At 40.5% G+C, this 288,358-nt stretch overlaps 3 protein-coding genes and 1 long non-coding RNA gene across 15 annotated transcripts in view; 1 reads left to right on the top strand and 3 right to left on the bottom strand.

Moving 5' to 3' along the window:
- The window catches only part of CHD7 (chromodomain helicase DNA binding protein 7), a 188,033-nt gene extending 112,926 nt beyond the window's left edge, over positions 1 to 75,107 (bottom strand). For 4 of the 6 annotated variants that reach the window (XM_054499521.2, XM_054499523.2, XM_054499522.2 and 1 more), the window contains exons 1-2: positions 74,774 to 75,107; positions 10,705 to 12,543 (exon numbers count right to left, since the gene is read on the bottom strand). In XM_054499521.2, the coding sequence (XP_054355496.1) occupies positions 10,705 to 12,369 (1,665 nt within the window). In that variant the 5' untranslated portion in view covers positions 12,370 to 12,543; positions 74,774 to 75,107. Of the gene's footprint in view, positions 1 to 10,704; positions 12,544 to 73,621; positions 73,821 to 74,068; positions 74,219 to 74,773 lie in introns of those variants that run through there. The other 2 variants (XM_063668802.1, XM_063668801.1) reach the window with 2 other exon arrangements.
- Positions 75,108 to 131,789: 56,682 nt separating this feature from the next.
- On the bottom strand, positions 131,790 to 234,593 carry RAB2A (RAB2A, member RAS oncogene family). The gene is made up of 8 exons (XM_054499519.2): positions 234,236 to 234,593; positions 195,098 to 195,169; positions 181,982 to 182,049; positions 169,785 to 169,867; positions 169,260 to 169,352; positions 162,096 to 162,207; positions 135,157 to 135,225; positions 131,790 to 133,117 (listed from the first exon to the last, which is right to left on the bottom strand). The coding sequence occupies exons 1-8, from the start codon at positions 234,279 to 234,281 to the stop codon at positions 133,022 to 133,024; spliced, it is 639 nt and encodes a 212-aa protein (XP_054355494.1). The 5' UTR covers positions 234,282 to 234,593; the 3' UTR covers positions 131,790 to 133,021.
- Positions 234,594 to 234,617: 24 nt separating this feature from the next.
- On the top strand, positions 234,618 to 280,053 carry LOC129011224 (uncharacterized). 7 transcript variants are annotated; one of them, XR_010127211.1, is made up of 9 exons: positions 234,618 to 234,873; positions 237,685 to 237,802; positions 242,746 to 242,869; positions 265,279 to 265,424; positions 266,200 to 266,321; positions 266,423 to 266,490; positions 269,432 to 269,482; positions 275,788 to 275,841; positions 276,421 to 276,569. It is a non-coding gene; the product is annotated as an uncharacterized LOC129011224 (long non-coding RNA). The 7 variants fall into 7 exon arrangements; XR_008493277.2 differs by adding an exon at positions 265,835 to 265,905 and having other exon boundaries at positions 266,200 to 266,490; XR_010127209.1 differs by lacking the exon at positions 276,421 to 276,569 and adding an exon at positions 279,345 to 280,053 and having other exon boundaries at positions 266,200 to 266,490.
- Positions 250,970 to 258,682, bottom strand: LOC129043030 (uncharacterized). The gene is made up of 2 exons (XM_054499518.2): positions 257,345 to 258,682; positions 250,970 to 252,306 (listed from the first exon to the last, which is right to left on the bottom strand). The coding sequence occupies exons 1-2, from the start codon at positions 257,399 to 257,401 to the stop codon at positions 251,755 to 251,757; spliced, it is 609 nt and encodes a 202-aa protein (XP_054355493.1). The 5' UTR covers positions 257,402 to 258,682; the 3' UTR covers positions 250,970 to 251,754.
- Positions 280,054 to 288,358: the final 8,305 nt, after the last annotated feature.

Raw genomic sequence — 288,358 nt, 5'->3', positions numbered from 1 at the left:
ATCACCTGAGGAAAGGAGTTCGAGACCAGCCTGGCCAATATGGTGAAACCCCGTTTCTACTAAAAATACAAAAATCAGCCAGGTGCGGCGGTGAGCACCTGTAGTGCCAGGTACTCTGGAGGATGAGGTGGGAGGATCACTTGAGCCCAGGAGATGGAGTCAGCAGTGAGCCAAGGTCGCACCACTGCAGACTCCATCTCCTAGGCGACAGAGCAAGACTCCATCTCAAAAGAAAACAAAACAAAAGAAAACAAAACAAAAAACTGATCTTATTATTGGGCTCATTTTTATTCTATGAATGGCTAGTCTCTTACTATTGTTTGTTTTCTTCATCAATGATATCCAAGCTTAGAGACCTCATTTATGTGTGAATATTGGTTTTGAACTTTCTTGCAAAAAGTAAAACTGCAAGCCTTAAGCTCACATCTAAGGAAAGATGTTTCCCAAAATTAGACTGAATTATTTCCTTCTTTGATCTAAGTCTTCTACCATGGTTTTCAAGTAAGAAAGACACGTTGTTGCATCAGAGGTCATGTGAGCACAGGGGTTCCCACAGCACCTTATTCCAGTATGAAGATGACTACTCCCTTGACATGTCCCACGGTCTGGATAAACATATTTAAAGTGAACAGAAAAAACATTCAGAGAAATCAATGACAAAAATGAAATACTACTTAGCATCTTACTTAAATAAAACACTTTCCCTAAAAAACTCTGACTTATCTCCTTTAATCCAAGGTATGTCTTCATGCATTTCAATAGCTCTCATTCATGGAAATGTCTCTGACATATTTGAGCAGCCAAAAATGGAGTTAGCTTAGTAATGGGCCAATTTAAAGCAAAGTCAGCATATTCTACTTATTTATTGCCCCAGTTCCATTTCTCCCTGTGGTTACTTAGATATTATCTACAGATTTACAGCTGTAACTCCAGAGAATGGAGAGTAACATTAAGATGTCAAGATCAAGGTAAATTCTCCAAGTTAGTTCCCCATAGTTTATTTCTAGCACGCTCCAAAGTGGTTAAACTTGGTATCTCTTCATGCTAGACTTGTTTTTAAAAATAACAGTGAAAACAAACACATCACAACTTGCAAAAATACCACAATTTTCTATTATTGTTTTTTAATGGAAGAAAATGTTTAAGTTACAAGAGTCCATCAAGAAACATGATCTAAAAATTAAACTTTAATTTCAAGTATTTCTATATTCAGTAAGAATTTTAAGTCTATACCCTCTCCTTTCATTAAAGAGCACATTTAGATACATACCTTCAAAAAACAAAAAGGTTTCAGAAAAAGAATGATCTAAAGTTCTTTGCCTGTTCACAAGAAAGGATATGCACCCTGCAACCTCCCAACCCCCTAAACTGAGCAGCCGCTGGCAAGAGGCCAGAACACTTCATAGCCCACCAAATGGGTGAGAGTGGAATTCCTATGCTAATATTGCAAACTTGTTTCAGCCAGTCTATGAATAGATTAGACAGGAAAGGCATAAGTTAAGCTAGAACACTTGCCATTCGAAAAACCCTCTACACAGTCTCTCAGCACCACTGCTTGCACCTCCTCGATATTCTCCAATGCTTTATACCCATGGCCAAAACAAACAAAAAGACTCTTAAGATTAATAACACTTGCTTACGCCCTAAAACAATTGTTTTTTTGCTTTCACACAGCGAGCCAAGTTACAAAGTTAACATAGTTAAGGTTAACGTCTAGGACTCCTGAAACCTATGGTACAGAATGATTTAGAACTAAACACAGAAAGCAGTAGAGGAAAACAGGACAGATACACTTTAAAGAATATCAGAAATATTATAGTCTTCATTAATATTAAAGAGCATCAAAAAGGCATGTTTTTGATCCAATCTTTAAAATAAGAGGTAAGGAAATGCCTTGCAGCCTTCCCTGACCATCACTCCCATCGTCCTGGAAATTGTCCAGGATAAAAAACAAGCAAGATGATGTGGGTAGTCCTGTATCATCTACGTTGACTTTTTAAAATGCAACGCTGTCAATTTCTTGGCATTTTGCCAACTTCAAGTTCTCCATCAGTACCACTTCTGCTGTCATGTCCTAGCCCTCGAAGGTTCTCCTCCATTTTTTACACTAAGTGAAGGAAAAACAAAATAAAACCTCACTCCTGGTGACACACCATAAACTACTAAAGTTTTACAAGGCAAAAAGACAAGTACAAGTTTGCTACTGACTTTCTTCACTGATACAAGAGCTGCATTCAGCAACAAAGGAAATACCAGGGCCATCTCTGCATGGCTACTTAAGGATTATCTATAGATTTACAGCTGTAACTACAGAGAATGGAAAATAACATTAAGATGTCAAGGCTAGGGTAAATTCTCCAGATTAGTTCTCACAATGCTGTTCCCTTAATTGTCCCCCTAACCCACTTCCCAATTCTTCTTCCTCAGCCAACTATTGCTCTGCTGTACCAGAGACTGCCTTTCTGAAAGATTATTATAACAGGGAAGAAAAAAGCAGCACAGAAGAAAAAAAGTGAAAGAAATGGGGAGGGGGGATCATGCTTATTAATAAAAATGAAGGCTTTTCCCCTTATCCTGGAGAGTCAATTTCATGAAGAAACAAGCTCTGTCTCTATTAGAGACAGAGAGGCAAAAAGCTAGGGGATAGAGGTGAGGAATTAACTATCAAAAGTATCCAAATACCACTCAAAACTAAAATCTTGAAAATGTCTGTAATCCACTTTTCAGAGAAACATGCTATTTTTTCCCACAGGACAAACACCATTTTTATGTAGCCTTCTCTGAAACTCAAACAAATGAAATCAAACTTCAATAATGTATCTTGTCAAGAACTGATATTAATATCCCTAACACAGGCACACCCCCCAGTACTGCATTTATTCATGATACCTAAAAGCACCACTACTACTTCCTTAACCTTACAGCAAAGGTGGGTAACACCTGTCTTGGAGGATGATCGTCATAATTAGACTAACAATTTTACATGTATTTACATGTGAATAAAATTATTTACACTCTGACTTGTTTTTAAAAAGAATTTGCAGCAACTGATAGGGAAAGAGTCTAGCCTGTGCTGTTTAATATGCAGCCACCAGCCATGTGTGGTCACTGAGCAACTGAGATGCAGCTCACGCAATCTGTGTAAAATACATATCAGGTTTTAAATTCTTGCGTAAAATATCTCACAAGCAATTTTTTATACTGATTACATGTTGAAATGTCTTGGATATGTTGGTTTAATTAAATGTATTACTAAAGTTAGTTTTACCAGTTTCTTTAATGGTAAAATGTGGTTACCAGAAAATCTGTATCAACATAAATGCGTTGTATTTGTAGCTCCCATCATATAACCGGACAGTTCTGGTCTAGAACATAGTAAGTACACAAAGATAGGACAGCCAGAATGTTATACTTAAATAACAAAATTCCCTTTCCACCTTGGTGGAGGCTGCTGTCTCCTCCCTGCCTTCCACCATACCAGCAATCTCTCCTTAACACGGTCCTTGGCACATAACAGGCACTAAATAAATATTTATTTCATGTGGTACTGCCTTTCATGAAGGTACCTAAGATACCAAGAAGAAAATGCAGCACCAAAAGTGGCTACTTTTAAGAATATTAATTGGGACACCTAGCAGAGGCCTAATATCCAGGCTTCAAAGGTAAACTAACAAACTAAAATCTTATCACCTACAAAATTTTTGATGTCACATAAAACTATACTCTTTTACAAAATAAAAGCCATCTAAGGGGCGAGGCTATCAGCCATTCATGCTTTCAGACTATGGGGTGAAAGGACAGATGGAGTAGATTTTTCCCTGTGCTTTAACTTGACATTTGGTATAATTCTGACCTCTGGGATAAACCAGCTTGTTGGATGTTGAGGAAAAACGCAGACAGGTTACTCAATAAGCCGTAGTATATACAAATTGAAGTAGTCAAAAGAAATACTTTAAGAGTCTTCGTGAGAAACAACAGGCTGTTGAGAGCAACCTATGGCCCAAGAAAGAGAGACCAGTAAAGGCTGGATGGTTTGCTTTAACTAAAGATGTCATGAAGAACTAGCAGTGGGCCACAGCAAGTGAGAAAGCAGTGATTTCTTTTGCCTTCCCTCTGTGAGCACCAGAGGGGGGCAACCTGCTCCAATGAGGTCCAGCCTGGGTGCCTGTTTTCTGAAGGTGCACACACTTGCAAAAGCCCCTGAATACCACTTAGGTAAAAGCTGATTTTTTTTTAAGAGACATTTTGTTTTCCCATCTTTCCCAGACATCTTTAGAAGTGAGAAAGGTAGTATTGACAAGATACATCTGCTCTCCATTAAAAAGGTATTTTTGTCTATTTCTGATTACAACCTGCATACGTAATCCTTAAGAAACATAGCCACCTTCTTCCATAAATTTACTTAGTTGCCAATTACTCTGCCCATGTCTGTAATTCCTTTTTTTTTTTTGAGACAGAGTCTTGCTCTGTTGCCCAGGCTGGAGTGCAGTGGCGTGATCTTGGCTCACCACAACCTCCGCCTCACGGGTTCAAGCGATTCTCCTGCCTCAGCCTCCCAAGTAGCTGGGATTTCAGGCATGCGCCACCACGCCTGGCTAATTTCTGTATCTTTAGTAGGGACGGGGTTTCACTATGTTGGCCAGACTAGTCTCGAACTCCTGACCTTGTGATCCGCCCACCTCGACCTCCCAAAGTGCTGGGATTACAGGCATGAGCCACCATGCCCGGCCTTGTAATTCTTTATTTACTGGGTAAACTTAAAGAATCTCAGTATAAGATTGATGCTACTTGAGATTTACCAATAAAAGGTTGTCCCTAAAAGGCTATTATTTTTTTTGAAAACAAAACAAAACAAAAAAAAAACTGTACCACTGATTCTTCCAGGTTTTTTTTTATCTCAAGGGAAAATGAGGAGATGGCAAATTATTACCTACCACCTCAATCTTAGTAGCCTTTAAATTTTTTTTCTACTTCTGTTTCATGATGACTATATTTCAGGACCAAATTAATGGAAAAGGTACAAATGTATCCAAAATAAACTTATTTTAAGGACACCTTGTTGCAGATCCTAAAAATTCAACTAGAACTTCCCATTTAAGAGAATAATCCATGATCTGGGACACGTCTACCGACTGTGCAGTGTAAATTCTATCCAGAAACGCAGGGACTTGCCTGTAACCTTAAGGACAATCCACTTAATCAGTCTTTCTTTAGATAAGCTCTTCAAATGAACAAAATGTTGCTCTTGCCTTCCTTTTAGATTGTTCTCATCCATGTTCACAGTGTACTGATAAACCTTTCATTTTTGGTTCCACCCCCTCTCCACCCTCTTCATACTCCTGGGTGCTGCAAAGAGCCCCATGGTGCTGTGCCCATGCTGAAAACACCTCCTAGTGCCCTCCAGTGCCATGGGCCCGGGACCATGCAGCTTTCTGTCCACTAAGCCCCAGACCTACATTCCAGCTATACTAGGGACACTCAAGGCCCAAAGGGCTTTCTGATCTTTGCACTCATTGTTTCCTAAATCTTAAACTCTTTTCCCTCCTTTATCCATCCTTCTCTCAACTTAGACTGATCCTTCACATCTCAGCGAAGACATCACTGCCCCCAGAAAGCCCTCCCAGACCCCCACCTCGCCCACTTTAAGAATGATTTTAAAGATCAGTGCTGATCTCTACAGTGTGCTTTTCATGGCATATTCTTGCCTGCATCTTCCTGCTCACACAACAAGATTGTTCTCCCTCCCTCAAAGAAAAGCACATAGGAAGCCTCAATATTTGATAAGTGTTCGCTAAAACCAAGGATGTAAAGTCAAACAACTATGAAAATGTTTGACATTGAAATATGTAAGATTCTTCTTAAAGCTTTGCAACAGGCAATTCTGAACACTTGCTGGATGTATCGTTTTTGAGTCCCCACTGTTAAGCACTTAAAAGACATTACTACTAATCTCACTGAGCCTCTAACCAGGAAGGCATGATCCCTCACTTCAGAGATAATGAAATGAGGTCCTGACACCCTTACTAACGTCAGGTGGTGACGTTAAGCGGTGGTACTTCTATTCAAAAACTCAGACTCCAAAGCCTGTACTCTTTCCTTCATACCAGTGGTTCTAAAATTGTGGACCAGGGTTTCTGTAGGGTCTGTGAGACCAGAACTATTTCTACATGATCCTGAGATGTTATTTGCTTTTTCATCCTCATTTTCTCCAAATGAGCAGTAAACTTTTCCAGGGGCTTATGACTAGCACACAGACTACATTCAGAAGCAGATGTGAGAATCAGTATTTGATAAATATAAAACAATGCCACTAATTTTTAGTCTTGCAAAAAGTTATCTTTCATTTTTTAAAAAGTTATCTTTCATTTAAAAAGTATTATGTATGTTAACACATAATGGTTTATTATTTTTAAATAATTAACAAATCAATATTTTTAACTTTCATCAATATTTTAGCTGGGCAGGGTGGCTCATGCCTGTAATCCCAGCACTTTGGGAGGCCATGGCGGGTGGATCATCTGAGGTCAGGAGTTCGAGACCAGCCTGGCCAACATGGTGAAACCCCATCTCTACTAAAAATACAAAAAAAATAGCTGGGCGTGATGGCGGGTGCCTGTAATCCCAACTACTAGGGAGGCTAAGCAGGAGAACTGCTTGAACCTGGGAGGAGGGGGTTGCAGTGAGCCAAGAAGGCGCCACTGCCCTCTAGCCTGGGCAAAAGCATAAGACTCCATCTCAAAAATAAAGAAAGACATAAACACATAAGTAAATAATAAAAAACTTAAAACTTTCGGAGACAGTAAATATCAATACATATAACTCACATAGCTAACACACACTCTTTGGAGTCCCCAATAATTTTTAAGAATGTGTAGAGGTCTGAGATGAAAAGGTTTGAGAAAAACTCTTCTAATTAGCTATTGAAAAAGAAATATAAGCTAGGGTTTTTCCCTTCCCTGTAAATCTTATCAAATAATCGAAAGCCTAGTACTTCCATTAAAGAAATGTCCATGTACCAAAATGTGTAATTTTTCACATTTTGATCTGATGAACTGTGGCCTTTTTGTTCTAATATTTTTCTTTGTTGACTTTTCAATATAAAGTTAAACTTATCTTTAAAGATACTTAAATATGTTCCATAATTTAGAAAATATCCACTCAGAAGCCAAGAAACACATAAAGAACATAATTTCTATTTTTAAAAAGCGAAAAACTCAGGAAGAGTTAAGTCTACCTGAATGTGATAATTTCATTATCAAGTTAAATGGACATTTCAACCTAATCTGGTATCTTCCCTGATACCTGGTATAGTATTGAGCCACTACTCCATCATATATAAAATGCAAAATAATTTTAGTAGCTCTAAAGCAAAACATAATTAAATAAAAATATTTCCTAGGATAGAATGTCAATCATTCAGAGAGAGAGATTTTAAAGGTATAGGATAGTATTTTGAATTACCCATATCATTATCCTCCTCACATGTGGCAACACAGTCTAAAAGGGGGATAATATTTGCACAAATCAAATTTAGTTATTTCATAACTAAGGCTGTATTACATAACATTTAACCTATCCTTAAAAATAAAGTTAATTTTGGTGAAACCCCGTTTCCACTAAAAATACAAAAATTAGCCAGGCACGGTGGTGCGCACCTGTAGTCCCAGCTACTCAGGAGGCTGAGGCAGGAGAATCGCTTGAACCTGGGAGGCAGAGGTTGCAGTGAACCAAGATTGCGCCACTGACTCCAGCCTGGCAACAGAGTAAGACTTCATCTCAAAAAATAATAAATAAATAAAGTTAATTTTACATTGTATCTACATGGGAAATGACATAATTATGTAGCAAGGTTTGCACTTCAGGAGATCAGAAGCTAAAATTAGAGGAGAATTAACATATATACCATGGAGTGGACATTATACTAGGCACTCGGTATATGTTAAGCCCACTTAATCTAACACCCTTTGTGCTGGGTGCTATTTTTCCTGCTTAACTAATGAAAAATCTCAGGTAAAGAGAAGTTAAATCCTTTGCCTAAGATCACCAGGTTAATAAGCGATAGAGCTGGGGTCCACATACCTTTGTAACTTTAAAGTCTATGTTCTGTGCCTGAGACTTCACACCTCCCTAGCCTTATGTTCAAAACTCAGTGTTTCAAAATCTGAAGAGGATGCAAAGTTAAGCAGAAATAAGAAAGCAAATGAGCAAAATGGAAAACATAATTGTACTTAGAATGAAAATACCTCAAATGTCCTAGTTTACATCCCTGTAAAGGTCCTGAGTTTGCCTATAATGACACATTCAAAGAAGGAGGGAACCCATGTGGGCTCTCCTGAAGTCTAGCACAGGACACAGCATGCGTGAAGCCTCCACTGGTCAAGGACTCAAACACCACAGACTCACACATGTCCTCTGAAATGCCCACTGAGGCATCTGTACTCTTAAAACCCAGGAAAGCTGGAGGAGAGCAACAATTCTCATCCAGGGATCAGATTATAATTACAGGGGGTCTCCAAACTGTGCTCACCCTCCGGTGAAGACAGAGGATGCCAGAATGAGAAAGTCTGAGAAACCACTGCTCTAAAATATCCCTTGGTTAGTAAGAAACTTTCCAGGGAATAAGAAAATAATAATTCCTAAAAACTAAGTCACATTCATTTCTGTCCTAAAAGCCACCCAGGTCTGCTGGCCTCAGGGACAGTACTTTTGGTCCGCTTTGAGGAGAGGCGTTTTGCCCTGAGGTTATGTAAGAATCACCAAGGGTGGTTATATGAGGATCACCAAGGTCTTCAGGGAAGCTGCCCTGCCCACCGGCTGAGGGCAGCTTCCCTGAAGCCACTACTTGTCCTGTGGTCCCAGGAGTCTTCCTGACCTCCACTCCCCCAGTCCAGCTTAGGACGAAGCTTCAGAGCCTCTGTATTAAATGCCTGCGTGAATCTTAAAAAAAATAATAATAATATATATTTTTTTTTAGATGGAGTCTTGCTCTGTTGCCCAGGCTGGAGTGCAGTGGCACAATCTCAGCTCACTGCAACATGCACCTCCCAGGTTCAAGCCACTCTCCTGCCTCAGCCTCCCAAGCAGCTGGGACTATAGGCATGCACCACCATGCCCAGCTAATTTTTTGTATTTTTTAATAGAGACGGAGTTTCACCATGTTGGCTAGTTTGGCATTGAACTCCTGACCTCAGATGATCTGCCTGCCTTGGCCTCCCACAGTGCTGGGATTGCAGGCATACCATGCCTGGCCTAAAATACTTTTTTTTTCTTTTTTATAATGAACTGACAAAAAGCATAGAAGACAATTATCACCACTAACAAAAAAAAAAAAAGATGCTGCTCTGAGATGCCCTGAGTGGCTTTGTTAACTGACCAAACCCTTTCACTTTCAACACTGCTTCAATCTCTTCTGGTCCAAACTGTCCTCAAAGGCCTAGAAAACAGGTTCACACTTCATCTTCTGCTTCTCCATCTGTCCTGTGGACTGTCTAATCAATATCACTGGCTCCCTCCCCATTTAAGTCCAAATTCCTTAAAAAGGAATCCAAGATCACAACAATCTGTCCCTGACTGATACTTTCCAACCTATTCCCTGCAGCAAGCTTGACTTCCTGTGCCCTTGTTTAGCAAACCATACCCCAGTCTGAACTGCTGACCTGACCTGGGTTCACCTCCCCTGGGTAAGGCCTAGCCAAATTCCAAGCACCCTCGACTACAGGTTATTTCCTCTCTCTGGACATTTGTCACATAATCATGCCTGGTCTCTCACTCCTCTGTATTTTCACATGCAGGTCTTATTTCCCCAAAATTGACAATAAGTCCATCAAAACAAGCACTATGCTTTATAGCTCTAAAATCAGCTACTGTGCACTCCAAAAACAGAGCTGCAATTCTGGTAGATAATCAGTATATATTTTTGAATAGCACTAAGAATAATCTGTATACACAGGCATTAATTTATCTTTCACAGACCTAGGGCATAAACAACAAAATTTATAATGGAAAGATATCTTTGTGAATATGATAATGTAAAACTTAAATCTGTTCTTTTATAAATTCTGAACGATAACAAAAACGTCAGCTTACAAAATAGGAAGATTCCCTACTTCAGTGCTGGGTATCCACAACTTTTAGAGACCAAACATCTTCTGTGAATTATCATTTACTGTGATTTTCTACAGTTTGCAATTAAAACTCATACACACAAATTCAACAGTTAGTAAAATAAGTATCACAGAAGCATACGTTTTGCAGCTTCCCAAGAAAAATATCACAATATAAAAGGAGAGATGGAGGAGACTACCACACACGCATAAATCTTTGCTAGAAACCAAGTGTCAGTGTATTTTTAAAACACACACACACACAAAGAAAGAGAAAGAATAAAGAATTCAGAGAAGGAAGCAAAAGCGTTTGTCTCGTGAGCATTCTGAGTCCTCTGTCCATCTCCCTGCTAGCGGTGACCCAGCTCCTTGTCAGCAGGGACCCAGTCTTAGTTATCTACATATCCTTAACATCTAGCACAATCCCTGGGACAGGGAGATTCATGCCTGAATAAAATAAATGCGTAAGTCAATAACAAGTAAAAATTAAGGCACTCATAATGAAAAAGTTTTAATAGAGTTTAAAGAAAAATTCGATCAGACAAGTTAGCCACGTTGAATTTCACATTGCAATGCAGAGGCAGGCTCTGTGTCCCCTTACCTGATGCACAGGCACTTTCTGCGGGGTGTTCTGGGGTGATGGGTGGAGCTGTGCCCAAGGCTGGTGATGAGGGTGTGGAGGTGAAGACTGGTGGTGCAAGCCCGGGTGGGGCTGCAACGGAGGACAGGTTGGCAACTGCTGAAAAGATGGCTGTTGACCAGGATGTTGTTGGCCAGGTATCAGTCGTTCCTGGATTGCTTGTGGGTCTCCAAGGCCAACACCAGGACAACCATTTGGCCTCATGTGCCCAGTCAACTCCCTTGGTGCCGAGGACATGCCTATAAATGGACGAGACTGCTGCATGTTTCTGGGGCCCATATTCCTCTGTCCAATTCCCATGGCACCAGGGGGCTGGTGAGATGGCTGAGGATGGGGCATATTTGGATAACTGCCAACTTCCATTGGTATCCCAGCACTTCCCGGCCTGACTTGTGGAGGAGGAGTGCCTGCTGGATTACTCATTGCTTTCATGGGTGACATGGGAGGTGGAGAGGCATAAGTTCCCTGAGGCTGTGAAGGATGCATAGTTTGTGTGTTCATTTGGTTAAGTGAGCCACTGGGGTGGATGGGCTGCTGGTGCATTAGTCCTTGACCACTGTTTGATGGGAATCCTACAGCATTGGGGTATCTTGGTACGGACTGATTCATTGGAGTATTATTTGTAAGGCCTAAATTTTGATTCATCCCTGTATTGTTAACTAATCCCTGATTTAGGTTACTGTAAGGATATCGAGAATACTGCCCTGAGTTGTTTATAGTAGGAGAGGGGACTGTCTGGCTCCGAGAACTAAAGTTAAGGGTTTGTGGCCTAACAGCCCCTTGTTGGGGAGGATTCGGGGAGAATCTGGGACTGTGGGCAACGGATTCTCCATGGAGAGCAGTAGAGGGGTGGTGATGGAACTGCTGCACCGAGTGACGCAAGGAAGGTGCCATGCTGGGACTCTGCTGCGGCACGTGGGACAAGTGGCCAGGTCCTGAGGTGGCAATAAAAGGATTTCCCTGATTGAGGCCCTCTTGGCCTTGGGAAAACTGGCTCATCCTCTGCTGTGGCTGACCATGCTGCTGCATGGAAAAATCCCCACGTGCCATATAGCTGCCCATCTGCTGCATGTGCTGAGGGTGGCCCTGTGCAGGGGGCCCTGACGGTGCCGGCTGCGGTGGCTGCGGCTGTGGCTGCTGCTGCTGGTAGGGAGCTCGTATCTGGTCTGGTACCTGAACAGCCCTGGGGCCCCACATGGAGCTGCTGTCCACAAAGGATTGCCCATGCCTCTCATTCTGCATGCCAGGGTAGACACCCATCTGACCGCCACCACTGCCACCATGGGGCACCTGAGGAACGGGAGGGGTGTGATACTGCGAGTGCGGAGACGCGAGTCCGTTCCCAGGGGTGTTGCTCATCATTCTGTTCGGCTGATCCATCAGATGCATCTTTTGTTGTTCATACTGATTATAGTGATCAAAATGTGTCAGCTTTGTTTGATTTTGATTAGTTGAAGGATGATGAAGGGATGGCTGTAAAGAGGCAAAGCCTTGGTCTATTGGCATTTGCTGACCCATAGGATTTACTGGATTTTCCGGGTAACCACATTCTCCGAGGCCTTCAAGACCTTCACTGAAAATATTCCCATCCTCGCCAAAAAGACTCATCATTCCTGGATCTGCCATCTTCTTCCAACACACGGCTCCTCCAAACCACAGCTCAGGAGCTTGCCTGTGCTTCACTTCACTGAGGTGTTTGCCCTCAAAGCCTATAATCCTTAACTAATCTTCTTCATGTCATTCCATATTTCTTTAATTCTCTTGGACCCTGCAGTGTCAGGCAAAGTCTGGATATAGGTCCTGGAAGGGAGTTGGGGGGTGGGGGGAGAAGAAGGAAGAAAACAAAGAATTAGGATCCGATGATAAAAACTGCCAGTATTTTGTACATCTGAATTTGGGCCCCATCAACAATACTAATCTAGCTCCTCGCTGAGCTGTATTTTATAAATTTAGTTCACTTTAAGAGAAACTCATTAGCTTCTACCAGAAGCATCATTATGATCGGTTACTTAGAAAGCAAGTAAAACACTAACCTTAACCTTAAATTAATCCATTCACTACACTTCCTAGCATTCCATTCTTGGATGAAACAGAACAAAAGAACACAACATGAAGCAGCAGCAGCTGCCACAGCAGGCAAGCAGATGTATGAATATAGCCAAGCAGCTCATCTGCTGAACTAAAGCCCTGGAAATGCTCTGGTTACCAACAGCCCGCCCTTAACCTTATTCCCCTGAGCGCTGTAATCAGATGAGCAACAGCAGCACCAAGGGCTGTGAAAAGCTCAACTTAGTTAAATTGACTAGAGGATTATACAAATACCAAAATCGGTCATTTCATACAAATTAGATATTTACAGCCCACATACAACTATGTAACTGCAACAGAGGCATCTAACAAGAAAGTGTTCATAATGATGTTGAAAAGCAACCTTGAGAACAGTACAATAAATTCATAATTTCATTATGTTTAATGGCAGAAATATACAAGATTCAGAAAGGGACTAAAAGAAAAGCTTTCATTGTCCAAGAGGACCAATTTCACTCATGGCTCTGAGCCTACCATGGTCCCAGTCTGCACTGACACAGAGCAGCCCAATCACCAGGCTCATTATTCACCCGCAGGCACGCTGGGCTCTGGTGGACCAGAATCCCACGTGACCACTCAGAGAAAACTAGTTGAGTGAATACTTTGTAGACACTAACTATTCTCATAACTAGAAACACAACTTTCTCCAAAACTGAAAATTATTTTAACAGAATAAAGTTCAAAATATGCTCTCTTCACCACCGCTTTAAGTCCTTTTGGGACAAGGCAGGACCTAAGCAGGTAGGGAGACAAGTTGGCAGGCACTTGTGTTCGCACCCTACGTGCTTCCAGCACACTGTGTACACTATGTAACATGCTGCATTTTATTCAAACTCTTCCTAACTGATCATGTGTCAGATTAAAATAACTAATTTAAAGAATGCTTTGACAATCTAAACAGGAAAGTGTTTTTGTTGAGCACTAATTAAATCAACAGTCTAATAAAGACCTAATTCATATAGAGAAAATGACTGAAATCTTAAACATCTTTGGAATTTAACTCAATTTTTTTCTCTTTTATAAGCATATTAAGCATTGTGTGATAGTAGCCCACTTGAAAAAACAATATCTTGTTGAAGAATTTCCAAAGTGATGATATAAACAGGCTCAGTCATAAATTCTACTGACACACTTCCATTAGAGCATGGGAATGAACAATGGGCTAACCAACACTCCTGAGAACTTACCAGTAAGACACATAAAAATTCTGTTTCTGCCTGCCATATTCTAACACATTCCTAACAAGGGGAGAATTTTGCTTACAGAAAATGTAAACAACATTCCTGTTCACTGTCAGAACTACAGACATAACACCTGAGAGGGTCTCCAGGTCTGTAGTTTTCAGGTGACAGCTGTCAACTAAAGTCAAAGGTCTCTTCACTCTGCCGCTAACTGCCATGAATTTTCTGATCTACTTTCTCCAAATACAGAGGTCAGATGGGTGAAAATAAGGTGAGCATGAAAGCTATTTTACTGAAAACACGCTGCTTTACCATGCAACTATTTTAAAATCCAAAATAAAGAGAAGTAGACATCTCCAGTGCCAGCTGCAACAAATATTCTTAAATTAAATACACTCCTAAGAAGGCTAAGCAGTCAGTCATCATTTATTCAAGGCTCATTCTAACTTTCAAAGAAATAAATACTGGAATGGACTTGATAATAGCTTAAACCAGCCATGCAGACCAACCACTTACCAACATAACCTTTCAAATTAGCTTAAGGAAAGTAACGTCTACACATGTGTCCTGGGGAGCAGCTTCATCCTCCAGGGTCCGCCAACTGTTATGGGAAGAAATGCTACTGACTGGATGGGGCTCCAGGCCAGCTCCAGGTAAAAGTGAGCCCAGAGGGAGTGGATGGCTTAGCCCACTGGTGACCTTCTCTTGCAAGCCCACTGAGCCCAGAGGCAGAGGCAGAGGCAGAGCCAGATCAAGCTTAGAGAAGTGGCGATGAAGTTGGTGCTTACTTTTTATCAGCTTAAGATTCAGAAGAGGGACAAGTTGCCTATGAGCATGAGTAGAGAAAAAACAGCCCTGCCTGAGAGTAACCATACTGACCCTTGGCTGTGCTCCTCTTCCTGTTCCCTACACCCTTCTACTAAGTGTCCATCTCCCAGACGCATGAAAAACGCCAGCATTATATGGTATCAACTAAGCATGTCGCTCACCACAACTACAACCATGCTCAGGTAAGGTCCAGGCAGAGAAGTTCAAAAACTGGCTTTGTAGTCTGCCATTAGTGACCGCTCACTGGGACAGCCACCAACGCCTTCCTGCCCCTTTTCTGACCTCAAGACCCAGCTGGCAACTATGCCAGGAATCCATCTGGTAGCTGCATTTCATATTTCTGATTTGAGCTAATCTAATTAATTTGTTTTGGTCCTTTTTTTAAATTTGATCAAGACCATCTGAATGCCCACTTTCCCAAGTCGCAGCTGCAATGTATAATTTTGTGTTTCTATAAAAGATATTCATTCAAAGCCCTATTTTGAAAGCTTCTCCCTTGTCTACACTCAATATCTAGATTTTCTGTGTCTAGATGAACACTGTTCAATGGGCCACAAATGCGAGCCATTACACGTAATTTTTAGTTTTCTAGTAGCTACATTTTAATAGTAGACCAAAAGAGTGAAATCCATTTTATCAATTTCTATTTAACCCAATAAATGCATAATACTGTCATTTCAACAGGTAATCAATATAAAAAAAAAATAAGCTAGTTTACGTATTTTGGCATTGAGTCTTTGAAACCCAGTATGTAATTTACACTTACAGAAAATCTCAATTCCTATTAGCTACATTTCAAGTGAAAAAATGGGACATATGGGGCTTTGGCTTCCATACTGGACAGCATAAAGTATTTAAAAAGAAGAAACAGAAATAACAAATTAGCAATGAAATTTTTTAAAGTCTCATAATTATCACTTGGGTAATAAACATTCAAGTTGCATTTATGTTTTATTTGGCTTTACATAAAAATTAACTCTCAAATCACAATTATTTATTCAAAATGTATTTACTGAGCACCTACTATGATCCAGGCACTAGTCTAAGAGCTGGAGAGAGATCAGTGAGTAAAATAAAATTCCCTCTTGTCCTCACGGAGCTTATATATCTGTAAATGATGCATCTCTTAAATAAGAACTAAGATTCAGGGCTTATGTTATTAAAAATATAGGTTACCATTTTACAAAATACTCCACAGTAACTTCTGATGAGGAATACTCTAACCAAATGTGAGAATATGTAGCAAACGGTACCTATGCATATAATGGAGACATAGTAATTCAAGTTTCTACTCAGTGCCCTATTGGCCAGCATTTTCTGAGATGTGAACTAAAGGACAGTTCAGAAGATGCATATGTTTGGGGATGTGGAGGGGTCACAACGAGACCACTCAACTAACACAATCATCAACATTAGAGTTACACTGTGAAACCAATTACAAACATTTCAGAGTTAGGAAGCACTCTGAAGACCTTCTAATCCAAACCCCTCCTCATTTAACAGATGAAAAAAATCCTTTTATAGACTGAGAGGAGTAAACTTCTTCTACAAAACATTTTAGTGACAGTTCCCAAAGATGAAAAAAAGTGAATGAATGAAACAGCAGCTTACTAGTGAGGACAAAATATTAAAGGCCTGCATCAAGTCTGTTTTATTCAGAGAATCACTAAAACAACTGCTGCCATCACCAAATAGAAGTGAATTTCCTTTCCAAAAACGTTTTTAAATCATACTATATATAACTTTTAGGAAACAAGCATATATCAACACCAAATTGGAGCTATTGGTAAATTTTATTGGGAAATAGCCAAATGAAAAATGGGCAGATCCAAGCACAGAATCAATGGTAAAAGCAATGGGTGCGCAAGAAACCAAGATGAAAGAAATGTCGCTGAAAATATTAATATTTTGAAAAAATATATGTATATATAAAATTTGTTAATTATACACATTTTAAATTTTTACTTATTAAATTTATTTTATATATAGTGATTTTCTGACCTTCCAAAACAATATAAACAATTATTTACTACACTCTTCTCAAAGTAGAATGGCATTTGTATAGCTGAGTTTTAATTTGGTAGTGACGCAGAATCTTTTAGTGTCACAGGTGTGGACTAGAAACCTAGCAAGGAGATAGGTGAATACATAACACCTTTCGCATGCAAAGTATCTCCTATAGCTCAACCACTATGTGTCCTATTGTGTAAGTAAAATGTCATCCAAGGGAAACTTTTTTGATAAACAGCCAACACGTGGGCAAGAGTGAAATCATAGGACATGTGCCTATTGGATACTAAAGACTATTTTGCTGCTTATGGTTTGATTTTGAGTTGTTCTATTTAAATTTCTCTCTTCCACCTCCAAAGAGCGTGAGGTATAGAATATCACTGTGATAATGATTCTGGGGATGAGGGTGGAGCATGAATCAGAATTTCCAAGGAAGCATCTTGCAGCTGAAAAAACAGCACATCACCACCCTCATCATAACCCATGGAGACACCTCTCAATCAACAAGGCTGCAAAACATATCAAGAGGGGCAAAGAATCCACACACTGGTAGGTGGACAGACCACAGATAAAGGGCTCACACTGCTGAGCTTCCACTCAAAGTGAAAGTCCTTTCAGCTAGATCCTGAATCCAGTTAACAGCAATCTCCTCCCACTGCCCCACCCACAACCCAGCCCCCAACAGCCACTTGGGAACATCTAGCAGGACCAACGCTTGCTGGTGAAGGAGACATCTATCCAACTGACAAGAACCTGGATAAAGAATCAGGAAGTGCCCCCCAAGTCACCAACACCAGCTTATCAGTTCACCACAAAGTATTTTCCGTATTTGCTTCATGGGTCAAATGATGTCCTTCCTGAACCCCCTGGCTTGGCCAAGGGGGCCAAGACCACATTTTCTTCCTGGCCAAGACCACATTTTCTTCCTCATTAGTATGCTAGGGCATTGCCAATACTCTATGACGGTGCTGTGTAATCCAGAAGCCACCAGCCACATGTTGCTATTTAAACTACTTAAACTAAATAAAACTTAAAATTCAGCTCCTTAGTCGCACAAGCCACATTCAAGTGCTCAAAAGCCACATGTGGTTGGTGGCTACCTACTCGACAGTGCCTATAATGAACATTTCCATCACTGCAGAAAATTCTATGGAAAGCACTCCTATGTATTTCTTCTTAGAGGTAACATGTTTAAACAAAGACCATATTAAATAGCAGCAATCCTCTTTCATAAAAAATATTTTCTCCTCTTTCAGAGATTAGTATTCTTTTAAAGGTCCATATCTACCCTTTGGGATGAAATATATGGTATTTTTTCCATATATCGTATTTTATGTTAACTATACTTACAACGTATGTCTCCTTTCTGTATTATCTCCCTACATATATTCCTATTTCTTCATAAATAATTTTCAGTATGTTAGGAATAAGTCTCAACTATACACAATTCAGAAAAAGATTTAGAAAAAAAAATAGTATGTGAAGTCCTTCTAAGGTCTGTTTGTCCCCAAGCATCATATTAAAAATAAAACCATAAATAGTAATAAGGATTGTACTGGTAACCTCCATTCATATTACTAGGTTATCTCCCATTTTGCTGATATTAACAGAAGAGACACATTTTTAATAAGGAAAACCACTGACGTCATATAGGGCAATGCTACGCCTTATGTTAGCATTCCCTATGACAGTAACACCATCTCCATCCACCTCTTCAACCTAGCCAAACAATGGGAAATAAGCCTAGATCCTTCCTGCCATCATTCATTTGAAAAATATTCAAGGTTAACAGACACTGTGTATACAGTGTTGAACGAAACAGATGTGGCCCTGTCCTCGTGCAGCTTGCAGTTTGAATAAACACCCCAGTACATCCCACACATTCAGTGCATTTCCCAACCTGCTAATGCTCTCTCCCAGATATTTATGGGTCTACCTCCTCCTCCCTGTTTACACTAGCTCTGAGGTAATCAGACCTTCATGGTTTAGTGAACCACAAAAAATTAGAAATCTAATCGGTTCTCCTAATTCTGGTCTCAACGCTTTCACACTACTGATTGAATGATCTTATAAAACACAGATTACATCATACCTCTCCCTGATTAAAATCCTTAAAGGACCTCCCATAGCTTTCAGGTTCCAGTCCAAATGCTCTAGCATGCTTGAAAGCACTAATAATCAAATCCTTATTGACCTATCCATTCTCAACTCCCTTAACTCCCTTCCCTCTGTCCCCTGAAGCACTCACAAACACCCCCATTAGGTATATCAAACTACTCAAAGTTTACCAACCATCCATCAGCTATCTCATACCTTCCTCGCCTTCACACCCATGGTCTCTTCTCTGGCCTCCTTATCCCCTCACTGTAGAGCCTGGCCTCTTTTTCGTCTCAGTCCCTTTGTTATCACCCATCTCCGGAAGCTTCCTGACCCTCGACTCTCCCTCTTCAGGCTGATTCCAAAGCCCTCGCTAGCACCACCACCACATCAACATGGGCAGAAGCTACGAAAGTGCCAAGCACACTATTGTTCTTATGTGTTCACCTCCCTCTCTTTCTGGCGACTGGAGCCTTGCCATGTGAAGTGGAGTCCTAAGAGACATGACCCCTGGCACCCCTGGGAGCTGGTAAGAGACGCAGACTCTCAGGCTCACCTCAGACCTCCTGCACCAGAATCTGCCTTTTATTAACAAAGGCCCCCAGTGATTCCTGTGCATGTGAAAGTTTGGGAAGTCCTGCTCTCAGACTCTGAGCTCCTCCTACAGGACAGCACACACTGACCACTCAGTTAATATAATGGATCAACAACAAATGACACATGTTACAAAGAATATTACAAAGCAACACAAAGATATGTCACTTAAAGAAAGTAGTCTTGACATTTGTGTCTGACAAATAAACAATACTGATTTCATTCAAAGAATTACGAACAGCCCTTAGTGACAAATTTAATCTGTAACAGTTTACAAGGAGTGGGTATCTAAAGATGGTTTAATTTTAAAGATATGCCCATCTGTTTGCCAATCATTTGTGCAAGTCAAAAAAATGCAGTTAACATTAATATCTAATGCTATGTTACATAACATACTATTTCACAGGTTTCTTGCAGAAATCTTTCAGTTATTTCTACATAACTTTGAAGAGTCTGGATATTCTGAGTAGCCTTTATGATAAAAAAAAAAGTTGTTCTTTTGTTCCTTCATGCAGTACTGAGGCTAATATGTTTCCTTTCAAGGCAACTAATGAAATAGCACTTGGCTAACAGCTTATACTAAGTGCATACCCACAGCACTAGCTTTTTCCTAAGTGGGCAAAAGGAGTATATTACCCCATACATAAATTATGCCACAAAAGCACAAGGATCATGGAAATTTGTGTTCTTTACACCCTGCAATTCAAAATTCAAATACCTCTCTGAAGCTAACTCCTAAAGGCTAAGCCCACTGAGAAGGTGGCCAGCACCTTGACCCTAACGTGGAGACAGCTGACCTGCTGCCACAGTGCAGACACTAAGAAAATATGTCCAGCAGGGTCTTCATTCCATGTGCACAACATGTCCTAGGAACAGATGGGCACACATTCTAATAGCACCTGAAGTACTCAACATTGTATGGCAAAAGAGAAATGAAGACGAACATATATCTATATATAACATATCTAGGTGTAGATCACATATGTAGCTACATAAAATATATGTATCTATCCTGTATCTTTTTTTTTTTTTTTTTAAGAGACAGGATCTCGCTCTGTCACCCAAGCTGGAGTGCAGTGGCACAATCATAGCTCACTGCAGTCTCCCAACTCCTGGGCTCAAGTAATCCTCCCAATGCAGGCTCCCAAGTAGCTGGGACTATAGTTGTGTACCACCACACTCAGCTAAATTTTTTCTGGGAAACAAAGTCTCACTATGTTGCCCAAACTGGTCTTGAACTCCTAGGCTCAGGCAATCCTCCTGCCTCAGCCTCTTAAAGTGCTGGGGTTACAGGTATGAGCCACTGCACCAGGTCTCATATCTTTTGAATGTTATCCTAATTAATTGTAATATGGTAGAGAAGAAAATCAAATGAAGAGACAGGTCTAGAAATAAGTAAATGAAAAACTTTTAAGTAATTTATTTTGGATAGGAAAAAAATTAAATTTCAGAAATGTATTTCAACCCACCTGGTAAGAATGCTTACAGTGCAGACTTATGGAAGAGTAATGTATATTTTACAAAATTTGCTGATTGCTAGTATGTACCTTGCTTAATATTATAAAATATCCTGGGTTTTGTAAAGCCCAGGGTGGTGTATAAAGGCTAATAACACCATGTTTATTAGCCTGATTTTTAAAAAATCACCATTAGGAAAGATTTTCCCACTTATTCTAGACTTATTTCAAGCTACTGACTTGACACACAGAAGCTCCAGGTGATGTCAAGCCTACAAAAAGTGAGGGTGGAACAGAAAGAAGGGAAGGAAGGAGCTGCCCTGTGGCCATGCTCTGTCTGGGGACCTCCTGGCAATCACTAGCTCCTATAAGGCTGACACTGAACCTCTGGAGGAGGATGCAGAGGTGAGGCAAGGGCAAGCATGCAGAGGAGCTGAGAAAGCAGCAAACAGCCAGCTGCTCTTGTAAGAAGCATGCTCTTCGTGTACTTACTGCAGTTGTCACTGATTAACTAACTGATTTGGCAATTTCCTACATTCTTTTACATTTTAAAAAATTTCTGGAAAGCTGAAAAGGGATCTTTTTTCATATTCCAGGGGAGTTTAAAAGTGTACTCAATCCTGCCTGGTTTGAAAGGCAAGGGATAGAAAGGGTGTAAACAGTCTTTTCTGATATACACCACTGACATTCTTTTCCTTAAAGGGAAAAAAACCACAACAAAACCCTGGGCAACATCACAACTGAAAAGAATTTGTCTATTCTCTTTGCTAGAGCAGTGCACATGTGATAGGAACGGAGTCTTATCCATCATGAATAAACCTGAGCACAGGACAGGCAAAGCATCACAGCATACCAATGGCAGGGGTCACACAGGGAGCTCCAGGGCTTTCGAAGACCCATGCCTGTTAAGGCAATGCAAAAAAGAAATACCCAGGAGTTATAAAAATTCAGATTTCCATCAGGGAAGCAAGCAATACAAACAGGAGTTCAAACTGTAAAGGAACTTTCAATACTCTTTGGAAGAGTATTAGAAAAAGTATTTTGGAAAACTGCACCCAATCTCAAAAAGGTAAACCTACAGGAAGAAAAAAAATGAAGAAAACAAATGTAACTTATTCGGTGACTATGATACTAAATTTTGGTTTCAAATCAAGTTATATTTGACAAAGGAGATGGAATTAAGGCTGAAATACAGAGTTAACAGTTTCACATCCAATATTTCACAATCATTTCAACTTATAACAAATTTGGGAAACATTTTTTCTATGCAGTAGTCCCCCTTCATCCTGGGGATATGTACCAAGACCTCTAGTGGACACTCAAAACCACGCACAGTACCAAACCCCATTGCCGTCAGTTGGAACACATTTCTATCCATGTCTTCCACCCACAAATTTAATGTATTTTCCATCTTAACTAAGCATTTATCAGGCACTGTGACTGTAACTTTTGCAGTTTGAGATACAACAGCAAAATTAGCACAAATTTGTTTTTCCTTCCCCACAATTTAACTGAAAGAGGATTCATTCTTACCATAAATAATACTTATGATTTATTTATAAGATGTATACTCAATACACAAACTTTTTTCTTTCTTTACGAGCTTTCACCTTTTCATTTAAAGGAAGCATTTTCCTGCTTATCTTTGGCATATCCAAATCACCAGCATCACTACTCTTGCACTCTGGGGCCATTCTGAAGTAAAATAAGGGTGACTGGAATACAAGCACGCTGACACTGCCACAGTTGACCTGATAACCATAAGATGGCTACAAAGTGACTGACTGGGCAGGTAGCATCTACAGTGTGGGTATGCTGGACAGAGGAATAATTTATGTCCTGGATGGGACAGTGCAGGTCAGTGCAATACTTCATCACGCTACTCAGAACGGTACACAATTAAAAACTTAGGAGTTGTTTATTTCTGGAATTTTCCATTTAATACATATATATTTTTTTGAGACAGAGTCTCGCTCTGTTGCCCAGGCTGGAGTGCAGTGGTGCGATCTCAGCTAACTGAAAGCTCCACCTCCCGGGTTCACGCCATTCTCCTGCCTCAGCCTCCCGAATAGCTGGGATTACAGGAGCCCGCCATTATGACCAGCTAATTTTTTGTATTTTTAGTAGAGACACGGTTTCACCGTGTTAGCCAGGATGGTCTTGATCTCCTGACCTCGTGATCCACCTGCCTCGGCCTCCCAAAGTACTGAGATTACAGGCGTGAGCCACCACACCCGGCCTCCATTTAATATTTCTATACCAAAGTTGACCGCAGGTAACTGAAACCGCTGAAACTGAAACCATGGAAAGCAAAAACTTGGACTGGGGCGGGGTGGGGGGGTCTACTGTACCTACATTTATCATTAATGCAAGTAGGTTCTACAATGCCACCATAATCAAAACTATAAATATCACACAGCGAAACATGCCATCTTTTAGCCAAATTAAATGTCTTCATTCATATTAGCAAATGATAAAAGACAAAGTTTTATCTACAAACTCTGTATATTTAACTTAACATCTTCCTACATCTTCAACAAACGTTCAACCCCAAACTGGCCTCTCTCCTTATTTCTCAGCAGTCATCTGGGTTTCCTTCCTCCAGAGAGTCATGTACTGGGGGAAAACTAACTTCAAGAAACATCTTTTATAATATTATCAGTAATTAACTTATAAGTTACATTTGCTTTTTTTAAAAACTATAATACAAAGCATTTTGTAACAAATTCTTTTATTACTTTTTTTTTGCACCACCATGCTACTCTACATCATTGAGCACTGACTGTAATGACATGCTTCTGGCTCACATATTTTCCCTAAAAATCATTTGACTAACCAATTCTAATTTTAAGTACTTTATACATATGAGTGTACAAGACTCTTGATATTAGGACAGCAATCTAACTTGTAAGTAAACTTCATATTTCAGTTTGAAAAAAGATAGCACTTAAGTAGTCATAAATTTCTACGTTGTGTCCATTTTGATCACAGATCAATAAGTACATGTCAAGTTAGCAAAGAGACTGTAATATAAGAAAAAGTAAGTGCAGTGAGAAGACAAGCTACTACCAGACACGACATTTGTTTTGCATAATGAGAATGATGAAAATAATTTAAGTCTACCTATGAAGCTTTGAATTTTGTACTTGGTTTAATTAAAGATTACAAACAGAACCAGGCACCTACTCAGTTTCAAAATACAGTGTTTACTAAGGCCTAAGACTGCTGCACCCACCCATCTATATGGTCTTAATCAGTTTAACTACTATAAATCAGCTGATAATAAAATTATGATCCAGATAAGGAAATCTAAATAATTAGGTTTCATCAGGGATAATACTTGCATCATACTATACCTACCCACATTTTCAAGTTTCCTCCCCCATATCTGCTGCATCTCTAAACATACCAAATTCCCTACTTTATGCCAATTACTCAGAAATCATTTGAAAAAATCACTATCCTATTAAACAAACCTAAAGAATATAAATAAAGGTTTGGCAAAAAATGTTCTGACAGACCACATATCTCACTTTTCTACTTCAAAAGCACACTCACAAGCACTCTGTGCTTTGGCTGGGCACCTGTCTGGAGCTCTACACGTTCAAATGCCAAATTTCCTCAGCCCCAAAATCCTGCCATCCTAAGACAGTGAAATAACTTATGGCAAAAGTTCTTAAATACCACTTTGTACTCAAAATTGCTTAGATCATCATATCCAAATAACTTTTATTGGCTACATACAAACTGGTTATTTAGTAGCTTTTAACCTTTCAGAATCATGTATAACACTTGTAGAATAAATCTAATTTTTCTGTTATTGACACTGGGGTCTACTTGAGGGTGGAGGACGGGAGGAGGGAGAGGAACAGAAAAGATAACTATTGGGTACTGGGCTTCATTCCTGGGTGATGAAATAATCTGTACAACAAACCCCTATAACATAAGTTTACCTATGTAACAAACCTTCTTCACATGTACCCCCAAACCTAAAAGTTAAAATAAATAAACTCTGTTATCTTAATTTTGAAAGAATACTTTTTCATTTTTTCGTATTTTTCTTTGAAAAAATGATATCCTGTTTAAAGGTCAACCTGTAAATATAGACTACATTTCAATATTTCTTTCATCATAAACCATTTCAATGTCCCCATTATATCTCTATAAATGTGCACAGTGTCCCCAGCTAGGCGGGCACATCAAGAAAGACCTTGCTCGTTGCACTGAGCCGAGATCGCGCCACTGCTCTCCAGCCTGGGCAACAGAGCGAGACTGTCTCAAAAAAAAGAAAGAAAGACCTTGCCTTTTATGTCTCTCACTTGTACCCCCAATGCCAGACACAGTGCCTTAAAATAGGTGTGGAATTAGCCATTACCTAACATCTCAGTATATCATTAATACTCCTTCCTCCTGCCACAAAAACATGGAAGAGTCAATGATTGTATAGGCCCCTTAAGACTTTATTCACATAAGTGAGGGGTGGGTTTTGGGTTGGAGTGGAGAACTGAAGTATCTTCCATCTCTCCGCTAATACCATACCATTCAAAAGAACTGCACACTGATGACACCTTTTCAGCTTTACAATTCCTTGTTTGTGTAATGATCTGTTCCAGCTTTCAGAGTAGACCCTCCAAGGTAACATGGCCTGGCAAATTTCCCATCAACACGGTCAAAGAATCCACAGTTTTTAAGCTATGCTTTTTAAGACAGTTGTGCATTTTACTAAACTGTGGAGCACAGACTGGAAGAGAAATGTACGAGACTGGAGCCAGGAAGACCAGTTCAAGGGCTTATACAGGAGTTCAGGTAAGAGACAATGGTGCTACAAAAAAGGAGACAGACATACTCAAGAGAGAGACTTGTTTCTGGATGGAGAGTCTGGGATGACAACGAGGCCTGTGGCTTGGGTAACTGAGCAGATGGTAAAAACCACTCACTGAAATGCGGGGAACAGGAGAGAAGCAGGATTTCTTTATTTGGTATGGAAGAGAGGTGTAGAAAAAAATCACACAGAGCTCTCCAGGAAACAGCACAGTATGAAAGTAGAGAGCTCAAGAGAGAATGCTGAGCTGAGATATGGCCGTTTAAGTCACTGACAAACAGAAGGAAGACAAAGTTACAGCAGATGAGGTCAACCCAAAAGCATATTTAGAATTACAAGAGAAAAGAGCAAGGACAGAATCCTGAAGAATATCAACACTGAGAGGGCAGGCAGAGGAGTCAGCCAACAAGGTAGGGGCAAACACCAAGAGAAGAAGGAAGTGACCAACCAACCAGTTCAAATGCTACAGAGAAAGAGGGAAGGTAAGACAAGTGTCCATCAGATTCAACAAGCTGGATATCAACTCTGTTAAGAGTAACTCTGTTATTAACTCTGTTAAGAGTAGTTACTATGGGCCAGGTGCAGTGGCTCATGCCTGTAATCCCAACACTTTGGGAGGCCAAGGTGGGGGGGATCACTTGAGATCAGGAGTTCAAGACCAGCCTGGTCAACATAGGGAAACCCCATCTCTACTAAAAATACAAAAATTAGCCGGACAGGGGTGGCACATGCCTGTAGTCCCAGCTACTGGGGAGGCTGAGGTGGGAGGATCCCTTGAGCCTTGGAGGTCGAGGCTGCAATAAGCCATGATCACGCCACTGCGCTACAGCCTGGGCAACAGAGAAAGACCCTGTCTCAAAATAAATAAATAATAAAATAAAATGGGGATAATAATAGTATTTATTCCAGAGAGCTATTAGGAGCATAAGTACATTAGTATTTGTAAAGCACTTAGAACAATGTCTGCCACTTAGAAAGCACTATGTAAGCATTTGCTACATAAAATATACAATTAAACACTAACAGAAGTAGGCACAGAGGGACAGAGACAAGTAAGAAGGGGTAAAGACACAAAGGGGGAAATTAAAGAAATCTCTCTGGAGAGATGAGACGGGAGGGGCAGAACCCCCTGGGACACACAGGAAGGTGGGTGCAGATGGCTGAAGGAAATCACCAGTGGATGTGCTTCCATTCTGATGGCTACAACCGGCTCAATGAGTTATGCAGGGGGCAGTGGTCATGAGGTGCTTGTGTTAAAAAAAGAATCAACAGAACACTCTGGGCCCACTGAAGGTCTGAGACTGACTCTGAATTATAACTGAACCTGCACTACAAAGAAATTTCTTTTTTCATTTGTAAAATACATATGATACCACCTACCTTTAATTCATCAGGCCAAATTAGACTGTGTGATATAATGCACTTAACACAGTACTTCGTAGATAATTAGCACTCAGTGCAGACGATCACACATTTCCTGTTTTAACCTGTACCCCCAAACCTAAAAGTTAAAATAAGTAAACTTTGTTATCTTAATTTTGAAAGAATTCTTTTTCATTTTTTCATATTTTATGAAAATTTTAAATACACAAAATATTAAACTAGGCTATGTGGCCTTCATCCAGTTACTTAACCTCTCTGATTCTTGGTTTATCTCCAGAATGGGGAAGTGGAAAGGGAGCTGAAGAGAATGGCAAAAGTCCCTTCACTCTAAGATGCTAACTTTACTAGCTTCACAATTGAAAATATGCTAAGTATAGCTGTCCTCTTCTGAAATCCACACTTTTGGTGAAAGAAAAATATTCCAAATTTCAAGAAGCACAGATAATTGATAAAACATAATTATATAAATAAATCGAATACATATATGTTATGTAAATGATTCAGTGAAGTTTCAGTTTTAAATGCAAAATTACATTTTATGGGATATTTACCAGGAAACTATTAGTAATCAGAAAGTAACTGCTCCTCCCTGGTTTTGGTAGTAAACTTGTGTACTTCTGATGCCAACTGTTGTAAACCATCACTTCTCAGAACACATTCGCTTGTTCTCATTGGAGGATATCCCCCTGCTCCCCACCTAGAGGAAGGGAAGTTGGCACTGGGATGCCTGCCAGCACCACCTCCAGGAAAACGGCTCAGGTACCTCCCAGACCCAGTCCCGTAAGCCTGGAGTGTGTTGATCCTAAAGCAAGCGAGTCAGCTGAAGCAAATTTCTCAGAAGAGTGAAATCTCTCACTACCCTTTACTCCTAAACAGGTCTGGCAGCACACAATCTCTCCCTAATCACCAACAATATAAGCTCTCTGCCACACAACTGTAACCCTTCCATCAAAATAACAATTCAAGGGTTCAGAATGTAACTGCAAGGGCATCCTATAATGCAGATGCTTAATATATTCTTTCCATTTCCCAATTATTTGCTGAAAAATCTGAGTGAGAAGTAACCTCCATAATTTCCTTTTCCAATAATAAAATAGCTTAATGTCAACTGTCATTCCCAGGGATGCTGTGAGGATGACTTAACTACTTCAAATCCCTAACAAAAAATATGCTTAGCAATATAAAATACATATAAAAATTCAACTCTCTGCTATCATCTGTCTTGATGGTACACTTTGGGATACTACTCAGAATTCCTAACTATGCAGATAGAAGAGATCTCTCATCAAGAAACCACAAGAAATTTCATCTTCATCCTTGATCTTGACTTCCACAATTTTTAAAACCCTTCAGGAGAGATAACCGAACATTCCTTTAAGACATCTCCATCCCTAACAACCTGCCATCAGTGCATTTCCACACATCTGGAATCCAGAGTTTAGGAACTCAAGCTGCTGGCTGGGAGCCCTGTGGCTCTGAGAGGCCCTGGGCTATGGGTTCCTGCCCCTCTTTATCCCCAGGGCTTATCGCTGTGACTAGGATAAAGCAGGTACATGAATGCACTTGTTGAAGGAGTAAAAGATAACAGTTCTTTTAAACAAATAATCCACCAAAATTTGAATTTCTGTTCTCAATATGGAAAGGCAAATTGTAAACACCTGAATGCCAGATTTACACATTCTGTCCTTGCTTGTTCCAAAGCTTATCTGCCCTCAATTTCATGTATCTAATAGCCCTGGGCCATCTATTTCAACACAGGCCCATGACTTAACATCAGCATTTTCTCTTCTTTAGTTTTTATTGGCCTTTATTAAAAATTAAGTTTATAAATGTTAAAGTTTATAAAATCAGCACTTCTCAAAGATTATTGATGTCCAATTGTGACATCTCTCCAGCACTTTAGAACAGCTTAAAATAGTCATAGAGAAAAATGAAAAATGGAATATAATGGCTGGGAAGGCATGCAGAAAAAAGGAGAAATTTGGGGAAACCACTTGTAAAAAGCCAGCTAGATCTGGCTCAAACACTCTCTTTACATCAGGCAAATTAAAGCAGCTCTCTAAACTTCAGCTTCCTCATCTATGAAAATTTGCATTCCATCACCTCCACCACCTCCCTCACAAGGCTACTTGGAAGCGATTCATTTAACTGTCACAAGTGGCTTTTAACAAAATGCCTTGCATGCGGCAGTCAGCAAATGTCAGTTGTTCTCCCTGCTATCCTGCAGCAACCTTAATCTAGTCACCCAACTTTCCTTGCTCCCAGTTTAACCTCAAACATACAGGGTATCTCTGTAGGAGCTGATAATCTACAATACTCAAATGCTGTTACCCAAGTTCTGAACTCTTGTGCTGTAATAAGAATTAAACACTGCCTTTAAAAAATCATAACCACACAAAGTCTGCTGTCTTCCTAGGCCAGAAACAGGCTGGCCGAAAGGGACAGAAAGGCTGTGGAGCAAACCCCCGATGAACCACCTTCCCAGATAATGAAGGGAATCCTGCTGTCATGCCTCTAGAATCTCTGTATCATTGAACATGAGGGCTAAAAGACTTGAGACCTAAGCCAACTACTTAACCTCACAGAGAAATAGTGAGAAGGCAAATGCTTTGTTCAAGGCCACCCAGCCAGTCAGTGGCAGAGCAGAGGTGAGGACCCAGGTCTGACTCTGAGAATTATGCTTGCTCTGCCTGGTGCTGGGTCCTGTGTGATAAATATCCTAAATTGCTAAAAAATGTGTCCACAATTTCTCCACTATGCAACAGGGTCTTCGCAGACTAGTCAACTATATTTAGATATAATTGGGAAAAACTTAACAAGCATTTGAGGCCTTACAACTTTAAAACAGTACATCCAAACACAATCTATGGAGTAAGCTTAAAGTCATAACTTGAAGCAACTCCAAATAAGGTGGCATTCTAAAAACGTTCTAACCATTCGCGTTATCACTGAATGTGGTGTCCCGTCTCCAAGATCACTATGTTGAAGGAAATAACATTCATTTACATAATTTCTGGCATATTAAGTCAACCATGTTAGGTTTTTCGCGTTTAACCAGCAAGAGTACTTGCTTCCCCCAAATGGCTCTGAGTAGCCCGTCTATACAGAGATGTGTTCACTATGCCATCATTCCTACATTCCTTCTAGATAGTGGTTAAATGTCAGTAACCATTCCATTCGAGGTAGAGGAGAAGTAGATTGTATAACTGAGGTATAACTGAGGGGCAGCCTTTTTTCAAAGACCACCAGTTTTACCCAGGGGAGAAAAAAACAACTGAAAAACTACGGTTATACAGACTTGAGTATTTGGCAAACATTTCAAAAATGAACAAAATAAGCCTGTTACTTCCAAGAAAACAATTGACAGTTTTGTTGCCAATGATAAAATAAAATGAGTATTCGAATAAAATAGGAATTTTGGAAAACCTGTATCTACCACCAAGAACTTGACAGTTTTCTGATACTTAAAGGCTTTCTGATTAGATAGGTGGTAATATTAACAAATACAAATTTTAAAAAAAAAAATATGCCAGCATTTGAACGATTTATGTAACTCATTAAACCAATATTTTCCAAACTACCAATGAACGATGTTATAAAACCATGAATGGTGAAAAGATCCATTCAAAGCGCAAGACAGACCAATAGATTTTAATGAACTCAAGCACAGAAATGTCAATCATACAATTTTAGATTCCACATTGAAACTAACCTTTAAGAAGCTACCCCTTGTAGAGTTTTGATGCAGTATCAAATTATCTGAGAAGGCTATTCAAAAATTCCTCCCTTTTTAATTACATGTCCACATGAAACCAGATTTTCTTCATGTTCTTCAACTGAAATAACATATTGTAACAGACTGAATGTAGAAGCAGCTATGAGAATCTAGCTGTTTTCTCAAACCAGGCATTAAAGAGATTTATAAAAATAGGAAGGAATGTCACTCATTGTCAACAACTTTTGTTTTAAAAAACAAAACTTACGCTATTTATATTAACTTGTACTAGATTTATGTTGATATTAAATAAACTAAATATTTTTATATTTCTTAGATTTAATTTCAAATGTAGTAATTATCCATAGATCTAACCAACATAAACCAAAGCTCTTTGGGGTTCTCATGTGAAAACCATAGCTCTAAATGATTAGCAACCTTATTATTGGTTGATAACATTGTTGAAAATACAATATGCCAGTAATTATATATTTAAAACTTGTACAGCATGAAACACTTTAAGCATGGAAAAAGAAATCCAAAAAAAGACCTTTCAACTACAATACCCTGGATGTGAAAAGCATGACCACAATCGTACCCACGGAGTAGAACTAGAAACTCAGTAATTTCCACTGTCTCAATCACCAAAAAAGCCACAGGCATCCTTGACAAGGCAGGGCCAGAATAAGGAGCCACAGATACTGTAATAAAGGCTTCTTAGCTAAACTGCCTGGCTTTTAAGAGAAGTTGCTGTGGGGATTGCAGAGAAAAGAAGTGGGTAAAGACCAATGTCCAAGCAGCCAGCAAATCAGATGATCAGGCCGTATCTGGTGAAGAAAAGGAAGGAAATACCTTACTGTTGCTTTATAATTTACTATTAGAATACTTCAGCATTTCATTTGTTCTTCTCTTTTTTGCAAAAAGAATGCAACATCCCCGACCCCAACCCAACTACTTTGTATGAAGAGCAGGAGGACCTAAAAAGTTTCATTCATGCATCTGACTTCAATAATCCCAAGAAATAAGCAGAATAAATATTATCACCCTTATACAGATAATGCAACTGAGGCTCTGAGTTTAAACAACTTTCTAGTTGGGCGGGAGAGCCACTATCCCTACCCCAAGTCTCCCAGCACTTGCCTGAAGCCTCTCCGACACACCACCTAAACCAGTGGTTCTCCAAACATGGACCAGCATCGGCAGCATCAGCACTACTGGGGAACTGGTTAGAAATGTGACTTCTCATGTCAATACTAAATCTGACATTCTTGGAGTAAGCCCTGGCAGTCTGCTTTACCAAGCATTTTGACGCACAAACCACTGGCCTAAAAACAATAATGCCTGAGGCAGGCACCCAACCACCAGGACTGTGGTTCTGCAACAATCTCAGTCTGCCAGAGCTCCATAACAAACTCTACAGCCTGGGTGGCTTAAACAGAAACTTATTTTTCACAGTTCTGGAGACTGGAAGTCCAAGACGAAGGTGCTGGCAAGGCAGGATTCATTCTGAGGCCTCTTCTCTTGGTTTATAGGCAGCCACCATCTCACTGTGTGCACACATGGCCTCTTTTTTGTCAACTGGGAGAGCCAGCTCTCTCTTTTCCTCTTCGTATAAGACCACTAGTCCTGTCAGATCAGGATGCTACCCTATGACCACCTTATGACCTCATGTAATCTTAATTACCTCCCTAACGGCCCTATCTCCAAATGCAATTGCCTTGGGGATTAGGGGCTTCAACGTATGAGTTTGGGTGGGAGAGAGTCACACAATTCAATCCATAAGACCAACCAGAAGGAAAATGCCCAGGCTCCATGCCAAAGCTGATGTTGCTGGTCTGGGACCTCACTTCACAGCCCTCGACACGGAATGACAAAGGAAAAAAGGGTCCACTTGGAAAAGCAGCAGCCGCCAACGGAATCCCAGAACTGATGAGGATCCAGGCTGCTGAGCAGGGCTCTAAGGGACTCCCATAGAAAAGGGAGGAGGGAAAGTAATTTCCCACACAGGTGCTACTGCTGATGGTGGCAAGCATTTCCTGGACATTTACTCACATGCCAGGCCCTATGCTAAGGCTTCAGATGCACTCGTTCATTTAATCCTTGTTACCCCCATTAGAGGAATAGAAACTGAAGGCTCAAAGGTTAAGTAGCCTGCCAAGGAGCCACTGCTGGTGAGCGGCAGCAATGGGAATAATCCCTGAGACTGCTTTCAGAGACAGCCGTCTTAGCCTTTACTCTCTCTCTACCAGAACGGAAAAGGGTGCACAGGCTCAAGGAGATGATATTCAGTCACGGAAGGCGATCACAGAAGCTGGAGGCTCAACAGCACAATGGTGCAGAGGACAGGCTTTAAGGAAACGAAGAAGGCCAAAAACACACATGGAATGATACTTGACTTCACTAGTAATAAAAGAAAGGCACCTATCAAATTGGCAAAAGACAATAAGGTCCACAGTTGGTGAGTGCAAAAAAAAAAAAAAAGTAACTCGTACACCACTGAAAGGAATGTGAACTGATACGGCCTTTCTGGGGCCAATCCAGGAACATGTACCATATTTAAAATGAACATAGTCTGTGACCCTGTAATACCCCTGTCTAGAAATTTATCCCAACGTGCAAAGAGAGGTATATAAAAGGCTGATGATCTTTACAGCCGTGCCATTTTCAATAGTGAAACACTGAAATGACCCAACCGGCCATTGAAAGAGGACAGATAAGTGAAGTTATATGGAACAGGACACAGTCATTTGACCTCGCTGAAAAAAATCAGAGCTCTGTGTGTTGGTATTAAAAGATCAGCCACAGTATTTCAGGAAAAAAGGAGTTGCATATCTATAATATGCTCACACTCTGCAACCTTTCTCCCATTAAAAACCTAGATTAATTAACATACCTGAATTTATCAGGGGTGGGGGCTTTCACTTTCTACTTCATCCATGTTTTATGGCTTGAATATTTTGGAATAAGCATACTTACAATCAGCCAGATGTTAGAAAAATAATTTATTATGATTTTTTTGCCTTTGTCAAACAGATCTGGTGTCCATCCAAGTTCTGCTAGCTGATAACCCTCACAAGGCCTCAGTTTCCTTTCAGGTAAGCAGGAAGACCTGTGGGGATGAGAAGTTGGTTGCCTGATTTTCTCATCTCACAATGGACTCTCTGCTCCTTCACAGTGCTCACTGGAGCTGAGCTTCACTGCCCGCCATATGAGGAGGGTCCCCCAGTGCTGGAGCTCCCTGAGGGCAGCTGCAGAATGTGCTTTGTACATCTTTATTACCCCAGGGCTCCCAGAGTGCCCAGTACAAAGGTTTGACCAATTAATAATTCATGGACAAGACAAACTAGCTCCTAACATATTTACTCAATACTAATAATGTAAGAATGTGTCAGTCTGAGACTGATATCCATTTCAAGAAAATTCTGAAAAAAAAGTTTATAAACCTTTGAGCCCCCAAACATGTTTCAAATATTTTAAAGACACAAAATCAATCTATCTATCTAAATCTAACAATTGTGGAACTTCAAAATGAAAAGTGTCCAAATTTTCCATATTCCTGCTCTGGAACTTTACAAAATATTTTCAGCCTACTCATCTGAAATCATAATTTAGACTTACTTGAATCAAAAAAGGAAATCTGCCAATCTCCAAACACCCTGTGGGTGACAAATCCTTTCCCATATCCAAATAGTGTCATGCATCACTCAAGTGTTAGTTTAGAAGGCAAGAGGCTACCTGTAAAGATAGTCATGCGTCACCTAATGATGAGGATACAGTCTGAGAAATGTGTCGCTAAGTGATTTTATCTTTGTGCGAACATCACAGAGTGCACTTACACAAACCTAGATGGTACAGCCTCCTACACACCTAGGCAATATGATACAGCCTATTGCTCCTAGGCTGCAAACCTGTGCAGCATGTTACAGAATACTGTAGGCAACTGCAACACAATGGTATCTAAGCACAGAAAAGGTACAGAAAAATACAATATAAAAGATTAAAAATGATACACTTATATAGAGCACTTACCATGAATGGAGCTTGTAAACTACAAGTTGCTCTGGGTGAGTCAGTGAGTGAGTGAGCGGTGAATGAATATGAAGGCCTAGGATGTTACTGCACACTACTGTAGACTTTATAAACACTGTACACCTAGGCTATAATGAATTCATGAAAATTAATTTTTCTTTCTTCAATAAGTTTATCTATTTACTGTAACTTTTTTATTTTATAGACTTTAACCTTTTGACTCTTTTACAACTTAAAAAACAAACACATTGTACAACCATACAGAAGTATTTTTCTTTATATCTTTATTCCAAAAGCTTTTTCATATTTTTAAATGTTTAATTTAGTTAAGTTTTTTACTTTTCAAACTTTCTTTTTTTTTTTTTTCTTTTGAGATGGAGTTTCACTCTGTCTCCCAGGCTGGAGTGCAATGGCACAATCTCGGCTCACTGCAACCTCCGCCTCCCGGGTTCAAGAGATTCTCCTGCCTCAGCCTCCCAAGTATCTGAGATTAGCGCCTGCCACCACACCCAGCTAATTTTTGTATTTTTTAGTAGAGATGGGGTTTTGCTATGTTGGCCAGGCTGGTCTCCAACTCCTGACCTCAGCTGATCCACCCACCTTGGCCTCCCAAAGTGCTGGGATTACAGGCATGAGCTACCGCGCCCAGCTTCAAACTTTCTTGTTAAAAACTAAGACAGACATACACATTAGCCTAGACCTACACAGGTTGGGATCATCAATATTACTGTCTTCCACCTCCACATTCTGTCCCGCTCTGAAGACTGGAAGGTCTTCGGAGGCCATCACAGGCATGGAACTGTCATCTCCTATGATAACAATGCCTTCTGGAATATCCCCTGAAGGACCTGCCTGAAGATGTTTTACAGTTAAATTGAAAAAAAAAAAAAAAAAAAAAAGGTAGACGGGGTATACTCCAAAATAACAATAAAAAGTATAGTATAGCAAATACAAGAACCAGTAACATAGTTTACTGTCATTATCAAATATTATGTATTGTGTATAATTTTACATGCTGTACTTTTATAAGACCAGCAATACAGTAGGTTTGTTTATACCACCATCACCACAAACCCATGGGTAATGTGTTGCTCTACATTATGATGACTACAATGTCAGTGGACAATGGAATTTTTCAGCTCCATTATAATCTCATGAGACCACTGTTGTATATGTGGCCCATCGCTGAACAAAACATCATTATATGGCACAGGACTGTATAATGAACCTTCAATCAATCAACTTTCAGGAGTAGTTACTTTACACTTTTCAGCTCATGCCACCTGCCCTTCCCCTACACCCATAAGGTTTAACTACATAACCACCTGAGTTGTAGCATGACCAAAAGGAAAGTAACAGTAAAGAAGCTAGGGTCACATACTGTGCCAATGCAAGGCCTGACCTATCTCAAGACCACAGTTACTTTCTCTCTAGATAAACAAAATACATAGTGCTAGAAATACTCTGAAATGGAAAATGTGAAATAACTTTGTGCCCTCAGAAAAGTTGTACACAAAGTTATTGCTAAGTCTAATAACCAAAATGTTTATTCTGTAGCCAATAAGTATAACTAAATGGAAAACACCACAATGATACACGATTTTTCATTTACAAGGAAGCAAATCACTATAATTCCAACTTGACAGTAAACTAATGTTATTCTAATAATTTTCTTTTCAAATGGAATAACTCACCTTTACCAAGTGATCAAAGTACATATCACCAGTAAATGGGACAAACGAACATTACGTACCCAGATGCAATGACCTGAGGGAAGACATACCACCATTCATGCATTACTCCAGGAAAAAAAAAAAAAAAAAAAAAAAGGCTGAAGGTAGATGTAACAAGAGGGGAAAAATGTGTAATTTGCTAATCAGGACTGTCTCAAAGAGAAACACTGTCTTTAATTTCTGAAAGCCACTATAGTATAACAATATTTGCTGTCTTGCTTACAAAGTTTCATTGGGTATACTATGCCAAAAAGTGTGCTACAGAGAACCAAAAGCATTTTTCCCTCTAATGATTAGCTCCCATATAATTTTAAGTGACAAATATGTATTGTGCACCTACCATCTGTCAAACACTGTTCTAGGTACTGGAGATGCATCAGTAAACATTATAGACAGCGATTCCTTCATGCAGCTTAATTAAGCTTTGTTTGTGGAGTCAAACAAAATAAGTAAGTAAATAACTAAAAGGTAAGTAAGAGAGAAAAACCAACAGCAGGGGGACAAGTTGGAGGAAGGGGGTGCAATTTTAAATTGGGTGGTAAGGGATTGCCTCACAGGGAAGATAGTTATGTACGATCGGGAAGGAACTGAGGAGTCGGCCCAGCAGGCCCTACGAGGCTCTGACAGTGTCTGAGGAGGTCAGACCAACTGTGGAGACTGAGAGGGGAACTGGTACCTGAGCATCTAAAGGACAGCAAGGACAAAGTGTGGTGTCCCATGAGATTCTGGATGGGGGAGGCTGGAGCAGAGGGTGCTTCTGTGAGGGCTGAGGTTTTGCCTCAAGAAGGTGAGTCACGGAAGTGCTTTCAGCAGACGAAGGACATGATCCAGCTCTGGCTCTGAGAGATGACTTTGCTAACATTGGAAACAGACTGCAGGCAACACAGGCAGCAGCAGGGAGAGCAGTTGGGGAGCTACTGTAGTAACACTGGCAAGGAAAAAAGGCCGCTTGGACCCGGGTGGTAGAAGTGGAGAGAAAAGGTATCGATTCTGCATATACTTTGAAGGCAGAGCCACAGGCTTTGAGAACAAATTCAATGTAGCTTGTGAAAGAGTCAAGGAGGACTCCAAGGTTTCTAATACCACAATGTGATGAAGGCGCTGAAAACAATAGTCTCGGAAGGTACTTTAACATCTGCTGTCTCATTTTGCACCAAAGTCCTATGAAGTTGGCTGTGAAGGTACAGTGTCACCACCTTTCAGGAAGGAAGACACAGGGCGCGGGCAGTTAACTGTTCTGTCCATATACATAGTGGTATTAGCAACAAAATAGTGGCCTATATTTTCTAGCCCAAGTTTAGGGTTTTTTTCCATTATACCATGTAACTTGACGTTTTGTTTTGTTTTGTTTTTCTAAGGTAGAATATTGCCATATACAGAAGAAACTCTGCTCCAGGGAGTTTAAGATGGCTCCCTTGAACCTGCGGCTAACATGACTCAGACGTGGCCCCAAAGGGAAGCTCCTTTGGCCAAGTGGAAGCCAAAAAGAGGAAGGGGCTGGGCGCGGTGGCTCACGCCTGTAATCCCAGCATTTTAGGAGGCCAAGGCAGGCGGATCCCCTGAGGTCAGGAGTTTGAGACCAGCCTGGCCAACATGGTGAAAATCTGTCTCTACTAAAACACAAAAATTAGCTGAGCGTGGTGGCAGGTGCCTGTAATCCCAGCTACTCGGGAGGCTGATGCAGAATTCCTTGAACCCAGCAGGCGGAGGTTGCAGTGAGGTGAGATCGGCCATTGCACTCCAGCCTGGGCGACAAAGCAAGACTTCCCCAAAAAAAAAAAAAAAAAAAAAGGCAGAGCCCTCTGTGTGCTGGAAAGGCCCCTCCCTCAGTTGGTGTCTGATTCTATGAGGGATGCATACAACTGGAAAGCCAGCGATGGTTCATCTAGCCTTATTAATAAAAATGCACTCCAAAGTTTAGCCCAAAGCTGTTAGCTCTTCACTCTCATCGGTCTCCGGAAGCAAATAGTGTCTACGTGGCTGCTCTTATTTTTTAACATCAGCTATAAAACTCTAATGTCTTTCTCCAATCACATTTCTCACTGATCAAGAAGAGCTACGCATTGAGCAATCCCACCAATACAAAAAAACAAACCATTCGGACAGAGTATTTCTCTTTCCTATTCTTCTGGCTGCCGGCAGAATATTCCCTCCTGCCCCTCCCCACTATGGCGTCTGCGCCCTCATGCTCCACCGCATTCATTCATTCATTCATCCGCTGAGCACCTTTCTGATAGAGCTACGTCAGCAACAGGCATTACCATCCCCTTCTCCCCTGGGCAGACCTGGAACACAGAATTACAAGTGGGCTGTGGGCTACGAAGGCAAAACAGGCTGCTGAGGTCAAGTTACGGGGACCTAGCCGGGGCTCCATCCAGAGAAGGCCTCCCGAGACGACCAGAGTGAGGAAGAGCGGGAGCCATGAGGCAGGGCAGGTGGCAAGAAGGGCTCCTGCTCGCAACAGAGGGCGTGGCCTGTGCAGCACCTGAGGCCAAAAAAGGGCGGAACCAGGCCGCGAAGGTGGGGGCAGTGTGGCCATTTCGAGAAGCTCAGGGGCCAGGAGGGCTGAGGGGTGAGCCAGGTGCCAGCGCTGGAGATGACCCTACAGCGGTGCGCACGGGCGCGAGATGGCCTCGCTGACTCCTGCCCACTTCGCGCCCAGTCTCAGCGTCCGGAGGCCTGGCGGTGTGGGGCCTTCTCCCGGCCGCCATGTTGTCAGGCCAGGTGGGGCTCGGCCTTCCGGTCAGGAAGTGGCCGGAGCTCCGGGCCCCGAGCCACTGAGGCGGGCATGAGGTGAAGCGAGCGCCCCGAGTGGGTGGGAGGCCACGGTGCTGGCAGCGAGGGCCTTGTGAGGGCCTTCCGCGTGCCAGCGATGACCCCGCTCCGCCCTGCCTCTGGCCCAGGGGACGCCCCGCCCCCCGGGGGGCCCGCTCGCTGTCCTCTTGTCCTCGCGCGGGCTCCGGGCGCTGACCCATCCCGGAAGCGCGGCCCAGCCCGGCCCACCCCGCCCGCCGAGGCCTGGCTCTGCCCCAGCGCTCCCCCCAAGCAGCCCTGAGAGTCTGAATCCGGGGTTTTGGAATGAAGGCATGCCTTTTTTTCTTAACTGCCTTTTTATTGAAGATTATTTACGCCTGCTATCTTTCTACAACGAAAGAAAACGGGGATTGGGAGTGGCAGCGGGAGGGGGAAGCAAAATAAGAAAAAGAAGGAAAAAAATCACATCGAAATTCCTGGCTCATATTCAGGCAGGCAATGAGAAGCCGATCTAAGATGTTAAGCTGAGAAGTGACAAGACCTGGTCTTGTGGGAAAGGTCACTTAGATCCCAGTGGGATGCGTTTTCCCTGGCTTCTCCTGGAATCTGTGCTGGTTTACCCCAGGCAGCAACAGCTCTCGAAGAGCTCCTCATCAACGCCCACCACCTCCTCCAAACCTCTGGCCTCCAAACAATCTTCACACTGACACCCTAGAGGGAACGTTGCTTTTGTGAATAAAATAATGTTTTGACCCTGTCATTCTCATTTCAGAATTCTAGGATTGCTGCTGAAATCAAATTAAACCTACTGATCCTAACTGTCCAACAATTGCCTACCACCCTCTATATTCTAGCTAAGAAAGCATGCTTACGAATCCCTTCTCAAATATAGTACTGCCTTTCAATTAAAAAAAAAAAATTTCTGGCCGGGCACAGTGGCTCACGCCTGTAATCCCAGCACTTTGGGAGGCCAAAGCAGGCGGGTCACGAGGTAAGGAGTCGAGAACAGCCTGGCCAATATGGCGAAACCCCGTCTCTACTAAAAATACAAAAATTAGCCGGGCATGGTGGCACACGCCTGTAATCCCAGCTACTAGTGAGGCTGAAGCAAGAGAATTGCTTGAACCCAGGAGGCAGAGGTTGCAGTAAGTGGAGATGGCGCCACTGAGTCCAGCCTGGGCGACAGAGTGAGACTCTGTCTCAACAACAACAAAAAACAAAATGTCCACAAAAATCTCTATAGCAATTTAATCTGGAAAGAATTCTTTTTTTTCTTTTTTTGAGACAGAGTTTCACTCTGTTGCCCAGGCTGGAGTGCAGTGGTGCAATCTCGGCTCACTGTAACTCCCCCTCCCGGGTTCAAGCGATTCTCCTGTCTCAGCCCCCCAGGTAGCTGGGATTACAGCCACACACCACCACACCCAGCTACTTTTTCGTATTTTTAGTGGAGAAGGAGTTTCACCATATTAGCCAGGCTGGTCTCGAACTCCTGACCTCAGGTGATCCTCCCCACTCAGCCTCCCAAAGTGCTGGGATACAGCCGTGAGCCACTGCACCCAGCCATTTTTATATTTTTAGTAGAGATGGGGTTTCACCATGTTGGCCAGGCTGGTCTTGAACTCCTGACCTCAAGTGATCTGCCCGCCTCAGCCTCCCAAAGTGCTGGCATTACAGGTATGAGCCACTGCACCCGGCCAGCTTCCCTTTTAGTGATACTACTTGAAGTATTTTAAAATAAAATACTATGCTACCTGGGATTTGCTGCTAAATAATACAGGACATGGGAAACACCAGTGAGAATGTGAATAAACAAGGCAGGCCTGAGTTAATGGACCTGATGAGGGATGCAGGAGGGCCGATTCTGCTCGTGTCTACTTTTACATGTTAGAATGGTTCTGCTGTTTGGGTATCTGAAGCATCTCAGAGTCCTCAAACATTGTAAAAATTCTTCTTTTTTCCTATTATTTTTCCCTATAAAATATGATGTTGCTTAGAATGATACCAAACACCACCCTCTGTGATTAAGCTGTAGAAGTTCAGTCAACAAACATCTCAAAAAAAAAAAAACACTAATTTTAAAGCAAGTTATGTAATGAAGCATCTGTAATTATTTTTTTAAAACTGTCCTACCTAAACATCTCCCTTCCACCAAAATTATTTTAATGAAACAACTGTAGTTGCCATTTGCAGCTTTAAAAGCTACAGTTAATCTGTGTTAACAGATACCTATGGATTTCCAAATAACCTTCTTAAATCAACTATGTATCTTCTACATCATTTGAACACCCACCTCTGCATATGGAGGATGTTCATCAAATGTGATGCACCAACTTACAGAATCAATGACTTTCAAGGTTGAAAAGGACAGTCAAAGCTCTCTATAATCAACCAGCCATTTGGTGGTTTTGTTTTCAGATTAATGTGCACACGCAATCTATTAAGGTTGAATGGGTAATTTTGTTCTGGATACTATGTATCACATACAGTAGGAAAAATGGGAGACCAACAAAAGCGTCTCAATCTACAATGGTAGGATCGATTGCCTTCCTAATACCTCACTCTAAATAATTATCACTCTAGAAAATAAAATAACGCTAATATGTCTGTGTCATGTTATAACTTCTATGGTAGGCAATTATAGGCTACAAAGAAATTTTGTACTTGACATCTTCCAAATCGCATGCTTTACCACAGTGTTCAGTTGTTGGAGCTGCCCCACAATTAGCCAGAGGAATAACACCATTTCTATTCCTCGCTCAACATTTAAAGTCAAAGTCATCAAATAACGAAAGATTTCATTACCACCCTGTACTGACAGAGACCAATATTAATTACTATTTGAATTAACCTCTGAGCCATGGTTTTCATCAGTACTCAGAAAAGACAGGGACAATTTCTAATTACATGCCACCCTCATTATAAGTCAGTAGGCCGCCAAGCTGTATCTGATGAGGCTGCTACAGTTTGGTTTGAAACTGCTCTGGACTCCATTATAACCTTCTCACCTCCTCCACAAGGCAATGGAATTCTGCAGGCCATAGAGATGCTTTCCCCAGGAGTTATCACTTTTTCCTTTAAAATTGTGATGTGGGACTATAATTAAGCCTACTACTAAAAGTCCTTAAATACAAAGTAAATAGTTATTCAATGTTTACACTTTAAAGCTGGACAGTCACAGCCTTTTAATAACCCTCCTTGTCCACAAGATCTTAGAGGTACTTGTACATGGAGCAGAAATGTAGGGAACACAGGTTATCACAGGCTCACGCTCACCAAATGTCAACTGGTCTATTTTACTTAGTGTAAAAGTAACTTATGATATAAAAAAGGATAAAAACCCAACAGTAAAGAAGACTAGGAATTAAAAAAAATATGTTTTATTACCCTCTTTCATCGCCTAGTGTAACTTTCCAAAGCTAACAAACTCAATAGTTTCCTGTGCATCCCTTCCTGCCTAGGTGAGCTTGTGCAGATGGGTGTCTGCACATAGTATGCATTTTCCAGCTCTTTTTTACGCAGGACACTAGGAGCTGGCCATCACAGCCATGCATCGCCATCGCAGCTGGAGCTGTTCCTAAGTGAAGTCTTGGTGTTGCCCTCTTACAATCACACTGCTCTCTGAGGTACACATTGTATTCTCTTCTTTTAAAATGCACCATTTTTAAATCCAACAGGTTTCAGGCTAAGCATCCATGACAAATATTTGCATTTAAAATACCTCAAGATTAAGGATTTGGGTATGGAAAACAAGGTCAAGGGGCAGTGGAAAGCAGATAAAAATGAATCTGGGTTCTTAACAACAGAAAAGACACTGAGTTTTTGAATCTTGAAATCAACTGCACGTTAGAAAGGCAATTTGCCAACTTTGATACAGATGGTACAGTGAAGAAGGAAAGACGTCCATCTTCCACAGGCAGAGACAGAGCTAAATGGGGTGTCTTGAGTGAATCCACACCACACATAACTGTGCGCACCGCAGGCATGGCACCTGCCCTCTATGGGCTGGCTGGTGCTTCCAGGATGAGTGCCTTCTGTGTTGCCAAACCGAATACAGCTACTTGGACTATCACCATCAGTATGACCAAAAAGAAAAAAAAAAAAGTTTTCAGTTCAAAGTCTGCACAAGAATTATGATCAACTAAGAACATGTATTTTGAAATCTAAAATGTCTTTCTTGAATACCTCTTCCCCACTGCCTCCTCCCACTGTTGTGAACAGAAGAGAACATTTCATCTAAACAAGGTGTAAAAAAAAAAGTGACATTGGGAGAATTCTTTCCCCCAAAATGGAGTGGATTTTTGTATTATAAGCAATACTAAGGGAATAAAAATCTGAAATTTAAAAAAATAATGAAAAGTATTCCCAGCAACCCATATTTATGATCTCCAATCTTAAATACTCCATTACTAACAAATCAGGTATACATAAATTTATACAAATCATTACTATAAGACACATTTTAAACTCTGTAGGAGAATTGCTATCTTTAAATGGCATTTTCTATTACCATTGCTATTGAAGATTAAATTGGGTTTTGAAAATTGTATTTAAAGTACAACATGATGCTTCCATATACTTATAGTGAAATGGCTACTATATAGTCCAGCAAATTAAAATATCAATCATCTCAAATAGTTTCCCTTTTTTGAGATATGAATAAATTATAACTAAAGATTTCTTTTACCGTCAAATACAGTTTAAATTTCTATTTAAAAACTTAAATGTACATAGGATGTGTCAGATTGGACTTGATGCTATAAATTAAAAGTAAACAAGAAATTCTTCATGAACTCAATCTAGTCAGAAAAGCAAAAAAGAAAGCAACAATGACACTCATTCAGCATATTTTAGTTGCAAGTAACTTTTACCTAAGAGTTTTTATTAATTTTCAATTCAACCAAAACCTGTAAACCTACTATTCTAAGCTGTTTGCTGGCTGCTACAGGAATACAAAAATTAAGTGAATAAATGTTGGTGATTTTTACACTATGTTTATCATCTCCACCTTCCTCTAACTTAGCTGAGTTCCAGTCAAGCATGCACAAGATTCCCTTCTTTAAGGGAATCCACCATTTAATCAAGTTATCAAAATATTACAAGCTACACAAATGCACCTGGGTTATTGCTTAGGTAACGTTACAATGAAGCTACCTATTTTAGAAATCAGACCTTAACCCTTTAATAGGAAAATACTAAAATAGCCCTAGGCTGCCTTCAAAGAGCTTATAATGTAAAAGAAGAAAACAGGAACGTAGATAATGAAGTGCAATAAAATCTTAGGAATTCTGCAAAAGGAAAGAGCCTCAGTCAGAGAGAGGAGAAACAGAGCAATGAGTCACCCCAGGAAAGGAAGGGCCAGCAACGTCTCCACAGAGACAGGCAAGCCACTAGGGTGTCGTAAGATGCTGCCTTATTTACCTCTGCACCTCACTTGTGTGTTTACTGGCTGCACAGCCTATGTACATAGGGACATGTGCCCCCATATAACTAGAATGAAAGGACAATATAAGGTAAGGAAGTTGCATTCGGTTGAAGAGTCAGAAATGGCTTTACAGAAGAGGTAGTATCTCAAACAGAACCTGAAAACAAGCAGAATTTCGACAGGCAAAGCTGGGTTTGAGTGGACAAAATGGTACTTGAAATAGGGCGAAGCAAAAGTAAGAGGCATGGAAGAGGGAAATGACTGAGTGTTTAGGGACCACGAATAATCCAGTTAGGCCTGTTGTGGACTATATTTAAAGAAGAGCAGATCCTACAGTTAGAAATGTAGGCAGGCAGTAGGGGAGGCCTGCATCCCAGGTGAAGGCAGGCAATCTGTTTTCAAGGGTTAAATGCAAAGCTGGGTGTCCAGAAGTGTGAGCCGATAAGATGCAGGCACCAGAGAGACTGAGAAGTCTCTGCAGGAGTCCAGAAGAAAAGGCAGTAGACACTGAAATGCAGGCAGGATGTGAGAGGCAATGAGGGGAGATAAAATCTACAGACTTTGCCAACATTCTGGATACGGAGGATTGCAACAGGAGAGAAAGTCAGAGATGAAATGGCGATTGTATTTCCTGGGTGACTTGGAGAATGGTTGGGGAGAAAGACAGGTGTGATTTTGAATACCTCATACTTAAAGCACAGCTCAGCTGTCAACCTTCCCAGTGTAAAAATAATCCCAGATTCATTCAAAAAGCCCTCCTTGGGCATCTTCGTGTCTTCTCTATTTCACCTAGACCAAATTCTTCCTGGTTCCTAAATACAAAACTTGGCTGCTTTACGCACCGCCCTTCGACCTTTATCACCGCTCTCTCTGGTTATAGGAGATTCTTTAAATCCTGCACAAAAGCTAATTCCTCCAGGAACCCTCACCCACACTTTAACTGACTACATACAATAAACACTTGAGGTCTTAATGCTTTGACAGACATACACAGCATTTTATTCAAACCTGCATGTACCTGGCATCCTGCTTTGCCATAAAATTGGGTTTTGAAAATTGTATTTAAGGTACAACGTGATGCTTCCATAGTGAAATGGCTACTATATAGTCCAGCAAATTAAAATCTCAATCATCTCAAATAGTTTCCCTTTTTTTGAGATATGAATAAATTATAACTAAAGATTTCTTTTACCCTCAAATACAGTTTAAATTTCTATTTAAAAACTTAAATGTACATACGATGCATCAGATTGGACTTGATGCTATAAATTAAAAGTAAACAAGTGCTGGTCATCTATTAATAGTTACCCAATTCTGGTCATCAATTCTTCCCAGTTACTATTAAAATCCCTCAAAGTAGATTCTTATACAAGGGTAACTTGTAAACTTTTTTTTATTTATCCAATCCATTAGTAAGTAAATGAGCTATCAGTTACATTAAGACAGACATCTAAGTTGGTTCACAGGGAACACCTGTGTGAACTAGGTCAGACAGTAAATGATGATCTCCAAATCTAGCAGGACCACAGTAGAGCACTCGGAAAGCAAGCAAATTCCTTTACACAGAAGAGCTGCCAGTCAAGGGAGACTGCCGGATGTAGAGGATCACACTACTGTAATTGAAATCACTATCAATAAATCTAGTTTTGTCAATATTTGCATATTTCAGCCTCTGTGGATGCATGAATAAGCAAGTTCCAAGACCATACCAGACAGCATCAAAAGGTGTTTCTTACTAATATTTATCAGATTTTATATCATATTCGGAGCTCCTACACAGAATCCTAATACTGTTATTTTATGTTAACTTAATATGTTATTTTAAAAGATCTTTGTAGATTACTGCATGCTCTCACTCATAGGTGGGAATTGAACAATGAGAACACTTGGACACAGGAAGGGGAGCATCACACACCAGGGCCTGTCATGGGGTGGGGGGGAGGGGGGAGGGATAGCATTAGGAGATATACCTAATGTAAACGACGAGTTAATGGGTGCAGCATACCAACATGGCACATGTATACACATGTAACAAACCTGCATGTTGTGCACATGTACCCTAGAACTTAAAGTATAATAAATATATATATATTTTAAAAAGATCTTTGTAGATTACTAAGCAATGTTAAAATAACTTCCTTTTTTCATATATGAAAACTAACTGCCAGCATGTCAACTTTTTTAAATGGCAAAATATTTCTACTGAGGGGTTTCAAACTTCTTAAATCACCAAATCATAAATTACTATAGTTTTGTCCTTATCATTTGAAGATAAATGTGATACTCTCAAATTTGTCTTTTTATATGCTACAGCTCTAATTCCTACTTCTGAGTATTCAATAATTACAGCAAAATCCTCTATTAAAAAGAAGTTTCATAACATGTAATTATACAAGTAATCTAGTATTACCCCTTGTTCTTTCATCACCTACACTGTTCAGACATTGTTCCGGGATATTGTTTAAATTATTTTTATTAAACTATATGCGAAATTCTAGTCAAGCACAAAAATATTTCATGGTATCATAAAACTCACTATTTTATCAACCGTGTAAAAATACTAAATACTACCAAGATGTGCTATATGAAATTATTCCTAACTACTTCCTGAACATTATCAACTTAAGCAATTCATAATCGTTCAACTACCTAACCCAAATTCAAACTTTAAATAATTTCACACAAAAAACATATGAATCATCAAGCTTGCTACATCACTCAACAGCAATCAGATCCAATGAATGTAATCACCATGGTGTAAAAGGGTCTGTGTGTTTCCATCAGATTCTCCATGTCCTTTGGAACTGCATAGCTCAGGACCATTTAAAAAAAAAAAAATGTATTCTTTTAGGATGCCCAGCGTAAAAGGCTCTTGACTTTCCTTTGAGGTCCTAAGACCTAGAATCAAGGATGACTCATCCATCTACTATATGCATGTGCTTGGGGAAATCCAAAGTTTCTTCTTTAATAAAATGCCACCTTTTCTATACGGATTACTGTGCCAACATGTATTAAAATGCGTGGTGAGCAATAAAACACAGTACAAATGTGACTCATTTTATTATATAATGTTAATCAATTCATAGGAGTTGATATAAAAAGCTATTATTCCAAGTAGTTCACTTTTCTCCCTGTTTCTCTTCTACATGCATCATCATTATCTTTATACTTTATTTTTAAATCTCAAAGTATAGGTGGTGTGCATTTCTCTAAAGCCCAGGCACCAAACTGTTAGCACGAATTCTGCCATTTTTATTCAATAAGATTTATTTATGGATATCTAATCATAAATTAAACTGGTAACATTCAGGAAGTAGTTAGCAATAATTTAATATGGCACCTATTTACAGTGTTTAATATTTTTACAAACTGGGTGAGTCATTTTTTAGATGCAATGTCTTATTTAACCCTAAGTAACAAGTCTGATTTTTCAATGAGTCCAATTTTCAATGAAATCCAACATTAAGTATCAAACTAGTACTGTGAAAGAACAAATAAGCATGTTTATGCATTCATACCTTTTTGTCCTCAGTGAATTTATACTTTGGTTAAAGAAGCAAGACATAAACAAGTAATTTCATTTCCTACTTAGCAGAGAAAATAGGAGCCCCTCTGATAGCTAACTGTGGGAGTTCCTAAAGCCAAATGCGCAGGCTCACTGGTACCCATCCATTCCTCCTACCTCCTTGTTTCCAGGACAGCTATGCTCTTCCAGGCCAAGACCTATTCCCTCACTTTTAGACTCCACACTTACCTACCTTTCAGGACTCTTATACCATCAATTACCCTTTACTCTCTCCTTCCTATATAGTCCTTTATAGCTCACCTCTCAATTGGATCAGATTTTTATCACATTCAGAGCTCCTATGCAGATGAGATTCCTATCCTAACCAGGTGAGAAAGAAAGCTAGAAAGCCTACATGTTGGTGACTGGCCAGGGGCTGCTGGAGTAAGGCATGTGATTGAACAGTCCCTTCACTACACAAGGGACTAGAGGAAGCAAGTGAGTGTAAAATTCCAGCCAGTATTCCACCAGCCAAGCCATGTGCTCAAAAGAAAGGGTACCTCTTGTTAAGTTGCAAAGGCCACCATACGGGTTAGGGGTGGCCCCATGAATATCAGCCATTTAGGCAAAGCAGTAATCCATGTGTCCCCTAGGACACATTCTGCCCCTGTGGTTTCCCACACCCAACTCATCATCAAATCTTTTTTATTTTACCTGCTAAATCTTTCTCAGACCCACCCACTTCTGCTTACAGCTGGACCACACCACACTAGATCAAATCACTACCACCTCTCACCTGGACTATGCAATGGTCTTCCCCTTCCAGGCCTTCCAATCTATGCACATGGTGCAACCACAGTAACTCCTTCCCATTGCTCTTGGGGTACAGACCAAGCTCTCCCAGTGTAGCCGCAGAACCTTTGGGCAAGAAGACCCCAGCCCAAGCTTGCCTTCCTCAGGTGAGTCTTTCTACAGCTTCTGAACTAAGTTAAATGCCTCTGTTACCCACTCCATGACATCACTGCTCCTTTTTTTTCAAGCAATTATTACAGTTGTACTTACACAGGTTTGTGTGGTCATTTGGCCCACTGTCCACCAGCCTTGGGCACATGGTATAACTGTGTTCCCCCCTGCATCCCCAACACTCATCATGGTGCCCAGCCCACAGATATACATGAACACTTTTTTGGATTAATAAACACAAAACAATAAATTCTATAGCCAATACCTTGGGAAGAGTAAGACAAAATATATGACATGAGTACTGAGGAAACTCAGACAAGGAAGAAATTTTTCTATGAGTAGGTTTAACAACAGGAGAGTTTTTTTAAAGGGGCAGGGGGAGCATCAGGGGAAAAAAGCCCTAAGATGGCATAAGTCAGAGAATGGCACAAGTGGAGCTGGGCAACACTGGAGAGGAACAAAAGAACTGGACGAAAGAGGGGGTGCAAGCAGAGGGCCTTGAAAGATTAAGAGAAAGTTTTACATTGTGGATCCAGGAACTGAGGCATAGTTAAATCGAGATTCACTTGGCAGAGCGAAGTTATATCTAACTTCGCTCAGGGAGAGGTAGGAGTTTATGAGCTGTTTCAGAGATGCAGCAGAATAACAGATCAGGCTTGGTAGCTGGCTCGATAGAGGGAAGGTGGGCAGTTTAGTCAATTAAAATCCAAAGCAGCTGCCAAGATGATCCCAGGATGGGAGGGTTGTTTATTGGCGGGACAGTCCTTCCATAAAGGGGTGGGACAAGATCATGGATCAGCTTGTATTCACAGACAGAAATGTAACATTAATTGGCTAAACAAAATGAGAGCGTTTCATGGTTCCAGTTACTGAAGTATCACGAATTTGGTTTTTCAGTTGGGTGGTGGGGGGAGAGTGGAAAATGAAAGCACAAGTAGTCTTCTGTTTTTGTTTTGTTTTCTTCTCTCATTTCCTATCCATAACCCTACCTTGACCAATAAGAGGAAGAGAAAGCAATGAATTTTAACATGTTCTTCCCCGGGCCTTTCATTCTGGTGCTATATGACCAAATCACTGGTCAAAGGCATTTTACAGAAGAATTAAGAGATATGCACATGTGGGGAAGTGAAATGTGTATAAAATTTCAGTTTTACAAGAGTTATGGAGATAGATGCTGGTGATGGATGCGTAACATTATGAATATGCATTTAGTATCACTGAACTGTACACTTAAAAATGGTTAAGATGTGTATTTTACCACAGTAAGAAAAAGGAAGAAGGAGGAGAAAGAGAGAGAGAGACGTACATTCTCTGTAGAAGATGGTCGCAATGGTGGCCAAATATGTTGGGCCTCCCTGGAGTACTCCCTTCTACACCGCCTGGCCGTGGAACTTGCTTTGGCCAGAGAGACAATAGCAGACTTCAGGCAAACAGACATGAAAAGTGCTTGAGCACCAGAGCGGCCTTCTTTTCTGCCACCATGTCAATAAGCCTGGGCCAATCTGCTGGAATATGTGGCGCTCTCTCACTCACTCTCTCTCACATGCAAACATATGGCCCCAGCTAACTATCAGCCACCAGCTGACCAGAGATGCAGGGGTGAGTCCAGCTGAAACCAATCCAAACTACCAACCCACAAAAGTATGTGCTAAATAGATGGCTTCTCTTTTAAGCCACCAAGTTTCACTGTAGTTTGTTACACAGCAAAAGATAACTAATAAGATTCACTATGAGAACGAAGCTATTGGTCCCTAAGAATATATGCAAATTCTTTGTCACTTTTGCATTTTACTCACCAGCAACTGGAAAGCTGTAACAGGGAAAAGACTGGTGTAAGAGATTTCGTTTTTAAGTTTACAACCAAGATCACAGTCTCCACCTTCTCACAAGCTTATTGCTTGATGGTCTTAGCATTAAAAGCTTTATTTACTTTATTTACTGTTGTTCTGTAAAGTCAGAAAGGACAGTCAGAGAAAACCAAAACAAGAGCTATAAGATACAACATGTGATATGAATACAATAACTATATTTACACCAAAGTAAAAAGTAGTGGGGATACCTAGTCTAAAAAGAAAGAATATCTAAAACAAGAATATCCTATATTTTCCAGATTATATACCCACAACATATAGAAAATTAGTATTAAAGCAGAAGAAAAAGTAATTAACATTTAGTAAGTGCTCCCTGTGGAAAGAGCACTGCACTAGGGGCTTTGAATCATACACCCTCTCACCCACCCACATACCACCTGCCCCCATATAATCCTCACAACTATGCCTGAATATTATCTGCCTATATTTTGTAAATGAGGAAACTGAAAGCAATTAAGTGACTCTTCCCAAATCACAAAACTAGTGAGTGGAGGAGCTGGTATTTAATTATAGGTCCCACTACTTTTAAAGTCCATGTTTTTTCTCTATTTTGTTCTGTAATACCTCCAGAAAACACCACTGCAGGGAGGCACAGCCTCCACTCCTCATGACTCTGCAGAGCACAACACCAGAACTTACGGATTGGCACTGGGTGCAGAAAACAACCCCACATCAAGACACATGTGCCCTACAGAAAAATTAAACAAGCCAAAATGATGATGGCTGCCTCTCCCCAAAAAGAGTGCAGGATAAACTTTTCAAGATCTCCAGGAAGGTTAAAAATATTTCATAAGTTCACATGGAACTGTTACTAAACTAGATACCTTTCAAACCAACAGTGTTTTTTCCTTACCCAAACCTACCTGTCCAAATAAAATTCACTCTTTAAAAATTGTAATTGTCTGATAAAAAGGTGTCCAAGAAAAGAATATCAGGAAATATTCCCATTATATAAGGTAGACAGTTACACAAAAGAAAGAACTATGATACAATAAAGTAATCCACACTGTAAAGACTGTGTAAGTGGAGAGGCCACAGTTAATCTTCAGGTAAGGAATGCCCTTTCCATTAAAACTAGCGGATCCCATCTGTCCTAACCAAACACCCAAGTATAACTAGCTAGAAAAACAGAGGCAAAAATAATCCACCTAACCTTAAGGACTTACACTTATTTTGGGAAACAAAAGGGACAGTCCGCAAATAAAGATACTGATTCTAAGACTTTCCACAAATGAATGAATCCATGTGACTGAAAAGACTGGTGATCTGAGCTGGGATCTCTTCTACCATGATGACCATTTACTGCACACTCAGTACTACATAACCTGTGAACATTTTACACACAGCTCTCTCTTGGAAACAATGACTAAACTGTTGCTGCTGCTCACGAAGATGTATCAGTTGTGAATCTTTTTTTAAAAATTGTACCTACAGTCTGCTGAGTTGGTCAGATTGTTGCTACCTATCTGTTACTTTCACATAACAGATTCTGAATTGCATCAAGTATAAGTCAGCATGTATCTTGTGTTCACTTTCCAACTCAAACATAACGTTATCACGACCTCACTCAGCTCAAAACCTGAGACAGAATTCAAATGAGCAGCTGTACTCTGTAAGCAGCGTGCCACTTGTGAGAAGCACCGTGCTCTGAGGCAGTGACAACCTGCCAAAACTGTACCCCTGACGCCTCACTGCCATCATCGTCCTCATTGCACTTACAGTGTGTGTCCGGCACCGGGCCCTCTTCAGAACTTAAGTTGCTTTCCCAAAATACTATGGTACAGTGAGGAGTCTAAATTAGAACCAGGTTCTAACTGCAGGACCCACTCTTAACTGTTAGGTTATACTGCCTCCAATGGCTGCCAACAGCAGACCTGGCATTAGAAAGCTGCATGTTGACAGACCATGTGACTGGCTAAATGGGCACCAGCCGGCACCCAACCAGGCAGGACTTTTAGGTTGCTACCTAAAATGAGCAACGTAATAGTTGCTACCAACTATTCAGTCACCTAACATCATGGCATTGTCTCACTGTGTTAGGCCAAATGCAGTAATCTTCCGTAGTGCTGATGCCTTGGGGCTTAATATTGTCTTTATCTTCTAGTTTGGACTGATATATGAAATCTTAGTTCTTGTGAGGTCAGCACACTCTCAACATAGCATCAACTGGCAAGCTCCACAACCTGTTAAGTAACATACACCTACTCCAGAACAATCATCGGCAGTTATAATTACTCTAAGATGGTAAACTTCTAACATTTTGTGAAGGTGAAAAGCAGCCAATATGGTTAGAAAGAGCCTAAGGCAAGCAATCACCAAGTACTAATTTAGTATTTAGTTTCATTCATAATGATCTTCTAAAATTTGGTTGTTTGGAATTTAAAATATTTCCATAGAATCTCAAGTTGCCAAGCACGGTGGCTCACACCTGTAATCCCAGCACTTTGGGAGGCCGAGGCGGGCAGATCACCTGAGGTCGGGAGTTCTAGAGCAGCCTAGCAGCCAAACCAACATGGAGAAACCCCGTCCCTATTAAAAATACAAAATTAGCCAGACATGGTGGCGCATGCCTGTAATCCCAGCTACTCAGGAAGCTGAGGCAGGAGAATCGCTTGAACCCGGGAGGGTTGTGGTGAGCTGAAATCGTGCCATTGCATTCCAGCCTGGGCAACAAAAGCAAAACTCTATCTCAAAAAAGAAAAAAAAAAATCTCAAGTTATCAAACAATAAACAAGAAAAAACAATGCCATCTAACCTGTTATGCAGGTGAGAGCAGAATGTGACGGATGACACGTGAAGTCTGGGAGCATGGGGTAGAAATGGAGATGGACTAGAAACTCCTTAAGGTCTTGCCCTATTTATTATAATTTTCTACAGCTTCTTCCACCTCATCCAAGAGTACTGAGAGGCTCTAGGGAAGGAAATAGAGGGGCTACAGTATATTCCATAGCAATGGGACAGACAGAGCTGGCTCCAGCACAGGCTACCCCAGGCTTTAAAAAAAAAAAAAAAAAAATTAAGTGAAATGTAATAAAATAAGACCTATCACATTACGCTGGCTCCCTCTAGGTGATTAGAAACAAAACAGTTAAATCATCAATGTTTGAAATCATTTCAGTTCTTCTGGATGATCACATAATTTGTTGGTGACATTAAGATATTGGGTTATATCACCTCAGACAAATAAATCTGTGGAACAAAATAGATATGCCCTTGTCATCTCATACAAAGCACAGCTCCTACACTTCATTATATCTTAAATCCACACTGCCATGTTAAAACCACTACATATTTAACCACATGACACATGGGGAAATGTAGAAAACTCTGACCAAGATACCACCAGCAAAATGTTCTATAGGTAGTTACCACAATCATACTTTCACAATCTTTTATTTAAATATGCTAATACCTAATTGCTCTCAAGTTGCATACTGTTCACTATAACACCAAAAAATGTGTTATGTACCATGTTTATTTGAAAGCTCCAGAGTCGGCCAGGGCAGTGGCCCACACCTGTAGTCCCACCTCTTTGGGAGGATCACCTGAGCCACATGGTGAAACCCCATCTCTCCAAATATACAAACTAGCCAGGCATGGTGGTAGATGCCTGTAGTCCCAGCTACTCTGGAGGCTGAGGTGGGAGGATGACTTGAGCCCAGGAGGCAGAGGTTGCAGTGAGCTGTGACTGTGCCACTGCACTCCAGCCTGGGTGACAGACCAAGACCCTGCCTCAAAAAGAAAGAAAAGAAAAAGAGAAAGAGAAGAAAAGTCAAGTCATACTACTAGACACCAAGGCTCTGCAAATCTTTACACTGCTCATTTCCATGTTCTCTTTACTAAGAAACAAAGCAAGTCTTAACAATATTAACTATAGTTCAATTCAATGAATGTTTGGTATAAAATATGCCAGGCATTGAGGAAGGGACTATCAGCTACCTTATTTATAAGCAAGAAAACAGAACAGGTTATCTGCCCAAGATCCCAAAGGCAGAGAGTACTGCAACTAAGCTTTGAACCCAGGCAGTCTAACTCTAGAGCCCTTGCCTCTAACCTTTATGCCATATTACCTCCTCCAACCTCTAATTATATATTTGAGAAATCTTTAAATTGCTATCATTTTATATGAAATTATTCTTTCCTATGGCTGGTGGAGGAGGAATCTCTGACATCATTATAATTGGTCCACCTACCCTATATTCTTCCTGTATTGGCCTCACCCTAACTGATGCAAAAATCCTCTCAAATTATCCTCCATACAGAAAGGTAAAGGGGGTCCTTTCCTGCTTTGTATTGCTGAGTAATTTGATTTTAAACTTCTGACAAACAGGAACCATTCATTTTCCTACTTTTGTTTATGTACAAGGTAAGCACTGGCCTAGTGAAGCTTAGAATGTATACTCCAATACTTGATAATTGTCAAGTCAGGCTGTAAGTGGTTAGCAGTACATTTCTTGTTTTACTGTGAGTTTTAATAGATTTTTGGCATCACTCCTGTGGAACAGTCTTGGTGACACTGTTTTATGGTACCCAGTGTGTTGACAGCAGTCTGGCAGATTAACACTATAAAAAGTTGACCACTGTTTACATTCGGTCCAGTAGCTGAGCAGGGTCATGTTCAAACACCTAACTCATGAGTGCACCTATGCTGTACTCTACGTGCTGTGCACAACATAAGGAGCAAGATCAGAGGTGGCACCACGTGTGATTAAAGTGACATACATAGCTGGGACATCTTTTTGCTAAAGATTAGAGATTTAAGTTCCAATTTCAGATGCATTCAGGTGAATGTCCTTTTTGTTCCATACACCAAATTGAAAAATACAAGTGACTGCAAACTGAGGTTTTTGTGGGTTTTTTTTAACTATTAGATTTCATCAATTCCATGACTTTTTTTTGGCATTTCGATGTATCAGAAATAGAACACATCTTACAACTGACACCATCTTAAATTTAATGCAATATAGTAATAAAATTAAGCTGCATATATTCTGGATTCTACGGTTTTCAAGTCTTATGTTACCAACAACCCATTTATTATTGTGGGGATAATGTTAACAATTTGTCTCTGTTTTTCCTTTTCTTATCCTCCTCTGTTTGCTATGGAAGATATAATAATGTTTGAGGGTAAATTAAAGGTAACATAATGTCAAGGAGACAAAAACTTTGAAGTTATTTTATTATAAGTGCAAAGCTATTGCCCTCCTGTGAAGAAAATATAGCCTGAAAGCTTTTTCAGGCTGTCTGCAGCTCAAACGTGTTTCTTCTATGAGAAAGATACAATTCCAAGGTGAAAGAGATCCAGATGTTAAAGTCTTCCTACTAACCTACACCAACTAACTCCAAGACAGAATAAGCTGTTTAACTTCAGTTCAAAAGTCTCAAGAGGCTTCTCTTCCACCTCCCAAATATCAAAATCATGCTCACATATTTTAACAATTAGGTGAGATGCACAGAAGCTAGCACTAAATAGGTCTGAAATCTGAGAGCTAAATGTGCAGCTAATATTAATCAAATTCAGATCTCACCTACAGAAAATTTTTAAAAATTATTCTTATGTTCCTTGATTTCAGGAAACTTAAAAAAAAGGTGGGGGAGGTTCCAATTAAACGTAACTTACTGTAAAACAAAATTTCTTTGAGATTAAAAAAAGCCAAAACTGCCAAGCAATCTAGAAAAGAAAAAAAAAAACATGCAAAATTTGAAAGTATTGTTTCAGATACATCGCTGGTTAAAATTATGGAAAATTATGGTACCTAAAAAAAGATTTTCCTGTCTATACCACAAAATTACTGAAAAACTGTCAGAGTCCTTCCTTCCATATTCAATATCAGAGAGTTTCTTGAGTTTTACAATCCTTGCAGTATAAAATTTAGAATATTTAAAAAGTAGAAAGACTGAAGTAAAAAAAAAACTACCTGCAATCCAAATAATTAACATTAGTTGTGTGCTAATGACACAACAAGCACTGTTGGAGCATTTTAGATGCACTGTTGCATTAACCCACATAAGCCTGTGAACTAGTAAGTACTGTTACTGCTCCCATGTCACAGCTGAAGAAACTGAGTCTTAGATCAATTAAGTAATTGGCCTGTGGTCATGGAGCTAGTAAGTCACATAGAACTAATAAGTCACTATCCAAGGTCACACAGTTAGTTAAGCGGTCAGGCAGATTCAAACCACATCTGTTTAACTGTGGAATTGTAGCTTTTAACTAAGTGAAACTGCCAATCCCTGAAACTAATGATTTTTTAAATTGATGTATTTCCCCTAGTCTTTTCTTATGTTTATAATTTAATTTGTATTGTTGTAGACACCTGGTCATAGAAATATTTTAAAAATTAAAAAGTAAAAATTTAATTTGTATAAAACTAATCATGATACAGTTAGTATGTTCTTTTGTACTCTTTCAAGCTTCATATTTTTCAAAAACATGATTTTCAGTGCCTGCATGACATTCTAACATGACTACAGCATAAATTTAACTATTCTCAATTTTTCAATGTCAAAAGGAAATGCTGTGGCTTATAACAGTTGACTGGATTTTAGATTTTTCCTTGGGATAGATGACTGATACAACAGGAATGGCCATTTGTAAAGATATTTATACACACAGTCTCTACTTTCTTCACACAAAAAAAAGAAGTTCATACTCATGAAACTTCAGGCAACAGTGAGTGTGCAGGTCTCACCATATTCTAGCAGCATAAAGAATATTTTTAAGCAGGAATGGCCATTTGTAAAGATATTTATACACACAGTCTCTACTTTCTTCACACAAAAAAAAGAAGTTTATACTCATGAAACTTCAGGCAACAGTGAGTGTGCAGGTCTCACCATATTCTAGCAGCATGAAGAATATTTTTAAGTCTCGGCTAATTTAATAAGGAGAAGTATATCATTTTAATTTAATTTGCATTTTTAAATTATTCCATAATTTGGAAATTTTTGTGTTTACTGACAATTAAGTTTGCTTTCTATACATTACCTACTTAAATCCTTGACTGCTTTTCTTTCAGACTGCAATTGTTTCTCTGTTGTATTCTCTCACAGAATGTGTTGATGTGCCTTTTTAATAGACCCATACACAAGTATTAGAGTTGTTAAAACATGAGACAATGCTTCCCAACGTTACAACACACACATCCAAATGAAAGGTCAAGTATGCTAAAATGATAAACTTCAATTTCTAGTACCTGCATTTCTGTAGCCCTCTTGTGCTATTATCATTGTGCTAGTTTGATTCTGAAAGTATAATACTAATACCAAATTCTGTCCTATTATTCTGACTGTACCCAATGTTATAAGGATATTTATAAAAACAATGTCAAATTATATGTTCCAAAATCATTTTTATAAGAAGTTTATTTTAAAACTTGTTTTCAAATGTTAGATACCTATTTTCTTGACCTGTAAGTTGCAGACCTTTATCAATGGAGTAGCTTTATTTCTAAACCTTTCTAAGGTGATCTTTTTACACATCTCTCCCTGCTCAAATATTTTCTATTCTGGATCAAATCTAAGTTCCAAATGTCAACCTTACTTCTCTTGAAAGGAGGCTTTCTAAGCTATTCTCTGCTCCACACCAGGCCTTGTGGAGCGGCTCCTTGTCCCTGTTTCCCCTACCCTGAATGTCCATGGCTGCATCTTTTCCTCTCTCAGTCCATTTTCCCCGCCTAGCCAAAGCTCCACCACCTTCTGGTTGGGCTATTTCAACAGCCTCTGACTTTTTGCCTCTAGTCTCTCTTCAACTGCAATCCATCACATGCTGCCAAACTAACCTTTCAACTCCATTTCCATCATGTAATATAAGTCAGAATCTCACCCAGTCTAAGCTTCCAATTTCACCACTGCTCAACCTCTCCCTACCTATCCAACCTGCTGCCCCTCTCCCTCAGGGCAGGCTAACTGATCTTCCCTGAGTCCCAGAAGACTGGTCCTTGAATTGAAGGTTGAGGTGGGGAGGGCGACAGGGGGTGGCAGTGGCTGTGTTGCTCTCCCTGGGGGCCATAGCTCCTGCAAAGCTGCCCTCCCGGGAGGACACCAGAGACAAAGGGCTCCTGCCCTGGTCCTTGCAGGATGTTCTGGGCTGGCCACCTGCTCCCTGCCAGGACCCTTGGCTGACAGCCTCTCCGTGATTTTTTTCACATTATCACTCAGTTCCTCTAACTTATCAAAGGAGAGGGCAAGTCACGCTTTCTGATTTCTTTCTCCACTATACAATGACTACAACACATCACACCTTCTTAGCACTTAATTACAGACTGTGCTGTCCTGTTCCACAGGGTCATAAGTGTGTTAACCTGCTCTACCTAACTAGGAGTAACATTTTTAGTATCTCCCACAGAGCTTAGCAAAGCCATAATCTTACATCTGCACACCTTCACAAACATTAAAGTTATACCGACAAGTTAGTAGCAACAGCCTAAAGATCTGCCTGCTCATGGTTCTTATTTATCTTTGAAAAAAGTTAATAACGTTTTTCACCAGGCACATCTACATTTCCAAAAGCCAAAAAGATTTTGTTATAAGCCTCACACCAAAATTGCCATTTGCTCTTTACAGATGTCAATCCGAAAACATTATTGAATTCTTTCCTTGTCTTTAGTGGCCATGCCTTTGCATTCATTAAAGTCCTTCTTAGAATTGCCAGTCATGGTTCTTTATGTAAAAGTTCACGCTTATGAGTATGGATAGGCCCAGCTTTCTGAAACCCACCCGAGGGCCCACTGACAAGGCAGGTGACTGCTCTGATGTTTGTGCCACCAAATGGTTCCATGGTGCTGGCATGACACTCTACAGGACAGTTCCCCACGGGGACTCACAGGAGCAAGCAGCTCCTCCCCAAAAGGCCTTCAGCTGCTAGTTGGATCACTTTCCCTTGGATATAACATTATGCTATTGACATTGTTGTGCTAACCTACAAAAGCACTGGGCTAACCCACGGTGTCCCGCCAGTGCCTAACCATAATAAAGCTACCATGGGAAAATGTGTTCCAATCAGACGTCAGGAATGTGGTAATGGGTTTGAGCAGGCCAGAATAACTCACCTCCTCTTCCCACCCACATTCTAATCCAGCTGGGAGAGGGCTGAGCAGGGGCTAGCACCTCGGTCACTGAGGAGGCCAGGGAAGGACAGGCCACAGGCACAGGGCAAACTTGCCCTGCCCAAGACAGGGAGCCTGGACACTAAACTGTTGGGGCTCAGCAGCAACAGAGGTCTTGCCTGTGGAAGGCATCCCACAAGCCCTGCCAGAGGAGCCGAGCTGCAGGGGGGACCCTCTCTCTGCAGGTGCCCCAAGGAAGGCTGAGCGGCAGGAGCAATGGGGTGGCAAGGTCTGAAGGGCGCAGCAGACAGACAGGGACTTGTTCCACAGGAGAGCAGGAAGGAAGCAAGGAAAGGGTCCCCCTAACATGGGTCTTTGCTGTACTCTCCCCACCCGTGCCAGTTGACAGTGACCATAATGACCTAGCAGGCTTGGGACCGCGTTCTGACCGCCAAGGGGGTGTCGGGGAGGGCACAACATAGTGGAGGGAACAAAGATGCCAACAGGCCAGGACACAGGAAGTGGAGTCTGGAGCAGCCCATCAGCTGGGTCGCCAGGACCTGATATCACCAGTGCAGACTTGCAGTGCAGAGCTTAAGTTCAAGAGAAAGGGCTGGGCTTGAAGTTTCACACTTTTCTTTCGTGCTTTTGCAGGAAGAAGGAGTTGTTATGATGACTTTGGTTTAAACAGATTGGGAACATTAAGGATAGGAGTTTGGGGGAGATAAGAGAAATAAGAATACAGACGTAGGAGGTAGTAGCAAATGAGTTTGCTGTGGGCCTGAACTAGACCCAGAGGATGCCAGGATCAAACCCCTGAGAACAGGCTATATTTAGAGGGTAGGAAGAAAAGGAATAAGGAACTGAGGCAGCATGAAAGGGAAAGCTCAGGACCCTAATGACGCCTTGGGCCAAGGTCCAGGATAACCTGAGGTGTCAGGAAGAGGGGTGGTCAGTATGGCCTCTATCCAAAAGGGAGGGGAATGGGGGAAGGGCCAGGAAAAAAGCTGCCTTATGTGCTTCCTTTATGCCTTTCATATAAGCATCCTGTCTTACACAAAATTATGCTAACAAGTCCTCCAAGAAAGCACTAACCTACTCACTAAATTACCTTTTAAGATGATTCTCATTTTAAATGTATTATATGCATGTGGAAATAACACTGGCTTGAAATGGTTGCCCCAAAATAGTTACTGTAGCTTAATAAACCTATTAGCTTTGCAGACATCTACCATTTAAACCAGAACTATATACAAAACAAGCTTTTAACTACTCAGTGGTAGAAATGAAAATAAAATTTAACAAATAAATACAAAGCAATCTATCTTCTACCCTTTTAGCACCACCTTTAAAGACTATGGTTTCAAACTCTTAATCAGTCATCCATCTTCACCTTTATAGTAATTAGTGTGTCACACAGCAGCCACATTCAGTTACATGTAAGAGAATAACATAACTTGCAATATTCCAAAATATACTGTAAGAATTTTTGCAATTCTTATAATATGAATGATGGACAAGCATATTCCTTGCCATTTTCTAAACTTTTCATATTTCCAAAGTACGTTCATTCCATAACATATTGGTCTAACCACATTGCTTCACAAGTTTCAGAGTACATCAGAAGCACCTTGATAAAAATTCAGATTCTAGATGACCCAGGGAGATTTAATTTAATAAATCTGGTGTGGAGTTGAGGAATCTGCATTTTTAACAAGCACCCTAAGTGACTGTCTAATTCTAACTCCCAATAAATATCTATTTTTTCAGGCATTCTAAACTTACCAGATAAACTTTTTACAAATTCCACAGGGTCTTTAAAATAATCTAAAACAAACCCATTTTACGAGTTTCTTGGAGAAAACAGGTAAGAAAGTTACCTCGGTCCAGCTCACTATTCTAATCTTCCTTAAAGACCAATGGATGCATTATTTCTGCAAAACAACTCTGTACCTTCTTAATCCTGGTGAGGTGGAAGGGAGGAGTGGGTAAGAACATTAGCTGCAGGACTGAGGCAGAAGCCCAGGCTCAGAGACAATCATTCCCTCCTCCCCATGCAACTCAAGTACCGACTACGACTTTACTTTTTCTGCCTGGGGGATAATGGACAAGCACCTTCTAAGCACCTGTCTCAAAACAGTGAGAAAAGGGGGATGGGGGTTCCGTACACGAAGTAGAGTATCAGGAGAGTAAAAGATGCACAAGTAAACTGTATAAATATATGAATTAATGCTTTAATGCCTTGAATAAAAAGACTCGTTTTTCTTACCTCTCGCCTAGTATTAGGTGAAACAAGTCAAATCACTCACTAGATCAACAGCAGGCTGAAGCAGTGTTATAAAGAAGTAAAGAGTCATGTTACAGGTTTGCCAAATAAAGACACTATTATTGTTGATATTATTATGGTAGTGATCCATAAAGAATAATGTCGGCTGGGCACAAACACCTGTAATCCCAGCACTGTGGGAGACCGAGGTGGATCAGCTGAGGTGAGGAGTTCGAGACCAGCCTAGCCAACATGGCGAAACCCTATCTCTACTAAAAATATAAAGATTAGCCAGGAGTGGTGGCACACACCTGTAATCCCAGCTACTCGGGAGGCTGAGGCACAAGAATTGCTTGAACCCAGAAGATGGAGGTGGGCAGTGAGCCGAGATCACGCCACTGCACTCCAGCCTGGGAGACAGAGCAAGACTCCGTCAAAAAGAAAGAAAGAAAACAAAGAAAGATGCCAATGACATGGGCAGCTCCCTGACCTGAAAATACTGAGCTGCAGAAAATGACAGGGAGTCGGCGACTGTCAACCATTCTGCTAGGTATGGCCTGGGTTTTTGTGCCACTCCCATAGCCCAACCATTCACCACACCAAGACAACAGTAAAACAACAACAAAAATGAAAATTGTGGTGCTACGGCAGTGGCACTGCCTGCCAGCCAGCAATTCAGCTATAGCAGTATCACCACCTGTGTGCTCCACAGTGTGGGGAAATTACTTATGTCCTTGAATTGTGTCCTTATTAATGTACTTGACAGCATGTAAGACAGTTTTCCTTATGCTGCTGGCCTTTAGCAGCTAAATGGAAGGCTCTTAGCACCCCAGAGTAGCCACAAAGTTCCCTATAAAACTGGAGGTTTGCTTCATACACCAGCCCAGATGTTTGTTTATTTTTTATTTTTTTTTAATAAGTGGGAACCCTGAAAAGTTAACATACTAAATCTGGTGATAAACACAGCTCTGAAAATTAACACAATTAAGACAAATATTAAAATATTAAGTGCACCAAAAATAGCAAAATTTACATTTTAAGTAGAGGCTTATCATACTCAAGCTAATCAACAGTTTATTCAAAATTGTGAAAAGAAAAAAACTATAAACATGTACAAAATCCAAAAATACACCATCATAGACTATTCGTGTGGGAGAAAGCAGTATTAAGACTTGGGATTTTTTTTTTTTAATCCCCTGGCAAAGGAACATCCACCCACCCTGTAACATATAAGACTACTGATTTATACATTTGAACTCTATATCTATTTGAGAGTATGACTGAGTGTATGACTGTGGAAGACAGTCTGTTGTCCTGTGTGTTCACAGAGGCAGTATGCAAATATTTCACGGAGGCTGCATATTCACACAAGTTAACGCAAATACGAGGAACAAGTACTGTGATCTAGAGCCAAGTGGTATCCTGAGTTTTTTCGAAGACAACTCTAGTCCTGTGCAGCGAGATAAAGATGCTAAGTGAATTACATCTTGGATAAACACTGAGAGAAACTTTGAGGAAGTCAATTCTGTAATAAGCTGAACACTTTGATGTCGGCTACGTCTTGGACTGATAAGTGAAAACAGGGTTGGAGCACTACTAAGTCTTGTAATGAGCATGTGTCTTTCAGGTTGAAAATGTCTCCCATTGATAAGATACAACATCTGAGAAAAGAGGCCTCACTGACTATAATCTGTTAACAGACACCGTTCCGCCTCTCGATTTTTCTCCAGGAGCTGGTGCTAGAAAGTGCAGGTGTGTAAGATCATGATGTTTGTTGTTCCTATCCTTCTAAGACCTAGGTTGTTTTGATGGGACTATCCAAAGCAATTTCTGCAGAGCAGTTAATGCTACAGGCTGTTAAATGAGCCTGTCCTGCTTTGAGTCCCAACACTACTCATTAAAAACTATGATCTTAGACAAATTTATTAAACAACCTCCTCACCTGTAAAATAGCAATTATTGTTCCTACCTCAGCATTTTGACTAATCCTACTTTAGGATTCAGCAAAAATAGTTCATGTAAATAGCTTAGCAAAATGCTAAGTGACACAAACTTTATGCTCCACAAATGTTAGCTACTGACATCAACCCCTTGGAGTCACTGTTCTTTTAAAACTTTTGATATTGATACAGTTGCAAACTTGCAGTAAAGTTAGAATAGTACCAGGATCTCCCATAAATCCACACGTTATCAGTTATTTACTTTTTGACTCATTTATTTTGTTACTCCAAGTCATTTTCAAGTAAAGAAATAGAATAGAATGAAATGAAAATTGTCTATACTCCATCTCTTCCATTTCCCTGCCAATCTGGATAGCAGTGAGATTCTAAGTAGGCTACCCCAGAGCCTTCCCTTTTCTAAGAAACCTTCTTATGTTCTAGTTGCTAATCACAACCCTGACCCCAACCCAAGCCTACTCCCATTTCAGATACCATCTTGTCTCCTCTTTACATGGTAAAGAGAACCTGGGAGGAAGGGACTGAGGAATCAAAGCTTCTGAGATTTGAGAATCTGGAGCTCCTATAGATTTTGAGAACACCCTGTGACCTCTGGTCTAAATCAGAAAACCGTAATATCCCAGAGCTGATCAAACATGCCTACACCACTGATCATCTAGGATAACATCACCCACCATGTTTGGAGAATTGCAGATTTGGGACAAAGAAGAAATGACTGTTTCACTAGAAGGACAGCCATAACTCTGGTAGGAGATGAACATCTTCAGGACAAGAGATTAGCACTCCCTCAAACCTGTCACTTTTAGTACCTGGGATATCTGAATCAACTCTATATAATCAACAAGAGAATTAGGCAAATAACATCTAGTTGCACTGATGGACAAAGGTACATAAAGATGTTATTTTCAAATGTCTTCTCCTGAAGAAAAATGAAAATTGTGTAGCCAGTCACCATTTTAGGCCACTCATTCTTGTCCAGTCATCTGTAGGATTATGGTTTGAGGGACTTTTTAAAACAAAAGTAAAATCAATACATATGATTTGATAAGTTCAATGATTAAACTGAACTAATAAAAATAGTAACTACTCAATGAATATGCCATATGCTATACCAAGTGTGTTAGGTAGAGTATCTCACTTAATCTTCACCATAATCCTGGGCAGTTAGGAGAATTTATTATATCCATTTTTATGATTCACACCCTTATCCATCTGACATCAAAACTCAAATTCTCAGCCGCCTCAGAAGGCAACCTCCACAAGAACAACTCTTCTCCTCATCTCCATGTGAGTAGAAGGGCCTTAAGTGTGAAAGGCAAGGACCTGGTCGTTTTAGGTACAAAGACATCCCATGACATATGGCCCCACAACTACAGCAGGCACCAACAGAGGAAGTACAGAAAAAAATAGCCTGGGCTGGTAAGACACAGCAATAGGTAGCATCACAGCATGGCATGGATATTTTTAACACACCTTTGTCTATTAAGACAGCAACAATGCAAGCTCCAGAGCTGGTCTAGGTGGCAACAGCAGCACGATGCTTATGTACACAGATTGTGGAGTCTAGCTCATCTGGATTCAAATTCCTCCTCCACCACGTGCTAGAAATGTATGGCCCTGGGTAATTTAACTTCTCATCCCTTTTAGTCTCCTCATCTGTAAAACAGGGATAATAATTCTACCTATTACCTAGAGTTGCTTTGATGAGGAAATGAAATGATCCATGACAACACTCAGCTGGGTAACTACCCAACTGGAAATAACAGCCAGTCATTATGGTTATTACTGTTATTTTTAATATTGTTTTATTATTTCTGCACTATTTTACTTGATTGGCCCAACATATACTTAAGGGTGGGGTACACTGTTAATCAAGATTTTGAAATTCTCAAGATGAATATGCATGATTTTTCTTGCAAGATCGGTACACTTGCGATTAATGAAAGCAAAATTTCAAGCACAAACGAGGCCAAGTATACAAGAACATAAAACACTTTAACAAAAACTTTTAAAAAATTATTTAAGGATGTGGGCTTAACAATTTCAATATAGTGCCAGTTCTAACCATAAATAATTGCTAGGCTTATACACTTCAAAATACATCACCAACTGGGGTATTTTTTTAAATCATATTCCTGTGCTCAAACTGATTTTATTATTCACTTAGTATGCTAGCAAGCACTGCCTTGGAAACTAAAGGCATGCTTATAATTCTTCAAGGGACTTCTCACTATTTGACTGCTTAGTATTATGTTAAAGATGTTTAATAGTTTTTAGGTGTGTTGAAATAATATGCACATTTGCTAATTATGTTTTAAATATCAACAGATTTCTAAAATGTTGATGTAACACGGCACAGTGGTGCATGCCAGTAATCCCAGCTACTTGGGAGGCTGAGGCAGGAAAAGCCTTTGAGCTCAGGAATTAGAATCCAGCCTGGACAGTATTGTAAGATCCCATCACGAAAACGAAACAAAACAAAAATGGAAAACAAATAGAATGTTTGTGGTTTCTTTCAAAATGATGAAAAGAGGACACAGTGGCCTCTAAAAAGTTAAAGTAGTTCCCCAAACTTGCTGCAGAACTAGAAAGAAAATTAACTACTAAGGTGCCATGTACCCTTTTTTAGACATACTGCAAATATGGTATAGAAATCTGACTGTTTTACACTGAGGATACTAGGGAAAGGAAGTGATGTGTCCAAACTAACACATGTGTCTAATTCCATGCCCTTCCCTACACAAAGGCTACGTGTGGAAACCCAGGTCGCACATGGTCCCTGCTCAGCAGCAGATGGCTATTTGCCCAACCTCATCCTGATGAAATACATAGTGGAAAACTCAAATCCACCACATGACCTCTGCTGCCTCCTCAGCCACTGCAGATGCCAGGAGAGAAGGCAGGCCCCGAAGAAGCATCCCCTCTATTCTTCCATTAAAGCCACATCCACAGGGGCCTGCATGTGCCTTTCCATTCGATGTCTACACCTCTTAGAAATGATCTCTTACACCCTAAGAATACACTGCTGGATGGACCTAATGACAGAATGTATTTTAAAGGGTTTTTTTTTTTTTTAAGAAAAACTGGCAAGTTGAAGAAATAGTATTAGATATAAATTGCCACAGAGTAGTTGGCACAAGCCCATCTGAAGCTGAAGTTAGTGCACCAAGTTTTCCTGCCATTCCACACGTGGAAACATTACTTCTCCAGAATTTAAGCTTATTCAAATAATCACTCAAAACTACTGCAGGTGAAGGTAAACTTTCACATGAAGCATGTCCCTACAAACAACGCAAGACAGGAAGGAACCCAGAAGACTTGACTGAGTCACAATGGCCACCAGAAAGGCCCATGAGGAACACACAATGACAATAAAAGTATCTTTGAAACAGACCCCTAATTAAAGACACTGAGTCCCAGGAAGGTTATCTTTATGCATACAGGAACAAAATTTGATCTATAACAAAAAGGATAACATTATCACCCATATTACCTGGCAAACACAAAAATACAAATACTTCCCTAAAAAAGCTTCAAAATTACTGTCCCGTATTTTCATAATTTATCTTATATAACATTAACGTCAGCAATTCAGAAGCTTTTCTGGGTGTAACAGCATCGCTCATTTGCCACCAGCAACCATGCTTTACAAACTACTTTTCATAATAACCGAACAAAGTAACTTTGAAGGTAATTTACTTATTAAACTGGTTTATACATACTCCACTAAAAACCAGGTAAGTATTCTGATAAACATTGGTATTCTTCTCCACATTTATTTAAATAATGTATTCACTCCTTCCTTGCTTCTGTATGACTACAACCATCTTCTAAAATACAACTCTCTCCGAGGGAGACTGCAGCCCTGAGAACATGGGGGACCTGCCACCCACGTGCCGGGAACCCAAAGACCTTGCCCTAATATGTGACTAGCAACAGAAAGCAGCCTCCGTAAGGGGAGATACAGAAGAACAAAATGTGCCAAGGTCTGGTTACCACAGGATTCTACGCTCAACCTGGAATGAGCAAACTCCTACAAAGTGCTATGTATCAGGCAAGTAACAAGCAAAGTGCTATGTATTCAGCAAGTAAGGCTTCCCTCCCCTCTTCCATTTCACTGAACCCATTCACATTCCTTGATGGACTCCCCACGTCCAACATCTTTTGGTTAAAGCTAGCAGATTACTTTTTTTAAAGTTCTGGAATGCCGCTAGCAATGCAAACGATAAAACAACGTTATCATGGTCCATTATCAGCTACTTCAATCATATGCTACAAAAACTCATGAGCTTCCTTCTCAAATCTTCGGCAAATCTGATTCTTGCCTCTGTGAATAGGATCAATAGCCAACCAGCCCACCAGGGAACATGCTAGAAACCTATATGCCCTGAGATCTCCCTCTTGAGAGCGCGTGTATCCCCAAGTCCTATTCGTTGAAACTGTTAAATATCTCTCAAATCTGTCCATTTCTCTCCATCCCCATGGCCACCACCAATCTAGTCCAAATCATTGTGATTTCCCCATCCCACAGAACACAACAAAAGCAGGCAGGATATTGTCTGCAACCTACTGTCCTCTCAGCACCCACCAATTCAATCTTCTTCAAAACACAACTCTGCTCGTGTCAAATGCTGCTTAACACTCATCAGTGGTTCCTACTGCTTTTTTCAAAAATCCGAAATTCGATATCCTGGAAGCCCTGACCAAGTTGGATACTGCCTGCCTCGAGTCTCATCTTGCAGTTGAGTGCCTCAAACATACAGCCTCACTGCAGGTGAGGGGCACTGCCTGAAGTGCCCTCACCCCTTCTTCTACCATCATACAGATGGCAATGCTAAAGCCACTTCCTAAGGGGTAATACCCCACCCAACTGACGGAATCCCCAAGTCTTAAGCTCTCACTCCTCCTGGCACCCACTGCATCACACCTATGACCTTACAGTAGCTCTAGTTTTTGTGTGAGTTTACCATGTCTTCTCATGTCATCACTATATTGCCAATTCATAGCATTGCATCTTTCAGGTAGCAGGTACCCAACAAACAGCCGAATCAGTGAGGAAAACCACAGATGAAACAGGAAGACTAATCACAGTCCAGATTCTGTGGCCATGAAAGCCAATCCTGACATGCACAGAGGAAGCAAGGCTCAAAGGGTCACTTTAAAAAGTGCCTTAGATTCCACATTAGCATAAGCAAACAAGCCTGAGAGTGAATCAGCCTGTACTGACAAGTTAAGTTTCTTCATAAATATCTACATTATTTTTTACTTTTAAAAAGACATTTCTAATTTTCAAAGTAAAAGCAGAACAGAAACCCCAAAAAAATCCTCCTCTGAAAAAACAATCATGTTTGCAGTCAGTCACCTAACATTAGTTAAAACGCAACAGGAATCTAGTTATGGTGATCAATACATGCATCTAAAGTGAAAACAGTTGTCGAATCTTGAAATAATTATCTCTGCATTTTTTCTAAATGGATAATCACAATTTAAAAAAAAAACCCTCCAAAAACAGAAGCAAATTATTGTTGGTTTAGGAACACCTTTAAGAGTTATGTTGTCCTATGCTGTAGGATTCTAAAGCCTAAAGGTACTTTTGAGTCAGAACATGAGCAAGAGCTGTACTCTTCCAGAGCCAACAAAGACAAGGCCAGCACCCCTCCTGCACCCGCACGATGCTAGGCACCAGGAAGACAACTGTAACTGAGATAAGCTCTGCAACAGTGGGTGGCCAGTCAGAAGCAGTTCATTAAATTAATCTCTCTGGGCTTTAGTTTCTTCATCTGTAAAATGAGAAAGTTCAACTAGCTCTCTAAGGTCCTCACACTCTAAATATCCAATCATTCTCTAATGAGTATAAAATGAATTTTTATTTGACAATATCATTACAACTTCCTGTTTCTATTTCTTCTTTTTATCATGCAGATGTGATTTCATTTACAATTTTTAATCTATTGACAAAAATAAAATATGGACACCTAGTCATGGCGTTTTAAATTACCTTCCTAGCGCTTAACAACCACCATAATCAGCCAAGGACCTCTGCCATCACTGCAACCTGAGTGATAACCAAATTGATATAAATCATTCCATCTTTGTATTTTTTGTAGAAAAACTAAGCGATTATTGATTCTCAATTTCTTTTATATTTTAACATCAGTCACCTTCGAATGTCAACAATTTTTTTAAAGACTAAATAATAAAGTTTTATAGAGAAAGGGGAAAATAGTATCTCCTGAACTAATGAATCTATAATGGTTTTGGAAACCTGTCTAGAAAAATGCTAAATTCTGAATTTCCAATCGCATGAAAAGAACAAATCTTTTTTAAGATACACAAATATGCCCACATGAGTGAACAAGACAATTGAAAGGGTCCCATAGAGCCAATATATTGCTGACATCATCTTAATATCACCTAAGATGTTCCTTCTCCATCCTTTTTGGTGATTTTAGCTATGTGACTATGTGCTTACTTTTTACATGTAGAAATCATTTGCTGAAAAAGAATCACTGTCTTACAAAGTTGAAGTTTTAAGAGCCATTTGCTCAGACCTGACTAAACATTTTTATTCTTGCAATGCCATATTTATATTAGATGTTTCTAAGATGGCCATGGTGTCTGCTATCAAACCCAAAAGGTTGTATTTAGTTAATGAAAGATGAAAGATAACTATTACTTATAAGTTTATCTTAAAAGTCAAATGTGAATATTTGTTTACCTATAGAACTGCTATTAGACGGTACACTCCCTGAGGGAAAGTACTGCCTTTTATTGTTTTAACCATGGAAGGCTTGCCAAGGTTTGCTGAATCAAAATTAACTAAAGGCATGGTGACTGTGTGGCAAGCAAACTTTTTCAAGCATATGGAATACAATGCTGTAATCTTAGGTTTGAAAGAACTACACTAACTTGGCACTTACATTGCTTTTATGGGTTACACAGCAGGCACACAGAAGCATTTACAGTGTATTCTCTCATAACAAAATATTTCTGTTATTTTGACCTAACTGCTTAAAAACTATAACATGTTATTGACTTCGCATCTGTATGAAGAAACGGTTGTAACATTTCCTTGATGTTACTGTATTTAAAAGGTACTCTTCATGGGTATTCATTTTAACTCAATAAAAGTAAGGCTAACCTAGAAACAAGACTCATTATGAAAAAAGTTTAGGAAATGTTCCTGTAAGTTGAACTGATTAAAAACTAGACCAAATACTGGTGAATCTATGAAAGTACTATTTTCAAACTAAGTTACTGAATACGTTGTTATAAATTTGACTTCTATATTTTCAACTTGGGAAAAAAAGTTATTTCTTTCCTTGAAAGAGGAAAATATTTGGGTTTTTAAACATTACCGATACAACCACTCTATCATTCCTGTATTGTGCCTTCCATGTTAAAACATATAAAAGAAAGTAATTTTTTTAAAAAACTAATTTAAAAATAAGGCCATTGATTAAACGAATATAATAATTTAAAACTCATATACCAGTCTTTTAAAATTATAATTCATTTCTTATCTGAAAACTCATTTGAATCGCGAAAGCATAAACCCAGGATACAATTCAACATGGTTCAATTTGGTCACTCTAACAGGAGAAAAAATTAGAAAATATAAAGAGAATAAAACCCACAGTGCTGGAAAACAATCCCAATTCTTGAGTACCAGGATACGGAAATTCACCTGTTACAAGCCTGACAAAAATCCATTATGTCCTTTTATCAGCAGATTACCAAAAAAGAGAATGCCATATTTCCACTATTGGGCAAAATAAGAAAATTTAGCTTCTAAAATTTGCTGCTCAAGCCTTTACCCATTTCCAAATTATTTTACTTTATAACTTTTTTCTACAAGACAGATTTTTCAGGGAAAATAAACTTTTCCTGAGCAAACTGGAAGACATAAAATGTCTCCTACTTATTACCTAGAAAGGCAAACCAAGTCCTACTCCATGCCCCAAGCATCTAGCTTTCAGCCTCTTTATTATCATTGTCAATGAATGGGCCCCAGTCAAATGAAAGCTGCCATTTTAGGGTAAAGACTGGAGGGCTTCTGTTGTGCAACAGCAAGACAAAAACACTGCGCGACAGATGTACTCTGGGGGCTGGGAGAAGGATTCAACTTCGTAAAATCACTGCTCAAGTTATTTCTGAAATAGGAATTACCTTGTACTTAGACATTACTGCAATCTAAACGTAATTATAACTGGGATAAATCAGGTAACCATGCTGCTAAAGTCACAGTCACTAAGATATTTTTTGTCATCCTTAGACAAGATCAGTGAAGAAATAAAGACACGTATTTTGTTTCCTCTTTGATTACTACGTATACTGAGTACTCCCTCCCTTACCGAGAGAGAACTGGGGTGAAATAACACTCAACCCCTTAGAAAGGTATCGCCCACTGCAAAGACGGCTTAAATTAAAATTTTTAGAAAATAAAAAATCAGGGCCTCACAAAATCCTTTAAAAATAAATTAAGACATGTAAGGTATTCCAGAAATTAAGCCCCCAAAAGAGACACTTTTTAAGATAAGTTATTTAAATCGATTTCTAGATAATATACAATGGGAAACTAAAAAGTATACTTAGCAAGTGGAGCGCTGGATAGTGTATCTAATTCTAGCAATTCAAAAGGAAACTCTCTCCATGTGGGTTGCTACTTTTCTTTTGTCCATTGTCTGTTCAGAAGAGGGGGAAAAAAACTAGTTTAAACCAAGGCGTGAGCAGTCTCTAAAAGTGACCTCCAGGAAAAGAGTCCGACCCATAGCAGGAGCACTCTCCGCGCCGCTCGCTTCACGGGGGCGCTCACAAAGCGGGCGGCCGGCCGGGAGTTTGGGGTGCGCTCCCACGGCTCCGGGCTCCTCGAGGCAGAGCCATCCGGAGAAAGGCGGCTCGGTAATGATGGCTGCTCGGGGCCGGCGGCTCCTTCCCCAGAGCCTCCCGACCAGCGCCCCCACCCCCGCCCGGGATACGCCGTCGCCCCCCTCCAGCGACCTCGCCAGCCCCGCGCCGCCGCGCCCGCCCCGCACCGCAGCCCAGCCGGTGCCTGCGCCCCCGCCCGAGCCCCGCGCCCCCAGCGAGCCCAATCCCCGGTGCGAACCAAACAAACAACGCGTCCCCCACCGCCCTCCTTTCCTCTCCCCGCTGACCGCTTGGCCTCCAGCCACCTCGGCCGTTCACGCTCCAAGCCGCGGCTCTCTGCGAGGGCAGAGCGCACCCGGGTCACCTCGGGGGCCACCTGGTGACCACCCCCCACTAGCGCTGACCCCCGGCGGGTTGGGGGGCGGGGGAGCCGAGTTGCGTTGGAAGGTTAAAGTCGCTATTATGCAGCTGCCGCCGCCGGCGGCCCGGCCAGCCCGACAAGGTGGGGTCCCCTCCTCGCCGCGCCTCCCGGCGCTCGCCCCGGCCCCGCTCCCTTTCTTCTCCTCCTAGCGCACTTGGGAGCCGCCGGGGAGCCCCAGGAGCCCCCAACTCCGGGCTCGCAACTCCGCGCCCGCGACCGGCACTAGCTGAGCACGGGACGCCTCCCGCGCCGCGTGTTCGCGCTGCCCCCGCCCCACGCGGCGCCCCGCGCACTTTCCCCGCCGCCGACCCACCTCGCTCGGTGGCGGTCCCCGCGCGGGCTGGCGCCGCCACGTCGGGAGGGACGCACTTTGTTCGCGCCGGTGCGGCCGCAGCTCCCGGCGAGCGCGGCGTGGTCGGTCCGGAGCGGGGGGCGGGGGCGGGAGGCGGGGGTCGCCGCCGTCCCCGAGCCGCCGCCGCCGCTGCTCAGCCACCCCGCGCCCGCGCGCCCATCGCCCGCTCGCACTTGAGTTGGAGCCCAACTTTTCCTCCTTCCTTTTTCTCTCGAATGGAGCCGGCAACTCGTGCTCGGCGCCGGCGGGAGGAAACGCGCTCGCGCTCCCCCGCGCGCAGACACGCTCCCTCCTGTCCCCCATACCCCCCCCCACGCCGGCAGCACAACAAAAAGCCATTTACATGCGAGGAAGTGACCCTCGGCCGCACCGCGCGCCCCCGCCGCCGCCGGCCCCGCGGACGCAGGCAAAAGTTGGGGCGCCGGGCGGCGCTCGGGGCGCGGGTTCGGGCCCCGCGGGCGGCGACGCCGGCGACACTGCGCGGGCGGCGCTGCGCTCCTGCGCTGGCCCCGGCCCCCTCCCGCCCTCGCCCCTCGCCCCTCGCCCCGCACACGCCCAACTCCTCGCTCCCAACTCCTCGCGCGGCCCCGGCCCCGGCCCGGAGCGATTTCCTGCCGCCGCCACCGCCGCCCCTCCCGGGGGCGCCGGGCGAACTCTCGCGCTCACCGGGTCGGTCGGGCTCCTCCGCTGCCTAGTGCCGAGGGTAAAACAAAACGCAGGGCGGGCTCCGGAGTTGGCTCGGCAGCTGCGGCCAGGGCGCTGAATCCACGGGCACGGAGTTGGCCGGGGGCGAACGGGGCTCTGGTGAGTTTCAGGGTCTCCGGGTCCCCGGGCCGCCTCCTCCGCGGAGCTCCTTTGTGTAATTTCACTCGATTCAAGTTTAATCCGATAGTTCCCGAGCACGAGCGCGTCCGCACCACCACGGCTCAACCCCCGCGCCGCCGCCGCTGCCGCCGCCGCCGCCGCCGCCGCCGCGGCCCCAGCACGCCAGCGCCTGCGCGCGTCCGGCACGCCGCGCGCACCCGAGGCCGCGGGGCCGCGCGCGCCCGCCGCCGGCTCCCTCCGGGCCGCGCCGCGCCCGCGCCCGCGCCCGCGCGCCGCCACCTGACGTCAGGCGCGCCTGGCATAATTTATGCAAGAATTCGGCCGGGGTGGCGGAGGCCGAGGGAGAGGCCGAGAGAAAAGGGGCGGCGCGGAGCTGCAGGGCCGCGGGCCGCAAGGGCGGGCCGGGCGCCACTTCCCGTCCCCTGGCGGGCGCCGGCGCTGCAGGCGGGTCTCCCCGCCGGCCGGTGCGCTGCTGCCGCGCAGCCTTCCTTGCCCGGCTGCTCGGAGCGCTCGGCCGCGCCGCCCGGGCGCGGGCTGAAGGGGCTGCTGCCACGTCTCCCGCGCGGCACCTTCCCGGAGCCGGGTGCGCCGCCCCGGGGCAGGAAGCGGGGCTCCGCGAGGGCTGCGACCCTCCTGGCCGCGGCGAAGGGTTTCCAACGCTGCGCGGCCGGCGGCGGCCGGGGGTGACTGGCCGTCTCTGCAGTAATTATCCTTCAACTTGAAATTATTTTCCCACATGAAATTATTCGGAAGGGACAGTTCTATTCCAGATGGGTTCGTGCCTGCTTCTCCACATCGCTTTTCCCACCTCTTCGTGGATAGGACACCGGATCCACTACTTAATCAAAAAGTTTAACTAGATGGCATTGATTTTGTCGAATTTGTTACCATACCAAAAAAGAGAGAGAAGGCAGAGAGCTCAATGATTATGAAACAAAGAAATAGGATGCATGCCCATTATTAAACGTGTCGGGACTAGAATGTTTTACTCATTCTTTGGCCAAAATGGCACTTGTATCTGATTGCATAGTCTTAAAAATCCGAGCCTCTTATTCCATTTCTCTTCCCAGTACAAAATGAATATTAAACCCGAAGAAAAAAAAACTTTTTTTTACTAATTTTTATTTTAGGAAATAGATCTACAAACATGGATTAAGCCTCTTCTATCTGCAAAATACGGAGCAATTATAATGTGTTTAAACCATCAATTGTAAACTTTAAGATAATTTTATTAGGTTAAAGATTGCACTTATTTTAAAATCAGGAAAGGAACTCATATCAACCAAAGATTGCCCTATGGTAGGTACAGACTGACTGGTTATTACTGGACTCCAAAATAAACTGAGAAAATAGCAAAACTACGTAAAATGTACTAATCTCACTTACTGATGGTTACACTACCTGTAGTGCTAAGCCTGTAATCACAATATTGTTATTTGGACAAAAGATTAATCAAAACTATCTCATTAAGTAACTACTGCAACTATTCAATAAGTTTGATTATCCTAGACTTAATCACTAAGACATTTATTTTCTGATTTTAGTGATAATTTTATAAATATATCACATTATATTGTGGTTTGTTAAATGCACTGCTTTTAGCTTGCTTTCATCATATATTTGAGCTTTGTTCTAAAAGAAATGTTTTAATGTTTAAGGAGCTTACAGATAATCAAAAAGAAGATAGAAGACAGTACAGAAAGAATTCTGACATTTAAAAAGTTGAAAACACTAAAATCGACTTCATCTGTTTTAAACCCGGTATCACAAACCAAGAATCACAATTCTGAGGTTAAGCTACTGTTTCCATTAAGTTTATATTTCCCAGTGAAAGCATATGAAAGGTGCTTTAGGGGTGTGTGGGGCGGGGGGTCAAAAACAGGACACAATGTCTAGAAAAAAAATCGCTAGTACCTGACTGTATTAGAATACATTTTTAAAATAATGTGCCATTAAAAAATTATGTCTTATCTTTTACATTGTGCCACAGCTCGATATCAGATGTGCATCTATTTCAAGGCAATTCACAGGAGAAAAAAACATAACGTCTACATATAGTGAAATTACAATATTACAATTAACTTGTTACCAACAAATAGTGACTATGAGGAGATTCCCTGTGCTCTTGTATGTTTAACTCGAAAGCTAGGAAACTTCCTTTTGATGTATACCAGTGCCCAATGTAAAAACAGTCCTACAGAATATAAGTCCTCTGACTTAGAGTCTCCTTATCCTGATCACTGCCCTGAGCCATCATGAAGAAGTCTCTAAGCTTTTAGATGTTGTGGTGGTGTGGAACGTAAGGGGCCTTAAAAAGTAGAGGCCCTCAGGGGCAAACTCCTAGGCAGATCTGGCCTACCTGAGTCATAGCTCTCACCACACCACCACCATCCCCCCACACTCCCCTTTAGCCTGAAATGTTTTTTCTCCATTTGCTTCACTATTGAAGTTTTCCCAATGAGAGTAATTTGAATTCACAAGCTTTCCCTTTAAGTATGCAAATACCTTAGGGTGAGATAAGGGGCTACTGGTCTTTCACAGATGAGTGTAAATTGGTTCAATGGGTTGCTTTCCTCCCAACAGCTAGCCAGACTAACAAATTTAGAGACTTAGCCATTCATTCAACTTCGAGTGCCTAAGAGGTTCCAGGATTGGTTCTAGGTACTGGAGATATAGTAGTGAACAAATTTAGAGACTTAGCCATTCATTCAACTTCGAGTGCCTAAGAGGTTCCAGGATTGGTTCTAGGTACTGGAGATATAGTAGTGAACAAAACAGAGAAAACGTCCTGCCCGCGTGGAGTTTACAATCTAGTGGATTGGTAGTTTTGATCTGGTGATAAGAGAGAATGGTAATTTCGGAGTCTGAGCCCTGGAGGAATAGGACAGACCTGAGTTCCGTGTAGCCAGAGGACAGTGGAAAGGTACTAAGGACCTGGGAAGGAGGGCATTGAAGAATGGAGCGGGCCAAGCAGAAAGCAATTGAGAAAAACACCAAAGAAAATATGACCCACTACAAAAAGGTTGTCTAGGCCCTAGGACATGGATAGATATAGTCTATTTGAAGAGCTCAGACTTAATGCTGAATTCCACAGACAAATAAATATCTCTGGAAAAATAGCCCAGAATGTATCAACACATAATACCTGTGGTGGGGGAGATAATGTGCACATCTAAAATAACTGAAAAAACACTCTAACTCTCAAACACTTAAAAGTCAAGTCCTATCTATATTAAATGTTTCTAACTTTAAAATATTATGTAAATTACACTAATTCCAGTGTTGAGAGCATCCTTCAATACATTTTTGGAACTCATCTTTTGAAATTGTGTTCAGAACCAATTTGCAAGTACTGGAAAACAACTCTCTTTAGCACCACATATTTTTCCCCCACTAAATACTGTTATTCTTCTTCATTCACCAAATTTACATCCAGATGACTTTGGCTAGCTCCAAACAATATATTTTGCCTCTAAATAATGAGGGTTTACTGCCAATGAAGATACATAAATAATTAAAATATAAATATATAGAGGGGTATAAATGCTGAAGAAAGCAGCAAAAAGAAAAGTCTAAAAAACTTTTTCTGCTTCACTGGGATAATGGCATAATCCTCTTCTGTAATTTTTTCTTTTTTTTTTTTTTTTTTGAGAGGGAGTCTCACTCTGTCACCCAGGCTGGAGGGGGCAGTGGCGCAGTCTTGGCTCACTGCAAGTTCCGCCTCCCTGGTTCATGCCATTCTCCTGTCTCAGCCTCCTGAGTAGCTGGGACCACAGGCACCTGCCACCATGCCCGGCTAATTTTTTTTTTTTTTTTTTTTTTTTTATTTTTAGTAGAGACAGGGTTTCACCGCATTAGCCAGGATGGTCTCGATCTCCTGACCTCGTGATCCGCCCATCTCAGCCTCCCAAAGTGCTGGGATTACAGGCGTGAGCCACTGCGCCTGGCCTGTAATTTTTTCATAAAAGAAACAAGCTGGCCAGGCATGGTGGCTCATGCCTGTAATCTCAGCACTTTGGGAGCTGAACTGGGTGGATCACCTGAGGTCAGGAGTTTGAGACCAGCCTGGCCAACATGGTAAAAACCCATCTCACTAAAAACACAAAGAAATTAGCCAGGTGTGGTGGCAGTTGCCTGTAATCCCAGCTACTCGGGAGGCTGAGGCAGGAGAATCACTTGAACCGGGAGGTGGAGGTTGCAGTGAGCCAAGATCACACCATTGCACTCCAGCCTGGGCAACAAGAGCGAAACTCTGTCTCAAAAAGTAGTAATAATAAATAAAAATAAATAAGAAAGAAACCAGTTGGATATGTAAGTGCTGCTGTATTTGTTAGAAAATTGGTCACTTGCCTTTTCATTAAAAAGTTCTATTATGAGGCCAGACACAGTGGCTCACACCTGTAATCCCAGCACTTTGGGAGGCCAAGGTGGAAGGGTCGCTTGAGCTCAGGAGTTTGAGACCAGCCTGAGCAACATAGTGAGAACTTGCCTCTATAAAAAGTAAAAATAAAAATTAGCCAGGTGTGGTGGCCCATTCCAGGTGTAGTCCCAGCTACCTGGGAGGCTGAGGCAGGAGGATCACTTGAGCCCAGGAGGTTGAGGCTACAGTGAGTCAAGATCACACTACTGTACTCCAGCCTGGGTGACAGATCAAGACCCCATCTTAAAAAAAAAAAAAAAATTATATCATCTCATATAGTCTAAAATTATAGTTGCCTATGTGATGTTACCTTTTTCCTTATTAGTTGTACTGCTTTAAAGTTAACTGTTTATTTCCTCTTATGCTAATTGAAGTGTACCTGGCTTTGGTTCCTCTGCAAAAAAAAATAAATAAATAAATAAATTCTTCGTTAGATTTGTGCTCCCGGGTTTTCAACATAGAGAGTATATGAGTATGAATTGATTCCATTATTTTTCCAAATATTTTCATATACTATACTTGCAGTACCTTCCAGACTATTTCATTTATTGGGTATATATGTTGTAAAACTTTTTTAGTAATCGGCCCATAGTATAGCATCTTTTAATTAAACAGTTAGTATATTGGTTGAAAAACCATTAGCTCCAATTCCCATTTTATCTCTATTAGCCCAGAACACTGCTAGGAGCTTTTGCTGGCAATGGTCAAGGTTGGTAAGGTCAACATATCAGATGAAAAGAAAACCACTATGGGCTAGAATTAGGCCATTGTTGGCTCCTAAAGATAACATGTTCAGCTGAGTTTGAGCCATTCTTTCAGCAAACATTTGTTGAATGCTTACAGTGTGCCAGACTCTAAAATAGCACTGGAGACATGGCAAGGTCCTGTACTCAAGGAGCTCATGCTGTGTGGCAGCATAAAGTAATAAGTGAGGCTGGGCATGGTGGTGGCATGTGCCTGTAGTCCCAGCTACTGGAAGGCTGAGGTGGGAGGACCTGCACTCCTGAGTGCAGGAGTTTGAGGCCACCCTGTGGGTCTCTAAAAAATAATAATAATACTCATTTTTACAAGATTCCAGGTTCATCTCCTGCATCAGAAAAAAAAAAACAAAAAAACAGGGAGTGATTTTTGCTACCTGGGATATCAGGGAAGTCTTCCTAGAAGATGAGAGCCTTGCACTGTGTCTTGAGTAGGCACAATAATTCATCAGAATAGGGAGATTCATCAGAACAAGCAGGGGAAGAGGGATTCCCAAGAAGACAACAGTGGTTTCATAGCCCAGTGAGTCCAGGCCACTGCAAGTGGACTTATTAGGATTGGAACATGGAGGTCGAGCCAGTCTTCCTCCACAGTGTTCTCTGATCCTCCCAGGATGGGTTGGCTGTTCTTCCTTTGTTCTCCCAAGGATGCCTGTCTCCATCAATAAACACTTACGTTGAACTATAATTAATTCTTGTTCTGTCTTATCATTGGTCTGTAAGCTTCTGAGGTGCAATGACTGTGCCTTGTCTTTTAGTACCCCCAGGTCCCATAAAGCCTTCCATGTAGAAAGAACTCAATAAACGCTTACACATTTGTTTAAGTGGTAGGGGTAAGGAGGTAGTAGATTAGACTAGATAAGTAGAAAGGTCCAAGGAGAGCTCTAGACTTCTCCCCAAAGGTTATGGACAGCCATTGGTGAGTCTTCATGTGAGAGAGTAACAAGTCAGATCTGTACTTCGAAATATCTCTTTGGTGGGGTGAAGAATGTGGAAAACTAGACTGGAAGCAGGGAGAAAAGTGAGGAAGACCTCTTAAGACAAGAAAAGGGAAGACATAAAAGCTACCGCCTATTTCTTTGCACTGTCTAGACTCAAGATTGTTACTAAGTGCTTGTCATGTGGGCTGACTTCTGATGGGGGAATAGAAAACAGAAGCGAAGGCCCACTCCGCCCTGTGGTAGAGGACGGCAGTGCTCTGTCTAGAAGGAGCAGTGATAGGGAGCTCTGGGGGCAACAGTTCTAAAGTGGCACTGCCTTCCACCTGGACTGTGCCCCTTTGGCTCTTCTCTCTTCAGTTACCAGCTCCAATATTCCATGACTTGCTGTTACCCACCTTAATCTAAGTAATATTGGGCCACTCATTGTCTCCATTTCTAGTCTAATAAGTGGGCATTTGTAGTGCTAACTTAACTAATTATAAAATAATGTTACAAAGCATTTAAACTGAAAAAGTATAGCGTATGATTCAATAACAATGGTTATTGGCACTTGCTGTGCATTGTACACCGTGCTGGGTGCTGTAAACACAATAATGAAGCAAACCCCACCCTGGAGGGGGCTCTGTGCATCTATTGGGGGGGGGCAGGCATTTAAGCATGTCTTTACAACTAAAATGTGTGCAATTGTGGTGTTATTGGGTACAGTGATAGCGCAGAAGATGGGATGACTAAGTCTGAGCAGGAGAGGCTTCAACAGAGGAGATGACATTTAAACTGAGCCGAGCCTGGCTGGACTCTGCAGATGGCAGAGTGTGGGGAGGCCCACCAGGCAGGAAAGCCGGCAGAGACATGCATGGGACAGATGGGACAGCACCAGGCTAGTGTCAGCACTGCAAGTAATTTGGCTCAGTTAGAGCACAGCACACACAGGGGGAAAAAGTGAGGATGCAAGGGCCAAGTGAGAAAGGGTTTTGTAGCATATGAAGAAATGTTTACCTTATTCTCTAGGTCATGAGGAGGCACAAAAAGATAGTGAGCAGGAAAACGATGGGGACAGAGAACCAAACCGCAGGGTAGGCTGAGGGTGAGTAAACATCAGTGACAGGCCCAGCATGTGATGGGGTCCTGGACCAGGGCAGCATTTGAGGTGGGAGATATCAAGGAACAGATGTGAGAGATGTTTAGGTGACGTGTTTGGTAAGATTTGATGAATGACTGATGTTGGGAAGTGAATGAAAGGGAAGGGTGAAGATTCCCTTTTAGGTTTCCACCTGCCTTGCATCACTAACCAAGATAAGAAATGGAGGCGAGAACAGCTTGTGGAAAAACACAGGGCTTTGGTGTGGGAATTCCTTTAGAGGTGGTTTGTGGATATTCAAATGGGGATGTCCGTTAAGTAAGAAACGGGAACTTAGAAGGTTGATCTGGCCTAGAGATATAGGGGTAAGAATTATGAGGTATGAACAGTACTTAAGTCCACTGAAATGGATGGGATTGCGTGGGAACACATGTGACAGGTGAGGAAATCAGGCTGATGACACGGATCGTTTTTGTTTATCTATTACTGTATATAGAACCACTCCAAAATTTAGCGGCTTAAAACAAATTATGATCCATCTGGTTGGTTACCTAGGGGTTGAACTCAATTGAAAAAGCTGGGGTAGTTGAGCCTCTCTCTCTCTACCTATCTCTATCTCTGCCTCTCTCCACTTGCTTTTTCATCTTGGTCATCCTGATGACATGGCAGTCTCTCTTCCAATAAGGCAAGCCCCAATACACAAGCACTTACCAGTCCTCTGCCTGCTTCGGGTTTGCTGATGTTCTACTGGCCAAAGCAATCCCATGGTCAAGCCCAGAATCAATGTGGAGAGGAATAGGAAACCCCTAGAGGTGAGATTCACTGGGGAACACTGCTTATTCATGTAAAACATATGCTGAGAGACAGGCAGAAAAACCAGTAAAAGAAGACATTAAAAGATAAGCCAATGAAGAAAAATTAACAGAGATCGGTCTGAAAGGAAAAATGAGACCTCGAGGTAAAAATGTTTCTAGAAGGGAAGGAGCAACGGTGTCAAAGGTCACAGAGAGATCAAGTAGGTAACAAATGAAAAGCCTCCATTGGATTTGGTTATTGTTAACCTTTTCAGTTTCAAGTGTTGAGAGTAGAAGGTAGATTGCAAAGGGGTGAGAAGCTAGTGGGAGTTGAGGACATAGAGACAGCTCTTTTATTAGAAGTTTGGTTATAAAATGAAGAGACCTGGGGTAGTATCTAGAAAGAACTTACATTAAAGAGAGGCTAGTAGTTTTTTGTTTTTGTTTTGTTGCTGTTTTAATATCAAAGTGATAAGCATTCTTCTAGACTAAGAGACAGGAGCCGGGGGTAGAGAGGAAACAACTACATAGGAGAGTAAGGTTTTGGGGGCAGGGAGAGGAGATCAAGTTCAGGGTTGATGGGAGCAGTTATACCTGTTTTTCTGAAATCAAAGAAAGATTGGTTAAAATGGCAGTACGTTTATGGGTTAGAGTGCAGAGAGGTGGAAGAATGCTTAGCAAATTCATTTATAATATCTTCTATTTTTCTTACCAATTCAGTGGTTAATCACCTGCTGAGATTGTAATGTTCACAGGTGGTCAAGAGACACTAGGAGAGTGTTCAAGTCTTGCAGTAGCCACTACAGGGAAGAAAGAAGCTATAGGAAGAAAGTAAAAAGACTCTTCTTGAGTCCTGAGCTGAGACTGTAATGGCAACAAGTTGTTATGTAACTTTCTTAGGTGTGGTTCACCCCTTGCGGGGAGGAGTATACACAGTGAATTACCAGATTCACCCAGGGAGTGATTCCCTTCTTCAAAGAGAGACACAGAGGGATGGTTGGCCACATAGCCAATGCCAGGGTAGAGTCTCCGGGGACCAGGCAAGATCAGCTTGAATTGTTACTTGGAGCAATGAAGCTGCCATTATCATGGTCCTTTGTTAAAATATAGAACATGAGTTGTATATGAATATACATAAGATAGATAGGGATTCCTGGTCACCTCAAATCCTTTTTTTTGGAAATAAATGTGTTAGCAACAACAAATAACTAAGCATGTCTCCTCTTTCTTCTATTCCATTAAGTCCCTGGATGGCTGGTGTTAATCGGGCCAACAACTGTTTTTGCTCTGATGGTCTTGATAGTGTCAATATCATATAGTGGGACATTAATATTATCACTGCAAGTTTTTGGATAATTGTAGACCAACCGATGCCACACTTAAAGTTGTACTTTAATACGTAAAGTGAGAATAGGTCATAATTTAAAGTTGCCTAATATCCTGTCTTGTGTGTCAGACCTCAGAATACTCCTCATTTAACTGGTTTAGATATTTTCCAATAACTTTTCCTCGCACATGGTACTCCAGTCCTCTTTCTCTTCTTCCCCCTTGGTCAAAATATGCATGGTAGATAGAATATTGAACTTGGTCTTTGCAGATCATGTACATACAACTGTCATTTTACAGGAGAGGAATGTGAGGCTCAGAGAGGTTGCCCAAGGTCACCCTGCTGTGAAAGACAAGGATGGGATCCAAACCCAGATCTTCTAAACCCTCGATCAATGCTTTTCCCCAAATGGAAATCTAATAACTGCCAGAAGACAGCTTGCCTTTCTGGTGATCCACTTTGAGCTGAGCTCCTTTACCTCCAATTGTTTATATTTCCTCTGTTGTAAAAGGGGAAAAGTCACATGTGATGGGCAAGTCTGCACTGTGATTCCCACAAGATGTTACCATACGGACGTTGCAACTCTAGATAAGACTGACTTGAGAATTATGCAGCCAATTGTGATTAATTCCTTCTCTTGGGTAGAAACACTGACTTTTCTCTGGCTAACTGCTCCACACTGAAATACAGCAGTCCTGGGTACCCACATGCTCAACACATTTCTCAGATTTGTAAGAAGTTAGTTCAGCCAACACCTAGCACAGAGTCTGACACACAGGTGACACTGCACAAATACCAGTAAATGTGGCATGAAGGCCTTGGGATGACTGGTTACAGAAAGGCAAACATCATTTTAAAAAATATTCTGTGTACTTGACTCTGAAAACAGAAACATTCTTAATTTTATCTTAATTTGTATTTTAACATAGTTAACTTCCTCCAAAGTAATTACTTTTTAACATGTTTATAATGTGTTTACATGATTGAGCTGCTATACTGAGGCTTTTCATCTAGTAACCTAGCAAGAATTCTTACTAGGCCATTTTCTGAGCTCCCCTCTGGAGACTCTCCAGGTATGCCATGCATGCTGCTGCCCTCAGTTCATATGCTAGAGCCCCGTGAGGTCAAAAAGACAGAAGCTAACCTGGCTGCAGAACTGCAAACCCTCCACCCTTTTTAGCCCGTTCCTTTTCCCACAGCTGCTGTTGTGGGGCCCTCAAAAGCCATTGCCCTTGGGCCACTTCTAAGTCACCTGGGCCTAAAGTCGATTAAGTACTGCTTCACATGTTTCCCTGACAGCCTATTCGTTTATTATCTTTCTCAGGAAAAGAAAATGTAATATTGTGAGGCCCTACTCACAGAGGGTAAAACAGTGGATTCAGAGATGGCAAAAAATCAAGGCAGTAGAATAAAAATGACTGAATTTTGATAAACAATACCATATTCTAATTGCATGTTTCCTCCCTCATGCCTTTTTTTGTGGTAAAATATACATAACATAAAGTATATTACGTTTCAACCATTTTTAAGTGTGCACGTCAGTGGCGTTAAGTACATTCACATCATTGTGCTACACCATCGCTACCGCCCGTCTCCAGAACCTTTTCATCTTCCCCAACAGACACTGTGTACCCATGAAAAATAACTCAATTTCCCCACTTCCCAGCCATTGGCAGCCACCATTCTACTTGTTGTCTCTATGAATTTGCCCACTTTAGGTACCTCATATCAATGGAATCACACAGTATGTGACCTTTTGTCCTTAGCTTATTCACTTAACATAATGTTTTGAATGTTCATCCATGGTGTGGCATGTGTCAGAATGTCCTTCCTTATTAAGGCTGAGTAATAGTCTGTTGGGCGTATATGGTACATTTTGTTTATCCATTCATATGTCCGCAGACACTGGCCTGCCTCCACCTTTTAGCTATTGTGAGGAATGCTGCTATGAACACAGGTGTAGCTCGTGCCTTTTTAAGACTGGGACCTGTCCAAGCGAGATCCTGCTACTTTGGGTTTTTGTTTGTTTGTTTGTTTGAGATGGGGTTTCGCTCTTGTCGCCCAGGATGGCATGCAATGGCGCCATCTCCAGCTCACTACAACCTCCGCCTCCCAGGTTCAAGCAATTCTCCTGCCTCAGCCTCCCAAGTAGCTGGGATTACAGGCGTGTGCCACCACACCCGTCTAATTTTGTATGTTTAGTAGAGATGGCATTTCTCCACGTCAGGTCTCAAACTCCCAGACTCAGGTGATCTGCCCACCTCGGCCTCCCAAAGTGCTGGGATTACAGGCATAAGCCTCCGCGCCCGGCCAAGATCCTGCTACTTTGTAACTCCTTTCCCCAGACCAGTTCATGCCAGATCCTCTCATCTCTTTGCCCACTCCTTGGTGAAGGTCTTTCCTCTTGGGAGGGGAACTGAGGCTGGCTTTCTAGTACGCTACTGTGCTATGTCCTTGGAGTGGCCCTCTTGGACCTGCAGATTCCCTGCTCTTGTCTTTGGGCATGGGATCTAAGACTGGAGCTACTGCAGTGGCATCAGGTCCCCTCAGCCTAGCCCTTGCTCTTCATGAGCTGAGGTGCTGAAACTTAGTATACCTTAAGGTCAAGCCTTTCCAAACAGTGCTATAGATAATAACAAAGGCCCATAGAAAATATCAATGAAGGACACATGTGGTGATTGAATAATGCTATAAGACTTTCTCAAGTTATTTATTTTTTTGAGACAGAGTCTTGCTCTATCTCCCAGGCTAGAGTACAGTGGCACAATCTTGGCCCACTGCAGCCTTTTCCTCCCAGGCTCAAGCATTCCTCCCACCTCAGCCTCCTGAGTAGCTGGAACTACAGGTGCATGCCACCACGAACAGCTAATTTTTAAAATTTTTTGTAGAGATGGACTCTCACTATGTTGCCCAGGCTGGTCTCAACTTCTGGGCTCCAGCAATCCTCCACCCTTGGCTTTCCAAAATGCTGGGATTACAGGTGTGAGCCACTGCACCCAGCCTCTCAAGTTGTTTCTAAATATTATTATAAAATATAATTACTTGTTACTTGACTATTCATTAATGAAAATTGACAAGTATTTATTTATTGAGTTTTTCCTATGTGGAAGGTACTGTACTGGATTCATGGAGGAATACACGAAACATACACATATTTTCTCCACTGCCCTCAGAAAGAGTACATTGAATCAGAGATACAAACCATGATGACATACCTAATCAAATAAACTATGGTTTATCTTTATGATAGGAACTATGCAGGCATTAGAAAGGATGAGGTAGATATTTATGTGCTGATGTGCTGTAATCTTCAAGCTATGCTATTACACAAAAAACAACAAAAAGTCTAGGCTCGGAAGAGTATACATGGTTTGATCATAACCATGGGGAAAAAAGAAAGGATTTACAAATGTACATACATATACACATATATTTGTACATATATACATATATGTGTATTCATGTGTATATGTTTGCAAATGCATAGGCTATGTCTAAAATTATACACAAAGAACTAGCAATAGCGGTTGCCTCTAGGGTGAAGAATTGTGGATGCAAAAAGACTTTTTTCCTGGGCTCCTCTTTTGTATAGTTTAAATTTTCTGTGTGCACGTATTACTTTCAAATTTAAACAAAGTTTATAAAACTAACGATAAAAGACTGTGTGGTAAGTGGCAAATGAATAGCATAAGACAACATGAGAGGCTCTCAGAGGAAGGAAGGCTTGCTATTGGCTAGGGCAGGCAGGCAGTTCACGGAGGAGGAGGGGGTCTTCAAATGAGCTCTACAGGATGGCTAGAATTTAGGGACAGGGAAGAGTGGTAGGAGAGCAGGGTGGGACACCAGTCCAATTAGAAGACACAAAATATGCAAACTTAGTCTTAGGTGAACAATTGACCTTTGCCTGAGGCAAAGGAAAGTTGGTGGTATTTTATTCATTTAATGTATACACCAGTTCATTCCAAAATACATATTAAGAAGCTTATAAAGTGGCTGGTGAGGTAGCTCATGCCTGTAATCCAAGATCTTTGGGAGACAGATGCGGGAGGATCACTTGAGGCCAGGAATTTGAGACTAGCTGGCTAACATAGTAAGACCTTATCTCTACAAAAAGAATCTTAAAACATTAGCTGTGTGTGGTGATGGGTGCTGTAGTCATAGCTACTTGGGAGGCTGAGGCAGGAGTATCACCTGAGCTCAGGAGTTCAAGGCTACAGTAAGCCATCATCACACCACTGCACTCCAGCCTGGGCAACAGAGTGAGACCCTAAAAATAGAAAAAAAAAAAAAGCTTATAAGATAACTTTTACTATGGACAGAAAGATGGTGTACCAGCTTTTTCGATACTAGTTCTTCCTGTCACCAAATTTTATAAATGTCTCATGGAAATTCACATACAGGACAGTATGTTGTGGCACTAGGTGGGATCAATGTGATCCAGGAGAATGCTCAAGAGTGTCTTGGCTGAAGGCCTTTCGGGATGCAGGTGTCCACTGGTCTACTTTAACAGAGTTCTTGGAAGTGTAGCTGAGAATTCTTTGTGTTGTTGCGTGTTTGTGTGTTGGGTTTGTAATGAGAGACAGAGAGCAGGTGATACGAGGGCAGAGCCTAGGTGGCTGGCATTCTGCATTGCAGGTCCACGGCAAGTCCCATGTTTTAAGAATCAGACAAACAGGTAGAAGTGTACACATCTTATTATGAAAGAATAATAAGAAAAGAAAGCAGCAACCAGCGTTTTGCCAGGGTGACAGACAACTTTCCTTCCCCTGGTGTCTCCTGAGACACATCCAGCATTATCCTCAGAGAGAAGCTTTGCCTTATTCCAGCACTTGTGTCACTGTTGAGTCTCCAGTATTCAACGCTAAAAGAGAATGTCAGATATGATATTGACCTAAGCATATTCAAGTCTGTCGATTTCCACAGCTGTGGAATAAATGTCTAATGTTAAGCAATATGAATTGTGTGGTAGGCTGGAAATGTAGATTAGGATCAGACTATGTTGAACTACTCTCAGTAGTTTACACTTTATTTAACGGGTAATGGGTCACTATTGGAGGTTTGTGAATAAGGAAGCACAGAAAAAGATGCTGCTGATGCGATGGGTGATTTGTCAAGTGGCAGTATATGGGATGGAATTGAGGAAAAAGAGACCAGTGGGAGGTAAATGTAATACTTTTTAATTTAATTTAATTTTGTAGAGACAGGGTCTTGCTTTGTTGCCCACGCTGGTCTTGAACTCCTGAGCTCAAGTGATTCTTCCACCTCAGCCTCCCAAAGTGCTGAGATTACAGGCATAAGCCACAGCCAATTGTAATACTTTTAGAGCCTGTATTAGGGTAGTGGGTGGTAGAATCAAAGGGAGAGGGTTTGAATACTCTAGAAGGACAACTGGTAGGTCTTTATGACTGAATGTGGGAGCTGAGGAAAAGGGCAAGATGACTGAGATCTGGACCCCAAGTGATTTAAAAGAACAATAGAAATGATAGCAGAAACAGAGAAGGTGTCAGGAGGGAAAGCTTGTGTGGAGGGAAGATAAATTTGCTTTTACACATGTTAATTTTGAGAGATGGCAGAATATCCAAGTGAAATGATGTAGCAGTTAGCTGAAGGTAAAAGGATCAACCTGAATACCAACTAAGCAAATGTGATTTCTTATTTTTTTTTGTATAAAGTTATGGGGTACAAGTGCAATTTTGTAACATGCATAGATTCCCTAGTGGTGAAATCAGGGTGTATCCATCACCTGAATAGCATACGTTGTACCTATTGAGTGATTTCTCATCATCCACCCACCTCTCCCTTCCGAGTCTCCAGTGTCTATACTTCCACACTGTATGTCCATGTGTACACATTATTTAGCTCCCACTTACGAGTGAGAACACGCAATATTTATCTTTCTGTGTCTGACTTGGTAAACGGGATTTTTTTTTCTAGACAGAGTCTCGTTCTATCACCCAGGCTGGAGGGCAATGGCATGATCTCGGCTCACTGCAACCTCTGCCTCCCGAGTTCAAGTGATTCTCCTGCCTCAGCCTCCCAAGTAGCTGTGATTACAGGCAAGCGCCACCATGCCCAGCTAATTTTTGTATTTTTGTAGAGATGGGGTTTCACTATGTTGGCCAGGCTGGTCTCAAACTACTGACTTCAGGTGATCCGCCCACCTCGGCCTCCCAAAGTGCTGGGATTACAGGCATGAGCCACCATGCCTGGCCAATTTTTGTATTTTTAATAGACAGGGTTTCACCTTGTTGGCCAGGCTAGTTTTGAACTCCTGACCTCAGGTGATCCACCTGTCTCGGCCTCCCAAAGTGCTGGGATTACAGGCATAAGCCACTGCTCCTGGCTGGTAAACAGGATTTCTAATGGCAGTACCTAGTATTACCTATGAAATCTTGTCAAAAATGAACTTGAATCAGATCAAGCCTCTAAATCTGATTACCAGTTCACTGGAAATTTGGGTGAGACAAACGTGTTAACACAATGGGGATTCAATCAACAAAACCCAGAATGTGGGATATTACACAGGACTACTGATCTGACATTCTCAACAAATAAATCTCAAGAAAAAAGTAAAAAAGAGGGAAAGAGAATCTAAAGATTAAAAGGCACTTAAAGAGCCACATCAACCAAGTGTGACTGATTGGCCTTATTTGAATCCTGATCTAATAAAACAGCTCTTAGAAAAAAAGAAAAGTACTACACAATTGAGGAAATTTCATGTCACTGAATATTTACTGACATTAAGAAATTCTTTTTAATTTTTAGATATATTTTTGTTATTGTGGTTGGGGTTTTTAAATGAGTCCTTATATGTGTAAGATATACACTGAAATCTTTACAGATGAACCGATATGATTTCTGGCATTTGCCTTAAATAATCCAGTGGGATAGGCCAGGCGTGTTTGCTCATGCCTGTAATCCCAGCACTTTAGGAGGCCATGGCAGGTGGATCCCTTGAGCCCAGGAGTTTGAGACCGGTCTGGGCAACATGACAAAACCCTGTCTCTACGAAAAATACAAAAATTAATCAGGTGTGGTGGCATGCAACTGTAGTCCCAGCTACTCGGGAGTCTGAGGTAGGAGAATGACTTGAGCCCCTCAACCTCCAGGTCAGGGCCGCGGTAAGCTGTGATCGCACCACTGCACTCCAGCCTGTGAAACAGAGCAAGACCCTGTCTCAAAAGTAAATAAATAAATAACCCAATGAGGGTGGGAGATGGTGACAGGTGGGGTATAGAGGAAACAAGAGTAGCCAGAAATTGATGATTGTTGTACTTGGGTGATAGTACCTGGGGAGGGGGGTTGTCATTATACAGTTCTTCCTATTTTTGTGTATGTTTAAATTTTTTCCATAGTGACAGGTTTTTAAAGCAAGTAAAGGAGAGAGTTCACCCCACGAAAGTCAACACTTCCCTGTGAAAGTGAATGTCTACAGACAGGTGAGCAGGTATCCCAAACTGAGTCCTGGGAAAGTTTCTTATTTAAAGTGAAATTAGGAAGAGAGGAACTACAGGTTTCCAGAATAGTAACAATGTACTCTGCTGGCAAAAAATCAGTGCTTTGGAATTCAGTAAGCCTGGGTTTGATTCCACCTCTCACTCTTACTAGATCTGTCATCTTACGCACATTACTTAACTTCTTCTGTAAGCCACCAAGTCTCAGTTTTCATATCTGTAAAGCAGGGATAATAATTTCCTCTACCTCATAGAGTTATTTTGAAGGTTAAATGAAACATGTGTATACAGCACCTTATAGTCTGCCTGTCACAAAATAAGTGTTCATTAAATGTTTGCTATATTATTATTTTATTACTGAATACAATTGATCATAAAAGGTAAGGAAAGACCATAATATGTAGTTTGACAGAAAGCAAAATTAAAAAAAAATGTTTTGAGACAGGGTCATGCTCTGTCACCCAGGCTGGAGTGCAGTGGTGCAATCATGGCTCACTGCAGCCTCAACCTCCTGGGTTCAAGCAATCCTCCCACCTCAGCCTCATGAGTAACTGGGACTACAGGCGTGTGCCACCACACCTGGCTAACTGTTGTATTTTTGTAGTGATAGGGTCTCCCCATGTTGCCCAGGCTGGTCTCGAACTCCTAGGCTCAAGTGATCTGCCTGCCTCAGCCTCCCAAAGTGCTGGGATTACAGGCGTGAGCCAGTGGGACAGCCACAAGATAAAATTTTGATGAATGGGCAATGGCAATGGTGCCATGTTACAATCAAGGAGTCTGATGCCTTTATCAGATTAGGTAAAATAGAGAATTAGATAATTCAAAGTTCACCGATGATATGATGGTGTTCATTTCATAGAGATGTGTCGAGCACAACTAGATGACAAAAAATTAAGCTAGGAGTGGTGGGAAGCCATGGGAGCAGAGGGTACTGTGAATTTCCTTATTTGGTGATGAAAGCAGAGAAAGGAACAGAGCAGCAAAGACTCCTTTCAAAGTAAGAGAGCTCTTGCAAGTCAGCAGGAAGAAAGAAAGCAGCTTACAGAGCACAAGAAGATGCTGAGGCAGGAGCGGTGCACCCTCAGCCAAGGAAGAGAGAAGGAGGGTTGGTCCTGTGGTGAGGTTGGAGATTCAGAGAAGTCGGTTTACAACGGAATAGGTTTGGCAAAAAAAACAGCACAAAGCCAAGAGAGGAATCAGCATTTCCAAAGACACCGTGGAAGGAACTGCGAAGAAAGAAAAATAATGGAAACAGAAATGATCGGATGGGGAAGGGAGAAGCGCAGAGATGTCTGGGAATGGGCGAGAAGAGCGTTGAGATTTGGGCTAGCTGCTGAAGGTGGCGAGGGTGGAAGGGCTGGCTCTAAACCAGAGCTGACTCTATGGGGTGCAGGCCTGGCTCCCAAGCAGCGGCAGCCAGCACTCTGTCCTGCCGTGGAGATTGTTTGTGGCCTTTGAAGCCATCTTCTCTTGGGCGATTGGAGAAGGGCGTCAACTGACACCGGGTAATAAATGTGCGTTCACAGTGGCCCGTGGTGGAACAGAGCCCTCCAGCTGCCCGGGGTGGAACTGCAGGTGCCTGGTAGAGAGCAGAGCACACTCCCCAGAAAGTCCAGGGAAAAACACAGTACAAAGCAAATCCAGCCAGTGAGGCTCAGGGGTCATGATCAAAAGTGTCAACATGTAAAATCCTTTATTTGTATATAATTACTGAGCCTTTCACTCTACTTATACCTTTATCTCCACTCCCTTTCAGCTTTCATCTATGCCTCATCCCAAGAAGGTCACAGCGCTAGATTCTTACACTACCTAATAAGAGAAAAACCCCTGGAAATGTAGTGACTTGCTTGGAGTAAGAACTACTGAGTCTAAATGTCAGACTTTCCAACAAAGGAGATTAAGATTGAGTACGAATACCTTTGAAATCTAGATTCATCTGGATTATGATGTCATATTTAGATATCATTTTAAATGTAGATACATATGGCCTAAACCTCTTCTTGTCCTCTAATATTCACTGCTCCTTTTCTCTCACACTAATAGAATTTTTAGCTGGAAACACGGCTTCCCAAAAGAAAGACTGTGTATCTCAGCTTCCCTTGCAGCTAGGTGTGATTTAGTTGACCCGACAGGATATAAACAAAATATTGGTAGTAAGCTCCTGGGGAGCTACCTAGAAAGACAGTCGGTGTGAGCCTTCTACCCTTTTTTTATTCCTTCCTCTACCCTGCTGCCTGGAATTTGAGTCTAGTCCCCATCTTGGACCACAAAGACAGTGGCACAGCCTCAGGATGAGGAAGCAAAGCTGAAAGAGAATTGATCCTTAAGACTTGCGGTAAACACATATCAGACCTGCACTGTCTGCCCTTGAAGTTATACAGGATTAGGATAAAACTTCCATTTTTTTCCTTTTTTATAGAGACAGGGTCTCACTCTGTTGTCAGGCTGGAGTTCAGTGGTATGATGATAGCTCACTGCAGCCTCAAACTCCTGGGCTCAAGCAAGCCTCCTGCTTCAGCCTCCTGATTATCTAGGATTATAGATGCACACTACCACTCCTGCTCATTTTTAAATGTTTATGTAGAGGTAGGGTCTCACTATGTTACCCAAGCTGGTCTGAAACTCCTGCCTCAAGTTATCCTCCCACCTCAGTCTCCCAGAGTACTGGGATTACAGGCATGACCCACTGCACCCAACCTAAAATTTCTATTTTGTTTACGATAATGTTATTTGGCAATTTTCTGTACTTGTAAACCTAATTCTAATTGATATACTAAGTATTAAAATAAACGAGTCAATGGGAAGAAAAAGATAATGCAAAAGGTAATGACTTGATATTTAAGAATATCAATAATTAAGAGAAGCAGTATTCTAGGCAGTGGGATCTGTTGGAGCAGACACTTGGGACAGAGGGAGCACAGCACTTTTGTTCATGCAGAACAAAGCATGACAAAACAGTGCTCTCCTACACAGCATTAGTAGCCAATTAAAGTGTTGTGGAATGAAGCTTAGAGAGTGAAGTTTTTAAGGTTAGAAGAAGTCACCAATGGACTTGTAGAAAAGGACTGATAAACCTTACTTTGGGTTGCAGACAATAAAGCAATAGGCAGGGGTCCCAGTACACATAACTGGGTAACCCCCCAGCAGCATTCAGGAGCTCATGCAGAAGACAGGATAGATGAAGAGGGGAGGAGTACACAGTGAGGCATCAGGATGGGGCAGGTACTTGGGGAGAAGCTGAAAGAATGGGGGCCTCCATGAGGTTCAAGCAGGTGAAATAAAATCAGTCAGACAGGAAGGATGGGAAGCTATGGTTATAGGCAGCACATGGATGTACTTCAGAAATGGAGCAGTTCCAGGTGATGTCCCCAATGAACATGGGAGACTGAGATTTGGAGATGGGATGGCAGCTTGAGGGTGGTGGGAGGAAGCCATAGCAGAGTTTTGCTAGATGAGAGCTAGGGGACTATGGATACTAGACCAGGTCCAGGAGTGTGTATTTGAGGGAGAATGGGGAGCATTGCCTGGAGAGGAGTCCTCCACTTGCCTGGAGAAGAGTACAGAGGGGGTCCTGTCTTTCAGGGAGAGACTGAGGCTGGGTCACAACTCAAACAGCTACACAGAAAAGTCAGGTGCAATGCATTAGGCAAATCACTCAAAACATGTCTTCAGCCAGGGTTCCCACCATGGGCTTCCAGGTTTGTTTGGTTTAATATATCTTTTTACTGTGGTAAAATGTACATAACATTTATCCTTTTAAATTGTATAGTTCAGTGGCATTAATTATATTCCCATTGTTGTGCAACTATCACCACTATCCATTTCCATAACTTATCCATCATTCCAAACTGAAACTTTGTACCCATTACACACTAACTCCCCACTCTTTCCTCTCCCCCACCCCCTGGTAACCTTTTATTTATTTATTTATTTATTTATTTATTCATTTATTTTGAGATGGAGTCTTGCTCTGTCGCCCAGGCTGGAGTGTAGTGGCACAATCTCGGCTCACTGCAAGCTCCGCCTCCCGGGTTCATGCCATTCTCCTACCTCAGCCTCCCGAGTAGCTGGGACTACAGGCACCCGCCACCACGCTCGGCTATTTTTTTGTATTTTTAGTAGAGACAGAGTTTCACTGCGTTAGCCAGGATGGTCTCGATCTCCTGACCTTGTGATCTGCCCACCTCGGCCTCCCAAAGTGCTGGGATTACAGGCGTGAGCCACCGCGCCTGGCACCCCTGGTAACCTTTATTCTACTTTCTGTTTCTATGAATTTTGCCTATTCTGAGTACCTCATATGAGTGAAGTCATACAATATTTGTATGACTTTTGCGTCTGGCTTATTTCACTTAGCATAATATCCTCAAAGTTCATCTATCATGTAGCATGTGTCAGAATTTCCTTCCTTTTAAGGCTGAATAATATTTTACTGTAAGTCTATGCCACATTTTGTTTATTCATTCATCCATCAATGGACATTCAGGTTGTTTCCACATTTTGGGGGCAGCTAGGATTTATTTATTTATTTATTTATTTATTTATTTTTGAGTCTCGCTCTGTCGCCCAGGCTGGAGTGCAGTGTCAGTGGTGCGATCTCTGCTCACTGCAAGCTCTGCCTCCCGGGTTCATGCCGTTCTGCCTCAGCCTCCCGAGTAGTTGGGACTACAGGTGCCCGCCACCACACCCGGCTAAGTTTTTGTATTTTTAGTAGAAATGGGGTTTCACCGTGTTAGCAAGGATGGTCTTGATCTCCTGACCTCGTGATCTGCCCGCCTTGGCCTCCCAAAGTGCTGGGATTACAAGCGTGAGTCACCGCGCCTGGCCTGGGGGCAGCCAGGATTTTGACCACCTGTGGTACAGGCTTAATTGCAGTGAAAGGACTGAGGGGAAAAGGAAATTTCACAGAGAAAGGGAGAAACCCAGAGCAAAAGAGGGAAGTCATCCACCGTCTCTTTGTACAAATGTGGAAATGGAAGTCGGTAAAAGCCTGAATGACTCAAAGTCACAGAGAACTCATCTTCCAACCTTAGGACTGCTTTTCCTTCTAGTTTACCATCAAACTGGTTGGAACTCAGCTGAACTCCATGACAGGCAAGGATTATGGGTAGAGCCAGAGAAGCAGACCCCAGAACCCTAAGAGCAGAGGCTGGAACCCCAGGTCATGATGCCAGAGCAGCTCAGAAACAGAGCTAGAGAGACATTATTCCAAGGCAAAGCCATCAAAGCTTCTTTGAGCTCACTTCACTTGGTCATTGATCCTTTCTGCATCTCTGCCTTTGCCGCTTACTTTCCCTTCTCTAGCAGTTCCATCTTGTTCCTTTTCTTGCTTTTCTTATCTCTGCAGGATAAGAACAATCTCTGCTGAGCAGGTAAAAGATTATCTAGGTATCAAAGTACCATCTATACCCCTCCTAGAGAGATTCATATTTTAAGGGGAAACTTTAGAAAATCAAAAACTTCAGGATCCAAAAGAATCAGCCTATAATGTTAGAATGGCAGAGCATGAGGGTGATGGATTCAGGCCTGAGTCCTCCTCCACTGCTTGTTGGGAGAGCATGTTAGAAGGGTGCAAAGATGAGCAGCTGGGGAAACTACCCACCCAGCTCTCCTTCCCTTGCAAAGAATGGAGGCTTACTCAAAAATGGGCTAGGGCTTGGTTTTGTTTGACTTTTCAGAAGCCAATTTGAGCCCCCTTGAGAAAAAAAAAATGCATCTTATATTTATTTTACCATTCATGCAGTGTGCACTAAAGCACTCTGCACATTGTACGTTATCAGTCAAACCTATTAGGATGACTAACTGCTGGCCAAATATATCAAACTTGGATGAAGATGTCAGGATAATATAGAAGAATTGCTTTCATTGTTACTTGATTCCTCAGATTTATCATGGGTCAATAACAGCACATAAAAATCACCAATGAAGAGTATTTTTCTTCTTTCTCAATCTTTGACAGTATTGAACATGATATCCTTCATTAAATACTTGCCCTATTTTTATCTATTTTTTTTAGTTTCTTCCTTATATACAAATGTCAGCTTGCTTTTATAATACTTAAAGCATAACAAAATCTAGACTGTACCAGATTCCTCTGCAAACTTATTACAATTATTTTTTGTCTCTAATAATCAGCTCTGTTTTGTCTCTAGTAATCATCTATTACCCATGAGCAAATGCAAGTACATATGAATCCCCCTTAGAGAATCAGAGTTGTGAAAAGGTAATTTATTTCCCTTTTAGATTTCTTTATACTTCTTGTATTATATATGAGAGATATATATGGTTATTATGGTGATTTCCATGAAAACCAAATGTCTCCAAGTCCACAGTAGAATGTGTACAACAGTATCCGTAACTACTATTTGACCAGTGTCTTAAGGTTTACGGCATACATTATTCTCATTTGATCCTTGTATCAGTACTGTGAGGTGGTCAACATGGCAAATAGTTGCCCAATTTGTAAATGTAGAAACGAAGTCTCAGACATACTTGCAGAAGGTATAAAGCTCGCTGACTTAGTCCCTCAGTCTTTAGTCCCACATCTCACCCTCTTTCCACTCTCCCTTTCTCTAGTCATCATATCTGCATATCTCTCTACTAGGCTGGCAGTGTCTTTTCAATGCCCAATTAACTGGAAATTTCTGCTAAACCAACAAATGCAGCAAAGGGCAATCTTAGATCTCATTTTAAATATGTTTATTTCAAGTAGTCACCTAATCAGGTTTGGCATGCTTACAAATAAGCCTGAAATGTACTGTATTTCCATTATAGATATACTCTTAAAACTAGCTATTAAAAATGTTTCATTATAAACACTTTAAAAAATCCTTACCATTCCATCAAGTTTGGAAATAAGATTTTTCAACAGGTTTAAAAAGTGAAAAATGCAGTTAGCTAGAATGTAAGTGAAGTGTAATTTTAGAACTTTTACCAAATTAGAGTGTCTAAAATGTTTTCTAAACTCAAAATTATTCAAGCCTACCTCCAAAAGAAAAGCCATTTCTCCAGCATTTATTTTTCTCTTATCATTTGTTTATAATAGTTATTTGACAGGTCCTATAAACAGATAAGATGCATGTTTGAAGAATATTTTTCTGTAGAAACAGTAAATAACTATAATGCCTATTTCTTCTGCTTGAAATATTGTTTCCATTAGATAAACTGAGTGGTATAAGAGCTTATGTTAATTATAGCACAGAGCATAGAAACAAATTTTTCTAACTAAAAGTGCATTATTACTTTACTTCTATATTTCATTTATTTTTTGCTTATTTTATTAAACTCTCCCCACTTATTTTTTATTTTTTATTATTTACTAAGTTCTGCTCCCTTCCACAAAAGTGTAACAAAGTAAACAGCCTAGTAGTACAGTAATGAAAAAACCAACAAGGATCTCCTTCAGAGTTAGGCTGAAGGGAAACAATTTGCAGTAGTTAAGATTTATTCCCCTATCCTCCCCTCTAAATATTACATAGCTCAACAAAGAATTCTTGTTTAACTTTATTGGAAAGTGTGTAGCAGAACCATGTTTAGAAATACTACAGATCCAAAGGCACATATGTTATCATTGCTAGCTAGGAGGGAGCACTGGGAAAATGAGAATTCCAATTTGTTACACTGACGTCTCACATAAACAATAGAAATATTAACAGTACCAGGATTTTTTTTTTTTAAAAAGCCAGTAACAAAGCAATTTCTAAACCTATCGATAATCACTAGCCTACAAATTAATAATAAGCCCAGCTTACTGCTCTTTTCTTCTGGTCCTTCCTTTAATCATTATTGGGGCATGAGTTTCCGCTGTTTTAAAGTTTCAGACTTTGAGCTTAAAGTGAACATTTCTGCCCATGTGCATTGAACATCGAGCCACTGTTCCTGATTTCATTTCACAAACCACACACACTTTCTGCTAAAAGAGATTTGTAATTGTTTGTGGTGTAAAACGTCATTATCAGTTTTAAATTTATATAATTTAAAAAAAATGCTATTCTTATAAAGTGGAAAATTTTAAAACTGAAAAATACAGCAATATAAAATGAATCGATCAGCAAAGATCTCAGGCTACTTGTTTGGTTTTCTGCGCCCATCACTGTATCCTAAAAGGGCTATTGGGCTCTGCCAGTATTGTCAGGACCGTCCTAGGAAACGGGAACAATGCAGCCCATGCTCCAAAGGGCTGGCGTGGGACGCGCCCCAGGTCGGACCGCAGCCCACGGCAGTGCAAGGCTACGGGTACGCGGCAAAGGAAGGGGTTCCACGGGCGCCCTTAACGCTCACGCTGGGGAAGGAGGTGCAGGAAACGAAGGAAGCAGGGAGGAGACGGAAAGTGCTGCAGCAGCTTGAGTAGGCAAGTTGAGAGAAGTGAAAGCAGTCCAGGTTGGGCGGAACGCGAAGAAGGGCTGGAGGAGCGGCCCAAGGTAAAAGATCTAGCCGCAGACGAAAGCGGAAACTGGATTAGGAGGGCCCTATTAAGCGAATTTAAGGAGATAGGACTTTATCCCGAGAGCAACAGAGAGCCCACAGAAGATCGTAAACAGGAGTGACACGAACAGATTTACATTAAAATAAAGCATCTGACTGGCTGTGCTGTCGAGACGGGGGAGGGGCAAGGGCGGAGGCGGAGAGAGCGGTGAGCGGTCGCCGGAGGTCCAGGTGGGAGACGCCGCGCCCCGCACCGAGGCATGAGAGCGGCAGCAGCGACAACCAGGCGGCCTGAAGTGCAGACGCAAAACGGATCCCGGGGCTAGGTGAATTGGGGTAGGGGAATAATGACCAGATTGTAGTGTTTTCTTTGCTGAGACAGGAAACACGCGAGGCTTGTAGGGAAGGTGCCGAGCTCCGCCGAGAACACCTAGATTTTGAGATTTCTATGGCACCCAAGTTAAATATGCCTGGATTTCAGGACACGGGGGTTCCGGAAGCAGGATGACGCGCCGGGAGGGGACGAGACGGTCCAGAGCACGCCCGGGAGAGAGGGCGGCCCAGACGGCGCCGGCCTGCGCTCCAGCCCTCCCTCCCTCACACACGCGGAATCTCAAAACATGCGGTGAGACAGGTGGGGTATTCATTAGTCTAATTTTGCAGGTAGGGAAAATGAGAGCTTGGGGTAGGGGCTTATGCATGACCACCTGGCAGTGAATCTCCCAGCCAATACAAGCCCCACTCTACCCTCCTACAAATTAATTCAATGCATCCGATTGTTGAAACACATTCGTTCTCAAATTTTTAATAGAGTGCATCACAGAAATGGCTTTTGCTTTATACATGCCTTTTGTTCCTCTTTCTCCCAACCCTATGATAAAATATCAAGTGACCAACTTCCAATTTTAATAAATATCACCAGGCATCAGAAACATGTAAGCACTTTTCTCTTAAACCGAACGGAGGAAAATCTTAGAACGTGTGTCCACCAGTCAGTGAATAACTTCTCTAAGTTATCTGTCCTGCATAAATAAACCTTGACAGATCTGCCAGTACGCTTATTAGCTCAGCACATCCATCCCCGCTTTTCCCATCTCCAGGACATGCCAGCCCCTCCCGCCCGCCTCGGGCTGCACCACCTGCTCCCGGCGCCTCCCCGCCCCCGGCCCGCCCGCGCCGGTTCTCACGCGCGGCCAGCGCCCTTCCCCGCCGCTCCCGCCCCTTTCACTTCCGCACAGCTTAGGAGTCGGGGCGAGCGCCTCCGCTCCCACCTTCCCAGCCCCTCTGGCGCTCCCGCTTTTCCACACCCACAGCTAGCCGCCGCGCCCCCGACGAAGTTCTCCCTCGCGTGCCACCCCCTAAGAAGACTTCAGGGGCGGTCCCGGGACGTCTGGCGCTGATTGGCTGATCAGCAGCGCCCCGCCCCCGGGCACGCGCAGGAGGTGGGGCGGTCCTGAGGCGGGCGCGCGCCGCGCGGCCCCGCAGGCTGAGCGTTCGTGACCCGCGTGCTGGCCCCGGTGTCCCGGCCCCGGAGTATGCGACGCGGAGGCGGGTGGCGGCAGATGCCGCGGCCGCCGCAGTGCGACCCTGGGCTTGGGGGGATTTTTTTGGCTTAGAGGTCTCCTCTTCTTCGGCGGCGGTGAGCCGGGCATCCCGCAGGGACTGGGAGCTGCCCGAGGGGCCGCCGCCGTCGCCCGTCCGGTAGCCCGGATGTCGCTGCCCCCTGCGGCGGGGCCGCCAACGCGCTGCTTGGCCCCGGGAGGAGGATCGTCTTAAAGGGACAGCGCCGCGTTCGGGCGGAGGGGGCGGTGCGTCCTGCCCTCCGTTCGCGACCCTGCCCCGGGGGACGCCGCGGCGCCTGCCGCCCAGACCCCTTCCCCGGGCCGGGCGCAGTGGGAGCGCCGCGCGCTCTTGACTGGATTGGCCGCAGATGGCCGACTAGAGCCAGGTTTTCCTCCGGCCGGTACAGTGGCCGGTGGCGCCGCACGGGGCCGGGAGGCGCCGGCCTGTGATTGGCAGAGGCCGCGGTGAATGCAGGACATTGTCTGGTCGCGGCCGTCTCGGTCCCTGCCAGACCGCCCTTTCTGGGATCAAAATGGGTGCGGAGCGAGGGTCCTGGACAGCCCTGCCTGGGGGCCTTTCAGTGGTGGGAACACCGTAGGGGAAAATGTAACTGTTTTGAGATTCTGAGACTGGCATAAAGGTGCTGATTTAAAATACAAGCTCAGCTTTAACAAGGAGATAAAATAGTTGGATTTGACATAAAGGTTTCTTTCCTTTAAGATGAAAAAATTAAGGTAGTTGAAAAGGGTCAAGTGTTATGAAAATGACTTGGCTTTGTCTTCAGGATTCTTTTAGTTAGGACCTGTGATAAGTCATCTGAATGTCCTTTGTAAAATGTTAAGCAAAAGCATAATATATATGCTCTTAGTTCCCATGTGTGTAAAGACGCGAGACTGGTTAGCTTTCCCAGTTTGCTTCCATTGTTAAAATACTGATTCTGACTAGAGTTGAAATCTTGATATGTCCTATGGATTGAATCGTATCTCAAGGCCTTGGAGTAGATGAGACCTTTGAAAGAGCCCTTGAGAAGATGATAGTTCTCCCAAGATTATCTTTGAAAATACGTGGGTGTTATTTAAGTGAGGTTGTAATCTCGTAGAGTGTAATTGTGGAGTAAATGAAAATTAGGCTGGGCGCAATGCTGTAGTCCCAACTACTTGGGAGGTTCACTTGAGCCCTGGAGTTTGAGTCCAGCCTGGGCAACATAGTTAAACCCCTGTCTCTTAAAAAAAAAAAAAAGAAAGAAAGAAAAAGAAAATTAAAACAGTAGAGGAATATGTGAAGACAACCGTGAAATAAGAGATACACTGATAAATGAGGATTTTGAATAAAATAAACTTGGTATTTGCTTTAAAAAAAAAAGGTAGAAAAAATATTGTAAAGTTAAAAGCAGACTTGTAGAGATAGAGATTTTTTAGCATCAGTTTCATATCTTTTCAAAACTAAAAAACCTGATTTTATTTGAGTAATCAACAACAATTAAGGACTTGGAAATGACAAACAAATAAAGGAAAGACTTCAGAAAGAAGATAAATTTAATGACATGATTCATTGCAAGAGACATGACCTCATTTCTTATTAGAATGATTTCCACTAAACCAGATTTGATGTTAATTAAATTTACAGACTTTCCTCAAATTTATACTAATGCAATGTGTCTTTTTTTTTTTGGTATGGAAAAGAGAAGAGATATAAGGAAAATTGTAAAACATTGCAGCTTCCTCATATGACAGTTTTCTAGACGCCTCACCCTCATCCATCATAATACAGGAATAAAAAAAGCAGAAATAACTAGCATGATTTCTGATAGCTGTCCCTAGAAGTGAACCATAAATAGTTGTGTGAGTGAAGCAGATTTAGTTTTATTTAAACTCCTAGCGCTTAAATTCTTAATTTTTATAATTAAACTGGTTTTACTTAAAAGTTATTGAGTGATTAAAATTTAGAGATTAAGCTGAGTGAAATAAAAAGTTGTTTATAATAAACCCAAACATTAAGCAATATGATATAGGCTATAAGGCATAAAATGCCTCAGAAAATAAGTTTGAGACTTCCAGCATGTGTTTTCCTTAGGATTTTTGCTTTGGTATTCAGTATGTAACTTTATATAGAGTGATAATATTTATAGAACACTTGGTATATGCCAAACACCATTCTAAGTATTTTATTTAATGTTCACAAAGATTTTAGGAGGCAGATACAGTTATTATCCCATTTTAAAGATTTAGAAACATGCTCTAGAGGTTAAGTAACTTGCCCAAGGCCTGATGGTCGGTGGGTATAGAACTGGGATTCCAACCTGATTGCTCAAAGCCCTGTGGCTATGTATTTTCAATCATTCAGTAAACAGACTTATAGCTATAGATATGAATATTTATTTTTCAACTTAGAGATTATTAATTCATTTTTATCAGACCTCTTGGACAGTTTACTAATTTAAACATTTTTGCATTAGCCTTTTCATTCATTTATATTTCAGGTGGCTGTGTGAGTATAAGATGGCCATCTGTTAAGTCAAGCACCCGTATAATTTTTAACAGAATTATCCCTTCAAATTTTCTTCTTCTGTCCTCTCTTATTGATTGATGGATTTAGACAGGGTCTTGCTCTGTCATCCCAGGCTAGAGTGCAGTGTCGTGATCACAGCTCACTGCAGCCTGGACCTCCCAGGCTCAGTTGATCCTCCTGCATCAGTCTCCCGAGTAGCTGGGACTACAGGCACACACCACTACACCCAGCTAATTTATTTACTTTTTTTTTTTTTTTTTTGAGACAGAGTCTCACTGGGTCACCCAGGCTGGAGTGCAGTGGCACGATTTTGGCTCACTGCAGCCTCTGCCTCCCTGGGTTCAGCAATTCTCCTGTCTCAGCCTCCCAAGTGGCTGAGATTACAGGCACACATCACCACGCCTGGCTAATTTTTGTATTTTTAGTAGAAACGGGGTTTCACCATATTGGCCAGGTGGGTCTTGAACTCCTGACCTTGTGATCTGACCCCGTTCCCCCCTTGGCCTCCCAAGGTGCTGGGATTACAGGCGTGAGCCACCGCACCCGGCCTAATTTATTTACTTTTTTAAAGATAGGGCCTTGCCATGTTACCCAGGCTTAGTCTGGAACTCCTGGGCTCAAGTGATCCTCACGCCTTGGCCTCCCAACGTGTTGGGATTACAGGCATGAGCCACCACACCCAGCCTTCTGTGCTCTTTTGAACAGACCCTTGGCATGGATAGTGGGTGCATGGGTAAGTCTTTCCACTTCCTGTCTCTCTGTTACCTTTCCCCCTCTTTTTCTTCCTTCAGACCTATTGCTCCATAGAAGTCTATACCTGCTGGCTGTGTTTATGGCATCTAATGTGTCAGTCCCCGAAGTTGTGTTAGCATACTCGGTCACTCAATTGTTGGCTGAATGCCTACAAATCACCCAAACCTTCAGAAGATGGAGAAGGGAGGAGGAACCAAGAGGGCAAGACAGGAATGTTGGAGGTTCATTAGCGTGGCTGAGATGAAGGACTGTGTTTTTAAAATTTTCTTTTGCCTCTCTTCTTCAGTCTATACCTTTGGCTGAGACCTGGCACATCACTGATGGCAATCAAGGCTAATGGGGCGCTACCCCTTACAGTTCCTGTGGTCTCTGTCTTTAGGCACGGGTTCTGCAGTTTGTGGCCATTAGAGTGCTCATCTGTAGCTCTGCCGAAGACAGGAGAAAAATGAGTGTAGTCAGTCTCAGATCAATCCCAGTTGTTGCTCATTTACAGTGCCTATATAAGGAGGGTTAAGAAGTTAGAAATAAAATTATTCCGAAGGGGATTATTTGTGACTTATTAATCCATGTGATTTTCGATGCTCATTATCACTGAAAATTGAGTTGGCTAAGTCTGTTTAACTTTTGTGATTAAGGATCAGTGTGAGGATTTGATGTTTGGGTTGAGAGGCAGAAAAAGATTGTATGCACACATCCTCCCACTTAGCACTTAGCTCTCTTTATCTTTGGCCAACAACTGGTTCTCTAGCTCCTGTACAGTGAAGTGACATCTAGGGAACAGCATGGAGGAAGGGACAGCAGCTGGCAAGTCCGACCTATCGAGTCACTCTGCCATCAGGGGGTAACAGGCATGGCTGTGCCCAGTGTCTTAACACCTGAGGTGCCTGCCCCAGGGGCAGTGGAGACACCTCTTCAGGCCCTACTAAAGAGAACCACCTGGCCTCTTATTAGCTAATAGATGTGTCTTTTTTTTTTTCGGAGTTCCATAATTAAGCTTTTACCATGTGATATTTCTCAAACCCAGATATTAAAACATATTACAAATATTTAAAAATATTTTAAATCTGATAACAAGCACATAGTTTTCTGGATCTTTTTTCTAGTGTTTCTTAGGGCTCAACAGGTGGCCACTCTTCCTTGCCTCTAGTGCATGGCCCGACTCTGGCTGTGCCATCTTCTCCTCTCAGGCTAGGGGAGGGCCTGGCTTCCCACTGCTGCTGGGCCCTGGGAGTCTCACCGTGTTGATTCCCTTAACTCTGCCCACACTTCTTAAAAGTCTTTACAAAACCCCCTAAGGAATATGCCTTTGATGACCTCCTCAGATGGTGCCTGATTCAGACACCCATCATGGTCCAGCCCCTCCTTTACCTACAGTCTACACTGCTGTCTTTGCTTTCTGCATCCTTGCTTCTGACGCCCTAACCCACCCACCACTCTCAACCTTGCATATGCTGTTCTTTCTGCCAAGAATACGAAGACTTCCTAGAGCCCCTTCCACGTGGGCTGCCTCGATTATTGCAATTACCACATTGCATTTTTTAATTATTTTTATGTGTCTTTAATTTTTATTTTTTAAGAGATGGTGTCTTGCTTTGTCACTGACGCAGGAGTGCAGTGGCACAATCATAGCTCACGGCAACCTCAAACTCTTGGGCTCAAGTGATCCTCCCACTTAAGCCTCCTGAGTAGCTGGGACTGCAAATGCCTGGCTACCATATTGAATTTTAACTACTGCCTTGCATTTCCAAAACTGGAAGTTCCTTGGGTCAAAGATGATGTCTTACCCATCTGTACCTTTTTGGTGCTTAGCACAAAGCCTCACTTATGGTAGAACATGGGAAAGTAATAGCTGAATAATAACTGAAAATAAGTTTCTTTCTTCTGTTGATTCTTTTCCTAAATCAGCTTTCTAGGGTTTCAAAATTGAATTTTAAAAAATTTCAATCTTTCAGTATTTATGTAGATAAAATTATGTACTTTAATCAATGTGTACATGATAGCGTGCTTTTGCAGTACTGTTTACAGCAGATGTGCTCCTGAAAGTTCCATAAATGAATATTTGAAATTTAAGTGTTTTTAAATGTAATGGAATTTGATTTCTTGATTAGTGGTGAAGCTTTTTTGTGTATAGTAAAGAATCATTCTCTAAGTTATATGACTTTTTCCTGTATCAGATTTGCCTTAAATAATCCTATGTTGAACTCATTATAAATAGGTTTGACTCAGAAGTATCGTTTTAGTGTTTTTTTGCTTGTGAACAGAAGAATAAGGACCACAATGTAATCGTCGTATTTTTCTTCACTGGAATTCCACCATCTGTGTGTTTTGGGCAGTGGGAGAAGGGGGAGAGCAAACTTCTCGTTCTCTCCCTGTGTTTCTCTAGTTCTAGCAGGGACGTTTCTGTAATTGGTTTTCAACATTTGCTGAGAGTCTGTTTCCTCTTAACATTCAACATGTTTAACAGAAGTCTTGTAATAGTTCCAAAAATAATAAAACCAGTCCTAGGAATAAAAATGATACATTCACAGCATATTGGTGTTTTTTATTTTTTGTCATGGCTTTGGTTTTAAGTTCTTTTTAATAATTCCTAGTGTCAAATCACGTGAAAGAAATAAAAAGGTTTTCTTCACAGTAATAAAGCCCAGTGAAGAAATGCTGTCGATGACTCGTGCAGCGGGAGGAGTTGTCAGCCCACAGGCAGTCACAGGACCATGTTGAAGGCACTCCTGGTACAGCGTGGCCATCTCAATGTCTAGCGCTTCTCTGTAGTGATGTTAAGTGGATGATTATGGTTACATGTAATGCTGTAGCCTAGGACGAATGAAAGCTGATGCTTCTGATGTATCATTAATGCTGCTCTTAATCTGCTGAAATCCATTCCTCACGTTGTCAAATATTAGCATAAAAAAGCAACACCTACTTATATTTCATCCCACCCTACCATCACCCCTAATACAGTGATTAATGTGTCCTAACAGTAAATTTCTCTGCTTTAATAATTAGATGTTTGAGTGAAAATAATTGGACTTCCTTTACAATTATTATTTAATTTAACATTATTATTATTATTAAAGCATCTTTAAGTGTTCAGGGCATCTGGACTTAGGAAGAGCTTTAAAATCCCAGAGAGATAAGAGGCAGCTGCAAGCAGGTAACTGGGGAGCTGATAACAAAATCTCTTTGATTTCATGCAAGGCATTTTTAACTGTTTCTTCATCAGTAACTTGGAGTCCAAAAGACCTAAGACCTTGGCAATAAAAGCAATAATTCTGGTGAAATGTGGTCCTCTGTGTTGCTGTTAGAGCATGTATCCCAGAGCCAGCAGGATTCACACCATGTTTGGGAAACTTTCATCCTTTCCCTAAATCTGTCCCTTGCACTCTTCTAAATGAGCCCAGTTTTCCCCGGACCTGGATGGGTTGTGAACAGAAAGCTTTGTCACAAGTGTGGTTTGAAGGCCAGCAGCATCCTCATGGCTGTACCTGGATCGTCTGACCCAGAGTCTAAAGACATCTTCAGGGGACTCACATGCACCCCACCACAGGAGAAGCTGGGCTGAGAGCACACCCCAAACTGAGACCAACCAGAACCCCCCATAGCTCTCACAGTGGGAACCCCCTTGTGTATTCTGTACACCGTTTTGCAGGTTTCCAGAAAGTGGAAGGATTTGTAGTGGAATGAAAAGGAGTATGCACCTCACAGAGCTCCATCAATACTGCGGTTCTGGCCAGGTGCAGTGGCTCATGCCTGTAATCCCAGCACTTTGAAAGGCTGAGACGGGCAGATGGTTTGAGGCCAGAAGTTCCAGACTAGTCTGAACAACATGGCGAAACTTCATCTCTACTAAAAGTACAAAAAAAAAAAAAAAAAAAAAGGCCGGGTGCCGTGGTTCATGCCTGTAATCCCAGCACTTTGGAAGGCCGAGGCGGGCAGATCACGAGGTCAGGAGATCAAGAACATCCTGGCTAACACGGTGAAACCCCGTCTCTACTAAAAATACAAAAAATTAGCCGGGTGTGGTGGCGGGCACCTGTGGTCCCAGCTACTCAGGAGGCTGAGGCAGGAGAATGGCGTGAACCCAGGAGGCGGAGCTTGCAGTGAGCCGAGATCATGCCACTGCACTCCAGCCTGGGCGACAGAGCGAGACTCCATCTCAAAAAAAAAAAAAAAAAAAAAACCGGGCATGGTGGCACGTGCCTGTGATCACGTGCCTGTAATCTCAGCTACTCGGGAGGCTGAGGCAAGAGAATCACTTGAACTCAGGAGGCGGAGGTTGCTGTTAGCCGAGATCGAGCCACGGCACTCCAGACTGGGTGACAGAGTGAGACTCCATCTCAAAACAACAAAAACAAACAAACCAAAAAAAAAAAACCCAAAAACACCCTGTGGTTCAAATTCATCATCACCAAGGTAAAACCAAAAAAACAAACAGTGGTGGGGTATTGTCATTCAGTGTGTAAGCATTACATTTAAAATGTGTTTGTTTCTTAAGGCTGCTGTGAAAGTACCACGGACTGGGTGGCATGAAGCAACGGAACTGTATTCTCTCACAGTTCTAGACAAGAGTGGGAAATCCAGCTATAGGCAGGGCTATCCTCCTGAGCTGCTGGATAGAAACCTTCCTGGCCCAGCCTAGCTTCCAGGGTTCCTGCAATTGGCATTCTTTGGCTTGCAGCTACAGGGGAAGAGGGCACAGAACAGAGAGGGACACAGCAGCTTGGGAATGTCTCTTGGAGCGACTTTATAACCAGACTTTAGGCGACTCCCTTCAGACTCTGAGTTCTGAAGGCTGTGTTTGTAACAAGCCCCAAGTGACTCTGATGCAGGGAGACAGCCTCACTTGCAACCCACCCCATGGCATCAGGATACTGGTGAGGTCTCCCCAGCGCCCTGCAGCCCACACCCACACCCTGCCCAGAGTGCACCCCAAGTGTGCACGTAGACGAACAATTGGGGTAAGTGTGAGAATAATGGATCCGAGCTGGAGGAGCCCAGTCCCAGGGAAAGCAATTAGGAGTATGCTGTGAGAGTACAGTGACAGGTGACAAAGGCCCTCAACAGGGTCATGAACACTTTTATTGTTGTGAAGTCCATACACTAACCCCAAGTCTTGTGAACTAGAGATGGTTCATTCATTTATCAAATATTTGAGTGCCAAATATATGCAAGGCACTATATTCAGTGCTTTGGGGTTTGAGAATTTGGCATAGTTCTTTTTTAAGCAAATTACATAAATTTAGGAGATTAATATAGAATTGCACATTTAAAATTTTTATTATGCCAATTATGGAGAATTTTTTTAAAGTGCCATCATAAAAGACTGTTTTATTGTTATTTTATTTTTAATTTGTATTATTTTATTTTTAAGTAGGTTAGTATTCAGAAGTCTATTAAACAGGCTGGGTGTGGTGGTGGCTCACGCCTGTTATCACAGTACTTTGGGAGGCCAAGGTGGGTGGATCACTTGACGTTAGGAGTTCAAGACCAGCCTGGCCAACATGGCAAAACCCCGTTTCTACTAAAGACACAAAATTAGCCGGACGTGGTGGCGTGCACCTGTAGTCCCAGCTACTCGGAAGGCTGAGGCAGGAGAATCACTTGAACCCAGGAGATGGAGGTTGCAGTAAGCTGAGATTGAGCCACTGCACTCCAGCCTGGGTGACAGAGTGCAACTCCGCCTTAAAAAAAAAAAGTCTATTAGACAAATTAATAGAGTATTTTTTTATTTTTTTAATTAACAGGCTATGGTTTTTTTTTAGCAGCTTTAGGTTTATAGAAAAGTTTCCATGTACCCCCTTACCCACCTATTATTAATATCTTGTGTTAGTGTAATAATTTGTTATAATTGGTGAATGCCTATGGATACATTATTACTAACTAAAGTTAGAAATTTGCATAAGGTATCATTCTTTGTGTACATTCTATGGGTTTTGATACCTGCAAAATGGCATGTATCGATCACTACAGTTTCATACAGAATAGTTTCACTTCTCTAAGGTACAAAGGATGATGGTGGAAAGTAAATGTCCCTTGCACAGAGGCAACCTCTATTGTTATACTAGGGAAAAAAAAGCCATTTTAATATAAACAACTTGGAAAAACATAATCTTAGAGAAAAAGAGTTTTTTCCACAAAAAGAACAGTTGGGAAAACTATGCTTATATATTTTTCCTCTCTTTATTCATTCACTTATTCATTTACCAATGATTTTTTTATACGCCTGTGAATGAGGTGTGATTTCAGGTGCAGGAAATACACCAGAGAACAAAGCAGTGAAAATCCCATAGCCTGCCTTCTTGGAGTTGACGTTCTTGTGGGAGTTGGATCAGAAACTGAGACACCTCATGGAGGCACATGTGAGCAAATGGGGAACCCCAAAAGAAGCCAAGGAAGAGAACATCTACGTGGGCCAAGAGTGAGCTGGCTTTATTCCAGGCACTTAGATACAAAAATGAGCACACGTTGAGAAATTGACCACCCGTATGGCCGGCACGGTGGCTCACGCCTGTAATCCCAGCACTTTGAGAAGCTGAGGCAGGCGGATCACCTGAGGACAGGTTCGAGACCAGCCTGGCCAACATGGTGAAACCCCGTCTCTACTAAAAATAAAAAAATCAGCCAGGCATGGTGGCGGGCGCCTGTAATCCCAGCTACTGGGGAGGCTGAGGCAGGAGAATTGCTTGAACCCGGGAGGCGGAGGTTGCAGTGAGCCAAGATCGTGCCATTGCACTCCAACCTGGGGGACAAGAGGGAGACTTCGTCTTAAAAAAAAAAAAAAAAAAAAAAAAAAGCCGTGCGCAGCGGCTCATGCCTGTAATCTTAGCACTTTATGAAGCCGAGGTGGGCGGATCAAGAGGTCAGGAGATCCAGACCATCCTGGCTAACACAGTGAAAACCCGTCTCTACTAAAAATACAAAAAATTAGCTGGGCATGGTGGCGGGCGCCTGTGTTCCAGCTACTCGGGAGGCTGAGGCAGGAGAATGGCGTGAACCCGGGAGGTGGAGCTCGCAGTGAGCCGAGATCACGCCACTGCACTCCAGCGTGGGCGACAAGCGAGAATCCATCTCAATTTAAAAAAAAAAAAAGAAAAAGAAATTGATCACCTGCCTTGTCCAAGACTGGTCAGACAGGGCCAGTACGACAACTAGTCAAAGGCCTTCTTGTGTGGGTCTGAACCGGACTCGGGAAACAGAGTCTGACAATAGGGTTTGCTCTTCGCTTGAGTACGAATGCAAGGTGAGGAGGGAATATTAAACCACTGAAAGGACAGTCATTTTTATTTTTTTGATCAGGGGGTTTCTATTTATGCAAAGAAAGCAGCTGAATCCGCCTGCCGTTTGCCTGCTTCTCTGTTCATCTTAGGAGCATCTGGCCTTGCCTCTGATTCGAAGCGGCAATTGAACTGCACCGAGTTACCGCTCTACCCATGGCTCTCCCATCTGGAGATCTGTTTGGTAGGGTGAACCACAAACTTTATGCCTTTAAACAAACGAATAGAGTATTCTTTTGATTATTTTTTGAATGATTACTTTTTTTTCTTTTTTGATTTGGGGTCTTGCTCTGTTGCCCAGGCTGGAGTGCAGTGGCACCATCTCAGTTCACTGCAACCTCCACTTCCTGGGTTCAAGCAACTCTCTTGCCTCAGCCTCCTAAGTAGCTAGGATTACAGACGTGTGCCACCACGGCCAGCTAATTTTTGTATTTTTAGTAGAGATAGGGTTTCACCACGTTGGCTAGGCTGGTTTTGAACTCCTGACCTCAAGTGATCCACCCGCCTTGGCCTCCCAAAGTGTTAGGATTACAGGTGTGAGCCACCGCGCCTGGCCTAGATTACTTTTGTTTTGTTTTATTTTGTTTTGTTTGCAGTTTTAGGTTTATAGGAAAGTTTCCACATACCTCCTCTCCCACCCTCATTTCCCCTATTATTAACATCTTGCATTCATGTGATAATTTGTTATAATTTGTGAATGTGTATTGACACATTATTACTAACTGAAATAAGTAGTTTTAAGCTCACGCCTATACTCCCAGCACTTTGGGAGGCCAAGACAGGCGGATCTCTTGAGCTCAGGAGTTCAAGACCAGCCTGGGCAACATGGCAACACCCAATCTCTACTAAAAATACAAAAATTATCTAGGCATAGTGGTGGGTGCCTGTAGTCCCAGCTACTCAGGAGGCTGAGGCAGGAGAATTGCTTGAACCTGGGAGGCAGAGGTTGCAGTTAGTGGAGATCGCGCCATTGCTCAGGCGATCCACCTGCCTTGGCCTGCAAAAGTGCTGGGATTACAGGCGTGAGCTACCGTGCCATGCCCCTTTATGGGTTTTGATAAATGCAAAACAACATGTATCCATCACTGCAGTATCAAACAGAATAGTTTCACTGCCCTAAAAATCCTCTGTGTTCCACCTATTCATCTCTTCTCATCTCCCCAAAACCCCTAGCAATCATTGCCTTTTTTTACTGTCTTTATAGTTTTGCCTTTTCCAGAATGTCATATAGTTGGAATCATACAGTGGAGAGCCTTTTCAGATTGGCATCTTTCACCTAGCAATATGTGTTAAGATCCCTTTGTTTCATTTTGTGCCCAATAGCTCATTTCTTTTTATTGCTGAGTAACCTTCCATAGTAGGGATGTACCACCGTTTTTTATCCATTTACCTATTGAAGGACATTTTGATTGCTTCCAAGTTTTGGTAATTATGAATAAAGCTCATATAGACATTCATGTGCAGGCTTTTGTGTGAACATAAGTTTTCAACTCATATGGGTAAATACCAAGAAACGTTATTGCAGGATCATTTGATAGGAATATGTTTAACCTTTACGCTTGATTTTTCAAACTAACTCTTCCCTTTTATGTAAAGTATTTAATGCAGAAATGTAGCATAACATTTTATTTTAAAACAATATGTTGCATGCAATTTCTTTTTTGACATGAGTTTGCCAGTTTAGGAATTTGCCACACAAAGCTAAACGCTTAAATGTCCAAAACAGTATTTGGGGCATTTGGTGTTTTAAAAATAGACTTTGTTTTTGAGAGAAATTTTAGTTTCATAGCAAAATTGAGCATAAAGTATAGAGATTGCCCATATGCCTCTAGCACCTTTTTTTTTTTTTTTTTTTGAGACAGAGTGTCACTGTTGTCTAGGCTGGAGTGCAGTGGCATGATCTCGGCTCACTGCAACCTCTGTCTCCTGGGTTCAAGCGATTCTCCTGCCTCAGCCTCCCTACTAGATGGGATTGCAGGTGCATGCCACCACACCCGGCTAGCTTTTGTATGTTTAGTAGAGACGGGGTTTCACCATGTTGGCCAAGCTGGACTTAAACTCCTGACCTCAAGTGATCCATCCACCTCAGCCTCCCAAACTGCTGGGATTACAGGCATAAGCCACAGCGTCTGGCCTAGCACCTACATTTTTACAGTCTATCATTTATGAAAATATAGTTGCATGTGGGTTTGCTCATGAAAATGTTGACTTTAAGAAAAGCAAAACTTCACAACTTTTAAAATTCAAATGCAATAAAAGCACACAGAAACAAATACAAGCAATGCAGACCTGACTAATGTAAACATTATCACTTCTGGCTGGACATGGTGGCTCACGCCTGTAATCCCAGCACTTTGGGAGGCTGAGGCAGGCAGATCACTTGAGGCTAGGAGTTTGAGACCAGCCTGGGCAACGTGGTAAAACCCCATCTCTACAAAAATTACAAAAATTAGCCAGACATGGTGGTGTGCACCTGCAGTCCCATCTACTCAGGAGGCTGAGGTGGGAGAATCGCTTGAGCCCAGGAGGTGGAGGTTGTACTGAGCCGAGACTACTCCACTGCACTCCAGCCCGGGCGACAGAGACTGACTTTGTCTCAAAAACAAACAAACAAAAATATAATTTCTCCTTCTTCCTTACCCCCACCCCTCTTGCCCCGGTCACCACTCAATACAATATGTAAACTTGCAGACATCACTTTTCTGTGCTTCAAAAGCGAAGTTAAGGTTTTTTTTTTTTTTTTTTTCTCAGTTCACCAGTAGTTTCATTTGTGTTATTGTTTTTACAAAAATGGGATTCTACCATAAATATTGTTCTGCAAAATTTTTTTTCTTTAAATACAGTACAGATGCTTTTTAATTTATGATGGAATTGTGTCCTGCTAAACTCATCATAAGCCACCCAATAATTGTTAGGACCTCAAAAAATAAAATAAAGTAAAAAAGTCATTATAAGTTGAAAATATCATAAGTTAAAAATTCATGTAATACACCTAGCCTACCAAGCATCATAGCTTAGCTTACTCTACCTTAAATGTGCTCAGAACACTTACATCAGCCTACAGTTGAGCAAAATTATCAAACACAGCCTGTTTTATAATAAAGTGTTGAATATCTCATGTAATTTACTGAATTCTATATTGAAAATAAAAAACAGAATGATTGCCTGGGTACTTGAAGTATGGTTTCTACTAAATGCATATTGCTTTTGACACCATCATACAGTAAAAATTCATTAGGTCAAACTATTGTAAGTTGGGAACTGTCTGTATGAACTTTCCAGCTGAGTGCATAAAAAATTAAGTCTTTTTAATGATTGCATAATATTCCACAGTCCATTACCCTATGATAGAAATATAAGTAATTTTGTTATTCCAAATCATGCTTAAGTAAGCATTCTATACACACATCTTTATGCATTTGTGCTAAAATTTCTGTAAGATGAGGCAGAAGTATAGAATTGGGATCACTGGCTCATTTCATACACACACACACACATGCACACACATCCTCACAGATTTAAATGGTTCTCTGTAAGTTCCAGCAACATAAGTAAATCTCTGCATGCTGGATGGTATTTTTTGCCACCTTCAAAGGCAAAAATTGGTATCTCATTATTTCAAGTTATATTTTACTGATCTTGAACATCTTTTCATATGCTTGGAAACCATTTGAATTTCTTCTGAAATTTGTTCATGCTCTTCACCTACTTTTCTTTTAAAATAATTTTTATAAATAATATACAATAATTTATATAATACAAGTAATATATTAATGTAATGTCCTTATAAAATTTCAAACAGGGCCAGGTGCAGTGGCTCATGTCTGTGATCCCAGCGCGCTGGGAGGCTAAGGTGGAAGCATCACTTGACATCAGGAGTTGGAGACCAGACTGGGCAACATTGTGAGACTTCATCTGTATAAAAATAAAAAATAAAAAATTAAGTGAGTGTGGTGGTGCACGCCCATAGTCCCAGCTACTCAGGAAGCGAAGGTGCAAGGATTGCCTGAGCCTAGAAGTTGAGGTTACAGTGAGTTATGATCGTGCCACTGCACTTTACCCTGGGTGACAGAGGGAGACAGTGTCTCTTAAAAAATAAGAAATTAAAAAAAAAAGATTTGAACAGCACAGAAGTGTATAGAATTAAAATGTAAAAATTCTGTCTCCAGAAATCAGCTGCTCTAGTCAAAATTTGGGATGTATTCCCCTATAAAGTTTTTTCTGCATATATGATACATACATACATGTATACACACATGTGTATGTGTGTAACTATGATCATAAAAATCTATTATCCTGCATCATGCTTTTTGAACTTAATAGATTTATATATAAATTGTTTTCCTTAACAATATGTCGTATATAGAGAACTCTGATTTATTTTTATTTATTTATTTTTGAGACAGAGTCTAGCTCTGTCACCCAGGCTGGAGTGCAGTGAAGCAATCTCTGCTCACTGCAACCTCCACCTCCTGGGTTCAAGCCTCCTGCCTCAGCCTCCCGAGTAGCTGGGATTACAGTCGCCCACCACCACACCAGCTAATTTTTTTTTTTTTTTTTTTTTTTGTATTTTTACTAAAGATTGGGTTTCACCATGTTGGCCAGGCTGGTCTCAAACTCCTTACCTGAGGTGATCCGCTCACCTCAGCCTCCCAAAGTGCTGGAATTACAGGCATGAGCCACTGCTCCTGACCAAGATTTTTTTTTAATTACTTTATTTTATTTTATTTTATTTGTTTATTTTTTGAGATGGAGTCTTGCTCTGTCGCCCAGGCTCGAGTGCAACGGCGCCATCTCGGCTCACTGCAACCTCCTCCCCCAGGGTTCGAGCAATTCTCTTGCCTCAGCCTCCTGAGTAGCTGAGATTACAGGCACCCACCACCACACCTGGCTAATTTTTTGTTTTTAGTAGAGACAGGGTTTCACCATGTTGGCCAGGGTGGCCTCGAATTCCTGACCTCAGATGATCTGCCCACCTCAGCATCCCAAAGTGCTGGGATTACAGGCGTGAGCCACCGCGCCCGGCTTTGGAGAACACTGATTTTTAAACCATCCTTTAGTATTCCATGTGGCATGGACTGAATGTTTGTGCCCCATCCCCAAATTCATATGTTGAAACCCTACTCCGAAGTGAGATGGTATTAGGAGATGGGGACTTTGAGAAATTAGGTTTGGATGGAGTCATGAGGGTGGAGCTCCCATGATGGGATTAACGTCCTTTTAAGAAAACAAAGAAGCTAGAGCTCGAGTTCTTGGCCATCTGAAGGTACAGTGAAAATGAAGCTGTCTCCAGATGCCAGATATGCCAATAACTTGATTTTGGACTTCTCGGCCTGCATAATTGTGAGAAATAAATGTTTGTTGTTTAAGATGTATTTTTGTTATAATAGCCAGAACTGACCAGAACATCATTAGATTTCTCTCCCTTTTGTTTCCTTTCTTTTTAACCAACACATATATGTTGCTTGGTGGATAAGGCATTCTTGTAGTGCTTTATAAGTATTAGCCCATTTAATCATTATAACCATCCCATAGAACAGGTATTCATTTGATTAAGAAAACTGAGGTATGAAAAGGTTAAGTAACTTGCTCAAAATCACATGCTAGTTAGTTGCAGAATCGATTGAAATTTTACTTTAAAATTCCCTTATTGATAAGTTCACGCTCTTTCTAGTTTCCTGCGGCTTCACATGGTGCTGCAGTGCACATCCCAGGCACCCAGCAAGCAGCCTGGAGAGGAGCAGGGAGTCAGGTCCAGGGGGACTGAGAAGGTCAGAAGCACCAACACAGGTAGAAGAAAGAAGGGCTGAAAGCCTTCCTTCTGAAGTGTGGTATGCAGGTGGCCTACAGAAAGAACACATTCTCACAGCATCCACGAGCAGAAAAAACAGACCACGGAGCCAATCAAGGACAATTTATCTTGAGAACAGAAAAGGTAAGTCAATAAGGGCCAGCTTGCTGGGCAGGGTTTCAGTGTGGAAAAGTTGCTTATTGAGCCACAAGCAATGATCCTAACAGTCATTATTTCTCAATGATTTGGATATGTATGAAAGAATATTATATTACATTATCAAATAGCACATTAATATAATTTGATATATTTACCTGGCAAATTTGCTATAGTTACTTAGCATTTGAGAATTTTCATTTATATTGAATTGATTCTAATGCATATGGAGTGAATATTTGCTGTTTCTTCCTGGATGGCATTATATAGCTAAAAAAAGAGAAAGACTTTTTATTTTTATATATTTTTACTGTTTTTAGAGACAGAGTCTCACTCTGTCACTCAGGCTGGAGTGCAGTGGTGCAATCTTGGCTCACTGCAACCTCCGCCTCCTGGGTTCAGGTGATTCTCCTGCCTCAGCCTCCCAAGTAGCTGGAATTACAGGTGCACATTACCATGCCCAGCTAATTTTTGTTTGTTTGTTTTTTGAGACAGAGACTCACTTTGTTGCCCAGGCTGGAGTGCAGTGGTGCAAACTCGGCTCATTGCAACCTCCACCTGCTGGGTTCAAGCAATTCTCCTGCCTCAGCCTCCTGAGTAGCTGGGACTACAGGCGCCCGCCACCATGCCTGGCTAATTTTTGTATTTTTGGTAGAGATGGGGTTTCACCATGCTGGCCAGGATGATCTCGATCTCTTGACCTTGTGATCCGCCCACCTCGGCCTCCTAAAGTGCTGGGATTACAGGCGTGAGCCACCGTGCCTGGCCAAGAAAGACTATTTTTTAAGATAATAAACTAAGAGATGTATAGAAAGCAAGTAGTTGAAAATAAAATTAGATAAGAACTGGTGAAAACAAGAGTTAGTAGAAATTATGGAACATTTTAGATTTGGTCAAACAAAAAATAAAACAGGCAGGAATTTCCTTCCTAAAATGAACTAAATTTTGAAAATATAGAAGCAAAACAAATTTTAGATTTTGAAAGCAGAGATCCTTAAAACAGGAATGTTTCTGGAATAAACATCATTATCTCTAAATATTTTTAAAAAGTCCTTGTTGCATGGAGGCATATCGTGTTCCTGGATGAGAACACTTGCTATTATAACAATATCAATTTTCCCCAAATTAAACCATACATTTACCTCAATTTTCTAAAATCCCAAGAGAACCATGAGGGTCTCAAGTGGTGGCACTGGCATAGAAATACAGAATCTATGACACAATAAAAACTTGAGAAACAGGTTCAAATATGCATTAAAAAGTTGCCTGAAATTAAAGCATTTAAATGTACTGAGGAAAGGATTAACTGCTTAATAAATGATATTAAGACAAAACGTGAGCTCATCAAGTTGCCAAAAATATATTTTTCAAATAAAAATTTCCACTACTGGTAATAGAGTTCAGGAAACAGAACATTGTCATGGTCTGATTGGAGTATAAATCGGCACATTTCCGGAGGGAAATTATACACATATAAAATCTTCAACAATGTCTATATTTTATGAGCCAGTAATTCCGTTTCTAAGAATGTTTTCTAAAGAAATCTTTGTATTTTATTTTATTTTATTTTTAATTTTTAGAGACGGGGTCTCACTCTGTCACCCGGACTGGAGTACAGTGGCACGATCATAGCTCACTACAGTCTGGAACTCCTGGGCTCAAGTGAAAGAGTTGTTAATGTGTCCAAAGATTTATCTCTGAAGATAATAACTGAGTGTTGATGGTTTTGCCTAAATTATTTATAAATCTAAATAGTCAATAGGAAGGTATGATTAAATAAATTACAGAACACGCTCACCAATGAAATACTGTGCAGCCATCAAAATTATGTGGCATGACAGTGAGCTATCATCTGTCCAGTGCTTAGCATGTGCCAAGCAGATTTCTAAGAACTCGACGTGCAACAACGTGTTTCACCCTCCCCACACATCTGTATGAGGCAGGGCGATGATTACTTTCATGTTATAGCTGAGCAACCCAACAAGGGGGTGCAACTCCTTGCTAGTAAGTGGTAGAGCCCGTATTTGAACATTCCTAATCATTATAACTATGTAACAACGTTGGAAGATTTTATGCAACATAAGTGGGGAAGAAGGCAGTGTCCTCAGTGTGACCCCATTTTGGTAAAAGAAGGCATGTATACATAATCATAGAAGGAAACCAGAAAGAAATCCACAAAGATGCTGAGTATTTTCTGTGGGTGGTGGGATTCTCAGTCTTTTGAGCAGATGCTGTTGGTACCCTGGCCCACCCTCGTGTCACCACCTCGAGTTCCCTTATTATGGGCTAGGAGTTTCCTGGTCTTTCTGCCCAAGGGCATCTCTGGCCAGTGTACAGGGTGGACCAGACTGCTGAGGAGCTGATGTCCCAGGCGTACCCCTCACAGATCACAGAAGGTACCCTTTGCGGCTGTGTCCTTCCCACTGTCTCAGAGGGTCCCCAGGAGAAGGAGCACCAGGGACCCACAGCAGTAACATTTATAGCAGTGGCAACACCTTCGTGAGTTTTTTCTCTTCCTCTCCCATCTCATTTCTGCTTTCTTTTGCCGTGCTTCCTGGGATCACCTCCCAGCAAACGTGTTGGCACCCAAATCGTGTCAGCGTTGGCTTTGCGGAGAATCCAGACTTGGTGAGTAGTTTTTAAATGTTCTCCTTTCTTCAGTTTTTTTTTTTGCAGCAAACATGTTGCATTTTAACAAGTTAAAAGGAAGACGAAGTTATTGTTAAAAAGGAATTTACTGGGTTTCTAGTTAAACAAGGTGGATTGAACCATGCATTTATCTCCTTCACAAGACTGCAAAAAATGCCATCAAGGGAATAAAATGTACAAATACACAGGGCAAAGAGAATAGGAGAAGAGACAGCAGTGTACAAGAAATGCCAACAAATATTTGACTTAGCAGAGCAAAATGTCGGTGAACAGAGTTGCAGTCATGAGGGAAGGTGAGCCAAGGTGTGGGGCTGCCTCTGTGTCTCCTCCAAACACCACACAGCCAGAGATTCAGCCTCCAACCCTCCTCACACGGGAGATGGAGGTTGAGTTCGGGGGCCGTTGGCTTCGGACAAGGGATGCCCAGCGCCAACGAAGGAGTGGGTAAGAAACAGGGCAGAGAGCTCTGGGGAGGGAATTGCGAGGTGGGTACAAAATGAGGGGGGGTTGCTTTCTTATTATAAGCCTTGTAATACTATCTGGCTTCTAAAAAAAACTATGTGCTTGTATAATGTTAATCAATTTTAAAATAAAATACTGAAGGAATGTTTTTATTTCAATTTAGAAAAATCAGACAAGTGCTATCTAATCCTCAGATGGACACACATGCACAATGTCTGTGGCGGCACTGGTCACAACAGCCAAAAGGTGGAAACTGCCCAAATGCCCATTGGTGAAAAAATGCATAAGTAACTTGTAGTATAAAACTCAGTTGTTTTACAACTGAATTATAAAGGAATGAAGCACTCATATAGCTACAATGTGGATGAAGCTTGAAAATATTATGCAAAATGAAAGGAGCCAGGCACAAAATGTCACCTATCATAAGATTTTATATATATGAAATATCCGGAACAGGTAGCTCCATAGAGACAGAACGCAGATGGTGGTTGCCTGGGGCTGGGTGGAGTGGTACTGTGGGGTAACTTCTGGAATGGGATCCCCTTTGGGGTGATGAAAAAATTTTGAAACTAGATAGAGGTGGTGGTTGCACACATTGTACACGTACTAAATGCCACTGAATTGTCCACTTTAAAATGGCTAATTTTACATTGTGTGACTTTCACCTCAGTTTAAAAAGAAAGAAGGAAAAAAAGCATTCAAGACTAATAAAGGACTATGCGCGGTGGCTCATGCCTGTAATCCCGTCACTTTGGAGGCTGAGGCGGGAAGATCACTTGAGCTCAGGGATTGGAGACCAGCCTGGGCAACATGGCGAAACCCCATCGTTACAAAAAAATACAAAAATTAGTGCACGTGATGGGGTGTGCCTGTAGTCCCAGCTACTCAGAAGGCTGAGGCAGGAGGATTGATTGAACCCACGAGGTTGAGGCTGCAGTGAGCTGAGATTGTGCCACTGCACTCCAGCCTGGATGCCAGAGTGAGACCCTGTCAAAAAGAGAAAAGAAAGAAAGAGAAAGAAAGAAAAGAAAAGAAAAGAAAAAAAGAAAAGAAAAGAAAAAGAAAGAAAGAGAAAGAAAGAAAGAAAAGAAAGGAAAGAAAGAGAAAGAAAAGAAAGGAAATAAAGAAAGAAAAGAAAGAAAGAGAAAGAAAGAAGGAAAACGACTAAGTGGGAAGGCAAGAAGAATTAGGAATGCTGGGCACTACAGCACTTGCCATGTTTTCAAGAATGTCACCGTGCAGACCAGTGATTCTGCCTCGCAGGATGACATGTGGCCCTCGGACCAGGCGACACAGTGGAGATGCGCATGCCAGCCTCGTGAAATCATGGAGGTTCAAGGGACAAAGGGCTCACATGCCTAATGAGTGTTGATCAGGTGGTAAGACACCCACAATTAGGAAGGGGATTGATTATTCCACGTGCTGAGCTTTTCTTTAGATTCAGCAGACACAGATGAAAACAAGGAACATAAAGGAAGCATTCTTCAGAATCTCTTTATATCTCGCCTGTTTGTGTCACACATAGTGTTCCCCAAATCCCAGCTTCATCATAAAGACTTCCTGGGCTGAGGAAGGAGCTGAGGGCTTCCCTTTTTAACCTTCTAAAGCTCATAATCTACAATCACATTTTTTTATGAGCGGAATTGTGCTCCAGTCCAATTCATATGTTAAACTTCTAAACCCCAGTACCAGAAAATGTGACAGTATTTGGAGATGAGGTCTCTACAGTGCAGTCAAGTTAAAATTAGGTGACCAGGGCGGGCCCTAGTGCAGTATGACTGGTGTCCTTATAAGAAGGGGATATTTGGACATAGAGACCCACACAAAGGGAAGATGATTTAACAAGACAGAGACAAAATGGCCATCTCCATAAGGAGAGAGGCCTTAGAAGGAACCAATCTCCAACACCTTGATCTTGGATTTGCAGCCTCCAGAACTGTGAGACAATACATTTCTGCTGTTTAACTCCCCCAGTCTGTTGTACTTTGTTATGGCTGCCCTAGCCAAGCAATACCACGCTGTATAATAATCCCTGCTGTTCAACCTTCAAATGCATATAACCTGTACAAATACCTCGCTCATCTTGTATTGGGTGATCTTGTGAAATAAACTCATGATCACTTTAGATAATAAATTTTTATAGGATAGATCCTAGGGATAAATAATTTTTTGGCTACAGCCTCTAACAGAACCATCTATGATTACAGTCGTTAATAAATGCTTTTATACTACTAACTGCAAAGAGGATGTTGAGTATCAATGCTTTAACAGAAATCACCACCTGCTTGAGGAAAAGGCATGACATGAAGCACGGATAACTCACACCTGGGCAGCTCCCAACACAGCACACACACACAGGCAAAGAGGCAGCACGGGGCTGGCTGGTCATTTACCACGTTCCGTAAATGTGAATTCTGTGCGGCAGCAGCATCTCCTGGGGACTGTAATGTGGCCATTTTAATGCAAAATTAATTGTCAAATATAAGACTGCAGCGGCCTTCTCCCGAGTGATTACCTCACCCTCCAGCAAGTCATCTTCACTCTTGTCATCGATGCTCCCTACCTTGTTAGCAATATTCAAATGATCACAAATGACTTCAGGATCTCACACACAAAACGCAACACCTCCTGGTCAGCTCACACCCATTCTAGAATTTGTTCTTACTCACTTATTTCTACAACAGGAAGGGAATCATTTCTGGAATGTGTGTTATTTCTCCATTGTCATTGTCATCATCATAATCATCGTAAGATGACACTTGTGTACATTTGACACCTGCTTCAATTTTAGACTGAATTCTGGGCATAAGTCACATTAAAAAATGTGTCTCTAATATTATAGCAATAAAGTACTATGTGGTACGTATGATTTTTTCTGGAATCTCTTATGTACTGATATTTGATATTCTGAATAGCCTCTTGGTATACAGATTAAATTATTGCAAGGCTGGAAGATGTAAAAATAATACTCCTAGATATTCACTTCGCTTCTGCCAAGTTGAGTTCTACACATGCCAGGCAGTGCAGCAGCTTTACCCTCCCATAGCCCCTGGCTGTGACGTGCCCTTTCACTGCAGGTACACAGACAGCCGAGCAGAACAAATGTCTTTGTTCACAGGGTATAAGGGGTGTATTCGTTTCTATGGCTGCCATAACAAAGAGACTCTTTGGCTTAAACCGACAGAAATTTATTCTTTCACCATTTTGGAGGCCAGAAGTCAAGATATCTGCAGGGCCATGCTCCCTGTGAAACCTGGGGAAATCCTTCCTTGCCTCATTCTAACGTGTGGCTGGCAGCCAGCAATCTTCAGCATTCCTTGGCTTGCAGCTGCATTAACTCCGGTCTCTCTGTTGGCCTCATATGGCGTTCTCCTTGTGTGTTTGTCTTCACAGGGCCATCTTCCCATAAGGACAGTTATGTTGGGTTGGGGGCCCACCCTACTCCAGTAGGACTTCATTTTCATTAATTGCATCTGCCATGTTCCTATTTCCAAATACAGTCAGATTCTGAACTACTAGGTGGTTAGATTTCATTTCATTTCTTTTTTGTTGTTGTTGTCATTTATAGAGACAGGGTCTTGCTATGTTGTTAGGGCTGGTCTCAAACTCCTGGCCTCAAGAGATCCTCCTGCCTCAGCCTTCCAAAGTGCTGGGATTACAGGCATGAGCCAAGTTAGGATTTCAACCTATCTTTTTAGGTAGACATAATGCAACCCATAACAAGGGGCACGCTGCAAACTTCATGCTTTTCAGTTTTGAGGGCAACTTATAAGGCAGCATTTTTGTTTGTTGAATGGACACAAAATCTTATTTATAGGGAAGTGCATAAAACACAGAGGCATAGTTTATAGACATATAAAGCAAATATCCACGTAAGTCTCATTCAGGTCATGAAACAGAACATTGCTAGTCCCAGAGAATCTCCTTGTGCCCCTCCTATCCTGCTAGAGGTAACCAATATCCTGACTTTTGTGATAATAATTTCCTTGCTTAACTTTAGAGTTAATGAAATGATGCTATATGTATTCTTTTCTGTATAATTTTTTTCACCAGCAAAATTCATTCATTTAAGTAAAATAAGGGTTATTAATTTAAAAATATCATCCATGCTGCTAAATGGCTGCACTTCAACTCATTTTCACTGCTGTATGTTATCCCACTATATGAATATACCATGGTTCATCCCTTCTATTGATGCACATCACGGTTGTTCCCAGGGGCTATTACATATGACACTGAATATTCTAGCAGAAGGATCCTGGTGCACACATGGATGAATTTCTCTAGGGCATGTTCTGAGAGAAGGGATTGCAGGCTGTTTTCCAAAGTGGTTGCTCCCATTTGCTCTCCTTCCAGTAGTACGTATGAGCATTCCTTTTGCTTTACAACCTTGCCAACATCCAAACGTTTGATGTCAGACTTTTACATTTTGCCAACCCATGGATTATAACTCTTTCACTGTGAGCTTTAAAAAAATTATATATATTTAAAAAATATACAAACATGTTTTTAAATTATTGAGATGGTGTCTTGTTCCATCACCAAGGCTGGAGTGCAATGCCGTGATCACGGCTCACTGCAGCCTCAACCTCCCAGGCTCAAGCAATCCTCCCACCTCAGCCTCCTGAGTAGCTGGGACCACAAGTGCACACCATCACACAGGCTAATTTTTTGTTTGTAGAGATGGGGTCTCCCTGTGTTGCCCAGGCTGGTCTCAAACTCCTGGGCTCAAGCAACCCTCCCACCTCGGCCTCTCAAAGTGCTGGGATTACATGCATGAGCCACCACACCCAGCTTCACTGTGGGCTTTAAACATGCACTAATGGCTCCCAAAGATGACCATGTCCAGGAAATTGTAAATATGTTACTTGGCAAGGGAGAAATAAAGTTGTAGAAACTCTAGTAAGACTGTTAGCTAAATAAATAAATAAGGTTGTAGAAAGAATTATGCTTGCTCATCAGCCAACATTGAGATGAGATTATCCTAGATTTTCTGGGTGGGGAAGGAGGGAGGGTGAAGAGACTGGTCAGAGTGATGTGATGTGATGTAAAAAGAACTCAAGTGGCCATTCTATGGTTTAAAGATGGAGGAAGAAGCCACAAGCCAGAGAGTGTGGACCACCTTCAAAAGCTGGGAAAGGCAAGAGAATGGATTATACCCTAGAATCTCCAGAAAGTAATACAGCCCTGCCACCACCTTGATTTTAGTGAGACTTCTGACCTCTAGGACTGTAATAGAATAAATTTGTGTTGTTTTAAGTCACACTTATAATTTATAACAGCAGCAATAGAAAATGAATACACTGGATAAAATAAATCTGTAAGATTCTTATTACTAATAGCCAGTTGTTCCTTGGTATGTGCTGGAGGATGGTTACAGGATGCTTGAGGAGACCAAACTCCAGGATGTCAAGTCTCTGATATAAAGTGGTATTTGCATACAACCTACGCACATCCTCCTGTATACTTTAAATCACCTCTAGATTACTTATACCTAACACAATGCACTTGGTATGTACACAGCTGTTATACTGTATTGTTTAGGGAATAGTGACAAGAAAAATATCTTACATGTTCAGTACAGACACAACCATCCAGTTTTTAAGAAATACTTTCAATCTGCACTGTACTCTTAAAATAGGGCATTAATACAATTCCTCAGAGACTTCATATGTCTTATCCATGAAAATAAATGTTGGCTTACAAGGTCAAGGAGGGCAGGTATTTTGGTTCTAGTACTTTTGACAAAGAATTTGAAAATAATATTTGCTTTGAGAGTGTATTCTTTTAGCTAATTATGACGGCAATATTTGGAGACAGGGACAATTGTGAGAGGCAAGAAATCAGCATTAGTAGAAGGAAAAATAAGGCCACTGCAATCTTATTGGGCTACACTGAATTTCGTAGGCCTCATGATTTTTTAACTTATTCTAAATAATCTTAGACCTACAGAAAAGTCGTAAAAGCAGTTTCCATATACTTGTCACCCATCTCCCCCTAATATTAGCTTTTTTTTTTTAGATGGAGTCTCACTCTGTCGCCAGGCTGAAGTGCAGTAGTGGCACGATCTTGGCTTATTGCAACTTCCGCCTCCTGGGTTCAAGCAATTCTCCTGCCTCAGCCTCCCAAATAGCTGGGACTACAGGTGCATGCCACCACACCCAGCTAATTTTTGTATTTTTAGTAGAGACAGGGTTTCAACCATGTTGGCTAGGATGGTCTCAATCTCTTGACCTCGTGATCTGCCAGCTTCGGCCTCCCAAAGTGCTGGGATTACAGGTGTGACCCACTGCACCTGGCCAATATTAGCCTCATACATAACCATAGGAACAATGATCAGAACCAGGAAATTAACACTGATCAAAATGCTGCTAACTAATCGGCAGACCCTACTCCTATTTCACCGGTTTTCCCACTAATGCCCTTTCCTGAGTCCAGCATCCCACACTGCATTTAGTTGCCATGGCTCCCTATCTCCTCTAGTCTCTGACAGTTCCTCATTCTTTCTTTAACTTTCATGATGTCCAGTTGTGAAGAGTGTTGGCTACTTTGTAGAATGTTGCTAAATTTGGGTTAGAGGTTTCCTCCTGACTGGGTTGAGGTGACCCATTTTTCCCAATGCCCATGGAATAGTGTTTTTTTCAGTGCATCCTATTGGGAAGTACGTGGCATCCTCACATCTTCCTGATCACTTGATAAGCCATGGTGTCTGCCAGGTCTCTCCACTGTTGTATTTCTTCTTTTGCAATATCTTGTGAGGAGATACGCAGACTTTACGCATAGCCTTTCTCAGGCTTTTGCCCATGAATTTTAGTATTAATTCCTGCCTTTAACAATGACTGTGTTGTAGACTTTCTGTTTACATCATCCCTTTTATCTTTACTAACTGGTCGCTAATGTAAGGAAGAGCTGCATCTTTCCCATCTACTTAATCATTCATATTAATATAAACTCATGGATATTTATCTCACTCCCCGGTTTACGATCCATTACTAGCGTGTTTGTTAGTGTCCTTTGGCCTGACTCCCCTCTGCCCCATCATTTTACAAACAATTCCTTACTTTCCTCTGGTATCACAGGATATTCTAGGCTCATTTTCTAATTTCCCTGCCCCAACCCAGGAAATCAATCATTTTTCTAATGAACCCTAGTTCCCTTTATTAGAGAATGCTATTTAGAAACCAGTAATGGGCAGTAGGCATGCTCATTGCTACTGGGCCCTCTCAGCAAAGGTGAAAAACATGTTTACTCACAGTGCATCTGTACATACAAAATCCATGAGTTCATAATCTCCTCAATTCCAACCTACCACAAGGTTCACTCTAGCCTTTCTCAACTTATTTGCAATGCATTTTTGATGAGGAACTTTTGCTCTCATTATCCACAATGTATTTACTTATTTGCTCAGTCTTAGTGTATGTGAAAGGTAGCTTTGCATTGCTTAGCTAACCCATCCCCTTTACTAGCTACAGCCTTTGTGATTGTTCATTTTGTCTTCAGTCTTACAGTATACAGTGATACTATTTTCCAAAGTTATATATGTTGGTTTTCTCCCCTGTCCCCTTCAGTGTGGTGTTACTCATTTGTAACAATAAGTTCATTAATAGTTTGTATTTCACTGAGTTCCCACACTTCATGGTTGACTTTAATTATGTTTGGGTTATGTGAAACATAACCATAGTTGAGTCAGAGCTACACAAAAAATGTATACTGAAAGAAGCAACATTCTCCTCTTGTCCCAACTATCCTATTCCCAGTCTTCTTACTTTCCACCCTGTACCCACCCAGTGTTCGTAACTAGTTTCTGGTGTATTCTAGAGATCTTCTTCCTCATCCTTCTTTATAGCTGTGTGGGACTCCACTGTGTGGATGGACATAGTTTAGTGAATCACTATAGTTTACTGAATCACTATAGGTGGAAATGACATATGTCATTTTCAATAATTTCTAATTACAACCAATGCTGCAGAAAGTAGCCTTGTGCATATGGAGCTTTTGCTTTATTGGAGAATTATCATTTGGGCGGATTCCTACAAGTGGGATTTCTGGGCCAACAGCAAGTGTACATGTAATTTTATTAGGTATTGCCAAGTTCCCCTCCAGAAAGGTAGTTCCAGTTTGCACTTCTACCAACAACACACAAAGGTGCCTCACCAATACAATGTGGCGTTGTATTTTACATTTCTTCTAGTCTCATAGGTGAGAAATGGCATCTTAGCTTTAATTTGCATTTGTTTGAATTTTTAAAAATAAATTTTATTGTGTTTAAAAGTATACAACATGTTACGGGATACACATAAATAGAAGGTTGCTAGAGTGAAGCAAATTAATGTATCCATCACTCATATTTGAATTAAAAATGCATTTTAGGGACATTTTATATGTTTTTTTGTAAATTGCTCATTTTCCTCCATTTTTCTATCAGGAGTTTGGTGCCTTGTCCTTCAATGTTTAAGAATTGGCCTCACAATTTTGTAAAACTAATTAATACTAATATATAGACTGGCACTTAGTTTTTGGCCGGGCATGGTGGTTCACGCCTGTAATCCCAGCACTTTGGGAGGCTGAGGCGGGCAGATGACTTAAGGTCAGGAGTCTGAGACCAGCCTGGCCAACATGGCAAAACTCCGTCTCTACTAAAAATACAAAAAGCCGAGCATGGTGGCAGGGGCCTGTAATCCCAGCTACTTGGGAGGCTGGGGCATGAGAATCACTTGAACCTGGGGAGGTGGAGGCCACAGTGAGCTAAGACGGCACCACTGCACTCCAGTCTGGGGGATTAGACTGAGACCCTGTCTCCCAAAATAAAATAAACAAAATAAATAAAATGAAGTTTTCTGTCATGACTTCAACCAAAAAATAGTAATACCTAGTACATCCAAACACAGTATGAGATGATCTACTGTGGTGTTAGGCTTTATTTTAATGTAAACATAAAACACATCTAAACTCTGAGAAACACAGGTAGATATGCTGGTTTACCTATTTGTATAGTCAATTCCTGTTTACTATGAAACAGCTTTATCTCTTTGTGTATCTTTTAGCTCATATAGTCAAACTCCATGCTGCCAACCTCAGGACTAAATAAACTGAGATGGGGCTTTACTACCTATGACAGAATAAATGTTTAAGGTGTTGCAAAGCCAGACATGAATCAGTTTTTCTGAGTGATTGGAAACATTTTGGTACGATTTATATCCCAACTCTTGTTGACCATTAGCAGATAAATAGGGACTATTTTCCTGTTAACAGGCTATTTTAAAGTATCATTAAAAACAAATTGTATGCAGTTGTATATCCTGTCAGTTGTATATCTAATTATATGCCACATTCTTTCAAAAAATTGGTTTTCATTCAGTTGTCTTAAATTTGGAAGACGAATGGTAACAATGTCTTTATGAAGATCACAATTTTGAAATGTTACATGTTGAGTGAGACATTGAAAGCTGTGTTTATTTTTTTCAGTGACTGATTTTCTATGTCCATAGATGCTATAAAAACTGATCAAAGATCAACTAAAAATTCAATTACAATATTACAAATTCAACTGCAGGTACCAATATTACATTATTTGACAGGGATAATAAAATGAGCAAAGACTGGAAATCATAGACAATAACATTGCTTTCTCAATTAACAGAAAGGATTCAAACATATTCCTTAACGGTAGATGCGATTTGTAGAGAATGTGGAAAAGAACTAATGAGAAGTCCACCTGCTGCCCCAGACTGAGGCACATTAGGGTGGTTGTGGGAGGAGTTATATTTGAGGGTTCCATTTTTCCTTAGGGTATTAAAATGCATGTCCTGGTTTGTTGTTTTTTTGCCATTAAGTTCTCTTCTTCAAATAAAAGAATTAGGGGAGAAAGTATGGAAAAGAAACACACTAAACTTCTGGAAAAGTTAACAGAAGCTTAAAAATAACAATTCCCAAAGAATCATTCTCTTCTTGGTATAGAGCAGTACCTGTCCTAGTTGCCTTAACTTTTCCTACTCATTGGTAAAGAGAGTGATTAGTAAGACCAGTGAATTTGATACGGCCACTTGAAAGAAAAAAAGGCTGTACTACAAATACCCATGAAAATAAGATTTTCTCTCACCTTTCCCTCTGCCCTCAAGGAGATAGTTAAAACAAAACTATGATAGCATTTGGTGATTTCCCACAAGAGTACTGTCAAACCTTTGACAGAGTATTGCTGAAACTTCAGGGAAGACCTGTAGAAAGTTGAAGGCCGTGAGCGAAATGAAAGTAGTTAGTTTCAGAGTTAGAACTTTTTTATGCTTTCTTTCAGGCATAAGTGCTTTTGTGCTAGTTCAGGAGAAAACACTTGCTTATACCATCAACAAACATAATTTCAGTATAGTGAGATTTGTGGCATTTTAGCAACATTTTTAAAAAGGGTTGAGTGTTAAACATTCTGACCCTTTTAAAAAACATGCTTAAACACATGTAAAAGCTGTAAGTGGATAAAAATACATTAAAAAAGAGGTGGTCATAATAAAAAAGAACACTTTTATACATAGGATTTTATTTTGCACTGCTATAACAATTTCATTATAGACCAAGGGAGAAAAAGAAAAAAAGGATAAAACCACCACACTGAGTAAATTACTAAAGCTTTTCTACTTTGTAACAGGATTTTCCATCTGATAGATTTATTGTCATATCCCCTTCAAAACAGACAAGATGCTTACCATATTTTAAAGATTATAGAGGTTGCCACTGAAAGAAAAATTTTACACAGTCACTGTACATCAAGGTTGAAAAACTGTCCTGCATGAAAAATATACTTAGAAATCATGTGAATAAAAGAAAAAAGAAAACATTATTGTGTTTAAGGAAAGATTAAAGTCCTCATAATGTGCCATCTAAATGTGGATACTCATTCTTCTTGGAGTCGCTAAGATGTAGGAATTTCTTGCTTCTGCCCTTTTCACTCATTATACTGTGTTTTTTCCCAACAGTATTCATTAAGGCAAACAAATCCTTTTCTGAAGAGGTCTTAAGGAAATTGTGGACAAAGCAAACTTTTGGCATTAAAACAGGTTAACATATACAAAGCCTTTAGTAATATACATTAAGCATATTTTTCTTGGACTAGTGACAAGAAAAGATGAACATGCTTGTTAACAATGTCAAAAAGTTTAAAATTCAGTGTCCAAGCAATTCCTAACAATGCTTCTGTAGCTTTAAGCTCTAAACAGTATAGAATTTATGCAAATGCATTAAAGAATTCAAGCTTGGCAAATTACACCCAAGCAGGTTATTAAACTATATATACAGAAAGTAAATGATAAATACAGAATTAAAAGAGTCCTTCTGTTTCCTTATAGCCTTGAAAATTGACAAAGTTTCTGAGGACAGTTCTATAATATTAAACATTAGGTAACCACAGATGTTGGGAAACCTAACTACACAAACCGATTTAAAATACTCAAGATGACTTTGTAGTGTTTTAATACAATTCAGTTTGTAGTTAAGGGCACAAGACAACATTTAACAAAAATAATCACATCAATTGACCTAGAAATCAAATGCAAATAGATATGAATACAATCTCCAAAATCTGTCTTTTAAGTGAACATTAACCATTTATTCAAAGTTATACAAGAATTTGAAGGATTAAAGTCTTCTGTGACATAAAGCCATTTCAAATAGTTTCATGTCTCAGCTGAGCAGGAGGAGAGGGGGTGAAAGAATAAGTGAGTAGGCCCCGTTGGGCAGCTAGACAGTAAAAACAGACTCAACAGCAGCCACCCCCAGCCTGCTGTCCTCCCTGATTGCCTGCATGTGTTGCATTAGTAGCAGCATGCTGAGGGCCAATTTTAATGCCATTTGCCTAAAATAAAAGAGAACAGAACAATAAATATGACCAGACACAACCAGACAATATAGTTTAACTAGATTCTTAAAAAACTCATTTAATTCTTTATGATACAATTTTATCAAACAACTGAGAAAAACACAGTAAGTAGATTTTAGCAACAATTAAAACAATATCTCTTAAGGGATGTTCCTTCCTTTTAAAAACACTGTGGAAATGTTTCTGAAAATAATTCTTTATCATACCAGGTAAGGGGTAAACAGTTATTGGATAATGCTGCTTTTCAGGACATTCTCATAATGCAGAAATCGTTTAAAATAATTATTGCAAGTAATCTTTAAAGCATAAAAATACCCAAAGCCCATGCTGCTTTAATACAACGTAAAATCTTTTCTCTAGACAGTGTTTCTGTTCCATGTTGAATCAGCTGTACAGGCTAAGGGCATATGAGTGTTCTGTGTCATCAATAATTTCTATGATCCCCAAAGACATGGCAGCTTGCCAAGAACCCACACACAGAGTGGTTCTTTCATTCATCAAACTCACACTTATGTCTTAACCCTCACTCCCTCAAGTGGATTTTACCTAAAAATACAACACTTTGAGAAAAGTAATACAGTAGCTTCAGAAATTAAGCTCTTAAGGAAACTTTACGTCACAGTAAATCTCAGATTTATAGTGCTTGGCAGTTGTTCTGCAACAGTAGTAGCCTTGGGGTTTCTGGCACTAGCTCAGTATTGACAGCAGCTGATGTGGTTTCTTTTCGCTCTTTTGACTCCTCTTTAATAAAAAGCATGCCCTATGGCTCATTGGTTTTGCCCCCTCTGGGCTGGTAGCAACTTCTTGAGGAGTCAAGGAGTCAGACTTGGCATTAGGCCAAATAAATAGCACGGCCTGTTGGCTCCTGACAGCACATTACAATCAAAGCTGCATAAGGCACAGTAAAGCAGTCAGCTACTATATGAAACCAGACAGAAACAATGAATGTGCCCTTTTAGATAGAGGCCCAATTACTGTTCAATTTATATGGCATTAGTCTCTGAATGGTGTCACCTTTAAACTAACTCAAGAAGTACTGTCATATAAGCCTAGAAGATAGGATTTAGAAACTACGTTACTCCAAATTAAACAATGAAAAAATCATGTACTTTTTGGAAACCTTATGCAAACTGCTGTTTGTTTTAGCAGAGACTACTAAAGTAATAGAGAGCCTCATTTATGTATAGGATGAGAGAGACATACATAATGGCTTCCTAACACAATGCTTTTCTAACAGCAACTGGGGAGAAACCAGGGCTTTTCTTTCAGAAGCCAGAAATCTTAATACAGAATGGCAAAAGTATTTATGTAAGAATAAGTATGCTATATCCACATAAACATTTTGAAATAAATACAGATAAATGCAGAGTGGGGATGTGGGTCAAACGATGATCTTTGGTGAACACTCTGAATTAGATGCTTCAAAGCTTTACATTTTATCCTAATCATGTTGACCAAAACAAATCAAAATAACATTACAAAAAACCCTATGCCAAATGCCAATTTTATATATATATATATATATATATATATATATATATATGAATTTAGTCTCCTGAAAACATGCTATGCTATATTAGGAGTAATTTCCAAATTTGGTATTTCCCTCTTTCCTACCAGATAAGAGAGAGTATCTTGCATTAGTACACAGTACATGCATTTATATACCAGGACATTATTCCCAAAGCAGATGACACCATATGGTCATGTGGATAAAAGTGGATTTTCTTTTCTCTTTGGGGGATTTATATTATTTTGCATTGCTTGCAATGAATGGATAGGGCCACTTACTTTAATCCATTTCCATAGACAAAGTGTTGCTCTACTAGAAGATAAATATTTAACTACTATACCACATATACCAATTTTTCAGTTGGATGACTGTAAACTAATGGTGTTAACTGATTATCATGATTGATTTTAGGAATTAAAAAAATTATAAAATAATGAATCCAAATAGTAATTAAAAGTGAATTCTAAATTAATATTGACCAACAATATTTATATGTATATACCTCATTATTAATGTCAAAGACTCCTTCTTGAATTTTTTCATAAATTTCTTTTGCTGTATTAATAAATGCCTGAAATATAGAGAAATTGGTTCATATTATATAAAACCAAAGCAGTAAAATAACATTATATATGCTCTATAGAATATCATTAACATTCAACATATGAAAGTCAATCAATGTAATACATATTAATAAAGAACAAAGATCATATTAATATAACATATTAATAAAGAACAATCGATGTAATACATTATATTAATAAACAAGCCCACATGATCATCAATAGACACAGAAAAAGCATTTGACAAAATCCAACATTTCATGATAAAAACACTCAACTAGAAATAGTAGGGAACTCCTCAACCTGATCTAAAGAATGGCATCTAAGAAAAACTACACCTAACATCATATTCGAAGATGAAGGCTGAAAGCCTTTCCCCTAAGATTAAGAACAAAGGATGTATGCACATGCTAATTAGCATTACAAACAGCATTATTCACAACAGCCAACAAGTGCAAACAACAGAAATGTTCAGTCAATAAAAAACAAAGTTTGAGATATTCAATCAGTAGAATATTATTTGGCCATAAAAAGGAATGAAGCACTGATTCATGCTACAATGTGGATGAACCTTGAAAACACTGTGCTAAATGAAAGAAGGCAGACACAAAAGGCCACGATACTACAACTCCATTTGTATGAAATGTCTAAAATAGGCAAATCCATGGAGACAGAAAGTAGATTACTGCTTGCCAGAAGCTAGATGGAAGGGGAAAAGGGGAGAGAATGCTAATGAGTACGAGGTTTCTTTTTGGGGTAACTAAAATGTTCTGGAATTAGATAGTGGTGATGGTTGCATAACTTTGTGAATAGACTAAAAACCACTGAATTGTTTTATTTATTTATTTATTTATTTATTTATTTTTGAGACAGGGTCTCACCCTGTTGCCTAGGATGGAGTGCAGTGGTGTGATCTCGGCTCACTGCAACCTCTACCTCCCAGTTCAAGTGATCCTCCCACTTCACCCTCCTGAGTAGCTGGGACTACAGGTGTGTGCTGCCACACTCAGCTAATGAATTATATAGTTTAAAAGCATCAATTTTATAGTATGTGAATTATATCTCAAAAGAAAACATCATGACCATGAGAGGAAAAAAGAATATTGGAATATGAGAACAGCACATAGAGAAAAACACATTTCAATTATGTAAACTGCATAATCCTCCATGTAAAAACTAGCTTACTTCTGGAGAATACCGTTCCACTCAGGGCCTTTTTTGCCATGATAATGTATTATTTAGTATATAGTTTAAGAGAGCAAAATCAAAGATGCTTATGATAAAGAGATAAAAGACAGCTCAACTTCTTTGCCATTAAATTGTCAAAATAAAAAACTAGTGTTGGAATACTGTAGACCAAATGAAGCCTGTAAATACCAAAATTTATACACAAGCATTCTCTATGTAAAATATTTAGAAATTCTATATAAATATTACGAATGCTATAGAAGGCATATACAAACTCAGAATAGGTTCTAAACTATCAGATTTGACAGATCACAGATAACAGTACCAATCAATAAAGTCCTCTTCAATTAGCATTCTATAAAAATTCATAAAAGAAAGCTATACTCTATTACCACTGATACAGACCTAATTCAAAGTTTAAAAAGTAAACAGGATTCATGGAGAGGAACAAATCATACCTTTCATCTTTTCTACACTGGAAACATTTGACTGCTGAACTTGCCATCAGAGCTTTTGTTTTCTAATTAACAGGACTGATATGTTTTCACCTTTAAAGGCCTTACAGCTCCCCAGAGTAATCAATCTACTGCAGCTCAATTACTGCACCAAGCACACACCAGTCAGTGAAGGAGATTTGAACGTCTGCGGCAGGAGCACAGAGATATGAATATGCATAAACTCTAAGTGGCTGATCGAATCATCACAGAGGGTCATGAGAATTTGCAGCAAAATAATGAGAAGAATTAATCACTGCAGATTCACAAGGCACTTAGGACGTGAGTGCGCTTTTCATGTATGTGCTGGAGCTAACCTGAAGAGGGAACTGGCTTTCAGCCAAGTATGAATTGATTCACATTCTTCAAAATTGAGGTTATCCGTATAAATAAGGAAAAACTTAACTTTATTTCCAATAACATGTCAATTACTGTGATGGCTTTAGAAATCAAGCTACCTAATATTGAAGTCAACAGATACATAAATTCACAGGGCTGGAAGTGCTTCCAAGAGCATCCACATGTGCACATTTCACTAGAACGTTACATAGAACTACAAGGCCCCATAAGTGAGTTATAACTTCATACAAACAAGCACTTTTATATGACAAAATTTATTATTAAATGTGTCAATTTACATAAAAATTGCCTTTTTGCCCGTCTGGTAATAAATCACTTTAAAAACGGGCTTAAGAAAGTGATGCTATATAAAATTTCGTAAGTCACTACTAATTTCATTACCTAAATAGTACTGAATACTTTATTAAGCACTTTTAAGCATAGTAGTACCAGATGAACTAAGGATGTACATACAGTATTTTTTATCTGAAAGGCATGCAATTAAATCCATTACAACTGAAATATAACAAATAATCTTTGGATAATGCTACATTACTTGGTCGTTCAATTTCTGATTACATATTACAGACAATAAAATCAAATATTTTCTACCCCCTGAGCATATTATACAGGATACTATACAAACGGGTTGTTTTACATACTTCATGACAAACATTAATATTTAATATATATTACTAAGTGATTAATGACTAATTTTAATGAGTCCTTTGTGTTTGAAACCCAGCATGACAAATGTAGACATTAATATACTTGTTTTAAAAGTATGTGGCTATTTGCAATAACACTAGGCTTTGCACACACACACAAACGATAAAATATGTGGCTATGGACTTTGAAATTGCTGAATTCCTAAATATAATGAACATTAACCAAATACTAGTAAGGCTTATGAGAGGTCAAATAAAAGTTCTAAGGTAAGAGCCTTGGGTGTCACAGATAAAATCTCCTCCACTTAAGATGCAAAACATTTCCAAAAAGATGAGAAATATGTATGTATATAACACATTGGCTGGGATTTTTAAAAATTGATCATTTCACACTATTCATTAAATATCAATCCCATATATACACTTTTTAAGGTATAGATGTTTCTAATCCATCTTTAGACCACTGCATTCCATATATATATAATGTACAAAAATACATTTTAAGTATTGCTTGGTAAATATCTCAAGGCAGTACTAATGTTCTTCACAGAATTAGTTTAATTTGAATGGTTAAGCTATTCCCTTAAAAATACCTTATCTATAGATATTAAACATATTGTAGTTTTGAATCTCTAGCACAATACCTAAAACAGCATAGGTACTCAAACCGCCTTTGTTAAACTCAATTACCCTTAGCAAGGAAATACCTACAGGGTAAGGTGGGCTTACATGAAATTGCTGGTTTCTTTTTGCTTATGTACATCTCTTTGGGGGCAAGCTCTTTTAAGACTTCATTAAGGGACAAGCAGTAGCCAAAACTAATAGGTTTTAGAATAGGAAAAAATATTTGTTGACAAATTGATGTCAAATGATTTCATTTGTTTCAATGATTTCATTGTTTGCACCATGAAACATGCAATGTCTAGGCAGATCCACGATTATGAAGTATAAACAGATTTCTCTGCAGCCAACTGAATTTGGTGGTCCTTCTGCTTCCCCATGTGGCCGGTGCTCTGTTGCAGTATCAGAAGCCTGCCTCTCTCATTTTACCACTAGCCCTTCCTTTTCCCCAGACTTTATCTGCCACATTCAGTCCTTTACCTTCCTTAGCCATTCATTCTCTTGCTTTCCACCTCAAACACTAATCTTTTAGTGTTTGGCAGCAGTTAATCTGAATGATACTGATAATACCTAAACTTAAGGCAAAATTTCAGGGACTTCGACTGCACAGTTGAAACAAACGTAACCACAAAAGACTATAAATATGTTGTAATTCAAATAAACATTCAGTAAATACATACGCTAATGTGGATCTTACGTATCACTGACATTTACCCAAGGGCACCTATTAAACTACTGTCACTGGCCAGGCTTGCACCTGTAATCCCAGCACTCTGGAAGGCGTAGGCAGGAAGATTGCTTGAGGTTGGGAGTTTGAGACCAGGCTGGGCAATGTAGTAAGACCCCTGTCTCTATTAAGAAAAAAATTGTTGCCACATATTCAGAACTTCTGTAGGTACCATGGAAGACACAAAGATGAGGAGGACTATTGTTGCTGAACAATGGGAACTATTTAGGTAGGAATAACACCATTTAGTTGGCAGAATCTAAGCCCAATGGCTCAAATCTCCATAAAGATGGAAGAAAAAAACTTTCTGCACTAACTGATAGAAGAATGCAGGGCAGGATTAAGGCAGGTCTCACGGATACTGTGCCAACACGGTCTTTAAAATAGACTGGAGAGAATGGAGGCAAAGGGAAACATGAGATACTATTTTATTTTTATTATGGTTGGGCAGTTTTTAAGGCAGAATATTGAAAATAAATGATCTTCAATAGAATATTCAAATTACTTCCTTACATAACATGCTGCCACCTGGTGGCATGATAAAAATTAGGTAAGACCAGTATTTTGGACAGTTTAAATATCTTGAACAGATGCTACAGAGCAGGGTATCTTGTAAGCAAGTGACTTTTAGTTTTCTCTTAGAACTGAGAAATATAAGGTAGCTAAAATGTGGCTTAATTTTCTTCTCAACTGCTAAAAGTCAATGCTATGAATGAACATTACAGGTATCCATTTGCCTAAGTTAATAATAATCAATATATACTAAGTACTTACTATGGGACAGTCACTTTACTGATTTATAAACGTTTTCACTATTAAAAGAAATTCTAACTATGTAAACAAATAAGAAAATTAATATTAACTTTCTTTTGCTTTCAAGAAAATCTATATTTGTGGGATGAAGTTAGACCTTTAAAATGAGCAGAATTACTGAGGGCTCTAGAACCAGGCTCTCCAGGATCAAACCCCAGTACCACTTCTTACCAGCTGTGTTGCTCTGGAACCAGTGCTTAGCCTCTCTGTAAAATGAGGATGATAATGTGGGAAGTATGTGCTTTTTTTATGTTCAATTATAACTGCAACATACAAAACAAATGAAAATTCCTTTGACTTGTATTAAAGATAAGTGATCCTAATAAAGGAAAGATAAATGTAGCCTACTTCATAGGATTGCTAGGAAGGTTAATGTAAAGCACTGAAAACTGTGCTTGACATGTAGTAAGCACTCAATAGGTGTGTCAGCTGTTGGCATGAACGTTTGGATGCAAAGACACATGGGGAACAACAGGAGAAGGCAGTACTGGTGCTAAATGTGTATCTGCTCTGTAGACACTACAGAGTTAAGGAGAGAAATGGTGATCAATGCTCTATAGTCAATTCAAATATCTTGATTAAATAGAGCTAAACCTTAAAAAAGTGAATTGGCAACATATAATGTGCACAATGAGCCCCCCAAAATAAAATATATTTAATAAGACTTAGATATTGGGCAAAGATAGGAGAGTCCTGTGAAAAGCACAGCAGACTAGAATTTGATATTAGGGAGTTTAAGAAACTTCTTCAAATTCTGTGACTTCTTCAAATTCTGTGATTCTATCTGATTTAGGGTCAGTGAAGAAAAACTCATACATCATCCAATAGTGGCTTTTAAATTGTATTTCAAGGCAATTCTGCAGGGGCCACCTTTTGGAATGAGATGGGAGTAGGGACAGCCCTGTGGAGGGAGAATCTCTGCCTCTTCCCCGCCTCTTTCTATAGCATCACCAGTTCCAAAGTAGAGCTGTTGTGGTGTTATTTCTCTCATACAGTTTCTCTGTGTTTCACTAGAAGGAAAATGGCCATTGCTAAATCTACAATCCATAATTTTCTCATTTTGTAGATATGACTGAGCTGCAAAAGGAGAAACGACTTGCCCAAGACTACGCATAATTATAGCAGAAGCAGGATTAGAATCTAATAGTCTTCTCACTACATATATCTTTCCTTTATTAGGATCAGCTATTTTTAATACAAGTCAAAGGAATTTTCATTTGTTTTATGTTGCAGTTAAAATTGAACACAAAAAGCACATACTTCCTACATCCTTTAAAACCCTTTTAGCTAGAAATTATATTGGATTTCTAGGATTATTTTTGGAAGTGTATAAAATTTGTATTATTTACATCTTTTGTCTCTTTCCTACCCTTTACAAAAATTAATATCACCAGTATCAATGCTAATTAAAGGAAAGTAGGGAGTCTAAACACATCTTAATTTCAGCAGGAAAATAAAGAGGGGAAGAAACTAGAACTATTTGATTAGGAAGGTTTGGGGAATATGGCATTTAAGAATTTCCTGTTCCTAGAAAATCAAACACCGCATGTTCTCACTCATCAGTGGGAGTTGAACAATAAGAACACAGGGACACAGGGAGGGGAACATCACACACTGGGGCCTGTCAGGAGGTTGGGGAAAAGGGGAGGGAGAGCATTAGGACAAATACCTAATGCATGTGGGGCTTAAAACCTAGAAGACGGGTTGATAGGTGCAGCAAACCACCATGGCACATGTATAACTATGTAACAAACCTATATGTTCAGCACATGTATCCCAGAACTTTAAAAAAAAAATAGTTGTTTATTTTAGGGTTTGTTGCTGCAGCATAACATAGCAAAAGCTGTGCAATGCTGATTAATAATTGGTTTTCTATGTAAACTTAATAGTTTTAAAAATCATAAATATTGCAGCATTTTACTCTTCAGTACTGAGTATACTAAATCAATGATTAACATTTGGTAATTCAAGTGGATTTAAACTTAGCTCATAAAGACAAATTTCACTCCAAGTTATTCTTAGAATGCTTATTTATATTCAGAAGTAAATATTAAAATGTTTTCAACTAAAAAAAAACTTCCTGTTCCTACTTTCTGTCAGAGGTAACACAAAAATGTTTAATTCCTTAGTAATTTAGTTCTTCCATTTAATAAGCATTTCCTGAGTGCTTGATTTGTACCAGGCACTGAGGACACTCAGATAAATATGAATACCTTAAATCTCAAGGATGTGGTATATAGGATCGATATGCATCCAATATGGGAATACAGAAGAAAAACCTTCAGTTGCTTAGATGAGTAAGGTGGCATGACCACTTCTGAAACAGAAAAGGCCTGCAAGTGAAGGCCTGAAAGACAGGTAAGCTCCCACTCATGTATTAGGAAAACTGAGGGGAAGAAGGGCATTCTGGACAGAGGAGCAGATTTTAAGTTCAATTCTGTTGGAAACTGGGGACAGCCAGGAACGTGAGATAAAGTTAGAGATGTGGTCCTATAGGCAGAGGAACCCTGAAAAGGTAGGAAGCAGGGGAGGGACAAAATCAGAGGAGAGTTTGGAGAATGAATCACAAGGGGGCGACACTGGCCACAGGGAGACTGAGGAGTCCAGAGCAATAACCCAGGAAAGAAAGGTCTGATGGTGGCAACAAGAATGAATGGCAAAGCTCAAACCTAATATCTGTTGTGAAGAAATTAACAGGACTTTAACTGACAGAGTAAAATGGTGATATGTTTATGGATGACTCCGCTTTTGGTTTAAGTGATGAGATAAAAGGGTATAACATGAATTGAGATAAATTAAAAAGGAAGAAAATCAGTTTTCAAGGAAGGAATGAAAAATTTCTTTTAGACGTGGAATTCTAATACATCGTACACGTGGGAAACTCTTGGTAGATGGTGATCTATTTAATTGTGCACCTACATGGGAATATAAGCTACAGATAAATGTGAGTGTGTAAGTGTATGACATCCATTTATTAGCATAATTTTCTTAGGTAATGTTTAGCCACCCTGGTTTAGAAGTACAGAAAATGGATGCAACTTTCAAAGTCAGAGTTTGGATCATCTATGAAGTTCCGGGGATGATGGCCAAATTAGAGGTGAAGAAGCTGATGCTAGTCAGCCAAGTCTACCAAAATGTGGAGGAGAGTGGTAAATATTTATTAAACTAAGCTATCCTCAAGGGATACTGGAAAACTGCTGAGGAAGGCCAGGTCAGATTTCCAGTGAAGTCCTGTGGTATGCATTCATGGGCTTAACACTCAGAATAGGTTTAAGGGGGAAACAAAGCCTTCAGTTTACAACCTCATTACAGCTATATAAAAATACTCATTCCACCAGTTGCAACAAAGCCCAAGACAAGATGGTCCCTCAATGCGAATGAGGTCTACAGACTTTCAAGTACTGAGACAGAATGCAAGTATTAGCAACGGGCCTTGAAACTGGTAGTCTTCCTAGTTACTAATGTCTTAGTAAGTCATGTGTTCTCTCTGGACATAGAAATTCATCTATCCTGTCAGTTTAGGTGGCTTGGTGGGTTACTGATTTCTGTCTTAGGGTTAGCTGGTTGTATTTTCAGCTATTGTCTTGGTGGTATCTAGTTCTTCAGTAGCATAAATACTTCAGCAGCATAAGCATAAGGCTTCTGGGAAGGGTGGGGGTTTACCTAGCCTGCCATTATGACATGAACATCTCTCCATCTAAAAAGGCCTTTTCAAACCACAAAGATTCCAGGCAGCTACTGAAGGAAGAAGCACCTGATGAGAGGCCAATTTGCTTGTCTGGATTTTTTTTTTTTTTTTTTTTTTTTGAGACACAGGGTCTCCCTTTGTTGCCCCAGCTGGAGTGCAGTGGTATGATCTCAGCTCACTGAAGCCTTGCCCTCCTGGGCTCAAGTGATCCTCCTACCTCATAGCTGGGAGTACAGCAGGTGTGTCCCACCATGCCGGGATAATTTTTTATTTTTTTGTAGAGGTGGGGTTTTGCCATGCGGGCCAGGCTGGTCTCAAACTCCTTGCCTCAAGTGATCTGCCCACCTTGGCCTCCCTAAGTGCTGGGAGTATGGGTGTGAGCTACCATGCCCAGCCTCATCTGGATTTTCTGAAATCTCATGTTTTAAAATGCTTGGGCAAAGATAAGGTTTAGGACAGAATTCTACCTACATGTAACAAGTGGGACCAAAGCATAACCAGAATGAAAGACTGAAAGAAGAAGAACATGGTTGAAGCAAATACCTACTTACTTATCCAAACTTTTGTTATCTACCATGTGGGGGCTGCAGAAATGAAAAGAGTCTGTGTCTCTAAAGAACTCAATCCTTATGGTGGGCTGACATGACAAACAAGTGCAATGATATCATACTAAGGTGAATTCATGCCCAGGATGACACAGGAATAAATAGAAGAAAAAGTCTATCAATTCAGATGTCGTGTGTGGTAGCTGGTGGCAGAAGGAAGACATGCTGGTGGCATGGAACACATTCCAGAGGAGGGATCAGACTTGACCATATCCTTGGAGGATCAAGTCGGAAGGAAGGGCATTTCAAGTGCAGAGAATACTTTTTTGTGGGGAAGGGGAAAGAACACTGGAAAGCTGATCGACTCTTAGTTTACTATGGAGAGCATATGGTGTGAGGGGTTGGCAATCAAAGCGTCCTGTATGCCAAGCTAAGAAGTTTGATGCTGAAACTGTGGGGAACCGCTGCATGGTTAATAAAACTGGAGAGAGACATTCAACCTTCATTTTTAGAAAGATCCCAGAGGTCACAGTGTAAATGACTGAAAAATGAAGACAGGAAGTCCAATTAGGATACAATTATGACAGAAGACAATTTGGAGAGATATTTAATAGGTAGAAACAATAACAGGTGAAAAGTGATACGTATTAACTGAATAAATCAATGTCAAGGGGTAAGAGAAAGAACACTATAGAACATAGAAGATTTGCAGACTAGAATAGAGAAGGGCTATCAGTTCAGTTGGATGTGTTAAATTGGAAGGGTGTGAAGATCACTCAGCACAACTCTCTAGGCAGCAGCTGTCAGGGTGGAGCTGAACATACAGCCTAAAAAGGTACCTGAAGTAACAGACTTAGGTGATATCTCAAAGTGGAAAAAAGAACTGGTAAAAAAAATCTGGGGAAGGCCAGTGAGGTGGGGTGGGGGTAAAGGGAGAAGGAGGAAGGGAGAGAGAGGAGGAGAAGGAGAGAAGGAGAGGAAGAAGGAGAGGGAGAGGGAGCAGGACCGGGGGGGTGGGTGGGGAGACAGAGAGAGAGAGAGATAGAGAGAGAGAAAGAAAGAAAATGGTGTCATGGAGCTAAGAAAGAAGTTTACTGAAGAGTAGTCAAAAGTATCAAATATTCCCAAAGGACTGTTTAAGCTAAGAACAGAAAAGCAGAAAAAAAAAAAGGTATAATTCTTGCTTTTTGAGCGCCTATACAGTCATCACTGCCGTTAACATTTTGATGTATTTTCTTCTAGCCTTTACATATTATGTATGATATGTTTTTATTATTCTTTTACTTCTTCTCTATTTTGCAAGCTTTCTTTCATGCAATTACTTTTTTATAATAAACTTTTTCTAAAAGTAAACAAACAAACAAACAAAAAACCCAGAAAAGTATTTGTTAGTTGTGGCTTTTAGGAAGACCAGGATGACCTTGGCCATGGTGGAAGAAGTCAGACTATGAAGAGAGGTGAGAAAAAGAACAAGGAAATGGAGACAGCTCTTAATAGAAGCCAGAAGGAAAAACATCCAGGAGAAATGGAGTGAAAGGATTTTATAAGATGGTTGAAACTTAATTACATGCTGGGAGCCAAGAATCAATAGAGAAGGAAAGGGTGAATATAATGAGATGGTTTGAAGCAACATCTCTGAGGAAATGGGAGGAGACAGCACTCTGCCTGATTGTCCTGTGACAGAACAGACTGGACTTCTCTACAGCCTCTCTGCCTCCTCAGAGTGTGACCCCTGGATCAGCAGTATCTACACTAGTTTAGGGCTGGTTACAAATGCAAGCTCTCAGGCCATACCACAGATCTACTGAATCAGAATCTGCATTTTAACAGAATTCTTAGGTGTACATTAATATCTGGGAAGCTCTAGTCAAAAAGACAACTGACTTAGGTAGGCTGGGCATGGTGGCTCATGCCATAATAATCCCAGCACTTCGGGAGGTCGAGGTGGGAGAACTGCTTGAGCCGAAGAGTCTGAGACAAGCCTCGGCAACATAGAGAGACAACGTCTCTACAAAAAAAATTTTTTTTTTTAGACGGAGTCTTGCTCTGTCGCCTAGGCTGGAGTGCAGTGGCGCAATCTCGGCTGACGCAAGCTCCGCCTCCTGGGTTCATGCCATTCTCCTGCCTCAGCCTCCTGAGTAATTGGCACTACAGGTGCCCGCTGCCATGCCCGGCTAATTTTTTGTATTTTTAGTAGAGACAGGGTTTCACCATGTTATCCAGGATGGTCTTGATCTCCTGACCTTGTGAGCCACCCGCCTCGGCCTCCCAAAGTGCTGGGATTACAGGTATGAGCCACTGTGCCCGGCCCAAAAAAATCTTAAAAAAAAAAAAAAAGACAACTGACCTGAAAAAAAGAAAAATCTTATGAGGCATTCTTAGTTTAGCTTAAAAAAAAAAAAGTAGTCTCCATGCACCCACAACATATATGTGACCATGAAATAAGAGAGTAAGCAAAATAACACAGACATCAGTCCATGGTATGTTAAGAGATGTTATGCATCCCCCGCCAATTCCAATTTTAGGCATTTCAGAGACTTTACAGGAGCCCAACCCATCACAGGCCTGGAGGCCCTAAGAGGGAAGAATAGTTTTGTAGGTCAGGCCAGGGCCCCACCACCCTGTGTTGCCTCAGGACACTGCTTGAGTACCCCAGCCACTCCAGCTCTAGCTGCAGCTCAAAAGAGCCCAGGTATAGCTTGGGCAACTGTTAGAAAAATTTGCCGACTTTTATTTAATCCAGATTTTCCAAGTATTACTTGTGTATACAATAAATATCTATGTGGTTATATATTAGTGTTATTAATGTAGTATATGATAGTACTCTCTCTCTCTATGATCCTGTCTTGAGAAATTCTTCCCACTAAGTAATACCTAGTTTAGGAAGACTAGGGCATTTTATTTTTATGCTCTTTGGAAATAAACTTCAAAGTGTTGTCTTGGCTGCCATTTTAAATTTAAGATCCTAGTTCAAGATAGGCAGCATAAATTCAGGTAAGAACAAAACAGTTGGAATATCAGAGGTATAGTTAAAGGATCTGGGTACCAATATCATCCGGACAGATACTAAAATATTTAAGAGTATTCACTGTAGGATTCACAGGTCAGAGACAGCTCCAAAAATAAAAACAGTACTTCCTAACAGTACTTCCTAGTCTTTACTCCCTCCTTGCTCAGGGTATCACTGAAATGAAGCATTTTATATACATGTATTAGTCCCTTTCGCCTATGAATCTTTACTCCCTCCCAGCTCAGGGCGTCACTGAAATGAAGCATTTTTGTTTGTTTGTTTTCTAAGATGGAGTCTCACTCTGTTATCCAGGCTGGAGTGCAGTGGTGCAATTTGAGCTCACTGCAACTTCCGCCTCCCTGATTCAAGTAATTCTCCTGTGTCAGCCTCCTGAGTAGCTGGGACTACAGGCGCAAGCCACTATGCCCAGCTAATTTTTGTATTTTTAGTAGAGATGAGCTTTCACCATATTGGTCAAGCTGGTCTCGAACTCCTGACCTCAGGTGATCTGCCCGCCTTGGCCTCCCAAAGTGCCGGGATTATAGGCGTGAGCCACCACCACCAGCTTGAAATGAAGCATTCTATATATATATGTATTAGTCCCTTTTGCCTATGAGCCTGTAAAATAAGCAGTTAGCTACTTTCAAGATACAACGGGGGCACAGGCATTGGGTAAATACTCCCATTCCAAAAACGAAAAATTGGCCAAAAGAAAGGGGCTATAGGTGCCATACAAGTTCAAAACCCAGCAGGGCAGTCATCAAATCTTAAAGCTCCAAAATAATCTTTTGATTCCATGTCCCACGTCCAGGGCACAGTGGTGTGATGGGTGTGCTCCCAAGGCCTTGGGCAGCTCCACCACTGTGGCTTTGCAGGGTTCAGACCCCACCGGTGCTCTCACTGGCTGGCACTGAGTGCCTGTGGCTTTTCCAAGTGATGGGTGCAAACTGTTGGTGTATCTACCATTCTGGGGTCTGGAGGATGTGGTCATCTTCTCACAGCTCCACTAGGTGGTGCCCCAGTGGGGACTCTATGTGGAGCACCAAGCCTACATTTTCCCTCTGCACTGCCCTAGAGGAGGTGCTCTGTGAGGGCTCCATCCCTGTAGTAGGCTTCTGCCTGAACATCCAAAGTTTTCCATACATTCTCTGAGATCTAGGCAGAGGTTTCCAAGCCTCAACTCTTGGATTCTGTGCACCCACAGGCTTACCACCACATGGAAGCTACCAAGGCTTGTGGCTAGCACCCTCTGAAACAGTGGCCCGAGCTCTACCTGGGCCCCTTTGAGCTACAGCTGGAACTGAAGTGGCTGGGATGCAGGCAGTAGTGTCCTGAGGCTGTGCAGGGTGGTGGGGTCCTGACCCTGGCCCTGACCTACAAAACCATTCTTCCTTCCTAGGCCTCTGCGCCTGTGAGGGGGGGGCTCCTGTCAAGTCTCTGAAATGCCTTCCAGGCCTTCTCCCCATTGTCATGGCTATTAGCATTTGGTTCCTTTTTACTTATGCAAATTTCTGCAGCCTCTTTGAATTCCTCCCCTGAAATGGGCTTTTCTTTTCTACCACATGGCCAGGCCACAAATTTATCACCTTTACGCTCTGCTTCCCATTTAAGTCTAAGTTCCAGTTTTAGGTCACTTCTCTGCTCACACATGTGAGATAGGCTATTAGAGGCAGCCAGGCCACATCTTGAATGCTTTGTCGCTTAGAAAATTTTTCTGCCAGATATCTTAAATCATCCCATTCAAGTTCCAAGTTCCACAGGTCCCTAGGGCAGGGGCACAATGCAGCCAGGTTCTTTGCTAAAGCATAACAAAAGTGACCTTTGCTCCAGTCCCCAATAATTTTCTCATCTCCATCTGAAACCTCCTCAGCCTGGATTTCATTGTCCACATCATTATCAGCATTTTGGTCACAGTTCAAGCAGTCTTTAAGAAGTTCCAAATTTTTCCTCATCTTCTGAGCCCTCCACACTCTTCCAACCTCTGTCCATCACCCAGTTCCAAAGTTGTTTCCACATTTTGAGGTATCTTTATAACAAAGCCCCACTCCTCAGTACCAATTTTCTGTATTAGTCCTTTCTCACACTGCTATAAAGAAACACCTGAGACCGGGTAATTTATAAAGAAAAGAGGTTTAATTGTATCATGGTTCTGCAGGCTGTACAGGAAGCATGATACTGGTATCTGCTCAGCTACTGGGGAGGCCTCAGGAAACTTACAATCATGGCATAAGGCAAAGGGGGAGCGAGGCACTTCACATGACCAGAGCAGGAGAAAGAGAAAGAGGTGGGAGGTACTGCATGCTTTTAAACAATCAGATCTCATGAGAACTATCACAAGAACTGCACCAAGCGGTATGGTGTTAAACCATTCATAAGAAACTGCTCCCGTGATCTAATCACCTCTCACAAGGCCCCACCTCCAATAATGGGGATTAGAATTCGATATGAGATTTGGGCAGGGACACAGATCCAAACCCTATCTATCAATCAATCATCTATTTTCTTTCTTCTTTTCTTTTTTTTTGTTTCTTCTCCTCCCTCTCCCTCTCTTTCTGTCTTTTTAAATAGAGACAGGGTCTTGCTATGTTGGCTAGGCTGGTCTTGAACTCCTGGCGTCAAGTAATCTTCCTGCTTCAGCCTCCCAAAATACCAGGATTACAGGCATAAGCCATGACATTTGCACTCATTTTTAATATTAATATCACAGCACCATCCCTCCTATTACTAAGTGAATAAAGGGGATTCATATATTATGCTGAGTGGGTGCTTCATTTCCTCGAGTTGAACTGTGTTTCATTATTCTAATTCAGTGTTTCTCAATCTCAATACTGCTGACATTTTGCACATGATAATTCTGTGTTATGAGGAGCTATCCTTTGCATTCATTTACCACGTTGCCTCTTTTCCCCCTCAACAGATCCTTCTTGGATGAAATCATAAAGCTGATTAATAGGAAATCTATAGATTAATAGTAAACTTATTTCCAGCAACAACACAGCTAGTGCTGGAACAAAGCTGTTGTTATCTTATGCTGTAAATTATCCAATCCCTTACAGGGAACTGTAACAGTTAAACTTCATGGTGTCCACTTGTATTACAGTAACTGGGCCTTGGTTAAAATGTACAAATAGACTACAGCACAACATCAAAAGGAAACAGGTCCAATTCTAAACATCATCAATGTGCCATTTTTATGTAACCTCAACAAATAATAACAGTCTAAAAAATCTTTTAAGAGGGTTCCCTGTGCATTAAAATTTCTCTACACATGGGTGCCAAGGATCAGCTGGGATGTGAGTAATTCTCAACAGATTATAAAAAAGAGGATGATGACCTTCTCTGAAATGTCCTAACACCAACCACCACTGTCACTAGACAAGTGGGATGTGTCATTAGAATACCTGCCTTATTCTTAACCCATCACATGATCAGCTCTCACAGAAGAGAGTCCTCCAGAGAGCAAGCTGAGGATAGATCCTGTCTGAGCCCATGGTCAGTTTCTACCCACTGTGCTAAACCACCTCTCCCATAGAGCTCTGCTTATTCTCCTAAGGAACAAAAGGATGGCACAGTTAGGAAAAGCTGAGCCCTTGAAAAGCAGAAACATAAGGCATAGCACTTAGAACAAACTTCCCCATAATTAATATAATTTCTGTTTTTTTCTAAGTCCAAGGGTCAACCTGATCAAGAATCAATGGGCCATGCATGCCTAACATTTACCTCCTTGGATCTAATTCTGCAGGATAATTCTTTCTTAAATCTCTGAGACAGTATATTGTAATTTGTCAGCAGCATAGTTTGGTCTTGGCTTTCCTGCCATAGGAACTGATGGTGAATGCCTATCAAAAGGCAGATACCAAATAAGTGCTGGTTTAGTTCTCCTCCTTCCTACTTCTCTAAGGAGGAAGAAATCCTTTCGTTAGTCTTCCTTGATCCCAAATGAAGAAACTAAATACTTGTTTTCCAATATTACTTGTTGAATGAAATAAAAGGGATGACATTGAGACTTTATATTAGATATTAAGGAATTACTGTTAAGTTATATATGATAATGGTATTGTGTTATATTTTTAAAAATTACTTATATTGAAATATTTATAGGTAAAAATATTTCTGGCATTTGCTCAACAAATGGGATATAAGACTTAAAATGTCTACATGGTGATAACTTCTAAAACTAGATGATGCCTATAAAGGTTTACTTTTTAAAGTGATAGTACCGATTAAGTTAATTTGAAAGAGCAGCCTGCCCCGGCACAGTGGCTTGAGCCTGCAATCCCAGCACTTTGGGAGGCTAAGGTGGGAGGATATCTTGAACCCAGGAGTCTGAGACCAGCCTGGGCAACATGGCAAGACTTTGCCTCTACAAAAAACAAAAAAATTAGCTGGGCATGGTGGCACACACCTGTCATTCCAGCTACTTGGGAGGCTGAAGCAGGAGGATCACTTGAGCCCAAGAGGTTGAGGCTACAGTTCAAACCACTGTACCCCAGCCTGGGTGACAGAGCGAGACCCCATCTCAAAAAAACAAAATAAAACAAGGCTTAACACCAGCTCTATCAACTTCATTGTGAGCCTACCAAAATGCTTTGATATACATGATGTAGAAAAATAAGCTAATGAATAAAAGTGTATTGTCCAAAAAATGCCTTTTACTTAAAAATCTGTCATACAGACATTGTGAATGAATGCGGTTTATCTTCTAACCAGGACTTTCACATTAGTACAATTTCATCTTTAGCTACTTCTGAGAAATGCAATTAAGAAAGTCTATGCATAATATGCTGGGCATGGCGGCTCATGCCTGTAATCCCAGCACTTTGGGAGGCCACAGCAGGTGGATCATTTGAGCTTAGGAGTTTGAGACTAGCCTGGGCAACACAGTGAAACCTCGTTTCTACTAGAAGTACAAAAAATTAGCCAGGCGTGGTGGCGCATGCCTGTAGTCCCAGCTACTCAGGAGGCTGAGGTGGGAGAAGTACCTGAACCTGGGAGGTGGAGGTTGCAGCAAGTTGAGATCGTGTCAATGATGCACTCCCAACTGGGTGAGAGCGACACTCCATCTCAAGAAAAAAAATAAAATAAAATAAAGTCTATGCATAATAAAAATCTCAACATTAATTATTATTTGCTAGGCAAATGCTAAACATATATGGAGGGAACTATTTGTATAAAAATTTGCTCTGTGCAGAAATGCAACATAAAGAACTCTTGTGAAAAAGTTATGTTAGCAAAAATCTAGTAATTTGAAAAAGAAAATCTGTATTCTTCAAGAACTCATAAAATACCAACAAGCTTCTATAGCCCTATTCCATATTCTAACACTAGCATTTTATTGTGGTTGGGAGGCTTCTTCCTGATGAATTCTCATTTTTAAAATTGTCATCATGGTGTTAAAGGACTCAATCAGTTTAAGTTGGATGTACACAGTTATTTTTTGATTAAACTTTTTAAGGTAATTATATATAGATTCACATGCAGGTGTAAGAAATAATACAGAAGAATCCCGTGTAACATTTATGTAGTTTCCCCCAGTGGTGACTTCATACAAAACTACAGTATTAATACATTGTTACAAAAATTTTTATCATTTCAAGAAAGTTACACAGATGGGATAATACAGGATCAACCTTTTGAGAATGGCTTGATTCACTAAGCATAGTTCTCTCCAGATTTATCCAGATTGCTGTATAGTATCTGTAGTTTCCCCCTTCTTATTGTTGAGTAGTATTCCATGGTATAGATGGACCACATTGTAACCATGCAGCCACTAAAGTGTCCTTCAACTCAATGTCTCTAGTCTGTTTCCAGTTTTTGGCCATTCTGAATAAAACTACTATGAACATTTGTGTATAGGTTTTTGAGTCAACCTAAGTCTTCATTTATCTGGGATAAATGTCCAGGGGTGCAACTGCTAGGATGTATGGTAGCTGCATGTTTAGTGTTTAAAGAAATTGCCATTTTTCCAGAGTGGCTATGTTATTTTACATTCCCACATGCAATGTAAGAGTGATCTGGTTTCTCCACATTCTCTTCAGCATTTGGTGTTCTCAGTATTTTTCATTTTAGCCTTTCTGACATTCTGACAGGTATGTAGTGACAGCTCATTGGGTGTTTTCCTTTCTTTTTTGAGACAGGGTCTGTGTTGCCCAGTCCAGTCTCAAATTCCTGGGCACAAGTGATCCTCCTGCTGCCTCAGCCTCCCCAGTAGCTGGGATTACCGTACGGCTTACACCAACCAGGCCTGGCTTACTGAGGTTTTAATTTCTACTTCCCTAATGGCTAGTGATGTCAAAGATCTTTTCTAGTGCTTATTTGCCATTTGTAGATCCTCTTCAATGAAATATCTGCTCATATCTCTCTTGAGCATTTTGTAATTGCATTGTTTTTTTACTACCGAGTAAAATTACTCAATACTTTTGAGAATTTTTATTTCTAGCCACTAGTCTTGTGTTGGATACCTGGTATGTAAATATTTTCTTCCACTCTGAAGATTTGTCTTTTCATCTACTTAAACAGTCTTTCACAGGGCAAAAGTTTTTGAAGGCTAATTTATCACTTTTTCCTTTTATGAATCATCCTTTTGGTGACACATATGCTAAGGATCAGATACTGAAATTTTTCTTTTTCTTTTTTTTCCCCTAAAAGATAAATACTTTCATATTTTACATTTAACTCCAGGATTTTGTGTTAGTTTTTTTAAGGTGTGAGACTTAGGATGAAGTTCATTTATTTTGCCTATGGATTTCTAACTGCTAGAGTTCCATTTGTTGAAAAGGCTATCTTCTTCCATTTAACTACTTTTGCGACTTTGTTAAAAATTAGTTGTGCATATTTGTGCGCGTGTTTCCAGGTTACTTATTCTGTTCCATTGATCTATGCATCTATCCCTTTACCAGTATCACACAGTCCTGATGACTAGCTATGCAAAACTTGAAATCAGTGGGTGGATTCATCCCATTTTATTCTCCTTTGCTAAGTTGTGTCAGCTACTTTAGTTCTTCTGCCTTTCCATATATATTTTATAATAATATTGTCTATATCTACAAAACATTGTACTGGAAGTTTGATATGAATCGTGTTAAACATTTATATCAATTTGTGAATAAGTGACATTTTACAAGGTTGAATATTCCAAACAGTAGGCATAGTATGCCTCTCCATTTATTTAGATTTTCTTTTACTTCTTTCACCACTGTAAGTAGTTTTGTAGTTTTCAGAATATATGGCCTGCACATGCTGTTTTTAGATTCACACCTAAGTATTTCATTTTATTTTTTGTGTGCTTAAAAATGATATATTTTGAGTTTTGGTGTTCATGTTTTCATTGCTAAAATATAGAAATACGATTGATTTTTATGTCTACCTTGTATCCTGCAACCTCGCTGAACTCACTTTTATTTGTTGTAAATCCCTTGAGATTTCCTACTGAGACAATTACATCATCCACAAATAGAACAGTTTTTATTTCTTCCTTTCTCAGTTGTATGCCTTTTCTTTCTTTTTTTGCTTTACTGCAGTGGCTAGAACTTCCATCAATATGTTGATTAATGGTGAGAATAGACATTCCTGCTTTGTTCCTAATCTAAGGAACAAGGCCTTTGACCTTTTGCCCTTAAGTATAACATTAGTTGTGGGGTTTTTTTTGGTGTGTGTTCACGTGCTCTTTAACAAGTTGAGGAAGTCCTCCTCAATTCTTATTTTTCTGAGAGTTTTTAAATATGTATGGGTGTTGAATTCTGTCAAATGGTTTTTCTGCATCAACTGCTATAATCACATGGTTTCTCTTCTTTACTCTATTAAATGGTGGTTTGTTTTTGAATACAGAGCAAGCCTTGCATCCCTGGAATAAACCCCATTTGGCCATGATGTATATACTTTATACACGTACACACACATAATTTCGTATATTGTTGAAATTCTATTTTCTGGTATTTTGTTGAGGATTTTTGCTTATATATTTATAAAGGCTATTGGTTTGTACTTTTCCTTTTTTTGTATTGTCTTTGGTTTTAGTGTCAGAGTAATATCAGTTTTATAAAATAAATAGGGAAGTGTTACATCTATTTTCTGCAAAAGATGGTCTAGAATTGGTGTTCATTCCTTTTTTAAATGTCTGGTAGAATTCTCCAGTGAAACCATTTGGACCTAGAGATTTCTTTTTTGGGGAGTTTTAAAACTATGAATTCAATTTCCGTTATAGTTCATAGGGCTATTCAATTTTTTTCTTTTTTTGAGACGTAGTTTCACTCTTGTTGCCCAGGCTGGAGTGCAATGGTGCATCTTGGCTCACTGCAACCTCTGCCTCCTGGGTTCAAGCGATTTTCCTGCCTTAGCCTCCCGAGTAGCTGGGATTACAGGCTCCTGCTACCACGCCCAGCTACTTTTTGTATTTTCAGTAGAGACAGGGTTTCACCATGTTGGCCAGGCTCAAATTAACTTTTTCATACTGGCTGGGTGTGGCAATTTGTGTTTTTGGATAAACTGGTCTATTTCATCTAAGTTGTCACATTTATGTGGGTAGAGATATTCACAGCATTCCCTAATTACCTCTTTTATGTCTGGAGAATCTGTAGTGATAGCTTCTGTTTTGTTACTGACATTGGTAACTTGCACCTTTTCTGTCAGTTTTGCTAGAGGTCTGCCAATTTTACTGAAGTTTTTAAAAAATCCAGCTCTTTGTTTCACTGATTTTTGTTTTCAACTTAATTAATCTCTGCTCTTATCTTTAATATTTCCTCCTTTCTATTTATTTTGGGTTTTTCTTTTTTGTGGTTTATTTTGCTTTGGGTTCTTGAAGTAGCAGTTAAAATTATTTTGAGACTTCTTTTGGTTTTTTTAATTATACTTTAAGTTCTGGGATACATGTGCAGATTTGTTACATAGGTATATACGTGCCATGGTGGTTTGCTGCACCCATCAATCTGTCATCCACATTAGGTATTTCTCCTAATGCTATCCCTCCCCTAGGCCCCCACCCCCCAACAGGCCCCAGTGTGTGATGTTACCTGCCCTGTGTCCAAGTGTTCTCATTATTCAACTCCCACTTATGAGTGAGAACATGTGGTGTTTGGTTTTCTATTTCTGTGTTAGTTTGCTGAGAATGATGGTTTCCAGCTTCACCCATGTCCCCTGCAAAGGACATGAACTCATCCCTTTTTGTGGCTACATAGTATTCCATGGTGTATATGTGCCACATTTTCTTTATCCAGTCTATCACTGATGGGCATTTGGGTTGGTTCCAAGTCTTTGCTATTGTGAACAGTGCTGCAATAAACATACCTGTGCATGTATCTTTATAGAATGATTTATAATACTTTTGGTATATATTCAGTAATGGGACTGCAGGGTCAAATGGTATTTCTGGTTCTAGATCCTTGAGGAATTGCCACACTGTCTTCCACAATGGTTGAACTGAATTACCCTCCCGCCAACAATGTAAAAGTGTTCCTATTTCTCTGCATCCTCCCCACCATCTGTTGTTTCCTCACTTTTTATTTATTTTTTTTGAGACAGAGACTTGTGCTGTCACCCAGGCTGGAGTGCAGTGGCGTGATCTCGGCTCACTGCAAGCTCTGCCTCCTGGGTTCATGCCATTCTCCTGCCTCAGCCTCCCGAGTAGCTGGGACTACAGGAGCCCACCACCACGCCTGGCTAATTTTTGGTATTTTTAATACAGATGGGGTTTCACCCTGTTAGCCAGGATGGTCTCATCTCCTGACCTCGTGATCTGCCCACCTCAGCCTCCGAAAGTGCTGGGATTACAAGCATGAGCCATCGCGCCCGGCCGTTTCCTCACTTTTTAATGATTGCCATTCTAACTGGCATGAGATGGTATCTCACTATGGTTTTGATTTGCATTTCTCTAATGACCAGTAATAATGAGCTTTTTTTCATATGTTTGTTGGCCGCATAAATGTCTTCTTTTGAGAAGTGTCTGTTCATATCCTTTGCCCACTTTTTGATGGGGTTGTTTTTTTCTTGTAAATTTGTTTAAGTTCTTTGTAGATTCTGGATATTAGCCCTTTTGTCAGATGGACAGATTGCAAAATTTTTCTCCCATTCTGTAGGTTGCCTGTTCCCTCTGATGATAGTTTCTTTTGGTGTGCAGAAGTTCTTCAGTTTAATTAGATCCCATTTGTCAATTTTGGCTTTTGTTACCATTGCTTTTGGTGTTTTAGTCATGAAGTCTCTGCCCATGCCTATGTCCTGAATGGTATTGTCTAGGTTTTCTTCCAGGGTTTTTATGGTTTTAGGTCTTATGTTTAAATCTTTAATCCATCTTGAGTTAATTTTTGTATAAGGTATAAGGAAGAGAGTTCTCTTCTATTGTGTGCATTCAATGATATACATTTCCCTCTCTTAACACTGTTTTAGCTATTTTCCACAAATTGGTATGTTGTATTTTCATTTTCATTCAGTTCAATGTGTTTTTTGTAATTCAAGACTTGCTCACTGACACACAGAAGTGTACTGTTTAGTTTCTAAGTATTTGTAGATTTTCCTAATTTCTGTTAAACTGATTTCTAGTTTAATTCTATTTTGTTTGGAGAATACATTCTGTATGATTTCAATACTTTAAAATCTTTGAGGTTTATTTTATGGCCCAGGACATGGTCTATCTTGGTATACATTCTGTGGGCACCTAAGGGATGCTGAAGTCTCCAACCATAATTGTGAATTTCTCTATTTCTCCTCGCAGTCTATCAGTTTTTGCTTCACATATCTGGTACACGCACGTTTAGCATTGTCACATCTTTCTGGAGGGCTGATTCTTTTATCGTTGTATAATGTCCCACTCTGATAATTTTTTTTTGCTCTTAAGTTTACTTTATGTGGTATTAATATAGCTACTCCTGTTTTCCTTTGATTAATGTTTGTATAACTTTTCCTATCATTTTATTTTCAACCTAACTGTACTGTTATATTTGAAGTGAGTTTCTTATAGATACCATATAGCTGAGTCATTGTTTTTAAAATTCTCTCTGCTAATCCCTTTTTTTTTTTTTTTTTTTTTTTGAGATGGAGTCTTGCTCTGTCACCCAGGCTGGAGTGCAGTGGCGCAATCTCGGCTCACTGCAAGCTCCGCCTCGCGGGTTCACGCCATTCTCCTGTCTCAGCCTCGCAAGTAGCTGGGACTACAGGCGCCCGCCACCACGTCTGGCTAATTTTTTGTATTTTTAGTAGAGATGGAGTTTCACCATGTTAGACAGGATGGTCTCGATCTCCTGACCTCGTGATCCGCCCACCTTGGCCTTCTAAAGTGCTGGGATTACAGGCATGAGCCAACGCGCCCAGCCTGCTAATCCCTTTTGATTTGTGTATTTTGACCACCAACATTTAGTTATTGATATATGAGGGCTTACATCTGCCATTTTACTTTGTTTTCTATTTTCTTTCTCTTGCCTTCCTGTGGGCTAATCAAATCCCTTTATTCCCCATGGCTTATAATATGCCGGAATACACTGATAATCACATCAGACAGTGGTTACTTGTTTATACTTCAAACATCAAACATAATTTGCAAGACTTGAAGAAAAAAGTCTATCATATTTATCCATATTTTTGTTTCTTATGTTTTTTTCTTCCTTTATGGTGTTCTAAGATTCTTTCTTCAATCATTTCACTTCTATTAGAAAACTTCCTTTAGTCATTCTTTTATGCAAATTTGCTACTAATAAATTCTTGGTTTTTCCTTCTCTAAGAATGTCTTGATTGCACCTTCATTTCTAGTTCTTTTTTTTCTTCGCTGGGTAAAGAATTCTGGGCTGATAGTTCTTTTCTTTCTGCTCTTGCAAAACACTGTGCTATGTATGTTTATTGTGGCAGTATTCACAATAGCAAAGACTTGGAACCAACGCAAATGTCCATCAATGGTAGACTGGATTAAGAAAATGTGGCACATATACACCATGGAATACTATGCAGCCATAAAAAAAGATGAGTTCATGTCCTTTGCAGAGACATGGATGAAGCTGGAAACCATCATTCTCAGAAAACTATCACAAGGACAGAAAACCAAACACCACATGTTCTCACTCATAGGTGGGAACTGAACAATGAGAACACTTGGACACAGGGCGGGGAACATCACACACCGGGGCCTGTTGGGGGTTGGAGGGCTGGGGGAGGGATAGCATTAGGAGAAATACCTAATGTAAATGATTAGTTGATGGGTGCAGCAAACCAACATGGCACATGTATACCTAGGTGACAAACCTGCTCATTGTGCACATGTACCCTAGAACTTAAAGTGTAATAAAAACAAACAAACAAACAAAAACCACTGTGCTATTTTCCCTGTCCTCCATGGTTTCTGATGAGAAATCTGCTATCATTAGAACTGTTTTTCCCCTATAGGTAGGATGCTGTTTTTTGCTGCTTTCAAGATTTTTTTTTCTGTCTTTCACGTTCAGAAATTTGACCATACAGAGGTTTGTCATCATGTGGATTTGTCTGGGTTTAACTTCTTTGGGGCTGTCTTCAATCTGTAGGTTTATATACTTTTTGCCACATTTAAGAAGTTTTCACCCATTACTTCTTTGAGTATTTTTCAGAGCCATTCCTTTTTCCTCTCCTTCTAGGACTTATGACGCATCATATAACGTCAGCTTTTGTTATAGTCCTATAGGTCCCTGAGGCAGTGTTCATTTGTTTCCTCAATTTTCTCCCTGCAGTTTAGACTAAGTAGTTACTATTGTTCTATCATCCAGTTCACTATTTCTTTCCTTTATCTCCATTCTGCTGTTGAGCCCATTCACTAAGTTTTTTTTTCTAGTGTACAAAGAGCTTTGAAAGAGTTTTTAAATTTCAATTATTGTATTTTTTTAGTTTTAAAATTCCTGTTTGGTTCTTTTTTTTTTTTTATCTTGCATTTCTTTTGCTCAAATTGTTTGTTTGCTAAGACTCTTTTGTTTCAAGCATGTTCCTTGTTTGTTGAGGCATTTTAATGATTGCTGCATTAAAATCTTTGTAAGATAATTTGAACACCACTGTCATTTCACTGTTGGCACCTATTATCTTTTTTTCATTCAGTTTAAGATCTTCCTGGTTCTAAGTATGATGAATGCTTTTCTATTGAAACATGGGTATTTTACATACTATGTTATGAGACTCTGGGTCTTATTTAAACCACCGTTTAGTTGGCTTCCTCTCACTCCACTCCAACAAGGGAAATGGTGGTGGTAGGGTGCTACTTCATTACTGCCTGGGGATTGTGGAAGTGAAGCCACAATTTTTTCTGTGATGTTTGGCTACAGTAGAATGGTTACTTTCTAAGAGTGTTCTGACTTGCAAACACTGTTCTGACCTGCCTATTTCCTGGTTCTCTGGCTAGAAGACTTTCTTTTTCTGTGCCTGTTGACCTTTCTAGGTTGCCTCTTTCTCTAGCACCCAGTCTCGGGTACGTGGCAAAAAGAAAACCAAGGGAAATCATCACTGTGTCATTCCTATGGCACCAAGGTCTACTAAGGGAAGTGTGTAGTAGGTGTAGTAGTAGGCTATGCCATCTAGGCTTATGTAAGTACACTCTATGATGGTCACGTGACAATGAAATCACCTGGTGACATATTTCTCAGAATGTATCTCCTTTGTCAAGCGACGCATGACTGTATAATATTTTACCTAAGAAAGAATTCTTCGGTGAAAATATCAATGCTGTAGAATTACTGTAGTCAATTTCTAGGTTCAAGGGTTAATCAGAAGAGCTCCAAGTATCATTCTTAATAAATATTTACTGACTGCTTACTATGTTGAAGGCACATGCTAGCTGTTGCCCAGGACCCTGACCTCTGTTATCCTTACAGCAGTGATTCTTAACTCATTTGTTTTTTAGAACTACTTTCTGTAGTTGCTCTTATAAGCTGTTCTTATCTAGAAATCGGGAACTAAGCATTACTTTGGATAAACTTCTACTTTTCTTAGCTTCATTACCTCTTTTTATAAAATAACACTATAGTAATACATTTACCTTAGAAAGGATCAACTATGTAATCATCTATTTTTAATATGCATATACATACTACCTCCAAACACTTATAGCATAAAAGAATACATGGTGTTCAGACAAGTTCCAATAGTTCAGGCTGATCAATGGAAATAACTGAAATAATACAAATTTCATCAATAGATGAAACAGAATTCTCATGCTTTGTAAAATGTCACACAGCAATAATATAATACTTTAAGCAGAAGTGGTGATGTAATATATTGACAGTTAAAAAAATAAATAAAATTAAAAAAAATAAGCAGAAGTGGATATAAATAGCTGCAAATGTTCTGGTGTCCTGAAACATTTCCAAATTTCATTAGTGTGTTCTTTATTTCCCTCCCATGCAACACAAAAAAGATTTCCCTACCATGCAACATGAAGAAGTCCAATACCTTATATCTTTGAGTACAGTGGGTTCCCAGAGAAGAAAGCCATTCTGCTCAACATAATCTGAAAGAACAGGACTACACTATTCTCCTCCATTGCTCAGACTGACTTTCTATGAATGTGATTAAAATATAACTCTCAGAAACTGTAGGAAATTGTTTAGAAAAAGGGAGGGAGTGAAAATATGTACAAAAATGTAAGAAAACATTCAGGCTTTAGAAGGCTCAGTATGATTTAAGAGTCTGACAGAAGGTGAATGTTACAAGGGATTTCAAAGGGAAGAAATTTTCCTACTTTATGATGTTCAAAGACCATCTGACTAAAAACTTAAATGATAAGTAAAATGAAGATATGTAAAACATTTCTATTAAGTATAAAGACGAACATTTTAAAGGGCCTCTTATTTACCTCTTCTACATTGGAAGCAGTCTTAGCAGACGTTTCCATGAAGATGAGTCCATGTTCTCGTGCAAAAGCTTCACCTTCTTCTTTTTTTACTTCTCTTCTAGATTCTAAATCACTAAACATGGGAAAGAAAGGGTCACATTATTAATCAACATGGCACAAACAGAAGCATTGGTGGAAAGTGTACCATGGAATTCAAAGTTGTGATGACCATTCTTTTAATTAATTTTTAACATACTAACTGTATTATTCAGGGTATTATGAGGGTTAGTATTTAGAACACACTGTCTAGTTTCAAAGAACTAACAATCCAACAGAAGAAAGATTCTGTGTTAGAGTTCTAGAATGTTAGAACTAGCCGTAACTTAAGGGAGCCTCTAGTCTAATACCTTATATCTTTGAGTACAGTGCATTCCCAGAGAAGAAAGCCATTTTGCTCAACATAATTTGAAAGAGCAGGACTATACTATTCACCTCCATTGGCCAGACTGACTGAGTTTCTATGAATGTGATTAAAATATAACTCTCAGAAACTATAGGAAACTAGTAAAATCCAAAGTACTAAAGATACATTACATCACTGATTCCAGTTTGTTTAATTCCCAGTTTCTTCTTAAAGCAAAATTGATATAGACAGAGAGAGAGAGAGAGAGAGAGAGGGAGGCAGGGAGGGAGGGAGGGAGGGAGAAGGAGTAGAGAGAGACAGAAAAGGAGAAAGGGAGGGAGAGAGAAAGTATAAGCTAGAAATTTCCAATGAAAGCAGGGTATTCATTTTTATCATACTAGAATTGTATTAGTGAGGTAGGGGGGAAGTAGCAGTTGCTTTTAAAGCGTGTTTTATTTTTAAAGTTAAAAAACTTTACTATTATATTTATTACTTTTTATATATTATTATTACATGTTTATACATGGAAAAAGATGTATAATATAATGTCCACATACTTCCAGCTAGCCTTGACATATTATTTGCCAGACTTCAGGTTTCTTTCCCTTTAAGAAATAAAATCAGCAACAGCAGAATCACCACCTGTGTGTCTCTGATCCCACTCTCCTCCCTCTTACCCTAAAGGTAACCACTACCTAAATTTGGTGTTTTCATTCTCATGTATGCTTTTGCATTTATCCTCATGTTTATAACCATAAATAGTATTTATTTTCCATGTCTTTGAAAATTCAGATGTAGCTACTGTTTTACAACTTGTTAACTTTGGTCAACACTATGTTTTTCAAATTTATCCATATAATACATGTAGATCTAGTTTACTTTTTAACTGGTATATTACAGTATACTGAATGAATGCAATACAACTTAAATTCTCTATGAGACAAAGTTATTTATAATTTTTCATTATTACAATGTTACAATAAGCATTATGTATATATATATATATATATATATATACATATTTGTGTATACATGTGCTAAGGCTTTTCCAGGGCAGTTTTTTTTTATTTTTTCAGAGACAAAGTCTCACTATGTTGCTCATGCTGGTCTTGAACTCTGGGACTCAAGTGATCCTCCCACTTTGGCCTTCCCAATTGCTAGGACTACAGGACTGAGCCACTGCGTTAAGCCTGGGTAGGACTTTTCAAACTGTGTCATGACTCAATGAATTGTAAAAATCACTCAGTAGGAAATAATCAGAATTTTTTTTTTTTTTAAAGAAACAATAGGCCGGGTGCGGTGGCTTACACCTGTAATTCCAGCACTTTGGGAGGCGAGGCGGGTGGATTACCTTAGGTTAGGAGTTCAAGACCAGCCTGGCCAACATGGTGAAACCCCGTCTCTACAAAAATACAAAAATTAGCTGGGTATGCTGGTGGGTGCCTGTAATCCCAGCTACTCAGGAGACTGAGACGGGAGAATTGCTTGAACCTGGGAGGCGGAGGTTGCAGTGAGCAGAGATCACACCACTGCACTCCAGCCTGGGCGACAGAGTGAGACTCTGTCTTGGGAAGGGAAAAAAAAAGAAACAATATATAAAATATCAGAGTGTATCACCTACATACATAAGTTCCATGTACTGTTTCATGGAACTTATGTATAAAGGTATAATTTATGAATATTTTATGTGTAGGTGTATACACAATTTACTAGGTCATGATGTAAAATATATTTCTTACTATAGGTCAAGTCAAAAAACTCAAAAGCCATAGTACTTGACTATATACTTAGTGCAAAGTTTTAACATGATGTAAAATATATTTCTTACTATAGGTCAAGTCAAAAAACTCAAAAGCCATAGTACTTGACTATATACTTCGTGCAAAGTTTTAAAAATACCTCAGTTTTCCAGGCATTACATCATATTGTCTTAATTCACTCCCTCTGAATCCCACCTAAGTTGCTTAGGTTACTTAAGTATCTTTCTTTTAATTTATGCCCCCCTTTTTGTTTAGGGTTTGCATTACAATCCTTACACTATCAAAAACCTTTCATTTTTTAAATCTCTGCTTCCTATTTCTTATATAACCAATTTATTAATAAAATGTCATAGTAAGAAAAATCTGTGTCATCTGTCGCTCTGACTAGGTCACTGCCCTTCACTGGCTCCCTACTGCTTAATGTGTCTAATTCAAAAATTGCTTATTCCCTGTTTTGATGTCTATCCACAATTCAATTCATCTAAAAATAATCATCTCATTTATTTCTCTCTGTTCTTTCTTGTTCATTATACTCCTGATTTTAAAGGTCATCCACCTACGATCATCAGAAACATCTCTTGTTTACATACTATGCTTTGTTTATTTCTTCTCACATTTGAACTATCAGCTCCTAGTGGTCGGCGACCAAATTTAAGCCACCAGTAAGCTGCCACTCATCATGTTTCAGCCACAAGGAAAAAATCGGTAAAATAAAAGGATAAAAATTCTCTTTATTCTCCAAGTATTCTCCTCTTATTATTTCATACCTTGAATGGCAGAATAACAATTTCCATTGTAGAAAGACTAAAGCTTCCCTCCAATAGCTTTATAACCTTAAAAAGGTTTAGTGAGATGATTTAAATGTGGAAAAGAATACCCAAGAAACGCCTTCAGAGAATATGATAACAGTTTCTTCTCTACACAAAGAAGTAAACAATGTTTAGCTTTTTATAATGTAAATATCACTTAGGTAATATTTTCTCTTAATAGCAAATCTCAATTTCTATTAAAACAACACTCTAAAATCTATACAGTATAATGATGTTTTACATTATAGCTTTTTTATAGCTCTTTTGAGGTGTAACAGACATAAAAGAAGCTGTACTTAGATGCAAAATTTGTTGAGTTTTAAGATATGTATGCCTGTGAAGCCATCAGTCTCCCAAAGTTTCCTCATACTCCATTGTAATCCATTCCTTCTTGCCCCTGCACCCTAGGCCGCTGATGATCTGCTTTCTGCCACTACAGATTAGTCCACATTTACTAGGATTATTATATAAATGTAATCACATGGTATTTTTGGTCTGAGTTTTTTCACTCTGTAATTATTTTGAGAATCATCCATTTTGCTGCATGTATCAATAGTTCATTCCTCTTTATAGCTGAGTTGTAGTCTGTTGTAATGCTATATCACTATTTTTCCATTTATCTGTTAATTGATATTTGGGTTGTTTCCAGTTTGGGGCTATTACAAATAAAGCTGGTATGAATATTTGTACATAATTCTGTGGACATATGAAGACATATTTATGTTGGGTAAACATCTGGGAGTAAAGTGGCTAGGAAATATAGATGTGTGTTTTATTTCTTTTTTTGAGACAGGGTCTCGCTCCATGGCCTAGGCTGGAATACAGTGGCATGATCATGGCTCACTGCAGCCTCGACCTCTCAGGCTTAAGTGATCCTATCACCTCAGCCTCTGGAGTAGCTGGGACTGCAAGTATGTACCACCATGTTCAGCTACTTTTTAAAAAAATTTCTTATTTTTGTATAGAAGAAGTCTCCCTACATTGCCCAGGCTGGTCTCAAACTCCTAGGCTCAAGCAATCCTCCCGCCTCGGCCTTTTAATTTCTAAAGAAACTACCAAAATTGTTTTCCAAAGTGATTGTATCATTTTACGTTCCCATCAGTAGTATATCTTCTGTAGTAATTGCTGGTTCAAATCTTTTGATCATTTTTAAAAACTGGATGTCTTCTTATGAATGAATTATAAGCATTCTTCATATATTCTAGATATAAATCCTTTGTCAGATATATTTTTCACAAATAATTTTTTCTAGTCTGTAGCTTGCCTTTTCATTTTTGTAACTGTTTTTCTTCAAATTTATTTATTTAAATTGATAGATAAAATTGCATATATTTATCATGTACAACATATTGTTTTAAAGTATATATACACTGTGGAATGGTTAAATCTAGCTAATTTGCATTATCTCACAGTTATCATTTTTTGTGGTGAGAACACTTAATATCCACTCTTTCAGGATTTTTCCAGAATGCACTATATCATCATTAACCATGTCACGATGTTGTATAATAGTGTAACCGTCTTTTGAAGAACAAAAGTTTTAAATTCAGTTAAAGAACAATTTATTGATTTTTTTTCTATTTATAGTTCATGCTTTTCTCTGTTCCATTTAAGAAATGTTTGCCAAAACAGGGTCTCTAAAATTTGTTTTCTTTTAGAAATTTTAAGTAGTTTTAGTTCTTACACTTAGGTCTATGATCCACTTCCAGTTAATTTTTGTAAATGGTATAATGTAACGGTTGAGGTTCATATTTTTACATATGACTATTAACTGTTTCAGCACCATTTGATGAAAAAGATTACCCCTTCTTCAACTAAATTAGCATCTCTGTCAAAAAATTAATATATATATATGAATCTACTTCTGGAACTTCTTATTCAGCTCTACTGATCTATGTCTGCTTATGCCAAACAATATTAAATTGATTATAGTATAATAAATCTTAAAATTTGTAGAATAGTAAATTCTCTCCAATATTGTGCCTCTTTGTCAAAGTTGATTTGGCTATTCTGTGGCCTTTGCATTTTCATATAAACTTTAAAGTCAGCTTGTCAATATCTACCCTCCCAAAAAAGTCTGCCAATGTTTGATAGTTTGATTAGGGTTACAATAAAACTTTTTTTTTTTTTTTTTCCTTGGAGACAGAGTCTCGCTCTTTTGCCCAGGCTGGAGTGCAGTTGGCACAATCATAGCTCACTGCAACCTTGAACTCCTGGATTCAAGCGATCCTCTCACCTCTGCTTCCTGAGTAAGTAGAGCTAAAGGCGTGTGCTGGCATGCCTAGCTAGTTTAATTATTATTTTATTTTTTGTAGAGATACGGTCTTGCTACATTCTCAGGCTGGTCTTGAACTCCTTGCCTCATGTGATCCTCCTGCCTTGGCCTCCCAAAGTGCTGGGATTACAGATGTGAGCCATTGTACCTGGCCTTCAATGAATTTTTAGATAAATTTGAGAAGACATCTTATATTTAGTTTTACAATCCATGAACATGGTTATATCTCTTCATTTATTTAGTCTGTTTACAATATTCTCTTTTTTTATCTATAGTGATGTCAACCTTTCTTTCCTGATATTGCTAATGTTTGTCTTTTTCCTGATCAGTATCTATTTTATCTTCTGAAGAATTAGCTTTTGGTTTCATTGGTTTTCTCTTTTTTTTTTTTTTTAACGGGCAGGAGGCTTTCCTTGACTTTGATTTGCTCTTATTCTAGTTTCTTAAGGCAAAAAAATTAGGCTATTTTCTTTTTTTTTTTTTTTTTTTTTGAGACAAGGTCTTGCTCTGTTGCCCAGACTGGAGTACAGTGGCATGAACACAGTTCACTGCAGCTTCAACTGGGCTCAAGTGATTCTCCCACCTCAGCCTCCTGAGTAGCTGGAACCACAGGAATGCACCATCGTGTCTAGCTAAATTTTAAAATATTTTGTAGAGATGGAGTCTCCCTGTGTTGCCTGGGCTGATCCTGAACTCCTGGGATCAAGCAATCCTCCACCTGGGCCTCCCAAAGTGTTGGGATCACAGGTGTGAGCCACTGTACCTGGCCCTAGGCTGTTCATTTAAAAATTTTCTTAATAGTACTATTTTAACTGCATCTCACACATTTTCAAAGACTGCAGAGAGAGAATTTAACTTGTGGGAATAAACGCAAATAATTCCTGTCCATGGAAATGCAGACTGTGTCCTGTGGAATACAATTAATACCCTGTGAATACTGTTCAGTTTTGCATCCATCTTGTAAATTCATTTCAGTATTCTTTATTTGATTATAAATGTATGGTACTTTGAGTTCCCTTTTGAACTGGTTAAAATATCTTACCAGTTTCCTTATCTTGTTAATTAATGAGATAAAAGTTTTGAGATGTCTTCATTATAAGTCATGATTTTACCTATCTAAAAACAGCATCTCTTAACAGTATTTTATTAATATGACCCTAAAGAATGAATGGGCCAGGTGTGGTGGCTTATGCCTATAATCCCAGTACTTTTGGAGGCACAGGTGGGAGAATCACTTGAGCCTGAGAATTAGGAGCCTGAGACCAGCCTGGGCAACAAAGTGGGACCCTTTCTTTATAAGAAATAAGAAGATTAACTAGGTGTGGTTGTGCATGCCTATAGTCTCAGCCACTTGGGAGGCTGAGGCAGGAGGATTCCCTTGAGCCCAGGAGGTGGAGCTGCAGTGAGCTATGATCACACCACTGCACTCTAGCCTGGGTAACAGAGATCCTGTCTCAAACAAAACAAAACAAGAATGGTGCCTAGCATTTTGAAAATACTAATATTTTCTTACCACTGTAAGTTTCTACAAAAATTAGTGAAAACTTTCCCACACTCTTGGAAGTTTATGGAAACTGGTCAAGCAAGAAGGTTTTCCCATATAATAGCATTTTAAATTGACAGCACAAAGATGTTCAATCCATCTCCCCAAATAAATCAGTAGGCTTTACTTTATATCAGTAATCTGATAAAACTCCTTCAGATTACTTTTTAAAGTATTTCTTTACACAAAAACTATTTCTAATAATAACAGTAATAATTTCCAACAAAGCTTATTATCATCATTTTAAAAATCAAAAGAAACACCTTAGAATTTCCAAAATTTTATAATTTAAGAGGCTGGTAACTCACATTTGAACAAATGTTAAGGAAAGTAGTCAAATAAACAGTACAGTCTTCATCACTAATGCAATGTGAGCTCTAAATTAGCCTTTTTACCTTTTATTTCCAATAAGCATAATGACCATGTTGGAATTGGAATGCTGGCGGGCATCTTCTAACCAGGTTGTCAAGTGGTTGAATGTATCTCTCCTAAACATAAATAATAATTTAATTACTATGTTCAAAGCATTTCCCTCAGTATACAATGAACAATATACATATTATTAAAGAGAACCACTTTTAGCCATATCCACTTATGTAACGAGAAGTAGTTTTAAGCACCATATCTGGGTTTAGAGTTCACTGATCACATTTCAGTTTATAAATTAAATGTAACCACATTTTAGAAAATTCCAATGAATAAATAATATTGCCAATTTCAATTTGAAGGTGCTAATTCAAATAAGAAAAACAATTCAGTTGCAGGTTTCTGTAGTAAATTTAAACTGGACTCAAGATGCAGTTTTAAAGGTGAGTAGCCAGGGCAGAAAGGCTAAGCTATTCTTTCATTACTGTTAACCACATTTATTTAGAAAAATTCTCTGTATCAACTACTGAATTGCAAAGTTTTCAAGTTCTCACCGTGTAATATCGTAAACTAGTAAAGCTCCTGCTGCACCTCTGTAATACGACCTTGTGATGGAACGAAAGGATTCTTGCCCTGCCTGTGATGAAAGAAAAGGTTGGAGAGTTTCCTTTAATACAATGTCCTCTACATTTTCATATTATTCATATACAGAATAAGAGCAGGTAGGGAAGGAGTGCATAAAAAGAGAGAAGAAAACTTAACTTCACCAGTCTTAGGAAAAAATTACAAAATACCACTATTGCTCAAGATTGCTCAAGTCAACGAGACGCACATGTAGTGCACATGTAGTCGCTCCTGCAACCTCCCCACCCCGCAAGACCTCTAAACCCTTTTTGGCAATCCCTGACAACCCAATTTACTGAATGGCTTCACAATACACGAATCATTATTAAAGGACAGAATGGACTCCTAGCAACTAAGCTCTGAAGACAAATTTGAAAGGAAGCAAATAACCCAGAGCCGCACATTTGAATTCAATAACCCACTCCCTGGGGCAGCTGTTGACACTAGAATAAATAAAGCCCATTGTAAATAAATGATGAATGACATCTTTACGCCCACCATCTGCTGGTGTAAAGGTTGTTGGAAGGCCAAGGATGCAGATTTTATCAGTTATATCATAAACTGCAGTGAGCTTTCAACAGTCATCAAATGGAATGCTTTGAGCAATCATTTTATTATGAAAAACAAAATGGTTCTGAATTTAATTTATATAAGTTTTTTTCTCCACACTTAATCAATTTTCTCTGTATTTGATATATAATGCTTGTCAAAAGGCAACAGGATGTAAAAGTCATCTTTATATCCACTTGTGAAACAGACACAAGAGATTATGCAAAGCTAGGTAATTTCTCTTTTACTCATGGTACTAATTTCTGTTTTTTTAAGAATTGCTGGGGAGGAATGTGACTGTTGTGTCTGAGTTTAAAACCAAGACAGCTCTTATAAGAAGTTATTTTTCATTTTTAATCCCTTCTTTTTCTACTTTTGCAAAAACATAAGCATTTTAATTAAGTAAATGTAAAGCCAATTTTAACGATTTTTATATTCAAAATCCCCTAACTTGAAAAATATTGATGTTTACACGTTCTGAGTTCTGATCTTGCAATGTAAATATTTAGCCCTTCCCACCCTCAGAATGCGCATGGACGGCTCATATTCTACCCTGTTTAACACTCAACACTCTACAACACCTTGCTCTTGTTGTTCCTTCCTCTATACTCCCTCCCTCCCCCATCCCCCACCCCCTGCATGTGACTAAGTGTATGCTAGGCACTGGGTCCGGCACATAGCAAGCATTCAGAGAAAGCCTGTTGAGTTAAAAAGTGGAAAAATAGGCTGGGCATGGTGGCTCACGCATGCAGTCCCAGCACTTTAGGAGGCCATGACTGGTGGATCGCTTGAGCCTGGGAGTTTAACCCATTTATGCCTAGTGTTCCATTATTGGAATGCTAAGCTGTGGGAGTTATTTATATCCTACTGCTCAAGGTCACTACCAAGGTCTGATTTTTCACAAAAAAAATTTGCAACCTCCTCCATAAATGGGTTAAGACCAGCCTGGGCAACATGGCAAAACCCCATCTCTACCAAAAATACAAAAATTAGCCAAGTGTGGTGGCATGCCCCAGCTACTTGGGAGGCTGAGGTAGGAGGATCATCGGAGCCCAGGTGAGGAGGCTGCAGTGAGATGTAATTGCACCACTGTACTTCAGTCTTGCTAACAGAGCAACACCTTGTCTCCAAAAACAAAAACAAAAAAAGAACAAAAAAGTGAAAGAAGAAATCCTAATGTCTTAGTTATATGCATAAAATAATCAGTACTCCATCCCACATAGCTGAGTGGACATCTGTAAATCCTAACGTGCTAAGATTCAATGAAAATAACTTCTCCTATGTGGAAACTAACAATTAGACCCTCTCTTGGGTACGCAATTTCGGCAGTTAGAATAATGTCATGCTAAATTAGACAGTGAGAAAGCCATCACATAAAAGGGCTATAAAAATAGCCAAATCATTTTACATAGCTTAGGTTAAACTGAAGACAGCTGGGTATAATGGCTCATGCCACTTTGGGAGGCTGAGGCAGGAGTATTGCTTAAGGTCAGGAGTTCAAAACCAGCCTGGCTAACATGGCGAGACCCCATCTCTACAAAAAAATTTTAAAAATTAGCTGAGTGTTGTGGTTCACATGTGCAGTCCTAGCTACTTGGGAGGCTGAAGCAGGAGGATCACTTGAGCCCAGGAGTTCAAGGCTACAGTGAGCTACAATCACACCATTGTACTCCAGCCTGGGCAACAGATGAGGTCCTGTGTCTTTAAAAAAAAAAAAGAAAAGAGAAAAACAACAACAACAACAACAACAAAACAACAAAAAACTAGAAGATACTTTGTTTTTATTTTAAATTCATTGTTTTTTAAAATTTATTATTTTTTATTTTTTTATAGAGACCAGGTTTCACCATGTTGCCCAGGGTGGTCTCAGACTACTGAGCTTTAAGCAATCAACCTGCCTTGGTCTCCTAAAAGTGCTGGGGTTACAGGTGTGGGCCACTGTTCCCAGCCAAATTCACTGTTCTGAAGGCACAATGGCAGGAAATATCTTCTTTAACTGCTTAGCACAGAAAAACTAAGGACTAGATCTTTAGGGATTAATTTCACTGTAAATCCTATGTACCAAGAAAGGACTCTGTGTTAGGTACAGTAATTCCCCCTTATTTGAGGTTTTGCTTTCTAAGGTTTCAGTTATTGGTGGTCAACTGCAGTCTGAAAATATTAAATGGAAAAGTCCAGAAATAATAATTCCTAAGTTTTAAATTGTACACTCTTCTGAGTAGTGTGATAAAAGTCTCCCACTATCCTGCTGCTCCTCCTGCTGGGGATGTGAATCATCCCTTTGTCCAGCCTATCTTCACTGTATACACTACACTACCTGCCTGGTAGTCACTTAGTACAGGTTGAGCACTCCTTCTCTGAAATGCTTTGAACCAGAAGTGTTTCTGATTTTAGAATACTTGCATTATACTTATCAGTTGAGCATCCCTAACCTGAAAACTAAAATCCAAAATGCACCAAAGAGCATCTCCTCTGAGTGTCATGTGAAAGCTCAAGAAGTTTGGGATTTTCAAATTAGGGATGCGTAAACTGTAGCCGTCTCTGTTATGGGATCGAAAAACTAGTATATATAGAGTTCAGCACTATCTGCAATTTCAGGCATCTACTGAGGGTGTTAGCATCTATTCCTCATGGATAAGAAGGAACTACTGTAATACAAAAAAGACACATATTTTATTAGTTCAAAATAAAAATCAGGTTTATAGCTCTAATATCGCCCATGGCTGATCATCAAGCAAAGGCAAAAGTCCTTTAAACCAATCTCTCCAGGGACATTCTGTGGGATGAATTAAAATGAACACATTGCTAGAAAAGCACTACTATAAGATCTACAACTTCCAGTTTAGAGCCTAGATAAGAGACAGTAAAGAGTAAAAGACAAAATAAATTTAGGAAAAGGAGAAAAGCAAACTTTTATAACCATTCTCATTCCTTCTGAACTGTTTTGCAAAGAACAAAACACATTCCAATATGGAAATAACTTACACAATACATTTGAATCTAGACTTCTGCCCACTACAACATTAAACAAAAGCTCAAGCAAATAAAAAAACACAATTACCACTGAAGACTATGACTGTAGCTATGCATCTTAAGATCTATGATTATTTTATAATAAATAAAGATGAGTGTTCAGAATAGTTTACAAATTCTTGAGACCTTACTTATCTGAAAACCATCACAACTCTGGCCTATTCTCTTTGGTAACGATATTGGTAGCCTTGAAATAAATCTTGCCCAGTGAAGTTTTTTTTTTTTTATTATGGGTTCTCTAACTATAAATAAACTGTTATATAACAACTAACCGCATAAAGTTAGCCCAAAGATTAACTACCTTGACATATTAAAGCAAAGTAATTTGATTTTTAAAAAGTACTTTAGGCTGGGCGCAGTGGCTCACGCCTGTAATCTCAGCACTTTGGGAGGCCGAGGCAGGCAGATCACGTTCAAGACCAGCCTGACCAACTGGTGAAACCCAGTCTCTAGTAAAAAATACAAAAATTAGCCAGGTGTGGTGGCACACACCTGTAATCCCAGCTACTTGGGAGGCTGGGGCAGGAGAATCACTTGAAGCCAGGAGGCGGAGGTTACAGTGAGCTGAGATCGTGCCATTGCACTCTAGCATGGGCAACAGAGTGAGACTGTCTCAAAAAAAAAAAAAATACTTTAACATATACCTAACCAAACTCGGATTGACCTATATTGTTTTAAGTGAAACAAAAATGTTAACCTAGGGCCAGGCGCAGTGGTTCACGCCTGTAATCCCAGCACTTTGGGAGGCCAAGGCAGGCATATTACGAAGTCAAGAGATTGAGACCATCCCGGCTAACACAGTGAAACCCCGTCTCTACTAAAAATACAAAAAATTAGCCGGGCGTGGTGGCGGGCACCTGTAGTCCCAGCTACTCGGGAGGCTGAGGCAGGAGAATGGCGTGAACCCAGGAGGCGGAGCTTGCAGTGAGTCGAGATTGCGCCACTGCACTCCAGCCTGGGTGACAGAGCGAGACTCCATCTCAAAAAAAAAAAAAAAATTTAACTTAGGAATTATAAATGTTGTGTTTGATCCTCTTCACTATAAACTATTGGTTAAAAGGGATTTTGGAAGCTTGAAACCAAACAGGATACAAAATTCTTTGTATTTAATAGTAAGAGATTCCTAATATTAGCTTAGCGTGTAAAGAAAAACACATTTAGTCAAACAGGAATGATTGCCTAAGTGAACAGCACCACAAAACAAACTTGGGGTGGAGTGGCCAGAGTGGACAGTAAGTTCTCTTGGCTCACAATATAACTGTTAGATTTATTTAAAAATCCACAAGATTAGCTGGGTGTGGTGGCTCACACCTGTAATCCCAGCACTTTGGGAAGCCAAAGCGGATGGATCACCTGAGGTCAGGAGTTCGAGACCAGCCTGGCCAACATGGTGAAACCCCATCCACAAAAAATACAAAAATTAGCCAGGCGTGGTGGCATGTGCCTGTAATCCCAGCTATTCTGGAGGCTGAGGCAAGAGAATCACTTGAACCCAGGAGGCGGAGGCTGCAGTGAGCTGAGATTGTGCCACTGCACTCTAGCCTGGGTGACAGAGCTGGACTGTCTCAAAAACAAAACAAAACAACAAAAAAAACCATTCACAAAATACTCAGAGATGCAAAAAAGTAGAGCAGAACAAGTCTGCCTAAGAGATAAAAACATGCTCATGTTTAGTGATGCTTAATATTAAATCAGAGTCATGGAACATTTGTGCAAAAGAAGTCTTACACCTTCATCTTTCATGTGAGGATTGCTAAATCAAAATTGATCCTTTGCACCATAATTTTAAAACTTATTTCTAACTGCCAGATAAAGAATCCCTTAAACTGGCTTTCCCATGCATCTGAGTCTTTTGATGAATAGCAGTATTTGTAGTAACCAGGCTGGCAACTAATAGTAATGTTTACCTCTTCTTCCTCTTCTACTCCCATAAAATATAACTTTATACATATTATATTAAGCTATAGTTCAAAAATCTCTAAATATCCTGAATTAAAGTCCTAAGCTCTTGAGAATCAGACCTCTACTTGTCTCACAAGAATTTTTTCTTATTCAATCAAAGTCTTGTTCATAGAAGTCCATTTTTTGCTACTGATATCTTGTCTATATTCTGAAAATTCCTGCCTTTGTGCCTCTGCTTAACTCCTTGCCTGAAAAACTATTTTCTTCTCTCTCCACCTATCCAATTTCCATTTCCTTTGAGGACCAGCTCAAGCCCCTAATTCTTTCACAAAGCTGGGAAAGCCTGTCTACCACAGCCCATAGTTATCCTTTTCTCCTCACAAATCCAAAAGCACTTTCATGTGGTCATTTGGTTTTAATACTATTGATTAGATACAATGAACATACTACTCAAATGCTTATCTTTTTTCCTCTTCAGTTATCCTTGACGGATAGCTTCAACTCAGAGTACTAAACTATATTTATAGTAGGCACTCAAATATGTTACCTGGCTTGATCCCAAAGAGCCAATAAAGTGAGAAAATTAAGATTTGTGAGAATCAATATTACAGTAATACTTCTCTTACTTGCATTGCTAGTTATTTATCAAACAGCTCCAGCTATGTAGAACACAGATGAGAACCAAAAGAAGGAAAGAAGGATTTCTAAACAGCCAAATAAACTGTCCCTTGCCCAAGCATTAAATCTCAGGTACTTTACTTAAAAGACTCAACTTAAAAATTTAGACCTCGGCTGGGCACGGTGGCTCACGCCTGTAATCCAGTACTTTGGGAGGCCGAGGCGGGTGGACCATGAGGTCAGGAGGTCGAGATCATCCTGGCTAACTTGGTGAAACCCCGTCTCTACTAAAAATACAAAAAAAAAAAAAAAAAAAAAAAAAAATTAGCCGGGCATGGTGGTGGGCACCTGTAGTCCCAGCCACTCAGGAGGTTGGGGCAGGAGAATGGCGTGAACCCGGGAGGCGAAGCTTGCAGTGAGCCGAGATCGCGCCACTGCACTCCAGCCTGGGCGACAGAGCGAGACTCCGTCTCAAAAAAAAAAAAAAAAAATTTAGACCTCTTTCAAGGAACTGCTATCATTGAGAGGAAATATTTTGAAATCTACATGCATGTACAAAACTTCTATTCCAGGTGACAGTAAGATCAGTAAGAATCAAAGTGATTTTTAGGCTGTCTTAGTGTCCACAGCAAGGGTGGTGAAAAAGTCAACCTGCACTAGTTAGTTGTGGGATCTTGAGAAAAGTAACAATGGGTGGAAATACCTAGAAAAAACAGCACAAGTTGAATGCTTTAAAAAATTTGAGGATATTTACTTTGGAAAAAAGGCTTAGCTGGGCGCAGTGGCTCACACTGTAACCCCAGCACTTTGGGAGGCCAAGGTGGGCAGACTGCTTGAGCCCACGAGTTTCTGACCAGCCTTGGGAACATGGCAAAATCCCGTCTCTACAAAATTAAAAAAAAATTAGCTGGGAGTGGTGGTGTGTGCCTGTAGTCCCAGGTACTAGGGAAGCTGAGGTGAGAGGATCACTTGAGCCTGAGAGGTGGAGGCTGTGGTGAGCTGTGATCACACTACTGCACTCCAGCCTGGGCAACAGGGCAAGATCCTGTCTCAAAAAACGAGAAAAAAAAAAAGGATAAAATAGGATATGATCACCGATGTCAGATTCTTTTAGTGCTGCCATGTAAGGAAAACTGGAGACCACAGGTGGGAGGTAATTGCTAAAGTACAATGAAATGTCTAAGACAGTTTCCTGTCCCTGTAGTTGTTCAAAAAAAATGTCGATGAATTGCTGCCTAAGTAGGCAGAACAGTTGGAGCTCTAAGCCCCTCAACTCTCGGCTTGAGGGATGGTGGGGGAGAGGGAGGAAGTGACAGTAGTGGGAGCAGAGAGGAAAGGCAGAAGTGGAGGCAGGATTGTTTCCAGCCCTCAGGGTTCCAGGTCCTCTCCCTGGCTCACTGCATCTGGTCATCCATCCTTACTGATGCATTGAAACAAAATAATATTCAATTTTTAGAAATAATACGTCAAGGGTATAAAGTAACATGTTTTTCAAAGGAGAAAAAAAATGCCTGTGATTTGCTGAGAAGAAACTTTTAGCATGTTAGTTTTCATATAATTTGGTCAAAAGTTTCACTGACTTGATATAAGACATGTAAAATAGGAATATTTCTAGGGAAGCTGAGTGGATAAATGAACTTAACTAAAACATCCATATTACAATTTTTTTTGGAGAGGCTGGGAAATCAAATGTATTTGGATATGCTGGAAGGCAACTGAAAGAGGGATAGAAGGCAAGAGAAAAAGTAAGAGAAAAAGAACAAGAGCAGAACAAGGCAGTAATGGCTGGCCAGGGTCTAACAGTGAGAATACACCTCTGCCTTTTTTCTGCCAATGAACAGAAACCGGGGGCAACGTATGTTTCCTCTTTGACTTCCCCTGGCAGAAGAAGAATATTTACAGTTTGGCTTTCGCTTTTAATAAATGAAAGAAAAGTAACTCAGTAAAGGGCCAAGTGTCAGTGCTTTAAGGGAGGCACTGATAGACTCTTATCACTGTTTCCAGCTGTGAAACTGATTGACGGCCTTCAGTCCTCCAAGGAGTATCTGCTGGCAGCTATTCTCACTATTGGCAAAAGAAAGCAAAGGTGGTGGATGTGAAAATTTTGCAAGGAAAACTCCTTAAATTTTTTGAAGATACAAATGACAAACATCCTGTAGGCCAGGTGCAGTGGCTCACACCTGTAATCCCAGCATTTTGGGAGGCTGAGGCATGGACCACCTGAGGTCGGGAGTTCGGGACCAGCCTGACCAACATGGAGAAACCCCATCTCTACTAAAAATACAAAATTTGCCAGGAGTGGTGGCGCATGCCTGTAATCCCAGCTACTTGGGAGGCTGAGGCAAGAGAATCGCTTGAACCCAGGAGGCGGAGGTTGTGGTGAGCTGAGATTGCACCATTGCACTCCAGCCTGGGCAACAAGAGTGAAACACCGTCTCAAAAAAAAAAAAAAAGACAAATATCCTAAGATACTAAGAAAACTTCATTTCTATAAGGCTGATAAAACAAATAATAACATTTGGCTAATTTTCCCTAGAAGGACTCTAGGATGGTTTTGTAAACATCTTGGGTCATGAATAGATATAAACCTTGCTACAAAAAATGCAACTGGCTATCCAAATGTACAGACACACTGTAAAACATTAATGGTATGGAAAATCCCGTTTCACTCAGATATAAACTAAGTGTGAGACCAATCTTAATGTGTATTAGATTACATTTATTAAAAAGTTTTGGAAGTTGGGTATGAAAGAAAGAAGAAAGTCAAGGAAAATAAGAGAAAAGCAGAAAAGCCTGACCAGCCTGGGAAACATAACGAGACTCCATCTCTACAAAAAATTTTAAAAATGAGCTGCACATGGTGGCATGCATGTGTACTCCCAGCTACTCAAGAGGCTGAGGTGGAAGGATTGCTTGAGGCCAGGCGTTTGAGGCTGCAGTGAGCTGTGATCATGCCACTACACTTAAGCCTGCGCGACAGAGTAAGACACTGTCTCAAAACCAAAAACAAAACAAAACACCCCCCCCACAAAAAAAAAAAAAAAAAAAACAGAAGAGGAAAACCTGTAAGACAAAGACTCAAGAAACAACCTCCAAAAGAAATAAGTTAAACTATTTTAAACAGTCCTTTAAATCTGGAACAGGCCATTGGTTCTGGGAGCTCTCCATGTAGAAGTTGGAAGTGGTCAAATTCTTTTTTGGATGTTATGATGTCTTTAAAGGGACCACAGTGTCTCTCAGAAATAGAGGAAAGAAAATGAGCCCTCTGCCCTCCTAAAGGAACACAAACAAGGGTTTTTCTTCTCTTCCTTTCTCATACTGGCCAGCATAAGAAATTATTTTAGATTTCTTTTGCAAGTTTATTGTTGTCCAAAGAAATCAACTCAAGAAAAAACAAAAACAAAAACAAAAAAACCCACAAAAAACCCGGCTTCTATCAAAATAATGCATGACGAGTTAATCTACAAAACAGACAACTAGGAAATGAATGGCTTACTCTAGTTTCAAAAAACAAAGATTATTTAAGGGACTACTTTTAAGAATAGAAGAACAAGTGAATAAACTAAAATAACCTACAGACAATGAAGTGGTTTATGCCTAAAATATCACGTAATTATCATTACTATATTAACCTTTCCTTTTCAAAACCATGTACTTTAGTAGATATCTCCTGAGCACATCCAGTGACCCTACAAGTTGCTTAGACAGAATGAGATTCTCCATTCATTCATTCAGTAAAATTTACCAAACACTGTATTATCAGTCACCAAGCTAAGAATGCAGGATACAAAGCTGCATAAGACATAGGTGGATCCTTCTCTCATAATGCTTATTCTGAGAAGGGTAGATAATGTGAACAAAAAGCTACGACAATGGGATCAGAACTACAAGAGAGATATGCACAAAATATTACAGGAAGAATAAGTTATTCCGATGGGGGTCAAAAAGGCTTCACCAAAGAGCTGACATCTTAGCTGCCTTAAATGGAAAAGAAAAAAAAAAGGCACTTCAAGCAATGCAAGTATTCATGCAAAAGTATAAGGAATGAAAAATATGTTTATTGAAGAATAACAGTAGTCTGGTTCACACTACACAATGCAAAGATGTGTGTTACACAAGGTTATCAGCTAAAAAGAGTAACTTAGTTTATGTAAATTAGTTCTGAATAAGAGACAGTAACTCAGCTGGGTGTGGTGGTGCACGCCTGTAGTCCTAGCTATTCAGGAGACTGAAGTGGGAGGACTGCTTGAGCCCAGGAGTCCGAGGCTGCAGCGAGCTATGATTGCGCCACTGCAATACAGCCTGGGTGACAGAGTGAGACCCTGTCTCAAAAACAAGAAGAGAGAAACTCTTTTAATACAGAAGTAGAAAATATTTCTTTTTGGTTGGAGATTGTTAATTTTAAATCTCTAGGAAAAAAGGGATTTTGTGTACTTTATTTTCCTCTTTTCCATGCAGTTTTGAGATGCTGCCTGAGAGAATGCAAATCAAAAGTTTTGAGATGCTTTAGGCTCACATGGGAAATACCTGAGAAATAGTAAAAGTATGACTCTTCACTGAGGAAGAAGAGGCAAAAAAGCACAAGAACCCATAGTCGAGTGGACAATTCAAGCACAGGGCAAGACAGAGATGTAGGGTTATCATTTAAGGGACAACTGTGACACACAGGAAGTATCAGGAAACCCAGGTCCCACAGCAGCCTTCAGCAACTTGCTTGGTCTAGGGAATCCAGTCTGTGAGACTGGATGTTCTCTCAGGTTCCTTCTTTCAATGGCTACTACACATGACAAGTGAGAAACTAAGACTGAGTGACTGGAGAAAAACAGGCCACGGGTATATGATGATTAAATCCCCCTTCTTTTATGTCTCATTTACTGGTTTAGAGAATATGGTCTTTGACACAACAGGAGACCTTTCAGGTTTTCTCAACTGGGGTTCTGTGAAGAATTAACTCCTAATGCCCAAAGCAGTGGTTCTCAAAGTGTGATCCCAGGATCCTGGTAATTCCTCAGACTTTAAGGGTCCATGTGGTCCTCCATTTCCCAACTGACTATTTGTGTGAGGCTGGATTTTCTTAATATACTTCAATTAAACAACATATGTAAGGCTCAGTGCAGAAGCAGATATGAGAATCCAGTGTCTTCTATTAAGCAGACAGATATCACTAGTCTCACTAGAAAAAATGTAGTTGTTTGTTTTGGAAAAATACAGTGTCCATTACAATTGTATTATTTACCCTAACAAGTAATTTATTAATTTAAAATGAATTAATGATTGAATATTTGATAAGTTTCTCATTTTTAATTTCTAATATGGTAAATATTAATACCTTTAAGCCATATAAGCTAAAGCTCTTTGGGGGGGGGTCTTCATTAATTTTTAAACGTATAAAGCAGTTCTGAAACAAAATGGTTTGAAAATTGCTACCTTAAGGCACCCAATGTATATAATACAGTAACTTCACTTTTATGCATCTAACATGGGAGAATACAGAAAATAGTCACTCAAATCATTTTCTGTATATTGTGGTTCAGATGAGGAATCACCATTAAAAACAATATTGTATGACATATAATAGGTACTCAATGAACAAGGGTATGACAGAATTAGGATACTGGATTAAGAGAACGTGACTTCAAGTTGTTAGGACTAAAACATTTAAAATAATAAGCCCGAAGAATAAGTTATTGTATAATACTGATATTCTTATTTTACTTCCTATGTGTACTTGAGACATGCTGATTGTTTCTCTTAAAAATACAGTTTCTAGAGCATTTCAATTTAGACCACATAACGTGAGCATTCACTCAGATATGCTCACTAACACCAACACCCGGGGCCCATCTATTGAAAATAGTGCGTAAGAAAAACCAGTCTACTCCAGCACTACATTTCATCTCACGGTTGCAGGAAGTCAGTGTCTAACAAATCATAACAGGCATATAATAACATTAAAACAAATGTACAATGTACTTTCATAAAATAACTTTACTTAGATCATACAGTGCACTTTTCCTATACTTACCGTATCCCATATCTGAAGTTTTATCTGTTTCCCATCAATAGTTATCATTCGAGCACCGAACTCTACACCTAAATAGAGCAGGAAATGATTTGTTACAAAATTAGTGGGAATATATCTCACTTTCAAGGATTAAAAACAGAATGTTTACTTCCAAGACATGCTATGCTAGGTAATATACAGATCGACTTTAACAAATGCAGCTCCTATACTTAGAAAACATATAAGCTAAGGAAGAGGTGCTAATAAGACATAAACTAAGGACATAATTAAAATACTAAGATACTGAAATGTGGCAGAGTCAATATTAGAAACCAACTGTGGTCTTCACGTTTTGCAGGCTCAGTAACATAAAAATTAAAAAAGAGATCCAAGAGCCATAATTATTAATCACAAATGTTAAATATTAAAATTTCTTAAAAATTACATTAATATGGTATAAAAATCACTAAAAGGGATAGATATATTTCAATATCATAGTATTGGTTCCAACCATGAATAATTAGCAAGGAAAGAAATCTCCAAATCTGCCACTAGCTATAACCAATGTTTTAACATACTTCCCAGACAGTGCTCCATGAATACACATGCAGAAATAAGTATACAATTCTGCACAAATGGGAACATATAAATGCTGCTCTGCAATTTGCTTTTTATTTAATAATACATCACAGACATTATTCTGTATCACAAACATCCTTGCAAATCAATAAACATAAAACTATGGCATTATTTTTGATGTCTGCATAATATTCTTTTGTGTACAGATAATTTACTAATTTGGTACTTTATTGCTACAGATTTAGGTTGTTCTCCTATTTTCACTAAATAGTGAATGCTGAAATGAACTTTCTGCATACATTTTTCAACTTACTATAATTTTAGGCAAATTATAAGAAATAGGATTACAGGTCAAAGGGAACACAGACTTCACACTTACAAGTTTACTACTTTGGCTTTTAACTTGCATTTATCATCTTTGGTAAGCACTCATTCAATCATCAAAATAGGAGTAGAAAAATAGGGGATAATTTCAGAAGGGCAAACAGTTGTGAAGACAACTCTGAAAGTAGTATATCTCTTATATCAAATCATTACTGCCTAGAGTATGTTCAATCAGTATTTAGATCAGAGTCAGGGTGAAGGGACGACACACATGATCCCCAGAAACCAAATGTCATCCTGGCAGAAAAACAACTTCTAGTTTCCCAGAGAAGAGCACACTGCCCAACGTCAGAATTCCAGTTCAGCATCTCCCATAACACTCCAACTGTGATTAGAAGGGTGAGAAACAAAGGTAATTTGTCCCATGACATAAAACCTGATGAGCTTTTACTCTACATTATACTTATTCCATCCCACAGGCCTAATGAATACCAAGAAACTAAGATAATGTTTATGTTTCTCAGGCTCAGAAATACAGGAAAGCTAGAGAAAAGTGATCCAGGAGTCATGATGTATCAGACTGAAAAATGAAAAATTGAAAAATTATGCCACATAAAACCATTACAGTGTTTACATATATATGCATCTACATACGCATATAGATTCATAATGTATCTATATGAATATATATATTCACATCTGTTCTGTACCACAGGGTAGGGACATACACAAAACCCATTAATGACATGAAAAATGAAATTAGTTGAGGGAAGAAACCAGCTGCTAAGTAAGATACAGATGTTCTTTGAAATAGTACTGAAAAGGAATATACTGAAACACAAAATTCTACATGTCAGCGAGATATCAGACAGAGTAGAGGCTTTTTCATGAATTTACTGTTTCTACCTACAAATGAGAAAGAGAGAGAAAAATTTTATTTTTCCTTCCAGTGTCAGGGATGGGCTGGCTTTTAAGCACAATCCAAAACTATCTACATTGCTCATAATGTCAAATTTAACAAAAAACAACTACAAACTAGAAACAGACCCATCAATGCTGCTGATACCAAGGGTGAGCAGGTAAGAAAGGCAAGGCTAGCAATATCAAGCAGACGCTCCCTCTCTGGAATTGATATCTTGGGCAGAGGGCTAAAGATACGGAAACTGACTTGTGACCATTCCACCCGAGCAGATGAGAAGCTAACACAACTGCTCCTGCTGCAGGATAGCTCTTAACAGTTTCTGCTTCCTGGCCTCCAAGATGCTTTGTTCCTGCCCAATGCCAAGACCAAGTTTCCAACTTACCGTAGGTTCCATATATAACTACAGACATTCTAGAATATTCCCTTTGCTTACCTTAGCTAGAATTGGGTTCTAGTAAGTTTGTCTCTTTATTCAAATTAAGCAGATCAGCTAGGCCCAGTGGCTCAGTGTGGCCTGTAATCCCACACTTTGAGAGGCTGAGACAGGAGGATCGCTTGAGCCCAGGAATTTGAAACTAGCCTGGACAATATAGGGAGACCCAGTCTCTATGAAAAATTTAAAAAATAGCCAGGTATGGTGGCATGTGCCTGTGGTCCCAGCTACTTGGGAGGCTGAAGTGGGGAAGGATCACTTGAGCCTGGGAACTCCAGGCTGCAGTGAGCCATGATCGTGCCACTGCTTTCCAGCCTGGGTGACAGAGTGAGACCTCATCTCAAAAAACAAAAACAAAAACAATTAATAAAGTAAGCAGACAGAAGTCATGAAGCTTAAAATATTTAAACAAAGATTTTGCCTCTAAAAATACATCCAATTTTAAATAAACCTGTTAAGTAAACATCAAGAATGTTTCTAAACCAGGAATATGTCATAATACAATAGACATTTTAACTTCACTTATCAACCAGGTCAGGATGGATAATTTAAAAACAAACAAACAAACAAACAAAAACAAGAAACGAAGAGACCAGTTAAAAGGCTATTGTATTATATTTAGTCATGAGATTAAAAAATGCTGGTGGGAAAAAAATACACATCACAAAAGGAAAAATTGACAAGTGTTGTTGATTACTGAAAAACTATGATTTCTATTTTCCTATCAAAGCAAAAACAAACACACTTTAATTTCAGCTTCAGAAATATAACTCTTTCCCATTTACCTTCCCATAACTGGGTCCAATTACCCTTTAATTCTATGTGGCAAATGAAAATACTGAATCCTAGTCTCTTGGAAGCCTCAGAAACAAATATAGAAACCAAAAACTTGATTTCTTCTCTGGAATATTAACATTTTAAAATCATTTTCCTTAGATGTATACAAGCTTGAGAATCTCATTTAGAAAGGTTTCCTTCTCTTTTTTTTAATGTGATAAACTGTTATTCTCTATGCCTTTGACACCCTCTTTCCAGATCCATTTTCAATTAACAGTCAATTTGGCTGCTAGATAAATTTCTGTGGAGTCAAAGTCAAGACCTTATTTACCTGACATTGTTAGGGAGCGATGCTTATTTTCTCAGATATGTTATTCACTTCCAACCTTCCACAATCAAATACTCTGAATAGGTACACTTTCTAATTGTCTCCAATCGTTGTCATCCTTGCATCATTTACTGAACATTCATAATCAATATCTACTAGGTTGTGTGACCCTGGGCAAGTTATTAAGCCCCTTCTTTGTCTTAGTTTTCTCATCTGTAAAATGGTATTCATAATACCTATCTCATGAGATTTTTTTTTAAGATTAAAAGGATGATTACATACAAAATAGAACAGTGCCTGGCACACAGTAAGTATTTAATATGTCAGGTATAATTATTATTATTCCATATTATGCACTAGAATGTCTAAACTACCACCCGCATGACTAATGATGACAGCCCCTGTGAGAAAGGACCATCTGTCAGAGCCAGGTAATCACTGGTACAGATATGTGCAGAGGCAGAATGTGGCTCCTTACCTAAGTAAGGCTGGGGCATGCCCATTCAGGTCTCCTTGTAATGTCAAGGCTAGAACTTCCAGGCTGCTGTGGTACTAGGTGGGGTGCTAAGCAAAGAGCACAGCTAGATGTAGAGCAAACAGCCTTCCTTACCAGCATGGTAACATATGGACTCCTATCCCCCATTCCTGTTCCTGGAACCTAGACACTGCAGAAGTTCAAAATGGAGACTTGAGGGAAGGTGGCCTGATTTTTCCTAATTCTAGAAATAAAGGAAAACTAAATACAAAAAGTAATGTCCTCAATTTTCTATGTAAAACAAAACAGCAAACACCATATTTAATGGTAAAACACTAGAATAATTCAAATTATACTGAGAAAAATATTATAATATTTTCAATTTGGAAATTATTCTAGAGACTTTGGTCAAAAATTAGAGTAACAAAACTAAGATAAACAGATTTTGGCTTAGGAAAAAATTATAGCTTACAGATAGGACTAAACAGTCTACCTAGAACATGCAAAATAATTTAACAATGATGAAAAAAATTTACTTACAATAGCAACAAAATCTATAAAATCTCAAAACAAACTTAAAAAAGCATAAAGCCTATATGAACAAAACTGTAAAATTTTACTGAACAGCATTTAAGAAAGTCTGAATAAATGAAAACATGTGTATAAACAGGTAATCAATGCTGTAAAAACATATATTATCTCCAAATTAGCCCATATATTGAATAAAATTATTTTCAAATTTAAAAGCCTCACTAAAAATCTAGCAACTTGGCAAAGTTCCATCTGGAAGAACAAATGCACAAGAATGATTAAGAAAACTTGGGAAAGAAAGAACACCAATTGGTATGAAGTACACTACAAAGTTACAGTAACTACCACAGTATGATATTGCCTCATGAAATAGAAAAAAAAGATGTGAGAGGCCGAGGCAGGCGGATCACAAGGTCAGGAGATCGAGACCATCCTGGTCAACATGGAAATACCCTGTCTCTACTAAAATTACAAAAATTAGTTGGGTGTGGTGGTGCGTGCCTGTAATTCCAGCTACTCGGGAGGCTGAGGCACAAGAATTACTTGAACCCAAGAGGCGGAGGTTGCAGTGAGCAGAGATTGCACCACTGCACTCCAGCCTGGCAACTGAATGAGACTCTGTCTCAAAAAAAAAAGAAAAAAGAAAGATGAACAAAACATATTTTGGCACCCTCAAACAGGCTTGCTTACATACAGGGGTTTAACGTATTACAAAGGTAACAGGACAAGAATGAATGGCTTATTTAATTAATGGTGTGAGGCCACAAGCTATATAGGGATTAAAGAAAGAGATAGCAGCCATAAAAAAGAATGAAATCGTGTCTTTTGCAGCAGCAGGGATGGAGTTGAAGGCCATTATCCTCAGTGAACTAACTCAAAAAATCAAATACTGCGTGTTCTTGCGTATAAAGTAGAAGCTAAACAATGGGTACACACAGACATAAAGATGGAAATAACAGACACTGGGGACTCCAAAAAAGTGGAGTTTGGGAAGGGGGTAAGGGATGAAAAGTTACCTATTGAGTACCATGTTCACTATTTGGGTAATGCATATGCTAGAAGCCCAATGTCCACCAGTACACAACATACCCATATAACAAACATGCATATATACCCGCATATCTAAAATAAAATAAAATTTAAAAAAAGAAAATGATATACATGACCACATACCAAATAGAATGCAAATTTATAGTTATAGAAGAATATTTAAGACATTGTACGTAATTTTTGCATAGAGCAAGGCTAGGAAGCCACAATAGATTTGAGTTTAAAAAAAAACCCAAAAAACGAGTTATCCCTTAATAATTCAAAGTAGCAAAAAAAAAAAAAAAAAAAAGACAAGGATATATAACAAGTAAAATCAAAGAGAAGATAAATAGTTCTTAAACATACGAAAAATGCTCAGCCTCACTAAAAAAGAATGAAAAAGTAAAATAAAAATTTTTTTGCCTCTAATTTACAAACATTAAAAACTGAATGAGCTGCAGTAGAAGCAAGGATGAGGAGGAATGGGCACTTTGATACATCAGCGGGGAGAGTGCAAATTAGAACAGCTTTGTGTGTGTGTTTAGGAATACATTTAAAAGCTTTAGAAGGCACTAACACACACCAAACATATACCACTCAGTGGTTGCTGGAGGGCCAAAGTTATACAGGGAATTTAACTTTCTCCAGATTTTTACAACATTTTCACAATGATCACACCCTGAGAGGAAAATACTTTCACATTTTAAAAATCAGCTACAGAGGGCCAGGCATGGTTGCTCACGCCTGTAATCCCAGCACTTTGGGAGGCCGAGGCGGGCGGATCATGAGGTCAGGAGATCGAGACCATCCTGGCTAACATGGTGAAACCCCATCTCTACTAAAAAAAATACAAAAAATTATCCGGGTGTGGTGGCACATGCCTGTAGTCTCAGCTACTCAGGAGGCTGAGGCAGGAGAATCGCTTGAACCCGGGATGTGGAGGTTGCAGTGAGCCAAGATGGCACCACTGCACTCCAACCTGGGCAACAGAGCGAGACTTGGTCTCAAAAAAAAAAAAAAAAAAATCAGCTACAGAGACTTTTTGAGAGCTTAATGAGAAGTTCGAGAGGTCTTTTAAACTGTTATTCTAACTTCTTGGCAATGTTGTTCTAAGTAACTCAAGTTACTAGAAAACTGAACCCCAAATAAATGAGGTATATTTTAAAACTCATTTCCTGTGGTGAGCCTGATGGAAGAAATGATGCTTCAACTCTATTACTTTGTCCTAAAAGTATACTTTCATTCCCACTAATCATTTCTTTCTTTCTTTTTTTTTTTTTTTGAGGCAGGTCTTGCTCTGTTGCCCAGGCTGGAGTGCAGTGGTGCTATCATGGCTCACTGCAGCCTTAAACTCTTGAGCTCAAGCAATCCTCCCGCCTCAGTCTACCAAGTAGCTGGGGCTACAGGTGTGTGCCACCATGCCTGACTAGTTTTTAAACTTTTTGTAGAAATGGGATCTTGCCTTGTTGCCCTGGCTGGTCTCAAACATGTGGCATCAAGCAATCCTCTTGCCTCTGCCTCCCAAAGTGTTGGGATTATAGGCATGAGCCCAGCAATCATTTCTTATAGGCTGACTGGTTTAAGGAAGTGGGAGAGATAGGTAAGAAGGTGAAATCAACATATAAATGGCCTAGCCCCTAGACTAACATTTGTCAAACTGTCCATTTGTAGGTAGTGATATAAATGTAGTGGGAATTAGTGGGCTGTGCGTTATTTGTAAACAACATAACTGAATAGTATAACATATAGGAATGCAAGCATTAAGCCCTGCAATGGCAAGTACAGCTTTATGAAGTTTTCCTCCACTAAGTAGGTGGTATATTTAGCAAATATTTTTAAAGTCCCTAGTATGTACCAGGTGCAGATACAGCAATAAACAAAACAGAGAACCATCTGCTGTCATGGACCTTACCTTTTGTTGGTGGGGGAAAATCTATTTACTTATATTTACTTGTTTAAAACGTTAAGGAGAACAGTAAATCTAGGTGGGAGGATGGGTATGAATGTGGTATGGGTATGAATATGGGTATGAACATATACACTCATCTTAAGACTCGAGAGAGAAAAATCAGAAACTATTTGGGACATGTTCAGTTTAAGATGTCTATTAGACATCTAAGAGAAGGAGATGTTAAGTAAGTAGCTAGATCTGTACATGGGGGAGGAGGGATAACTGGAATGGGTTCATAAAATAGGTAGAAACTGTAGACAGAAAATATGAACAATTCTTTCTGTGGAATTTTGCTAATATGAGAGAAAAGGATTAAAAGCTGGAAAAGAAAATACAGACATGAAAAATAACCATCAAAAAGGGAAAAAGTAATGATGCCTGAAAGCAAAAAGAACTACTAAAGCAGTGTCCTTCAGTAGGCCCTGGCTAAGAACTTAAGTTTACCCACAGCACCAGCGGAAAGGCTTAGTTTATAGGGCACAATGCAGGTAGGTGAGTCAATGCAGTGGTGGAAACCTGTGAAAATCCTCTTCTACTTGCCTCTATTTTCTGAGTGAAACCAAAACCAAGGTTATCAGCTGAGAGCAAAGACAGCAAAGATATCTTGCTTAAAGAGCAAGAAAGTATGATATCGTTCTACAGGAAACTAAAGGGTGAATATAATGGAAATAAAAGTACAATTGTCAGGTAGTACTAAGGATTTACTTGATGTGAGTGTCCAAGAAATTAAAACGAGACTAGTTAGCATGGCTCTGTGCTTTTCTCCAGAGATGTCTAGCTGTAAATGTCAGGAATAGATGGCTGGATTTAACCTATGGTTTAGCCACAAGACTATGATACAGCATGAGAGGGACAAGAAAACTGTGGGTGCATGCAGGAATGATTATAAGGGCACAGCAATTAAAGCTGAATCTGGGTAAGGAGGAAAGTAGGAACACAAGAGAGATGAGAGTGAAAAGATAGTAGAATCAATGGCATAATTCTGATGAGGTAAAAAAATTGTTAGTAATTAGGGACTAAAGAAAGTGAGCAGGAAGGATGGGATAGAAAGTCAAATAGTCAAATGCATGAAACTAAATTCTGAAGTGGTTCCAGATATTGGTAATGATGAGTTCTGAGAGAAACTATGGGAGGGAGTAGCTGAAGCAGAGTGGAACCAAGATCACGCAGAGGGGAGAAGTAAAGCCACTGAGAGGCCAGGATGTGTGCACAAGGCAAAGAACATAAAGTGTATTTCCAGCTGGGTAATCAATACTTAAAAGCCATTACTCCAGTGCTTTTTAATCTTCAGTGCCCATATGAATCACTTGGCAATCCTGTTAAAATGCAAATTATGATTCAGTAGGTTCTTTAACAAGCTCCCACGTGATACTGATGCTGCTGCTGGTCCAGCGCAACAGCACATGAACCATCTTTTGAGGAGCAAGGCTCTAGTCTGAACCTTCTGAATTGTGTCCATGAAGCTATTTATAAGCTGTTTCTGACTCAAAGATAGTCAAAGGTTAAAGAATATTTGCATAGAGGCTTTTTAAAACTTTTATGGTCTTTTATTTTCTCTTTTCTATCATTTAATACCTTCTTAGTCAGAAACCAACCTTAAATTTTTCACCCTCATTTAGTCATCCAGCAAAAGCAAGTATGCAGCAGAGTCAAGATACTACTTATTTTACCAAAAATTCTAATGTTCTTTTTAAAAATATGTGATAATAATCTGCTAATTTTTTTTTTATGTCTGAAAAATAAATTTCTGTGATGGGTGTTAAAAATGTTAAGTAGGCCTTGGGCCAACGAAGGCAAAAACATGCATTAACAATACTGCTTCTACTGGCCTATATTTAGCTTGACTGAATGAATGGTGGTACTGAATACCCTTTCAATGTATATATGCAACTCTACATAAGTTGTAGTGGCAAGAAGCACCCCTTTACTCTTCCTCTTCCAGGGGAAGACCAACTGGGTCGGCTTTTACTTTAAAAAATGGTTTTCAGTATAAACAATGTAATTATCATTATCAACAATGAACATTAAGCACCCATCAGTATTCTGAGAACAGTTTTATGATCCTAAATATTCTGTTTGCTTCAGGTAATTTTTTTAAGTATCATTACCTCAGATATCCTGAAACATCTTAAATATTGAGACTCTGCATAGTGAATGTATAGAGTACATTTACATTCACTTTATAGGATCTAAAATAAAATTTCAATTTAAAAAAATAGTTCATGATAGCTACCATCTTCGTTCTATAATAACAGACTGTTGCTAAAGCCATGGCTGGACTATGACCCCAACAAAAAACAATCCATTTTATGAATGTGTACTGGGTGTAGTTTCCCTTAACACACAGCAGGTAAAAAGATGGGACTTCCTACATTCATCTTCCATAAAATTTACTTTGCCTTTTTAGGACAATGGATTTCTAATGCATGAGCTACTAAGAATCCATATTGGTGCTGAGCATTATATTGAAACTGTGTGCCTATACAGTACTTGTTCCTTTCCTGTTAACAACATTTCTCCATAAGCGTGGGTATATAAATCTTACTTCCTTTAAATGGGAGTTATAGTTTGGGATATGGACAGTTGTTCAGAAAAGAACTGTAATAAGCAGAGATGTCAAGCAATGGCATCCTCTGAGAAGAGAAAGATTGAGGGTATGAAAAAGTACTAAGTATTGAGGGAGGAGCATGCAGCAAAGACTTGACGGCACATAGTGTCTATATGTGTTAGGGAAAAGTAGGAGAGAAAGCAAGAGAGGCAGACTGAGAAGAATCATGAGCTCAGGAGTCAATGGTTTATAAACAGAGTAGAGAACCGATCATTACAGGGGACAAAAGGTAAGGACATGATGACTAGCTAGAATAGCTAGGTGTGAGGGAATTCTGGTAGTGGCTATGTATGACTACTCACCCAGATTGCTCCTACGACTACCAGTTTGGAAACCGTGTTGTATAAAAGTGATTCTGGGCCCATGAAAAGAGTGGATAGACCAAGAGATAAGTGAGCCTGAACCAAATTGAGCCAATGAACTCTCGTCCCTAGGAAACTTCAAATTGAGTTAAAGAGAATCTCTGCTCTCCTGAATGGTATATGAACTTTGGAGCTATTGACAATGGCTATTTCCCAACGTGGAGACAGGGAAATCAAAAACAATGGTCAACAGGGAGAGAGAAAAATGAAACAGGCATGAGAAGAGAATGGGAGACAATGAGGGAAGGATGGGAGATTGAGAAACAGAATTTCCCGTGTTCCCTCCTTAAGAGCTCTGAGCTCTGGTTCCAAGCTGACCCAGCTGGCTCCCTGCCCTCACGTTGAGACACACCTGAATACTAAAATAATAAATTGTCCTTTTGTTTAAACCCATCTAGGTAAAATTTTTGTCATTTACAACCAACTGTAAAAGTTAGACAGAAAAAAAATGGTATGCCAGTCAGTGCAACCAGAAAAACAGAAACTACACTTAAGTACATAGGGCATAGGGAATTTAATGTAGGGACTTGGTTACAGTAAAGAAAGAGCCCCCAAAAACCCAAAGAAGAGATGGGGTATAAACCCAGAGATTACAAACAGCAGGAAGCTGCTACCACCCCTAGGCTGGAAAGACGAGAGGGAAAAAGGTTATCAGAGCTCAGGAACCAGACCACTTGGGCCTGCCAGGCAGGGGCTGGAGCCAGAGGAATGGAGAATACACAGTCAACCCAAGGAGAAAAAGATCCTCGGTTTTTCTTCTCTTTCAGACTCCTATTTCTCAGTGCCTGCCATTAGCAAACATAGTGTGAAGCCAGCTGGCAGTTTATATGAGTTACAGTTTTCCAAACAATTCTTGGGTCTACTCCTTTATCTCTCCCCACAAGTATAGCCTATGGCAGAGGTATCTGATCTTTTGGCTTCTCTGGGCAACATTGGAAGAATAACTGTCTTGGGCCACACATAAAATACACTAACACTGACAGGTGATGAGCTAAAAAAAAACCAAAAAACAAAAAACAAAAAAAAATCTTATAGTGTTTCAAGAAAATATATGAATTTGTGTTGGGCCTCATTCAAAACTGTCCTGGGCTGCCATGCAGGTCGCGGGTTGGACACACTTGGCCTAAGTCAACTTCTGACAGCAGGCTCAGGTCCATCCTCTCCACTCAGTGTGCCATACTAACTTAGAAATTTATACATAAGATCTGAAGAAAAGGAAGAACACTGTTGTTTAGTATCCTATACTAAAAACAACTGTTTCGCCAGTTGTCTTAGAACAGAGTCATGTCTAAAGTTGGCTAGTTTCAAACCTATTAAGCAAAGAGCAAATCTTATAGAGAGGGCGGTGAAGAAAGCTCATTAAACAGGCCAGTGCAGTGGCTCACACCTGTAATCCCAGCACTTTGGGAGGCCAAGGCCGGCAGATCGCCCGAGCCCGGGAGTGCGAAACCAGCTTGGGCAACAAGGCAAAACACTGTCTCTACCAAAACCACAAAAAATTACCCAGGCATGGTAGTGCACGCCTGTAGTCCTAGCTACCTGGGAGGCTGAGATGGGAAGATCATGAGCCAAGGATTTGGGGGCTGCAGTGAGCTGTGATTGCACCACTGCACCCCACCCTAGTCTACAAAACGAGACCCTTTCTCAAAAAACAAAACAAAATGTTAAAACAAAGTTATCAGGACCAGCATGAGTTACCTGTTTCACCCATCATTATTGTATACACTTAAAACTATCAAAAGTAAAATAGAATACGGATAATCTTAATGACAGTAGTTGCTAACAAAAGATTTCAATATATCCACAAAGTATTATACCTGTAGCTTGGTTGAAAACTATTAATTAATAATGTGATTCATGAGCTCTATGTCTGATTTGGTATTTTAAAAACAGAGAACATAAGGATCAACATGCTATAAATAGTAAATTAATAATGTTGGCAGAAAATAAGCAGTGGCTAAAAAGATTCATTAAGCAATTTGTTGTAAAGAATGACTAGATTTCCAATTATCTCTTGTCTTCATATTTGACTAATTTCTAGTTGTTAATGGGCTACAGCTACAGAAGAATAATCCAGCTAGATTCTTCAGCTTTCAGAATATAATTTTTAAACAAATAAAAACCCGAAATAGTAAGATTACCTAAAGTTTTTAGCTTTTCACTCATCTTAATATTTTCCTTTGCATATTAATACAATGGAAAATCACTATTTTAAATAATAACAGCTAATATTTGTTGACTATTTCTTACCAGTAGCTATTTCATTTACTCCTTACAACTGAGGAAAATACAAAATGCCCACTGGTATTTTTTCTCAGTTAATAATTATGGGAAAGTCTAGAGCCCTTTCCACATTGCCAGGCACTTCAATGCTTTACACTTACTAACTCACTGCTCACAGTAACTTCATGTGATTGGTACTACTACTCTCATTGAACAGAAAGAGAAACTGAGACATGAAACGGGGAAGTGGCTTGCACAGCAAGTTAGCAGCAGAGACTTGATTTAACTTCCAGCAAGCTGAGTCAAAGTTTCTGCTCTTATCATGCTTGGATACTGTCCCTTAATTGTTTCATCGTTAATTACAATTGACATCTTAAAAACTACTGTCTTTCAGCATGCTAACCACTTCTACAAAGATGGGTAATATTTATTTTTACTACATATATTTTTTAAAAAGTGACAGAGACTAAATGGCATAACAACAAATCCAGTTTCACTGATTTTAGCATCATCACTAGTAGAATGGACCTTCTAGCATTTTCCACTTAAACTGTCCAAAACTTTCAATGCTTCTCATCCCTTTTATAAAACTTACCAATAGTAAGGTCATGCACTGGCTGAAACCTCTTGTCTGTAAACTGTAGCAATAAGCATGATTTACCAACACCTGAAAGTTAAAAAAAAATAAATGAGACAAAATTCACAGAAATTAAGATACTTTACAAAAAGGACATGGAAAAGAGGCAGCCAGGGTTTCTGGTGCACTGTGAATAATCTACCATGATTTCCTCAGTACTCTAATTTCTTGCAAAATAAGAGGACTAATGATTTAGGTGGAAGCTGTAAACCAATCTAAAGTACATTTTCACCCTTTCTTACACATTCAATATTTCAATGTGAAAGATAAATGTGGCAGCTAAACTCACAGACGACAACTAACCAGGTCCTTCTGGTAGCCTCTACTACAGTACTGTTTTTGTGAAATTTTGTTTTTTGTGTAACAGTGAAAATATTTAAAGCATAGTAATAGTTCGTTTTATCATACTCCCCTATGAACAAACAAATAAGCCAGCAATAAGTGTCTGAGATCTGCCTTTCTGCGAAAAGCTCCTTGCTCTGTTTTCTCGCTAATTCATTTCACAGGCAAATGGAATCTGAATTGCATTCCTTCACTCTATTAAAATTGACCCCATTATGGTCATGAATAACTTCCACATTTCTAAATTCAAAGGAAAATTTTCTATATTCATCCTACTTGCTCTCTAAGGAAAATTGGATACTGAATACCATACCCCCTTCTTACTCATTTTTAAGTCCTCTAAGAAACATTTTCTCATCCTCACACTAGACAAAGGCTGCTTAATTGAAAGCATCCTGCACTTCTACAAAATACTAAAAGCAGTCACCATTCATTCATTCATTCATTCACTCACTTACTCAAAGTCTTTACTGAATGCTAAGTATCACTGCACTAGGACTTGAAAATACAGTAGTGTGGAAAACCAACATGGTTCCTGTGTATGGAGCTTACAGTCTAGTACAGGTAGAGAAATTAAACAAAATGAATACTGAAATAATATACTGTATATGAATAATTTGAAATAATTATAATGACTGATTTGAAAGAAAATAGAGTGCTATGAGAAAGGGTAACAAACTTGGTGCTGTGGCTCAAGCCTGTAATCCGAGCACTTTGGGAGGCCAAGGTAGGCCTTGAGCCCAGGAGTTCAAGACCAGCCTGGGCAACATAGGGAGACAGTCTTTTAAAACAAAAAAAGACAAAAAAAAAAAAAAAAAGATGGGTGTGGTGGTGCGCATCTGTAGTTCCAGTTACTTGAGAGACTGAGGTGGGAGGATAGTCTGAACCCAGGAGTTCAAGGCTGCTATGATCACACCACTCACTGCGCTCCAGGGTAGGTAACAGAGTGAGACTCTGTCTCAAAAAACAAACAAATGATACTTAATTTAGACAAAAGCAATGAAGAAAATATTTTTTTTTGTTTGGTTTTTTTTTTTTTTTTTGAGATGGAGTTTTGCTCTGTCACCCAGGCTGGAGTGCAGCGGCATGATCTCAGCTCACTGCAACCTCCGCCTCCCAGCTTCAAGCAATTCTCCTGCCTCAGCCTCCCAAGTAGTTGGCATTACAGGTGCACACCACCATGCCGGATTAATTTTTGTATCTTTAGTAGAGACAGGGTATCGCTATGTTGGCCAGGCTGGTCTCAAACTCCTGACCTCAGGTGATCCATCTCCCTCAGTGTCCCAAAATGCTGGGATTACAGGCATGAGCCATCATGCCTGGCTGGGATGGAGAAAATCTTTTTGAAGAAATGACAGTGAAAAGAAACTGGAATTTCAAAACATGTGATCTTACAGTTTTCTTCTTTGTTCTATTACAAAAAGCCCAAAGTCAAACTCATTTTATCCAATTTTTAACTCTTTTGAACAGACTTTCAGGTGTAGGACAGAAGACAAAAGAACTGTTTTTCTAAGTTAAAAGAGTTAGTTATCAAGCATACCAAAGGAATTTGCTCTAAGTCCAAAACCTAGCATGAAAGAAAAATTATCTTTTAAAAGGTATGAAAGTTCAAAATAGGTGAACAATTATTTAACATCCCCAATTTTTTCATATGGTATAGAAAAAAGATATATATAGTTAGAAATCACAAGTTTTCTTGAGGGACTTCAAGAATCATCTAAGGGTTTGGTAATCATTTAAGTGATAGAAGAACCAGAAAACCCTTTCCCACGTCACAAGAGAGAATATGTATCACTCTAGTAATACTAATCTCATTCTGACTAAGTGTTGGTTAAATACAGAAAATGCTTATTTCTTTGGTTCCTCATTTTCAGGATTCCATATTCTTCTTCCTCTTTTTTTTAATTAAAAAGAGGTAGGGTCTCAGTATGCTGCCCAGGCTGGCCACAAACTCTTGAGCTAAAGAGATTCTACCACCTTAGCCTCTCAGGTAGCTGGGACTACAGGCATGTGCCACTACACCTCGTTTCCGTGTTCTTAAAAATTTTTTTTTAATTTTAATTGACACATAATTGTACTTATTTATGAGACAGTGATATTTCCATACATGTACACAATGTGTAATGATCAATCAGGGTAATCAGCATATCTGTTCACCTCAAACATTTATCATTTTTTTGTTATGTTGGTAACATTCAAAAATCCTCTCTTATAGCTATTTGAAAATATATAATAAGTTATTAATCAGTCACCCTATAGTACAACAGGAGAACTTATTCCTGCTGTAATTTTGTACCTATTTCCCAACCACTCCCTATCCTCACCTTTCCCATACCCTTCCCAGCCTCTAATACCCACAATTCTACTTTCTGCCTTTATGAGCTCAACTTTTTAAGCTATTACTTATTGTGGATATGAGAACATGCGGTATTTACTCTTCCGTACCTGACTTATTTCACTTTACATAACGTCCTGCGGTCTCACCCATGTTGCCACAAATGACAGGATTTCATCCCTTTTTATGGCTGAATGGTATTCCATTGTGTATATTTACCACATTTTCATTATTCATTCATCTACTGGTGGACACTTAGGTTGATTCTATATCTTGGCTACTGTGAATAGTGCTGCAACAAACATGGGAGTGCAGATATTAACACTACTTTGATATAATGATTTATTTTCCTTTGGATAAATACCCAGTAGTGGGACTGCTGGATCATATGGTAGTTTTACTTTTAGTTCTTGGAGGAATCTTGATATTGTTTCTCTTAGTGACTATAATTTAAATTCCCACCAACAGTGTGTAAGAATTCTCTTTTCTCTGAATCCTCACCAGCATGTTATTTTTTGTCTTTTTGATAATAGCCATTCTAACTGAGATGGTTTGCATTTCCCTGATGATTAGTGATGTTGAGCATTTTTTCATATACTTGATGGCCATTTGTGTGTCTTCTTTAGAGAAATGTCCATTCAGATCCTTCCCTCATTTTTAAATCAGATTTTTTTTTTTTTTACTGTTGAGTTCCTTGTATATGAATCCCTTGTAAGATAAATAGTTTGCAAATATTTTATCCCATTCTAAAAGCTGTGTTTTCACTCTATTGATTGTTTCCTTTGCTGTAAAGGATTTTAGTTTGATATAATCCCATCTGTCTATTTTTGCTTTTGTTGCCTTTTTGTTTGCTTTTTGTGCTTTTGAAGACTTATCCATAATATCTGTGCCTAGACCAATGTCCTGAAGCATTTTCCCAATATTTTCTTCTGGTAGTTTTATAGCTTTGGGTCTAGTTTTGAAAGACCAAAGTCTTTCATCCACTTCGAGCTTATTTTTCTATATGGTGAGAGACAGAGGTCTAATTTATTCCTGCACATGGCTATCCAGTTTTCCCAGCACAATTTATTGAAGACAAATACATTTGTGCCCATAAACTATATCTATATAATGTATCCGCCTACAACCTCCTTGAAAATAATCTCTTCTGGCTTTGTCAGGCTACAATTATCTCCCTGATGTCTTAATTCTATGACAACCAACTACTCTTCTTCCATATAACCCTGAAAATACTGGAGGTCTTCCTTAACACTCTCCACTCTGCCTTTCATTACTTTTCATTTGAGAGGACGAATCCAGTCCCGTGGCCTCAACCTATTTCTTTTTTCTTTCCTTCTTTCTTTTTTTTTTTTTTTTTTTGAGACAGAGTCTCGCTCTGTTGCCTAGGCTGGAGTGCAGTGGCGTGATCTTGGCTCACTGCAACCTCCGCCTCCAGGTTCAAGCAATTCTCCTGCCTCAGCCTCCTGAGTAGCTGGGACTACCAGCGTATACCACCATGCCCAGCTAATTTTTTGTATTTTAGTAGAAACGGGGTTTCACCATGTTGCCAGGCTGGTCCTCAACCTACTTCTATAAATTAGTCAGTGATTATCAAATCCACCCCTTAACTTCACTCCAATTATTTCCAACTGCCTACTAAATATTTACACTTCAATACCTTCAGCTCCAAAACTCAAACTTTCAGAACCGAATTCATTCTTCTTCATTCTCTTGTTCATCATCCTCCCAATCAACGTGTGATTCACCCTACCCATGACAGAAAAGACCAAAACACAGCTTCTCCTTCAGTATTTCCTAATCTCTGGAATTGTTTCCCAATGGATCATACTTAAAAGAAACTTGGAATCATCCTTAATTACTCCTCTTCTTTCATCATCCAGCTCTAATGGTTCACCAATCTCATCAATTCTCTCTGAAAGTCTTCATAAATTCCATGCTCTACCCTCCTCTGAATCATCAGTGCTCTAGTTCTGGTTCTCACTAAGAACCAGATCTTTCTGCCTTCAGCCTTTCTAACCTATTTGTAAACCACTGTGAAAATGTTTGCTAAAATGCAGATACAATTAACTCACTCTCATGTCATACTGACTAAAACATAAAAATTCAAGCTCTTCAAAATAGTACACGAGGTCCTTTTTGAGCTGAAAATTATTACTCTAAGAGATTAATACTATGACAACACAGTGTAAAGACTCTATAGTTAGCAACAACAAACCATTGTCCCCTGAAATGATATCATATCTTTTTGCTGGTACCTTTTACAAAGGAACTTTTCACTCCCTGGCAAATTTAAATTCATGCTTTAAGACTTAACTCAAAGCTTCATATACCCTCTTTGGTAGAACATTCCTGTTCAAAGATTCTACCAATCCCCAAGCAAAACTAATGGTTTAACCCCCACAATCATATATGCCAATGAATCAATCAATTTCAGCCTTGGGCTCCCATAATACTTTATATATGCCTCAAAACCCTGATTAGAATCCCGGCTTTGTCACTTATTAGCTGTAACACAGGGTACTTGACCTTTCTGAGCCTCAGAATCCTTATCTATAAAATGGAGGAAATCTCTACACCTCAATGAACTGTTATAAGAAGCAAATGAAATATACAGATACAAAAGGGACCCTGTACAGTACTGGTTACCTGAGTGTGTCCAGTTTATAACAATTATTTGAGCTATACACTTAGGATATATGCATTTTTCTGTGTGCATAATATACTTCAATAAAAATGAAAACAACAAAATGACGGTCTTTTTGATGCATCAATTTGGCTAGGCCCTACCCTAGTTATGCAATCAAACATTAATCTAGGCGTTGCTGTGAAGGCATCATACATGTAATAAAAATCCATACTCAGCTGACTTTAAGTGCGACAGGGGCTTCCCAGAGAGAAGAAATAATTCCACCTGTGGACAGCAACTTTAGCCATACCTATGGGTTACAGCCTGTCCTGAGGATTTGACTTGCTTGTTCAGCCCCCACAATCACATAAACCAAATGAGCAATCAATTTCAATTTCAACTCCCATCTCTATCTATCTAATCACATGCACACATATATCCTACTGGTTCTGCTTCTCCAGTTGGACACTGACTTTTTTCCTTTTTTCTTTTTTCAACCCCTATCTTATTATCCCAGATACTGAATCTCACAAACAACCATCTCCTCTCAAAAAGTACAGTGTGTAGAACAGGAAGGCCCTCAAATAAAACTATTATTTTTATTAATTGTATCATGCTTTATAGGCTCTCCCATAACAGAACGTGACCCCCAGCTCTATTAGGACAGAAATCACTTGCAAGAGTGTGTCCCTAGCACACAGCAGGTAAAAAGCAAGCCTCTGTCTGTCCCCATACCTTTCTTACTAGAAAACCTGTCTAAGTTGTTGACTGATAACAGAGAGAAAATTTGCATATACAGCTAATTCTGAATTTTCCTCACTACCTCTAGAAGATGGGAGGGGTTTAACCAACTGTGTAACTTTCCACATATCATTTCATCTTTTTGGACATAATTTTACTATATGTACAGAGAATCAGAGAATTGAGCCAGACAACCATCAAGTTTCTTTCTAACTCTACTAATTGGCCTTGATGATTTACTACTTAGAGCTTTAAAATTTTAATAACGTTTTCTTTTCATGGATAAATTTAAAGTTAACATCTGCGTATCTGTTTAGAAATGGAAAACAATGAATCCATCATATCACAAAGTATAGTAATATGAAGAAAATATAGAGAATTTTTTTCCCTATAACTTATAAAAGTGATAGGTCACTGAGCATGGTGGCTCACATCTGTAATCCCAGCACTTTAGGAGGCTGAGGCAGGAGGATCACTGAGGCCAGGAGTTCTAGACCAGCCTGGGTAACATAGCGAGACCCCATAGGTATAAAAAAATTTAAAAATTAGGCCGGGCGTGGTGGCTCATGCCTGTAATTCCAGCACTTTGAGAGGCTGAGGCAGGTGGATCACGAGGTCAGGAGTTCGAGACCAGCCTGGCCAACATGGTGAAACCCTGTCTCTACTAAAAATACAAAAATTAGCTGGGTGTGGTGGTAGGCACCTGTAATCCCAGTTACCAGGGAGGCCGAGGCAGGAGAATTGCCTGAACCCGGTAGGCGGAGGTTGCAGTGAGCCGAAATTGCGCCATTGCATGCCAGCCTGGGCAACAAAAGCGAAACTCCGTCTTAAAAAAAAAAAAATCACAGCTACTCAAGAGGCTGAGGCATGAGAATCGCTTAAACCCAAGAAGTGGAAGCTGCAGTGACCCGAGATCGTGCCACTGCACTCCAGCTTGGGCGACATAGCAAGGCTCTGTCTCAAAAAAAAAAAAAAAAAAGCAAGGCGTGGTAGTACATCTTGTAGTCCTAGCCACTCAAGAGGCTAAGGAGAGAGGATTGCTTGAGCCTAGGAGTTTGAGGTTGCAGTGAGCTATGACTGAGCCATTGCATTCCAGCCTGAGTGACAAGCAAGACCCTGTCTCTAAAATAAAATAAAAATAGTAAAAATAAAAGATCAAAATCTGAAGTACAGTTTCTATTGAATGTCACTTTTGCACCACTGTAAAGTTGAAAAATTGTTAAGTCAAACCATCAAAAGACAGAGACCATCTGTAGTTACCTTTTTAGTGCCTCAGTTTCCTAACCTGTAAGAAGTAGGTTAATAACACCTATCTAATAGGATACTTGAGAACATTAAATAAGTTAATCCACTCTAAGTCTTAAAACAGTATCTGGCACACAGTAAAGTTTCAAAAAAGAATTCAACAAATGTTTGTTGCTACCATCAATAGTAAACCACTATTACTATGTCTGTTTACACTTTAAGCTCCCTAAAAGCATGAACCATGATCTATTCATTTTCAGCATTAGCCACATGTATCTCCAGTGCAAAGACAAAGGCTCATAAACTTGTGGAATGGGGTGAAAGACTATAAACTTGTTTTTTTCCCCAACATGTGTGCACAAATGTGTATGTGTATACGGAAGAGGGAGAGAAATAGAATCAGTTGCAGGGTGTTAAATGTTATGGTAAAAAGAAACAGCAGAGCAGGGCAAGGATGTAGGACCTGAAATGCTGGGGTGGAGGGAAGGAGGAAGATGTGTTATTAAACCAGGTAGTCCCTCATGGAGAAGGTGAGATTTAAATGAAGGTTTAAAGGAGGTGAGGAAATAGGCCAGTGGATCACTGAGAGAAGAGTATTATTCCACACCAAGGAAACAGTTAAGAAGAAAAGTTCTAAGGTGACACATTTTAAAGGAACTGCAATGAGACCAATGTGGCTAAAGCACAGGAGGCAGGGAGAGTCATGCCCCTAGGAACTAGGATATAGAAATGACAGGGGCCTCATCACACAGAACCTAAAGAACTCTGTAAGTTTATTGAGATAAAATAGGTGATTCACTGGAGAGTTTTCAGCAGAGAAGTAATATAATTTTACTTAAATTCTGAAAGGCCTACTGGCTGCTACAATGAGAACAAACTTACAAGTAGAAGCAGATGAGAGTAGAAGCAAAGAAGGCAGGTGTGGTGGCTCATGCCTTCCCTAGCACTTTGGGAGGCCAAGGCAGGTGGACTACTTGAGCCAAGGAGTTCAAGACCAGCCTGGACTACATGGTGAAACCCTGTCTCTACAAAAAAAATACAAAAAACTTAGCCAGGCATGGTGGTGCACACCTTAGTCCCAGCTACGTGGGGGACTGAGGTGGAAGGATCGCTTGAATCTGGGAGGTGGAGGCTGCAGCGAGCCGAGATCACACCACTGCACTTCAGCCTGGATGATGGAGTGAGACCCTGCCTCAAAAAAAAAAAAAGCGTGAACCAGTAAGGAGCTTTCTCAATAAGGCTAGACATGGTGACTTGGTCCAGGGTGGTTGCATTGGGGGTAGTTCAAAGTGACCGAATTTGTGAGGCAGAGCCAAGAGAATGTGTTGACAGTGTGAATTTTTTGAGAGAGAGAAGTGTGTTAAGAATGATCCAATGTTCTTGCCTGATCAAACAAAGTTCAGTGAGATGGGAGATGTAGGTAGAGCAGATTGAGAGTGGACAGATCATCAGTTCCAGTTTGGTTATTTTGAGTTGAGATGTCTATTAGTCATCCAAGAGACAAAGCTGAGTAGACAAGTGAATATGTGAGTACAGATTTTGAGAAAGACATTCAGGATGAAGATAAGCCACATATAAAGAGGAATCAGCAAAAAAAAGACTGAGACATAGCCCATGTTTGTTATTTAATCACAGAATTAAACAGAATGAGAACAAACAAAAATGGATTTTGAGTAAAGGCTGGCAAATTCCAAAATCTTTTTTTTTTTTTTTTTCAAAAGGAGGACGAATAGAAAGCCCGGATTTAAATCTTTACCAAAAAAAAACTTCTAGAAAGGAATCCCCTATAAACAGTTATTTTTGTTATTGTTGCTACTTTTCCAATAGAAATGGAAAATTAAAGAAAAAGCAACTATCTAGTCTTTTAAAAAAATTTATGCTGGGATCTCTGATAAAAACCCAATTTGAAATGGGGGGAAAAAACTATCTCCTGCCAATGGCTTTCATTCTGCACCAAGAACAAGGCCTATGCATATCCTCCCCCTTTCTCTCCACGTAGACAGACACTCCACATTACAGATGCCGTCCTTTGCCATTCCATGTGAAGTAGCTCCAATCCCCAATCATTTTCTATCCATCAGTAGTTTTCAATCCACACCAAAAAAAAAAAAAAAAAAGACCCAAAAAACAAAAACAAAAAGCAACCCAAACTGATGCTCAGGCCTCATACCGCCAGAGACTCTGATTGAACTGTCAGCATTGTGTAGTGGTTAAAAGCACTACCTGGGTGATTTTGGATAAACTACTTGGCCTTTGCAGGCAATCACTTTCAAAATGAGGATAAGAACAATACATACTTCACAACAAGAGTTGTGAGAATTAAACCAGTTAACATATATAAAGCACTGAAAACATGTAGGAAGCACTATGTAATAACTTACCAGTATTATTATTTAATTAAACAAACAAAGACAAAAATCCAACATGGATCACTTCTTCACTTGAAGTTTCCTCTAGATGTCCATGTAGTTTATCCTTTCTTTAATCCTAGAGAAGTACTATATTCCTTTACCATCCAAAACTAGATCTCAGCCCTCTCCCTGTTTGGAGATCTAGCAACTCATTTTTCTTGCATCTTTATTACCTGCTTCTCCATGGAAATCTTTTGACACATGCATTCAAGTCTCCCATCCTCGAACACACTCAAGAGAAGGTTGGTCAAGTCTTGTACCTCAAATTCTCTCAGCTATTGCAAGTAGGAAATACCACTAACTAGAATCTTAAACCTGATAGAAGGTTTGAGAAGGCTTAAGAAAAAAGAAAAAGTCCAACACAAAGAATTACCCTGAGACTTTGGAGAGTTATTTGTTTTCCTAAACAAACAGAAAGCCATGCACACCTCTACCTCTTCTAGTATTTCTCTGGATGTGATCTTTCCCTTAATGGACTTCAGAATACTTTATCTCTGAAATGACAATTATTATGTACTAACTTTTATCTTACACTACAGTTATTTAAATGCCTGTTTTTACAACATTTATAAACAAAGTTCCTTCAGGGCAAGATCTGTATTCCTATTTATCTTTTCATCCTCCAAAGCACCTAGAATGATCTGTTCAGCTAGTATTCATGAACTATTTAATGAAAAATGAATAATTTAATAATTTAATGAATAATGAATACTTGTTTAATGAATAATGAATTTGTTTAATGAATATTTGTTTAATGATGTGCAAAACATTGTTTTTTAAGGCCTGGTGTGGATATCTTGGATATACACAGATCATTACCACTCTGTAATTAATACAAATCACTACACTTATTAATGCTGCTATTAGAGTTGCTACCATACCTTACCTTCTTCCTTTACTCAGGGTCGGAGTCACTGTCCCTCAGTAGGACACCACTGTGAGAGCTGAATATTTAAATACCAAGTCAATAAGATAACAATTATAAGTAGTACCCATTAAAAATGCAGATTCCTTGCCGGGTGTGATGGCTCACACCTATAACCCCAGTGCTTCAGGAAGTCAAGGCAGGAGGAGTGACTGCTTGAGCCCAGGAGTTCGTGACCAGCCTGGGCAACATGGCACCTCTACAAAAAATAAGCTGGGTATGGTGGTGCATGGCAGTAGTCTCAGCTACTTGGAGGATGAGGAGCAAGGATCACCTGAGTTCAGGAGGCTGAGATGTTATCGTCCCACTGCACTACAGCCTGGGTGACAGTGTGAAACCTTATCTCCAAAAATAAAAATTAAAAAAAAAAAGGCAGATCCCTGAAGCCCCATCCCAGAGATTTAGTATGTCTTTCGTGGGGCCCAAGAATCTAATTAAGTCCTCTGGTCATTTTAAGGCAAAGAGTCCTTCACAAGAAATACGAGTAGGTGCTGGGTATTCTACTGGAGTTCATTTTCCTTGTCCTAAACTGACTTCCCACTAATTGCAGGATTCGTCAATATTAGTGATGATTCTATTTTTACAACCACAAGCCAAATAGCTTTAATTTAAAATATGTGAAAACGCAGGTCAGGCGTGGTGGCTCACACCTGTAATCCCAGTACTTTGGGAGGCCGTGGCAAGCCTCAAGCAGAACTGCTTGAGCTCAGGAGTTCAAAACCAGCCTGGGCAATATGGTGAAACCCCGTCTCTATCAAAAATACAAAAAAACTAGCCATTTCGTAATTACATTACAAACTGAAAAACTGTGAAACATGAAAAAATAAAGTCTGCCCTTTTCAAACAGAAAATGAATAAACAACAGGCTTTACAGTTTTAACACCAATGTTCAAATCCATCTGGATAATTTCATAACCTGTGACCTCAAGCAAGTTAGTTATGGAAACTGAGCTCCACTTCCACATGTATAAAATTGCAAAATGAAAATACAGGCCACGGGCTCACACCTATAATCCCAGCACTTTGGGAGGCGAAGGTGGGAGAATCACTTGAGGCAAGGAGTTTAAAGACCAGCATGGGCAACATACTGAGACCCCATCTCTATTTAAAAAAAAAAAAAAGGCACTAGGGAAAAAAAACAGCATTCCTACTTCAGAGGAATGTCACGAGGCTCAAATGATAAATGTGGTAGCATTTTGCAAATTTAAAGTTTTAATACAAATGTTAAACTGAGGATTCTTCAAGATGAATACAGCTAAGAGAGGATTATCTCCAACTAAACTCATCTGACCAAGTTAAAAAACTTAAATATATATTTTAAAAAATGAATTGGGCTGGGCGTGGTGGCTCACGCCTGTAATCTTAGCACTTTGGGAGGCTGAGGTGGGCAGATCACTTGAGGTCAGGAGTTTGAGACCAGCCTGGCCAATATGGTGAAACCCTGTCTCTACTAAAAATATAAAAACTAGCCGCAATAGCTTGAATCCAGGAGGCGGAGGCTGCAGTAAGCCGAGATCACACCACTACACTTCAGCCTAGGCAACAGAGTGAGGAAAAAAAAAAGAGTTGAAGAAAATATCTGCAATTTATCACCTTTTTTTTTTTTTTTTTTGAGACGGAGTCTCACCCTGTCACCCAGGCTGGAGTGCAGTGGCGCAATCTCGGCTCACTGCAACCTCCACCCCCTGAGTTCAAGTGATTCTCCTGCCTCAGCCTCCCGAGTAGCTGGGATTACAGGCACCCACCAACATGGCTGGCTAATTTTCGTATTTTTAGTAGAGACGGGGTTTCACCATACTGGCCAGGCTGGTCTTGAACCGAACTCCTGACCTCAGGTGATCCACCTGCCTTAGCCTCCCAAAGTGCTGGGATTACAGGCGTGAGCCACCATGCCCAGCTATCACTCTCTTTTTAAATAGAACGATTTTGGAATTGTTTTCATGCTGTTGGTTCGCTGTATATTATCCCCTTGCATCCAAGAGAATAATCTCCATTTCATCAGCTACATACTCTCTGGTGGTTTACTGTAGTAAATTGAATAGATAATGGCCCCCCAAAAGATATGTCCAAGTCCTGACCCGAGAACCATGAATGTGACTTTATTTGGAAAAAGTATCTTTGCAGATGTAATTAAGGATCCTGGATTTAGGGTGGGGCCTAAATCCAATGACAAGTGTCCTTCTAAGAGAAAGGCAGAAGGAGACAAAGACACAGGGGAGAAAGCAAAGTGAATGAAGACAGGGATAGAGAGTAGAGTTCTGCTGCCAGAAGCCAATGAACGCTTGGAGCCACCACAAGCTGGAAGGGGCAAGGCAGGATTCTCCCTGGAGCCTTCTGAGAGAACACACCTGATATCAGGCTTCTGGCCTCCAGAAATGTGACAGAACAACTTTCTGTGATTTTAAGCCACCAAACTCGTAAGTTGTTACAGTGGCCCTAAAAACCTAATACACTAATCAAGAGTCATCTTTCATTCCTCTTAAGACTCTTACGTTGTTAGTTTCCCAGTCTTGTCGATTCTGTCTATAATAATTCCTAGTGCAATCAGTAAGTTACTCAAACACAAGAAATATTGAGTGCTGTGGGAAAAGGAAATTGGGAATACAGAGTATTTATTTGAGAAGCCTGTCCAGTGAAAGCTAGGAAGGAAGAGAAGAGATAGTTATTCAAAGAATATTAATTGAATGCATGCCTACTATATTCCAGGCATCAAGCTTGGTAATAAAAATAAAGTTCCCAAGAGGATGTAGCTTTCAGAATGTAAAAGATCTTTCTCCTGGAAACTGCAAAGTGTAGAAAAAAGTATGCTAACAAAGCTGAGAGCTGCTAAAGAATCAATTAAAAAAAGAAATGGACAATATGAAGAACTAACCCTCTACCCTCTTTCCCTTGATGCAATCATCTACTACTATTTCTGTTTCTTTCTTTTACAATATTAAAGTACCCCCAATATTAAAACACTTCTGGGATGAGACCAAAATCACAAAAATGAGTAAATGAGATATAAACTCAGCTGAAGGCCTATGTTCCTATATGTCAGTATCTCTTACACTTTGGGCCTCTGCATACATTTATTCAGTGTTCTTTCTTTTTTTTTTTTGACGGAGTCTCACTCTGTCGTCAGGCAGGAGTACAGTGGCGTGATCTTGGCGCTCACTGCAACCTCTGCCTCCCAGGTTCAAGCGATTCTCCTGCCTCAGCTCCCAAGTAGCTGGGACTACAGGCACATGCCACCATGCCTGGCTAATTTTTTGTATTTTTAGTAGAGATGGGGTTTCACCATGTTAGCCACAATAGTCTCGATCTCCTGACCTAGTGATCTGCCTGCCTCGGCCTCCCAAAGTGCTGGGATTACAGGCATGAGCCACGGCACCCAGCCTATTCAGTGTTCTTTCTCTAATAATAACCAGCAACTTCTTTTGTCTACTCAGCTACTCATCTTTAAGACTTAACTCAAGTGTCATATCCCCTAGGAAGCTTTCCATAAGACACACCTCTCTTTACAAAGGTAGAAGTATCTTCCTTTGTATTCTCCTGATTTTTATTAAAAATTTTTTTCCTCCTGATTTTTATTTATTTTTGGTGAGGGGGGGATGGTGCTGCTCCAGGCCACATCTGATTTTTTCAAAGATGAAAATTTTCTGCCTGTGAATGTATAAAATAATTTATTTAACTGGTTTCAGGGGAAAAACACAATAGCCTCTGTTGTCAATGCTAGAAGAGAAAGAACACTGACAAGTTTCTGTGATTATCTCGCTGAGCTTGGGTGTGACGTGGACTCCAGGAAACCAAATCTAGACCTGTGTTTGAAGTAGGTCTCACTGAAGGCCTAGACCTTAAAAATAGACTTATGAAGAACTGTAATCATATGATGTATTCAGCAACTACTTACTAAGCACCTTAACTGGATACACAATGGTTAATGGAGTTCTGCTCGTCGCCCAGGCTGGAGTGCAATGGTGTGATCTTAGCTCACTGCAACCTCTGCCTCCTGGGTTCAAGTACTTCTCCTGCCTCAGCCTGCCGAGTAGCTGGGATTACAGGTGCCTGCCACCACGCCCGGCTAATTTTTGTATTTTTAGTAGAGATGGGGTTTCATCACGTTGGCCAGGCTGATCTGGAACTCCTGACTTCAGGTGATCTGACCACCTCCCAAAGTGCTGGGATTATTCTTTATCCTGCACTCTTTATAAAATCTCTTTACCTTTAACTCTCTTAAAGTTCTAATTTTTTCCCTTAGTTTTTACCTAATGTCCTTTTGTTGTCTCAGGATCACATCTAAGAAACCATATTACATTTAATTTGTCAGGCCTTCTTGGTTGTAACAGTTTCTCATGCTTTCCTTTTTTGATGTTCTTGACAGTTTCGAGGAGTATTGATTAGGTATTTTGTAACATGCCCTGTGTTGAAATTTGTCTAATTTTTTCATGATTAGACTGGGATTATAAGTGTTTGGAAGGAAGATGACAGAGAAAGAATACCATTTTCATCACATCATATCAAGGGTACATACTATCAATGTGACTGATCACTGTTGACTTTAACCTTCATAACCTGGCTAAGGTAGTCTGTCAGGCTTCTCCAATGGAAAGGAACTTTCCCCCTGTTTTCCATACTGTATTCTTGGGAAGGAAGTTACTATGCACAGCCCACACTAGAAGAGTTGACTTCTGCCACAGAGTTTTCACATAAGGAAAAGCTTTTTCTCCACTGTGTCTTATATAATGTCATCTCTCATCACCATATCCAATCTTCTGCCCTTCCATATTGTTTGAACATTACCATGTGTAGGCATTACTCTTATATTAAAAAAAATGTGCTGGGCACGGTGGCTCACACTTGTAATCCCAGCACTTTGGGAGGCCGAGGTGGGCAGATCACTTGAGGTCAGAAGTTCCAGGTCAGCCTGGCCAACATGGGGAAAGCCCGTCTCTACTAAAAATACAACAAAATTAGCCAGGTGTGGTGGCACACGCCTGTAATTCCAGCTACTTGAGAGGCTGAGGCACGGGAATCGCTTGAACCTGTGAGGCAGAAGTTGCAGTGAGCCAAGATTGTGCCATTGCACTTCAGCCTGAGTGATGACAGAGAGAGAGACTCTGTCTCAAAAAGAAGGAAGGGAGGGAGGGAGGCAGGCAGGCAGTATTTGAAGTATACACTTTTCAGAAATGGAAAAGTGCCTGAAAATGATCTTCATTTTTAACACTTTTCACTCCCTATGATATCCTTCACTAAACCCTGATAATTCCAGCTCTCATCTGTAACCTCCTTTTATTTTCATTACCACTGCCTTAGACAAGGCCTCTAGGAACCTCTTCTGTGGAACATTTTAATTACCATCTAAATATATACCCGTACCCTTCTAATCTATCCTACATATGACCACACCAGGAACGGATGAGAAAAAGACAAAAACAGAATGGATGAGACAGAAGAAAAGGATTACATTTAACATCTAGTATGTCTATGCTACTATATTACAATATGACTATATACCATATTTGGTTTTAAAGTTAATTATAATTCTAGTTGTATAATCTTTCTTTCAAAAACTTCAATGCATTCCACTGTCTACAGAATAGAGTTCAAACTCTACCTTAACCTGTCACACGTACCTCCCTAGGTCTACCATGTTTAATGGATTTATCTTTCCAGCCTTATTTCTCATAACAGCCTGACACAGGGTCCATACTAAAGTTAAACTGGACTGTTCACATCAAGGACAGTACAAGGTGTGGAATTTAGCAGACAACTACCTTCCTGTTTACTCCTATTTTTATATTTTGATTTTTTACCATTTCTACTTGTCAGAACCAGTTCAAATGTTATTGTACCCTATGATTTTCCAAGAAGGAGGAAAAAGGCATTCCCCCTCTTACAAAATGCCATACTTTCTTCCAGTTCCTCAGTCAGAGCCCTTATCATATTCTACAAGCACAGCTAGACTATAAACCCATTAAGGGCAAGGACGCATCAAATCTACTTTTTAAATCCTTCACAATTGCATTTAGTCCTACATTTTATATTTGGTAAACTTATGCCTTCTTCATTTCAAAGTATACAACCAATTTAAGAGATAACAAATATTTACTGGACTAGATTTGAATCCTGTGTATGACACTGATTGAAAAAGTTGCTTCAGGTTTCTAGGCCTTGTTTGCTTATTTGTGTAATGGTAATTATACCAACTTATTCATTGGCTATTGTGAGAAATAAAAGAGATAATATGTAATAAAAGAGATAACGCAGCTAGGAAAAATCACTTCTTTTTCCTTTCCCAATATCTAAAGACAAGCTCACTTTATCTGCTAAGGCCAAATTACTCTACACGTACATACTTGATTAAGCACTTATCACATGGTACTTTTATTATCAGTTTATATATCTAGCTTTACTCCTCAGGAGCAGTAACATTTGCCTTTTTGTATTTTGAAAATGACCTTGCACAGCGGACTGGCTTAAAAGCAGATGTTCAGGGAATGAATTAATGCATCTCATGCTCACTGGAAAGATCACAAAGTAATAGACTATTCTATCAAACAACTCTAGCCTACATCTCAAGAAAAAAAACTATCAATTTCTAAAACAAAATTTTATTCAACAGTGGATTTTTCAGATGGGGAAATGATGCTAGAGAATGAAAATATGACTGCATTAAATTAGAATTGTATCTGTATTATTATCTGCCCCTAACTTAAGTGTTATTTTCCTTTGAAAAGGTAGTGAGTACACTCATGTGCCAGTTATCAATTGACTGCCTTCTTGCTCCAAATCCACCCTTCACTGTCCTTCAAGTGAGACTGAAACCTTTCTACCTTGATAGGGCACAGGGCATGACAGCTTCATCAGCACTCAGCACCCCTCTATAGCCATCTGTCCCCAGCACTCCTTCAGGTTGCTTTTCATGGAGTTCTCAGGCCACACACACACCACAGAAAGCTGAGCACAAAGAGGGCAGCTGTCCAGCCCATTTCAGCCCCTTAGTTAATGTCTCTGACATCCAGTAGGCCTCAGCCATGCCCCTCCAATGAGGTTTGAATGTCAGATCTGTTCCTTCCTTCCATGCTCTGCATAGCCTTAGAGGTAGTGACTACTACCCTGTCTGCTGTTACCATAGTCTTCAGAGTTCTCTCTACCTCTTAGCCAATTCCCCCATTACTCTAATTCTACGTTATAGTCAAGGACTGTTTACATTAGACTTTTTCTGTTCAAATTCCTGTGTAGTTTCTGTTTCCTAATTGAACTCCAAATGATGCAACTAGCATGAATAATATATCCTTCATTAGATAAGCCAAATTTAATTTGGTAAAGTTGAGGGTATTTGAATATAAGTAGAATTTAAATTTTCTTAGGAAAGACATAGTTTGTCTTCAAGTGCAGTATTTTTGCAAATACAAAGCTAGATATGATTTAAATCTTAAAAAGTCGGAAAACAGAGCATTCGATAATTTTATTAGGGAATAAGTTACAGAGGTATTAAATCTAATAGCAAGTAAGAATGTGGCAAAAATGGCATCCCTATTCCTTTCTTCCTCCCAACTCATGGAACTTTCCTCACTAGTTTATCTTAATAGTGGAAAATGGCTAGAATGTTTAAGAAAAATCAGGAAGAATAAAACTGGGCTATATGGCCAGGCACGGTAGCTTATGCTTGTAATCCCAGCACTGGGAGGCTGAGGTGGGAGGACTGCCTGAGGCCAGGAGTTTGAGACCAGTCTGGGCAACATAGTGAGATCCTGTCTCTACAAAAAATCAAAAATTAGCCAGCCATGGTTGTGTGCACCTGCAGTCCCAATTACTCAGGAGGCTGAGGCAGGAGGATTGCTTGAGCCAGGGAGGTCAAGGCTGCAGTAAGCCATGATCATGCCACTGCACTCCCACTGGGTAACAGAGTGAGACTCTACCTGAAAATAAACAAATAAAATAAAATAAAATAAAAAAGAAAACAGTTATAAATACCTCTTAGAATTGTAGGATGTTGGTTTTGTTGGAACTAGAGAGGTTCTCTGGTGTGATGTTTTTTAGACAGTAAGCCATAACTAGTTAGGTCATGAAACCAATTTAGTGGATTGGAACTAGCATTACAAAAGAATTAGATGGGCCAGGTGTGGTGGCTCATGCTTGTAATCCCTGCACTTTGGGAGGCCGAGGCGGGTGGATTACCTGAGGTTACAAGTTCGAGACCAGCCCGACCAACATGGTGAAAAACCCCGTCTCTACCAAAAACACAAAATTAGCTGGGTGTGGTGGCACATGCCTGTAATCCCAGCTACTTAGGAGGCCGGGGCACGAGAATCACTTGAACTCGGGAGGCAGAGGTTGCAGTGAGCTGAGAGCACGCCATTACACTACAGCCCAGGCAACAAGAGCAAAACTCTGTTTCCAAAAAAAAAAAAAATTATAACAAAATATTTATACGATTAGAATAAGAACACTTAGAAATGTTTGTTTTAGAGATATATATGCATTTACACACATGAATCCTAGACTGCAATGTAAAATATACCTTATACTGTGGCTTATAAAAAACAAACCTAGAAATTACTGTGTGGTGTCTAATCCAACTCATATACAACAAAAGATTTCATCTACATTTTTGCTAGTAATGATGGTAAAATAAATAAACTGGGAAGAATCTGGAATACTTCTATTCTCTTTTAATTGATATTTACGAGGACAGAGACGAAAGGAAAAATCTGACTGAATCATTTGTTGGCAATTTAACATAAATAATAAGAGGCAGAAACTCAAAATCAAGTTTTTTGATTCTGAATCATATTTTCTTTCCCTACTGCACCACTCAACCTCTTGAATTTGTTGTTTCTCAGATACATACTGCTATTTGTAACCAATACATTTGCTAACCAAAAAGAATGTTATCTCACTTTCCAACTAGCAATTCTAGGGATAAAAGGAACATTCTATAAGTGAAATGATTCTGACACTGCAGAAATTTAATAAAGAGAAATGTTTTTAAAAGAATACTATTTCCACTATGCTGAGTTTATCCCAAATAATAGTGTTGCAATTAGGTCATATAGATAAGTCATGTATCTTAACACACTTTAATCTGACCATTTTACTAATCCTTTCATAACTAAAAATTCCAAATAAGAACTGCAGTATTTCAGAAATATATTTCAATAAAGTTGCTTGAAGAGAAAACTTTTTCATGATAGTATACATCAAACTGGATGTAAATGTAATATATAATTATCTAATAAATTTACTGTACATGATCTCTAAGTCGTATATTATAATACAAACGGTTTGTATCAAAGTCAACGGCTGTAAGCAGAAAAATTCTCATGCAATTGACAGATTAAATTAACAAGAGCCAAAGAAATAATGTATTAACAGTAACAAAATCAAACTGCTAAATTCCCATAGACTAGGCATCAGTTAATATACACAATTAATGTTGGTTAGCCTGTTGAATTGTAAGTACGTGAAATATATACCAAAGTCAAAATTAAACATTCTTTCTAAATTCATACTTTTAATGGAAGGTAATTTGGCAGTACTTATCAAAATGCAAAATGTAAATACCAGTTGACCCAGAAATTTTACTTCTTGCACAAATGCACAAGAAGGCTAACAGCAACGTTATCTATAACGATATTCATCAAAACAGGAGTAGGTGGACATTTGCTGTTTCTGGCTACATAGCATCAGAGCACTCTTCTTTGAGCTCCCTAGCAGCTAGGGCAGGGAGACATGTGTCCTAGACTGAGCCAATCAGATACTCCTATCTAGAACTTAGAACCATGAAAAAGTGCTGCAATATCAAGGACCATCAAGAGACAATACATGGTGGCTACAGTGGAGATGAGAGAGCAGTAGAGGCCAGTGGTATGCACCCAGCATCTTCTCAAGCAGGCCGTATTGATAACAGCAATTTGGCTGTGCCTTGCCTTCCTTCATTTTGCCCATTTTCAAACTGGATTTTACTGCTTTCCTGTCTGTGAACCATCCAATATTTCCAATCGAATCTTCTGTTTACATTAACCAGAGTTGGTTTCTGTTATTTGCTACCACAGACCTCGACTAACAGAATCAGAAGCTGACAAATTGTAGTTCAGTTATCTGAGAGTTTTTAAAAAATGAGAGAGATTTATGTGGTGATATAGAAAGACACTCAAGATTTACCCTCAAATGAAAAAAATAAAGTTGTAGAACAGTAGTGATTGTATAATCCTACTGGTAGAACTGGGACACATGTACACACACACAGGCTTACAGAGGTACAGAAAATTTCTGGAAGGATACGTAAGCCACTGTTTACCATGCTTGCTTACATATGCAAAGTGTAAAGAGGAACTTTCATCAACGCTATATAAGCAGTACTTTTATTGACTTCATTCAACTACCTACATAGTGACACTGCACTTAAATAACCAGCAAAACTTCTAGTGTGACCAAATATAGCTACTTTAAATGTTGATCTAAGAAAATTACAAGAAAGCCTGCAAGTAAAATAATGCACTGTGAAACAGAAAATTTTGATTTCTTTCTCCTCCCTGTGTCTAAAAATCTCTGAAGAATACTACTCAGTAGTACTTTTTAGTAAGACTTATTCATGGCTAAGGCTGAAAGTTCACATAGTCACACTTAAGTCCAACATGATTTTTCTATTTCTCCTACAAATTCCCCAAGAAATGAAACTTTAAGCCAGAAAGGATAGGGGGAAAGGCCAAGCAAGAAAAAAAAAAAGGTTAAATGATGAATAAGGCTTATTATTGTACAAATATCTGAGTTAAGGGTAGAAATTTGTCCCACTTAGAGAATGGGGAAGGGAATAAGGCTCCTTAATGCAGATATCCAGAGGGTTAAGCAATCCCTTAAACTATGTCACACAATGGTCTTTAAGTGTGGTCCCAAGATTCCTTAGTGTTAATCATCATATCCCTTTCCCCCAGTTCTGATGAAAACCCTTTACTGCCACATTTTGTACATCACTCCTGGTATAAAGTCATTAAACCTTCTTGGCAAAATAAGTATTAGCAGCCCAGCTCAGTATTTCTCACATAATATAAAGATGGGGCAAAAGCACAAACTGATTCTACTGATTAGGTGGACAATTATTCAAATAAGTTATATCAAGTCTGTACCTATCACCTGATTTTTCATTGGTTATTTATGTTTTATTTTAAAGAGACAGAATTTTACTACACTGCCCAGGCTGGAGGGCAGTGGCTATTCACAGGCATCAGTGATCATGGTACACTGCAGCCCTGAACTCCTAGCCTCAAGCAATCCTCCTACCTCAGCCTTCCTAGTAGCTAGGACTACAGGCACATTCCACCACATCTAGTTATTGATTTTTCATTTGGAAAATGGGGTTAACAGCTACCTACTAAGATTACTGCGAGAACATATATGAATGTCACAAGACAGTACTGGCATACAGTAAGCAGGTGCTCAATAAAGGTTTACTGACAATCTGAAATCTGTTATAAGCCATTCATTCCACAGTTAGAAAGTACCCTGTCCACACACCTTTAGTGCTTCGTACATATTTTAATTACATTTTCTTGTAGTTATTGTGGCAAATTGGTCTTCCATGTAGGGTGGGATGGTCTTCATTTTTCGAACTCCAGCACAGGGACTGCCCACAATAGTATCTTTTTGTTGTTGTTGTTGTTTTGTTTTGTTTTTGAGACAGAGTCTTGCTCTGTCGCCCAGGCTGGAGTATAGTGGTGCAATCCCAGCTCACTACAACCTCTGCCTTCAAGTGATTCTCCTGCCTCAGTCTCCCAGGTAGCTGGGATTACAGGTACCCACCACCATGCCCAGCTAATTTTTGTATTTTAGTAGAGATGGAGTTTCGCCATGTTGGCCAGGCTGGTCTTGAACTCCTCATCTCAAGTGATCCACCCACCTTGGCCTCCCAAAACGCTGGGATTACAGATGTAAGCCACCACGCCTGGCCCACAGTAGTATCTTATATTTCTTTAGGAAGAAAAAAAAATCAACTGCAAATCTCTATCCTTTGCATAAACTCCATCTTCCAAGCCTTCATATGTGCCAATCAAATTCCTACTCCAGCGCAAATTAACTTACCAGTGAACAAGCTCTTTCCATTTTATGAAGAGTCCAACTGTATGTCTTCTACTCATGGTCCTGGTATGAGTCCCTCTTTCATATGTCAGTCACCTAAGTATCTGAAAGTCATTATTATATTCTCCTTTAAGTCTTCTTTTTTAGGTTAAAATGGTTCAGATACTCAACCATTCCTAAAATGTCATGAAAGTTATAGCCTTCATACCAGCGTTACTGGTCTCCTGAGCACAGGCTCCTGTTTGTAGATATTCCTTTAAAACAAGAGCTTCAGAACTGAATTGCAGTTGAGGCCTGACAGGGTAGAACCTACCTTATCCACACACTATACTTATACTAATCTAGCATCACATTTATTCTTTTGTTCGCTTTATAACTTATCTGACTCATATGAATCAAATAATGCAAAACTAAGTTTTTAGACACATGTGGATATTGAACCAGCTGACTTCCATTTTGTATTTGTATGGTTATTTTACAAGCAAATAGTGGGTTTTAACTTCATTTTTATTTAATTCAATTTTGCTAAAATTTGGCCAATCATTCTGCCTACCAAGATCATTTTGGATTCTGTCAGTTAAAATCCAAATTACATATTAGCTCTTTCAACCAAATTGGACTGTGTCCAAGTTGTTGCTAATATCAGAAGTAAAAAATCCAGGACTGCACATAGCAGCATGCTCCTTCCAGCTTGCCTACATGGCAGTCCTTTATGGATACAGTTCTTAAACTGGTTGAAAATCCACGTAGCTGGCTGAGTGCAGTGACTCATGTATGTAATCCCAGCACTTGGGGAGGCCAAGATGGACAGATTGCTTGAGCCTGGGAATTTGAGAGTAGCCTAGGCAACAAAGTGAGACCTTGTCTCTACAAAAAATACAAAAATAGCCGGCTGTGCTGGCATGCACTTGTAGTCCCATCTACTCAGGAGGCTGAGGTGGGAGGATCACTCGAGCCTGGGAAACGGAGGTTGCAGTGAGCTGAGATTGTGCCACTGCACTCCACCCTGGGCAACAGAGCAAGACTCCATCTTGGGAAAAAAAAATCCACGTAGCTATGAAACCAGTAGAATTTCTTCAACACACACCCAAGTTTATCCTGAGCAAGTATAACAAATACGTTTACATAGAGGACCAGTGACTCAATTCATCGGGCATACATTATTATTGCTTTAATTTATAACTTTTAGCTATTTATTAATTTTTGTGTCAAGTAAAGCCTTGAGCGTAAGTAATTTGGGACACATATACTTTTACTTTCCCTTTGACATAGTTAAACCTGAACTAACAATACTTTATCCAAAGAAAGAAGATAACCACTGACTAACAGATTTATTTATATCAAAGACTTCTATAGAGCTACAAAACCACCTCTTTCCAAAGGGGTTCAAAATTGATTGAAATCATTCAAGTGGTACCACAAGATACCAAGAGTGAGTGTAGAAGAAATCAAGGTAGGCTGGGCACGGTGGCTCATGCCTGTAATCCCAGCACTTTGGGAGGCCAAGGCGGGTGGATCACCTGAGGTCAGGAGTTCGAGGCCAGCCTGACCAACATGGTGAAACCGTCTCTACTAAAAATACAAAAAAATTAGTTGGGCGTGGCAGTGTGCACTTGTAATCCCAGCTACTCGGGAGGGTGTGGCAGGAGAATCGCTTGAACCCAGGAGGCAGAGGTTGCAGTGAGCCAAGATCGCGCCATTGTACTATAGCCTGGGCAACAAGAGCGAAAATCCGTCTTAAAAAAAAAAAAAAAAATCAAGGTAGAAGACGACTACTGGCCTTTCCATCTCTTCCCTGAAGACTAGTGAAAAATAGTACCTCCTTGATATTCTTCTCAATCTCAAGTGGACCATGAGGACATCTGAGATAGAAAAGAACTTTCTTTTATTGAGTCAAGGAGGACAACAGAATCAAGGAGAGCCATTTTGTGGTTAACACATGATCAGCACAGTGAACAGCTTTTTTCTATAGGCAAGACCAACCCCACTAAATTTTAGGATGCTCAACAGATAGGAAACATTATCTCTAAGGTATTACTATTAATAAAGCACTTTGCAGCTTACAAGGCACATTCACATATTATTTACTTTAAGCTCACAAAAATCCTGTGAGGTATAGATAATCCAGGCATTGCTATTGGTTTTTCCAGATGAGAAAACTAAAACTGAAGAGGTATGAACTTTACTGAGGTCACAAGTAAACAGTACAGACATCACATTAATCGAGATATGCTAATTACAAATACCAGGCTCTCAGAAAATTTTCAAGAGTGGTGTCTAAGCTAAAATAACCAGCGAGGACTGCATAGTAGTTATTTCTAAAGAAGGACAAATGCAAAAGGGTCATCCATCAATTTTAATAATGCTGGGGCAGCAGAGCAAGCATGAATACACCACTGACACTGATATATCAACTGTAAATAAATTAAGGAAACAAATGACTGACACTTAAATTTTAAAGACAGCTGTAAAGCTAGGGGAAAAAAACAAAACAAAACCCTGAGCCTTGGTGAATAACCCTATAGGGTGCACTAGGCAGGTACTATATACCTGTTTTAGAATCAGAAAATTTCAGAATTTAAATTAATTGTTCATGTGCACTAGTAAGTTAGTGGCAGGTATCTTCTCTTCAGTAATCTCTCTACTGGCCTGCAAGGAATAGGTGACCTACACATGCTTGGAAAATCTACCACATTGTTTCCTGTGCAAGACATGTGCCCGTCTAAACTCAAAAGCCCATGGCAAGTGGGCATGCTTGTGATCTACACCTTGACCTTTGTCTATATGACTGAACCAGGGTGGCACTTGATAGTAGAAATAAACCCAAATCCATCAGTGATTACAATACATATAAAAACATTAAATTCTCCTGTTAAAATACAGACTCCTAGATTGAAATTTTTAAAAATATAGAAATGGGCTACATTAAAAAATAGGCCTTTTTAAAAAAAGGTGATAAAGGGCTGGGCATGGTGGTTCATACTGTAATCCCAACACTTTGGAAGGCCGAGGTGGGAGGATCACTTGAGCCCAGGAGTTGGAGACCAGCCTGGGAAACATGGCAAGACCCATTTCTGCAGAAAATTGAAAAATCAGCCAGGCGCAGCCAGGCATGATGGCTCACATTAGTAATCCCAGCACTTTGGGAGGTTGAGGTGGGCGGATCACGTGAGGTCAGGAGTTTGAAACGAGCCTGGCCAACGTGGTGAAACCCTGTCTCTATTAAAAATACAAAAAGTAGCCAGGTGTGTTGGTGTGTGCCTGTAATCCCAGCTACTTGAGAGGCAGAGGCAGAATGGCTTGAAACCAGGAGGCAGAGGTTGCAGTGAGCCAAGACTGTGTCACTGCACTCCAGCCTGGGTGACAGAGCGAGACTCTCTCTTTCAAAAAAAAAAAAAAAAAAAAATTAGCCAGGTGTGGTGGCATGTACCTGTGACCTCAGCTACTTGGGAGGCTACGCTGGGAGGATCCCTTGAGCCCAGGAGGCAGAGGCTGCAGTGAGTCACGACAGTGCTATTGCACTCCAGCCTGGGTGACAGAGCAAGACCCTGTCTCAAAAAAAAGGTGACACAGAACCAGAATGAGTCAACTGATTACTTTGGAGAGAGATTTAGACATGCTGGTAAAGCCAAAGATGTATACACCTTCCACCCACGAATCCACTGTAAGATGTATTTCTAAAACTCTACCACCCAGCTCAAGGAGGCAGGCACAAGAATAATCTATGGAGTATCATCTTTTACAACAAAATAAACAACTTCAAAATGTCCATAAGTGAAAGAATGGAGAAAACTGCAGTATAGTCAAACAACAGAACATAACCAATTAATATCAATAAAATAGAATGAAATGTATTAATATAGATAAATCCCCAAAGTAATGAGCAAAAAAGTTTCAGAGTCAAGTGCAATGTTTACTTCCTAAACAAAGCAAATATGAATCAAATATGCAAAATTAATATCAAATACCTGAATTCAAAAAACCATACTAAGAAACAAGTGAAGGGAAACCTAATGACAAAGGAATAACTCCTCAGTAAAATGTATGGGTTATAAATACCTTACAAATTAGCCCCCCAAATTCACGCGGGGAGGGGAGAAATAATCTGACAGAAGAACAAGAAAAATCCATTGTCACAATATGAGATTTTAACATCTCTCCTCAAAGATCAAAAAAGAAGTAGACAAAAGACTATATAGAAGATATAATCCACGCTAATATCAAGTCTGATCTAAGAGACATGTATGGAAACCTGAACTCACTACATACAGAAGAATATACTTTTCAAGCACATATGGAACATGTACAAAAACCAATCAAGTACTCGGCTACAAAATTAGTCTCACACACTGAAGAATCAGTACATATAGCCTACAGTCTCTAAGTGTAATAAAGTCAGAAATCAATAATGAAAAGATTTTTTAAAAAAGAAGAAAAAGACAAAGAAAAAAAAAAAGAAACATGCTTAATGGGTCAAGAGAGAAGCCATGAGAAGAAAACAAAAACTTCAGAGTGGCCAATTGCCCAAGATCTGTTACACTGTTTTACTTGGATTCCTATAAGCCCTCTTTAAATTCTTATCATAAACCTCTTTTCTTGAGCTAGCTGGAGTGCGTTTCTGTTCCTTCACAGAACAAAATCCTACCGAGTCTTTTAAATCATTACCAGGAGCCAAGCACAGTAACTCACACCTGTAATCCCAGCACTTTCGGGGGGCTGAGGCGGGAGGATCACTTGAGGCCAGGAGTTTGACAGACCAGCCTAAGCAACATAGTGAGACCTCATCTCTTAAACAAGATAAATCATAAGTGGACTTGGATGGCCATTCACTCTAAATTAAGCAAAGCTGCCAAAAATATAGATATCTGAAATAAAAGGAATCTTTGATAAACAATCTTGATAACATAAGAAACTTGCCATAAAACAACTTGACGCAAACAAATAAAAACACCAACATAGGCTAGGAAAAAAACAATTAGAATCGAGGATAACATGCTTGTTATCCTTGTATCAGCTGGTCAAAAATAAGCAAGCTAAGTGGGGGACAGTGGGACGATCAACATATTAGAACACACAGAGGGCAAAAAAAAATTATATTTTTGCTATTATTAGGATTACTTAGACACTATAAAGCACTGGTCAGATTTGGGTGAATTTTTCAAATGCATATGGGGAAATTATAGTAACATTCAAAGAAGCAGGATAAAAAATAAAGATATAATCATTTCTTATTCAAGTCACTGTTACACATATGATATCATTTATTCATTCCCATTTTATAGATAAGGACACCAAGACTCAGAAAGATCAAATGGGTTGCCCATAGTCACATGGCTGGTAAATAGCAGAGAAAGTACTTTATCCTACTTTTATATAGGATAGTTCTGCACTATTATGCATGAATGGAGGTCCTACCTATTTAAGGGAATTGAAGGCTATGTACACTCACTGAAACTTAACAGACCAAACAGTAAGCCAACAGAAGAGGTCTGATGTGAAATTTATGGGAATCAGGAACTGTAATATAGGGAAGGGAGCATGAACTTTGGAGTCAGAAAAACCTGGGTTCAAGTTCCAGATTGGTCAGTTACTAGCTGTATACAAAAAGACTGTATGTGATAACCAGTGTCCCTTTCCTCACCTATAAAATGGTGTCTTCCTCACAGATTCAATGAGTTATGCCTCTAGAGAAAATGCCCTATAAAAGCAGTTGTATATTTACACTCGCTATACTGTATTATTTTTAAGAGGAATCAGAAGAAAAGCTTCTTTCAAGAGTCTCAACGTCAGCAGTTACTAAGTATATACATGAACATACTTCAAAAAAAAAATAATGGATACTACGATTAGGGTAAATGAGCAGGGTTGTCTTTTTGCACTGGTTAGTGCTAAACTCAGTGACCACTTCAAAGAAGTCTACACAACCTCATATCATAGACTTTGAGTATAAATGTCCTGATATGGTTTGGCTCTGTGTCCCCATGAAAATCTCATCTGGAATTGTAAACCCCACTTGCCAGGGGAGTGGCCAATCTGGTTGTTTAATAAGGAATGGCCCTTCCTCCACTGTCCCTCTCCTGCTGCCTTGTGAAGAAGGTGCCTGCTTCCCCTTTGCCTTCTGCCATGATTGTAATCTTCCTGAGGCCTCTCCAGCTATCCAGAACTGTGAGTCAATTAAACCTCTTTTGTTTATAAATTATCTAGTCTTGTGCCATATCTTTATAGCAGTGTGAAAATGGACCAATACATGTCCTTTCTGATCTTATTTTACTGTTTCTACCATTTGTTCCTTAGCCCTTGAAATTGTCTGGCTCTGTGTCTCCACCCAAATCTCACATCAAATTGTAATTTCCAATGTTGGGGGAGGAGCCTGGTGGGAGCTGATTGGGTCACAGAGGTGGAATCCCCCCCCCTTGCTGTTCTCAGTGACAGTGAGTTCTCATGAGTTCTGGTTGTTTAAAAGCGTGTAGCACTTCCCCCTTCACTCTCTCTTTCCTGGTCTGACATGGCAAGATGTGCTTGCTTCCTCTTCACCTTCTGCCATGATTTTAAGTTTCCTGAGGCCTCCCAGCCATGCTTCCTTTACAGCCTGTGGAACTGTGAGTTAATTAAACCTCTTTTTCTTCATAAATTCTCCAGTCTCAAGTAGTCCTTGTTTTTTTTTTTTTTTTTTTTTTTTCTGAGACGGAGTCTTGCACTGTCACCCACGCTGGAGTGCAATGGTGCCATCTCAGCTCACTGCAACCTCTCCCTCCCGGGTTCAAATGATGCTCTTGTCTCAGCCTCCCAAGTAGCTGGGATTACAGGCGCATGCCGCCACGCCCGGCTAATTTTTTGTATTTTAGTAGAGACGGGGTTTCACCGTGTTGCCCAGGCTGGTCTTGAACTCCTCAGCGCAGGCAATCCACCCGCCTCAGCCTCCAAAGTGCTAGGATTACAGGCATGAACCATCATGCCTGGCCTCAGGTAATTCTTTGTAGCAGTGTGAGAATGGACTAATGCTGCCCTTTATGGTAAGCGGAAAAATGCCCTCCAAAAGATATTAACATCCTAATCCCCAGAACCTGTGAATATTTTACCCTAGCATGGCAAAGAGGACTTTGCAGATTTGATTAAGATTAGACCTTGAGATAGGGAGATTAGCATGGATTATCCAGGTAAGCCCAATCTAAACACATGAATCCTTAAAAGTGGAGAACTTTTCCTAAAACAGAGAGACTTGGGATGGCCCAACAAGCATAAGAAAGATGAGACACAAGAAGGACGTGACCCACTGTTGCTGGTTGTGAAGATGGAGGAAGGGGGCCATGGGCCAAGGGATGTGGGTAGGTGGGTGGACTCTAGAAGTTGGGAAAAGCTCTCAGATGATAGCCAGGAAGGAAATGGGGTCTCAGCCCTACAGTTTCATGGAAGTATATTCTGCCAACAACTTGAATGAGCCAAGACTCTCTAGAAGGGAACCCAGTCCTGTTGAAACCTGGATTTCAGCCTAGCGACACGTTAGACTTCTGAACTATAGAACCGTAAGATAAATTCATGTTGTTTCAGTTGCTAAGTTTCTGGCAGTTTGTTATGCTAGCATAGAAAACTAATATATATATATATATGTACACACACACATATATATACATATAGACATATATATATCTTTATTCTCTCATTTACATTAAAAAAACTAAAAAATATATATATATAAGTGCCCTTAAATCCTGTTTTGAAACAAGGAGGAATAAATTAGTCAATGCATGCAGCCTACCCAGCAGAACCTACCTAGCACACATTCATTATTTACTGAAGCACTAACTCTAACTCTGTTCCAGGCACCATCCTTCCTTTAAGGAGTTGGCTACAGCATGCAGCTATCAATATTCATTTTCTCCCTTAGATTTGGCTAAAAACACAGTGACTCTCAGCTATACCTGAAAATGAGAATACTTTAAAGTGAGAACTGGGAGAAACCTAAAGTTACATTATGGGTATGAAAAGTAAAAACTCAGAAGATATGGGGAAGGAAAGAGCAAAGGGGAATGGAGCCAGACCACCCTGTAATCAAGAGAATGGCCCATGGGGTCAGACACCCCAGATCTTTGTTCTAGCACTGTATTCATTCGTTTTCACACTGCTATAAAGATACTACCCGAGACTGGGTAATTTATAAAGGAAAGAGGCTTAATTGACTCACCGTTCTGCATGGCTGGGGAGGCCTCAGAAAACTTATAATCATGGCAGAAGGGGAAGCAGGCACATATTACATGGTGGCAGGAGAAAAACAGAGTATGAATGAGGAACTGTCAAACACCTATAAAACCATCAGATCTCATGAGCACTCACTATCACCAGATCAGCATGGGGGAAACCACCTCTATGATCCAATCACCTCCCACCGGATCCCTCCCTCAACACGTGGGGACTACAGAAATTAAAATTTGAGATGAGATTTGAGTGGGACACAGAGCCAAACCATATCAACCATCTACTACGATAATTTGCCCCAAATGACAAAACTCAGTTTCTTCATCTGTAAAACAGTAATCTCATATATCTGTTGAAGAATTAACAGATAATAAGCTTTTGATATGGTGTAGGAACTATAAAAAGTGTGGAGAATTACTCATGAGAATCTGCTATACAGACCACAATGCGAAAAGCTAGGAGAATTCCATACAAATTCAGTCTGGCTACACCTTAGGGATTAAATAAAATCCTCCAAAGCAGAAAATTTGACAACAGAAAAAGAAGAATCAATTTTAGAAAAATAAGCAAAAAAGGCCCATGGCTGACCAGCAGTGGAATGTTACAGTACTACCATCAATACAAACAATACTTTTTAAAAATACTGATGTCTGGGACTCCCTGGAGAGTGACTAAAACAGCATTTCCATGGATGAGAACCAAATATTAATAGTTTGAGTTAAGAAACACTACAGAAATTAAAAAGGGGCTACTATCTGTGCATTACAGGAGAGAGAATCTAGAACCTTTTTGCCAGGGATCTCTTACTTACAAGTGAAGAGTAACAGCTAAAACTAGAGTATTATAAAACTTGCAAATAATCAAGGCTAATGAAATCTAATGGGACAGTTTCTTGCAGAAAATGTAAAGTTAGGAGAGGGACAAGAGAGGTCTGCATATGGCTGCATCTTTTGTAGCAAAGGACACAGCCTCATAGACTGAAGATGAGCAGAGAATAACAAATGAAGTAAGCACAGCTGGGCCAGAAGGAAAGAGAAAAACAGCTGAGATGGCAAAATTAGGGTCTGCTCAAATAAAACATCAAACTGACTGGCTACTGCAAGAGGAGGAGAGCTGAACAGTTAAAATGAAGGAGGGGTGCAGTTGGGGAGATAAAAGAGAAACTTTCATGCTGGACAGGAATGGCATGGGACAGAAAGGACAGAACATCAATTAAGAAGATGAGGAGGGAGAGTCACCAGAGGAGTTTAAGAAAGGTAAAAAGGAATGAGAACAACAGGGACAACAGCCTCTGTGATTCACTATAAAGTCTCAGGCATAGTATAAATATTAGGGGTAGGAAGTAGTAAATAAACTGGGTTAGAAAACAGACAGAAAAGAGCTAGTCAAAAATCCTGAAAGACTACCAATAACATACATAAAGCAAAAATTTGGAGGCCGAGGCGGGCAGATCACGAGGTCAGGAGATCGAGACCATCCTGGCTAACATGGTGAAACCCCATCTCTACTGAAAACACAAAAAATTAGCTGGGCATGGTCACGGGCGCGGTCACGGGCGCCTGCAGTCCCAGCTACTCGGGAGGCTGAGGCAGGAGAACGGTGTGAACCCGGGAGGCGGAGCTTGCAGTGAGCCGAGATCGCACACTGCACTCCAGCCTGGGTGACAAAGCGAGACTTGTCTCAAAAAAAAAAAAAAAAGAATTTAAGGATAACAAAAGTGTATCATCTAAATTGTAGATGATGTTAAAAGATATGTTTCAGCTCTCATTTGATAAATGAAACAGCTAAGCACATCTAAAAATGGGCAACACTAAATAATATAGTTTAGGAATCCATAAGTGATACAACTAGGAAGAAAAGCAGGGGAGGATTAATATAAAATTCAGGCTAGTGGAAAACTGGTTGAGAAAGAGACGTATGTAAGAATGTGGAGTCCTTGGCCGGGCGCGGTGGCTCATGCCTGTAATCCCAGCACTTTGGGAGGCCGAGGCGGGCAGATCACGAGGTCAGGAGATCAAGACCATCCTGGCTAACACGGTGAAAGCCTGTCTTTACTAAAAATACAAAAAATTAGCCAGGCGTGGTGGTGGGCACCTATAGTCCCAGCTACTCGGGAGGCTGAGGCAGGAGAATGGCGTGAACCCAGGAGGAGGAGGTTGCAGTGAGCTGAGATTGTGCCACTGCACTCCAGCCTGGGTGACAGCGAGACTGTCTCAAGGAAAAAAAAAAAAGAATGTGGAGTCCTTTTGCATGAGTGTTTATCATTATTCTTTAAAACTATTAAACTGTGTATATATATTATATATATTCTTTTATATGCATGCTACATCTCATAATAAAAAAGCTTTAATAGAATTTTTCTACCTCTGAACTTCCCAGTTTGTTTTTTGAAGGTAACTCTAACAAATCTGCTTATACAATAAAATAAAATGACTAGTATTTCTGGCCGCAGGTTTTGCAACATTCAGCTCCACCTCAAATCTAGTCAATCAGAATCTCTAGGGGTTGGGCTGCTGAATTTTTGTTTTTAAACAAACACTCCAGTGATTCACAAGAATCTAAAGAAACTCAAATTTGAGTCTCCCACAGGAAGAGGTCTTCCTTCTGCTTTTCTCTAGAGCTATTGAGAATGTAATGCCCTTCCTTCCCCAATCCTTCCCCAAATCCTCTACAACTTTGCTCCTTACCTCCCCTTCTCTTGTATTTAACCTTTCAACCTCAAATCTCTCCTATCTCAAAATACAATCACACACTCATATTTATTCTTCAATAAAATAATCCATGCATAGTTCTACTTGTAACTTCCCAATAACTCTTTTTGTAAAACCACCAATACTATGTGTGATATTGTTTAAATTTTTTTTTAAAAAGAAAGTAGGAGGACCCTACAATATAAAAAGCCCCATTTCACCAACACCAACTCTTTCAGTGTAATCAATATAAGCATATAATTCTACTCTCCTCCCCAGAAGTAACAGTTAAGTGTGTAGTCTTGGGACTTTTTCTATTTACACATATATAGAAATCCACAGTTTTTTAACATAAATGAAAATACACCTTAGTTCTCCCCCTCACTGACGTCTGAATCGAACACTGTGGCAAAGCACTAATGTCTTCCTACCATTTCAACCAATAGTCTCTGACCTCTACGCACATGACACTGGTAACCACTCCCTCTCTGGGATCTGCCTTCTCTGCAGATTCTATGACACCGTACTGCCCAGGTCTCTTGCTCTTTTGACTATTCCTTGTTAGTCTACTATGCTGATAACTTTCCCCATGTGCCCCATGAACACTAGTATTTCCCACCATTACATCCAAGCTTTCCTCTGTCAATTCATTCAATGAACAATCACCACCTACTTCATTCCAGGAGGACAACTTTGTCAGATCCCCATTTGTCAATGGTTTTGCATGTGAACCAATGCTCCAAATCACTTGCATCAAAGAAACAAATTCTGCCTTGCCACGGTGGCTCACACCTGTAATCCCAGCACTTAAGGAGGCCGAAGTGAGTGGACCACCTGAGGTCAGGAGTTCGAGACCCAGTCAGACCAACATGGAGAAACTCCATCTCTATTAAAATACAAAAATCAGCTGGGTGTGGGGGCGGACGCCTGTAATCCCAGCTACTGGGGAGGCCGAGGCAGGAGAATCGCTTGAACCTAAGAGGTGGAGGTTGCAGTGAACCCAGATCACGCCACTGCACTCCAGCCTGGGTGACAAGAGCAAAACTCCGTCTCAAAAACAAAACAAAAAACAAATGTTTGCAATTTTAGCATGATACATAATTTCACTTTGCAACTAATTTGAACTATATTATGATCAGCAAGCCTCTATGCCAATCAGGAGGATGGGAATTAGAAGTAAGCTTGAGTAGTTAATTTTTTAAAGTGATAACTTATTAATAATTATTTTCATGTCATGAGAATTTTTCTTCCCTACATAACCTTGTAATTTCAAAACTCAGAAAATGAACTCTCAGGTAATAGGGACTCCATTTTATGTTATTAGCTCCCAAATCTCTATCCCAGATTACTCTCTCCTGAGCCAGAAATAAACTTTCAACTACATACCAGACATTCCCCCATGCCCACTCTGGCGGTGCCTACTCATCATTCTAATTTCAGCTCAAACATCACCTAGTGCCTCCCCTCAAGGATCCATCCACTTATCTATTAAATAAATCTGACACTCAATGGTGTACCCTCGCATCTAAGACAAAGGCAAAGACCTTCCTAACTAAAAAGATAATTTAAAATGCAAGTGGGGCTGAGAGCTGTGGCTTGTGCTTGTAATCTGGCACTTTGGGAGGCTGAAGTGGGAGGATGGCTTAAGCCCAGGAGTTTGAGACCAGCCTGAGCAACACAGTGAGAGCCCATCCTTACAAAAATTTAAAAATTAGCCAGGCATGGTGGCATGTGCCTGTGTTCCCAGCTACTTGGAAGACTCAGGTGGGAGGATTGCTTAGGCCCAGGAGACTGAAGCTGTAGTGAGTGAGCCGTGATAGTGCCACCGCACTCCTGCCTGGGCAACAGAGATCATGTCTCAATAGATAAATAAATAATATAAAGTAAAATAAAATAAAATGGAAGCGGTGGGGACATACATAAGAGTGAAAAATAAACAAAAAATAAAATGTAAGTGGGACTGGGACTGAAGAGAAGGGAAACAGAATGAGGGAAGAGAGGAGGGGACCAGTGTAAAATGCAACAGGGAGTGGAAGGATTTGTTAAAATCTCAAAAGAATGGATAAAAAGGAGTTGGCCAGGTGACAAAAATTTTTGACATAACTTTTTTTGATAGGGAAGAACAAGAAGGAGTGCTTCAGATATTAGCAGAAATAACACAACCAAATTTGTGCCTTTGTTTACCTTGCTGAGAGTTGAGCAGCAGGGAGGGTTAGTGATAAGGTTAAAATGGTAGGCAGATGCTAGAATTTCAGAAGCAAAAATTACTACAGGTTTGTAGTTTTTCTCTCCATGCTTGATGATTAACTGCTTATTAAATAAATAACTGCTTATTAAAAACCACTTTCCACTTTACATCTAGATTTAAATGACACATTTTACTAAATGATTCAGAAACAAGACAGGAACAAGGAAAAAATTTAAAGCTACATTTTAACTGCATTTAGTCTTACAGTAAGAAAACAGCTCAACAGTATCATCATGATCATGTAAAAGTTTTTAAAACCTCTTCTATTAAAGAGGGAATTCTGAAAAGGAAAAATGTGCATTGTTCCTTTCCTTTGAGAAATCAAAGTACTTTCACATTTATCCTCATTTTATCTCACATACTGAGAGAAGGTTATAGGTTAGGGAAACAGGGAAACAGAAAAATTAGGTGATTTCCTTCATTCTAAGATGCATGTTTTTGACCCTGACTTTTTAAAAAATCAAAGTGGACCTCACATTACTGATTTTAAAGTCATCTTTTCTAGGGGAGGGCCACACTCAGTGTATCTTACAACTATGGGTACACTCTGAATTAAAGAAATATGGTAAAGGATTTTGCCCAAATTAGTAAGCAAGAAGGTGGCAGAACTGGGCAACAACAACAACAACAACAACGACACCACCTCTGTTAAGCTATTAATACATACAAACAGGAATATAGTAGCCTGTTTGGCTCCCCTCTTATTAATTAAATATACAGGGCCTACCTTTTACTAGGCTCTTCCTGAAAGAAACACAGAGCCATACAAAACATCTTTTCTGCCTTCCAGAAGTATATAATAGGTGCCTACATAATAGAGATGCCTATACAAGTATCTATACAACAGAAAATCTGGGATCAATATCAGAAGAATGACACAAAGTGAGAAACATAAATTCAGAAAAGGAGTAGTCACTTTCAGCCAGGACACTATGAAAATCTTCACACAATAAGAGCTTAATATATGTTGACTGTGAAGGCATTATGGAAAACTCAGATAAGACTTTGAAGGACTGATGGATTTTCCACAGGGAGAGACTGTGCCAGAAAGCACTCTAAGAATAGAGAGTAGCAGGGCCCAGGAAAAAACACCGACATCAGTCACTGGGTCTCAATGGCAGAAGCAAGGTGGAGAATAGTGGGAAAGAAGGCTGGAAATGTAGATAGGGGCTAAAATATAGAGTTCATTGAAGGTCAAACTAAAAATTGTGAGCAAACAGGAGTAGCCTTTTGACATTCATGCTTCAGGATGATTAAACTGACAGTAAACTACACTGGCTGAACTGGAGTGGGGAGAAGTACTGCTGCAGACAATACAGTGTCAAGAATTCCGTTCCTGAACTAGGTCCTATGAGCAGCAATGACAAGAAAGAAGTGTCTTCCCTTTGAACTGCGTGGGGACTGCTTTTGGATAAGAGCAAATTCCAAGAGAACAGAGCATTAACTTGTTAGGATTTGTAGCCCCACTACTCCATGCACAATACTTTATTTATCCACAGTAAAGCCTCAAATAAAAAACTGAAAAAAGGCAACCAGCAAAGTCTGATTTGAATCTTCACCACTAATGAGATAGCCAAATGGCCACAGTCACAAGCTTCTATTTCTCAAACCCACTCATATCACAGTTAATGTGGCATTCCTCTCCAATCCTGTTTTTACAGCCTAAATGAAATTTTGCCAGAAGGCTTTAGAATTCTCCTTCCTTCTTCCAAATACACCACAGCATTTTTCTTTTAAAGTTTATAAATCCAATTTACACACACACACACACACACACACACATCAGAAAACCTTGCTGAAAACTCATGTATCCAGCAGAAAGTTTTTCTTTCAGGCAGCAATAAATACTTTTTTTTTTTTTTTTTTTTTTTTTGGTGGAGACGCAATCTCTCTGTGTCGCCCAGCCTGGAGCGCAGTGGCACGATCTCCGCTCCCTGCAAACTTCACCTTCCGGGCTCAAGTGATCCTCCTGCCTCAGCCTCCTAAGTGGCTGGGATTACAGGCGCCTGCCACCACGCCCGGCTAACTTTTGTACTTTTAGTAGAGACGGGGTTTCACCACGTTGGCCAAGCAGGTCTCGAACTCCTGACCTCAGGTGATCCCCCATCTCGGCCTCCGAAAGTGCTGGGATTACAGGTGTGAGCCACCGCGTCCGGCCAACATACTTCTTTAGTTACTTATAGAACCTGCCACATCATTAGTTCAACTACGAACTGCTGCTTACATTACCAAAGTTGTGCAAAGGGTCCAAAGTTGTGCAAGAGTAACCACTGAAATCAGACTCTGGTATATTAATAGTTGCAACAGCTAAACAATCTTTATGTTTATTATTAGATTCAAAGTAATGCCAAATCACAGGTATTAAAAATATCTACGAAGAGTCTGTTTACTTTTCTGTGAAATATACTAGGACGTCATTTTAAGTGATAACTGAATTTCTTTCTGCTTCAAATGGACATGAGCTCACCTGAAAATTAGCAGTTGTGACACCGAACTTGACATATCTAAAACATCAGCGTCCCCAACATACACATACCTAAGTACACACCCAGAGCACTGAACGACTTTACATTACTATTAAATAACCCCAGTTCACACGTGGCAAAAGTCCACAGAACTCGTTCATGCTTTCCTAACCCCGAAAGGGATTCTCCAGTCGTCAAGTAATGAGATGTGACTTACTCTGACTTGAGAGTTGAAGGTGTTAAAAAAAAGCATATAATACATATATATATATAAAATACATATTTTAAAGGTTTCCTTTTCTTCTTCTCGGCTGCCTGTCCCAAGCCAAAAAGCGCCTTGCCCAGGCCTTGACAGATGCGTGCAGGTGGAGAAAGGTTGGACTGGTCAGGAACTAAGACTCGGGCCCCAACACCTTCTGCTCTCCTAGGCTTCCCTCCTCCTTTTTCCTGGGGCCGCTAAGAGACCTAACGCAAGGGGCCCTGGGGGTGGGGTGCAGTCATGTGAGTTGGGCCCCTGCGGCCCTGCTCTAGGCCTCCCCTCCTGTCACACACTTCCTGAATCGGGCGTCGCAAACGGCTGCCGCGGCCCTCAGCTGCAAGACTGGCCGGGTCGGGGGCTGCAGACCGGGCCTGGCCAGGCCGCGGCCGCTCGCAGTGCCCACGTCACCAGCTCCAGCACTGCGGAAATGGAGCGGCGCGGCCAGGAGGGAGGCGCCGGGTGGAGTCCGCGTCCCCGCCACTGCCAGACGCCGTTTGCCCCTCAGCCCGGGTCCGGAGGCCGCCGACACCCGCCCGGCCGCGCCCGGGGCCCTCACCTGTGTCGCCGATTATGATGTACTTGAAGAGATAGGCGTACGCCATGGCCGCGGCCGCTCAGTGCCAGGGCACACGGCTCCTCCTCCCGCTACTGCTCCTCCTCCGCGCCCCTAACCCCGGTGCCAGTCAGCCACGAAAAGCCAGGCGCCGCCCGCCGCCGCCGCTGCTGCTGTCAGCCGCCGGGAGTGAGGGGCTGTGAGGAAGCCGGACGAACTGACACCCGCAGAGCCGAAGGAGACAGCGCCCGACCGAGCCCAGCCGAACAATAACAGCCGCCGCGGCGCCTCCGCCCCGCCTCCGCGCTGACCCGGAAGTTCTGCTGCCGCCGGCGCCGCCGGCGGAAAGGGGAGGAGCCCCGCACGCTGGCTCCGCCCCGCCCCGCCCCGCCCCGCCCCGCCCCGCCCCGAGCCTGCCTTGCCCAGTCCGCCCTGTCCTCCAGCAGGGCGAGGCCCGACTCCGGTCGTTCTGCCACGTTTGAGCGGGCGAGCCTGGCGGCCGGGAGACGCCGGGGAACGGGGCTGGTGGGGTGCAGAGGCGCGGTTCCATCGCCTTCCGCCCTGCGGTGGGGGCTCGGGGCAAGTAGGGGGACGGCAGAGGCGGTGTTCGGTGCAGGGCCGCGCCCTGGGCTCCTGAAAATGTGTGTGAAAATGTGGGAGGCACAAGGCGAGGGAGTGGGGGTGGTCTGGTATTTCTGTGTTTGGCATCGGGGCTTGAAGGTGAAAATGGCAGTATTTATAAATTGGAAACCGTAAATCTGGGACTGCAAAGTAAATCATGGTATGCGCGCACAGTGGAGTACTACGTTGCTCTCACCTGAGGTCAGGAGTTCGAGACCAGCCTGGCCAACATGGCGAAACCGCGTCTCTACTAAAAATACAACTATTAGCCGGGCGTGGTGATGCTCGCCTGTAATCCCAGCTACTCGGGAGGCTGAGGCAGGAGAATCACTAGAACCCGGGAAATGGAGGTTGTAGTGAGCCGAGATTGCACCACGGCACTCCAGACTGGGCGACAGAGCGAGACTCCGTCTCAAAATAATAATAGTAAATAAAAATAAATAAAGCCTCTGGACCTATCCTGGTTCTGAGGGCTGCTCTAAGAAAAAAAAAAGAGCCTGACTTAGGTTAAGCAAAACTGAGACGATCTGTTTATGTGTGTGTATATAACATGCACCATATGTAATATATGAATTGTATATAATTTTTATGTGTAACAAATAGTGGGAAAACATTTACATACCCATGTATGCATAATCAATCTGAAAGGAAAGGTAACTGGTATTAAGAGAAAGGAGGGAATGGGATTGGGGGGAAAATGTACTTTTCCCTGAATTTTTTTGTGCAGTTTGACATTTTTTGCATTGTTCATGAGTTACCTGTTAAGAAATACTGTTAAAGGAAAAAACAAAATGACTGTGCATTCAAATAATAGTTATTGAATACTATGTTTCATGTACTGCCAGGCACAGCAACTGGAGGCCCTGTATGTTCTATGTTCTGTTTTTCTACTTTTCTTTTTTAATCATCCAGCCCAAAATGTCACCACTCTGTTCAAAAAGAGCACAGGTTATGGAAGAGGAGGTGGAGAATAGAGTGTCAGGAAAGGTTACTTAGAGATTATGATTTCTGAGCCAGGAATATGAATTATGTATAGAGTTTGTCGAAAGAACAACAGTTTGGGGAAGGGAACCAAAGTTTATGGACAAGGAACAGAATGTGCAAAATTCCTGGATCTGTTCAGGGAATTTGAAGTCGCATAAGGAAGCTAATTGACTAACTCATATCCTCGTAACCCATAACCTCATATGGAAGGAGAATCATTGCTGAGGAAAAGCAATTGAGATTTAGTGGCCCTGGTTCCTGTTGCCTAATACTCTTCTCTTTGGGGCCTCTCATTATATAATTAGTACTGACATCATCATGCTGGGTAGATGTGGAGGGTTGCTACATGCTTTGGATGGCCTTGCCAAATATGAACTCACAAGGTTTTTCTGGAATATTTGGAGGGGATTTTACTAAAGGGTCAGGGATGGCACGGAAGAATTTGACATGAAAATTTGACATGAAAAGCTACCTGGAATCGCAAAATTTGGTTCATTCACCTTTAGTTTGAGGAAGGGGAGGTCCCTGCCCAAGGCCTTCAGGTTTCAGATGTCATTTTGTCCCTCCCACTTGAGTGCTTTCACCCAAGTCTTCCTGGGTGATAGAGAAACTCAAGTCTTCACTCTCACAAGATAGAGGGATGTGGCCTTCCTTCACCAGCACAGCCTCAACAGGACGACTCTATCAGGATGTTACACAAATGCCTGGCATCCTAGGGATCAGGAGTATTCCTGCATTGTTAGAGGAGGAGAGTACCTGGAGAGGTCTCTTATGCCAGGTTATGCAGGGCCTTATATGTTATGTCACCATGCATTTAGAACTTTACTCAGTAGACAAGGGAAATTGTGACAGGAAACAGGGTCAGAACTGGGTATGTAATAAAAATCATAGAAATGGATATAAAGCTATAGAGGCAATGTGTTATGAGGAAAATAACTTAGGAAACCTGGCTTCTGGTCTTGGCTCTACGTGTAACTGATCGGATGAATGTGAGGAATCGTTTGGCCTCTTAAAGCTTCAGAGCACAGGTTGCAATGGCTTGTGCCTGCGGTCCCAGCTACTTGGGAGGCTGAAGAGGGAGGATAGCTTGAGCCAAGGAGTTTGAGGTGGCAGTGAGCTAGGATGGTGCGACTGCACTCCAGCTTGGGCTATAGATTGAGACCTTGTGTCTTAATAAATAAAATAATTATTAAAATAAAAATAATTTTTAAAAAAATTATGAGTGATTCAGTGCACTTGTCTATAAAGTAAAGGAGTTAAGTGTTTCTTAAAAGGGCTATTCCAAGCATGACGTCTTTCAATTTTATGCTTAGCCAGCCTCCAAATCTAAAGCCATCTGTAAAGAAGGTAGTAATCCTCTTGTGAAAATGGAGGGGCCATAGATGTCAAATGCATATTGTTCTAATTGATTGATTGATTGGGAGGAGGTCTTGCTCTGTCATCTAGGCTGGAGTACAGTGACCCAGTCATGGCTTACTGCTGTCTTGACCTCCTGGGCTCAGGTGATTGTCCTGCTTCAGCCTCCTGAGTAGCTGGGATCACAGGCACATGCCACCACGCCCAGATCATTTATTATTATTATTATTATTATTATTTGGAGAGATGGAGACTCCCTATGTTACCCAGGCTGGTCTTGAACTACTGGCCTCAAGCAATTCTCCCACCTTGAAGGACAGGATTTTCAAGTTCTTCTCTGGGCTTCAGTTTCCTTATTTGGAATATGTGGATAATAACTGCTTAACAAAGTCCATTTAGGATCAGATAAGACAATGTATGTGAAAATACCATGTAAATTATGAAAAATGTATACCTAATACATAAAACTCTTTGTGCTGCATAATTTTTAGAAATTACCTTGAGGGGCTGAGTGCGGTGGCTCATGCATGTAATTCCAACACTTTGGGAGGCAAAGGCTGGAGGGTCCCTTGAGCCTTGGAGTTCAAGAAGATCGGCATGGGTTACATGGTGAGATCCTGTCTCTACAGAAAATTAAAAAGAAAAAAAAGAAATTAACTTGAGGAAGTAAAGGTCTAATCACTATATAAATTCATGGTTTAAAATTAGCTTTGTTCCTGCCTCTATTTTATGTCTCTACCTTTTTTCTTATGTATGATTCATAATATTTTGTTATATTTTCTATAAACCTATAATCTCCTTTAAATCTCTGAAAAAATACAGGGTATAAATAAAAATCACATAAACCTCATTTAAAACATTTTCTTTAGCCCATAAAAATCCAAACATATTTTTCAAGAAAAGTTCCCCAGACAAAATAACAGAAATAAACCTCTCTTCCAGTAAATATAGTATACTTCCTGGAATTTTCCATTCAGTTTGATTTTCGGCTATTTTCAGTCTCTTAGAATGTGTTGTGATAACTCTGTCTCTCAGCCTTACATCATATATGGTCTGAAGGTCATAACTGAAATTTCAAGATTGTAACACTACATTCTTCCAGTGTCTCCTAATCAAGTTCTCCATGACATTTTCGAGTGCAATACTATATTAGAAGTTTGCATTTGCTTCTCCCAACCAAACTTCCATGTTTATATTTTCTTTGGTTTTAATTACTCTCAGGCTTTGGGAAGAGGGATAGGGTGGAGTGGAATGGGAGAAGGTGGTTGGGAATACTGTAATCTTGAGGTTTTTGCCTTGGTTTCCATGGTTCCTTAGCCAATCCTTCTGAAATGGTATGCAAAACTGATAATGATGTATATATTTGCACATGTACACTTTTATGGGAGAGATTCTTCCATGACCCAGAAATAATTAAGAACAATTGTGAAATGCTTTCCTTCAGCCATCTCCAAATACCATAACAGAACTGATTTTCCAGCAAATACTTAAACTCAGTACCAGTTTTTTTGTTTGTTTGTTTTTTAGAAAAAGTCTCGCGCTGTCACCCAGGCTAGAGTGCAGTGGCGCGATTTCAGCTCACTGCAACCTCCACCTCCTGAGTTCAAGCGATTCTCGTGCCTCAGCCTCCAAGTAGCTGGGACTGTAGGTGCATACCACCATACCCGACTAATTTTTGTATTTTTAGTAGAGATGGGGTTTTGCCATGTTGACCAGGCTGGTCTCAAACTCCTGGCCTCAAGTGATCCACCTGCCTTGGCCTCCCAAAGTGCTGGGATTACAGGCATGAACCACCACACCCGAACTCAGTACCGGTTTTGGAAGAAGAAATAATTAGATTCAAATCCTGACTTTACCACTCAACATCAGTTGAGTGATCTTGGGTAGATTACTAAATGCTCTAAGCCTTAGTTTCCCCTCTGAGATGACATATATAAAATGTCTAGCACTATGTCAAGCACACAGAGAACACTTCCTAAACATTGAGGTTGTTTCCCCCTTCCTTTCCTCTCCTCCTTGTCCTCCTCCACCTTCAACCTGTTAATCAGAACTGTAGCTGCAAAGGAAATATATCTCTCCCTCTACCCCAACTCACACAACTGGCAATAACAAAAAACAAAAAACCACAGGAGGCTGGGCTCAGTGGCTCATGCCTGTAATCCCAGCACTTTGGGAGGCCGAGACCGGTGGATCACCTGAGGTCAGGAGTTCGAGACCAGCCTGGCCAACATGGTGAAACCCCGTCTCTACTAAAAATACAAGAATTAGCTGGGCACAGTGGCACGCACCTATAGTCCCAGCTACTCGGGAGGCTGAGGCAGAAGAATCATCTGAACTCGGGGGGGCAGTTGCAGTGAGCCGAGATTGTGCCACTGCACTCCAGCCTGGGCAACAGAATGGGACTCAGTCTCTAAAAACAAACAAACAAAAAAACCATAGGAGTTAAATGAGCCCAACAAGGACTCTGCCTTAAAGGAGATTAGAGTCGTCTCGTGCTAAGTCATAAATAGCTTTGGCCTGATGAAGGCTACAGGAGAGGAGCTCTATTATTTTAGAGAGTACAATTTTTGGGGGGGAATGAGGGTAGGTTTTGCAGAGGGAGAGTCTTTTAAGCTGGGTCTTCAAGGGCATTATCTTTTATAGCTATTGTCTTACCCTAGTCATTCCAGGTGCTTCAACAACCCTCCTTATTGTACTTTGTTTTTCTCATCTACTTGATATGCCATTTCTAGTCTAGTTGGATAACATTCTTAGTAATATTTCTTGTTTTGCTTTTCCGCTCATGACCTATTTCTGGTTAGCTTATTATTATCCAAATATTCATTGTTTCTGGTTCAATAATCTGGTTCCATGTTGAAGCCGGAAGTGACTGTTTTCTCTTTTGCATTCCGTTCTGCTCATCCTTCAGAAAGCTACTTGAAGAGTCAAAAATTAGTGACAGCAAATTCACATCCTCAGGCAAAGTGTGTGTAGGTGGGAGAAAAAAGTTTCTTTTATATGTAGGCTATTCTTTATACCAATGGACTGATCATTAGTAACAGAAAGGACTGATATAAGTGTATGGAACAGAAACAATGAATATTGGGATAACAATAAGCTAATTTTATAAAATACTGCATTAAAAATATAACTATATGGTCAGGCATGCTGGCTCACACCTGTAACCCCAGCACTTTGGGAGGCTGAGGTGAGAGAATCACTTAAGTCCAGGAATTCAAGACCAGCCTGGGCAAAATAGTGAGACCTTGTCTGCATTAAAAAAATTTATTTTTTCTGGAGATGAGGTTTCTGTTGCTTGGGCTGAAGTGCAGTGGTGCAATCATGCTCACTGCAACCTCAGCCTCCTGGGCTCCAGTGATCCTCCCACCTCAGCCTCCTAAGTACGTGGGACAATAGGCACATACCACCGCACCTGGCTAACTTTAAAAATATTATTTCTGTAGCTGGGCATGGTGGCTCATGCCTGGTATAGCAGCACTTTGGGAGGCCGAGGCGGGTGGATCACTTGAGATCAGGAGTTCAAGACCAGCCTAGCCAACATGGTGAAACCGCATCTCTACTAAAAATACAAAACTTAGCTGTGTGTGGTGGCATGTGCCTGTAATCCCAGCTACTTGGGAGGCTGAGGCAGGAGAATCGCTTGAAGCGGGAGATAGAGGTTGCAGTGAGTCGAGATGGCGCCACTGCACTCCAGCCTTGGTGACAGGGCAAGGCTGTGTCTCAAAAATAATAATTATTATTATTTGTAGAGATGGGGTTTTGCTATGTTGCTCAGGCTAGTCTCAAACTCCTGAACTCAAGTGATCCTCCCACCTTGGCCTCCCAAAGTGCTGGGATTACAGATGTAAGCCACTCTGTCTGGCCTTAAAAATTGTTTTTAACTATTAAAAAAAATTACTATATAAGCTGGGCACAGTGGCTCATACCTGCATTCCCAGCTGCTAGGGAGGCTAAGGTGGGAGGATCCGTTGAGCCCAGGAGTTTGAGGCTGCAGTAAGTGATGATTGTGCCACTGCACTCCCACTGCACTCCAGCCTGGGCAACAGGGTGAGACCCTATCTTTAAAAAAAAAAACCACTATATAATATATATTGAATTAATAATTAATATAGAACTTAAAAGTGAATTAAAAACAAGAATAATACTCTTTAATTAATTATTTTTTCTAAGTCCTAGAGATTTGCTTAGTGCATTAAACAGAGACAATGGTCAGGAGAAAGGCTCCATTTTGGATTCCAGAAAGTCTGAATTACAGTCTCTTCCTTGCCACTAACTAGCTGTCCTTGAGAAAGTCCTCTTCAAACTTTCATCATCTGTTCAAAAGAGATAATAATTCTGGTTACTTACATAATAGCATTTCTAGCGATAGACGTGAAGACACTCTGAAAAGTACATTATTGCTAGGAGAGAATATATATACCAAGTTGCAGGTGGATTATTTTCTACAAATGTATCCAAGTATATTAAGAGAACAATTCCTACACAACCAGGTAACGTCAGTAGTATTTTATCATCTGCATTGTTGAATTCTTTTTTTTTTTGTCAGTGGAGACCAGATCTTGCAATGGTTTCAAACCCTACTCTTCATTTGTCTTTAATATGTCCTATGTTTTATGTTAAATAGTAGGTGTTCCTTGCTTTGGAAAATTTGGGATTGGAATGGGAATGGGATCATGAAAATATACTTCACATGGTGCTAAAGAGAGAACTACTCGTTACTCTTTTTTTGTTTTTTGTTGTTTGTTTCAGCTTTACTGCTTCTTGTGGAGCAGGGCTACCCCATGGGCAGTGTACCCAGAGTAGCGGTACTTGTTACTCTTACAGATGTCTCAATTAATTTTAACCTCTATCCCTAATGGTGTTTAAATTTTGATAAAGAAAAATTCATTTTTTCTTTATTTTCCAAGAAATGGTAAGCTATCTTTGTCCCTATGGGAGATGTGGACAGAGAAAACTTTCTGTCTCTGATGTCTTTTGTATGAGACAAGGTTTTAGGAAATAAATAAGTGGTGCAGGGAATTGTGAGATTACATGTCACCCCCTTTTCTGTCTGCTCTCTCTTTTATATAATCTTTATCTCTGCTTCTAACAATCTCCTTATCAGAATTTCCAACATATGTAATGATGAGAGAGAAAAACTGCCACCACAGGATCAAATTTCATTTCTAATCTGGAGAAATAGGAGTCTAGTTTTCCAAACATTTTTATTTTAAAAAAGAAAAGTTAAGCTATTAAAAGGGTAAGTCTGTTCTCCAAAAAGTAAAATTATATCTCAGGGCTCATATTAAAAAATCTGTAAGGTTAATTCAGGTTTGTGACAAGAATAATTGCTGTACTTCCACTGCTGTTTTAAATTTCCCAATGTATGGAATCTGGAGATCAATTCTCAGAAACCTCTACAAATGTTCAGATTATGAGGAAATACTGCACAACCTTGAAACAGCAATAAACATTTGATCTCTCACACAATTCTTGTGCATCAGAAATCTAGGAGCAGCTTACCTGGGTGATTCTGCCTTAGGGTCTCTCATATGTTGCATTTAATTTTTCAGCCAGGGCTGCAGTCATTTGAAGGCTTGACTAGGGCTAGAGGATTTTCATCCAAGATGGCTCACTCACCCAGCTGTCGGCAGGAGACCTCAGTTCTTTGCCACACGGACTTCTCCATAAGACTTTGTGAGTATCCTCATGACAAGGCAGTTGATTTCTTCCAGAGAGGGTGATCTGACATAGAACAAGGCAAAAACCTCAATGCCTTTGTACAACCTCGCCTCAGAAGTTGCATATCATCACTTCTGGTGTATTCTGTTAGTCCCACAGACCAGCCATGATAAAATGTAGGAAGGGACTACACATGGGCATTTATGCCAGAGGCAAAGGTCATTGGGAGCCACCTTGGTAGCTGGCTGCCACAAACCTGAATAGATAAAGAAATAAAAACAGACATCTAATAAATATCATCTGAAGTCAGATCCATTTTGAGTCAAATCACGTTCATGTAATCTATCTACATACAGTTTTATTATAAATGGATTAGCCTATAAAGAAGTTTGTTGTGGTTTTGGTTTTATATACTGCTAGAAATATTGTATTTTATTTTATTTATTTTTTTGAGATGGAGTCTCGCTTTGTCACTCAGTCTGGAGTACAGTGGTGCAATCTTGGCTCACTGTAACCTCTGCCTCCCAGGTTCAAGCGATTCTGCCTCAGCCTCCCGAGTAGCTGGGATTACAGGCAAGTGCCACTACACCTGGCTAATCTTTTTGTCTTTTTAGTAGAGATGGGGTGTCACCATGTTGTCCAGGCTGGTCTCAAACTCCTGACATCAAGTGATCTGCCTGCCTCAAACTCCCAAAGTGCTGGGATTATAGGCATGAGCCACTGTGCCCGGCCTGCTAAGAATATTTTAAATAAGGAACTGAAAAATAATTATTTTAGGCCAGTGCTGTGGCTCAAGTCTGTAATCCCAGCTACACAGGAGGACTGCTGGAGGCCAGGAATCCCAGACCAGCCTGAGCAACATAGCAAGACCCCATCTATAAAAAAATAAAAATAAATTAGCCAGGCATGGTGGCATGTAGCCTTAGCTACTTGGAAGGATCACTTGAGCCCAGGGGTTTGAGGCTACAGTGAGCTGTGATTGTGTCACTGCATTGTAGCTGGGGTGACAGAGCGAGACCTTGTCTCTAAACAACAACAATAACAATAATTGTATGGTCATTAGCAAGCAATGAGTTTTTGATTAAAAAAAGAAAAAAATAATTGTGTAGTCAGAAAAGGAAGATCAAGCATATTTTTTCAGTTTTAAAAAAAGTTATATGCAAAGCAATTGTTTTAAGGCTAGAATACAATGACAAAGTAGCTCCTAAAAAGGATTTTTTTTTTTTTAAAGAATAATTGCTGTTTGTTTCCATTCCACGTCCTTAGGGATTTATGTGAACGACAGAGTAAACCGTTTATTTATACTTTTTCATGAACTTTGAATCATTTTTTAGAAACTGAATGTTTTCCTGCCTGTGAAAACTCTTATATCCAAATACTACAGCAGCTATTATCGTTATGAATAACATTGTACATTATGCATCATTTTGCATTTTAAGTTAAGTTTAACAAAAGTTACACTAAATGGGGGTGGTGAAAGCACTGCGTTTAGCTAAGCAAGTTTAAGGTACAAACCAGGAGGGAAGCTTCAGTATCATTTGATTCCCCAAAAGTACCTTTTCTGATACTACAGTTTAGTAATCTTTATTAGAAGAACTGCAGGCTTATGTAATTTTGAAATCTTATCTTGAAGTTTTCGTTACCAGACTTACTGAAGAACATTTTTTGCTCTTAGTAAATAGGTATTTTAATTTTCTTGATACTGTATCTGATACAAATTATAATACGCAAGTGTCCGTTTGAAAGAGCAGAGTATTCAGCATTGATACACTATACTTTTTGTTGATTTTTCCTTTAGAAAAACCAATTATAGACAAAAATCTCTTTAGAACTAGATCCTTCTTCCTCTCCTTGAATTAACTGCATGCATTTTTGAAAGGTTCTTCTTTCACTTCACCTCAAAAGACACTGAATCCAAACACCAGTGGTGAGATTGTTTGATCTGAACTCTGAGATAAGCTATTTTGCTTTGAAAAAACAAAAAACAGACAGGTTATTGAATTACTAATTGAAATACAAAAACTAAATTATTTACCTTTTCTTTCTTGGAAATAAGCAGAGATGAGGAAGTATACATGTAACATGTTTTATTATAAGTGACCCAGTAGATAGGAAATTGAAAGTGGACTCAGTTTACAGGGATCCTTTAAGTAGTGTTAATTCACTCAAGAAAATTTTAAAGTTATTTAAGTAAATAACAATTTAATGATTTATTTAATGTAATCATATGAGAAAGAATATTTGAGACCTGTCATTCAGATGCCAGGCCCTCTGCCAAGTGCTACGGATAAAGAGAGAGGTAGACTTACCGTAAACCTAATGAAGCTTAATTTCAGGGCCCCTAATTTGCAGGAACATCTTTTAATGCAAATGTGTTCACATGATCAATTTTCTATTTTTGCAAATAAAAAGTTGCAAAAGTAAGATATTTAAACCTTAATCAGTGAATTCTATTGTCTCTCTTTAGTCTTCACTTCCATCTGTGACACTTTCCCTTGTGTTGAGAGGTGTTAGAGAATATTCACAGATTTTCTTTTTGGTACTGGTTAAGGAAGAGTATTGTTGAAGATACACTTAGTTTGTAAGATATATTAATTTGATCACTTGCGTGTGTAGTTGAATTATTGCAAAGAGTTGTCCAGTATAGAAATGGCTTCCAGAGATACTGCAATCTCTACTGTGCTGATTCACACTGCATCATATGATATAGAGGTTGTATCTTAATATTAGCATGGTCCTACTGGATTTGCTTTTTATTACTAAATTACTAAATAACCTTAGAGGCTAAAGACAATACAGCATTGTGAGATAATTAGGGGGTATTGTCTTTAGCCTCTAGGGTTGTGGTACATCTGGGCATGGTCTCACTGGATTCTCTACTCAGGATCTCATAAGGCTAAACTCAAGGTGTTGGCTTGGTTGCATCCTCATCTGGCATTCAGAGTTCCTTTCCAAGCTTACATAGTGTGGCCAGATTCATCTCCTTGCAGTCATTATTTCCTTGTTGGCTCTTACCTGGGAGCTGCTCTCAGCAACTAGAGGCCACTTGAACAACTTACCACATGACCTACTCTATTTCTAGAGCCGGCAATAGAGAATCTCCCTTATTTTTAATCCTTCATGCTTTGAATCTGTCAGGAAGGGTGCTGTTCCCTTTAAGGACTCAACTGATAAGATCTGGCCCATCCAGGATCATCTTTCTATCTTAAGGTCAACTGATTTGGAACATTATTCACGTCTACAAAATCCCTTCACAGCAGCACCTAAATTAGTGTTTCAACAACTGGAAAAGCATATGTGTATGCCAGGGTGCAAAAATCTTGGGAGTCATCTTATATTTCTACCTACCACACCTGCTGTGCCCAGCATGGAAAGTATATGGGTTAATGAGTTTTACCTATTATAAAGCTTTTCAACTCAGAATGTATATTTTCAAAGACTTGGAAGGAACATTCAAACATGAAGGAAATGAAAACATTTTCCAAAAGCTCACACAGCTAGAATACACCATTTTAGCGGCAATGTTTCTATTAAAACTAGTAAGAATTTATAGGGTCCTGATTTATTTATTAAAAACCTTGATGTGCTTATTTATTAGAACAAACAGTTCATAAGAAGTTAACAGCATGTGCAATGAAAGCAATAAAGATGAATAATAAAATGAATAAAAGCTAGGTACAGTGGTGCATCTTGCCTGTAATCCCAGCACTTAGGGAAGCTGAGATGGGAGGATTGCTTAAGCCCAGGAGTTTGAAATGAGCCTGGGCAACAAAGTGAGACCTTGTCTCTACAATAATAATACAAAAAAAGTTAGCAGGCCACTATGGCATGTGCTTGTAGTCCCAGCAACTTGGGAAGCTGCAGTGGGAGGATTGCTTGAACCCAGGAGAATGAGACTGGCTGCAGTGAGCCATGTTCCTGCCACTTCACTTCAGCCTGGGTGACAGAGCAAGACCTTGTCTAAAAAAAAAGACTCAGTGCCTTTCTTGAACTCAGAAGAAAGGGGCCCCTGCCCTGAACCCTGCATTTTAGAGTACCTTGCCCACCTTTGACAAATGTCAAAGCATAGAGATATTTGTTTTTCTTTTTGACCTCATGGTTGCAGGAAGCTGGCTGAGAACAGGAGAGAATGGGTTGGGGGAAAAAAATGCTGTTTCAAGTTGGCCACCCCAAATCACCCAGATGGGTGTCCAGGCAAATCAGGGCCCCTAGACACTTGCTCTTCTTTTCCTCTTCTACTTGGCTGGTATTGTTTTGAGAGGTGAATTTCTAGGAGGGCAAGATTTTTGTGTGTGTGTGAAATAAGAGAAAGTTATCTGCTTAACCTAGCTCCCTGAGGAACTTAATCAAGTCACTCCCATTCTGGCATTTGGGTGGGTCCAGGCAGCACCCAAGAGTCCAGGACCTCACCAGGTCCAGCTCAATGAGGGACTTTGTATGGAAGAACTGGGAAGGAGAAATAAGTAAGCATGATTCCTGTATATTTTGCCTGATGAACAAAGTAATGCAATTAATTGAGGTAGGAGAAGACCAGGTATGTGGGAAAAAGGAGAGTGAATCAAAGATTCTGTTTTGGACATGTTGAATTGAGATGCCAGTAAACTTCTAAGTGATCTCACATGAGCAATTGGACATTTGAATCTGGAGCTTGGGGGAGTGGCCTGAGCTTGAGATAGAAATACTACATAGCTGGTATAACTGTGGGGGCCAAATGTTTTTTTCAACTATCTGCTAGACATTTGTAGTTTCTCTATTGTAGATTACATGCTTGTGTCCTTTACCTATATATCTATTGAATCTCTCACAGTTATTCTTAAAATTTCCTAAAAGTTTAATGCAATAAAAAATGTTTAACAAACTACCTTAAATCATCTAATTTTTACAGCAAGCCTGGTACAGGTTTTTAAATTTTTGACTAATGAGAGTTGTGACCTCCACAGACAAATTTAAAAATCATCAGCATATAACAAATAAGAAAAACATATTTGTCGTCCACAAGGAAATGATGTATGCTTTATGTTCACAAGGCAAGGATATATTGTGTCTCCCAAGGCGGGGGTCACAGGCTGGTATGTATAGTAAATCAGGCTTAGAAACCTGATTTCTCTGTATATCAAGAGTGAATTCATCTTTCAGGAATGGACTTACATTAACCTAGTTTATGAGTCTGATTTTTAAAAGCAGGAGGTCAAATTGCAATGAGAAATCATTGTCCCAGAGACAGGGATATTTTATTTGTGCAACTAGCTTTTTGTTATCCTGGATAAAGAATAATGTCTATGGAAGATTTAATGACCTTAAGCTAAGAGAACATGAGTCACCCATCTCACTTTTGGGATGAGACAAACATCAGTCCCAATACCTTTAATCGGCTCATTCGCTCTCTTACTTCATCAGCCCTAACCACACCCTGTTGTCTCCCTCTGAACAGCGCCATTTGTCTCTTTGGCCTCTGCAGGCATTTATAACCCTGGCCTAATGGCTTTGCCCAAGTACCAAATACTTTGATGAATGAAAAACTCCCATGAATCATGTTTAAAACAAGGTTTTTTTTGTGTTTGAAGTTCTTGAGATCTAAACCATGAATCATGTTTTAATAGAGAATACTGCTTTTTATCTCTGAGACCTTCCTTTTTTGAGGGTTTAAGGCTGACCAACCCCACTTGTGATGACAGTCATTTTAGATACTTTAACAAATTCAATCAAATTACGTCCAGTTCTGGCCCTGGGATCCAATCTAGATCTTCAGATCACTCCCATAATTTTATTTTGCAGTACATTAAGCCTCCAGCTTCATTAGTTACTGACCATATGACCTGGCCATGCCATTGATTCCATCTGCATTTCAGTTTCTTAATCTGTAAAATGGGAAAAAGAATATCAAAGTGATAGGATTACTGTGCAGTGCCGAGGTTGTGGGAAGCACATGGATCATTCCATGTGGCAGGGAAATCCCCTTCAAGGGGGAGCTCACCAGTTGCTGGGTAACTTCCTGAACCCATCATTGGTAGGAGGCACGGTATTCTGTGTGAACTGGCCATTCTCAGGCTGAGCACTGCCATGCAAATGTATGCTGGGCATTTTGAGTTGTTAGAATGATGGCAAGTGGAGGTCAGGGATGCTAAACATCCTAAGATGCACCTGAGAGCCCTGCAGAGCAAAGAACTGGTCAGCCCCAAGTGCCAGTTGCACCTGCTGCTAAGAAATACTACTGGAGGGCCAGGCGTGGTGGCTCATGCCTGTAATCCTGGCACTTTGGGAGGCCGAGGCGGGCAGATTGCTTGAGCTCAGGAGTTTGAGACCAGCCTGGGCAACATGGTGAAACCTCGTCTCTACAAAAAAATTCAAAAGTTAGCCAGGCATGGTGGCACGCGCCTCTAGTCTCAGCTATTTGGGAGGCTGAAGCATGAGAATTGCTTGAGCCTGGGAGGCTGAGATCATGCCACTGCACTCCAGCCTGGGCAACAGAGAGAGACTGTCTCAAAAAAAAAAAAAAAAACTGCTGTAGGCAAGAGACTCACCCTTGAAGCTCACTGGCTGCATGGGAGGATATGGGTGTTGAAAAACATCTGGAAGAAAGGGGGAAGAGGGAGCAGAGAAGGCAAGCAACAACAGCTATTATAGATGCAGATTTTTGAGGTAGACAGCCTGGGATTTAAAACTTTGCTCTGCTACTTTCGAGCTGTGTGATCAAGCTAATGAAACTTTAAAAATTTACTTTCTTTAATAAGTAAAAAATAAAAAATAATAGCTGCTCTTGAGATTGCTAAGATTAATGAAAGAATGTATGAGTCTGTCAAATGTCCTGGGCCACAGAAGGGGCTCAATGTCTGTGTTCCCTTTGTTCCTGCTAGGATGTGCATTAGTTTACAGTGTAGCCACTTGATAGCATCTGAAGGGATCAGTACCTTGCTATTTCCAACAAATGTGTTTTGAGGTGCTAATATCATCTAATGAGGGTGTGAGCCATCATTTAAACCATTAGATTAGGAACATTGCAGATGGTCCCAGCACAATGTGTATATGTTACAGATGGCTCATAATAGCTAGTCTGTATTAATAAGCAAGACTAGATGTATCAGTTTTAGCTCTGGGTTTTTGTTTCCTTCTTAAGTATACTATTGTTGTATAAAATAAATGTATGCACACGTTTGCTTCTCTCTCTCTATATATATATACACACACACACATATATATATAGCCCCACACATATATATAGCCCCCTGTATATATATATATATATATATATATATATATATATATTTGTTTTCCTTATATAGACGGAGACTCATTATATTGCCCAGGCTGGTCTCAAACTCCTGGGCTCAGGTGATCCTCCCGCCTTGGCCTCCTTCCTAAAGTGCTTACAGGTATAAGCCACCATGTCTGGCCTGTTTTATAATTAGGCAAAAATGCATAAGAAAATGATCTCCATTCTGTTTTTTAGGCTGGGTGTGGTGGCTCACACCTGTAATCCCAGCAATTTGGGAGGCCGAGGTGGGTGGATTGCTTGAGGTCAGAATTTCAAGACCAGCTTGACCAACATGGTGAAACTCTGTCTCTACTAAAAATACAAAAATTAGCTGGGCGTTGTGGTGGGTGCCAGTAATCCCAGCTACTCAGGAGGCTGAGGCAGGAGAATCGCTTGAACCTGGGAGGTGGAGGTTGCAGTGAGTCAAGATCATACCACTGCACTCCAGCCTGGATGAAAGAGCAAGACTCCGTCTCAAAAAAAAAAAAAAAAAAAAAAAAAGAGAGAAAAGAAAAGAAAATGAATAATCTCCATTCTGTTTTTTAGTGCATCTGCTTCCCTTCAAACACAGGCCATTATGGACACTGTTCTCTGTTTGGAAGTTAACTCATACTTTTTTTTTCTTCCATATTCTATGTAAATTATTGATTCCTCTGGAAAAGCCTCCTTGATTTTCCACATTAGATAGGTCTTTTGTTTTTGTTCTTATAGTCTTGCGTTTCTGTTGTTTATTGCTGCTTTACAAATCACTCCAAAATCCTGTGGTTTAAATACTAACAGGATATCATTTCTCATAATTCTTTTGGTTGATATATCAGTCTATTCTCACACTGCTATAAAAAACTACCTGATACTGGGTAATTCATAAAGAAAAGAGGTTTAATTGGCTCATAGTTCCACAAGCTGTACAGGAAGCATGGCTGGGGAGGCCTCAGGAAACTTACAATCATGACAGAGGCGAAGGGGAAGCAGGAACAATCTTCACATTGTGAAGCAGGATAGACAAAGTGAAGTGGGAGGTGCTCCACACTATTAGACAACCAGATCTTGTGAGAACTCAGTCACTCTCATGAGAACAGCAAGGGGGAAATTCACCCCCATGATCCAGTCATACCCCTCCAGGTCTCTTCCCCAACACTGGGGATCTCAGATGGAGAGATTTGGGTGGGGACACAGCATCAAACCATATCAGTTGATTAGGTGATTCTGCTTCACGGAGTGTTGTGTCAGCTGGAGTGCTGAGATAGCTGCAAGGTCACAAGGCTGGTATATCGTGCTGGCCACCTACTGGGAGCTCAGTGGGGGTTTTTGTCCAGGTTCCTTGGTTAACTCTTACATGGACCTCTTTATGTGGCTGTTTGGCTTCCTCACAGACTGGCAACTGGATTTTAAAAAAGTGCATTCGAAAAGGCCTAATCCTATGTGCAAGTTCATCAAACTTCTGCTTACACTATGTTTGTAATGTCCCAATGGTGAAAGTAAATTGTATGGTGAAAGTTAATTGTATGGCCCAATACCAGGACGTGGGGCTACGAAGTCCAGCGGAGTCAAAAGAATGAGAAAAGACAGGTTAAGAGTACATAAAGTGGGTCCAGGGGGCCAATGGTGGTATGCAGGCTGTGAAGGCCCTGAGCTCGGGGAGCCCAAACTACTTATTGATGATCAAACAAAGAAGCAGGTGGTGAGGATGTGTGGATGTGGGGGTAAACAGGTGAGGGTGTGAAGACTTTGGGGTGGAAAGGTAGCAGTGCATCAAGCATAGCTGTGACAGTTTAGCATTTTCTTTGATGCACGCAGAATATGCTCTGCTGCTTGGGATAATAGAGAACATGTTTACGAGCCTGGGAGGGCAACTAACAAGTCTGTGCACATTCCAGAGGCCGTGAGGGATTTTATGCCCTGAGCCCTGGATTCCATCCAAGCCACAAGGGGTTTTATGCCCTGGGCTTAGATTTGTGGTGCAGCAGGGCAGCCTTCCACCCTTTAGCACAGAGCTTGGTGTTCCAAAGGCCACGAGGGGTTTTAGACCCTGGACCCCGGACATCTTCCAAGACTCTTTTATATTATAACAGACAAGCCAGTCCTGCCTCAGCTCTTCTACCAACATGTCTTCCTTTTCTTTTTTGCAAAACCACCACAGGTATCTTTGCTTGTTCTTGGAGGTGGCTTTCTCTCCAGAGGCAGCTTCCGCATCTGCAGACTATATAAAGACAACACAGATTAAAAGCACAATCATTACTGAAATCGCAGAGCCTCCAAGTGTCTTGATCCGTTTTAGCGGGTTAATAGCTGCTAATCCGTCTGCAGCTCCTTCAAGCACTTCAGTTCCTGGCATTAGTATCAGATGTGCCTGAGAGGCTTGAAATACTTGTTCCTTCAGTTTTGCAATATCCAAAGATAAATTTCCAGTATGACCTTTTAAATGTCTCTTAACTTTTTCACACTCATGCTCTCTTTTATTATACAGATGAGGAGTAATGTAAAAATCAGAGGTATTTCAATCACATTGCATTTGAATTTTACTTTTTAAACTTATATTATGATCTCCCATTCAAATCACTGTCAGACGGAGATCATTATTTGGTTAACTACTTTTTTATTTATTTGAGTTTGAGAGTTCCATGATTTTGTGGAATTCTTTTGTCACTTATTGACAAATTTTACAGTTTGTACAGATGAATGTAGAGCCACACCAGCTACTGCAGTAGTAGTAGTAACAGCAATGAGGCCAATTGTAGCAACTATGAGAGCAACTGTAAATCTTTTTGATCAGGATAAAAGTTTTTAAAGAATTTGTTACTATATGAATGGATGGAGATGCCTCCTACAGTCTATTTAAAGACACAGGGATTCAGACTCCTTCCCTGGCTTTAATTATTAGGATAGTCTGATTTTTATTAAAAGTTGAATTAATGCAGGTAAAAAATGACATTCGAGGCATGAAATGAAGTGTGTATTTATATCAAGAGTAACATTTCCTATTGCTAGCACAAAAGGTGGCTGGATACAACTTTGAATCCAAAAAGTCCTGTTGGAAAGAAAAGAAAGAGCATATTTATTTTTACCTCCTTCCCCTTTACACTTGTTATATTTACTCTATCAAATTTTGATTGAACTTTGAGCCATAGCTAATTTCCATAATTCAGAATGTTCCTCTTCTATGGCAGGAGATATTATTTTTGGCCTAGGGGTGAAATGCCAGTAGGACTGCATATGATAGGGACCTCAGCTTTTGTCTGAATATATTGTGTATGATTTAATTGCCAGTGCTTCCATCGGTTTATTATATTTGTTCTGCAAGAAGGCCTCCTGGTGCAATTTTTTTTTAAAGATCCCATTAGGAGACTAATTAATGACGATTCCATGGGAATTATTTTGTAGCACCTCAGCCTTACTTTTTATACAATCTTCCCAAGTTCAAGAATCCACACCTTTAAACTAAACTCTTTTTGTTTATATTTGAACTTATTCAGATGGAACTGCAGGGTTTTAGGATGGGAATGATTATATTTTAAACTGTGCCCCAAAATCATATGCAAAGCAGCCCATGATTAATTTTTTCGAGGACTACTGCCAACCAGGCCTGTGAGTCAATCTGTAAACATCCAACAGCAGGTCCCAGGCATATTGGGGGATATTTATATTTTATGGATATATTTATTTTTATCCCTTCCTAATTAGGATGCATTGGCCCTCAGTTATCTATGGGTGCAAGCATCCAGGTACTGACGTTGGTGTACACCTTAATAACAGGGTCCATCCAACTCACAGACCTCATTAAAGGAGGAAATGGGACATATGCCCAATAAGTGAAATTCTGAGTTGCTCCTATAGTAAGGAGGCTTGCCGCCATGGTGAGTACTGCCAGCATGGTCACCATCAAGTTACTAGTTGTTTTTAGTTTGTTCTGTGCTTTCAAGTTGTCCTTTGCATCTGTGCCAACTTCTTGATTTGTCCCCATGTTGGAGAATTTGCCTGATGACTATTCTCAATTTTCTCCTTTGTCTCTGAGATGTTTGTTTGCACCATCACTCGTATCAGGAGTTTTGGCTCTTCCCAGAGTATTCTCTTCCTGCAGTAGCTCATGATAGATCTTCAGATGTTTGGTGGGCACCCATACAGGCACCTGATTGTTACCTGGAGAAACCCAAGCAAATCCTCTTGCCCATATAATTATCCATTCTTTGATTAAGTTTAGTTAAAGGGCCAGGGAGGTTAGTATGCGCTCTCATATGAGTGATATAGAAAGGGGAATGCCTTTGTTGTACTGCTTGCTACAAAGAATGAAATAAAAGATTAAGTTGGTCATTAGTCACATTTTGAATTAAGTCACATTCAATATTTTGTCTGGCTTGCACTACATAGGCTGAATCAGAAACAATGTTTACTGGCTGTTTAAAAGTTTTAACACTGTTATCACAGCGATAAATTCAGCCCTTTGAGCAGAAGCAAAGTCAGTTTGAAAAACTTGTTGTTGAGGTCCCACAAATGAGGCCTTTCCATTACTAGATCCATCAGTAAAAATAGTAATGGCCCCTTCAATAGGGGTTTTTTGAGTAATGGAAGACAATATCCATGATGTTAATTTAAGAAATTGGAATATTTTGGATTTAGGATAATAATGATCAAGAATGCCAATAAAACCTGCCAAATTAACTTGCCATTCCTGAGAATTAATAAAAGCTTGTTGAATTTGTTTGTTTAATGGAACTATAATTTGATTTGGATCATATCCCATTAACTTTGTTGTGTGCAGCCTTGTTTGTCCTACTAGTACAGCAATTTGATCTAAGTACAGAGTGAGCATTTTAGTTGTACTGTGAGGTAGAAAAAGCCACTGGACCAGATCAAGATCATTCTGTTGAACAGTAACTCCTGTAGGTGAATGTTTAGTAGGAAAAACTAAAAAAACTGTAATGGCTGCATAGAGTCAATTCGAATCACTTGTGCCTGTTGAAGTTTTTCTTCAATTAATTGAAGTTCTTCTAATGCTTCTTTGGGTAAAGAGCATTTACCGTTAGATCAGAATCACCTTGGCTGGGTGCGGTGGCTCATGCCTGTAATCCCAGCACTTTGGGAGGCTGAGGTGGGCAGATCATGAGGTCAGGAGATTGAGACCATTCTGGCTAACACATTGAAACCCCGTCTCTACTGAAAATACAAAAAAATTAGCCAGGCATGGTGGTGGGTGCCTGTAGTCCCAGCTACTTGGGAGGCTGAGGCAGGAGAATGGCATGAACCTGGGAGGTGGAGCTTGCAGTGAGCCGAGATCGTGCCACTGCACTCCAGCCTGGGCAACAAAGGGAAACTCCATCTCAAGAAAAAAAAAAAAATCAGAATCACCTCATAAGGCAGAAAAGAGGTGAGACATAGCATAAGTAGGAATGCCTAAAGTTGGATGAATCCAATTAATGTCTCCTAATAATTTTTGAAAATCATGTAGAGTTTTTAAATTATCTCTTCTAATTTGAACCTTTTGAGGCTTCATAGTATTTTGTTCTACTTTCATTTCTAAATATTGAAAGGGAATAGAAGTTTGGATTTTATTGGGGGCTATGATTAATCCTGCTGCAGTTACAGCCTTTTCTAACTGTTTGTAGCATAGTATTACTTCCTCCCTAGTTTCAGCTGCACATAAAATATCATCCATATAATGGATAATATAACATTTTTTAAATTGTTCTCTAACTGGCTTAATAGCTTTTCCAATATAAGTTTGACAAATAGTTGGGCTATTTAACATGCCTTGTGGTAATACTTTCCAAAGGTATCTATCCACTGGTTCTTTGTTATTTATAGCTGGAACAGTAAAAGCAAATTTTTCATAATCTTGGGTAGCTAATGGTAAAGACACAATCTTTTAAATCTATTACTGTTAGAGGCCAGTATTTTGGAATCATGGTTGGAGAGGGCAGCCCTGGTTGCAGCGCACCCATGAGTTGAATTACAGCATTAACAGCCCTTAAATCTGTTAACATTCTCCATTTCCCTGATTTTTTCTTAATAACAAGCACAGGAGAATTCCAAGGAGAGAAAGTAGGCTCTATGTGTCCTTTCAGAATTGTTCCTGCACCAATTTTTTTAAAGCCTCTAGTTTTTCCTGTTTTAGCGGCCATTGCTCCACCCAAACTGGTTTGGCAGTTAGTCAAACAACTGAAAGAAGGATATTTTTCCCCTGTAACATTTATTCTTTTCCATGCCTGTAAGCACACAGTGCACAGCTGAACAATGGCAACATTCTTCATTACTGCTTAATTTTCTAATTGACCCCAATAAGGACAAACTCCCATTAGCTGTTCAAAAGAAACAGGCACAGGCGGCTGTGCTTGTGTGTTTTCTCTTACCTGAGTTTGAGCTTCATCAGCCCACCAGGTTTTAAACTGTAAGTACTGAGATGGAGTGAGAACAGATTTTGTTAAAGTATCCCAGTCATATGATATTAATCTATTATCAAGAGCCACATTTTTTAGTAAAGTTCGTACAAAAGGAGAATTTGGCCCATATTGACTAATGGCTTGCTTGAATTCCTTTACCTACTTAAAAAGAAAAGTGGCTCAATTAGCTATATTCTGTCATTGGGTTATAGTAATTGGAAATTGCCATGCTTCAAGGTCTCCCTCGGCTCTAGCCTTTTGAATAGAATTTTGTATAGCACCACCAATCGCTCCAGGTTTTAATGTTGCAACTACAAGAGCAGTAAGTTTTTCAGTTAATTCATTTTCTTGCCCATTAGAGGGAGAGGGAGGAGGTGGCCATTCACTTAATTCAGCAGGTGGAACCGACTGGCTAGTAAAATACACCTTTTTCAGCTTCACTTTCTTTTCTTTAGTTTCCTCCAGTTCCTGTCCCTCACATTCAGAATCTGAAGTTAGTTTTTTTAATAGTCGCCTGCCTCTTCCTCATCTGAATCTGCCTCATCATCTGTTTGAAATGGCTCAAGAGCTGCCTTTATGCACACCCATGCTGACCAAACAGAAAATGGAATTTTGGCTCCTTCTTTGTGTGCCTTTTTAAAATCTCTGCCGATTCTTTCCCATTCATCCAACTCCATTGTCCCTTGTTCTGGGAACCATGGGCAAAACTGCTCTACTGTATTAAAGAGGGTTAATAAATTCTGAGTACTAACTTTCACTCCCCCTCTCTGTAATAAATGCCGTAAGAAATTTAAATAAGCAGAATGTTTACTTTCATTCTGTCCCATTGTTACCCTGGTTCTTCTGAGTGCCCAGCTTACCCACCGAGCTTCTTTCAGTCATCCTCGGTGTCCTCTGACAATGCCTCCTCTGCTTCCACATGTTCTAGCATTCCTTCACTGGGGTCTTCATAGCCCCATGTTGGGCACTAGAAATGTTGGGGTGATCAGACCCAACACCAGGCCGTGGGGGCTACGAAGTCCGGAGGAGTCAAAGGAATGAGAAAAGACAAGTTAAGAGTACATAAGATGGGTCCACAGGGCCAACGCTGGTATGGAGGCTGTGAAGGCCCTGAGCTCTGGGATCCCAAACTATTTATTGGTGATCAAACAAAGAAGCAGGTGGTGAGGTCACGTGGATGTGGGGGTAAACAGGTGAGGGCATGAGGATGTGGGGGTAGAAAGGTAGCAGTGCATCAAGCGTAGCTGTGACAGTTTAGCATTTTCTTTGATGCATATAGAGTATGCTCTGCTGCTTGAAATAATGAAGAACATGTTTATGACCCTGGGAGAGCAACCAAGTCTGTGCACATTCCAGAGGCCATGGGGGGTTTTATGCCTTAAGCCCTGGATTCCATCCAAGCCACAAGGGGTTTTATGCCCTGGGCTTAGATTTGTGGTGTGGCAGGGCAGCTCTCCACACTTTGGCAAAGAGCTTGGTGTTCCAAAGGCCACAAGGGGTTTTAGACCCTGGACCCCAGACATCTTCCAAGACTCTTTTATATTATGACAGACAAGCCAGTCCTGCCTCAGCTCTTCTCCCAACACAAGTTCATCAAACTTCTGCTTACACTATGTTTGTAATATCCCAATGGTGAAAGTTAATTGTATGGCCAAACCCAGTGTCAACATGGAAGGGGATTTCTCAAGGGCAAAATACCAGAAGGCATGATTCACTGAGGCCACCAAAGTGTACCACATCTAGTGAATATTTCCTTTATAGCACTCAACATTGTTTGCAATTATATATTTGTTTGTGTTATTTACTATCTATCTCTCAATAGACACTAAAATCCATGAAAACAGAGATCTTTTTTTAAAATTTTGTTAACCATTGTGGAATGGAACCTAAAATGCAATTTAAAAGTTCTGAAGTCTGGTCATGGTGGCTCATGCCTGTAATCCCAGCACTTTGGGATGCCAAGGTGGGAAGATCACCTGAGGTTGGGAGTTTGAGACCAGCTTGACCAACATGGAGAAATCCCCTCTCTATTAAAAATACAAAATTAGCCGGGAATGGTGGCACATGCCTGTAATCCCAGCTACTTGGGAGGCTGAGGCAGGAGAACCACTTGAACCAGGGAGGCGGAGGTTGTGGTGAGCTGAGATTGTGCCATTGCACTCCGGCCTGGCCAACAAGAGTGAAACTCCATCTCAAAAAAAAAAAAAAGTTCTGAAGATGTCCAAGTGGCTGAGAAACTAACAATAGACACCATCATGCAAGGCTTGCAATAGGAATTGTTCAAAACTGGTCTGGCCTGTCTTGGCAGATTCACACTATTTTGGAGAGAGTTGCAAGTATGCTGCGTTGTCTCTCCCAGCATGGGAGAGGGGACTGAGGTATGTCTCTCTCACCTCAAGTCAAGTAAGAGGATTTCAAAAATGACTTGGAGAACTTAACATATGGCCCCTGGATTTGAGTGCACCATCCAGGGAGAAGAGCCAGAGATTGGGTTCAGTCATATGGCCAAGGATTTAATCAATCATGCCTTCATAATGAGACCCCAATAAAAACTCTGGACACCTAGGCTTGGAGGAGCTTCCTGATTGGTGAATACAGTGATGTGCTAGGAGGGTGATGCTCCCTGACTCCCCCAGGGGAGAGGCACTGAAGCTCTGTGTTCCCTCTCAGACCTCGCCCTATGTAGTCTTTCATTTTATTTTTAAAAATTTCCCTTGTTTTTTCATATCTTGGTACCTATATGTATTCTTCACAATAAAACTATTATTTCATATGTAGCATGTTTCTGAGTTCTGTGAGTCATTCTGGTGAATTTTCAAGCCTGAGATGGTTGTAGGAACCCTCAAATTTGCAGCCAGTCAGAGTATGAGTGGCCTGGGATTCCCTGAAACTTACAGCTGGTGAGAGCTATCTTGTGGAGGACTTTGACCTTAACCTGTGGGATCTGTGCCAACTCTGGATGGTTAGTGTCTGAAATGAATTGCAGTGCATTTGGTGTTGGCCCAGTTGGGATTGAAATGAAGCACTGTGTAATTAACCATCCAAGTAGTTATTTGTTTAAAATAATTTAAAAATTGGGCTGGGTACAGTGGCTCACACCTGTAATCCCAGAACTTTCGGAGGCCAAGGCAGGCAGCTCACTTGAGGTCAAGGGTTTAAGACCAGCCTGGCCAACATGGTGAAACCTCGTCTCTACTAAAAATACAAAAATTAGCCAGGCATTGTGGTGCATGCTTGTAGTCCCAGCTACTCGGGAGGCTGAGGCAGGAGAATTGCTTGAACCCAGGAAGTGGAGGTTACAGAGGGCCAAGATCATGCCACTGCACTCCAGCCTGGGCAACAGAGTGAGACTCCACCTCAAAAGACAAACAAAAACAAATAAACACAAAATTATTTCTCACAGTTTTGTAGGTTCCTTGGGCTCAGGTGATTTGTCCTTACTTTGAGCTCTGCTATGCAGGTGTGGTGAGATAGCAGCTGAAGCCTGGGCAGACGGTGCCTGGGCTGGGTTGGCTGGAGCAGCTTGGGCTGGCTGGGCATCTCTGTCTCTTCATAGTTAACCTGGCCTTTCTCACAGCAGGGTGATCTTAGTGCAGTCAGACTTCTTATACGGTGGCTGACTTCTCTGCGATTGAATGTTCCAAGAGACAGGAAGTGGAAGCTGCCAGTCTCTTGAGAACCAGTCCTGAAAATGAACATAGCTTCACTTCCTGTCAGGCTATTGGGCAAAACAGTCACAAAACCCACCCAGACTTAAGGAGAGGGGATATAGAACCCCACTTCTTGATGGAAGGAATATCAGATAATTTGTGGCCACATTTAATCTGCTTCATGTTCTTTTGGCATTTGACAGTGTTCACCACAAATGATAATGACTTCATGTGGCCTGGTTTTTCTTTTATCTCAGACTACTCTTCATTGATCTTCAATTATGTGATTTCCCTCATTACTTAAACATCCCCTTTCCTTTTCTCTCTTATTACTCATTTACACTCAATACCATAACCACTCTTATGACACCAATCACTACCTTTAGGCTGAGGATCTCCCAGATCTCTAAAGATAGTTTATCTGGTCTTCTGACTCACATAGTGAAGGACCTTTACAATATCTGTTGACAGCATCTGAGCAGGATTTGTGCCCTTTAGAGACACAACTTGAAGGTGGCAGGATCTTCCTTGTATTGTTGTCCTGGGAGTGACCTGCTTCCATCCAACTGTGCCCACATTCATGGCAACCTGCACATTTACAAGATGACCTAGGTCATATAACCCAAAAATTCTATTCAAGAGCTGTGGGAAGGCTGATTGTCTATGTGAACAAGAATGATTTATGTGAACATTTTAAAAATACCTACAATGTGACCTGCATTTAGTGATTTCCAGGTCACTCAGCTATAAGAAGCACAGACACGTGTGGCATGTTTCTATTAATTGTACTTTGTCATAATTATGCCTTATCATGATTGAACTTTTGTAGTTAAGAAGTGAACTTCTCTATCAGCCAATTCATGATCCACAGCACTCATTCCTATTTACAAAAAGCACAGCTGGATCCTTTCTCACAAAGTATGCAGACATGACATTCAATAGTAAAAACAAGCTGGTAGTTGTCCCTGAAAACATACTTAAAAAGGGATATAAATTTGAAAGGCTCAGTTAAAAAAAAAAGAAAGACTATTGATAAGGTTTGGCTGTATGTCCCCACACAAATCTCACGTCGAATTGTAATTCCCAGTGTTGGGGAGGGAATCTGGTGGGAGGTGATTGGATCATGGAGCAGATTTCCCCCTTGCTGTTCTAGTGATAGTGAGTGAGTTCTCATGAGATCTGGTTGTTTAAAAGTGTGTAGCACTTCTCCCTTAGCTCTCTTTTTCCTGCCACCATATGAAGATGTGCCTGCTTCCTTTTCACCTTCCACCATTATTGTAAGTTTCCTGAGGCCTCCCCAGCCATGCTTCCTGTACAGCCTGTGGAACTGTGAGTCAATTAAACCTCTTTTCTTTATAAATTACCCAGTATCAGGTAGTTCTTTATAGCACTGTGAGAATGGACTAATAAAACTATGAACATTGTTTAAGTCATATCACTGGTTATTTCCAAGTTACAAGGACTTATGTTCTGGAATGGAGCATCAATGTAGTTTCTTTCCTAGAATTATGTTGAATTTGGGACTAATCTCATAATCAGTCTATTCTACAAGTATTTGAGTTTATCGATGTATCATAATTTGGCACCCCAAGTCTGATGCCATCTTCAGTGAAATTCAACAAATATTGATAAGGCTCTATGCTCAGTGCTGTGGAGGACAGAAAGATGCCTAAGGGGTTCAGGTTAATGGAAGGAAGAGGAGTGACAGGTAACTATAAGACTGAAGCTAGGAGTGAGTGCCAAGGAGGTATGGGCAGTGTTGTAGAGTGCAGGCGAATTGACTGCTGCTTCTCATTTGAAAAGAGGGAGAGATGGGGAGAACATTCCAGGCTGGCAGAGGAACAGAGTGAAGGAGGCATGGAGCAGGAGAGTTCAGGCTGTGGTTGGGAATAAGGAGTGAACCCTTGGCTTGATCTCAGAGTATACATGGGTGACTACCAAGGAGAAAATTGAACAAAAGGGTGGGCTGGGATCATGGAAAGCTTCTTTCAGAGAGACATGAGTCATCCAGGCTTTGGAACATAATTGGAACTTGCTCCCAGTGCTGTTCCATGACTGTATCTCTCATGGAGTACCATATCTTGAGCTCTTGATTGCATGGGTGTCTTGTCTCACTCTCCCTTTAAAATAAAAAACAAACTAACAAAAAATCCATCTTCGACTGAATCCCCTTCTAGTAAGTTTTTCCCTAAATTGGCAAGCCAATAAGAAGAGGTTAGAATCCCTGTCTCTAATTTCTCCATCTATATTTCATTCTTTAAAAACCCTCAACTCCACCTCAATCAACAAAAACCCACCTAAAAAAAATTATGGCCAGGCGCAGTGGCTCACGCCTGTAATCCCAGCACTTTGGGAGGCTGAGGCAGGCAGATCACGAGGTCAAGAAATAGAAACCATCCTGGCCAACATAGTGAAACCCCGTCTCTACTAAAAATATATGAAAATTAGCCAGATGTGGTGGCATGCACCTGTAGTCCCAGCTACTCAGGAGGCTGAGGCAGGAGAATTGCTTGAACCCGAGAGGCAGAGGTTGCAATGAGCCAAGATCATGCCACTGCACTCTAGCCTGGCAACAGAGTGAGACTCTGTCTCAAAAAAAAAATTACAAGAGATACATATTTAATAAAGAAAATTTAAAAAATACACATGGGCAAAAGTATAATGTTAAAATTCATGTGTCATCCAATGCCTCAAAAGTAATTATAGGTGAAATTTGTTGTTTTTATGTTCTATCCTCTGTAAATGTATTCATGTATTATTTATTTGAGCATACAAAGCTGGATTTATGAAAATGAATACTGATCGATACTATATGACCTGCTTTACTTATCAATACTATATGACTACTATTCTATGTATTTAAATATTTTCTACAACTTTAGTGTTTTTTTTGTTTGTTTGTTTGTTTTTTTGAGACAGAGTCTTGCTCTGTCACCCAGGCTGGACTGCAGTGGTGTGATCGCTGCCCACTGCAACCTCTGCCTCCTGGGCTCAAGTGATTCTTGTGCCTCAGCCCCCCAAGTAGCTGGGATCACAGGTGTGCACCACCATGCCTGGCTACTTCTTGTATTTTTAGTAGAGACAGAGTTTCACCATGTTAGCCAGGCTGGTCACAAACCCCTGGGCTCAAGCGATCCACCCACCTTGGCCTTCCAAAGTGCTGGGATTACAGGCATGAGCCATCATGCCCAGCCCTTCAATTTTTTTTTTTTTTTGAGGAATGGGGTCTTGCCATGTTGCCCAAGCTAGACTGCAATGGCTATTCAAAGACATGATCATAATGCACTATAGCCTTGAACTCCTGGGCTCAAGCAATCCTCCTGCTTCAGCCTCCCAAGTAGCTATGACTAGAGAGGCATGAGCCACCATGCCAGGATAACTTGAATTTTTTAAAGGTCAGATTTATTGAGGTATAATTTACATACATTAAAACTGTTTTAAAGTGCTCAGTTTGGTGATTTTGACAAATACATACAGTCATGTGAGCACCACAGAAACCAAGTTACAGGACATTTCTGTCATCCCCAACTTCCCTTGTCTTCCACAGCCCCTGGCAACTATGGATCTAATTTTCTCTCCTAGTTTTATCTTTCCCAGAATGTCATAGAAATGGAATCATACAGTATGCAGCTGTGTGTGTGTGTGTGTGTGTGTGTGTGCGCGTGTGTGTGTGTGTGTGTCTGGCTCTTTTTCACTTCAAATTAGGCTTTTGAGATACATTCATGTTGTTTAATGTACTAGTAGTTCATTTCTACTCACTGCTGAGTATTGTTCCATTGCGCAGATGTGCCACAGGTGGTTTATCCGTTCACCAGTAGATAAACATTTGAGTTGCTTCTAGATTTTGGCAATCATTAGTGAAGCTGCTATAAACATTTGTGTGCAGGTTTTTGTGTGGACCTACATTTTCATTTATTTTGGATAAATTCCTAGGAGTGAGGTTGCTGAGTCCTATGGTAAGTACATGTTTAGCTCTGTAAAAAGCTGCCAAACTGTTCTGTGGTGGGCAGATCCATGCAAATGTACCCCAAAGTCCAAGGAGGCTAAGAGATGGAAAAAAGAGGCTGATAAACGCAGTTTCTTAGAAAGAAACATTTAATAGGGACTTACAAGCAGAAGCCATGCCTGTGCCTGTGGCGGCAGCGAGAAAAGAAGGTGGATCCCAGCACCATTACACCCAAGACCCAGGGCTTATGTACCATAGAAAAGGGTGGTTCAGAAGGGATGTGTAGGACAAATAAAGTATGATAACATCAAGGTTGTTTAACCTAAGGACAGGATTTAGAGGAAGTACCTGCTCTGACACAAAGAACAATAGATAAGCTGGCAATCTTAGTGGGCTTTCCAGAGTGGGGATAAATCAGGAGCCAACATGGTGGATTAACTTTCAAGATGGAGTTGCTTTGGTCTGCACACAAACTGTTTTCCAAAGTGCTGCTACCATTTTGTGTTCCTACCAGTAATGTAGGAGAGCTCTAGTTGCTCTACATCTTCACCAGCATTTAACAAAATTAGCCATTCTAGGCTGGGGGCAGTGGCTCACATCTGTAATCCCAGCACTTTGGGAGGCCGAGGCAGGTGGATCACTTGGGGTCAGGAGTTCAAGACTAGTCTGGCCAACGTGGCAAAACCCCATCTCTACTAAAAATACAAAAACTAGCTGGGGGTGGTGGTGCACGCCTGTAATCCCAGCTTCTCAGGAGGCTGAGGCAGGAGAATCACTTGAACCTGAGAGATGGAGGTTGCAGTGAGCTGAGATCATGCCACTGCACTCCAGCCTGGGCAACAGAGCAAGACTCCATGTAAAAAACAAAAAAATTAGCCATTCTAGTACATGAGAAGTGGTATCTCATGGTGGTTGTAATTTGCATTTCCTTATGCCATTAACATCTCTTCTGTGATAAAAATGCCTGTTCAAATTTTTTGCCACTTTTTTTTTGGGGGGGAGTTATTTGTCTTATTATTGAATACAACCTTATTTTTATAATTATATAAACAGACTCAATGGTAATCTAGATTTGGAGAGCATAACACTTATACAATTAGGAGAGCTCTCTTTAAGGAAAAGATTATAGAATTATTTATGTAAAATTTTAAGGCCCTCTTTCTTGGTATGTATTTGTTTTGTTTTGTTTTGTTTTGTTTTAGAGATCTGGTATTACTATATTGCCTAGAATGGACTTGAACTCCTAGGCCGAAGGGATCCTGCCATCTCAATTTCCCAAGTAACTGAGATTACAGACATGAACCACCACGCCTAGCTCTCTCCCAGTGTATTGAAGGAGTCCATGCAAGTAAGGAGCCCAAAGCTTAATTTTTATTAGCTTCATGGTAAATCTGCTCTGGCTAGAACATAATTGGTATACCTAATACCCTATTATTGTACATTGAAGTTGTTTCTTTTTTCCTTTTCTTAAACTTTTTAAATTTATCTTTTTATTTGTTTACCATCAAAACCCACATTCAGATGAATAGCTTATAACTAAATCTTGGCATAGATATATATTCACTTCCTTGGGATAATTTTCTAGTAGTAGAATAGCTGGGTCAAATGGTATGATCCTATTAAAAACTTGACACAAAAATTCATATTATTTACACTTCTTCTAACAGTATATCAGCATCCCTTTCACTCTTACCAATTCAGACTATAATCTTTGCTTTTGTTTTCTAATGATTCCATCTCCCTTTGACTTCACTCAAGTTTCTACCTCCACTATGTCACTCAAACTGCTTGGTACATTACCAAAGACCAAAGACCAAAGACCAAATCCAGTGCATTCTTTTCACTTTTCGTCTTCTAATTTCTGTGTCATTTAATATTGTTGACCATTGCAGCATTTTGGGGGAAAGAGCAGGTACGATGTCTGCGGTTCTCCTGGGGTCTCTGGGGTCACCCTCCTTGCCCTGCTGCCCTGGCCCTCTCTTGCTTTGCCCCACCCTAAGAATCATAATCTCAGGGTTCTTCCTGGACTCTTTTTTCCTTTTCCTTCCCTTCCTACCTACCTACCTGTGCTGTCTAATTTTATGTATCAATTTGACCAGTGTATGTCGCTGCTCTACTTTCAGGTAATGCCTGCCTTCCCCTATGCAGGCTGTGGCCATCCCAAGCTGCACATCAGGCTATTTTTTGGATATTGATGATACTGTTAAACTGAATATCATGGCCCCTGTGCAAGGATGACACACAAGTTCGTGAAGCATTCCATATTTTATAAATTTTTGAATTAAAATTGTTAAAAAAATAAACTGAATGTGTTCTCTGCCATCTTCACCCAAAATACCTGTCCAGTCACCATTTACTCATCTTTCGAGACTCAGAAGTCAGCTGTGGTACCAAGCCTTTTCTGACCTTCCCAGGTAAAATCAGTATTTCTCATACTCATTTTTTTGTTGGTTCATTTTTTTTTTAGCGACAGAGTGTTACTCTGTCACCCAGGCTGGAGGGCAGTAGCACAATCATAGCTCACTGAAGCCTTGTATTTCTGGGCTCTAGTGATCCTCCTACCTCAGCCTCCTAAGTAGCTAGGACTATAGGCATGCCACTACACCTGGCTAATTTTTAAATTGTTTTTATTTTTTAAAAAGACCAGTGTGGTAGTATAATTTCTTTAAATTTTTTATAGAGACAGGGTTTCACTATGTTGCCTAGGCTGGTCTTGAACTCCTGGCCTCAAGCAATTCTCCTTCCTTGGCCTCCCAAAGTGCTGGGATTATAGTCGTGAGCCACCAAGCCCAGCAACCAGACTCACTTTGAACATAGCATCTGAGACACTTTATTGCACTTATTTATTTACATGTGTGGCATCTAAATAAATAGCAAATAATTCCTGATTAGACTGGAAATTAATTTTTCACTTTTATATCCTGAGTATCCAGCACAGAGTCTGACTCAATACAGATGTATATTTGTGTCTGATGAATAAGCAAATGAATTAATTATTGTGGAAGCAGCATTGTTCTAGGAATTCAATTACACAAGTCCACTCCTAGATCAACCTATTACTTATTAATTTACTTGCTCTATAGGTAGCCTTGGGATTCACTGGAAAGGAGCTGGTAAAAACATGAGCAAGGGACAGAATTTGTGACTGTCACGTGGGCAGAAGGTATTGTGACTGTCATGTGGGTCTCTAAAAATTATGTGTTATCAATATTCATCTTATGACAATAATCCATGTTGTGTTGATGTCAAAAGATTTGGACTCCTAAAAGAGCTGAGGCTAAGAGTAATTCATGCTGCAAAAGTAATACATATCTTCTTGCTACTGATCTGGAGAGCATGAAAGCAGAAACTGTATAAACAGAAGTCAGGGAGGCTGGACACAGTGGCTCATGCCTGTAATCCTGTTTGCAGTGGCAAATCTCTATGGGTCTGTAGCAGCTTGATTCTTGCCTCCTAGGAGGAAAGAATTCAACCAAGGGACATAAGGCAGAGGGAGAGACTGAGGCAAGCTTTAGAGCAGGAGTGAAAGTGTAATAAAAAATTTTAGAGCAGGAACAAAAGGAAGTGAAGTACTCTTGGAAGAGGGCCAGGTAGGCAACTTGAGAGATCCAAGTGCCTCGTCTGGACCCTTGACTTGGGGTTGTAAACATTTGCATGGGCATGGTCCTGGGGCTTTGTCTCTCCTCCCTTGATTTTTCCTTTGGGTGAGCTGTCTGCATGTGCAGTGGCCTGCCAGCACTTGAGAGGGGCCACATGCCCAGTGTGTTTACTGAAGTTGTGTGCATGTTCATTTGCAGCATTTTCCCTTTACCAGCCGAATGTTTCTAGAAGAATATCACATACCAGTTAGACTCCTCCATTTTGCTTCTTGGCATGCTTGCTTGAGCCCACTTGCCCAACTCTTGAGATCTTATTGGGAAGCTGCTGATCACCAGCTTCAGGTGTTTCTATCTGTTGGGAGACTGCCCTTCCCTGGCACCAGCTGCAACTAATTATTATTGCAGAGAGGCAGTTTAACAACTGCCTGAACATCACCTAGTGGTCACCTGATATACCTGGGGACTTGGGGGCTCTCATGTCCTGCTCATCTCTGCCTAGCTACCTAACAATCCCAGAACTTTGGGAGGTTGAGTTGGCAGGATCACTTGAGTCCAGGAGTTCAAGACCAGTCTGGGCAACATAGTGAGACCCCATCTCTACAAAACAATTAAAAAATTAGCTGGGCATGGTGGCATGTACCTGTGGTCCCAGCTATTTGGCAGGCTGAGGTAGGAGGATCACTTGAGCCTGGGAGGTGGAGGCCACAGTGAGCCTGATTGCACCACTGCACTCCAGCCTGGGTGACAGACTGAGACCCTGTCTCGGGGGGAAAAAAGTCAGGGAGTGGCATCCTGTGGTGGTGGAACTGACGTTAGCTTCTAAATTACACAATCTGGAAACTGGTATAGGGCTGAGAAGGAACTTCCCCTTGCCTCTCACATACCTGGGGAGGCAAAGGATTGCCTTGTTCCTCCACACATGGTGCATGATAAAGCCCCAGCATTGATAATTATCCAGAAACCCTGGGTAGCTCTTGGGTTTCCTGAATCCATTGTAGGCCTTCAGGTAAATGTGTTGTTTAAGAAAAAACTTGCAGCTGGGCCTAGTGGCTCACACCTCAATCCCAGCATTTTGGGAGGCCGAGTCAGGAAGATCACTTGAGCCTAGGAGTTTGAGACCAGCTTGGGCAACATAGTGAGACCCATTTCTACAAAAATATTTAAAAATTAACCAGGCATGGTGGTGTGTGCCTGTAGTCCCAGCTACTTGGGAGGCTGAGGTGGGGGAATTGCTTGAGCCTGGGAGATTGAGGCTGCAGTGAGCTGTGATTGTGCCTCTACACTCCAGCCTGGGTGATAGAATAAGACCTTGTTTCCAAAAAAAAAAAAAAAAAAAAAAAAGAAAAAAGAAAAAAAGAAAGAAAGAAGAAAAGAAAAGAAAAGAAAAAACCTTGCATTCTTGCATTCAAGCTTGCTTTCACCCAACCACTGGAGGAAAACAAGTGAAAACAAAAGGCAGGATTCTCAACCAATCTTTGTCTTCATTCCTTTTTCTTGGTGGCACAATTTTCTTGAAAGATTAGACACCTTCTTGAAGCACAGGTCAGAATATCCTCCTTTCTTCCAGGGGTCTTATACTTCAGGCTTAGATATTCCATAACAACCATCCCAGTGATGATGGTGGCAAAAGCACAACAGGAGCAGCAGTCACTGTTTTAGTGGACTGTGTTTTCTGGGCACTGGGCTAATCATTTTGCCTGCATTACCTCAGGCAATGCCACTATGTAATAGATATTTTTATGTATCCATTTTACAGATGAATAACCAACGCAGCGAGATGAGGAAATTTACCAAAGCCATACAACTAGTAAGTGACAGAGGTGTAAAATGAACGCAGGCGTGTCTGGCTCTTAACTCCTCTAAACTACCTAGTCTTCTCTATTTCTCCTGAACTCTGATGATTCTATAGCATATACTCTAAGATTGATATTGATGATTTTACATTTCTTCAAATATTTGAGTTGACTGAACAAATTTATGAGCACAGTGATGTACAATGATAAAAAAATGTATCACAACTTGAAAAAATATGTCCTTGGATTTTTCTAATTAAAAAAAATTCATCAGGCATGGTGGCTCACGCCTATAATCTCAGCACTGTGGGAGGCCAAGGCAGGCAGATCATTTGAGCTCAGGGGCTCGAGACCACCCTGGGCACCATAGTGAGACCTTATCTCTACAAATAATTTAAAAATTAGCTGGGCCTGGTGGTGTGCTCCTGTAGTCTCAGCCATTTGTGAGAGGATAGCTTAGCCCAGGAGGTTTCAGGCTGCAGTGAGCAGTGATCATGCCATTGTACTTCAGCCTGGGTGACATAGCAAGATCCTGTCTATAAAAAAAAAAAGAAAAGAAAAAATTCAGCCAGCCAATCCAATCCACAGACAAAAACCTCTCATGGGTCAGGCACAGTGGCTCATGCCTGTAATCCCAGGACTTTGGGAGGCCGAGGTGGGTGGATCACCTGAGGTCAGGAGTTTGAGACCAGCCTGGCCAACATGGCGAAACCCCATCTGTAATAAAAATACAAAAACTAGCTGGGCGTGGTGGTGGGCACCTGTAATCCCAGCTATTCAGGAGGCTGAGGCAGGAGAATCACTTGAACCTAGGAGGTGGAGGTTGCAGTGAGCCAAGATTGTGCCACTGCACTCCAGCCTGGGCGACAGAGCGAGACTCTGTCTCAAAAACAAAAACAAGAACCAAAAAAACCCAAAAAACCTCTCAGGTTGGTTTTTGTCCTAAGCAGAACTACATTCCAAATATTGCTGGAGCTGCAGGTTCTCAGATGTGTGAGTCATCTGGCGAATCATTTTTCACCTCCAGTGTGCAATCCATTCCCGAATTCCTTATCAGTTAGAGATTAAAGCATGAGCTTTGAAAGTCTTAAAAATTATTTACTATCTGTTTCACTGGCTGATCAGATGAATATTTTTCCTAGCAATGGTTCTGACCAGCCACTGCTTCAAATGTGTTAAATTTCCAGTGAGGTTGTTTATCCTCCTACTTCTACAAGTTCATTTCTTCTAAGCTCTGTCTCCTACCAAATGCCTTGGGGTTTTTTGTTTGTTTGTTTTGTCCTTTTCTCATGTTTAATGATCCTTCACTGCCAATGTGTGTGAATCATGGGTAATGATAAGCCTGGAAGGTGAAGGAAAGATGTTTTTGTTTTTACCCTGGTATGGTTGTTCCAACACTGATTTGGGGTCAGTCCTACCACCTACACCCCCTTGCTGTGAGGATACCTGATTTTTTGGTTGAAATCATAAAATCTGCTGAGTTATGGGCCTTAGATGCCAGTGGGAAAGATTAAGCTCATTCTCTGCCTAAACATCTTATTAATCAAGGGAGAGACAATTCAGCCAGAAGGACGTGTTGGTACCCATAAGCCCATGGGGCCAGCTATTACTTCCAGTCTTGGGAATCATAAATACCTCCAGGTTGCTGACACTCTCGACTCATCTTTATTTCCTTGAAATTGGCATCCTGGTTCCAGATACCTGCTGCTATTCATGACTGACTCAGAATTCTCACAGGATCCAATCACAAAATTTGCCCTTAGGCAGAGCCCTAGCCAGCAGTTGTGGCACTTGGGGCAAAAAGTACAAAACCTTCCTCAAGTTAGTTTTGTAATTTTAGGCTGGGCACAGTAGCTCATGCCTGTCATCCCACCACTTTGGGAGGCCAAGGCAGGAAAATTCCTTGAGCCCAGGAGTTTGAGACCAGACAGGGCAACATAGTGAGACCTTGTCTCTGTCTATATATTTAAAATATAATTAAAAATAAAAACAAAGACAGCTTTATAATTTTAAGTAATCATTCTTACTGAATAAGTGCTCACATTTATAAAATCACTATTTAAGGTGGTGTGGTTGCTACCTTTTGGGGGCCTGGGACAAAGCTTTGTCACCCCACCATTACTGGGTGTCCCTGTGCTGGTCTCTGATATGCAGCTTCCGTCTCCTTTAGGAACCAGGATTGGTTACCCCCACACCCCAGGAGTGCTGTCTTCGGTAGCCCTCTGCTGTCAGTCCCTTCAGAGCAACCTCAGCTGAGGAAAGCCGTATTGCCCGGGATGGTGCTCCCATCCTAACAAGGTGCACATCTGACTAATGGACCCCAGGGTATAAAGGCCTCCTCTCTTGCTCCAACTTGGGACTACTTTGAAGGTCTACTGTAGCTCTAGAGCTCCCGTGGTTGTGGTGGTGGGTGTCAACTGAGGCTGCCAGTAGGAGGGCATTGCAACCTGACTTCTTCCTTTGTTTCATCCTGCTTCCATGATCTCTAAGACACTTGCTAATAAACATCCAAACAACCCACTTACAACAGCCCCCAAGCACCAAGCTCTTCCCTCATACGTGAGAGAGTAGCACTGCTGAATGAAGCCAAGCAGACTATCAGTCCAGCGATTAGAATCAGGAAAAATGTACACCAGTGATGAAATGACATGTGTGGCTTTACCCGCCCAGCAATCACTCCCTTCTTCTGGTAACAGAACCCATGTATTCTTTAGGGACTCACCCACTGCCCTTCCCATGCATGTGCTCCAGGTGGGTTGATTTTACCCCAGGCTCCAGGGATGGGCATGTCGCCCAGGGCTCTGTGTAGAGCATCTATCCACTTTCTCTGGCCACAGTGATTGACTCTGGAATGGACATGAGAGCCAAGGTAGCCTAATGCGACTCAATTCCAGGACTTTTCTTTCAGTGTGGAAGACGACTCACGTGTTCACACCATGCTGGAGGAGGTGAGCCTGGAGCTGCTGGGTGGTTCAAGGAAAGCCTGCCTGAGACTAAAGATGGAAGAAAGCAGTGGGGTGCAGTGGTTAACACCTGTAATCTTAGCACTTTGGGAAGCTGAGGTGGATGGATCACTTGAGCCCAGGAGTTCAAGATCAACCTGGGCAACTTGGCAAAACCCCATCTCTACAAAAAATACAAAAATTTGCCAGGCATGGTGCCTCATGCCTATAGTTGCAGCTACTCAGGAAGCTGAGGTGGGAGGAACACTTGAGCCTGGGAAGTTGAAGCTGCAGTTTGTCGAGATCATGCCACTGCACTCTAGCCTGGGTAACGGAGTGACACCTCATCTCAAAATAAATAAATAATTAAGTAAAAATAAATAAAATAAAATATTTTCTAGAGACAGAGTCTTGCTATATCATCCAGGCTGGTCTCCAGGTGATCCTCCAGCCTCAGCCTCCAAAAGTGCTGGGGTTATAGGGGTGAGCCACCAAGGCTGGCCATTTCAGTCTTTTATTATGGGTGTGTTAGGCCTAAGGAAACAGGATCTCTCCAACCTTCTCCCTGCCTCCTTTTCACCTGCTCCCAGGCAAGATTCTAATCATTCCCTGCCTTTCTGATTGTGGGTCATAAGACACCCCACCCCCATGCCCTGGGGGAAGGGATGCTGACATCATGAAGCTTCCATAAAAACCCAACAGGACTGGGTTCAGCAAGTGTCTCCATGGCTCCATGGTGGATCTCATGGAGGTCCCTGGAGGGTGATGTGTCTAGGGAGGGCATGGGAGCTCTGCACCCCTTCCCCCATACCTCACACTATGCATCTCTTCATCTGTATCCTTTATAGTAAACTGGTAAATGTGTTTGCCTGAGTTCTGTGAGCTGCTCCAGCAAATTAATAGAACCCAAAGAGGAGGTCATGGGACTCCCAACTTGAAGTGGGTTGATCAGAAGTTCCAGAGACACTTCTTGGTGCAGTCTCGAGAACCGAGCCCTAAACCTGTGGGATCTGACACTACCTGCAGGAATTGAATTGGGGGACACCCAGCTGATATCCACTGCTTGGTCGTGGGAAAAACTCCTCACTCATTTGGTTACAGAAGTCTTCTGCTGTGTTGATGACTGTTGTGCTTTGAAAGCAGAGGAAAAACATAGTTTGAGAGAGTTCTTCCCTAAACAGCAGAGAATACAAAATATATAAATTTCATAGCTTCTTGTACCATTCAAACAACCACAAAGATGGGTAACATGATAGTAAAACACCAAGAAGTTATCCTTCTTGAAAATTGAGCTTAATGCAGTCTCTGTGTCCTCCTTCACATGCAACTATCTTTACCAAGATTTGCCCTTCCTTTTTGCCAATTAGGTTAAATTCTCAACTCCATTCTCTACTCTGCCCAAGGTCACTCTTTTTTTTTGAGATGGAGTCTCGCTCTGTTGCCCAGGCTAGAGTGCAGTGGCATGATCTCAGCTCACTGCAACCGCTGCCTCCCAGGTTCAGGGGATTCTCTTGCTTCAGCCTCCCAAGTAGCTGGGATTACAGGTACATGGCACCACACCTGGTTAATTTTTTAAAAATATTTTTAATATTTTTCACAGAGATCGGGTTTCATCATTTTGGACAGGCTGGTCTCAAACTCCTGACCTCAAGTGATCCGTCTGCCTCAGCCTCCCAGAGTGCTGGGATTACAGGCATGAACCACCGCTCCCGGCCCTAAGGTCATTCTTAGAAAACTATTGTTAAAGTTTAAACGCTATAAAATCAATTCCAACTGGACTGCTGTAAAATAATTCTATTTTTTCAAGATGTATAGTACAGCCTCTCAAATTTGTGTAACAAGGAAGAGAAATGCATATGTAGCATTAAAGCTTAGGTTTAAACATTTTTTATCCCTGGATTTTCTGGATGTTAGAACAAGTTGCACACAAAAAAAACTACTGTCTCTTACAGATTTTTTTTCTTTTTTGAGACAGGGTCTCGCTCTGTCACCCAGGCTGAAGTGCAATGGTGCAATCATGGCTCACTGAAACCTCGACCTCCTAGGTTCAAGCGATCCTCCCACCTCAGCCTCCCAAGTAGCTGAGACCACAGACACACACCACCATGCCCGGTTAATTTTTAAAAAATTTTTTGTAGAGACACAGTCTCACCATGTTGCCCAGGCTAGACTGGAACTCCTGGGTTCAAGTGATTCTTCTGCACTGGCCTCCCAGAGTGTTGTGATTACAGGCGTAAGCCACTGTGCCCAGCCCCTTATAGATATTCACTGTTAAAATAACCATATATTTTTGTGCCTTTGTTATTGGTCAGGAATCTTGGTTGCAAGGAACAGAAATCAAACTCAAATTAGATTTAGGAAAAGAAGGAGGTAACTGAAAAAGGGAGAGCTCAACTGAGGTGATGAACATGTAGTCTCTCTGCATCCCTCATCTCTGCTTTTCTCAGCATTGGCTCCATCTCAGACAGCCTCACCCTTGTAGGGGTGAGATGAATGGCTCATAATCACTTCACTTCAAGCTTATTTTGTATTCTCAGCAATCCTATGAAGTGGTTCAGGCGAAGGAAAGATGTTTTCTCCTCACTAATCCAATCGAAGTCTCAGAATTGAACTTCACGGCTTTAGTTGTACTCTATCCCATCCTGTCTCAAACCCATTTAGTAACAGGGGACTATGATGCTCTGATTCTGTGTGGGCCAGGTTAGCCCCTCTCCTGAAGTAAGAGAACGGAGTCAGCATACCTGAACCACATGAACTGAATTCAGATATTGTAATTCCCAAAGGACAGTTGGGAGTGCTATAACTGGAAGAAAGGGATGGAGAACTGGGCAGACCTCAAACAATGATGTTCAATACAGATTGCAAAATAAGAATTAGGAAAGTGAACTTGACTTTTTATTTTTTTTTTAATTTTTAAAATTTTGGGGAGAACAGGGTCTTACTCCATCACCCAGGATGGAGTGCAGTGACACAATTATAGCTTACTGAAGCCATTATCTCTGGAGCTCAAGTGATCCTGTCTCTTCAGCCTCCCAAAGTGCTGGGATTATAGGCATGAGCCACTGTGCCCAGCCATCATGACTCATTTTAAAGCTTATTTGTGTTAATAAAGCCTATTTTTATTCCACCTAGTACAAAACATATATTGATTGATAGGTTTTGGGAAAGAGGAAAAAAAGGTGAAACATAGAATAAAGCTAAGGGTGAAGTTGCTACTCAGAAATACGACAGAAATTGGTTGAAATTTGGTTCTGAGATTCACGGCAACCAAAGTAAAGAGGAAAGCACCTTCAGTTAAAAGAGTCCTAGGGCTAAGATAAAAATGAAGAACTTACTTTGGAAGAGCACAATCTTTTTTTCTTCTTTCTTTTTGAAAGACAAGGAGAGACGGTGGAGGAAAGGGAGGAGGATGAGGAAGACGGGATGAAGAGGTAAGAAGGAAGAAGAGGAGGTGAAGAAGGGGAGCAGAGGGGAGGAGGAGAAAGGAGGAGGAAGACAGGAGGAGTGGATAAGGAGGCAAAGAAGGGAGGAGGGAAGGAGGAAGAGAAAGGGGAGGAGAAAGCAGGAATAGAGAGAAGGTGAAGAGGAGAGGAGAGAGGAGGGGAGGAAGGAGGAGAGAAGAGGAGGAGGAGGAATAGGAGGCAAGGAAAAATAAAGAGAAAGACAAGGAGAGAGGAAGGGAGGAGGAAGAGGGGAGGGGGAGGAGAGAGGAGCAAGAAGAAAGGAGAAGGAGAGGAGGTAAGGAGAAAGAAGAGAAGGAGAGGGAAAGAGGAGGAATAGGAGGCAAGGGGAGATGAGGAAGAGGAAGAGGTGGATGAAGAAGGGAAGAGAAAGGAGGGAAGGGGAATGAGAGACTAAGGAACACAATGTTTTTTGGCACTAAAGCCTGGGAGAAAAAAACCCCACCCTCATGCTTAGCATATCATATTACTATATGATATAACGGATGTCTTAGGTTGGATTTCCTGGAAGTGAAGTCTAAAATAGGGTTTCTTGCACAAATAATTGAGGGAGAGTTCTCAGGAGAAAGCTGGAAGGAAGTGAGGAAAGCAGGATGAAGCAGAGGAAGAATCCCAGCAAAGATGTGGTTTCAGCTGATGACAACCTGGTCTCATGAGGACGGCTCTGAAGTCTGAAAGGCTCCATGAAGTTGTCCTGTCTTGAGGCAAGAAACTTGGGCTTTTGTACCTTTATACACCGGAGTGGGGTCTGGTATATAATTTCCCAGACATCTCCAGATGACAAGGCTCCTGATAGTTGAGAACAGTTTTCTGGAGAAGAGTTACAGCTTTGAGCTGTTACTAGCTGATGTGCATGAATGCTATGGATGGGCAGAAATGGTGAGTGCATTAGCATGGTAAAGGGTTGTGGGTAGGGTACCAACAGTGTCTTCTAGAGTGAACAACATCCCATTGATATCCTCGACAAATGCACAGGGAGAATAACAGCTTATTGAAGGATCTTTCTAGGCAAGGCAGGAGCATGGGACCAACACAACTCACCAAATGCAATTCTATTAAGTGCCAAGACAATGTGGCAAAGTATAAGTCTCAGGGGAGACTTATTTTGACTCAGAGACGTAAGTTAGAATATCTTAAAACTGGATGGACTGTTCACACTTTAGATAAGCTTCCTTGAACACTAAATCTTACATCTAAGGTTTTAATAAGAAATGAGTCACCGAGAGTTTGTCAAGAACTTCAATTGCACGTATTCCACAATACAGACAGGGGTAAATCCATAGGCTTTGACAATAAAGCCAAAGGTATTCATTTATGACGTCTATGTCATTTACTTTGTACCAGGTACTAGTCTAAGTGTTTTGCAAATATTAACCCATTTAATCATCATTACTCTGTGGTGAATTTTACTATTATTCTCATTTTGTAGATGAGGAAATTGAGGCACAGAGTTTAAGTAAATAGCTCAAGGCATATGGTTAATAAATGGCTTAGGTCATTTACAAAATAAAGTGAAATCTAATTATGACTGTTAAGATGCTTAATTAGGAGTAAAGTTAATTTAATTTTATATTTCTAGCTCAATTTCAAAGTGACCCATCAGAACCACGTGGAAGTACTCAGAGACTTCTAAGAACACTGAAGCCTTAGCCTGCAAGAAATAGAATCAAATTAGCTGATTAATGCCTTTTGCTCACCTTTGTGATAACAATTTTTGTGATTGAAGTGATAGGAAACTCTCAAGTGAGTAACAGCAGGTCATAGATAAACTCACATTACAATTAGAACAAATTTAGGAGAAATCTTTTTTGAGTTACAGAGCCATATGAGAGCTTACTGAAAGTGATGGATCTTCTTTCTAGAAAAATGCACATAGAGATTCAAAAATGACTCTTTTCCATACAGTTTCAGGGGATTCATGGACCCCTTGAAGCCTCTGGAACTTTTTAAAGTGTCCTTAAAATTAAAATCTTAGCCTTGTTGGTGACCTCAAGCATTTCTGAGACAAGACAAGATGTATATGACATTCCCCTTCACAGAAGCCCTGGGAAACGTGTATGTGTCTTTGGTGAACTCTTGATTTACTGAGCTGATGGAGCTTTTGGTAACACATGTGATGTTGGTTCTTTGCGCATTCATTTCATTCTCCAGGGGAGTAGTTAATCACATGGTTTCCTATCCTTTCTTACTGTACTTTAAAGCCCCCTTGTGGCAAGAACAAAGCTTGCTCATCTTTGTAGACTCCACAAGTGCTTATCAGGATACCTCACAGAGTAGGTGATGAGTAATGGAAGCAGGACATTTTGATGCAGACATTTTCAAATGCGGAACATCTGAATGTATCAAAATTTGACAGTGACTCTTTTCTTGACTAATACATGAACAAAACATTACTAGCTTTGACTCCCTTATCCCATTTTCAAGCCTTGCTTCATTCCCTAGGGAGCAAGTATCTGTTATGCACAATTCTTGATAAGTAAAAATACTCTAAAAGTTAAATGCTTGATATCCATCAAAACACCTGCATCAAGATCAACAGAAGAACATGTATTCTTTATATGTGAATTGACTTATTAACTCTAGGCATATTACCCATTCTATTTATTTAGATCTTCCAGTTTCCCTAATGGCCTTCTCAAGCTCAGACTGACTTAGTACCTCACATTTCCCACTCTGCAGGTACAACCTATCAGTACTTGTCATGACATAGTTAAACAGCAACACCAGGGAGTCATTTAAGTTTCAGTTGTCATTGGAGGAGGTGTTTACAAGCACAAGATACCAGTACTACTACTATTATAAATGTTTGTTGAAAATGTACTACAGTATGAACCATTATTGCATTTAGCTTTCCCAATAAGCCCATGAGATATGTCAGTGGATATTTAACTCTATTAGAAACTATCCATTTTCCAAAGTGTTTAAAATATTTTACAATCCCATCAGCAATGTGAGACAATTCCAGTTCCTCCACATTCTTGCCAACCCTTCGCATTATCAGTCTTTTACATTTCAGACTTTCTGATGAGTGTATACTGACTGGTATCTTATGGTGGCCTTAATGTGCATTTCCCTGTTGATTAAGTTTATTGAACACCTTTTCTGATGCTTATTGTGTGGCCTAGAGTTTTGCACATTGTTTTATTGATTTGTTGGTTTCTTTTCATTGACTTGTAGGAGTTCTTTATATATTCTGATATGAGTTCATTTTTAGATTTTTATATTGCAAACAATTTTGCCCTGTCTTAGCTCAGGTTGCTATAACAAGATACCATAGCCTGGGCTGGGGGCTGAGAAGTCTAAGATCAAGGTGCCAGAAGATTCAGCTCCTGGTACAGACCTATTTCCTGGCTTATAGACAGCTACTTTCTCATTGTGTGCTCACATGGCCTTTTCTTTGTGTCTGTACTTGGAGAGAGAGTTGGAGAGAGAGCACTCTTACATCTCTTTCTTTTTTTTTTTTTTTTTTTTAGAGATAGGGTCTCCCTCTGCCACCCAGGCTGGAGTACAGTGACACGATCTCGGCTGACTGCAACCTCTGCCTCCCGGGTTCAAGCGATTCTTCTGCCTCAGCCTCCCGAGTAGCTGGGACTACAGGAGTGTGCCACCACATCCAGCTAATTTTTGTAATTTTAGTAGAGATGGGGTGTCATCATATTGGCCAGGCTGGTCTCGAACTCCTGACCTAGTGATCCATCCACCTCGGCCTCCCAAAGTGCTGGGATTACAGACGTGAGCCACTGTGCCCGGTCTCTCTTAAATATATTTCTACATAATTTTCAAATTATTGTGAAAAGTATATAGAAATGCAATAGATTTTTTAAAAATAAATAGAGACAGGATCTCATTATGTTTCCCAGGCTGATCTCAAACTCCTGGGCTCAAGTCTGTCCCGGCCTCCCAAAGTGCTGGAATTACAGGTGTGAGCTACTGCACCGGACAAAAATGCAGTAGATTTTAAAATATTGGCCTTACATCCTGTGACTTTGCTAAATTCCCTTATTAGTTCAGTTTTGATTATTTTGGGTTGTCTAGGTACACAATCATGTTATATACAAATAAAGACCATTTTACTTGTATTTTGGATATGTGTATATATTTAAATTATTTTGTGCCTGGAATGTGCCAGTTGTTGTTGGGAGCTGGGTCTATGGTGGTGAATAAAACAATCTTTGAAATGTCTTCCTGAATCTCATCACCTATGCCTCATTCCATAGTAAGTTTTTTTAAAGAAGTTAAATGTTGTGCTTTCTTTATAAAATCCCAAGTTATTTACGTGCTATCTTCCTCACTAGTGAACTAGTTGAGGGTAGCTATTCTATAATTTTCACCTTTGTAATCAGAGCCTAGCATAGTGCATTACTCTTGGTGGGTTCTTAAGAAATGTTTATTGATCTGACTCAGCCTCTGTTGGTATGATTTAGAAGAGTCCATCCAAATTGGCCAAACTTAACATTTACAGTAGGCAAACGTAAATCATGCTTCCTATGATTAGTTGTATTTAGGGGGCAGGCATACTCATGAAATAGGTAGTATTCTGTTGTGGGAGCCACCTAAGGCACCATCACTGTGTGGTACTACTCCAGAAAAAGTCATTTATTTCATGGTCTATGAAAATGCAATGCACAGCTTTTTGGCTGTGTTCTGAGAAGCACCTAGTCTGAACAGCAGTCATATCAGTACTCTTTCTTGACCAAGGCAAATCATCTCAACTGGCCACCTTCCATTATTACCCAGTGCTCTTTGCCATTGACCACCTTTTTGCTTCCTATATACTACTATTTAAAACTATATCCTTTTCAAGCTTTCTATCCTTCTTCTTTATCGACATAGTACCTTGGGTGTAGTGAAGAATTAACTTTACCCAAAGAGGGGTCTAGTCTTTGCCCTCAACTACTTGGCTGTGATCTTTAGGCCTTCAGAATACTCTGCCTGATGGGAGTGTCTTTGTTTGCCTGGGGGCTTTAGCCACCAGACAGTCTAACAATGTGATTTATGATGGGGGCTTTGGGCCATGATGTATGTTTTGTCTCCAACAGGGACTGGGGACTAAAGGCAATAGCTTGACTTTTGAAAAGGGCTGGACTGAAGGTCAGCCACATGGGCAGTGTGAAGGAGCCCCAGCAAAACTCTGGACACCAGTGGCTGGGCGAGCTTCTCTGGTTGGTGGTACTCTGCGTATTGTCACACATCAACTCTGGGAGAAAGTCATACTGTTCATGTATCCACAAGGGGAGGACAGATGGAAACTCAGTGTCTGGACCTCTTCCCTTGGCTGATTTTATTGTGTATCCTTTCATTACAATAAGCTGTCGCCCTGAGTATAACAGCTTTCAGTGGGCTCTGAGAGTTGTTTTAGTGAGTTATCAAAACTAAGGGCGGTTTGGGAATCCCCCTTACTCATACTTGGTATCAGAAACAAGGATGGCAACTTGTGGGGACTGGTTCCCCTAACCTACATAGTTGGCCTCAACTCCTGCCAACTCTGTCTCTCTCTCAAACTAAACCCTAGAGTACCTTGTAATTACTTACCCTTCTTTGAAGAAAGTTATATGCCTGATTTTGTCCTTTTCTCATTTCTCATTTACACTTCAGCTAATTGTGATTAGACTTGTTCTCACTGTTCCACTCTAAATGCTCTGATAGAGATCATGAATAATTGCCTGTTTGCAGCTCAGTCATCTATTTGGTAATTAAACACATTTTTATTTAGTGTTACCACAAGTCAGGTATAATGTTGGGCCATGAGAGTTCAGTGGTTACCAAAATAAAAGCATTCCTTGCCCTCACAGCACTTATAGTCCAGTAGGGGGTTCAGGCAAGCCCTCAGAAAACAGCATGTTAAGTTCTATGTTATGGGAAATAAGGGAGCTATGGCGGACTTCCTGGGGGGGTGGTCCCAGCCCCCTCTCCTTAGCAGTTGACACTATTTTTTTTTTTTTTTTAGACGGAGTCTCACTCTGTTGCCAGGCTGGAGTGCAGTGGCACGATCTTGGCTCACCACAACCTCTGCCACCTGGGTTCAAGCGATTCTCCTGCCTCAGCCTCCTGAGTAGCTGAGATTACAGGCATGTGCCACCACGCCCAGCTAATTTTTGTATTTTTAGTAGAGATGGGGTTTCACCATGTTGGCCAGGATGGTCTTGATCTCCTGACTTCGTGATCCACCCGCCTCAGCCTCCCAAAGTGCTGGGATTACAGGCATGAGCCACCACACCCAGCTGAGCATTTGACATTATTAACTAGTGCCTGGTTCTTTCTCCTGGGACTCCTACTTTTCTGACTATTTCTTCTCATTTCCTTTGCTTACACTTTTCCTTTGTGTACCTCTTAAACCCTGGTGTTTTCTGGCATCTGATCTCAGAATTCTTCTCTCTCATCTTTCTACACTCTCTCTAGTAGGTCTGCTTCACTTTGACCACTGTAATTCCCACCCGAATAATGATTCTGCATCTTTATCGCTCACTTAAGCCACACCCCTGAGCTATAGACATGTATCATCAGCTCCCTTCTGGACATTGTTGCATGACTCAAATGGAACTTCGCACGTTTCCCTTCAGAACAGCTCTGCTTTCTGTGTTTCTGACATTGGTGAATAATTACTGTCGCCATCTACCTAGGCACAGATGCCAGAGACCTGGCTGTCAGCTTCCACTTCTCCCTCTCTTTACTGCCTCATCCAGTCACCAAAGCCTTTGAGCCTACAGTGTTACAGACATGTGCCATTTTCTTCATCCCTGGCAGCTGCGGTGTAGCCATATGACACGTATTTGGCCAATTGCTTGCTCACTTTGGATTTTAAATTTGGTTTCCCTTCTTCTACCCATGGCCTTTCAGTTTTGTTTCCAAAGAATGCTTTTTAAAAAATATTAGTCAGGCCAGGCATAGTGGCTCATGCCTATCATCCCAGCACTTGGGGAGGCAGAAGCCAAGGGATCACTTGAGGCCACGAGTTTGAGACCAGCCTGGGCAACATAGCAAGACCCTATCTCTACAAATTAAAAAAAAAAAAGTAGCCACGTTTGGTGGTTCACACTTGTAGTTCCAGCTACTTGGAAAGCTGAGGCAGAAGGATTGCTTAACCAGGAGTATGAGGCTGCATTGAGCTGTGATTATACCACTGTGCTCCAGCCTGGGCAGCAGAGTGACTTTGTCTCTTAAAAAAAAAAAAGTTACATCATGTCACTCCCTGCTCAACATTGTCTAATAACTTTCCATCATATTTAGCATCAAATTCAAAGTCATGATTGTTGCCCAAAACAATAATGTTCTACATGGTCAACTCGTAGCTCACTCTCCATGTTCACTCCTGCCATTTTCCTGTTGCTCAACTGCTCTCTAGCCCCCATGTTGTGCCTACAGCCTGCCAAGCACACTCTGGACTCAGACAGCTGTTCCTTTTGCCTGATATGTTCTTCTCACTGATTTTTTTTTTTTTTTTTTTTTTTTTTTTGAGACAGGGTCTCCCTCTGTCACCCAGGCTGGAGTACAGTGGTGCCATCTCAGCTTACTGCAGCCTCAACCTCCTGGGGTCTAAGTGATTCACTCACTTCAGCCTCCTAAATAGCTGTAACTGCAGGCATGCACTACCCCCAGCCCTGGCTACTTTTTAAAAATTATTAGTAGAGATGCAGTCTCCCTGTGTTGCCTGGGCTGGTCTCTAACCCCTGAGCTCAAGTGATCCTCCCACCTTGGCCTCCCAAAGTGCTGAGATTACAGGCATAAGCCACCACGCCTGGCCCTTCTCACTGCCTCTTACGTGATTCACTCTCTTACTGCAGGTCTTCACTCAAATGAGAGAGAGACTTTCTATGACCATCCTACTGAGTAAAATAGCCACCACTCTCCCAAGTCATTCTCTGATCTGTACCCTACTTCATTATTGTTCAAAGCACTTGCCACAGTCCAATGTTGTATTGTTTACTCATTTGCTTACTGGTCTATTTTCTACCCCTCTGACTAGAATGTAAACTCCACAGTGGCCATGGGACATGCCAGCAACACCTCCTTGTCATCTAACGATCAAAATCATGCAATGCATTGATACTCCCTTGCGGGGAGGGTGCAGTGCAACCTCCGAATGAGAACCAGTGCTAGAAGTGAACTGGACACACAGGAAATTGTGGTTAGAGATGCAGATGCTCCCTTTTAAATTATTATTATTATTTGTAGAGACGGGGTCCTGCTATGTTGCTAAGGCTGGTCTCTAACTCCTAGGCTCAAGATATCCTCCCACCTCAGACTCCCAAAGTGTTAGGATTACAGGCATGAGCCACCATGCCTGGCCTCATTTTTATTGACCTGATTTCCATCATAGCCTGCAAGATGCTTTGTTTTGATTGTTTATTTTCACTTCTGCCTCCTTCGGTAAACCTGTGAGCGTCCTGAGTGGGGATCAAGACTTGTTTGAGTGTATGATCTAATATGAATACACACATGTGTGTGTGCATGTGTGTATTTTTCTCCCTGTTGGACTGCTCAGCCTCCACAGCCTGTTCTTCTCCACTGTGATACAGCAGGTGTCCTTCAGCAGGTGTAGTGAAACAAAGCAGAGGCTTTTACGTCACCCACGCCGGCCCTCGTGTGACTCATGGCCCAGCCCTGAGCCAGAATCTGCTCCTGTTATTACGGGTATGATTGTCTCCATTTTACAAATGAAGATATGGAGGCTCATGTTCTTCATCTGCAACTCATTGATGGATAACCAGGTAGCCCTTGCAACCTAACTTTTGCTGTTGCCTCCATTACAAAAAGCTCTATGCTCAGCCCTCAGTCGTGATTTTAGAGAGGGCCCCTCAGGTATCCAGAGAAAATGCTGACCGACAGTGTCATTATTTCAGGTCGAGGTGACTGATAGCCCTGCAGTCCTTTCTTCACTCTGTGCTGAGGGAGAATGACCTTTGATTTGTGGCACTCACAGGGGCTGGCAAGGCCTGCAGTCATTTGCAGCTGATTCTGCTGCTTTGTGTCATGAGACATTAAGTGACCTGCTTGGATTCACTGAACTAATTAGTGGCATAGCTGGGATTGGAACTCAAGATTCCCTTCTCCAAATGATGGGGTTCCCTCTGTGCTTGGTGTCTTCTTGACTTCTAATGTGTCTTAAATGCGTAATTGTTAGAACCCTGGGACCCTATAACCGTCACCGGTCAAATCTCATCACCCCAAGCACCCTGATGGATTCGAGGAGCACAGAGGACAATCCCAGCAAACGTGTTTATCATCAATGAGGGCTTTTGCTGCCATCTCTTGTACCTTGGTGACTTGGGATAGAGCACACATAAATCTCCAGGATTATTTTTCACCCTTTTAGTTTAGGGACTAGAGTGAATGAACAACTCTTGGCCTATTTTGTTAACCTCGACTCACAACTACTTTTTTCCCTGTGACTGAGGCATGAAAATACGTGTTTTTTTCGTTTAGGCCTAGAACAAAGCTGCCACCTTCCCCCACAGTGGTGTTTTTTAAATGCTTGGTTATGACCAATTAGAGGATTGTAAAATCAGTGTAGTGGGGTGACCAGCATTAAAAAAATAGAACAGGATATAAAATAAAAAAGTAGTAGTAGAGTACTGCTCTGTGAAATCTTTTATCAGTCATGTGTGCATATGAATGAATGTGCACATGTGTATGTGTATATGTGTGCATGTGCATGTATACTGGATCACAATTTAAAATGTATTTCTCATTATACTTTGGGGTAAAATAATAGGTGTTTTCAACTTGCAGGTGATAATTATGATTTGGCAGGATGTATCCGAATGTCATACCACTCCAGGTAGATTAGAGTCTCTGGAGGGAGGGGCTAGGTGGGTATGTTTTTAAGTTCCTCAACTGATTATGGAATTATCTTTCTTGCTACCTCCCCAACTCTCTCTCCTCTCTCTCTCTTTCACACACACACATACACACACACACACACACTCCACAGTTGTTGCTAACAACCATATCTTATTCATCTGAGTATCCCCCTATAACTGAAGTAGTGGCTGGCACTCCCAGGGCACTCAATAAATGCTTATAATTGTCAAATGGCAAAGGCTTGTAGGCTAAAAAGTGAAATTTATATAGTTTTCTTTCATCATACCCAGCACACATTTTGCACTTGGTAATGCCACTCAGTGTGTTCATAATGACTTACGGAAAACAAAAATACAATAATGAGAAGCCAAATGGCTAAAACACGCAGGTGTAATGAATAGCCATTGGACTGAGCTGGGCTTCACCACCCCAGAATAAAGCTCTTTCCCCCTCAATGCACTTGAACAAACCAATCCAAACCAGGAAACCTCAGAAAAGGAGTGACTGCCACCTCCCTAAGTAATAGAGTCGATCTCCTCTTAACCTTGGTGACCCTCAAAAACCAGTAAATTCCTTCTTTTATCTATCCTAAATCCTTTATATTACCCTTTAAGCCAATTTTCTGTTGTACTGTATTCAATGGGAATTGAAAACAGCTGGTCACCATCTGCTGTAGATTAATTCTTCATGTACTTGAAGCCTATAATTAGGTCATTCCTCAGCCTTCTCTTCTCCAGGCTAAATATCTTATTTCCTTTAGACTTTCCCAAAAGGTTTTATTTTCCAATTATTTAATTGTCTTCATAGTGTTACTCTCAATACCAGCCTCCCTGTCTCCACACACCTCAAGTTGAGAAGGCTGATCAGTGTGAAGGGTCATGGGTGTTTAAAGTCACCACTGCCACTTTCAGGGAGTTCTTTTCTGTGAGTTGTTTATTTTCTGAGGGCCATTTAGAAATGCACAGCAGCCTTCAACTGAACAGGACCCTGTCACCCTGAAATTGGAAACATGAAGCAGAATATTATGCTTCACTTCTACCCTAATTTCAGATACAGATAAGCTGGACTGTAACCTTGATTTTGCATCCCAAAGTCTCTGAATTAGCTAGTGAAAATCTGTGGGATGTAATTCTCATCCTCAAATATAAATGTGTCATTATAATAGCATTTTTTTTTTTTTTTTTTTTTTTTTTTTGTGATGGAGTCTTGCTCTATCGCCCAGGCTGGAGTGCAGTGGCACAATCTCGGCTCATTGCAACCTCCTCCGCCTCCTGGGTTCAAGTGATTCTCCTGCTTCAGCCTCTTGAGTAGCTGGGATTACCGGTGCACACCACCATGCCCGGCTAATTTTTGTATTTTTAGTAGAGACGGGGTTTCACCATGTTAGTCAGCTGGTCTCAAATTCCTGACCTCATGATCTGCCCACCTCGGCCCCCCAAAGTGCTGGGATTACAGGCGTGAGCCACCGCACCCAGCCTATAATAGCATTCTTAAAATGGATTTTTAACTTGACTAATCTCAGGTGGAGAGAAGTGTTCAGTGTTCATCCTATTCTTCTTTTTTTTTTTGATACAAGGTCTCGCTCTGTCACCCAGGCTGGAGTGTAGTGGCAAAATCATAGCTCAGTACAGCCTCAAACTCCTGGGCACAAGTGATCCTCTCACCTCAGTTTCCCGAGTAGCTGGGACTACAGGCATGCACCACCATGCCTGGCTAATTTTTAAATAAGTTTTTTGTAGAGATGGGGGTCTCACTATGTTGCCCAAGCTGGTCTTCAACTCCTGACCTCAAGTAATCCTCCCACTTTGGCCTCCTATAGTGCTGGGATTACAGGCGTGAGCCACTGTGCCTGGCCCAAAGTGTTCTTCTTTTAAGTCCAGGAAATATTCTGCTGGTGGAATGTACCCAGAGAGGAAGAAAGCTTGTCCAAGCACCATTCTCCAAGGCAGTGGCTCTCCTCCTTTCTGGAAGTAAGTGCATGTGACACATTCTGTAGTGTCTAGATTTTGATGAAATACACAAATATGCATGGATCAATAGATTTTTGAAATGATCAAAATTGTATCTTTATTTCTGTGGCCCTCTGTTCTGTCTATCGAAACTGTTGGAGTTTTATAGCATGACTTTTGGGTTGGAAAAAGTTACCCCCTCGTTGTCTGTCCTTAGAAAGACTCCATCATGACTCAGAAATGATGCCCAGATAGTGGTATTTTTTGTCTTACTCTATTAAACATCTCCTCTAGCTGTACCATGCCTTATTCAGAAACAGTAAAAAAATGCATGGCTTCTGTTTACTGTGCACAATCCCTTCATAAGGTAGATATTATCACCAGGTCAAAAAATATATATGTTTATGGTTACTTAGGTGGAAGAGCTGGGATTTGGATCCAGCCCTGATTGGTCTCTCTGGTGTCATCAGAGTCACCTTCAGCATGCTTGCTAAAATACAGATCCCTGGATCCCAGGCTCAGATTCTGACTTAGGAGGCAGGACTCAGGAATCTGCACTTTCAGTTTCCCCAGCAAAGTCTTATGCATTGAAAAACACTGTCTAACTATTAGATGCTGGGGCACCTGAATTAGAAAATCTAGACCGTTGTGTCTCAAACTCTGTTGAATGTCTACCCGGGAGTTTGTCGAGAAGAATCCTGGATTCTCCTCCACAGCTACTGAATCAGAACTGAGAA

Source organism: Pongo pygmaeus, chromosome 7 (genome assembly GCF_028885625.2).
Source record: "Pongo pygmaeus isolate AG05252 chromosome 7, NHGRI_mPonPyg2-v2.0_pri, whole genome shotgun sequence".
Lineage (NCBI taxonomy): Eukaryota > Metazoa > Chordata > Mammalia > Primates > Hominidae > Pongo > Pongo pygmaeus.
The sequence above is the reverse complement of the archived record's forward strand: the minus strand, read 5'-3'. Positions and strand labels throughout refer to the sequence as shown.

Excerpts from the sequence above, each read along its gene's own strand:
- RAB2A (XM_054499519.2), bottom strand. The coding sequence starts at position 234,281 with ATGGCGTACGCCTATCTCTTCAAGTACATCATAATCGGCGACACAG. Across the intron at positions 162,208-169,259 it reads ATGCTTATTGGAAATAAAAG|TGATTTAGAATCTAGAAGAG; the intron begins GTAAAAAGGCTA and ends TCCCATGTTTAG. Across the intron at positions 135,226-162,095 it reads CTGCTTCCAATGTAGAAGAG|GCATTTATTAATACAGCAAA; the intron begins GTAAATAAGAGG and ends TCTATATTTCAG.
- LOC129043030 (XM_054499518.2), bottom strand. The coding sequence starts at position 257,401 with ATGTGGAAGCAGAGGAGGCATTGTCAGAGGACACCGAGGATGACTGAA. Across the intron at positions 252,307-257,344 it reads GGATGACTGAAAGAAGCTCG|TCTGCAGATGCGGAAGCTGC; the intron begins GTGGGTAAGCTG and ends GTCTTTATATAG.